Source organism: Hyla sarda, chromosome 1, assembly GCF_029499605.1.
Source record: "Hyla sarda isolate aHylSar1 chromosome 1, aHylSar1.hap1, whole genome shotgun sequence".
Lineage (NCBI taxonomy): Eukaryota > Metazoa > Chordata > Amphibia > Anura > Hylidae > Hyla > Hyla sarda.
The window spans coordinates 595,686,682-595,922,100 of record NC_079189.1 but is presented as its reverse complement, the minus strand read 5'-3'; the positions used below and the strand labels follow the sequence as shown (position 1 = coordinate 595,922,100).

Below are 235,419 nucleotides of genomic sequence, written 5' to 3'. Positions count from 1 at the left end.
TCAGTTTGGCTCGTGTGTACTATTTAAATTGCTCAGCGGTGATTCTATTCGGCCATAGAAATCAATGGGGTTTGCTGTTTTAGTAACCGTATACGTTGGCATTCCGCTTTCGGTGGGTTGCTAACGGATCCAAATAATGGGAAAACTTAGTGTAGGTTCACACTAAATAAGAAATTGCAATGGGAGATCTCTTCAAATCAGTAAATTGGATCCACCTTAGTAATCCAGTGTTGAACGTCAGGTAGTTTTGTGGATAGCCAGTGCGTCGGCATAAGGGCAGGGTCACATGGGGCGCATAACCCTGTGTATTCGCTCGTAGCTACATATTTCTACCCAGTCGCAGCCGAGAGCTCACTCTGTGGTCCCCATGTGACTGCTGGTGGCGCATCCACAGCATTAAATACACTGTGACCCTGTGACCCTGCCCTAAGGAGTCTGGCTCCTGTGATGTGGAGCATGAATAAAGGATGACTTTTCACAATAGAGGTAATAACACTGATAGAAAGTCATACAACTATATTTGGTGAGCATGAAATCGCAACAGGGGAATGTCAATCCACTATCTCTGCACCCATGGACTGCCCCACCGCATACCTAAAAATGGAGGAGATATGAAGGCAAAAAAACCCTTGGAACACGGTGCTGCAACTCTTAAAGGGGTACTCCGGTGAAAACCTTTTTTCTTTTAAATCAACTGGTGGCAGAAAGTTAAACATATTTGTAAATTACTTCTATTAAAAAATCTTAATCCTTCCAGTACTTATTAGCTGCTGAATGCTACAGAGGAAATTCCTTTCTTTTTGGAACACTGATGACATCACAAGCACAGTGCTCTCTGCTGACATCTCTGTCCATTTTAGCAACCATGCATAGCAGATGTATGCTAAGGGCAGCATGGTGGCTCAGTGGTTAGCACTGCTGCCTTGCAGTGCTGGGGACTTGGGTTCAAATCCCACTAAGGACAACAATAAATAAAGCGTTATTATAATAACGTCAGCAGAGAGAACTGTGCTCGTGATGTCATCAGAGAGCATTCCAAAAAGAAAAGCATTTCCTCTGTAGTATTCAGTAGCTAATAAGTACAGGAAGGATTAAGATTTTTTAATAGAAGTAATTTACAAATATGTTTAACTTTCTGCCACCAGTTGATTTAAAAGAAAAAAGGTTTTCACTGGAGTACCCCTTTAAGATGGAATAGACTAAGTCCAAGTAGTAGTAAAAAGGTCCTCAGCAGGACCATTTATTAGAAAAACAATAAAATGATTACGCGTTTCAGGAAAAGCCCTCCCTTCCTCAGATCAGGGTGCAAAGACAACGACACGCAGGGTTTATGTAAGGCTCAAAATGGGTGCCAAGATCAAGGGGAGTGGTTTACAGGTGACTGCAAAGATTACAAATCCATAGACTATCTAGAACGTTCATATACATAGGCATTTACAATCTGTAACACTGGGCCGAATAGTGCATGAAAATTCCATAAACATCCCCACATGTGGCGGGCTGTGTGCGCACTGTGATGTGATATTCAGTGCGCACACAGCCCGCCACATGTGGGGATTTTTGTAAACGCCGCTGCGGTCCGCTTCCGGGACTACAGCGGTGTATGGAACATCACTAACAATATTGGGGGAGATTTATCAAAACCTGTGCAGAGGAAGAGTGGTGCAGTTGCCCATAGCAACCAATCAGATTGCTTCTTTCATTTTCCACAGGCCTCTAAAGAGGCCTGTGGAAAATGAAAGAAGCAATCTGATTGGTTGCTATGGGCAACTGGACCTCTCTTCCTCTGCACAGGTTTTGATAAATCTCCCCCATTATGTTTCATTTATGGAATTTTCAGGCACTATTCTGCCCAGTGTTACAGATAGTGTAAATGCCTATGTATATGAACGTTCTAGATAATGTCTTTATGAATGGATTTGTAATCTTCGCAGTCATCTGTAAACCACTCCCCTTGGCACCCATTTTGAGCCTTACATAAACCCTGCATGTCATTGTCTTTGCACCTTGATCTGAGGAAGGGAGGGCTCTTCCTGAAACGCGTAATTTTATTGTTTTCTTCTAATAAATGGTCCTGCTGAGGACCTTTTTTTTATTTTTTATTATTTTTTTATTTTTTTTTTACTACTACTTGGACGTCATCTATTCCATTTTAAGAGTTGCAGCACAGTGTTCCAAGTTTTTTTTTGCCTTTATATCTCCTTCATTCATCCACAGGACGACCTTGCAACCCATGGGCTTGTCAGCGACTCACAATTGATGGTACCCCTTATCGCTGGGGTTACATGCTTTTTATTTCTACCCTGAGGTGAGCGGCCATCTATAAGCCCTGTGGGGTATTTATCCCCCCCCCCACCACCACCCCCCCACCTCTCCTTTCACACATATCGGGGGGGGGGTAATACATGAGGCGCCACCACCTGTCGGTCCTTCTCTCTTTTTATCTCCAAACAGGTTGTATATAGAGATGAGCGAACTTACAGTAAATTCGATTCGTCACGAACTTCTCGGCTCGGCAGTTGATGTCTTTTCCTGCGTAAATTAGTTCAGCTTTCAGGTGCTCCGGTGGGCTGGAAAAGGTGGATACAGTCCTAGGAGACTCTTTCCTAGGACTGTATCCACCTTTTCCAGCCCACCGGAGCACCTGAAGGCTGAACTAATTTACGTAGGATCAGTCATCAACTGCCGAGCCGAGAAGTTCGTGACGAATCGAATTTACTGTAAGTTTGCTCATCTCTAGTTGTATACCTAAAAAGGAGCCTTCATCTGATAAACCTCTCCAGCATGTGGCTGAGGTTGATCTAAAATACCAGCAGGTTATGTCAGATGTTTTATACCAGCCGCCTAGAATTTTATAGCCATCGTATACTGTTAGCAGGAGCAGCGGAGCCCATTGATTTCTATAGCTGAATGGAGGCACTTGGTGACTCCATTCAGTGATAGAAATAAATGGGCTCCGCTGCTCCCGCTAACCTTATACGTCCGCATTGAGTTTTTGGCGGAGTGCCAACGGACACGACTAACGGGAGCACGAACCAAGCCTTATCGCGCTCCGAAATTCTGCTCCTAATGCTCAATAAATGTTGATTCCTGGTTTACCCTGTGTAAGCGTACACTAAGGGTAGGTTCATATTGCGTTCATGCCTCTGTTATTCATATCGGTCAGCACCCTGATGAAAACGGAATCCTGACTTATACTGGCAATAGAATGAGTGGACCCTATCGTCGGGGTGTGAAGTGCAGGGCAGAGGTTATGGCCCAAGGGGCAGATGGTATTAACCCCTTCTTGTTGTGACACCAGGGCGTGGTTTAGCTTTAACCACCCGAAGGTAATACCACTAATCCAGGGCTAGGCAGGGGCAAAGAAGACACCAACGCCAGATTAAGGATAATGGCAGCTTTACTGAGGCAAGATAGGTGATCTAGTCTTTGCAGTACAGCCGAATATCCCAGGGAGGGGACCAGTGACACAGGGGGACCTCGCAGGCTTGCTGGGACTTGAAGTAGTTAGACTGACTTTAGTGCAGGCCACGGTGACTACAGATGGACTTGACAGAGATGGTGACTGACTATAAGATGACGTGACTTACAGATGACCGACTTGTGGCTGCAGGACTTTAGGCTTGAGGCCTCCAATGCTCTGGACACTGGAACAACTTGACTGCACTGGACCTCAGCAGAAGTAGCAATGTGCTAAGCGAGAGATTGTAGCCCCTCCCCTGGTTATATAGGGGGGCTGTTCAAGGAGCCCATAGGTCACTTGGGGGGTCACCTGGTCACTAGTGCCTCCTGGGTAACAACCATGTGGTACAAACATTAAAGAAGCAGTACACATTTATAATACAAACATATATACATTATGGTTATACTATATGGGGGACCCTGAGGATAGGCAGGGACTCTGCCTGACAGGGCAGAAGGAAAGTATGGGGCCACACCATCCCGTACTGGGACACCACAAGCTACCTCACTTTAAGGGAGTCGCCCTCGACGCCCAGTCCTGGAGGGCAGAGGAGCGAAATGACCACAGAGACCACATACAGTCCTGGGGTATTACACACAACGTCCCTATCCAGGCTGAACTTGCTTGAATTGGTAGATTTAAAGATTCCTTCTATATGAAATGTTCATACATGCTCTGAACTTATGAAGACTACTAAAGAATATGACATTATACATATGACTATGACATGGTTTAACTTTAGACAAATTTCTAACGGATTGGATTACCGAAGGCTTTTTGCCCAATGCCTTGGCTGCTGGGGTCCCTTGGCATAACATACTTCTCCCCAGAACACTATATATATATATATATATATATATATATATATATGTGTGTGTATATATATATATATATATATATATTAGACTAAACATTTCTAGACAACAATTGACACTTGTTACCTTTATTTTTGATGTTTGCATAGTGGGTACAGGAATACCTTCTGGCCAGCAAAGTATCCTAAGCATGTGGACACAAGAAGACATTATACATTAGATGTATGACAACTTAAAGACATCTGAATGGACTGTTATGTAGTTAGTGCTACAGCCCTATTGTAGTGATGGATATGTGTACATGATTACAGGTGTACTTAGTGACTGTGTAGTACACGACTTTACTTGGTGTTTTATTCTTTGTATCCTGCTGGCAGTTGACCCTGTGTAGACCTCTGGGACCTACGCAGCACCACTTCTTGCGAGTCAGGAACAGCTACCTCTTCAGGAGCTCTTGTCATCACGGGAGTTGCTAGGGGTTTGCTGTTGTCGAACTCCAGGATTGTAACTGGTTCTGGACTATCAGGACTCGGGCTGGATGGCAAAGACACTGGAGACCTGGAAACCGGGGTGTACTCTGGTGCCAATGGTGACAGAACGGGGGCTGGTGTGGAGACTAAGGTTGTATGCACCGGTCCCGGAGTTGGCGTGATACAGATGATTGCAGGTTGGCTGGGAAAGAACATTAGTACATCAATGAATGGATGGATCCCTTCTTCTGGCATGTACTCCCTCATAGGTCTGACTGCTGGTGGTGAAGGTAAGGGGAGCACAGGTAAGTCTTCTTTGTGACATAGCTTGATTCTGTTATGATGGACAACTTGCGGCTTGTACCCAAGTTTTTTTTTTACCTCGTACACGTCAGAGTCTGGGTAGGGTACGGCCGTCACTGTGTATGGTTCTGTCTCCCAGATAGAGTCCAGTTTATCTTTTTTGCCAACAATCTCTTTTGCTTCTTGGATCCTTCTTTGATAGTGAGAGACCAACTCCATTGAGGCTTGCCAGGAGTTATTGAATGGGGCCTGAAGCCAAAATGTTTGGTCCTTCGGCAGCTGCCAATGCCGCCACATCATCATGTAGAAAGGGGTGTACCCTGTAGAACAATGGACCGTGTTGTAAATCTCCAACAATTTGGGCAACTCTTCCTGCTTGGATACAGAAGCTGCTGGCAAAATGTGGATGAAGACTTGATTGATGCGCTCACAGAGCCCATTCCCCTGGGGTGGTAAGCTGTAGTCTGAAGTTTCTTACAGGCATGGAACCGACACAGCTCCTGGAAGAGTTGGGCCTTGAAGGCCGTTCCTCAGTCCATTAGGACAGACTTCAGACACCAAAGGGTTTGTACCCAATTGGAGTAGAACATCTGGGCCGCTGTTTTGGCTGTGAGGTCTTTAACAGGTACTACGACGACCCGTTTGGAGTAGTGATCCACCATGGTTGTAACGCCGAGCGCTCCGGGTCCCTCTCCTCCCCCGCAGCGCTCGCGGCATTCAGCTCCTGTTCGCAGCGCCCCTGTCAGACTCGCTGACCGGGAGTGCTGCTCTGTTTCCCCCGGCAAGGATGCAATCCGCGCGGTGGGACGTGCCTGCCCGCGGGTCGCATCCCGTTCGGTTTATCTGCCCCGTCCTCCTTCTGCTCAGTCCCGGCACGCGCGGTCCCGGTCTCTAGGGCGTGCGCGCCGGGTCTCTCAGATTTAAAGGGCCAGTGCACCATTAATTGGTGTCCGGACCAATCTGTTCCCAATCAATCCCAAACACTTATAAACCCACTTCCCCTTCCTGTCCTCGCCGGATCTTGTTGCCTTGTGCCAGTGAAAGCGTTTTTGTGAGCCCATTGCCTGTGTATCCAGACCCTTGCTGTTGCCCCTGACTACGAACCGTTGCCACCTGCCCTGACCTTCTGCTATGTCTGACTTTGCCTTGTCCTTGTGTCCCGCGCCAGTCTCAGCCGCCAGAGTGGTTTTGTCGCTACCGGGTGGAACCACCTGGGGGTTACCTGGCGTAGCAAGTCCATCCCGCTTTGCGGCGGGCTCTGGTGAAAACCAGTAATCCCTTATATTCCGTTCCCCTGGTACGGCCCACGCCATCGCCTCTCTGGCACAGAGGATCCACTACCCGTGTCCTCCCCGCATATCAGTCCGGATCCTGACAATGGTGAGAGCATAAGTGTACCTGGACCGGGTAGAAGACAACTTGACATGGTCTAGTGCGACCAACTGATTAGGCCTTTTACTCTGGATGGAATGGAGGGGTGCTCTTTTTTGGTGACGTTGCAGGGTATGGCGAATGAGAACTACATATGATTATGATATTACATTTTATGAGTACTATCACCTTTGATTATAACTGACTGAGTAATAGAACATTAGACTGGTATATATGGTCTGCATGCTAATTGCAGTGCTTAAACATACACTTGACATTACATTACTTTTTACATTAGATCACTGTTACTTTGGTTGGTAGATATTTTATATTATACCACTGGTTATTTCTGTTAGACACTGATTTCGGATTGGGTTGCCTGAGGCTTTCTGCCCAATGCCTTGGCTGCTTGGGTCTATCGGTACAACACACTTACCCCTTGAACACTTTATTCTAGATAACATTTGACATACTGTTACCTTACTTTTATACGTGCATTTGGTTAGCTACAGGCATACCTTCTGGCCACTAAAGTACCCTGGGCACGCAAAGACAAGAAGAAATAGCATTAGTTACATGAAATTTAGTGCATTGTCCAACAGTGGTGTCCACTGTGGTGTGGACTGGCATAGAAAGGTTACAGTCCCTGAAGTACATTTAACTGTAGGTTAATGTTTTATGTGCATGAATTTGTGATCTATTTGTACTGGATTTACGTATGTACACTAATTAGATCTTATGTGTACTGAATTTATGTGTATACTAATAGAGTCAGTCTTGGTATCTGATTTGTTAGGCGTTAGGTGTTTTTTTTTCTCCGTTCCTCCCAGTGGAGCTGGGACAGTACCTGAGTAGAATCACTATAACACCTCTATAAAATCCCGCACCTGTGTACAGTAAACCATTTACACTTTATTACATAGTAGTAAACATAACTTTTATTGCTTGTAGGCACAAGGGTTAAGTATCACCAGAAAAATGACTGGGATGATCAGGTTAGGTTCACCTGATATTCCTGAGTGCAAAATGGTGCACAAAGTATATATTACTCCTATCACATATACAACTAAGTTCATGCAAGGCTCAGTAGTCCCACTACATTATGGAGTCTTTGGTTAGAATTACGGCCGTGGCCGGGTACAAGACTTAATAGAATCTCCTAGGGCCAGGAGTCTCTCGGCCGGAGCCGGGCAAAAACTTACGAAAATAGTTGCTTTACAAACGGTGGAATTTCTTGACAAAGTCTTGTCAGGCACTTGACTTGGACTGTTGCCGATAACAATAACCTGAAACAATAATAGAAGAGGTACTTATGTACCAAACAGTTAGCAACATACAACATTCCAGATATGTGCTTTCCAGCCTCGCCTGTCGGTGTGCTTCCTGCCCTGTGACATGAATCTGGGAGCACGAGGTTGGGTTTCCCTCATGGGGTTGGCATAGGTGCCCCAGGCCACATTGGTCAGCCGGGACTGTATGATGGTCGGATCAACATTGACCACCACACTTACTTCAGCAGCTGATGCCACTGGTACAACTGTAGGTGCCAGTTGGTTCGGCCACACCTCCTTAGGTGGAGTAGGCCGCGGCGCATCGGTCGGTGCCTGTTGATTAGGCCACACCTCTGGGCATGGAGTAGGCCTAGGCACATTGGTTGGTGCCCGGTGATTAGGCCTCACCTCCTCAGGGGGAGTAGGCCTGGGCACATTTTCTGTGAGAGAAGATGCTGAGCTGGACCTCTTCAGGAATTTAGGAGCCATGAGGGGCGCCTCGGACAAATAGGTGTCTTCCTCAGGGGCTATATATCTATATGCAAACTTCCTCCAACTCAGTACCAGATTCTATTACTTGAATAGCCAGTCTTTTAAAAGCGGGGAAGGACAGACTAGAGTTCTGAACTGCTAGCATTCTCAACTTTGCTTTGTCCCACTTATTAAGAGCCCCATCGATAAATCTATCCATCAATACCTTGTTGCCCTGCTCCAGAGTTATACCATCTAATTTTTGAACAGTCTCTAGGGCATTCTGTAAGGCTACGGCATAAGCTCTTAAAGTCTCACCTGGCTTCTGTCGCCGTTTATACAACCGGATACGTACCTCTGACGGAGAATGTGACTCAAATACCTGGTACAGGCCTTCAAAGATCTGCTCTACAGTTGCCTTCTCGGAGGCGGGCCATGTGCGGACTTTAACGCTGACGCTGGTCCCTGGAGTTGTCCTGTGAGCAATGGCACCTGTCGATTAGGAGGAAGAGGGTAAAAGACAAACAAACTCTGGATCCTTTGCTTGAAATCCCTCAGGGTGAAAGGGTCTCCATTGTAGTTTGGGAGGACAGGGTTCCCCATGAATACCAGTGCTGATGCTGGAACACCCAGGTTGTTGATGTGGACTTCAGGCATGACTGGCAGCATTCTGGCTGCTGGGGCAGCAGCTGATCCAGCTGCTGGAGATGAAGGGGCACTGTTGCCTGGTTGATCTGGAGAGCTGTGTGCTGACATCTTGTAGACTTTTTGAGTACGCCGTCACTTTAAGATGAATTGAGTGCACTGTCGCTTTGAGAGAAATTGAGTGCGCTGTCGCTTTAAGATGACTTAAGTGCGCTGTCCCTTTAAGATGCTTGATGAGGTGCTGCAGCAGCTTAGTCTTGACTGACGCTGCTGGGCACTAGGGGGTTAATGCAACTCGCCACTGGCACCGGAGACTTGCTAATCATGATCGTTAGTATATGCAGAGTCTGTTGTGCAGCGGGTGCTTTACTGGGGACAGTGGAGCCAGACGCAGCCGCCGGAACCTCCAATATGGCTGCGCCTCAGGAACTTCCTGTTGTGGTCCAGTTGGTAAAGTCTTCTGTTGCATCGGCATGTGATTTTTACAGACAGTACAGACACAGTTCAGACTAGTGGGGCGGAGGACTTGTGGCTTGTGGTAAATGGTGCACGCCCGTACCCTGTTCGTGACGCCAAAAAATTGTGGCGTTGCAGTGTGAGGTGCAGGGTAGATGCAGGGCAGATGTTATGACCCAAGGGGCAGATGGTATTAACCCCTTCTTGTTGTGACGCTAGGGTGTGGTTTAGCCTTAACCACCCGAGGGTAATACTGCTGATCCTGGGCTAGGCAGGGGCACTTAAGACACCAACGCCAGATTAAGGATAACGGCAGCTTTACTGAGGCAAGACAGGTGATATAGTTTTTGCTGTAAAGCCAAATATCCCTGTGAGGTGACCAGTGACCTCGCAAGCTTGTTGGGACTTGCAGTAGTTAGACTGACTTTACTGCCGGGACAGTGATTACAGATGGACTTGACTTGACAGAGATGGTGACTGACAATAAGATGACTTGACTTACTGATGACAGACTTGTGGCTGCAGGACTTTAGGCTTGAGGCCTCCAATGCTCTGGACACAGACACTGGAACAACTTGACTACACTGGACCTCAGCAGAAGTAGCAATGTGCTAATGTGGTACCTTGTGGGGGTGAATGGTGGTCGGAATGTTGCTGTGCAGGTTATAAAGGGTGCTATTGACCCTTGTCAGTCGTGATGCCAGTGTGAAGGTTAAATGCTGTATGTCTTGGCCTATCGCCACCCTTCCCAAGGACGATAGGTGCTTGCAGAATAAAGTATTGTCCACAACCAGAGCTTCGCTGAAAACTTGCATAAACTTTACTGAAGATTTTCTGTAACATGCGAACATAAGAACAGTCTTTGTAACAGAGTCTATGAACAGCTTAGCTGAGATTGACAGTTGGTTGGGACTTTTAGTAAGTTCTTTAGCTTGTAGGGATTTAGTATGCGCAGATCCGCTGGATTTAGGGTTATGTTTAGGTCCAGGGTCCTTGCCAATAATTGCGGGGAAATTTAGAAGAACTCGCTAACTGATTCAGCCGATGCCGCAAGGCTTTGGCCTAGTAATTGTCGTTGAAAGTTGTGGAGGTCCTACCTCATTCAGTGACAGCAACCCAAGAGAGAGAATAATGGGGAAAGGATGGCCGTTCTAGGATTGGTCCATGCCATCTGTCTATCAGCTTCACAAAGCATTGTGGGTATCACATGTCCCATGAACCTCCAAAGGTCCTTTCTAACTATGATAGAGACTAGAGCCTCGTCACGTGACCCGCAGGTCCTGCGACGCTAGCGCAAGGTAAGTACACTTTTTTTATATACATTTATTTACATTTACCTGAGTCATATATTAACCATTTAAGGGGGGACTAGGGGAAGAACTGAGGACCCCACAGTTCCTAGGGACTCTGACTTTGGGGACCCCTACCAAGGTACTGTATGTAATACGGTACCGGGACACCACACTAAGAGAGAGATTGCATCCCCTCCCCTTGTTATGTAGGGGGGCTGTGCAAGGAGCCCATAGGTCACATGGGGGGATCACCTGGTCACTAGTGCCTCCTGAGTAACAACCATGTGGTACAAACATTAAAGAAACAGTACACTTTAACAATACAAACATATATACAGTCATGGCCGTAAATGTTGGCACCCTTGAAATTGTTCAAGAAAATGAAGTATTTCTCACAGAAAAGGATTGCAGTAACACATGTTTTGCTATACACATGTTTATTCCCTTTGTGTGTATTGGAACTAAACAAAAAAAGGGAGGGAAAAAAGCAAATTGGACATAATGTCACACCAGACTCCAAAAATGGGCTGGACAAAACTATTTACACCCTTTCAAAATTGTGGTAAATAAGATTGTTTCAAGCATGTGATGCTCCTTTAAACTCACCTGGGGCAAGTAACAGGTGTGGGCGATATAAAAATCACACCTGAAATCAGATTAAAAGGAGAGAAGTTCACTTAGTCTTTGCATTGTGTGTCTGTGTGTGCCACACTAAGCATGGACAACAGAAAGAGGAGAGGAGAACTGTCTGAGGACTTGAGAACCAAAATTGTGGAAAAATATCAACAATCTCAAGGTTACAAGTCCATCTCCAGAGATATAGATTTGCCTTTGTCCACAGTGCGCAACATTATCAAGAAGTTTGCAACCCATGGTACTGTAGCTTATGACCCTGGGCGTGGACGGAAGAGAAAAATTTATGAAAGGTGTCAACGCAGGATAGTCCGGATGGTGGATAAGCAGCCCCAAACAAGTTCCAAAGATATTCAAGCTGTCCTGCAGGCTCAGTGAGCATCAGTGTCAGGGCGAACTTTCTGTTGACATTTAAATGAAATGAAATGCTATGGCAGGAGACCCAGGAGCAGGGGCGGACACAGACAGCAGAGGGCCCCTGTGCAAAGAATGTGCCTGGCCCCCCCCCCCCCCCCCACAGCACTGTGCCCCCTCATGTACCTAGACCCCACCAGAGGGCCTCCACTTACCCCGTGCATGTAGTGTCGCCACTTGCCTTGTCCACCACAGGTGGATGGAACGGCTCCTGAGGTGGGCTCCGGGTGTCCCCTGTCCCTCTCAGTGTGCGGCCCAGTGAGTACTCCCCCAGGTCAGCCTGACCCGTATCTAGCTGGGAGGCAGAGGGCAGTGCTCCCCTTTACATTCACACCCCTGGACTTAGCACGACAACCCTTGGCACCCCCTGGTTCCTTGGCTTCTTATCCTTAGTGATAGAAGTGACTTACAGGCAGGGCCAGACTGGGACCAAAAATAGGCTCAGGCATTTTAAAATAAACAGCCCATTTTTATGGTGGGGGTCTGACTCATGGGACCCCCACCAATCACCTTGGTTCAAGTGGCTCCCCAGATGTTGGAAAGCTGCAACTCCCATCATGTCTGAAGTGACTACAGCTGATGGGACAGTCAGGAGACTACACAATGATATCAGTGACTACAGCTCTGATGGGACAGTTAGAAAAATACACAATGATATCACTGACCTGAGTGACGTCTTCTCTGTTGTCTTTACTTTTCTTCTTCATCTGGTCCAGACACCAGGACTTCTTCCATATTCTCTGCAGAGTCTGACACCTGGACATCATTGGTTCCTTAATTTGTCAGTAGATCCTCATCCTCTGTATGATGACAATAATCATTATAACCTTGCCAAATACTGTACCCCCTGAATATAATACTGCCAACCACTGTACCCCCTGAATACTGCCAACCACTGTACCCCTGAATATAATACTGCCAAATACTGTACCCCTGAATATAATACTGCCAAATACTGTACCCCCTGAATATAATACTGCCAACCACTGTACCCCTGAATATAATACTGCCAACCACTGTGCCCCCTGAATACTGCCAACCACTGTACCCCTGAATATAATACTGCCAAATACCTTACCCCTGAATATAATACTGCCAAATACTGTTCCCCTGAATATAATACTGCCAACCACTGTACTCTATTACTATAATACTGCCAACCACTATACACCACTGAATCACCCCATACACCCCACGCACTCCATCCTCAGTCTCCTCATCACCCCATACACCCCACGCAAACCCATCCTCAGTCTCATCATCTCCCCCATACACCCCACGCACCCCATCCTCAGTCTCATCACCCCATACACCCCACACAACCCATCCTCGGTCTTCTCATCACCCCATACACCCCATGCACTCCATCCTCAGTCTCCTCATCACCCCATGCACTCCATCCTCAGTCTCCTCATCACCCCATGCACTCCAACCTCAGTCTCCTCCTCACCCCATGCACTCCATCCTTAGTCTCCTCATCACCCCATGCACTCCATCCTCAGTCTCCTCATCACCCCATGCACTCCATCCTCAGTCTCCTCATCACCCCATGCACTCCATCCTCAGTCTCCTCATCACCCCATACACCCCATCCTCTTCACCCCATACAACCCATGCACTACATCCTCAGTCTCCTCATCACCCCATACACCCCATGCACTCCATCCTCTTCACCCCATACAACCCATGCACTCCATCCTCATCACCCCCATACACCCCACGCACTCCATCCTCAGTCTCCTCATCACCCCATGCACCCCATGCACTCCGTCCTCAGTCTCCTCATCACCTCATATACCTTAAGCACCTCATCATTATTACACAGCTGACCCCCCCCCCCAGTCCTTCTAATCAACATTAAACCCCCTAATCACTACACCCCTGACCCCCCCTTCTGGTCCTCCTTATCAACACAAAGCTCTCCCAGAACCCCAATCCTCCTTATCATTACACCACCAACCTCTTCAACACCCCTCCTGTCCTCTTCATCATCATTACAATCCCCTCACCCACCGCCCTGCACCCGACCGTCGCTCTCCTCACCTTATCTGCTCAGGAATGCGGCCGTGTGAGGCAGGAGGGTTTGCTGCTCCTGTCGCTTCTGCCGGGGTCAGAGGCCATGACACGTGACATCAGGGGCTTGGAACAAACGTGCGTGCCTGCGCGGGGCACGTCTGTTCCCATCACCCCCCGCGCCTGTCCTCTCCCCCAGCCGGTTTAAAGGTAAATTACTGCTGTCAGCGGCAGGTGCGGGACCTGTTGCTGCAGCATAGAGTATGAAGTACTGGCAGGGGGCCCTGCAGGGGCCCAGACTGTGAGGCCCAGGCTGTAACCTGGGCTACTATGGGGGCCCCCTAACACGCTGGGCCCCTGTGCAGCCGAACCGGCTGAACAAGTGATATGTCCGCCCCTGCCCAGGAGGACCCCACTGCTGACACAGAGACATAAAAAAGCAAGACTACATTTTGCCAAAATGAACTTGAGTAAGCCAAAATCCTTCTGGGAAAACATCTTGTGGACAGATGAGACCAAGATAGAGCTTTTTGGTAAAGCACATCATTCTACTGTTTACCGAAAACGGAATGAGGCCTACAAAGAAAAGAACACAGCACCTACAGTGAAATATGGTGGAGGTTCAATGATGTTTTGGGTTGTTTTGCTGCCTCTGGCACTGGGTGCCTTGAATGTGTACAAGGCATCATGAAATCTGAGGATTACCAATGGATTTTGGGTTGCACTGTACAGTCCAGTATTCTTTAGGTTTGTCTCTTAAAAAGCGAGGAGGAAAAAATGCAAAAATGAAAATTGGTTGTGTCCTCAAGGGGTTATAACTTTTTTCTATCTTTTTGCAGCGGTGCTATTTTTTATGCATTGTGTGAACCCAGCTGTAACTGCTAAAGAAGTCACTAGGCCCTGCAGTACTTGTAGAGGCCACCAGATGTCACTTATGGATTCTGAAAAGTCATATACAGACCAAAGGCTGACGGGCTTGATGGGGAGATGTAGTTTTTTTTGGCAGCTGGGGAACTACACCATTATATATGAATCTGTAATGTACAGCAACACAATGGGGAAGATATTAAAAATTCCTCACGTCAAAATTTTCTCGTTTTGTGCCATTTTTTGGGTGCAAAAAAAAGTTTCTGTCAGATATTCAAAGGGGGAGATATTCAAAACTCCTCACGTCAAAAATTTTGCCTTTCGTGCCAACATTTCAACACAAAAAAGTTTCCATCAAATATCAAAGTGATGATCCAAGGTTTATACTATTCATGCCAGTTTTTCAAAAGTGGGCGTGGTTATGTAAATTTCATGTTTTTTCATTATATTTTCAAAGGGGTGAGAGTCCATTTTACATCAAACATTTCGCACCATCTTTGCTAGTGTAGAAATCACAAAAATAGTTGTTTTTTTTTTCATTAATTATTGGCAAATGTTAATAAAAAATTAAAAATTTTCATGGTCTTTGCACCTGCACTTAAAGGGGTACTCCCCTATCCAGCATTCGGAACGCTTGGAGCTGGCGGTTGCCACGCCCCCTCCCATAGACTTGCATTGACGGGGCGTGATGTGATGTCACAAGGGGACATGGCAGTGATGTCACGATCCTGTTCTGAACGCTGGGGCAGCGGATTACCCCTTTAAGTGCAGGTGCAGGAACGTAGGGTCCTGCACAGAGATCGCGGGGGTCCCTGGCCATCGTATTTCCACACAGCTATCCCTCGTCTCGGCCCTAGTAATCATGAAATACTACGTGAGATGCTTCCAGAGATTTAAAATTTGCTGACAAAATCTGCAATTTTGGAGCAAATTTTTTATTTTTTTTTGCAATTTTGGCAAGGAAAAAAACCAAATTGGCACGAAAGTAAACTCTCGCATATTTTGATATTTTCACAGAAGCACAAAAGACCTTTGTGAGGATGTTATTCAAAAACTACTGTCATTTCTGTTCCACCGATATCGGGGGAGATTTATGAAAACCCATCCAGAGGAAAAGTGGCCCAGTTGCCCATAGCAACCAATCAGATCGCTACTTTCATTTTTCACAGGCCTTGTTAAAAGTGAAAAAAGAAATCTTGTTGCTATGGGCAACTGGATAACTTTTCCTCTGGACAGGTTTTGATAAATCTCCCCCCGATATCGGTGGAAATGGAGTGTTTAAAGGGGGGAGATTTATCAAAACCTGTGCAAAGGAAAATTTGCACAGTTGCCCATAGCAACCAATCAGATTGCGTCTTTCATTTTGCAGTTAAAAATGAAAGAAGCGATCTGATTGGTTGCTAAGGGCATCTGGGCAACTTTTCCTCTGCACAGGTTTTGATAAATCTCCCTTCGTGCCTAGCTTTAGTAATATATTTATTCTCCCTTACAGTCCCGCTGCTCACAGGTGGACTTTACCCCATGCACTTTGTCTGTGTGTTACGCTATCATAGCAGCAGGTGTGGCGGTCATTATCCATCACACGTAACAACACTGCCACCTGTGCGCCAACCTACCTGGACTGTGTCATCCCTCACCGGAGAACGAGGGCACCTTGAAGGCCAAAGCCAAGGGTGTCACTAAAAGCCCCCATCTATTGTCTTAGACAGTAGATATGCTAATATATATATATACTTTTGTCCATGAGGAGATGAGCTGACGCCATAGTTGTCTGGCAGTGGCTCACCCCCCCCCCCAGACACACACACTTTCTCTTTCCAAACACAAGTGCTTGTCTGAGGTGATACCTAGCTTCCCTCTCCATCTGTCTGACAGAATCAATAGCGGGTAAGTACGTGTCGTGTACCAGTACCATTGGTGCAGCTACTATCCTTAAAGGGGTACTTCGCTTCCCCAGCGTTCTGAGCATTATGACGTCACGCCCATGCCCCCTCGTGCAGTTACGCCCCGTCCTCCCATAGACATGCATGGAGGGGGTGTGGCACGATGTCACAAGGGGGTGTGGCGTGACATCATGACCATTGCCGCCGGAACCCAGTGTTCATTCAGAATGCTGGGTGCTGCGTGAACCCCCGCAACCAGACATCTTATCCTCCATTACTTTAGATAAGGGATAAGATGTCTAGCGGCGGAGTACCCCTTTAAGAAGTACATGTATAAATGTGTCATCATATTCATTTCAAAAAGTGTAATGGTTTAAAATCTGTATTACTGTATTACAGATGACTGGTGCCTTGGTCACATGATCCTCCCAACCAGTGGTTGTGGGAGAAGCCTCCCTTTCCCAGGAGAATAGTGGACCCAAACTTGTTAGAGTAGTCTGGCTTAGGCCACCAAAGTGAGCACTCCTTCTGGCTATGCTTATTGCTATGTGTACACCTAGGCCGAAAGTGTCTTACCTAGGTAAATCCTGTCTAGTGTCAAGTCATTGTCCCTGTCAACGCTGTGAGTATAAAGTGCTCAAGTTGTTCATCTCCAAGAAGAAGTTTTATTTGTCTTTGTCAGAAAGAATAAAAGCAGAACAAGGGCCTCTCACTAATCTCTTAAATTGCCTATAGTCAGAGTTAAAGGGGTACTCGGCTGCTCAGCCTTTGGAACAAACTGCTCCGAACACTGGAGCCTGCAGCTCGTGACGTCAATGCCCCACCCCCTCGTGACATCACACCCCACCCCCTCAATGCAAGTCTATGGGAGGGGGCGTGACAACTGTCACGCCCCCTCCCATAGACTTGCATTGAGCGGGCGGGGCGTGACATCATGAGGGGGTGGGGATATGACGTCACGAGCTCCCGGCATCGGCTCCAGCATTCGAAACAGTTTGTTCCAAACTCTGAGTACCCCTTTAATGCTTGATTAATCTTCATATTGCATCACGGTAAGTCAACCTGTGAATATCCTCTTCAATAGTTTCAGTAAAGTGCATTGAGAACATATTCAACAGGTAACATTTACATCTGCAAGAAAGCACCATAAAGATTGCTAAGTTCAGTAAAGCTGCTATAAAAGCACTATTTAAAGGGACAGTGACCAAATTCATATTCATCTGGCTTTAGATGAGCTGATCATGGAGATTCTTCAATCAACCTGAATAACTGCTGTGCAATAGCATTCCTTCAGGCAAACTGTGGTACTGCATGCTAATTTCTATGAATGATTTATAAGTGGAGGGTCCTCAGTGGAAGGGTGTGGGGTTCTACTCTATTCGTTTGGGTTTGTCGTTTGGGTTTGTCTATGGTAACATGTTCTTCAAGGTGTGTTCACATGGGGCTCGTAGACGGTGGATTTGAAATCTCATCCATTAACAGCGTCAAAAATAGTTAATTAATCAGCAATGAATTGTTATGTTGTGATTATTTCTGTTAAGCCATTGACTTTTTTCATCAGTGTTTCCCAACCAGTGTGCCTCCAGCTGTTGCAAATCTACAGATCCCAGCATGTCCGGACAGCCATGGGTGGGTACATAGCAAAGTGGAAGGAATTTACCCTAGTAATGCTTTTCACCCACCCACTGCAGCATTAGCCACACCCCCTGGAGACCATGTGACATGGGAAAAATTGTGTCTGCACCAAGCCTTAGGGTACGTTCACACGATTCATTTGCGGGTTTTCCGCTGCTGAAAATCCGCCGCAAGCCTCATTGAAGTAGGGTCTGACGCGGATTTTCTGCAGCAGAAATTATGCAGCGGAAAATCTGCTGCGGACAGAGCCCGTCCCCTTTCAAATACGCAGCAGGAAACCTGCAAATAAATCCGCCCTTAGGGTATGTTCACACGTGTGCATTTTCTGCTGCAGATTTGCTTCAGCAGATCTTGCTGCCCATTGGCTGTAGCGGGCAGCAAAATTTGTTACAGCACATCTTCAGCAGAAAATATGCACGTGTGAATGAGCCCTTAGGGTACGTTCACACGTACACTATCTGCTGCATATTTTTGCTGCATAGTTTGTGCAGATGATTTTGCTACCCATTAACTTTAATGGGTAAAAAGATCAGCTGCAGAAAATATGCAGCAAAAATATGCAGCAGATCCTGTACGTGTAAAAGTGCCCTTACAGTGGAAAAATTCAAACTAAAGAAATAAAGTGTATGAATATCTTTTGTGATCTCACAAGGGATATATTGGGGGAGATTTATCAATCAGTCTGAAACCCTAATTGTCTGGTTTTTCCCATAACAACCAATCACAGCTCAACTTTCATATCTTAACGAGCTCTTGTAAAGTGAAAGTTGAGCTTTGATTGGTTGCTGTGGGAAAAACCAGACAATTAGGGTTTCAGGCTGATTGATAAATCTGGGCCATTATGTTAAAAAAAACATGTAACATATACTTTACCATATTGCCCACACCAACACAGTCACCATAGTCACCCCGTCTCACCCAGACTATATACAAAACTAGCGTTGTCCAGTTTTCCTACTTAAACCTTGTGGGAGAGGAAAAGCAACAATGATGATCCAGTGCTCATATCCCGTCCTCATATCCCATCCTCATATCTGAACCTCTTATCCTGTCCTTATATCATGTCCTCATATCCCGTCCTCATATCTCAACCTCATATCTGAACCTCTTAACCTGTCCTCCTATCCCGACCTTCTATCTGTCCTCACACCCTGACCTCATATTCCTTTCTCATACCCTGACCTAATATCCCATCTTCTTATCTCGTCCTCATATCCCGAACTCATATCTCGTCCTCATATCCAGTCCTCATAGGCTGGCCTTATATCCCAACCTCATATCCTGTCCTCATAGGCTGGCCTTATATCCCGACCTCATATCCTGTCCTCATAGGCTGGCCTTATATCCCGACCTCATATCCTGTCCTCATAGGCTGGCCTTATATCCCGACCTCATATCCTGTCCTCATAGGCTGGCCTTATATCCCGACCTCATATCCTGTCCTCATAGGCTGGCCTTATATCCCGACCTCATATCCTGTCCTCATAGGCTGGCCTTATATCCCCATCTCATATCCTGTCCTCATATCCCATCCTCATATCTCACCTTTATATCTTGACCTCATATCTCATCCTCACATCCCGATCTCTTATCCTATTCTCATATCCCGTCCTCATATCCTGACCTCATATGTCATCCTCATATACCGTCCTTATGTCCCGTCATCATATTCTGTCTTCATATGCCATCATCATATCCCTTCCTCATATCCTGTCCTCATATTCCGTCCTCATATCCCGTCCTCACATCCCGTCATCATATCCTGTCTTCATATCCCTTCATTATATCCCATCCTCATATCTTGATCTCATATCCTGTCCTCACATCCCTACTTTGTCTTGTCATCATATCCGGTCCTCACATCCCAAACTTATATCCCATCCTCATATCCCGTTATCATATCCCAACCTTATATCTTGTCCTCATATCCCATCCTTATATCTCAATCTCATATCCCATCCTCCTATCCCAACCTTATATCCCTTCCTCATATCCCATCCTCCTATCCCAACCTTATATCTTGTCCTCATATCCTGACCTCATATCCCAACCTTATATCTTGTCCTCATATCCTGACCTCATATCCCAACCTTATATCCCAACTTATATCCCATCCTCATATCCCGTTATCATATCCCAACCTTATATCTTGTCCTCATATCCCATCCTTATATCTCAATCTCATATCCCATCCTCCTATCCCAACCTTATATCTTGTCCTCATATCCTGACCTCATATCCCAACCTTATATCTTGTCCTCATATCCTGACCTCATATCCCAACCTTATATCCTGTCCTCATATCCTGACCTCATATCCCATCCTTATATCTTGTCCTCATATCCCAACCCCATATCGCATGCGCAGCGAAACGCGTTGCATCTAATAAATCCATTGATTTTACTTGGCTGCCTGATGGTTCCTCTCTGCGCCAGACAAACTCCTGACTCTCTGGTCATTCGGTTTTGATTTTACTCTTACCCAGGAGGGCTGCAGTGGACCTTCTTCTATATCTCTTCTGCGTTTAACCTTGTTGTGTGTGGGCGCACAACCAACTTTGGTAAGCGGCTTGGGAATTACCGTCCCCTACCCCCACCTGCAAGATCTACTGATCCCGCACATGAGGCGCCTTCCTCCCTCTCTCTAGAATTAACCTTATATCTTGTCCTCATATCCCAACCTTATATCTTGTGCTCATATCCCGTCCTCATATCCTGTCCCCCACACTAACTATTCTCTGCACCTGTCGGACATGATAATAATAGTACCGTATGATGTTTGCATTAGTACCGCAGGTAATGGGATCTGTGAGGTTAGCGTCCTGATCACATAAACCAGTCTGACATGTGTATTGTCTGCTCCTCGGGCTGCTTGTTACCTGGGAGAGACAACACACAGCTTCCTACCCCCCTGACATTGCTCTGCTCCATTAGTGCAGCATGTGTTCTGGGGGCGCTGTGTCGCCCCCTATCTCTGGCCTGTCACTGATCTCCATCTACAGGTGTTATATAACACCTGCTGTAAAAGTCAGAGTCCAAAGGGCGGCTTCCATTATTTACTCAGTCCTACCCTGCCCCATCTCCTGCCTGTCACCTGCTGCCACTGCTATCTGTCTCCCCTATTGTACAGCCCCCCCCTAAAATCCTTGCCATCCGCCCTTCTCCCATACACAGTGATGAAGGATATTGCTGACCCCCTGACAGATTTGTGACCCCCCTGGAAGCCAATATACAAGACACAGGTAAGCACCTATTTTTTCTATAATACATCTGCTGCTAAAGCAAACCCGCTGGGCTGAGGAGTTTACACTCTATATCAGTGTTTGCCAACCAGCGTGCCTCCAGCTGTTGCAAAACTACAACTCCCAGCATGCCCGGACAGCCTTTGGCTGTCCGGGCATGCTGGAAGTTGTAGTTTTGCAACAGCTGGAGGCACACAGGTTGGGAAACACTGCTCTACATGCTACATGTGACTGTACTATATCCCATAATATAAGATTATATACACAATGTGCGATAATCCAATAGAATCAGAGCCGTGTATGGGGACTGTATTTATGGTGGGGGTGGTCATCAGGGGGAGATCATCTTAAAATTGTCTAATTATTAAATGAAATTTTTATTAATATTATTATAATAAAACCATATATATATATATATATATATATATATATATACTTATTTAATTATTTACATATGCACAAAGTGTCTGAATGCTGAACAGTTTTTCAATAAAATAATAAACACATATATATTCTTGTTATGCTGAGAATGGACAACTTATACCATAATAGGAATGATCCAGCAAGACATTATATACAATCATGGCCGTAAATGTTGGCACCCCTGAAATTTTTCAAGAAAATGAAGTATTTCTCCCAGAAAAGGATTGCAGTAACACATGTTTTGCTATACACATGTTTATTCCCTTTGTGTGTATTGGAACTAAACCAAAAAAGGGAGGAAAAAAAGCTAATTGGACATAATGTGACACCAAACTCTAAAAATGGGCGGGACAAAATTATTGGCACCCTTAACTTAATATTTGGTTGCACACCCTTTGGAAAAAATAAGTGAAACCAGTCACTTCCTATAACCATCAATAAGCTCCTTACACCTCTCAGCCGGAATGTTGGACCACTCTTCCTTTACAAACTGCTCCAGGTCTCTCTTATTGGAAGGCGCCTTTTCCCAACAGCAATTTTAAGATCTCTCCACAGGTGATCAATGGGATTTAGATCTGGACTCATTGCTGCCACTTCAGAACTCTCCAGTGCTTTGTTGCCATCCATTTCTGGGGGCTTTTTGACATATGTTTGGGGTCATTGTCCTGCTGGAAGACCCAAGATCTCAGACGCAAACCCAGCTTTCTGACACTGGGCTGTACAGTGTGACCCAAAATCCATTGGTAATCCTCAGATTTCATGATGTCTTGTACACATTCAAGGCCCCCCAGTGCCAGAGGCAGCAAAACAACCCCAAAACATCATTGAACCTCCACCATATTTCACTGTAGGTTCTGTGTTCTTTTCTTTGTAGGCCTCATTCTGTTTTCGGTAAACAGTAGAATCATGTGCTTTACCAAAAAGCTCTATCTTGGTCTCATCTGTCCACAAGACATTTCCCCAGAAGGATTTTGGTTACTCAAGTTCATTTTGGCAAAATGTAGTCTTGCTTTTTCAGTCCTCCTTGGTCTCCTCCCATAGCGTTTTATTTCATTTTAATGTCGATGGATAGTTTGCGCTGACACTGATGCTCCCTGAGCCTGCAGGACAGCTTGAATATCTGTGGAACTTATCCACCATCCGGACTATCCTGCGTTGACACCTTTCATCAATTTTTCTCTTCCGTCCACACCCAGGGAGATTAGCTACAGTGCCATGGGTTGCAAACTTCTTGATAATGTTGCGCACTGTGGACAAAGGCAAATCTAGATCTCTGGAGATGGACTTGTAACCTCGAGATTGTTGAGATTTTTCCACAATTTTGGTTCTCAAGTCCTCAGACAGTTCTCTCCTCCTCTTTTTGTTGTCTGTGCTTAGTGTGGCACACACAGACACACAATGCAAAGACTAAGTGAACTTCTCTCCTTTTTTTATCTGCTTTCAGGTGTGATTTTTATATTGCCCACACCTGTTACTTGTCCCAGGGGAGTTTAAAGGAGCATTTCAGGGGTGCCAACATTTACGGCCATGACTGTAAGAAAAAAGATTACACTAAATTGCTTTTTTGTTTTATTTTGAGTCGTTTCATTGTCACCCCCTACTATGTAATGTACAGTATATTGTATAAGCTGCTGAAGGGAAAAGAGGGAGGGAAGTAACACCTGCCAAATGAATTGTCTTGACACATTAATACTAAAACTACCATGAAAACTGCACCCTATGTAAAGGAATATAACTACTATAATGCTGCTCCTATATACAAGAATATAACTACTATAATGCTGCTCCTATATACAAGAATATAACTACTATAATACTGCTCCTATATACAAGAATATAACTACTATAATACTGCCCCTATATACAAGAATATAACTACTATAATACTGCCTCCTATATACAAGAATATAACTACTATAATACTGCTCCTATATACGAGAATCTAACTACTATGATTCTGCCCCTATGTACAAGAATATAACTACTATAATACTGCTCCTATATACAAGAATATAACTACTATAACAGTCCAACAAGATGAGTGGCACTATTGTGTGGTCTCCCTTAGTAACAGGTAAAGTTCTTAGCATACAATATGAGGCTGTGCAGATGGACTGATAATCCAGGCTAGACCTGGAGGTGCAGGTAACGGTATAGTATTCATATAAATCCAAGAAGCATGTAAAGAAAGGAGTACCGCACTCACCCACTGTCAAAAGCCGGGAACAGGAGAGGTTTATTTCAGATCATAAGATCGGAATAACAGGTGCAGGACGTGGAGGAGAGAAAAAAGCCACACACGACTAGTTTCAAGCCAGCCAGAGAAAGTGCCGTCCGGCGTGAAAATAAACCTTTCCTGTTCCCGGCTTTTGTCAGTGGGTGAGTGCGGTACTCCTTTCTTTACATGCTTCTTGGATTTATATAACTACTATAATACTGCTCCTATATACAAGAATATAACTACTATAATACTGCTCCTATATACAAGAATATAACTACTATAATACTGCCCCCAATATACAAGAATATAACTACTATAATACTGCTCCTATATACAATAACATAACTACTATAATACTGCTCCTATATACAAGAATATGACTACTATAATCGTGCTATCTATGTACAAGAATATAACTACTATAATACTGCTTAAATGTACAAGAATATACCATAACTACTATAATACTGCCCCTATGTACAAGAATATAACTACTATAATACTGCTCCTATATACAAGAATATAACTACTATAATACTGCTCCCATATACAAGAATATAACTACTATAATACTGCTCCTATATATACAAGAATATAACTACTATAATACTGCTCCTATATACAAGAATATAACTACTATAATACTGCTCCTATATACAAGAATATAACTACTATAATACTGCTCCCATATACAAGAATATAACTAATATAATACTGCTCCTATATATACAAGAATATAACTACTATAATACTGCTCCTATATACAAGAATATAACTACTATAATACTGCTCCTATATACAAGAATATAACTACTATAATACTGCTCCTATGTACAAGAATATAACTACTATAATACTGCTCCTATGTACAAGAATATAACTACTATAATACTGCTCCTATGTACAAGAATATAACTACTATAATACTGCTCCTATGTACAACAATATAACAACTATAATACTGTAACCTATATATAAGAATATAGCTACTATAATACTGCCTCCTATATACAAGAATATAACTACTATAATACTGCTCCTATATACAAGAATATAACTACTATAATACTGCTGCTATATACAAGGATATAACTACTATAATAGTGAAGAATAAGAGGACTGTATACTGGTAAAGCCGAGTACACCCTACAGAGAACCATGAACAAACACTATCACAGCCATTAAAGTCTTCACATGGTTGCGGCTGCTTTGAGCCCTAAGTGTTAGTAACTTTACGAGGTGACCACAGGAAACTGTAGACGTAATCTTACTGGGACTTTATAGAAATGAACCGATAAGATAAAAAGGGTAAAGTGGGAATTTCCTGTGATGAAATCGACCACAGTCATTGGCTGATAGATGATCACATGGTGAGTGTTGCACGGCTGAGATGACTGTATTGGGGCAGAATTGGGTGAGCTGGTTGACGCACATACCCCTGATACACATATATATGGCATTGGGGACAGAGGTTAGCGGGTGATAGTGGGCGTGCAGAGAGACTGGGGCAGGTTATTTCGGTACAAGGCTATAACAACTAACAGAACTAAAAAGGTGTCATATACTCTGCTCCCAAATCCGCCAACTGGGTCAATTTTAAAATTTGTAACTTTATATCATAGGCGTTTATGGCTCACATGATCATTTTTCCCAATTAGAGGTGAAGTACATGTCAGACAGTGCTGGCGCATTTACATTAAAAAAATCCTACCTTTGTGCTCCAATTTCTCATCTTTTAGCTTGTTGTGTGAATAAACATAATGGGGAAGATTTATCAAAACCTGTGTAGAGGAAGAGTGGTGCAGACCAGATCGCTTCTTTCAGTTTTCAGAGGCCTTTTTAAAAAAGAAAGAAGCGATCTGATTGGTTGCTATGGGCAACTGATCAAGTTTTCCTCTGCACATATTTTGGGAAATCTCTCCTAATATATCAATTTTGCATAGAAACGAAACCCCCCCAAAGATCGCAAAATTGTGGATTTTTTTTTCCCATTTTTTTTCTTCAATTTTGCCCCCACAAATAATTAGTTTTTTCCTTAGATTTTGTGGCTAAACAAGTGATGTCACTGCAAAGTACAGTGTTATTGTCACTGTTTTCTCCGCCCCTAGACATCTTATCCCCCATTCATAGGATAGGGGATAAGATATGTGATTGCGGGAGGTCCATCCGCTGGGATCTCCCATGATTTCCAGGCTGGCACCCCGGCGTTCTGAACATTTAATTCAGAACTCCGACTTCAGGTGGCCGTGGTTGTAATGTAATGTCATTCATGTCTATGGGAGGGGGCGTGTCCCTTGACCACAGCCGCCAGACATGTGATGAATTGACATGAATGGAGGGAGATGTGGCATCTGTGATCTCCTGTAATCCGGCACAGATTACTGGGCTGCCGCGCCAGAGATCACAAGGGTCCCAGCTGCCGGACCCCTGTGATTAGACTTCTTATCCCCTATCCAAAGCATAAGAAGTTCAGGGGTGGAGTACCCCTCTAAAGGAGAACTCCAAAACTAGCTTATCCCCTATCCACATAAAAGGGGATGAGGAGCTAATCACGGGGGTCCGGCCGCTGGGACCCCTCCTGATCTCCGGAACAGGACACGGCTCTCAGTGAGGAGCGCGTGCCATCTGCCATCTCCATTAAAGGGGTACTCTGGTGGAAAACTTTTTTTTTATTTTATTTTTTAAATCAACTGGTGCCAGAAAGTTAAACAGATTTGTAAATTACTTCTATTAAAAAAAAAATCTTAATCCTTCCAGTACTTATTAGCTGCTGAATACTACAGAGGAAATTCTTTTCTTTTTGGAACACAGAGCTCTCTGTCCATTTTAGGAACTGTCCCCATAGCAAACATATGCTGCTCTGGACAGTTCCTAAAATGGACAGAGATGCCAGCAGAGAGCACTGTGCTTGTGATGTCAGCAGAGAGCTCTGTGTTCCAAAAAGAAAAGAATTGTAGTATTCAGCAGCTAATAAGTACTGTTAGGATTAAGATTTTTTTAATAGAAGTAATTTACAAATCTGTTTAACATTCTGGCACCAGTTAATAAAAAAAAAAAAGCTTTCCTCCGGAGTACCCCTTTAATTTTTATGGGAGCACCAAAAAGACCTGAGTACAGCACTCAAGCACCTTTGCCGCTTCCGTAAAAATAAATGAAGCACGTGCCGTCTACTGGTAGTTGACACATGCTCCTCACTGACAGCCAGGGTCCTGTTCTGGAGATCGCGGGGGGTCCTGGCGGTCGGAGCCCTCGCCATCAGCAGCTTATCCTCTATTCTGTGGATAGGGGGATATGTTAGTTTTGGCTGGAGTTCTCCTTTTACATCCTTTATACATTTCTGGTTCCTTAAATAACAGACAATGGGAGAAATTTACTAAGCGTGGGGGTTAAAGGGGTACTCCACTGGAAAACATTTTTTTTTAAACTAAATGGTGCCAGAAAGTTAAACAGATTTGTAAATGACTTCTATTTAAAAAAAGCTTAATCCTTCCAGTACTTAGCTGCTGTATGCTCCACAGGAAGTTTTTTTCTTTTTGAATTTCTTTCCAGTCTGACCACAGTGCTCTCTGTCCATGCAAGGAACTGTCCAGAGCAGGAACAAATCCTCATAGCAAATCTCTCCTGCTCTGGACGGTTCCTGACATGTACAGAGGTGTCAGCAGAGCAGAGAGCACTGTGGCCAGACTGGAAAGAAATTTAAAAAGAAAAGAACTACCTGTGGAGTATACAGCAGCTGATAAGTACTGGAAGGATTAAGCTTTTTTAAATAGAAGTAATTTACAAATCTGTTTAACTTTCTGGCACCAGTTGGTTTAACCCCTTAAGGACGACGCCCTTTTTCACCTTAAGGACTGAGCCCTTTTTCGCAATTCTGACCACCGTCGTTTTACAAATTAATAACTCGAAAACGCTTTTACCGAATATTCTGATTCTGAGATAGTTTTTTCGTGACATATTCTACTTTATTTTGGTAGTAAATTTTCAGCGTTACTTGCATCCTTTTTTGGTGAAAAATCCCCAAATGTCATGAAAATTTTGAAAATTTTGCATTTTTCTAACTTTGAAGCTCTCTACTTGTAAGGAAAATGGATATTCCAAATAATTTTATTTTTCTTCACAAATACAATATGTCCACTTCATGTTGGTATCATAAAATGGACATATTTTTGCTTTTTGAAAAAATTAGAGGGCTTCAAAGTAGAGCAGCAATTTTCAAAAATGTCATGAAAATTGCTAAATCTGAAGGGACAGATGTTACAGAACTACAACTCCCAGTATGCCTGGGCAGTCGAGGCATGCTGAGAGCTGTAGTTTGGCAACATCTGGAGGGCTACCGTTTGGGCACCACTGTAACAGTGGTCTCCAACTGTGACCCTCCAGATGTTGCAAAACTACAACTCTAAGCATGCCCAGACAGCCTTTGGCTGTCTGGGCATGTTGGGAGTTGCAGTTTGGCCTTCCTAGTGGTTGCCACAGTAAAGATCACTTTACTTTCACTTTCATTGCCCCCCCCCCCCCCCCCCCAACGTGGTTTCCCTACCTGTGCCTGTCTCCAGCGATGATCGGGGGTCCCCAGGCATTTTCTAATCCAAGTACCGGCCTCCCTCTTCTCCCCACGTTCCCTACGACATCCAGGCGTGGGCAGAATGGGGGGTTGCCATGGCAACCCACTGTCCTGCGCTGCCATTGGTCAGAATCAGTTCTGACCAATGGCAGGGGATAGGAGGAGATCGGAGCACTGCGACCTCGCTCCTAGCCCTCAGGATGATCGGGGCTGTCACTGACAGCTCCGATCATCCCTATTTTCCGGGTGATCGGGTCACCAGAGACCCGATCAGCCTGGAATAGCAGAAAATCGCATGTCTGAATTGACATGAGATTTTCTGCGATTGCCGACATGGGGGGGGGGGGGGGGAATGCCTCAGGACCCCCCTGGGTGATGTGCGGGGATGCCTGCGGAATGATTTCAGCAGGCATCCTGGTCCGGTCCCCAACCGGCTAGCGGCGGGGACCGGAATTCCCATGGGCGTATCCTTAAGGACTCGGGATGCAGGGCGTGTGCATACGCCCGGCGTCCTGAAGAGGTTCAAAAGAAAATAAAGTTTTCTAGTGGAGTACCCCTTTAACCTCCACGCTTAGTAAACTGTGGTCAGACTGGAAAGAAATTAAAAAAAAAAAGAACTTCCACTGTAGTATACAGCAGCTGATAAGTACTGGAAGGGTTAAGATTTTGATATAGAAGTTAATTAAAAGTAATAGAAGTTGATTAAAAAAAATATACATACATGTTTTCCAGAGGAGTACCCCTTTAACATAGCCGGAAGGTTGCTATGAATGCTTCGAGGGTGCTATTTTTTTAAATTAAATTTACACTATTTTCATGAATAATACTTGTGACATTATTGATAAATCTGCTTTGTAATTGCGCACAACCCTGGGCCCCAGTCACAATCATCCCTATGGGAAGGAACATTCCACCCAGTAAGTGCATTTGGAAGACGCCACTTATGTTCTCGCCGCGTCTCCTCGTCTGGGTTTACATAAGGAGTTGAAAGTGAAGTAGACCTATCCGGTGGCCCTGAAGTCACCTCTGATGTGACTGTGTTGTGGGATGGTGACTTTATAGCAGTGATTTGCTACCTGTAACTCTATAGCTGTTGCAAAACTACAACTCCCAGCATGCCCAGACAGCCTTCGGCTGTCTGGGCATGCTGGGAGTAGTAGTTTTGCAACAGCTGCAGAGCCACAGGTTGCAAATCACTGCTATAAAGTCAAAAGTTTCCAGAGGTCCAGTCTTCTTCAGATCCTCAGAATTTTCACTGTTTGCCGTAAGTGAATGAATAAATTTTTATTTAAAGGGATACTCCGGAGAAAAAAAAAATTTCCAAATTTTTTGTTGTTGTAAATAACTTCTATTTAAAAATGTTAATCCTCCCAGTACTTATCAGCTGCTGTATACTCCAGAGGAAGTTGTGTAGTTCTTTCCAGTCTGACCACAGTGCTCTCCGCTGCCACCTCTGTCCATGTCAGGAACTGTCCAGAAAAGGAGCAAATCCCCACAGCGAACCACAGTTTCTGACATGGCCAGAGCTGGCAGCAGAGAGCACTGTGGTCAGACTGGTAAGAACTACACAACTTCCTCTGGAGTATACAGCAGCTGATAAGTACTGGAAGGATCCTTTTTTTTTTAACGTAAAAAGTAATTTACAAATCTGTTTAACTTTCTGGCATGAGTTCTTAGTAGACATTTTTTTTTCTTTTTCTCCAGAGTACCCCTTTAAGCCTTCCAGTACTTATCAGCTGCTGTACGCTCCAGAGGAAGTTGTGTAGTTCTTTCCAATCTGACCAAAGTGCTCTCTGCTGCCACCTTTGTCTGTGTCCGGAACTGTAGGAGCAATTCCCCAGCAGTGAGCACTGTGGTCAGACTGGAAAGAACTACACAACTTCCCCTGGAACATACAGCAGCTGATAAGTAGGGGAAGGCTTAAAGGGGTACTCTGGAGAAAAAAAATGTCTACTAATAACTCATGCCAGAAAGTTAAACAGATTTGTAAATAATTTTTTGCGTTAAAAAAATTAATCCTTCCAGTACTTATCAGCTGCTGTATCCTCCAGAGTAAGTTGTGTAGTTCTTTCCATTTTGACCACAGTGCTCTCTGCTGACACCTCTGTGCATGTCAAGTCCAAAGCAGAAGCAAATCCCTATAGCAAACCACAGTTCCTGACACTGACAGAGGTGTTAGCAGAGAGCACTGTGCACAGACTGAAAAGAACTACACAACTTCCTCTGGAGCATACAGCAGCTGATAAGTACTGGAAGGATTAAGATTTTTTAATAGAAGTAATTTATAAATCTGTACAACTTTCTAACACCAGTTGATTTGATTTTTTTTCCTATGATGTACCCCTTTAAATCCAAAATAGCTCACCATCAACCTAGACGTTTCATATGCTGTACATCTGAGGGCTTGTTGCAATGTGTCAGTAAGGAGCTAGGCAAGTCATTTGTGATGCTTTGTTTCACAAACAGAGGACTATGTACAGTGATGTACTGTAAAAAAGCCTGCTGGGGGCAGCACTAGGCCAGGATGAGTTTTCAGCCCCTGGATTTGATATCCCATTACTGTTCTGGTCAGGCATTAACTCCTTAAGGACCAGGCCCATTTTGGCCGTAAACATACCTGTAGAATAAAAGACAAATTTACTGCATCCACAAGGGGTTATACCGCATTGGCAGAATACAGGCTTCATGGAATGGCCATGGTTCCATCAGGAATAAAGAACATCATGCAACACAGAAGAGAATCCTCCAGGGGGAGCTGCTACACAACAAGTATACTACGGTTTTAGGTCTGGTCCAAAACCACATACGGGTCAAAACTGAGCCGACTGGAGTCACCGTTTGACTCCGGTCGGCTCATTAAAGTAAATGGAGTCACGGGCTGATTCGGCTGGGGTATGGAAGCGCCCGGTTTGCCCCTCTCCCCGCCGGATCCGGCACCCGTATGTACAAAACGTGGTGTGTAAAGGAAATACTAAAGATTGAAAGGCAATCAGTCAGTAGTATCACCTGCACTAAACCTGTCACACAGTCTGGTAGTGTGGATGATGCTGATTAAAATGGTACTCACACTGTCCAGATACACCAAGTCGTTCCGCCGCAAATTGCGTTTTTCTATTTATGCTAATGAGGACATGGGCGGAGCTCCGGTCCGTGCTTGGAGCACCCTGACGTCATTTTCGCCGGGAGACCGCTCCACCCGGCTCATCAATATTCATAACCCCCCTCCCTGCCCCTTTGCCCGTGTTAGTGTACAGCGCATGCGCCGCTTACTGTGTACTCCCGGAAGCGGTATTCCCCTCGGCCTTACTGCCGCAGCCATCTTTGATAAGTAAAAAGCCGGGGGGGGGGGGGGGGGGAGCCTCTTCCGGGAGTACACAGTAAGCGGCGCATGCGCTGTACACTAACACGGGCAAAGGAGCAGGGAGGGGGGTTATGAATATTGATGAGCCGGGCGGGGCGGTCGCCCGGCGAAAATGTCGTCAGCGTGCTCCAAGCTCGGAACTTTACTATTGAACAGGTCTAATAGTCTTTACAGCTAGGCCAGGATCCCAGAGAGGTGACCAGTTGTTACGCCGAGCGCTCCGGGTCCCCGCTCCTCCCCGGAGCGCTCGCATTCGCAGCGCCACAGTCAGACCTGCTGACCGGGTGCGCTGCGATATTACTCCCAGCCGGGATGCGATTCGCGATGCGGGACGCGCCCGCTCGCGATGCGCATCTCGGCTCCCGTACCTGACCCGTTCCCCGTCTGTGTTGTCCCGGCGCGCGCGCGCCGGGTCTCTGCGATTTAAAGGGCCGCTGCGCCACTGATTGGCGCAGCAGGCCTAATCAGTATTTTCCCCTGTGCACTTCCTACTTATCCTCACTTCCCCTGCACTCCCTCGCCGGATCTTGTTGCCATTGTGCCAGTGAAAGCGTTCCCTTGTGTGTTCCTAGCCTGTGTTCCAGACCTCCTGCCGTTGCCCCTGACTACGATCCTTGCTGCCTGCCCTGACCTTCTGCTACGTCCGACCTTGCTCTTGTCTACTCCCTTGTACCGCGCCTATCTTCAGCAGTCAGAGAGGTTGAGCCGTTGCTGGTGGATACGACCTGGTTGCTACCGCCGCTGCAAGACCATCCCGCTTTGCGGCGGGCTCTGGTGAATACCAGTAGCAACTTAGAACCGGTCCACCAGCACGGTCCACGCCAATCCCTCTCTGGCACAGAGGATCCACCTCCAGCCAGCCGAATCGTGACAGTAGATCCGGCCATGGATCCCGCTGAAGTCCCACTGCCAGTTGTCGCCGACCTCATCACGAAAAAATTGAATTTTTGGTCCTCTCCAACTGCACTTCTGAAATTCTTCTTGGATTACCGTGGCTTCAACGCCATTCCCCAACACTTGATTGGTCCACAGGAGAAATCAAGAACTGGGGTACTTCTTGTCTCAAGGACTTTCTTAAACCTGTTCCCAGTACTCCCTGCCGTGACCCTGTGGTTCCCCCTGTATCCGGTCTTCCTAAGGCTTATATGGACTATGCTGACGTTTTTTGCAAAAAGCAAGCTGAGACTTTACCTCCTCACAGGCCTTATGACTGTCCTATTGACCTCCTCCCGGGTACTACTCCACCCCGGGGCAGAATCTATCCTCTGTCTGCTCCAGAGACTCTTGCCATGTCAGAGTACATCCAGGAGAATTTAAAAAAGGGGTTTATCCGCAAGTCCTCCTCTCCTGCCGGAGCTGGATTTTTTTTTGTGTCCAAAAAAGATGGCTCCCTACCTCCTTGCATTGATTACCGCGGACTTAATAAAATCACGGTAAAAAAACGCTACCCCTTACCTCTTATCTCGGAACTCTTTGATCGCCTACAAGGTGCCCACATCTTTACCAAACTGGACTTAAGGGGGGCTTATAATCTCATCCGCATCAGGGAGGGGGACGAATGGAAAACTGCATTTAACACCAGAGATGGACACTTTGAGTATCTGGTCATGCCCTTTGGCCTGTGCAACGCCCCTGCCGTCTTCCAAGACTTTGTTAATGAAATTTTTCGTGATCTCCTATATTCCTGTGTTGTGGTTTATCTGGACGATATTCTGATTTTTTCTGCCAACTTAGAAGAACACCGCCAGCATGTCCGCATGGTTCTTCAGAGACTTCGGGACAATCAACTCTATGCCAAAATGGAGAAATGTCTCTTTGAATGTCAATCTCTTCCTTTCCTAGGATACTTGGTCTCTGGCCAGGGACTACAAATGGACCCAGATAAACTCTCTGCCGTCTTAGATTGGCCACGCCCCTCCGGACTCCGTGCTATCCAACGTTTTTTGGGGTTTGCCAATTATTACAGACAATTTATTCCACACTTTTCCACTATTGTGGCTCCTATCGTGGCTTTAACCAAGAAAAATGCCAATCCCAAGTCCTGGTCTCCCCAAGCGGAAGACGCATTTAAACATCTCAAGTCTGCCTTTTCTTCTGCTCCCGTGCTCTCCAGACCTGACCCATCTAAACCCTTCCTATTGGAGGTAGATGCCTCCTCAGTGGGAGCTGGAGCTGTCCTTCTACAAAAAAATTCTTCCGGGCATGCTGTTACTTGTGGGTTTTTTTCTAGGACCTTCTCTCCGGCGGAGAGAAACTACTCCATTGGTGATCGAGAACTACTGGCCATTAAATTGGCACTTGAGGAATGGAGGCACCTGCTGGAGGGATCAAAATTTCCAGTTATCATATACACTGATCACAAGAATCTCTCCTATCTCCAGTCTGCCCAACGACTGAACCCTCGCCAGGCCAGGTGGTCGTTGTTCTTTGCCCGTTTTAACTTTGAAATCCATTTTCGCCCTGCTGACAAGAACATTAGGGCCGATGCCCTCTCTCGTTCTTCTGATGCCTCTGAAGTAGAGGTCTCTCCGCAACACATCATTCCTCCGGACTGTCTGATCTCCACTTCTCCAGCTTCCATCAGGCAAACTCCTCCAGGGAAGACCTTCGTTTCTCCACGCCAGCGTCTCGGGATTCTCAAATGGGGACACTCCTCCCATCTCGCAGGCCATGCGGGCATCAAAAAATCCTTGCAACTCATCTCTCGATTTTATTGGTGGCCGACTCTGGAGACGGATGTTGTTGATTTCGTGCGGGCCTGTACTGTCTGTGCCCGGGATAAGACTCCTCGCCAGAAGCCTGCTGGTCTCCTTCTTCCTCTGCCTGTTCCTGAACAGCCTTGGTCACAGATTGGTATGGACTTTATTACGGACTTGCCCTCATCCCGTGGCAACACAGTTGTTTGGGTGGTCGTTGATCGATTTTCCAAGATGGCACATTTTATTCCTCTTCCTGGTCTTCCTTCAGCGCCTCAGTTGGCAAAGCAATTTTTTGTACACATTTTTCGCCTTCATGGATTGCCCACGCATATCGTCTCGGATAGAGGCGTCCAATTCGTGTCTAAATTCTGGAGGGCCCTCTGTAAACAGCTCAAGATCAAATTAAACTTCTCTTCTTCTTATCATCCCCAATCCAATGGGCAAGTAGAAAGAATTAATCAGGTCCTGGGTGACTATTTACGGCATTTTGTTTCCTCCCGCCAGGATGACTGGGCAGATCTTCTACCATGGGCCGAATTCTCATACAACTTCAGAGTCTCCGAATCTTCTGCTAAATCCCCATTTTTCGTGGTGTACGGCCGTCACCCTCTTCCTTCCCTCCCTACTCCCTTGCCCTCTGGTTTGCCCGCTGTGGATGAAGTGACTCGTGATCTTTCCACCATATGGAAAGAGACCCAAAATTCTCTTTTACAGGCTTCATCCCGGATGAAAAGATTTGCTGATAAAAAAAGAACTCCCCCCATTTTTGCTCCCGGAGACAAGGTATGGCTCTCTGCTAAATATGTCCGCTTTCGTGTCCCCAGTTATAAACTGGGACCACGCTATCTCGGTCCTTTCAAAATCAAGTGCCAGATCAACCCTGTCTCTTACAAACTCCTTCTTCCTCCTCTCCGTATTCCCAATGCCTTCCATGTCTCTCTCCTTAAACCACTCATCCTTAACCGCTTCTCTCCCAAAGTTGTTTCTCCCACTCCAGTCTCCGGATCTTCTGACGTCTTTTCTGTGAAGGAGATTCTAGCATCCAAGACGGTCAGAGGTAAAAGATTCTTCTTGGTTGACTGGGAGAATTGCGGCCCAGAGGAGAGATCCTGGGAACCTGAGCACAACATCCTGGACAAAAGTCTTATCCTCAGGTTCTCAGGCTCCAAAAAGAGGGGGAGACCCAAGGGGGGGGGGTACTGTTACGCCGAGCGCTCCGGGTCCCCGCTCCTCCCCGGAGCGCTCGCAGCGTTCTCTCATTCGCAGCGCCCCGGTCAGACCTGCTGACCGGGTGCGCTGCGATATTACTCCCAGCCGGGATGCGATTCGCGATGCGGGACGCGCCCGCTCGCGATGCGCATCTTGGCTCCCGTACCTGACCCGTTCCCCGTCTGTGTTGTCCCGGCGCGCGCGGCCCCGCTCCTTAGGGCGCGCGCACGCCGGGTCTCTGCGATTTAAAGGGCCGCTGCGCCACTGATTGGCGCAGCAGGCGTAATCAGTATTTTCACCTGTGCACTTCCTACTTATCCTCACTTCCCCTGCACTCCCTCGCCGGATCTTGTTGCCATTGTGCCAGTGAAAGCGTTCCCTTGTGTGTTCCTAGCCTGTGTTCCAGACCTCCTGCCGTTGCCCCTGACTACGATCCTTGCTGCCTGCCCTGACCTTCTGCTACGTCCGACCTTGCTCTTGTCTACTCCCTTGTACCGCGCCTATCTTCAGCAGTCAGAGAGGTTGAGCCGTTGCTGGTGGATACGACCTGGTTGCTACCGCCGCTGCAAGACCATCCCGCTTTGCGGCGGGCTCTGGTGAACACCAGTAGTGACTTAGAACCGGTCCACTAGCACGGTCCACGCCAATCCCTCTCTGGCACAGAGGATCCACCTCCAGCCAGCCGAATCGTGACACCAGTAACACGTGGGACCTCGCAGCTTGTTGAGACTTGCAGTGATTTTACAGACTTTAGGACAGCCTCGCTGACTATAACTGACTTGAGTTGATTGAAGATAGTGACAGCAGACATAGATGACTTGACTTACTGACTTATGGCTGTAATTTAGGCTTGAGGCCTCCAGATGTGCTGGACACTGGCTCTGAGACGTCTGGACTGGACTTGACCTCAGAGAGTGATTGTAGTACCTTTTATAAAGGGGGCTGAGCAAGGAGCTTATAGGCTAGCTGCGGATCATCTGGTCACCTGGTGCTCTCTGGGTAACAAAACATGTGACTCAAACATGTGACAACCCTTATCATGTGACTAACAACCATGTGACCATATCAAAGGTCCTTTACCCATATCAAAGGTCCTTTACCCTTAGTATATAACTTATACACATTAGGGGGGTACACTGCAGGAGAGCCCTGAAGACGTAAAAGGACTCAACCTGACAGGACTGTAGGAGCATATCCCGTACTGGAACATCACAGAGGCACCTAGGAAGTAAAATGTCCATGTTCTGCCTTTGTCAGCAATACAGTAGGTGTCAGTGCACTATGGGTTGACTGAGCTACATTTTGGGAGTGTTGGGGATACTCCTAGCAGTGTGCAGTATAGTGCGGTTGCACCCTATATAGTATGAGAAGGTGTCAGTAATACAGGAGGCCTGCACTGTATTCTAGGAGTGTGAGTGCGGTGTGGGAAGTGTCAGTGTTACAGGGGGTGTGAGTATATTTTGAGGGTCACGTCTTGCAAAGCAGAGTATTCCGGTGCACTTTGGACCTTTTCATACGTATGGCACTATAATGAAAATAAAATAATAATAACAATAATAATAATAATACAAATAATAAAAAATAATAATAATCATAATGAAAGGACTGCGCACAGAGAGTGGTGTCAGTGATGCAGAAAGTGCACTCTGTGTATTTAACTTGCATTTGTGTTATGATATGTATTTAAAACCCTTATACATATGGCACTAAGATTATCATAATTATTATACATATTCATAATAATACATAATAATAATATTAATTATATAATAATGTGGTAACGGGGTGGGATGAGGGCAGATGTTGTTACCCTAAGGGCAGATGGCAATAATCCCTTGTATTTGTGACGTTATTCCTTCCTCATATCCCGTCCTCTTATCCCGTCCGTATATCCTGTCCTCACATCTCTACCTCATATCCCGTCCTTATATCCTGACCTCATATACCGTCCTCATATCCTGACCTCATATCCTGTCCCCATATCCCGTCCTCATATCCTGTCCCCATATCCCGACCTCATATCCCATCCTTATGTCCCATCCTCATATCCGGTCCTCAGGTGGGACTGATTTGTGATGAAGATATTGTAAATTGAAAATAGAAGGGGGCGTGGCTTTGTGGTACTGGGCGTGATTTGCAAGCAGACCAATGCACAAAAAGGGTAGATAATAAAAGGGGTGGGGCTTAAATGCGGGCGTGTCTTTGAGAGATGGGGTGTGTCTTGCAAGCCGGACTGTCACATTCACCAGGAGATGCAGAGCGGAGCTTGTGGAGTAAGGTACTGGAAGTCCCATATACTTGCATAAGGGTGTAGATAAGGGTTAATTTAACTATTATATATTTTTATTCAACATATAAGTTATATGTGTACCAGTTATTATTGAAATATCTCCAGCCGTACGGAAGTTATGTGGGAACATACATTTCCCATTGATTTGCATGGGACTTTAAACAAAAACCCCGACCCTCACAAATGGGGGTAGTTAAGGGTTAAATTAATTATCCTATATTTTAAGTAGACATATAAGTAACATGTGACCAAGTATTATCGAAATATCTCCAGCCGTTTGGAAGTTATGCAGTAACATATATTTCCCATAGACTTGTATGGGACTTTAAACATAAACCCCGCCCCTGGCAAATGGGGGTGAGTAAGGGTTAAATCACCTATCCTATGTTTGTTGTTGACATATAAGTAACATGTGTGCCAAGTTTCATGTTAATATCTTTAACCGTTTGGACGTGATGCTGGAACATACACACATACACACACACACACACACACACATACATACACACATACATACACACATACATATACACATATATATACATACATATATACACACACACACATACATACATACATACACACATACATATACACATATATATACATACATATATACACACACACACACATACATACACACATACATACACACATACATATACACATATATACACATACATATATACACACACACACATACATACACACATACATACACACATACATATACACATATATATATATATATATATACACACACACACATACATACATACATACATACACACACACACACACACACATATACATACATATATATACACACGCACATACATACACACACATACTCACTATATCGCAGGAGGTGTCTCTCTTTTCAGGGGTGTCTGGCAGGGAAGCTCCTTGGTATGTGGGGGGGGGGAGTTTACTATATTGCAGGAGGTGTCTATCTCTTTTCAGGGGTGTCTGGCTGGGAAGCTCCTTGGTATGGGGGGGGGGGGGGGGGGGGTCACTTCATTGCAGGAGGTGTCTATCTCTTTTCAGGGTTGCCTGGCAGGGAAGCTCCTTGGTATGTGGGGGGGGGGGGGGGGGGTCACTTTATTGCAGGAGGTGTCTATCTCTTTTCAGGGTTGTCTGGCAGGGAAGCTCCTTGGTATGTGGGGGGGGGGGGGTCACTTTATTGCAGGAGGTGTCTATCTCTTTTCAGGGGTGTCTGGCAGGGACGCTCCTTGGTATGTGGCGGGGGGGCACTATATTGCAGGAGATGCCTATCTCTTTTCAGGGGTTTCTGGAAGGGAAGCTCCTTGGTATGGGGGGGGGGGGGTCACTATATTGCAGGAGGTGTCAATCTCTTTTCAGGGGTGTCTGGCAGGGATGCTCCTTGGTATGGGGGTCACTATATTGCAGGAGGTGTCTATCTCTTTTCAGGGGTGTCTGGCAGGGATGCTCATTGGTATGTGGGGGGGTCACTATATTGCAGGAGGTGTCTATCTCTTTTCAGGGGTGTCTGGCGGGGAAGCTCCTTGGTATGGGGGGGTCACTATATTGCAGGAGGTGTCTATCTCTTTTCAGGGGTGTCTGGCAGGGAAGCTCCTTGGTATGGGGGTCACTATATCGCAGGATGTGTCTCTCTTTTCAGGGGTGTCTGGCGGGGAAGCTTCTTGGTATGTGGGGGTCACTATATTGCAGGAGGTGTCTATCTCTTTTCAGGGGTGTCTGGCAGGGATGCTCCTTGGTATGGGGGGGGGGGGGTCACTATGTTGCAGGAGGTGTCTAATTCTTTTCAGGGGTGTCTGGCGGGAAAGCTCCTTGGTATGGGGGGGGCACTATATTGCAGAAGGTGTCTATCTCTTTTCAGGGGTGTCTGGCAGGGAAGCTCCTTGGTATGTGGGGGCGGGGGTCACTATATTGCAGGAGGTGTCTATCTCTTTTCAGAGGTGTCTGGCAGGGAAGCTCCCTGGCATGGGGGGGGGGGGGGGTCACTATATTGCAGGAGGTGTCTATCTCTTTTCAGGGGTGTCTGGCAGGGATGCTCATTGGTATGTGGGGGGTCACTATATTGCAGAAGGTGTCTATCTCTTTTCAGGGGTGTCTGGCAGGGATGCTCATTGGTATGTGGGGGTCACTATATTGCAGGAGGTGTCTATCTCTTTTCAGGGGTGTCTGGCAGGGATGCTCCTTGGTATGGGGGGGTCACTATATCGCAGGAGGTGTCTCTCTTTTCAGGGGTGTCTGGCGGGGAAGCTTCTTGGTATGGGGGGTCACTATATTGCAGGAGGTGTCTATTTCTTTTCAGGGGTGTCTGGCGGGAAAGCTCCTTGGTATGGGGGGGCCACTATATTGCAGGAGGTGTCTATCTCTTTTCAGGGGTGTCTGGCAGGGACGCTCCTTGGTATGTGGGGGGGGGGGGGGTTCACTATATTGCAGGAGGTGTCTCTCTTTTCAGGGGTGTCTGGCAGGGACGCTCCTTGGTATGTGGGGGGGGTTCACTATATTGCAGGAGGTGTCTATCTCTTTTCAGGGGTGTCTGGCAGGGATGCTCATTGGTGTGTGGGAGGTCACTATATTGCAGGAGGTGTCTCTCTTTTCAGGGGTGTCTGGCAGGGACGCTCCTTGATATGTGGGGGGGGTTCACTATATGGCAGGAGGTGTCTATCTCTTTTCAGGGGTGTCTGGCAGGGAAGCTCCTTGGTATGTGGGGGGGGGGGGTCACTATATTGCAGAAGGTGTCTATCTCTTCTCAGGGGTGTCTGGCGGGGAAGCTCCTTGGTATGTGGGGGGTCACTATATTGCAGGAGGTGTCTATCTCTTTTCAGGGGTGTCTGGCAGGGAAGCTCCTTGGTATGTGGGGGGGGGGGGGGGGTCACTATATTGCAGGAGGTGTCTATCTCTTTTCAGGGGTGTCTGGCGGGGAAGCTCCTCGCTGCGCTCAGTATTCTTGGGGCCTCACCCTCAGTGGGAAGGACTGGACTGTGTGGAGTGTTGTAACTTCCTCAGCCTGTTTACAGTGAGTGCGGCGCAGCAGCCATTCAGTATCTTCAGGAAACAGCCTGAGCCTGGACTCTCTCCAGCACTCAGTGCCTCTCACTCTGTGAGGAGGAGCAACCAGGGAGATGGGGGACCAAGGGACAGCCTGAAGCCCTAATACTGGGTAAGGTGCTCCCTCTATGGGGGTCTTGATCTGGGGGAAGGAGGAAGAAGAAGCGTTGCAATTTTAGGGGTGTCCTCCAGTTAGCACTCCCCTCCTGGGGGGCTCAGAATGTTACTCACATTCCAGGGGGAGGGGGTACTGATAAAACACTGGTGGATGGGAGTAGTAATACACGTGCTGCTGTATACATCCCTCTGACACTAAGGCAGTGTTTCCCCAACCAGTGTGGGTCCAGCTGTTGCAAAACTACCACTCCCAGCATGCCCGTGCAGCTGGGAGTTGTAGTTTTGCAACAGCTGGACACTGGTTGGGCAACACTGCCCTTATGTGAACGTGCATGCTGGGAGTTGTAGTTTTGTAACAGCTGGAGGCACACTGGTTTGGAACACTTCTTTTATGTAAACGTGCATGCTGGAAGTTGTAGTTTTGCAACATCTGGAGGCAGACTGGTTGGACAACACTTCTCTTATGTAAACGTGCATGCTGGGAGTTGTAGTTTTGTAACAGCTGGAGGCACACTGGTTGGGCAACACTGCCCTTATGTAAACGTGCATGCTGGGAGTTGTAGTTTTGTAACAGCTGGAGACACACTGGTTGGGCAACACTGCCCTTATGTGAACATGAATGCTGGGAGTTGTAGTTTTGTAACAGCTGGAGGCACACTGGTTGGGCAACACTGCCCTTATGTGAACATGCATGCTGGGGGTTGTAGTTCTGTAACAGCTGGAGGCACACTGGTTGGGCAACACTGCCCTTATGTGAACATGCATGCTGGGAGTTGTAGTTCTGTAACAGCTTGAGGCACACTGGTTTGGAACACTTCTATAATGTAAACGTGCATGCTGGGAGTTGTAGTTTTGCAACAGCTGAAGGCACAATGGTTAGATAACACTGCCCTTATGTGAACATGCATGCTGGGAGTTGTAGTTTTGTAACAGCTGGAGGCACACTGGTTAGGTAACACTGCCCTTATGTGAACGTGCATGCTGGGAGTTGTAGTTTTGCAACAGCTTGAGGCACACTGGTTGGAAAACCCTGCTGTAGCTGACCAGGACAGCATAATATTGATACAATGTATCAAGACCTTTCTCTGTTCTGGATGGGGTTTGTTATATTTCTTTGTAAAGTGAATAAATAGGATAATGCACATGTAGCAGAGCTCAGTCTGTCTTGTAACAATGTTCTGCAGATCTCCAGCTGTTGCAAAACTACAACTCCCAGCATGCCAAAGGCATGCTGGGAGTTGTAGTTTTGCAGCAGCTGGAGGCACCCTGGTCGGGAAACACTGCCCTAATATGAAGCAGAACAGCATGCTACTATATCAATACAATGTAACAAGATTCTTGTGATGTTTGTTATATACGGTTGTGAAGTTAGTACAAAGGATGTATATGTAGCAGAGCTCAGTCTGTCTTGCAACAATATTCTGCAGATCTTCAGCTGTTGCAAATTGCAACTTCCAACATACCCGGACAGCCAACGGCATGCTGGGAGTTGTAGTCTTCTACAACCTGAACTGTGATCCTGATGGAAATTGTAATTCTGCAACAGCTGGAGAAACCCAGGTTAGGGAACACTGCTGGATGCTAAGTGTTAGAATTCAAATTTGTCTGTAGTTTCAGACTATCAGGGGTTGGGAAAGGGGGCGCTATTTTGCAACAGCTGGACACACACCGATCTTTGCTTTCTATTACAGATGTGGGCAATGTTGTGTGGCTTTCTGCGTGCTATAGATACAGATAGTATACACGGCTCTCGTAATGTAAATGAATGAATCATTCCACAACATGTCAGTGCAGGACGGCGGCCAACGCTCTCCGCAGAAGACGTCACTGATCACATGTGTCTTTAGCTTCTGACTAATGTATTCCTGACTTTCGTCCACACCCAGTGTATCATTTCACTTTTTTTTTTTGTTTCGGCTATTGCTTCAAGCTATGAATGACTACAAGTCTGGAAAGAGACAGGTTTAAATAGGCATTGTGTCATTTGAACAAAAAATGCTTCTTTCTCCTGTTATAAATTTTTTATTTTATTTGACTATGCTACAGGGGCTGTAAAGTTAGTGTAGTTGATAATATAGTGTCTGTACCTGTGTGTGACGGTTTTCTCACAATTCTTCTGTGGTTTTCACCCCAATATTTATTTTTACCAGCATAAAAAATGACTGTTGTGTCAGATTTTTCCCAGGTTGCAATGCGGCCGAGACCCGACATCACTAGTCAGTTGATGACAGGGAACCTGTCTGCTTCAATGGGTGGAGAGATCGCTTGGCGGGAGAGAGATCAATCTGCAACTAATGCAACAGCTGTAGGCACCCTGATTGAAAACGAAGGTCTTTTGAACGGATGCAGCTCATTTATATTTCAATGAGTGGGGTGGCTGATGTGCGGGAGGGAGGAAAATGGAATTATTGGATTTGTAGGCAAAGGAGGAAACTCAAATAGGAAATACAAGTTTACAAAAAGCTAGTCACAGTGTTATGATAATCTCATGACATAACCATTCAGCCCCAAGACAAGCGCAGATCCTTCCTAAGCATGTCCATTACTGCCTGCCAGGTACATACTAAAATCACCTTATGGTGGAGAACCCCTTTAAGCTTCTCCCCCCCCCCCCCTCCCCTCTTCTCCAAGACTGTATTATACTCTAAAAATCAGCTCAGCTTTGTACTGTGTCTGCAAGACAAGCAATACAAGTCTATGGAGGGTGGAGGAGGGAGCTCTGCCCACCAGTTCTGGGAGAACAACAAATTATAGATGAAGCCTGCAGAGCAGAAATCTGCTGAAAATACCATATACAAGTTATATAATGGCCAGAAATAGTTCTGCTCCTTATGTACACACACAGGACAGCTATAGAAACCTAGACTAGATAGAAAGCAATAGAAAAGGCACAGCAAGGAATGCTAGAAACAACCTCATGGAGCATGCTGTATGCTCAATTTCCTTAAAGGGGTTCTCTGGTGGAAAACATTTTTTGTTTAAATCAACTGGTGCCAGAAAGCTATACAGATTTCTAAATTACTTCTATATAAAAATCTTAATCCTTTCAGTACTTATCAGCTGTTGCATGCTCCAAAGGAAGTTGTGTAGTTCTTTTCTGTCTGTCTGCTCGCTGCTGACACCTCTGTCTGTGTCAGGAACTGTCCAGAGTAGGAGCAAGACCCCATAGGAAACCTCTTCTGCTCTGGACAGTCCCTGACATGGACAGAGGTGTCAGCAGAGAGCACTGTGGTCAGACAAAAAAGAAATTAAAAAAGAAAAGAACGTCCTCTGTAGTATACAGAAACTGGAAGTACTGGAAGGATTAAGATTTTTAAATAGAAGTAATTTACAAGTCTTTCTGGCACCAGTTGATTTAAAAAACAAATGTTTTCCAATGGAGTACTCCTTTAAGGGATTAATTGACATAAAATAAAAATCCTCTTTAACCCCTTAACGACGAAGGACTTATATTTACGTCTTCCGCCGGCTACCGCGATATGCCGCGGGGTCATGCGGTGTCCCCGCGACATATCAGGTCAGTCCCGGCGGCTATCAACGGCCGGGACCCGCGGCTAATACAGGACATCACCAATCGGGGTGATGCCCTGTATTAACCCTTCAGACGCGGCGATCAAAGCTGACCGCCGCGTCTGAAGGGAAAGTGACCCGGCTGCTCAGTCGGGCTGTTCGGGACCGCCGCGGTGAAATTGTGGCGTCCCGAATAGCTTACAGGACACCAGGAGGGCCCTTACCTGTCTCCTCGGTGTCCGATCGGCGAATAACTGCTCCGTGCCTGAGATCCAGGCAGGAGCAGTCAAGCGCCGATAACACTGATCACAGGCGTGTTAATACACGCCAGTGATCTGTGCAAGAGATCAGTGTGTGCAGTGTTATAGGTCCCTATGGGATAACAATGATCAGTATGAGAGATCAGTGTGTGCAGTGTTATAGGTCCCTATGGGATAACAATGATCAGTATGAGAGATCAGTGTGTGCAGTGTTATAGGTCCCTATGGGACCTATAACACTGCAAAAAAAAAGTAAAAAACCCCTTCCCTAATAAAAGTTTTAATCCCATAAAAAAATAAAACTGTGTAAATAAAACTAAAGATAAACATATGTGGTATTGCCGCGTGCGTAAATGTCCAAACTGTAAAAATATATTGTTAATTAAACCGCACGGTCAATGGCGTACACGTAAAAAAAATTCTAAATTCCAAAAAAGCGTATTTTTGGTCACTTTTTATACCATTAAAAAATGAATAAAAAGTGATCAAAAAGTCTGATCAAAATAAAAATGGTACCGATAACTTCAGATCACAGCGCAAAAAAAGAGCCCTCATACCGCCCTGTACATGGAAAAATAAAAAAGTTATAGGGGTCAGAAAATGACATTTTTAAACGTATAAATTTTCCTGCATGTAGTTATGATTTTTTCCAGAAGTGCGACAAAATCAAACCTATATAAGTAGGGTATCATTTTAATCGTATGGACCTACAGAATAATGATAAGGTATAATTTTTACCAAAATATGCACTGCGTAGAAACGGAAGCCCCCAAAAGTTACAAAACGGCGTTTTTTTCTTCGTTTTTGTCGCACAATGATTTTTTTTTCCGTTTCGCTGTGAATTTTTGGGTAAAATGACTAATGTCACTGCAAAGTAGAATTGGCGACACAAAAAATAAGCCATAATATGGATTTTTAGGTGGAAAATTGAAAGGGTTATGATTTTTAAAAGGTAAGGAGGAAAAAACGAAAGTGCAAAAACGGAAAAACCCTGAGTCCTTAAGGGGTTAAACTTCCTTGAGCCAAACATGTATGTTATATTAGTGATATAAAGCTGAGACAGAAGACTTGTGATAGTTGCACCTCTGAAGTTCACTTCTCCGACCTGTTTCCTTTACGCAAGAGTTTTTCTAGTTTTAGATAACTTTTTTCCTAGACGCGCAGGGCATGCTGGGAAATTGTGCTGTTACGGCTGCTGTACAGACATGTCTCTGGAGGAGCTGTGGACAGTTGTTATCTGTACGGAGTCACAGTCGGAACCTCACTTAATATTTATAACAAACCTTTCCACGTTTTCTTTGGAAACCTTAGTAAATACGGTATGTTGGGATTTTGTGACAGCAGCCGTGCCCCTTTTTCAGGTTTTATAAGTAAAATGGAAAGTTGGTGGTGTTTTTTAAAATTCTGGCGCAGACACAATTCGTGGCACAATTTGACAAATTTTGGCTCACAACCCAACAAAACAGGTCGGGTTTACAAGAGTTGAATTGAATGTCCTGGGTGTATGCAAATTGACTCATTGGCTATCTATAGGCGACTCAGGCCTCTCAATTGAAGCCAGAGTGGCAGAGTAGCGTAAAAACCCTTGGTGCACATGTTCCCCATATGTGGTGACCCTGTGGGGGTCTGAACCAGGATTGGGAGCCCACTGAGCGATGGCTCAGTGCATGTACTTCTCTCTTATTTATTTCACGTATTTTCATGTCAAGGTGTGTTTACCATCCACTTTTGTTTGTTATGAGGATCTTACCAGAATTTTAGGAATCCTCTTTTAGAAAGTCCCTCCTGGAGGTTTAAGTGAAGTGTTTGTATCCATCAGGTTCTCCCTTTCTGGTGAGGCCAGTCTTGACTTGCAGTTTCTTGGTGGACTTTGAAGGTGGAGCAAGATGGGCCTAAGGCCCCTTTACACCACCGGCCAATAATCGGGAGGAATTCCCGATTCCTAGGAATCCAGAGATCGCTCATGTAGCCTGGAGGCATCATTGATTGACCCTTGCAAAGGCTCAGCAAACCAGTCAGTGAGATAGGGTTTCGTTTCCTGCCCCCTTATGGTCAAAACGGGCCCTTACCTTAAGCATTAGTGAGGGGTGACCGTTGATTCCCTTCCTTTGCTGGTATCTTTTGGCCTGGAGTGTTGTGGAAGGTTTGCGAGGACCATTTCTTTTAGAGAATGCTTGATATAGACTCCATCCTGTGCTCTTTTTTTTCCTTCTGAGATTAGGACGGGATGGATCCTCTTTAGCTTCATTGTTGTCCATCACTGATTGCATTTATCCCAGTGGAAAGAGCCAACATATTCCACAGTGCTGTACACAGATTGTCAAAACTGACATCACTCCTCATCCCCAGTGGAGTTCCTAATCTTAAAGGAGCTCAGCTGAAACTTTTTTCGTATCCATTGTGCTCTGCAAATAGGTAAATAACAAACTTTAACTCACCTTCCTCCGCTCCCCCGTTGCACCGATATCGGTCTTTTGTCTTCTGGGCCCGGTCTTCTTCCGCATCCTGGAGCCTGAGGCATCACACTGCGATCAGCTTATCGTCAGCCGGTGATACATGTAGCGCAGTGTCATGTAACAGGCCGCAGGGGCAGCAGGGAAAAGTCAGGGCCCAGGCTCGTTACATGACACTGCGCGCAGCGTATCACCGGCTGAGGTGGGACAGCACTGCGGATGGCGATAAGTGTGACGTGTCAGGCTCCAAGATGTGGAAGAAGACCGATTCTAGAAGGCAGAAATATTGGCACAATGGGGGAGCATCGGAAGGTGAGATAAAGTTTGTTATTGTACTTTTTGCAACTCGGGCACAGTGGATAGAAAAAACGTTTCAGCGGAGTTCTCTTTTAATTTCTATACTATATTTTAGATCCACAAAACCTAGGGCCAATTCATAGGGAGCTGGGTTACTTGCTAAAACCTACACGAACACAGAGAGAACGTCCAAACTCTGCACAGATTTTCCCATCATGCCCAGGACCCCAGTGCTGTATCCGGGGGCTCCTGGTCCACAGGGTCCTGGGCTTCTGCACAGGCTACATATAGGGTATCAGTACCTCCGAGAGAATGGGTAATATCATAATATATCCAGCATAGTCCCCCTTCTTGTTATGTGGATTTGCGTAGCTTCCACTAAGTATGAGGCTGTAAGCTGCCAACTCCCCACAGCTTACTCTGTGCCGACAACGTGTCATCATTCCTGGGCGTTCGGTAACATGGCAGTGAATAGTGGGCGTAGGGCCGATATTGTCCCAGCACAGAGACAGAAACAAGTGCCAAGATTTTAGTAAAACCAGACAGATGTTTTCCAGTAAAAATCAGTGAAGGGAAACATAAACAGAAAAAGGAGATTAAGTAAAAATAGCCGGCGAGTCAGGGAGCGGAGAGGAGTCAGGGAGCGAAGCGCGTGTGGCTCTGTGGGATGGCGACGTTGTGGAGAATGACATGGTGACCAGAGATACCAGTAGTTGTCCTTATGATCCACGGACCACAGAAGCATTGCTTGTAGCCAAATCTGCAACAGGGCCCCATATGCCAATTATTTTACTGGTCTCTAATGGGGCCCCCTTAGGCACCAGTGCCCCGGTGCGACTGCTACCTCTATAGCTACACCCCTGCACGGACGCCTGCCTAATAGATAGTAGGGAATGTGTCATCAGAACATGACCTATTGTTTAAATAAAGTTTTTATGTTAAAGAGATATCCCAGGATTTTTTTTCTTCATCCTTCGAGCCTATGATGACAAGTTATAATATTGTGTAATATGGTTTTATTACCTACATGCGCCGCTTTGTCCCGTTTTCATGCACAGGACTCCAGTAAAATGGAGTAAAATTAGTATGCACTTATTTTACTGTTGTCTCTGACCTTTCCCAGCATTCCATGCGGCACAATATGTCATAAGTCACATGGTCTCCAAGGGGGGTGTTTATGCAGTGGTGGGTGGATAGGAGGGTGGAAAAGAGGACCTGGACACCATGTGACCTATGACATATTATCTTTATAGATGAGTACCCAAATAGAGTCAGAGTACAGTGTATACTACGTGCTTTCACTCAAATGGGTTCCCAATGCTCAGTGATTTACAGCACCCAGGGCATTTTTGCTCCTCGACCCTCACTTTACTCAGACCTTAAAGGGGTACTCCGGTGGGGAATTATTATTTTTTTTTTAAATCAACTGGTGCCAGAAAGTTAAACAGATTTGTAAATTACTTCTATTTAAAAATCTCAATCCTTTCGGTACTTATCAGCTGCTGTATGCTCCACAGGAAGTTGTGTAGTTATTTCCAATCTGACCACAGTGCTCTCTGCTGACACCTCTGTCCATGCCAGGAACTTTCCAGAGTAGGAGCAAATCCCCGTAGTAAACCTCTCCTGCTCTGGACAGTTCCTGACATGGACAGAGGTGTCAGCAGAGAGCACTGTGGTCAGACAGAAAAGAAATTAAAAAAGAAAAGAACTTCCTTTGGAGCATACAGCAGTTTATAAGTACTGGAAGGATTAAGATTTTTAGATAGAAGTCATTTACAAATCTGTTTAACTTCCTGGCACCAGTTGATTTGAAAAAAATAAAAATAAAATTGTTTTCCACTGGAGTACCCCTTTAAGGTCAGATCTGGTGGTTCAGGTCCCCCATCCCCTGCATACCCAGAACGTTTAACCCATGTGGTTCTCCAATCTGCTTTGGTGGACTTCCACACCGCCAACTAACACAACAGATACAACACTTGATTTTGTCCAAAAGGCTGAAAAATGAGGGGTATGAGCTCCTGTTCAAATCCAACCTGCCTGATCCCCCTTATTCCCAACACTGGGGTACAATTAGAATGCTTGTTTTTCGTGGGGTTGCGAGAAAGGGGGGGGGGGGGGGGGGGCAACAGCTGAGACCCCTCACAATCTCCTTCCTGGCGTCCGGCTCTCCTCGTGCACAGATTTCCGCTGCGTGCAAGGAGACACATGAAGCGGTGGTCAACTTTGAAAGAGCTTTATTGATCATTCAGTCGTCACTACAAGTCACACAATAAAATTACAATCATACAAAGCTTGACAGTATAATATACAGTACACTTTCCCTAAGCTACTCACTATACCACATGCTACACTGACATTCCGCTCTATTACTCATAATAAAGCAAATAGGGGGAAAAAAAATTCCTAAACTGGATAACTTTAGGTCTTGTTTAGTCCAGCAGTGGCATTTTCTGAGCCGGCATTCCTCACATAACACAGTGCGGTGTCACCATTGATAGTATCCGGTATCGCTTTGATCTCTGTACCTGACCACATCTGGTTTTCATATGTATGAGCTCTTGTGGAGGCGGAAGTAGCCTGGGGGGTTGTGTATACTTTGGAAAAGCCCTTTGTAAAAAAAACTTCTGCAGCCGACTCCTCAGTTTTGACAAACTACAACAAAAATAAGAGCACGCTGGAGCCTTATGGTAAATCATAAATAGGTGAGGACATTGTTTATACCCCAGGCCCTCCATGATAGTCAAAATATATTTACGAAATATGCGAAGCAGCTCAAACTTTTCAGGTAGTTTTCCCAGAGTTTTTCTCTCAGACTGATGTGTAATACTGATGATCCAAGGATCTAAGGCAGTGTTTCCAAATCAGGGATCCTCCAGCTGTTGCAAAACTACAACTCCCAGCATGCCCGGACAGCCTTCGGCTGTCCGGGCATGCTGGGAGTTGTAGTTTTGCAACAGCTGGAGGCGCCCTGGTTGGGAAGCACTGCTGTTGTCATGTTTCCTTTTTTTTAGTCTACAGCATTAGAACTATGTTATTATTATGTTGTGACTACTTAAAATATAAAAAGCCTTTCTGGCGGAAGGAAAATCGTTGAGCGGCAGACTCCCGGGGGGTTAATATCTGCTTTATATAAAGGACGGATTATTAATAGGATGGAAATGTTCTGTGTGGATGGATGTAGACATAGGATCTGTGGATGTCTGCAAAGCCTGAGGAAATGAAAGTGGAAGTGGTATCATGGCTTCTGCGTGAGGTGTCTATCCCAGAGCGGCAGATCCCAATAGTAGCCGTACATTATATGTAAATGTGATATTGCAGTTTATAATCTATAAACCAAAGGCCAAAAGTCTCTCTGTCTCCAGCCCTTCTTATTACATTGAGGGTGTAGAGCTGCGGGAGAAAACTTGTGGTGGAATGGTTGAGTGGTATATGGATTATATCTATATGGTACATGAATATAGGGTAAATAGATTATATGGTATATGGATTATATGGTATATGGTATATGAATATAGGGTAAATAGATTATATGGTATATGGTATATGAATATAGGGTAAATAGATTATATGGTATATGAATATAGGGTAAATAGATTATATGGTATATGGTTTATATGGTATATGGTTATAGGGTAAATAGATTATATGGTATATGGTTTATATGGTATATGGTTATAGGGTAAATAGATTATATGGTATACTGTATATGAAGTATTAAGTATATGGATTCTATGATATATGGATTATAGGATATATATATATATATATATATATATATATATATATATGGTATGCTGTATATGAAGTATATAGTAAATGGATTATATAGTATATGATTATATGGTATATGAATATAGGGTAAATAGATTATATGATATATATGGCATATGGATAGGATATATATATTATATGGTATACTGTATATGAAGCATATAGTATATGGATTATATAGTATATGATTACATGGATTATATGGTATATAGATTATATGGTATATGGATTATAGGATATATATATATTATATGGTATACTGTATATGAAGTATATAGTATATGGATTATATAGTATATGATTACATGGTATATAGATTATATGGTATATGGATTATAGGATATATATATATATATATATATATATATATATATATATATATTATATGGTATACTGTATATGAAGTATATAGTATATGGATTATATAGTATATGATTACATGGTATATAGATTATATGGTATATGGATTATAGGATATATATATATATATATTATATGGTATACTGTATATGAAGTATATAGTATATGGATTATATAGTATATGATTACATGGTATATAGATTATATGGTATATGGATTATAGGATATATATATTATATGGTATACTGCATATGAAGTATATAGTATATGGATTATATAGTATATGATTACATGGATTATATGGTATATGGATTCTAGGATATATATATATATATATATATATATATTATATGGTATACTGTATATGAAGTATATAGTATATGATTATATGGTATATGATTATAGGGTGTATAGATTATATGGTATATATTAAGTATATGGTATATGATTATATAGTATATGGGGTATGATTATATGGAGTGTATGGTGTAAGGATTATATAGTATATGATATAAGGATTATATGGTATATGATTATATGGATTGTATGGTATATGATTATATGGTATATATGTTATATGATTATATAGTATATGTATTATGTTATGTATTATAGCCTTGTTATGGATTATGTTATGGATTATGTATATATGGATTATAGCCTTTTGTACATCACAAGTAAGGGTAAATTTGCACCACCTTTTTTGTCTCTCTTTTACTGTCCAGCCTTTAACGTGCTGGAAGTTGTAGCATTGCAACAGCTGGAGGCACCCTGAGTGGGAAACACTGGTGTAGATAAAAATGCAAGAAAAAAAAAATTAAGAATCATGGAACCTATAGTCCCGTCCAGGTTTACTTCATATTGTGATGTAATCATCAGGGATTCCACAGTGTTTCTGGATCTCGCCTGTCATACAGATTGCTTGATCTGCTAGATCTGCTTTTTTGTCAACTCTTTCACTACTTTCCTCTTTAGTACTCGAAGAGTTTCCAATTTTTCCTCAAATTTCCCTGTAAAATCTTTAGGTTTATATGTTTGTGAGGAATTTTGACAGCGAAGTAACTCAGGCGTGATCGGACACCCACTGGACATCTCATAATGGTGATTAATCAAGGGTTAATAAGATCTGTTGGGGTTCTGGTTCATATTAATGGGTGGCATAGCACAGGATACAGCACCATACATCCTCTAAACTATGGCAGGACCATAGCCAACAGAAGCTCCAAAGAGACAATAGTGGGATCAGAGTCCCTATTCTATGAGCCAATATGTGGTAACACGGAAGACCTGATCACTTCGTGACGCCAGGGCACCGTTAGCCTAGACACAGTCTGAGGTAGAGACAGCTTCTCCAGGGCCAGACATGGGGAATAAAGAAACACGACAACGTCAGGTTACGGATAACTGTCTTTACTGAGCAGGGTGCAGATGGTATTACATGCCAACAGTGTGGTGCAGAGTAGAAGGGATGCAGTGTAACCCCTTGGGAGCCCTGATGCTTTGGTGCTTTTTACCCACTGAATTAATACTGACTTAATATCAGACTGAAGGTTCTCCAGGTAGCTAGGGTTCTGACTAGGCCAATAGGGTTCTGACTAGGCCCAGTAGCTTTCTCTGCCAGGGCTTGACTTTCCACTGTACGGGGGATCCTTGCAGAGTGACTGGATAAGACTTGAGAAATGATTTGTTCTGGACTCCCCCCCCCCCCCCCCCCCACTAGACTATGTTGTCGCGTATGTGCTGTGTGTTGTATACAGTAGTGGAAGGATAATTAAAAAAAAGTCTGGGTGTGGTTAGGGGCGTTTTGGGGGTGTGGTTAGGGGGCGTGGTTGGAGCCGGGTTGGGCCGTGGGCTCTAACCCCTGGTCTTTTGGAGACCTAGCAACGCCTCTGCTGCTGGCACTATTATTTATAGGAGCACTCTGCTGGCTCTATTATTTATAGGAGCACTCTGTAGGCATTATTGTTTATTGGAGCACTCTGCTGGCACTATTATTTATAGGAGCACTCTGCTGGCACTATTATTTATAGGAGCACTCTGCTGGCACTATTATTTATAGGAGCACTCTGCTGGCACTATTGTTTATAGGAGCACTCTGCTGGCACTATTGTTTATAGGAGCACTCTGCTGGCACTATTGTTTATAGGAGCACTCTGCTGGCACTTGTTTATAGGAGCACTCTGCAGGCACTATTGTTTATTGGAGCACTCTGTAGGCATTATTGTTTATAGGAGCACTCTGCTGGCACTATTGTTTATAGGAGCACTCTGCTGGCACTATTGTTTATTGGAGCACTCTGTAGGCATTATTGTTTATAGGAGCACTCTGCTGGCACTATTGTTTATAGGAGCACTCTGCTGGCACTATTATTTATAGGAGCACTCTGCTGGCACTATTGTTTATAGGAGCACTCTGCAGGCACTATTGTTTATAGGAGCACTCTGTAGGCATTATTGTTTATAGGAGCACTCTGCAGTCATTATTGTTTATTGGCGCACTCTGCTGGTACTATTGTTTATAGGAGCACTCTGTAGGCATTATTGTTTATAGGAGCACTCTGTAGGCATTATTGTTTATAGGAGCACTCTGTAGGCATTATTGTTTATAGGAGCACTCTGCAGTCATTATTGTTTATTGGCGCACTCTGCTGGCACTATTGTTTATAGGAGCACTCTGCTGGCACTATTATTTATAGGAGCACTCTGTAGGTATTTTTGTTTATAGGAGCACTCTGCTGGTACTATTGTTTATAGGAACACTCAGCTGGCACTATTGTTTATAGGAGCACTTTGCAGGCATTATTGTTTATAGGAGCACTCTGCTGGCACTATTGTTTATAGGAACACTGCTGGCACTATTGTTTATAGGAGCACTCTACAGGCATTATTGTTTATAGGAGCACTCTGCTGACACTATTGTTTATAGGAGCACTCTGCTGTCATTATTTATAGGAGCACTCTGCAGTCATTATTGTTTATAGGAGTACTCTGCTGGCACTATTGTTTATAGGAGCACTCTGCTGGCACTATTATTTATAGGAGCACTCTGTAGGCTCTATTGTTTATAGGAGCACTCTGTAGGCTCTATTGTTTATAGGAGCACTCTGTAGGCACTATTGTTTATAGGAGCACTTTGCAGGCATTATTGTTTATAGGAGCACTCTGCTGGCACTATTGTTTATAGGAACACTGCTGGCACTATTGTTTATAGGAGCACTCTACAGGCATTATTGTTTATAGGAGCACTCTGCTGACACTATTGTTTATAGGAGCACTCTGCTGTCATTATTTATAGGAGCACTCTGCAGTCATTATTGTTTATAGGAGTACTCTGCTGGCACTATTGTTTATAGGAGCACTCTGCTGGCTCTATTGTTTATAGGAGCACTCTGCAGTCATTGTTTATAGGAGCACTTTGCTGGCACTATTGTTTATAATAGCACTCTGCAGGCACTATTCTTTATAGGAGCACTCTGCTGGCATTATTCTTTATAGGAGCACTCTGCTGGTACTATTGTTTATAGGAGCACTCTGTAGGCATTATTGTTTATAGGAGCACTCTGTGGGCATTATTGTTTATTGGCGCACTCTGCTGGTACTATTGTTTATAGGAGCACTCTGTAGGCATTATTGTTTATAGGAGCACTCTGTAGACATTATTGTTTATTGGCGCACTCTGCTGGTACTATTGTTTATAGGAGCACTCTGCTGGTACTATTGTTTATAGGAGCACTCTGCTGGTACTATTGTTTATAGGAGCACTCTGCTGGTACTATTGTTTATAGGAGCACTCTGTAGGCATTATTGTTTATAGGAGCACTCTGTAGGCATTATTGTTTATAGGATCACTCTGTAGGCATTATTGTTTATTGGCGCACTCTGCTGGCACTATTATTTATAGGAGCACTCTGTAGGTATTTTTGTTTATAGGAGCACTCTGCTGGTACTATTATTTATAGGAACACTCTGCTGGCACTATTGTTTATAGGAACACTGCTGGCACTATTGTTTATAGGAGCACTCTACAGGCATTATTGTTTATAGGAGCACTCTGCTGGCACTATTGTTTATAGGAGCACTCTGCTGTCATTATTATTCATAGGAGCACTCTGCAGTCATTATTGTTTATAGGAGCACTCTGCTGGCTCTATTGTTTATAGGAGCACTCTGCAGTCATTATTGTTTATATAGGAGCACTTTGCTGGCACTATTCTTTATAGGAGCACTCTGCTGGCATTATTCTTTATAGGAACACTCTGCTTGCACTATTGTTTATAGGAGCACTCTGCAGGCATTATTGTTTATAGGCGCACTCTGTGGTCATTATTGTTTATAGGCGCACTCTGCTGGTACTATTGTTTATAGGAGCACTCTGCAGGCATTATTGTTTATAGGCGCACTCTGCTGGTACTATTGTTTATAGGAGCACTCTGCAGGCATTATTGTTTATAGGCGCACTCTGCTGGTACTATTGTTTATAGGAGCACTCTGTAGGCTCTATTGTTTATAGGCGCACTCTGCTGGTACTATTGTTTATAGGAGCACTCTGCTGGTACTATTGTTTATAGGAGCACTCTGCAGGCATTATTGTTTTTAGGAGCACTCTGCAGGCATTATTGTTTATAGGCGCACTCTGCTGGTACTATTGTTTATAGGAGCACTCTGTAGGCTCTATTGTTTATAGGAGCACTCTGTAGGCTCTATTGTTTATAGGAGCACTCTGTAGGCTCTATTGTTTATAGGAGCACTCTGTAGGCATTATTGTTTATTGGCGCACTCTGCTGGTACTATTGTTTATAGGAGCACTCTGCAGGCATTATTATTTATAGGCGCACTCTGCTGGTACTATTGTTTATAGGAGCACTCTGTAGGCATTATTGTTTATTGGCGCACTCTGCTGGTACTATTGTTTATAGGAGCACTCTGCAGGCACTATTGTTTATATGTGGTACTCATAATTCATAATGGACTTTGGTGGGACAAAAGTGGTGATGTTCCGTTAATTTGTATGTCCGTAAAGATGCTTTCTAGGTTATGATATAAAAGCAATATTGGCAGTGAAATATTGCGCGCCCTCGCGTCCTCTGTATATTAATTTTTTTTATTCAGTTTGCATATCTCCCATTGACGTTAATTGGAGCAGGGCAAACAGCATAGCACCGCAAGCTTCATTGTTTCCGTAACTGGAGAGTTGTGGGAACAGTGTATCTTGCAGTGCTACACAGTTTACGCAATTTAGGGAAAGCGGCGCCGTGAATGCGCACTTCCTGTTCTGCCAGTTCTTGTGGTAGTAATGCCTCGCAGTACTACAATCACAGCAACACAATAGGATGAAGGAAGCCATTTCTGTAATAAAGGGAATGTGTTGCCCATAGCAACCAAACTCCAGGTTTCACTTTTGTTACTGGAGGTGGTAAAACAGTATTTTCCACACAGTGTGCCTCCAGCTGTTGCAGAACTACAACTCCCAGCATGCCCGGACAGCCTTCGGCTGTCCGGGCATGCTGGGAGTTGTAGTTTTGCAACAGCTGGAGGTACACTGTGTGGAAAACAGAAAGCTCCCCTCTGATTGGCTGCTCCATAAGTGGGTTTTTTTCATCCTCCAATCAGATGAGGTCTTGAATTCAGCCATTAACCCCATAGATTGAATCTGGTGGTTGGTTGCTATGGGCAACTAGAAGACACCATTGTGTATCTCCTCCTTTTTTCTGTAATGGCGGCTATATCCTCTGCGCAGTTTCGTGCTATATAAAAGAAAACGAGGACGCCACTTCTTGGTAAAGTTCATAACTTCTTGAGAAAACAAACATGACCTATTCTTCCTCGAATAGTGATAAAGTGAATTGTCAGTCATGACACATGGACGGAAATACGGAAACCACAAGACGTCATCTTACACCCTGATCTTCAGCGCCTGCGTCACTGAAAAAGGATAGCAGTGTGCTCCCCTGAGACTGTATCACACATGATTGACTTAGATACACTTGCTTATCAGATCGTATCACACATGGTAGGCTTAGAGAGATAATCTCAGTAGACAGACAGTATCACATATGTTAGGCTTAGATACATAGTGATAGCAGACGGTATCACACATGATAGGCTTAGATAGACAATCTTAGGAGACAGTATCACACATGATAGGCTTAGATACATAGTGATAGCAGATGGTATCACACTATGAGCTCAGATAGACAATCTTAGGAGACAGTATCATACATGATAGGCTTAGATGGACAATCTCAGCATATAGTATCATACATGAAAGGCTGAGATAGACAATCTCAGCAGATCGTATCACACATGATAGTCTTAGATACATAGTGACAGCAGACAGTATTACACATGATAGACTTACTATCTGAGTAAATCGTCTATTTAAATCTATCATGTGTGATACTGTCTCCTGTTGCTATGTATCTAAGCTTATCATGTGTAATGCTGTCTGCTGTCACTAAGTATCTAAGTTTATCACGTGTGATACTGTCTGCTAAGATTGTCTATTTAAGCCTATCATGTGTAATACTCTCTGCTGTCACGGTGTATCTAAGCCTATCATATGTGATACTATCTGCCATATGATAGGCTTAGATACATAGTGACCGCAGACAGTGTAACACATGCTAGACTTAGACGATTTGCGGCAGATAGTATCACATATGATAGGCTTAGATACACAGTGACAGCAGAGAGTATTACACATGATAGGCTTAAATAGACAATCTTAGCAGACAGTATCACACATGATAAACTTAGATACTTAGTGACAGCAGACAGTATCACACATGATAAGCTTAGATACATAGCGACAGGAGACAGTATCAATCATGATATAAATAGATAGACGATTTACGCAGATAGTATCACATATGATAGGCTTAGATACACAGTGACAGCAGACAGTATCACACATGATAAGCTTGCATAGACAATCATACCAGACAGTATCACACATGGAAGGCTTAGATACACAGTGAGAGCAGACAGTATCACACATGATAGACTTAGATACACGGTAACAGCAACAGTATTACTCATGATAAGCTTAGATACACAGTGACAGCAGACAGTATCACACATGATAGGCTTAGATACACAGTGACAGCATCACACATGATAGGCTTAGATATACAATCTCAGCAGACAGGATCACACATGATAAGCTTAGATATACAGTGACAGCAGACAGTATCACACATGATAGGCTTAGATACACAGTGACAGCATCACACATGATAGGCTTAGATATACAATCTCAGCAGACAGGATCACACATGATAAGCTTAGATACACAGTAACAGCAACAGTATTACTCATGAGAAGCTTAGATACACAGTGACAGCAGACAGTATCACACATGATAGGCTTAGATACATAGTGACAGCATCACACATGATAGGCTTAGATATACAGTCTCAGCAGACAGGATCACACATGATAAGCTTAGATATACAGTGACAGCAGACAGTATCACACATGATAGGCTTAGATACACAGTGACAGCATCACACATGATAGGCTTTGACATACAATCTCAGCAGACATTATCACACATGATAAGCTTAGATACACAGTGACAGCGACAGTATTACACATGATAGGCTTAGATACATAGTGACAGCATCACACATGATAGGCTTTGACATACAATCTCAGCAGACATTATCACACATGATAAGCTTAGATACACAGTGACAGCGACAGTATTACACGATAAACTTAGATACACAGTGACAGCAGACAGTATCAAACATAATAGGCTTAGATAGATGATCTCCCCAGACAGTATTACACATGATAAGCTTAGATACATAGTGACAGCGACAGAATCACACATGATAAGCTTAGATAGACAATTCCAGCAGACATTATTACTCATGATGAGCTAAGATACATAGTGATAGCGGACAGTATTACACAGCTAGATAGACAAACTCAGCAGATAGTATCACACATGATAGGTTTAGATACACAGTGACAGCAGACAGTATTACACATGATAGGTTTAGATACACAGTGACAGCAGATAGTATCACACATGATAGGTTTAGATACATAGTGACAGCAGATAGTCTCAAGGTTACATATAACTCCATAGTCAGTGGTTTCCTGTGACTTTATCTGCACTCGTAGCCCACGCGTTTTGTGCTCAGATGGGTTAACCCACAGTCTGTGTCACTGCATAATGGAGAATGTAAACAGATAAGTGGCCATAAGTCAGTGATGTAGCATATGGAGCATGTTCAGCCTTGGCAGCAGTTTAGATGGACTCCAGTTCACATGGGTTTACACTGAGCATACAGCAGCCATGGTGTCCTCCTCTAGTTATACATCCCACCTGCTGCACATAAGAGACAAAGATCACACACGTTGTGTGTGTATATCTATCTATCTATCTGTCTGTATACACACACAACGTGACAATGTGTGTGATCTTTATCACTTATATACATGTACTGTGATTATCTACTATGCCACATGCAGAAGCGTAGCTTGTAGCTTTTGGGCCCCAATGCAAAATCTGCAACAGGGCCCCATATGCCAAATATAATACTGGTCCCTTATGAAGCAGTTGTGCTTTGGGGCCCCCTTAGGCACCAGGGCCCCGGTGCAACTGCTACCTCTATAGCTACACCCCTGGCCTTAGGAACAAGTCGGAGGAGTCACATATGGTACAGACAGAAATTATGAAAGAACAGTATATGTGAAAGTCTCCTAGATGTAAATGCATATTCTTGTATTTAGGGGGCAGTACTATAGTTAGAATTTTACTTACCATAATTATACTTTCTTTGAGTCTGAAGGCAGCACATTATGGATAGTCTGATCCCTTGACTCCGAATTAAGACTGCCCACCTAGAACATTTAAATAATTGGACAATTAAGTGCACAACAACATATGCATAAGCATAAAAGGAACCTCCTTCCAAAACCAAACTGTGAAATAAAAAGACCAAACTCATGCAGTAACAATTTATTGTGGGGGGGAGTTGTGCTGCCTTCAGACTCGAAGAAAGCATAATTACGATAAGTAAAATTCTAACTTTCCTCATTGTCCTAACTGCAGCACATTATGCATATAACAAAGACTTAAAGGGGGGGGGGGGGGGGGTAACAGGATTCTTTTACAGCAGATAACACTGCTGTGCTAAAGGCTGGGTTTCCGGCCTGAGTGTAGAGCCTATAGTGTTTGACGAATGTCGATGAAGAGGTCCAGGACGCTGCATTGCAGATGTCTACAATATGCACATGCTGTCTTTCAGCCCAGGATGTTGATGTAGATCTGTGTAGAATGTGCACGTAATGGGTGAGGTGGTTCTTTACATCCATAATATAGGCTTCAGAGATTGCCATCTTAATCCACCGAAGAGTATCTTTAGGGGCTTTCATTCTCTTTCTTGCCCCGTATAATACAAACAGACTTTCATCTTTACGGAAATCTTGCGTCCTGGAGAGATAACAGGTCAATGCTCTTTTGACATCAAGAGAATGAAAACAATGTTCTTCATCAGTTACCGGATTCAGATACAGCACAGGAAGAACTGATTCTCTGTTAATATTGCTGGTGGAAGGTACTTTATGAACAAATGATGGAACCGTTCCGATCCCAACTCCATCAGGTAAGATCTTTAAATAGGGTTCACGAGAAGAGAGCGCTTATAACTCTCCCAGCCTCTTCGCACAAGTGATGGCAACCAAGAACAACACTTTATGGGACAGCCAACAATGTTCAGCTTGCATCAATGGTTCAAACGGAGGAAGCGCGAGACTATTAAGAACTTAGACTAGATCCCAAACAGCAACAGATGAGTGAATAACAGGCCTTAATTTCTTTAGAGCTTCGAAAAATCTGGAAATAAGAGTGTCCCCAGCAAACTGAAATCGGACATGCTTTGAGACCCTTCTGGTATCCTTCATGAAGGAACTGGAGTATAGAGGATACTGACATCTCGACTTGATCTTCCTGCAACCATGAAGAAAATCTCTTCCACAATGTATCTTAGACCATATTAGTAGAAGTTTTTCTGGAGGAAAGAAGAGTGGATATAACTTCTTCGGAAAATCCCTTGGTTTTTATACTTTCCCTCTCAGATGCCATGTTGTCAAATGTAACCTGTTGATTTCAGGGTGAAACAATCCTTCTTGTACAGATCGGGGTAAGCATGGAGTTTCCAAAACTCTCCCTTCAAAAGCTGAAACAATGCCGGTAACCAGGCCCTGCATGGCCAGAAAGGGGTTATAACAATTGCTCTTGGATTCTCTACCATCAGCTTGGATATGACTCAAGGAATTGTAGGAATTGGAAGGAAGAGATACACAAACTTCCTCTCCCAATTGGAGAGTGAAGATATCCAACACTTGAGGATTGTCTGCTCTTCTCAAAAAACTAAATTCCTCCACCTTTCTATTGTCTCTGGTCGCCATTAAGTCCCAGGACGGGCAGCCCCACTTTTGGATGATCATCTTCAAGTACTTGGGGTTTAGAGACCACTCTGATGGCATCAATGTTTTACTGCTGAGAAGGTCTTCTGTCACATTGCTGCTTACACTGATGTGAACTGCTGAGATGCTGATGGTCACCCTCTTGGCCCATGTCATAATCTTTTTGCATAGAGACTGATGACTGACTGCGGGTATCGCCTTGCTTGTTGACATAAAAAAGCAGAAGTCGCTTTGTCTGTCAGGATGAGTACAAGTTTTTGTAGTAGAAGATGCTCGAAATCGTGCAGGGCTAGTTGGATCGCTTTCAACTCGTGGTAATTGGATGACATTCTTAATATTGAAGGCGGCCACTTCCCCTGAATCCAACGATTCTGCATATGAGCTCCCCAACCCGTGAGTGAGACATCTGTGGTGATCACAGTTTGCCGACAAAACTGGAAATTCTTGCCATTCAATAGACTTTCCCTGGTCTTCCACCAAAGTAGACTCCTGCGGGTCCCTGGTGAAAAAGTCATCTTGGCCGAGAGGGAAGCTGGATCTCCATTCCAGACTCGAAGGATCTCTGCTTGAAAGTCTCTGAAGTGGGCTTTTGCCCATGGGACTGTGTCTATGGCAGCCATGAGGAGACCCAAAACGCTCATGGCAGAGCGAATCGTAATCCCGGAGGCAGTCATGACGAACTCTCTGGACAATCTGATCCGTCTTCTGCACAGGAAGAAACGCTTTCATAGATCTCATATCTATCCTCATTCCCAAGAAAAGAATACTTGTGGTTTGTGTTAACTCCGATTTCTGAAGATTCAAGATTAATCCCACCTTCCGGAGTAGATCTAAGGCCAGCAGAAGATGCACGTTCAAAATTTCTGCAGATGGAGCAATGAATAGACAGATGTCCAGGTATGGTATGATCTTCATGCCCTGGAGTCTTAGGAAGGCAACAATGACTATGCCGACATTGGTGAAGATTCAAGGTGCTGGCGAAAGACCAAATGGTAGTGCCCGGAACTGAAAACGTAAAAGCTTGCCTCTTTTCTGAACCACAATCCTTAGAAACCTTCTGGAACTGGTGTGAATAGGTATGTGTAAGTAGGCATCTCTGAGATCTATGGAAGACATGATCTCCTGGTTGCAGAATACTGAGAACCGATTTCAAATTGTCCATCTTGAACTTGTGTTTTGATAAGTGACGGTTGAGAAATCTCAAAATCTATTATCAGGCGCCACTTGTTCCCCGGTTTGGGAACTGGAAACACTCTTGAGTGTATCCCTGAGAATTCTTCCTCTGGGGGAACTTCTTCCAATGCTCCTTTCTGAAGAAATTCTTCTAAAAGAATTGGTTGATGCAGGAACTCCAGAGCGTAAACTTTTGATACGATATTTAGAACCCAAGTGTCGGATGTGATTTCTTCCCAGGCTGTGACAAAGTTCTGCAAAACTTGCGCCTACATCCAGCACAGGCGTGGCATGAGAACACGGACTTCTGACTGGTGGTCTATGGTTGTTTCTTTTTCCCCCTTTATCCTGGTAATGGCCACAAAATTGCTTGTTGGACTTTTCTTGATTACTCCGATTCTGGAAAGATGTTCTTTTTTGACATGACCTTAAAATCTGGATGGCTTATACCTGAAATTCTGAGGAAGAGTAAGTGCTTTGTCTTTTTTCTTTTCTTCTAAAATCTTGTCAAGATGAGAGGAAAGCCACAAAGGAACATCTAAAGGAAAGTCACAATGAAAATCAGCTGCCATCCTTAAATATGAAATTTAATGCATAAGATCATCTTGAGATATGCCACATTGAATATCAGCAGATAAATCACTTAGCCAAACCCTTAAGGCTCTGGCTATTGGAACCGAGGCCATTACTCCTTTCTGTAAGGCTGCAAGATTACAATGAGATCTTTTAAGAAAAGTGTCCGCTTTTCAGTCCATAGGGTCTTTCAGTAATCTAGAATCATCAGATGGATAGAAGGATCTTTTAGATAGCTTCGCAATAACTGAATAGTAGTTATATTCATGTATATAGGGGCAGTATTATAGTAGTTATATTCTTGTACATAGGGGGGGCAGTATTATAGTAGTTATATTCTTGTATATATATAGGAGCAGTATTATAGAAGTTATATTCTTATATATAGGAGCAGTACTATAGTAGTTATATTCTTGTATATAGGAGCAGTATTATAGTAGTTATATTCTTGTATATAGGAGCAGTATTATAGTAGTTATATTCTTGAACATAGAAGTATTATAGTAGTTATATTCTTGTATATAGGAGCAGTATTATAGTAGTTATATTCTTGTACATAGGAGCAGTATTATAGTAGTTATATTCTTGTACATAGGAGCAGTATTATAGTAGTTATATTCTTGTATATAGGAGCAGTATTTAGTAGTTATATTCTTGTATATAGGAGCAGTATTATAGTAGTTATATGCTTGTATATAGGAGCAGTATTATAGTTGTTATATTCTTGTATATAGGGGCAGTGTTATAGTAGTTATATTCTTGTATATAGGAGGCAGTATTATAGTATTTATATTTTTGCATATAGGAGCAGTATTATAGTAGTTATATTCTTGTATATAGGAGCAGTATTATAGTAGTTATATTCTTGTATATAGGAGCAGTATTATAGTAGTTATATTCTTGTATATAGGAGCAGTATTATAGTAGTTGTATTATTGTACATAGAGGAGTCCGTTTAGCGTATAATGACAGTGTGAGCCTAACCTCCACATTTCATTCATGGCTTTCTAGTCTTCAACCTTCGTCTGGGCCAAGTCTCGGCTTACTCATTACTCATGCAGGGCGGCACAATAGCTGACTTGGATTATCATATGACCTTGCTCTAGGTCTGATAAAAGTTGAATGGGGTTTTACAGTTTTATGTTGATAAAGTTTATCCTTGTATAACAAATTATTCTGAATATGTGTGTTATTCTACTTCTCACATCTCCTAACCTAACACTTTACACAGCTAGTGCCTTTCTACAATGGTGTAAAGTCTAGACCAGTGTTTCTCAACCTTTGTGCCTACAGCTGTTGCAAAACTACAACTCACAGCATGCTCAGACAGTCAAAGGCTTTCTGTGCATGCTGGGAGTTGTAGTTTTGCAACAGCTGAAGGCCCCCTGGCTGAGGAACACTGGCACACAAAATATATTATTGTAGTTATATTCTTGTACATAGGAGGCAGTATTATAGTAGTTATATTCTTGTATATAGGAGCAGTATTATAGTAGTTATATTCTTGTATATAGGACAGTATTATAGTAGTTATTGTCTTGTACATAGGAGCAGTATTATAGTAGATATATTCTTGTACATAGGAGCAGTATTATAGTAGATATATTCATGTATAAAGGAGCAGTATTGTAGTAGTTATATTATTGTACATAGGAGCAGTATTATAGTAATTATATTCTTGTATATGAGAGCAGTATTATAGTAGTTATACTCTTGTATATAGGAGCAGTATTATAGTAGTTATATTCTTGTACATAGGGGACAGTTTTATAGTAGTTATATTCTTGTACATAGGAGCAGTATTATAGTAGTTATATTCGCGTACATAGGAGGCAATTTTTATTGTGAAAACAAACAAAATTACAATTAACATAAATTCTTACAATGCAAAACAAAAATAACAAGCATTGTACACACAATGACTACTCAACTAGAGTATGTACAGAGTAATATTAAACTTAGAAAGTCCACATTTGCTGGAAAAGGAAAAACACAAAAAAATTTAATAAATCATCCGTGTTAAACCAAAGAGACATTCCTCCATAATTTCCCATTATTTTGGTTCCTCCGTATCTCTAATGACTTTACCCACTGGAGCTCAGACATTATCTGGCTTACTGCTGTGATGTGGTGGAATGGCTCGTTGTGTATGGACACTCTAGTTCTCATGTGCCAATGGTAATATTTAATGATTGTTATAATTATGTACATTGTCCCCCTGTCTGTCCTGTTACTGGATGGTACAGCATATATGATGTCAGGATACGTCAGGTTCTGCAGTAATGGGATGTTCAGCTTACTGGACACTTCTTCCCATATCCTCCTCCCGCCCCTGCAGTCAGATATGAAATGCTCCATCGTCTCCTCCTGCTGACAACCCAGAGGACAGTTCCTATCAGAAACGCTTAGATACTTTAGATTACCCCTGACAAAGAGCCTCCCATGGAGCGACAGCCAAGCTATGTCAAAGAATTTTGCGGGGAGTCGTTTCCCATTGAGGAACTTTAGACTTTCTTGTAAAGTGCTGGTCACACAGTCCCTCAAGGCAAGTGGAGAACAGAAGAAAGCCCTACAAACCCTTACGTATAGATCCTTCCTTGGCTTACTCTCTATATAGGACTTCTCAATGCGCCATCTCTTCAGACATCTGAGCCCGTATTCCAGGTACGGGGGGAGGTAGTCACGCGTCCATCTCCCCCTCTTGAGACTGCCGCCTCGCACCCAAGACTCTGCAAAAGGCAATATCCAGTCCCTGATACTATTCGCCCACAGGGAGCTGTTGTTTGAGTCCAGGCAACCAAAATTAACTTTTAGAAACATGGAGTCAAAGAACACCCTTGGATTCAGCATATCCAACCCACCCTCTCTCCTCTGTAGGTAGGTGACCCCTCTTTTTATCAGGTTCAACCTGTTCCCCCAGAACATTTGGAAGAACAGGCTAAAGAGCCGAGCAGAGAAAGATTCTGGCAAAGGAAAAACAACAGAGACATACAAAAAGACGGGGACCAGGTAAGTCTTCAACATTTTAACCCTTTCTCTATAGGTCAGCCTCCAGTTCTTCCATCGCTGAACCTTTGCATTTCCGGCTTCCAACTTCTCTTCCCAATTTAGTTTGGCGTTATCGTCCCTCCCGAATTTGACCCCTAGGATTTTAATATAGGAGGAGGCTCTCACAAATTGGGTCAGATCAAAATCTGGATCAGTATCTGATACCCAGAGAGCTTGACTCTTCTCAAGGTTGACCAGAGACCCTGAGGCCTCCGAGTAACTTTTGATGGCCACAGACAACATCTCTACCTCACGAGGCTCAGATATCACTACAGTCACATCAGCCGCGTAGGCAACAACACTCAGGGGTAGGCAGTGGGGGACCGGCACCCCCTGAAATCCACACTCCTGCAGTGACCTCAGAAACGGGTCTAAGGCAAATACATACAGCAGCGGGCTCAGTGGGCAACCTTGTCTCACCCCCGCCTCAACCCTGAACGTGTCACCCTGCCAACCATTGATCAGAGGAAAGCTCTCGGCCTCACAATACAAAGTCTTCAGCCAATCAATGAATTGTCCTGGAATACCGTACTTTGACAAAGTGGCCCATAGATACTCATGATCTACTCTGTCAAAGGCTTTAGCCTGGTCAAGACTCACAACATATCTCCCACACCTCAGGGCTTTACATCTCTCAAACATCTCCCTTATGGAGATCACTGCCCCAGAGATGTTCCGCCCTTTTACTGTGCCATACTGACAGCCTGCCAACAGTGCCGGGGACCGACAAACTAACCTAGAAAACAGGATTTTTGCCAGAATCTTCCTGTCGACATTCAAGAGGGCAATTGGCCTCCAGTTCTTGATGTCACTCGGCTCTTTACCTTTAGACAGCAGAATCAGCGAGGACACTCTCATGGATGGAGGCATCAGGTGACTTTCTAGACAATTTGTATAAACATCCACGAGGATTGGGGCCAAGAGGTCTCTGAATGTCTTATAGAATTCTGCTGTTATCCCATCTGGACCTGGTGCCTTCTTCAGATGTAACTTATCAATGGCCTCTTTGACCTCCGCCACCGTCAATTCTGCTGTCAAAGGAGAAAAGTCCAAATCATTAGTATCAGGGAGCGGAGTTGTCTCCAAGAATTGGGTCATCTTGTCTCTATCCAAAACCTTCCTCTGAAATAAGTCAGCATAGTACGATCTCACCACCCCCAGGATACCCTCCCGAGATTCCTGCAAAACACCCTGGGAGTCAGTGAGACCGGTGACAGATTTATTTGCCACCCGCTCCCGGCAATTCTCAAAGGGATCAGGAGACCCTAAGGACCCATAATCCCTTTCAAGAACCAGGGAGGTATACCTGCTGTACTGATACTGCCTTATCTCAGATTTCAGCCGGTCTATCTTTTGTTGGTCCCCACCCGCCGAATATAGTGACTCCAATTCTTTCCGCAGCTTGAGATACTGGCCATACTTACTCTTCCCCTTTATAACTGACAGTCTCTTTAAGAGGGTTCTGATCTCATCCTTGACATCCTCCCACCAGGCGGCCATATCATCATAGAAGTCCACCCTCTCTAGCTGACTCTGTATAAGAGAGTGAACCTGTCTCTGCACAGAAGGATCCTCTAATAGACTGGAATTCAGTCTCCACAACCCTCTACCTGTCTCAGGACCCTGTGTGACACCCAGACAAAAATATAAGGCCAGATGGTCAGAATAAGGGACGATCTTCTCATCCTTCTCACCAATGGTCTCTGTGGGACTAACCAGAGCTAAATCTATACGACTACTTCTTCCACCACAGAAATAGGTAAATTTTGGTTTCCGACCACCCTGCACAAACACATCTGACAACCCGGCCTGTAGAATGATGTTGTTTAAGACCTTGGAGTCTCGTGTTAGAGGTCTATTAGAGGATCTGTCACTAGTTGTTCTGGAGGCATTAAAATCTCCGGCCAAGATGACAGGGACAGACGTGAAGAGATATGGCTTCACTTCATTATAAAGGTTAACCCTTTCAGTCACTGTCTGTGAACCATAGATATTAATGAGTCGGAGCCTTCTACCCCGAATAGTAACTTCTAGCATTAGGCACCTTCCCATCAATACCTCTTTCAGCCTATGTACAGTTACATCATTGGTGGTAAACAGGATAGAGGCCCCGGCACTTGGTTCCACAGCCAGTGACCAAAAGGATGGACCAGACCGCCATTCACGCTCTGCCTCACGTAACAGTCCTTGAGTATTTAAACGTGTCTCCTGTAAGAAGATGATGTCAGCATCAATAGACTTTAGATGGTCATATACGACATGTCTGGTCCTCCTCACTCTGACACTGTTCACATTACTGGAGAACACTTTAAGGGTAAAGTCGGCCATCATAACAAAGGAAAGAAGAAAGTGCAGAGATGTCACCCCCATCATCACAGATCTGAGTCTGAGCCCTCCTGCTGACCACCTGTTTCCATGTCCGATTCGGACAGACGTTTTGCTCGTGGGGGTCTCTTTTTTGTGGGGGGATCACCCTCTTGGTCTTCATTAAATTCATCTATCACTCTCTTTAGCTCCCTCTCCATCTCTTCCTCAACGTCTGACTCTGATAGGACACTGTACGTATTTGTGATGCTCATGACACCTGACCCGGGGTCTACTTTCTTTTTGGAAGGTTTTTGGACAGTGGTCCATCCCTCCTCAGGCTTACGGCTGGCTTTGTCTTTCTTCCGTCTCTTCTGCGGATTTACTGATGCTGGGGCAGAAGAAGACATGGCCACAACCTGCTCAGTGACCTCCCTGTTCCCCTCAGTGGCTCCTGGCTGGGACTGGTCGGGCACTGTGTCACCAATATTGTCACCCATATCGTCACCTCTAGTGTCACCCATGTTATGCTGAGGCTCAGGTTGTGTCACTGCTGACCCTGACACCAACGTCTCCTCCTCCAGGTCCTCTGCCCCCTCCAGCAGGTCCTCATCAGGGAAGTCCTTACAGATGTTATGCCAGGCGTCAGGACAGTCCCTGTGGGAGTGACCGGTCTTACCACAGAGGTTGCAGCGGATATTCTGGCAGGTGGCGCTGACATGGCCGATCTCCCCACATAAATTACACTTCACTAGGGTGCACACACTCGCGATATGACCGGTCTTCCCACACTTGAAGCATTTTCTGGGCTGACCTGCATAGAAGCAAACCCCTTTCTCCCGGCCAATGAAGAAAGAATTGGGCAGATGTTGGGTTATGTTGTTTATCTGCCGTAACTTCACCAGGACCTTCCACCCTCCCGTCCATATGCCGTCCTCATCCCTGGTCTTAGTCAGGTCTGACATTAGGTCACAGTGTCTCTTTAACCACACAACAATATCCTGGGGGGGGACAGACTCGTTCCAGAATATAATGGTGACATTCGCTGTGTCTGGTCTGGAGATGGGGACAAAGCTGAACTTATTCCAGCCATCAGCATCTCTCACCCGGGTGACATGGGCCCAGAAGCGGTCCAGGTCAGACATGAGTTTGAAGCTGACGTCATAGCCCTGCCTGTCAGGAAGGTTTATCACTGCCAGGATGTTAGATGGCAGGAAGCCCATTTGGTGGCACAGAAGTTCACGGACCACAAACCTCCTGTCAGGCAGCTCCTCCTTGGCCCCTCTATGTCTGAACCTGACCACGTTCCTCCTCTTGAAAGCCTGACCTGTATAATTCACATTGGACATGAATGGTGACCCGCGGCTCCAGGCATTACCAGAGGAGGCGCCACTACTTCTACCCTCCTGCTGTACTTGGGGGCGCTGTGGTGGCTGCTGACCAGCCGTACTAGGGGGGTCTGATACTTGTGTGACTAAAGGGGGGAAGTGTTGTGCATCAGACTGTACAGCCCCCTCCCCACCATCAACCTCTATACTCTGGGGGTCACAAGCCTCTGGAGGCTGAACTAATGGTGGACCTGACCCCAGAGATGACCCCATATCCCACACAGACTGTGAAGCGCCCCCCTCTGCAGACACATTATTAGTAATATCACATACATTCATATCATTGCAGTCACTGGCAGAATGATCTTGCACTACAGAGCCCAGAAAGCCCTGCAGAGCCATGTCCTGTGAACTCTCTGCTGCACTGCTGCCTTCAGGTAAGAGTCCACAGTCCTGCTGCTCTCTACTGCCCCCAGGGGCTTGTGGTGACTGCACAACGGTTACAGGGTTACCTTCTGGTAGGAGTCCATAGTCCTGCTTCACCGTGCTGACTGCTGGGACTTGTGGTACCTCTGGAGGAGTCTGTGCAGGTCTCTGATGTTGCTGGACACTTGCTTCTGCTTGTCTGTACAAATTTCCTTTCTCAAAAGGGAAGCTGGCTGGTCTGAGGAGTGGTCTTGCACAGGACTGCTGGATGTCCTCTTGTCTTGTACAGGACTGCTGGGTGTCCCCTGGTGAGGCTGAAGACTTAGGTGCAGCAGTAGATGGCTTTGGCGCTGGTCTTTCCTTATATCCCTCAAATCGCTGCTGATTTCTGAAGGTCTCAGCGACTGGTCCCATCTGGTCCAATACGTCCTCCATGTCCTGCACAGTGTCAGCGAGCTGCACAGCGAGGGAGCTCAGCTTCTTATCATGTACAGCCTGGTTATTGGGGTTTGCTGCCTTTAGCTTGTATATACATTCTATCTGTTTCTGCAGCTGTAACTTTGTCTTTTTTAAAGTCTCAAGTCTCTTTACCAGAGCTGGGATCTGCTCGGCCAGACATAGTTCAGGTGCCCGCTGAGTATTGGGGGGCCGCGCTGGTGGGGTACTCACAGGACTCTGCTTCTGAGGTGGGATCTGTCTCGGTGTTGCTGTGGTCACTGCTGCAGGGTCACAATCTCCAGACTGGGGACTGGGCCCCTGGTTCTTCTCAGTGACCGCACTTGTGGCCCCCTGAAGCCTTCCTGCTGTACTCCCTCTGGTCCCCTCTGGCGTGCTTGTAACTTTTGCGCTGCTCCCGCTCCCGTATCGTGTGCGGTCAGACCGTATCAGGACAGGCTGCTGCAGATTCTCCTGCATGGTCTGCTTCTCCAGGGATGTTCTCCTCTGTCTGACTGCAGGAGGGGTGGATTGTACCTGCAGCCATTACCTTACTTGATGAAGTTTCTTTCCTCACTTCCACAACTTTCTTCTCATCTGTGCTTCTTGCTGCACCAGAACTGACAACATTCTGAACATTTCTCACATCCATAGAAACTTTAGGATTTTCATCCATGGATTGTGGTGTCTGGGGATTAATTCCCAGAATAGGCCGAGAAGCCTGGGCCTTGCTTGGGGAGCATCCCCACCCAGGGTGGCCCCGCCCCGGGCTTTCTCCAGACATCAGGAGAGCTACACACACACAACCTCTCAGCTAGGAGGCAGTATTATAGTAGTTATATTCTTGTATATAGGAGGCAGTATTATAGTAGTTATATTCTTGTATATAGGGGACAGTATTATAGTAGTTATATTCTTGTACATAGGAGGCAGTATTATAGTAGTTATATTCTTGTATATAGGGGACAGTATTATAGTAGTTATATTCTTGTACATAGGAGGCAGTATTATAGTAGTTATATTCCTGTATATAGGGGGCAGTATTATAGTAGTTATATTCTTGTATATAGGAGCAGTATTATTGTAGCTATATTCTTGTATATAGGGGACAGTATTATAGTAGTTATATTCTTGTACATAGGGGACAGTTTTATAGTAGTTATATTCTTGTATATAGGAGGCATTATTATAGTATATTCCTGTATATAGGGGGCAGTATTATAGTAGTTATATTCTTGTATATAGGAGCAGTATTATAGTAGTTATATTCTTGTATATAGGGGACAGTATTATAGTAGTTATATTCTTGTATATAGGAGGCAGTATTATAGCAGTTATATTCTTGTATATAGGAGTAGTATTATAGTAGTCATATTCTTGTACATGGAAGCAGTATTCTAGTAGTTATATTCTTGTATATAGGAGGCAATTTTTATTAGTAAAAAACAAACATAAATATTACAGTACACTCGACCAAAAATTATCAAAACAATATCAAATATTAAAAATCATACACTTCCATTGCAAAAGAAACAATAATGTTAACTTAGAAAAAGCCCATTGCTTTTAAATGAGAAGTAAATAAATGAACAACACAAAAGCATCATGAAGGTAAATATCATTCTATATGTACATTCCTCCATAATGATAGATTTTTCTCATCCTTCCTGATCTCCAAACACTTGATCCACCTCAGCTCTGACATGATCAGGTCTACTGCTCTCCTATCATGGAAGGGTTCATTATACATAGAGACACGGGTCCTGGTGTGCCAATGGTAGTATTTTATGACAGATATGATGATATATAACGTTTCCCTGTCAATGTCACTCACACTAGATGTTACACCGTAAATTATTTCTGGGTATTTTAAGGTCTGTAGTCTTTGGATTCTTAGCTTGTTGGATATCGTCTGCCATATGTGTCGCCCTCCCCAGCACTCCGATATAAAATGTGTCATGGTCTCCTCCTCCTGACACCCCTGGGGACACTTCCGATCAGACAGACTCAGGTATTTTAAATTCCCTCTTACGAACAGTTTCCCGTGTAAGGACAGCCAGGCGATGTCATGGAATTTGTTCGGGAGCCTCACACTGTTTAGAAGCCTCAGACTGTCCCGTAAGATGACGGATGTACAGTCCCTTAGTGCTGGTTGTAAAAAGAAAAAGGTCCTACAAACCCTGACATAAAGGTCCTTACGGGTCTTACTCTCTATATAAGACTTCTCAATGCGCCATCTCTTCAGACATCTGAGCCCGTATTCCAGGTACGGGGGGGAGGTAGTCACGCGTCCATCTCCCCCTCTTGAGACTGCCGCCTCGCACCCAAGACTCTGCAAAAGGCAATATCCAGTCCCTGATACTATTCGCCCACAGGGAGCTGTTGTTTGAGTCCAGGCAACCAAAATTTACTTTTAGAAACATGGAGTCAAAGAACACCCTTGGATTCAGCATATCCAACCCACCCTCTCTCCTCTGTAGGTAGGTGATCCCTCTTTTTATTGGGTTCAACCTGTTCCCCCAAAACATTTGGAAGAACAGACTAAAGAGCCGAGCGGAGAAACATTCTGGCAAAGGAAAAACAACAGAGACATATAAGAAGACAGGGACCAGGTAAGTCTTCAACATTTGAACCCTTTCTCTATAGGTCAGCCTCCAGTTCTTCCATCGCTGAACCTTTGCATTTCCGGCTTCCAACTTCTCTTCCCAATTAAGTTTGGCGTTATCGTCCCTCCCGAATTTGACCCCTAGGATTTTAATATAGGTGGAGGCTCTCACAAATTGGGTCAGATCAAAATCTGGATCAGTATCTGATACCCAGAGAGCTTGACTCTTCTCAAGGTTGACCAGAGACCCTGAGGCCTCCGAGTAACTTCTGATGGCCATAGACAACATCTCCACCTCACGAGGCTCAGATATCACTACAGTCACATCATCCGCGTAGGCAACAACACTCAGGGGCAGGCAGTGGGGGACCGGCACCCCCTGAAAACCACACTCCTGCAGTGACCTCAGAAACGGGTCTAAGGCAAATACATACAGCAGCGGACTCAGTGGGCAACCTTGTCTCACCCCCGCCTCAACCCTGAAGGTGTCACCCTGCCAACCATTGATCAGAGGAAAGCTCTCGGCCTCACAATACAAAGTCTTCAGCCAATCAATGAATTTTCCCGGAATACCGTACTTTGACAAAGTGGCCCATAGATACTCATGATCTACTCTGTCAAAGGCTTTAGCCTGGTCAAGACTCACAACATATCTCCCACACCTCAGGGCTTTACATCTCTCAAACATCTCCCTTATGGAGATCACTGCCCCAGAGATGTTCCGCCCTTTTACTGTGCCATACTGACAGCCTGCCAACAGTGCCGGGGACAGACAAACTAACCTAGAAAACAGGATCTTTGCCAGAATCTTCCTGTCGACATTCAAGAGGGCAATCGGCCTCCAGTTCTTGATGTCACTCGGCTCTTTACCTTTAGACAGCAGAATCAGCGAGGACACTCTCATGGATGGAGGCATCAGGTGACTTTCTAGACAATTTGTGTAAACATCCACGAGGATTGGGGCCAAGAGGTCTCTGAATGTCTTATAGAATTCTGCTGTTATCCCATCTGGACCTGGTGCCTTCTTCACATGTAACTTATCAATGGCCTCTTTGACCTCCGCCACCGTCAATTCTGCTGTCAAAGGAGAAAAGTCCAAATCATTAGTATCAGGGAGCGGAGTTGTCTCCAAGAATTGGGTCATCTTGTCTCTATCCAAAACTTTCCTCTGAAACAAGTCAGCATAGTACGATCTCACCACCCCCAGGATACCCTCCCGAGATTCCTGCAAAACACCCTGGGAGTCAGTGAGACCGGTGACAGATTTATTTGCCACCCGCTCCCGGCAATTCTCAAAGGGATCAGGAGACCCTAAGGACCCATAATCCCGTTCAAGAACCAGGGAGGTATACCTGCTGTACTGATACTGCCTTATCTCAGATTTCAGCCGGTCAATCCTTTGTTGGTCCCCACCCGCCGAATATAGTGACTCCAATTCTTTGCGCAGTTTGAGATACTGGCCATACTTACTCCTCCCCTTTTTAAAGGACAGTCTCCTTAAGAGGGTTCTGATCTCATCCTTGACATCCTCCCACCAGGCGGCCATATCATCATAGAAGTCCACCCGCTCTAGCTGACTCTGCATAAAGGAATGAACACATTTCTGGACATAGACATCCTCCAAGATACTGGAATTAAGCTTCCAAAGACCCCTTCCAATATCTGGGCGCTTACTGACACCAAGGCAGAAAGCTAAGGCCATGTGATCCGAATAAGGGACAGTTCTCTCAGTCCTATCACTAATAAATTCTTCAGGACCCACAAACGCCATATCTATTCTACTGCTCCTGTCAGAACATGTGTATGTTAGTTTGGGCTTCCTTCCCCCCTGTGTGAAGACATCATTCAGACCGGCCTGCAATATGATGTTATTTAGGACCTTGGAGTCCCTGGCCACTGCTCTGCCTGAGGACCTGTCACCTGATGTCCTAGTGACATTAAAATCCCCGGCCATGATTACAGGAACAGATGTGAATAGATATGGTTTTACCTCATTAAATAGCTGGACCCTTTCTGTCACTGTCTGTGGGCCATAGATATTTATTAGCCGGAGTCTTCTACCATGGATAGTGACCTCCAGGATCAGACACCTTCCCATGACAACCTCTGTCATCCTATGTACAGTCACATCCCTGGTGGTAAACAGTATGGCCACCCCGGCATAAGGCTCCACAGCCAGTGACCAGAAAGAAGGCCCAGACGTCCATTCCCTCTCAGCCTCACGTAAATACCCCGAAGAAGTCAGGCGCGTCTCCTGTATGAAGATGACATCTGTGTCCAGATCCCTAAGATAGTCATAGACTATGTGCCGTTTCCTCCTCACTTTAATACTGTTCACATTATTAGAAGTTACCCTTAAAGTAAACCCCGCCATGATAAGAAAGAAGAGCAGAGACCTGATCCCCATCATCACAAGTCAGAATCTGAGTCCCGCTGTCCACCACCTGTCTCCATGTCTGACTCTACCTGAGGTTTTACACTCAGGGGTCTCTTTTTTATTGGGGGTTTGTCCCTTGTGTCACCATCACAGTCATCCTCTATTCTTTTCAATTCAGTGTCCAGATCTCCCTCGGACTCTGACAGAACCTCGTACCTGTTGGACACGACCATCACTCCTGCCCTGTTGTCAGCCCTTTTCTTCACACTTTGGCCGGAGCTGTTCTCCCCCTCAGGCCTGCGGGAGGACTTGTCTTTTTTCCTCCTCTTATTTTGCTGTATCCTATTCCCCTCAGACACAGAAGTGGACACCCCTGGCTGCTGCTGGTCTTGTGGCACAACCTCCATGTCCCCCTGTGTGCTCTCTGACTGCTGAGGTGTTGGTGCAGTGTTACTCACATCTGTCTGGACCTCCTGTCTGGTCAGAATAGGGCCGGATATTAAAGTCTCCTCCTCTACGGCCTCTGCCCCCGCCACAAGGTCCTCATCAGGAAGCTCCCGGCAGATGTTGTGCCAGGCATTGGGACAGTCCCGGTGAGGGTGACCGATCTCACCACATAAATTACATCTGATGTTGTGACAGTCAGCACTTAGGTGACCAGTCTCACCACACAGGTTACATTTTACCACGGTACAGGTGTTAGCCAGATGCCCAGGTTTACCACATTTAAAGCACTTTCTGGGCTGACCGGGGTAGAAGCAAACACCCTTTTCCCTCCCAATAAAGAAGGAGTTGGGCAGATGTTGGGTGATGTTCCCATGTTGGCGCAGCTTCACCAAGACCTTCCACCCTCCAGTCCAGATACCGTCATCATCTCTGTTCTTGGTGAGATCAGACACCAGGTCACAATGTCTGCGGAGCCACACCACAATGTCCTGGGGGGGGAACAGCTTCATTCCAGAAGATGATATTGATGATAACGGTATCTGGCTTGGATATGGGAATAAAACTGAATTTATTCCAACCCTCTGTGTCTCTGAACCTGGGGAAGTTGGACCAGAACCTATCCAGATTAGACATGAGCTTAAAGCTGACATCATAGCCCTGTCTATCTGGTAGGTTTATTACCGCCAAGATGTCCGCTGGCACAAACCCCATCTGATGGCACAGGAGCTCCCTCACCACAAACCTCCTATCTGGAAGGTCCTCCTTGGCACCTCTGTGCCGAAATCTCACCACGTTCCTCCTTTTAAATGCCTGGCCAGTGTAATTGGTGCTGGAGGTGAAAGATGGAGCACCACGGCTCCAGGCATTTCTAGGAGGAACCTGGCGGGTCCCTGCATCCTGTCTAACAGGGTTGGGGTCTACTCTAGGGGGCCCTGCCACATCTGCTGTACTTGTAGGTAAAGGGGGGAAATCCTGCACAGTATTGTGTACAACATCACCTGTCCCATCCACCTCTATATCATCATCAGACACAACACCCCACACAGATTGTGCACCCCCTCCAGCCACCAACCCCTCAGGAACATCACAGTCCGCACCCCCAGTCCGTGCCCCAACATTATCACAGTCCTCACCCCCAGTCCGTGCCCCAACATTATCACAGTCCTCACCCCCAGTCCGTGCCCCAACATTAGAGCTCTGCTCCATCACCCCATCACCTTCATACACTGGCAAAGGTCCACTGTCCTCCTCATGTACTGGGTCCTCTGGGACTTGCGGTGCCTCTGCAGGTACCGGAATTGCAGGCTCTTGTTTAGGAACAGCTGCAGGTCTCTGATGTTGCTGTTCTCCATACTTATGCTGATCCTTAAAGGTGAAGTTTGGGGGTTTTATTAGGGGTCTTTTCACCTCCTGGGGCTCCTCTGCGGTGATGTCAGGTATTACATCTGATCTGGGCTCAGAATCAAAATTTAGCTGGTACTGGGAAAAGCGCTCCTGGTTCCTATAGGATTCCGCCAGTGGTCCCATCCTCTCCAGTAAACAGTCCATCTCGCTCACTATGGTGGCCAGCTCTGTGCTCAGTGTATACAGTTTGTTGTCATGCATGGACTTGTACTGTGGGTTCGCAGTCTTTAATTTGTATACACAGTCTATCTGCATCTGTAGCATTTGTTTTTGGTGTTTCAGCTCCTCCATCCTCCTCACCAGTGCAGGGATCTCCTCCGCCAGCTGTAGCTCTGGTGCCCGGGTGGTCTCTTTGCCCTGCTGGTGGGGTCTGGATAGACTCTCGGGCTGGATGAATACGGAGCCATGGCTGCTTGTATCTGCTGAAGCCAGGTCAGAGTCCGGGGCAGGAACAATTTTGCAGACACTTAGAGATTTCCCCACAAATTTCCCAGGTGTCACCCCCATAGACCCCTCTGCAGTATTTTGGCTCTTACCTCCAGCCTGGGATCTGGTGCGGCCTGAGCGGGTCATGCTGGAGACCACCTCTTGTTGCTGTAGGTTCTCCTGTAATGTCTGCCTCTCCAGTGATGTCCTCCTCTGTCTCTGTGCTGGTGAGTGGAGCTGCACACCTGCTGCCTGTGATCCCCTCACCTCCTGTGCACCATCATGGCCTTGAATAGCAGACTTGTTGTCTCTTACAGGACTTACTTTCTGGGAGCCTTTTGGTTGTTCCCCACACTGAGAGCCTTGGCCGGCCGACTGTATCATCACACGTGTCCCACAAACACTTTCTGCTGCTTCTTTCTTTGCTTTACAAACATCCATTTCTTTATCTTCCATCCTTGCACTTGTAGTGCTTCCATGCTGAGGACTTTGTTGTACAACATCCACTTTAGGATTTTCATCTCCATCAAAAAGAGTCTGGGAGTTTTCCTCCAGTGTAGGCCGAGAAGCCTGGGCCTTGCTTGGGGAGCTTCCCCGCCCAGGGTGGCCCCGCCCTGGGCTTGCTCCAGACATCAGGAGAACTACAGACACACAACCTCACAGCTAGGAGGCAGTATTATAGTAGTTATATTCTTGTATATAGGAGGCAGTATTATAGTAGTTATATTCTTGTATATAGGAGGCAGTATTATAGTAGTTATATTCTTGTATATAGGAGGCAGTATTCTAGTAGTTATATTCTTGTATATAGGAGGCAGTATTCTAGTAGTTATATTCTTGTATATAGGAGGCAGTATTCTAGTAGTTATATTCTTGTATATAGGAGGCAGTATTATAGTAGTTATATTCTTGTATATAGGAGGCAATATTATAGTAGTTATATTCTTGTATATAGGAGGCAGTATGATTTCAAAGATTTCCAGTTTATACCTTAAAAGTCGCACACTCTTCCAGGTTGTGTGGAGGAAGATATGTTATTTGTTCTGCTGCTTATCTAAAAGCAGTATTTAGTAATATCTCTTTTCTTGCGCTAACATTGGGGTGTAATGTCATCCATCATATGGAATTTGTTGAGCAGTTGTTATTTTTTAAATTTTTTCATGCAGAACACTTATCGGAAGGTTTAATAACATGGCGTCATTGTGTTTTTCCCTAGAAGTTCCATGGGATTGTAGTCGGCGTAAGAACTGGGAATGACTCTGTGTGGAATAAACTGTGGGAAGAAGAAACAAGTAGGTAAGTACTCGGCAAGACTTTGATTTCCCACATAGAAATGTTATTAAAGGACAAACTCTGTTCTGCACGACATGTCTGATAACATAGGACAGTGTTTCCCAACCAGGGTGCCTCCAGCTGTTGCAAAACCACAACTCCCAGCATGCCCGGACAGCCAAAGGCTGTCCGGGCATGCTGGGAGTTGTAGTTTTGCAACAGCTGGTTGCACCATGGTTGGGAAACACTGACATAGGACAACAAGGTCCTTTGTACATTTGCCCACTGACCCAAACGATTGGTCTATAATTTTAATGGTCGGTTTATTTGAACAGTGAGAGCCAGAATAACAAAAAATAAAATAAAATAAAATAAAAAATAACAATAAAATAAAAAATAACGCATTTCAAAAAAGTTATATATTGATTTGTATTTTACTCAGTGAAATGATGTGAAATGATGTAGTATGCGATCCCCTATCGATCAGCAAGATTTCTGGTTCCCAGGTGTCTATTGTACATGTAAGCAGCAGAGATTAGGAGCACTCTCTTAATGGGAGTGCTCCTAATCTCAGCTTCTTACCTGTATAAAAGACACCTGTCCACAGAAAAAAAATCAATCAGATTCCAAACTTTCCACCATGGCAAAGAGCTGTCCAAGGAGTTCAGGGACAAGATTGATAACCCCTTTAATATAATTATTTTTATACTGAATAAGAAAAGTCTACAGTTGAGCTGGAGTTCACTATGTACAGTTAATAGGCAGGAATCTTTTGAAAATATTAATTGTGAATAAATGTGACAATCCGTGCTATATCCGTGTACACATAAGAATATATTTCCATCTTTGATTTGGCATTGAGGAGCGGCTGAGCAAATATTGAATCTGAGATATAGAGCTCCTGGTGACTATTACATCATATGTATTGCAGCATTATATTTTATGATTCTGTATCTTCTGTATGACCTCACTGTGAGAATGACTAGAGCTTCAGTATACTGACCGAGAGGAGCTCCTACATAACTGCTGGGCATATACAGGCCAAATTATATTATATCCATTATCTTACCAAGGGAGAAGTATTATAGGGAAAATTGGTACTTACCATAATTTTGCTTTCCATGAGTCTAAAGGCAGCCCAGAAGGGTTAATAGCTCCTTTCAGTTCATCAAGATAATTAACAAGCACCAGGCTAGGCCTGGCTATAAATATCCATCAGAACCTCATCCACTTGTGTTATTGAATAGACTCAGTTCTGATGCAAAAAGATGACCTATAGTAGGGAGGGTTTGTATGTGCGGCCTTCAGACTCATGGAAAGCAAAATTACGGTAAGTACAAATTTTCCCTTTCCATTTCGTCTTCAGGCAGCACAGAATGGAGCTGTATAGCAACATAAGGGGGAGATACTTAATTGAACACGGCATAGAGCACCGACATGCCAGAGGCTGGACCCCAGCTTTGGTTGTCTAGAGTGTAGTTTGAGCTATGATGGAATCTGCTGGCTCAACTCCTGTGATCTCACTGGCGTTCAGAATCGTAGACTTAAGCCATTCCACCAAGGTAGCTTTAGACACCTTTCTTCCCTTTACCACACCGGCAACTCTAAGAACAGATTCTCTTCCACCCTGAATGTCTTGGTTCTATTGTGGTAGCAGATCAGTGCTGTAGACCCATCCAGATGGTGAAGAACTCTTCCTCCTCAACAGTGGATCCAGTAAGAACTTCAGCAAGATAATTCCCTGATGATGTCATCTCAGATGACACCTTCAGCAGGACTCCCTCTGGTGCAAATCTTATAAAGGGATCTCATGAGGAGAGCGCTTGTATTTTCTCCCAACCTGTGTGAGAATGTTATCGCAATCAGGAAAGAACTTGTAGGACAATCACTTCAGGTCGACTTACTCGGGAGAGGCTTAGACACCACCACCGGAGGAAGACATACGACAGGTCTGAGGAAGACCTATGACTGGTCTGACCTGCCTTAGTGCTGTGAAGAATCAAGTGATGACTGGATGACCGCCAATCTGCTAACTGTGAAGGAATTTATTGAGACATGGAGCCTCAATGTATTCGCTCACAGGCTTTTCTCGAATCCATTTTGGAGGAAATGTAAAACGACTGCAAATGGAACCTCTTTTCGATCCTCCTCCAGAACGTGAACTTTCTCTAGAGTGTCGAGTAGAGCGCCTTTAAGGATTCTCTTTCGGCTGAAAAGACGAGTAGATATCACCTCCTCCAATGAGCCCATCATATGGAATCTATCCTTCTCAAACTCCACACAGTCAAAGGCAACCGCTCCTGCTGTGGATGAAGGACCCATTCTGTGTCAGCAGGTCCCTGTGGGGAGGAAATTTCCTTTAACTGTAACAGGAGGGAAAACAAACCCCGTCTTGGCCAGTATGGGGCTATCAGAATCACGTCTGGCTTGTCCATCAAGATCTTCTTTATGACTGTAGGCTGAAATAGATAGATGTAGAGGACTCTCTCTGATACTGTCAGTGCATCCAATATGTCTGGTTGGTTTCTGCAATTCAGAGAAGCAAATTTAGCAACCTTCCAGTTTTCTATGGTAGCCCTCATGTCGTAATCAGGTAGACCTCTCCTGCTGACTATTTGGCAGAAGTATACTTCAGTGAGGGACCTCTGCTTGAACATAGAATAGTTCTGCTCGGCTGATCCGCCTGGACATTCAGAGTGCCTGCTGGGACCGCTGGGATACTGGGCACTGGGTTAAAGAGTAGCCAAAATAGCCAAGTTCACTGGCCCCATCTTCCTCAGGTTGGCTGAAATCTGATATTCTTCATGTGTCCAGCTCCTCTGGACTCAAAGATCCAACATGTAAGCTCCTTAATCTGATTCAGAGGCATCTGTTGTGAGCAGGACCACATCCGTAGGTCAAAAGCTACAACCTATTGGGGGATTTTCTTTTGGAAAGCCACAATCTGAGACTCCTGCATATGCGACTGACACCCCAAGTGGGGAGGAAAAATAATGGAGATTCCTGTCCAGACAGACTGAACTTTCTCCTGGAAATCTCTCAGACTGTTCTTCAGTGAGAAAACCAGCCGGATTCAGGTGCTCAGGTACGGCACCACATGGATCCCCTTAAGATGAAGCCAATACCACAATGGCTCTACCACCCTGGGAGTATATACTAATGGCAGGGTCCAGAATAGTGAAGCACTTACTTTCCTGACTAATTGACCACTCTGATATTCTGCTGAGGATGGATGTATGGGCACATGTAGATAGGTGTCCATAACACATGCCACCCTTCCTCAGGCTGACAGGAATCCAAAAAGTCTTGCACCAACCATGGTTGTCCTTCTGACATAAAACTGATTTGGTTTGGTAGTCTTCTCCCTGGTTCCTTTATCCTGAGCCCTTTTTCAGAACATTGGCTCTTGGAGAAGAAGTTTCGCCCTTTAGAGCAGCAGGACTAAGATGGTTTCCATTTGGCAGCTTGTGGAAAGGCCAAGCTCTTCCTTTCCTTGGAGGAACTCTAGGATCTTCATATACTGCTGACCCATAAGACAACCGGGCTGATTCTCAGATGAGATTCTAAACATATCTAAGGGAAATCACATAGGATGTCTGATACAGACCTGAGTGATGACACTTGGGAGTTGGATATCTGAGGACACCAGTGACTTTACATAGTTAAGTAACAGCAGAGTCTGTCTTACCTGGATTTTCCCAATTTTTGGACTCTGACTTGAGCCTGGAGTCTATCTCATGTACCTGTCTGGCTTTGTCCACTCTTGTGTCTACTCAAGAGAAAAAATGTCAGCAAAGCCTTGTACATGAAAAACATCAGTAAACAGTGAGCAGAGCCTCACTACTGACAGGAATATATAGAAATGTATAGAAAACATCAGTATACAGTGAGCAGGGCCTCACTACTGACAGGACTATATAGAAATGTATAGAAAACATCAGTATATAGTGAGCAGGGCCTCACTACTGACAGGACTATATAGAAAACATCAGTATACAGTATAATGTGATCATACAGCATCACTTACTTACAGGTATATATATATATATATATATATATATATATATATATATATATATATCAGTATACAGTATAATGTGATCATACAGCATCACTTACTGACAGGATTATATATCAGTATACAGAATAATGTGAGCATACAGCATCACTTACTGACAGGATTGTATATCAGTATAATATGATCATACAGCATCACTTACTGACAGGATTATATATCAGTATACAGTATAATGTGAGCATACAGCATCACTTACTGACAGGATTATATACCAGTATACAGCATTATGTGAGCATACAGCATCACTTACTGACAGGATTGTATATCAGTATACAGTATAATGTGAGTATATATCATAACTACTGACAGGATTGTATATCAGTATACAGCATTATGTGAGCATACAGCATCACTACTGACAGGATTGTATATCAGTATACAGTATAATGTGAGTATACAGCATCACTGCTGACAGGATTGTATATCAGTATACAGTATAATATGATCATACAGCATCACTTACTGACAGGATTATATATCAGTATACAGTATAATGTGAGCATACAGCATCACTTACTGACTGGATTATATATCAGTATACAGTATAATGTGAGCATACAGCATCACTTACTGACAGGGTTATGTATACAGTATAAGGTGAGTATACAACATTACTTACTTACAGGCTCCTCCGGGGCCCCACTCGTACCCGGGAGCAGCTCATATACATATATTATATCCATATATATATATATATATATATATATATATATATACACATACATATATATAGAACCAGCTCGACCAGGGAGTAGCTGGACATCTGTGATCCGTACAGACAGCAAATAGTATAAGTTGAAAGACATAACCCGCATAGTCACCAATATACATAATCTCATGTGAGGTAACCGCACAGAAATACTGCCTGATAGTGTTTTAGTGCTCGCAGCATTACACACTATACCAGCAATAACATGGCAGGGATTTACAATATGAGTGATATGGGGAGTAAGACATCATCACCACGTACACTGTATAAATAGTGAGAACCATCATCACAATATACAATAGTATATACTAAGTGTTACCGTGAGTGTACAGCGTCACACACTTATCCTGCCATAGAATATTACAGTGAGAGACTCTGCACTAACTGCTGCTGGGGGAGGCTGAGCCTAATTACACAGCCCGCACTGCTGAATCCCTCTGTCTGCCAGCACCTGATACCTGGAGAGAAACAGCATGAGATAGGGAGACTAGCAATATGCAACACTGCAATAGGGCAAATGCAAAACACCATATATGCAAAACATATACACTGTATATGCAAAACACCAAACAAAGATTGACTATGAATATTATGGCCTCCATGTACATCAATACAGATACCAGCTGGCAGACAGCCCTCCAGAAGTAACCCCAGCATACGCAATGTGCCCCCACATACCTTTATAGAACGCGCGATCCGGCTGTCCAGCACTGCAGGTGCGGGTGCCATGATAGGCGCTCTGAAGCAGGGCTTTCCCTGGAACTCCCATCCTGCACCGGCGGCCGAATTACGTATCTTCATGCTGGAATCTAATGGCCACCTCCGCAGGAGCTCCCCATCGCAGCACCGCGCTGCCAGATAGCGCATCGCTAGCAAGTGAAATCAATCACCGGGAGCCCCAGGACCGCAGGGGATCCTATGCTGCACTGTAAACAGGTCAGCTCTCCAGGGGGCACGGCCTAGCCAGGCTCACCCAGCACCAGCAAACAGGGGGGGTGGAGGGATGGATAGTAACCGATTTTAACTGCATTTCAGGCCAGACTTGCTCAGCCATGCAGAGGGGTCCCACGAGCCAGTACCCCCAAGTCTGGCGACCCCGCAGGTTTACCGAGACTGCGCTCAGGGGGCCAGGGCTTCCCAATGGCCCCATCTAAGAGAAATAGGAAGGAAAAAGACAGATATTAGTTGGTGGGCTTGGAAGGTATATACACCTTACACCTGTCCCAGAACTGAAGGACAGAAAAAAACATAAGTGGATGAGGTTCTGATGGATGGTTATAGCCAGACCTAGCCTGGTGCTTGTTAATTCTCTTAATTGTTTGCTAGGTGGGCGGTCCTGGGATAAACTGAAAGGAGCTATTAACCCTTCTGTGCTGCCTGAAGACGAAATGGAAAGTAGTTATATTCTTGTATATAGGAGCAGTATTATAGTAGTTATATTCTTGTATATAGGAGGCAGTATTATAGTAGTTATATTCTTGTATATAGGAGCAGTATTATAGTAGTTATATTCTTGTATATAGGAGGCAGTATTATAGTAGTTATATTCTTGTACATAGGAGCAGTATTATAGTAGTTATATTCTTGTACATAGGAGCAGTATTATAGTAGTTATATTCTTGTATATAGAAGCAGTATTATAGTAGTTATATTCTTGTACATAGGAGCAGTATTATAGTAGTTATATTCTTGTATAAAGGAGCAGTATTATAGTAGTTATATTCTTGTATATAGAAGCAGTATTATAGTAGTTATATTCTTGTATATAGGAGACAGTATTATAGTAGTTATATTCTTGTATATAGGAGGCAGTATTATAGTAGTTATAATCTTGTATATAGGAGGCAGTATTATAGTAGTTATATTCTTGTATATAGGAGCAGTATTATAATACTTATATTCTTGTATATAGGAGGCAGTATTTATAATAGTCATATTCTTGTATATAGGAACAGTATTATAGTAGTTATATTCTTGTATATAGAGGCAGTATTATAGTAGTTATATTCTTGTATATAGGAGCAGTATTATAGTAGTTATATTCTTGTATATAGAAGACAGTATTATAGTAGTTATATTCTTGTATATAGGAGCAGTATTATAGTAGTTATATTCTTGTACATAGGAGCAGTATTATAGTATTTATATTCATGTACAGTATTATAATAGTTGAATTCTTGTACATGGGAGGCACAATATTACATTAAGTAGTTTTAGTAATGTTTTCCTAGCTGACCTTTCTGTAGTGAATTCTGCTCTTTCTTGCAGCACCAGTCAGTATTCAGTATATATCAGAGATTGCAGCTAATATAATTCAGTTTCCTAATATTTCCTGCTTCAAATCCAACCCTAACACATCAGAGGGGAGAGCCGACTGCCGCCATGCTTTACCATTGCCTTTCAATGACAGCTGTGACCGAGCTGTTAACTTTCCCCTAAAATAAAAACAAACAGCCCTCATCCGGGGCATTTCCTGTTTAAGGTGCCTCTGTTTATTAATCTCACTGTTACATATGTGTTTGTATATTTCCGGAAAAATTCCCCAATTCTTTCCCACTGAAATCATTCTTGGATCTGCATTTATAGCTCTGACGATGGAAACCTTCCAAAATTGGGAAAAAATAGAAAAAACAACCTGTCCTGCCAAATCTAACAGTTCGTGCAGCCAGCACTGAAAGGGTGAATGAGACCTGGCCTGTCTACTTCATACGACATCCTGAAAGGGGTATTCTGGGTCTATTCATCTTATCCCCTATCCAAAGGATGTATGATCGGAGGGGTCCCGCCACTGGGGACACCTGCGATTTCGGTGCAGCCCCCGGCATTCTGTGCCAGGCGCTGCCTCCAACACGGGGACGTGACATCAGGGCTACGCCCCCTAGTGACATCAAGCCACACACCCTCCATTCATGTTTATGGGAGGGGGCGGAGGGGGCGTGGCCGTCATGTCTCGGAGGCAGCGCCCAGCACAGAATGCTGGGGGGCTGCACAGAGATCGCGGGGGTCCCAGCGGCGGGATAAGATGTATAAAGCCGGAATACCCCTTTAAATTTACATTTACCCTTGAGAGGTGCTGCCTGTGTAATAGGCCCATGGCTAGATAGGTCTTCTTCTCGGAATTCTGGGCATGCCCTTTTTATCTTTATTGTCCTTTCCAGTGCGCAATATAAGGGGGTGTTCCCCAGCACAGAAGGGCCCAGGTAAGATGAGTCTGGAAATACCGCTAATGATGGGCATTGGTGAATTCACTGATTCCCAGTATTAACCCTTTAAATGCCACGATGATAGTTGATTGTGGCATCTAAAGTGGTTAAAGTGCTGCTGGTCCTTTGGGGTCTACTCGGGACCTCCACGGCGCCAGTGCAGGGTCCAGATCAGCCTGCTTGATGGCTAGAGGGTCCCTACCTGCCTTCGTGCCATACGATCTTTTTTCTGCTTCTCAAGCCTACTTCTGCAGGCTACAGAAGCAGAGCGCCAATAACACTGATCAGTTCTGTGCTATGTCACAGCGTGTCTCCTCTGGGGACTAAAAAATAGTGAATAAGGGTACGTTCACACATACAGGATCCTGCTCAGGATTTGTAACTGCCGATTAGAAGCTGTGCTCAGTCATTTAGTTTACATTAAATTCTGCAGCAGAAAATCCTGCGCATGAAATCTGCGTACATGTGAACATACCCTAAATGTCAATAAGTATGAATAAGCCCCTCCCCTAATAAAAATTGAACTCCTTTTACAAATAAGAAATGTAAACAAACATAAACATTTTTGGTATCGCCGCGTACGTTTATGTCCGAACTATAAAACTATAACAATGTAAACAAAAAATGCCAAAATCCAGAATTGCTAATTTTTGGTCACTTCATATTTCATATATTTTTTTTTTTTATAAAAAGTGATCAAAAAGTCCCATCAAAACAATAATTAAACAGATAGAAACTACAAATCATAGCACAAAAAATGACTCTCATAAGCCCCGTATACATGTGGTCGTCCAGTATGGGAGGTGTTGCCCTGTCAGGCAGCCTCCCTTCAGTGTCCCCTGGGCCCCCTTGCATCTGTTCCCCATGTAAATATGTTTATTATGTATTATACTGTGTAATGTGTGGAAAAAAAGCATGACTAGGGGCTCGTCTAGATCCGCTGGCCCCTACCACCTCTCCCACCTTTAAATAAGACACTCACACTTGCTCTTGTGGTAGAAACGGCCACAGCGGACCACATTTTATTAACAAACCTTCCAAAAATATATAAATAAATAACTCTTCATATTAACATCAATTTTTGGAGCCAACATTAACCCCATTCCAAACAACAGATATAAAAGTGCAAATAATGATCATAACAGTGCAAACAACCTACTTAACCTGAGCTCTTAGAACTCCCCTCGAATGAAGAGGGGACCTGAAGGCAACCGAATTCCCAACTTCTCCTACTGTGCCCTTAGTCGCCTCTCCCCCTGACCCAAGGGCCCCACCTTCGGAGAGTATACTGCCAGAACCAGCTGGGTCCCATCCCAGCTCCACCAGGGGCCGGTATAACCGGGCCGCTGCCACCACTTTAACATAAATGCCTCCAAGTCCCCCCTTTTCCTTCCTGCCACAGCGGACGGGCGTGAAACCTTACCCCCGGCCGACCCTCCACACACGCACAGCAGTTTCGACCACCTCGCGGATCGACAGTGTCCAAAGATCACAGCCAAATTGGTTCAGGTGCACGCCATCAGCATCCATCAAGTCCACATCCGGCACCTCCAAATCTACATGTCGAACCACCAGCCCCCCATTACTCGCCACAAATTTAGCCACTGCCTTGTTTACCCGAGCCCTAGCCCGATTCACGCAGCGGACCGACCGTGCCTGCTGCCACCTAAGGCGCGCCACTATGTCGGACCACACCAGCAGGAGACCCGGATACATTGACCATAACCTCAACAGGTCCAACTTAATGTCTCTAATCAGAGACCGGGAGGTCCGCACCGCTAGGTCATTCCCCCCGGCGTGCACCACCAGCACATCTGGGGGCATATCCTCAGCCACAAAGGAATGAAGAAACGGAAGGAGCTCAGACCACAACAAACCACCACTTCCCAACCAGCGCACCTGCACTGCCGACCCAGAGAAACCCATTCGGCCGCACCGGCGCTCGCACGCCAGCCCTCCGCACATACGAGTGGTCCGCAATCCAAACCAAACAGGGACCAGCATCTGAAAGACAAAACGCAGAACATAAAAAGACCCCGAAATCAAGACACCCAAACGAACAAACCGACCCCCACAAAGCACACCCCATTACAACAAATGCTGCCTCACATACAGTTGGAACCTGCCTGACTCCCACCTGCCAATCCTCTTAATAACCTCCGGCCCCAACCCCCACGAACAGCTTCCATGGCTGCCTCAATCCAGAATGAATGCGAACTATAACCAGTCACCTCTCCTCCCCCCCCCCCCCCGCCACGGCCACACACCGCCGGAACACCTGAATGAACTGAAAACGAGACAAACTTTCACCATTAGCATGCACCAACAGCGAGACCCCGCACCCCGTCCGCAACGCCATAAACGCCCGGTAACACTGCACTGGGCACATGGCAGACGCCTCGAGCGACGCCAAATGTACCAGAAAACCCCTGCCCAGCTGATCCGTCTTGGACCGGCGAATACAACATTCCAACACAGCATCCACCACACTCACGTCAGTCACCAGCAAACCCCATCCCCAACTGCTCCAGCAACTCAAAAGAAACAGGCCGGTGTGAATCCCGCACCTGAGCACCTCTACGAAACCCTTTAGCAGCTTGCCGCACCAAAAAGGCCTTAGTGACATCGGGCAACCCTTTAAACTTAAACCAAAAAGCCAAGGCCGCCAAACGACAGCTCAGCCCGGACGGGGACACCCCTTCCCCAAAGCACTGGCCCACATAACACAACATCCGCACTTCCCAATCCACCTGCTCACCATCACTCGACCAGTCTCCCAACACCGACTCCCACTCCCGCCAGCACCTACTATACCCAGACCACGTAACCTCACTCACGGACCGGCGAACCAACATCAAGGCATCCCTCAGATTAGCGTCCACAGCCACTCCGGGCACTGTTCGCCATGCACTGCCGCCTCTGGAGCCAACTCCCGAAAACGCTCCCACTGAAAGCGAGAAAGAGAATCAGCTATATCATTCCGTACACCAGGAACATGACGAGCAACAAAATGGGAATTCAACTGAAGCCCACGTAACACCAACCTGCGCAGCAAACGCACCACCGGCGGCGAAGACACCGTCTGTGCATTCACTGCCTGGACCACCCCCAAATTGTCGCACCAAAAACAGATCCTCCTGTTCCGGAGCTGATCGCCCCAAATCTCCATGGCCACTACAATAGGAAACAGCTCAATGAGCGCCAAATTCTTTACCAAACCCGTCTCCCTCCAGGCATCCGGCCATGCACTCGCACACCACCTACCCTGCCAGTATGCCCCAAAACCCCCACTGCCAGCCGCGTCAGTATACAGGTCCAAAGCACAACTAGACACCATCCCCTCCATAACCACAGAACGCCCATTGTAACACTCCAGAAAGGACTGCCACACTAGCAAGTCCGCCCTCAAGTCAGCCGACAGCCAAACATAGAGATGCGGCCGTCTTGCCCCAGAGGTGGCGGCCGCCAACCTACGGCAGAACACCCGCCCCATTGGCATAATGCGGCATGCAAAATTCAAACGCCCCAAAAGCGATTGAAGGTCCCGCAACTGCAACTTGCGAACCCGCACAGTCGAAGCCACGGCGTCCTGCAGCTCCGACAACTTGTCGGCCGGCAACCAACACTCCATAGCCACGGAATCAATGACAATCCCCAAAAACATAATTTCAATAGCCGGGCCCTCCGTCTTGTCAGGCGCCAACGGAACCCCAAACAAAAGAGCCACCCTCTCCATTGTGTCCAACAAGATCCCACACAAGGCCGAACCGCCCGGTCCCATAAACAAAAAATCATCGAGATAGTGCAGCACCGACGACACCTGAGCCTCGGACCACACCACCCATTCTAAAAACGTACTAAAACACTCAAAATACGAACATGAAATAGAACAACCCATAGGAAGACATAAATCAATGAAAAACTGACCCTCCCAACAACACCTAAGGAGACGAAAACTCTTCAGGTGAACAGGCAGCAACCGGAATGCCGCCTCAGTGTCGGTCTTGGCCAACAGGGCCCATGACCGTATTTCCGCATCCACGCCAAAGCCTCATCGAACGAGGTATATGAGACAGAACAAAGTTCCGAATCAATGCCATCATTCACCGATGCCCCCTCAGGGTGAGAGAGGTGGTGAATGAGGCGGAACTTGTTAGGCTCCCGCTTAGGCACCAACCCTAGAGGAGATAAACACAAGTCCGGCAAAGGCTGCGCAACAAACGGCCCAGCCATCCGGTCCAGCGCCACCTCCTTGAACAACTTGTCAGACACCACCTCCGGATGCGCCAGAGCCGTGGACAAGTTGCGCACTGCTCTGACCCCCCCCCCCTTCCCGGCACACGGGATCCTAAACCCCACAGAGAACCCTTCCCGAAGCAAGTCCGCCGCCCGCCTATTTGGGTACCGCGCGAGGAAAGGCATCATCTCTGCCAACCTCACCGGCGTCGCCCCTGGTCAGCCTCTCCAGACCCCTTACCCCTGCCCCTACAGAAGCATCTAAACAGCCCGTGGGTGCCCCCACAGCCGGAGCACTCATGCTTGAACCGGCACTCCGCGCCAAACCTACACTGCCCCTCGTTAAACTGCCAGCAACACCCTTTTCCCCCACCCGCCGACCGTCCGGAGCCCAGGCCCGAACCGCCGGCTCCCTCACGAAAGGGCTGCTGCCCCGACCACGGACTCGACATCAGGCGCATCCACAAACTAATGTCCTTATGGTCCCAGCGCAACTCTGAGCGTACCGCCTTCCGCTGACGAAACTGCTCGTCATAGCGAAGCCAAGCATTCCCCCCATATACCCTGGAGGCCTCACCCACTGCGTCCAAGTATAGGAAAAGCGCCGAACAGTTCTCAGGCGCCTTCTCCCCCACCACGCTCGCCAAAATGGCAAACGCCTGCAACCAATTAGAGAAGGTGCGCGGTACCGATACCGCCGCTGCTCCTCCTCCTCCTTCTTAGATTCATCCGGCTTGACCCTGTCCAGATTAAATTTCTCCAAGGGGAGCAGGGAAAATATTTCCACATACTCCCCCTTCCAGATGCGCTCCCTAACCTCGGTCTTCAGATGAGTCCCTAGCGGGCCCTCGAAGCGCACATACACCTCTCCCCTGGCCGCATCCACCAAACGCACCCCATCCACTACCCTATACGCATCAGTGGACCCCACTGGCGCCCCTACAGCCAGGGCCACCACAGCGGGCGGCGCCGCCAGCGCCACCGAGGAAGACTCCGCCACAACCACCGCAGGCACCACCCCAGCAGATGACACCACCGAAGCTACTGTGGACCCCGCTACAGACGGAGCCCCCCCATGGGACACCCCAGACCCCGCCACTGCAGGAAGAGCCCCACTACCCCCAACCCCAGACTCCAATCGCCCAGATGCTACTCCCGCCAGGGACCGTCCTGCCGCCCCCTGCAACACACCCAAAAACTCCCGCAACAGGTCACACAACCCCCCCCACATTGCCCCCCCCCCACATTGGAGTTGGTGGTGGACTCACCCAACCTCTCTGGGGCGGACGGCCAAGCGGCTGTGACTCCAGACGGACTCGGATGCACCAGCGCTGACTCCTCTCCTTGACAAGACGACTCCCGACCTGGGGCCCGACCGGCCCCAGCCACAGCAGCCCGCACCACTCCAGCGGGGGCCGCACCACAGGACTGCAGAGCAGCAGACGCCGGCAGGTTCACAATGGATTCAGCAGGCTCCTCGTCCATAATTTCACCCTCCTCAGCCTCCGATGACGAGTGGGCGGGGCCCCCCACGTAGCAGGTCAGCGTGCGTCATCGTCGGCTGCCCGCCCCCGACCTCAGGGGCCTATGGGGCCGCAGCGGTATTCCTGGAACCCAGGCCCCTCCGCGAACGTCCATCTGCAGAGGCCCGGGCACTACACCCGGCCGCAGGCACCATGGATGCAGCAGCCAGCACCAGTCCCCCACAGCTGCATTTCAAGCCACTCGGGACCACGCTCAAGCTGGGACTCCATAGCAGGTACCGCTCCTCACAATCTTCTGTCTTCCCGGCAACTGACCTATACTTCCTGCTAACCCACCTTATTAACACTTAGTCGCTCCTCCCCCTTTTTTCCCGCTCTTTCCTGACCCTTACTTGACCCCTCTTGCTTCTCATCCCACCCCTGTCATGAGCCCCCTCCCCTCCCATTCTGTCCGGTACGTGGGCTATCTTTATCACTTTAAGACTGTTTACCATATGAGTTGTCATGTGATTGTTACCCGATAAGTATCAATGACCAGCTGACTTAAGGGTGGCCAATGGGATCCCCCCCAGAGCCTCCCCCATAAAAGCCCTGGGTGGAGCCTCTGCTCGCTCTCTTGCTTCCTGCTGAGATCCAGTCAAATCGAGTCTAAGTTTGTGTCCAGAGTAATAGGAGGCCTCAAATCCAGTCTGCAGCCACAAGCTACAAACCTGCAAGTAATTCACAGTCACAGTATTGTCAGTCATCAGTCACAAGTCAAGTCATCATTTGTCAAGTCAACGTGGCCTGCATCAAATTGTGACCTAATCTACTACAAGTCCCAGCAAGTCCTTAAAGCGTACCTGTCATAGTGCAAAAAAAAAAAAAAAAGTGATATGTTAATCCTGATCATGTACAGTGTGTCTAGGGCCTATATATCCCTAACAAATAGCATGTATATGTTGCTCACTTGTTTTTCTTCTTTCCTTGAGGAGGGGGCTTGTCCATCTCTCTCATTCACTGTGGATGACTAATCTGCTCTGAGTCTGGGAGCAGCCTGGCAGTCTGCAGATCACTGCACAGTAGTTTTTATGCATACATTTTCTATCTGTTCTATGCAAAGCTGGATGCTAATCAACATAGCTGTCACTATGAGTGTCATTCAGCTTTCACAGACTCCTGAATGTCTGATTCATTTCTTTGTCATTCAGGAGTCAGAGAAAGCTTTGGCTGTTCAAGCATGCTGGCAGTTGTAGTTTTGCATTGCAACAGCTGGAGCTGCAGTGTTTGTAGTGCAGTGTTGCCATTAACTTTTGCAAAACTACAATTCCCAGCATGCCCACACATCCTTTGTCTGTAGTTTTGCAAGATCTGGAGGCACATAGCAGTAGAATACACAGCTCTAAAACAGAGTTTTACAAAGATTGTACCCCTGGCTGTTGTAAAACTATAACTCCCATCATGGGAGTTGTAGTGTAGGAACAGCTGAAGGCTGTAGTGGTGCAATGGTGATCTCCTATACTGGATACCAACACACTTTACGGCCGGTATCCAGTATGCTGCAAAATCCGTGGGCCTTGGCTGAACTGTATATACCTTTCCATCTGTCTACCCTCAGTAAAGCTCCCTTTATCCGTAACTTGGCGTCAGTCTTTATTGCCCCTGTGCCTAGCCCAGGATCCAGCGGTATACCTTCGGGTGTTATTGAGGATAAACCATGCCCTGGCATCACGAATACAAGGAGTTAATGCCATCTGTCCCAAGGGTAATTCCAACTACCCTGCATTACACCCCATACCACATACAGACAAATAAAAGTCTTAAAGGGGTAAGAAGAGGACAGTTTTAAGCATAATCATTTTCTTACAAAAAGTTATAATTTTAAGTAGTAGTAGTGAAATAAAACATAATCTTTAGAAATTGGGTTTCTTTGTAATCGTATGGACCTACAGAATAAAGGCAATGTGTCATTTTTACCTTAAAGTGCACTTTGTAAAACGTAAATCCCCAAAAGTTGAAAAATGTTTTTTTTTTTTTTTTATTGTTTTTCTTTTTTAATTTTCCCCGCAAAAATATAATTTTATGGTTGATCCCGCATGAAACAAGTCTCATATTGCCCTGTAAGTGGAAGACTGAAAGACTTATGACTATTAAAATGTGAGTTGGAAAAAATGAAAATGTAAAAATGCAAAATCCCTGCGTCCTTTTAAAGGTTAAACTTTTTTTTTTATGAAACAAACCTAAAACCACTTAAAGTACAGTAGTTCTGTGTAATAGTTTCCATGAGCCTCAGCATTCTTATGCCATTTACACATCCCATGTTAAAGGGAGAGTTATAAAGTCTATTGAGTGCACACAGACATATCGGTTCAGGATGAAATATGTGCGTACAGAAGGGCAAAAAGTCAAGAGTCATAAACATTTTACCCTCCAAAGTGCATATTTACTATGTTTGATTTTAGTCATTAGACCGGTTATGGAATGTTAAGAGGCGTAATGTGTACTGTTCTAGGTATGTGCAACATAGGAGTAACATGAACAGTATGAATCCTGGGTATAACAGTTCATTAAAGGGTACCTCTCATCAAAAAAACTTTTGATATATTATAGATTAATGTATGCAGAATAACTTTACAATTGCATGTTATTAAAAAATATGCTTCTTTCTATTTAATTTCCCACTTTGAAGAAATGACCACTAGGGGTCTCCCTACCAGTCCTGGCAGCAAGCATTTCAGACTCATGCTGGAGTCCTAAACACTACGAGCTGCCAGTCTGCTTTGTTCACAAAGGAGAACACTCAGAGCTGCCAGCCTGCTTTGTTCACAGCCAGTTTGGCTGTGAACAAAGCAGGCTGGCAGCTCTGAGTGTTTAGGACTCCAGCATGAGTCAGAAATGCTTGCTGACAGGACTGATCGGGAAAAATACAATAGAAAGAAGCATATTTTTCATTGACATGCTATTGGAAAGTTATTCAACATTCATTAATCTAAAATATATCAAAAGTTTATTTGATGAGAGGTACCCTTTAAGGGGGTAGGGGATAAGATGTATGATCGCGGGGGTCCCCCCACTGGGGACCCCTAGTATCTCAGTTGCGGCACCCCAGACATCCAGTGCACGGAGTGAACTTCGCTCCGTGCTGAAAGACTGGCAATACAGGGGGGGGGGGGGGGGGGGAGGCTCATGATGTCATGGCAACACCCTGCATGTGACCTCACGGCCATGCCCCCTCAATGCAAGTCTATGGGAGGGGGCGTGACGTCCGTCACGCCCCCTCCCATAGACTTGCATTGAGGGGACATAGCTGTGACATCACGAGTGGGCGTGACCGTGATGTCACGAGCCTCCAGCGCTGAACCCAATGTTCTAAACGAACGCTGGGTGCAGCACAGAGATCACAGGGGACCCCCGCGACCAGACATCTGATCCCCTATCCTTTGGAAAGGGGATAAGATATATAGGGGAGGATTATAGGGTTCGATTTTTTTTTTTTTTAAATCTATAGGTCAATAATTCTGTGGTCAATTGATCCATTTCACAATACATCTCGAGAGAATTCGGAGCTCCATTTTTTCCCGAAATAATATTCAAATACTCAACTTCAACCATGGTGAAACCTGTTCTGTGAAACCTCTGTATGGTCTTCCCTCCCATACTGTGGCTTGGTTTCAGGGCAATCTTCTTATGGCCTAGGCCATCTTTATGTAGAGCAACAATTCTTTATTCAGATCCTCAGAGAGTTCTTTGCCATGAGGAGTGTGAGAGCAATAACACCAAATTTTAAGATACCTGCTCACTCTCACGAGATATCACCTTGGACATTTCTATTTAGGGATGTCCTTACTTTTGGTGCCAAGGTTCAGACATTAATGGTTATATGTTATTTTGACATTAAACACTGTTATACAGACTGTGCACACACTACTTTATATTGTAGCAGAGGGTAATTTATTTTAGGTTGTCACATTATTTACAAAAATATGAAAGGTGGAGTCACTTATGGGAGATACTGTATATATAATGTGAGGGGTGGAGTCACTTATGGGAGATACTGTAGATATAATGTGAGGGGTGGACTCACTTATGGGAGATACTGTATATATAATGTGAGGGGTGGACTCACTTATGGGATATACTGTATATATAATGTGAGGGGTGGAGTCACTTATGGGATATACTGTATATATAATGTGAGGGGTGGACTCACTTATGGGAGATACTGTATATATAATGTGAGGGGTGGGCTCACTTATGGGATATACTGTATATATAATGTGAGGGGTGGACTCACTTATGGGATATACTGTATATATAATGTGAGGGGTGGACTCACTTATGGTAGATACTGTATATATAATGTGAGGGGGGAGTCACTTATGGGAGATACTGTATATATAATGTGAGGGGTGGAGTCACTTATGGGATATACTGTATATATAATGTGAGGGGTGGACTCACTTATGGGAGATACTGTATATATAATGTGAGGGGTGGACTCACTTATGGGATATACTGTATATATAATGTGAGGGGTGGAATCACTTATGGGAGATACTGTATATATAATGTGAGGGGTGGAGTCACTTATGGGATATACTGTATATATAATGTGAGGGGTGGACTCACTTATGGGATATACTGTATATATAATGTGAGGGGTGGATTCCCTTATGGGAGATACTGTATATATAATGTGAGGGGTGGACTCACTTATGGGAGATACTGTATATAATGTGAGGGGTGGACTCACTTATGGGAGATACTGTATATAATGTGAGGGGTGGAGTCACTTATGGGATATACTGTATATATAATGTGAGGGGTGGACTCACTTATGGGAGATACTGTATATAATGTGAGGGGTGGACTCACTTATGGGATATACTGTATATATAATGTGAGGGGTGGAGTCACTTATGGGAGATACTGTATATAATGTGAGGGGTGGACTCACTTATGGGATATACTGTATATATAATGTGAGGGGTGGACTCACTTATGGGAGATACTGTATATATAATGTGAGGGGTGGACTCACTTATGGGATATACTGTATATATAATGTGAGGGGTGGACTCACTTATGGGAGATACTGTATATAATGTGAGGGGTGGAGTCACTTATGGGATATACTGTATATATAATGTGAGGGGTGGACTCACTTATGGGAGATACTGTATATAATGTGAGGGGTGGACTCACTTATGGGAGATACTGTATATATAATGTGAGGGGTGGACTCACTTATGGGATATACTGTATATAATGTGAGGGGTGGAGTCACTTATGGGAGATACTGTATATAATGTGAGGGGTGGAGTCACTTATGGGATATACTGTATATAATGTGAGGGGTGGAGTCACTTATGGGAGATACTGTATATATAATGTGAGGGGTGGACTCACTTATGGGAGATACTGTATATATAATGTGAGGGGTGGACTCACTTATGGGAGATACTGTATATATAATGTGAGGGGTGGACTCACTTATGGGATATACTGTATATATAATGTGAGGGGTGGAGTCACTTATGGGATATACTGTATATATAATGTGAGGGGTGGACTCACTTATGGGAGATACTGTATATATAATGTGAGGGGTGGACTCACTTATGGGATATACTGTATATATAATGTGAGGGGTGGACTCACTTATGGGATATACTGTATATATAATGTGAGGGGTGGACTCACTTATGGTAGATACTGTATATATAATGTGAGGGGGGAGTCACTTATGGGAGATACTGTATATATAATGTGAGGGGTGGAGTCACTTATGGGAGATACTGTATATATAATGTGAGGGGTGGACTCACTTATGGGATATACTGTATATATAATGTGAGGGGTGGAATCACTTATGGGAGATACTGTATATATAATGTGAGGGGTGGAGTCACTTATGGGATATACTGTATATATAATGTGAGGGGTGGATTCCCTTATGGGAGATACTGTATATATAATGTGAGGGGTGGACTCACTTATGGGAGATACTGTATATAATGTGAGGGGTGGACTCACTTATGGGAGATACTGTATATAATGTGAGGGGTGGAGTCACTTATGGGATATACTGTATATATAATGTGAGGGGTGGAGTCACTTATGGGAGATACTGTATATAATGTGAGGGGTGGACTCACTTATGGGATATACTGTATATATAATGTGAGGGGTGGAGTCACTTATGGGAGATACTGTATATAATGTGAGGGGTGGAGTCACTTATGGGATATACTGTATATATAATGTGAGGGGTGGAGTCACTTATGGGAGATACTGTATATAATGTGAGGGGTGGACTCACTTATGGGATATACTGTATATATAATGTGAGGGGTGGACTCACTTATGGGATATACTGTATATATAATGTGAGGGGTGGAGTCACTTATGGGAGATACTGTATATATAATGTGAGGGGTGGAGTCACTTATAGGAGATACTGTATATATAATGTGAGGGGTGGACTCACTTATGGGAGATACTGTGTATATAATGTGAGGGGTGGACTCACTTATAGGAGATACTGTACATATAATGTGAGGGGTGGAGTCATTTATAGGAGATACTGTATATATAATGTGAGGGGTGGAGTCACTTATGGGAGATACTGTATATATAATGTGAGGGGTGGAGTCACTTATGGGATATACGGTATATATAATGTGAGGGGTGGACTCACTTATGGGAGATACTGTATATAATGTGAGGGGTGGACTCACTTATGGGAGATACTGTATATAATGTGAGGGGTGGAGTCACTTATGGGAGATACTGTATATAATGTGAGGGGTGGAGTCACTTATGGGAGATACTGTATATATAATGTGAGGGGTGGACTCACTTATGGGAGATACTGTATATATAATGTGAGGGGTGGACTCACTTATGGGATATACTGTATATAATGTGAGGGGTGGAGTCACTTATGGGATATACTGTATATATATAATGTGAGGGGTGGACTCACTTATAGGAGATACTGTATATATAATGTGAGGGGTGGACTCACTTATGGGAGATACTGTATATATAATGTGAGAGGTGGAGTCACTTATGGGAGATACTGTATATATAATGTGAGGGGTGGAGTCACTTATGGGATATACTCTATATATAATGTGAGGGGTGGACTCACTTATGGGAGATACTGTATATATAATGTGAGGGGTGGACTCACTTATGGGATATACTGTATATATAATGTGAGGGGTGGACTCACTTATGGGATATACTGTATATATAATGTGAGGGGTGGAGTCACTTATGGGAGATACTGTATATATAATGTGAGGGGTGGACTCACTTATGGGATATACTGTATATATAATGTGAGGGGTGGAGTCACTTATGGGATATACTGTATATATAATGTGAGGCGTGGAGTCACTTATGGGATATACTGTATATATAATGTGAGGGGTGGAGTCACTTATGGGAGATACTGTATATATAATGTGAGGGGTGGACTCACTTATGGGAGATACTGTATATAATGTGAGGGGTGGACTCACTTATGGGATATACTGTATATATAATGTGAGGGGTGGACTCACTTATGGGATATACTGTATATATAATGTGAGGGGTGGAGTCACTTATGGGATATACTGTATATATAATGTGAGGGGTGGACTCACTTATGGGAGATACTATAAATAATGTGAGGGGTGGACTCACTTATGGGATATACTGTATATATAATGTGAGGGGTGGACTCACTTATGGTAGATACTGTATATATAATGTGAGGGGTGGACTCACTTATGGGATATACTGTATATATAATGTGAGGGGTGGACTCACTTATGGGAGATACTGTATATATAATGTGAGGGGTGGATTCCCTTATGGGAGATACTGTATATATAATGTGAGGGGTAGATTCCCTTATGGGAGATACTGTATATAATGTGAGGGGTGGAATCACTTATGGGAAATACTGTATATATAATGTGAGGGGTGGACTCACTTATGGGATATACTGTATATAATGTGAGGGGTGGACTCACTTATGGGAGATACTGTATATATAATGTGAGGGGTGGAGTCACTTATGGGAGATACTGTATATAATGTGAGGGGTGGACTCACTTATGGGATATACTGTATATATAATGTGAGGGGTGGAGTCACTTATGGGAGATACTGTATATAATGTGAGGGGTGGACTCACTTATGGGATATACTGTATATATAATGTGAGGGGTGGACTCACTTATGGGAGATACTGTATATATAATGTGAGGGGTGGACTCACTTATGGGATATACTGTATATATAATGTGAGGGGTGGAGTCACTTATGGGATATACTGTATATATAATGTGAGGGGTGGAGTCACTTATAGGAGATACTGTATATATAATGTGAGGGGTGGAGTCACTTATGGGAGATACTGTATATAATGTGAGGGGTGGACTCACTTATGGGAGATACTGTATATATAATGTGAGGAGTGGACTCACTTATAGGAGATACTGTATATATTATGTGAGGGGTGGACTCACTTATAGGAGATACTGTACATATAATGTGAGGGGTGCAGTCACTTATAGGAGATACTGTATATATAATGTGAGGGGTGGAGTCACTTATGGGAGATACTGTATATATAATGTGAGGGGTGGACTCACTTATGGGGGATACTGTATATAATGTGAGGGGTGGACTCACTTATGGGAGACACTGTATATAATGTGAGGGGTGGAGTCACTTATGGGTTATACTGTATATATAATGTGAGGGGTGGAGTCACTTATGGGATATACTGTATTTATAATGTGAGGGGTGGAGTCACTTATGGGAGATACTGTATATATAATGTGAGGAGTGGAGTCACTTATGGGATATACTGTATTTATAATGTGAGGGGTGGACTCACTTATGGGAGATACTGTATATATAATGTGAGGGGTGGACTCTCTTATGGGAGATACTGTATATATAATGTGAGGGGTGGAGTCACTTATGGGAGATACTGTATATATAATGTGAGGGGTGGACTCACTTATGGGAGATACTGTATATATAATGTGAGGGGTGGACTCACTTATGGGAGATACTGTATATAAAATGTGAGGGGTGAACTCACTTATGGGAGATACTGTATATATAATGTGAGGGGTGGACTCACTTATGGGATATACTGTATATATAATGTGAGGGGTGGACTCACTTATGGGAGATACTGTATATATAATGTGAGGGGTGGAGTCACTTATGGGAGATACTGTATATAATGTGAGGGGTGGACTCACTTATGGGATATACTGTATATATAATGTGAGGGGTGGACTCACTTATGGAGGATACTGTATATAATGTGAGGGGTGGAGTCACTTATGGGATATACTGTATATATAATGTGAGGAGTGGAGTCACTTATGGGATATACGGTATATATAATGTGAGGGGTGGACTCACTTATGGGAGATACTGTATATATAATGTGAGGGGTGGACTCACTTATGGAATATACTGTATATAATGTGAGGGGTGGACTCACTTATGGGAGATACTGTATATAATGTGAGGGGTGGAGTCACTTATGGGATATACTGTATATAATGTGAGGGGTGGAGTCACTTATGGGATATACTGTATATATAATGTGAGGGGTGGACTCACTTATGGGAGATACTGTATATATAATGTGAGGGGTGGACTCACTTATGGGATATACTGTATATATAATGTGAGGGGTGGACTCACTTATGGGATATACTGTATATATAATGTGAGGGGTGGAATCACTTATGGGAGATACTGTATATATAATGTGAGGGGTGGAGTCACTTATGGGAGATACTGTATATATAATGTGAGGGGTGGACTCACTTATGGTATATACTGTATATAATGTGAGGGGTGGACTCACTTATGGGATATACTGTATATATAATGTGAGGGGTGGAGTCACTTATGGGAGATACTGTATATAATGTGAGGGGTAGACTCACTTATGGGATATACTGTATATATAATGTGAGGGGTGGACTCACTTATGGGATATACTGTATATATAATGTGAGGGGTGGAGTCACTTATGGGATATACTGTATATAATGTGAGGGGTGGACTCACTTATGGGATATACTGTATATATAATGTGAGGGGTGGACTCACTTATGGGAGATACTATATATATAATGTGAGGGGTGGACTCACTTATGGGATATACTGTATGTATAATGTGAGGGGTGGACTCACTTATGGGAGATACTGTATATAATGTGAGGGGTGGAGTCACTTATGGGATATACTGTATATATAATATGAGGGGTGGAATCACTTATGGGAGATACTGTATATATAATGTGAGGGGTGGACTCACTTATGGGATATACTGTATATATAGTGTGAGGGGTAGACTCACTTATGGGATATACTGTATATATAATGTGAGGGGTGGACTCACTTATGGTATATACTGTATATAATGTGAGGGGTGGAGTCACTTATGGGAGATACTGTATATAATGTGAGGGGTGGACTCACTTATGGGATATACTGTATATATAATGTGAGGGGTGGACTCACTTATGGAGGATACTGTATATAATGTGAGGGGTGGAGTCACTTATGGGATATACTGTATATATAATGTGAGGGGTGGAGTCACTTATGGGATATACTGTATATATAATGTGAGGGGTGGACTCACTTATGGGAGATACTGTATATATAATGTGAGGGGTGGACTCACTTATGGAATATACTGTATATAATGTGAGGGGTGGACTCACTTATGGGAGATACTGTATATAATGTGAGGGGTGGAGTCACTTATGGGATATACTGTATATAATGTGAGGGGTGGAGTCACTTATGGGATATACTGTATATATAATGTGAGGGGTGGACTCACTTATGGGAGATACTGTATATATAATGTGAGGGGTGGACTCACTTATGGGATATACTGTATATATAATGTGAGGGGTGGACTCACTTATGGGAGATACTGTATATATAATGTGAGGGGTGGACTCACTTATGGGAGATACTGTATATAATGTGAGGGGTGGAGTCACTTATGGGATATACTGTAAATATAATCTGAGGGGTGGACTCACTTATGGGATATACTGTATATATAATGTGAGGGGTGGACTCACTTATGGGATATACTGTATATATAATGTGAGGGGTGGAATCACTTATGGGAGATACTGTATATATAATGTGAGGGGTGGAGTCACTTATGGGAGATACTGTATATATAATGTGAGGGGTGGACTCACTTATGGTATATACTGTATATAATGTGAGGGGTGGACTCACTTATGGGATATACTGTATATATAATGTGAGGGGTGGAGTCACTTATGGGAGATACTGTATATAATGTGAGGGGTAGACTCACTTATGGGATATACTGTATATATAATGTGAGGGGTGGACTCACTTATGGGATATACTGTATATATAATGTGAGGGGTGGAGTCACTTATAGGAGATACTGTATATAATGTGAGGGGTGGACTCACTTATGGGAGATACTGTATATATAATGTGAGGGGTGGACTCACTTATGGGAGATACTGTATATATAATGTCAGGGGTGGACTCACTTATGGGATATACTGTATATATAATGTCAGGGGTGGACTCACTTATGGGATATACTGTATATATAATGTGAGGGGTGGACTCACTTATGGTAGATACTGTATATATAATGTGAGGGGTGGACTCACTTATGGGATATACTGTATATATAATGTGAGGGGTGGAGTCACTTATGGGAGATACTGTATATATAATGTGAGGGGTGGAGTCACTTATGGGAGATACTGTATATAATGTGAGGGGTGGACTCACTTATGGGATATACTGTATATATAATGTGAGGGGTGGACTCACTTATGGGATATACTGTATATATAATGTGAGGGGTGGACTCACTTATGGGAGATACTGTATATATAATTTGAGGGGTGGACTCACTTATGGGAGATACTGTATATATAATGTGAGGGGTGGACTCACTTATGGGATATACTGTATATATAATGTGAGGGGTGGACTCACTTATGGGAGATACTGTATATATAATGTGAGGGGTGGAGTCACTTATGGGATATACTGTATATAATGTGAGGGGTGGACTCACTTATGGGATATACTGTATATATAATGTGAGGGGTGGACTCACTTATGGGAGATACTATATATATAATGTGAGGGGTGGACTCACTTATGGGATATACTGTATGTATAATGTGAGGGGTGGACTCACTTATGGGAGATACTGTATATAATGTGAGGGGTGGAGTCACTTATGGGATATACTGTATATATAATATGAGGGGTGGAATCACTTATGGGAGATACTGTATATATAATGTGAGGGGTGGACTCACTTATGGGATATACTGTATATATAGTGTGAGGGGTAGACTCACTTATGGGATATACTGTATATATAATGTGAGGGGTGGACTCACTTATGGTATATACTGTATATAATGTGAGGGGTGGACTCACTTATGGGATATACTGTATATATAATGTGAGGGGTGGAGTCACTTATGGGAGATACTGTATATATAATGTGAGGGGTGGAGTCACTTATGGGATATACTGTATATATAATGTGAGGGGTGGACTCACTTATGGTATATACTGTATATAATGTGAGGGGTGGAGTCACTTATGGGATATACTGTATATATAATGTGAGGGGTGGAGTCACTTATGGGATATACTGTATATAATGTGAGGGGTAGACTCACTTATGGGATATACTGTATATATAATGTGAGGGGTGGAGTCACTTATGGGATATACTGTATATAATGTGAGGGGTGGACTCACTTATGGGAAATACTGTATATATAATGTGAGGGGTGGAGTCACTTATGGGATATACTGTATATATAATGTGAGGGGTGGACTCACTCATGGGAGATACTGTATATAATGTGAGGGGTGGACTCACTTATGGGAAATACTGTATATAATGTGAGGGGTGGAGTCACTTATGGGATATACTGTATATATAATGTGAAGGGTGGTCTCACTTATGGGAGATACTGTATATATAATGTGAGGGGTGGAGTCACTTATGGGATATACTGTATAGAATGTGAGGGGTGGAGTCACTTATGGGATATACTGTATATATAATGTGAGGGGTGGAGTCACTTATGGGAGATACTGTATTTATAATGTGAGGGGTGGACTCACTTATGGGAGATACTGTATATAATGTGAGGGGTGGAGTCACTTATGGGAAATACTGTATATATAATGTGAGGGGTGGAGTCACTTATGGGATATACTGTATATATAATGTGAGGGGTGGACTCACTTATGGGAGATACTGTATATAATGTGAGGGGTGGACTTACTTATGGGATATACTGTATATATAATGTGAGGGGTGGACTCACTTATGGGAGATACTGTATATATAATGTGAGGGGTGGACTCACGTATGGGATATACTATATATATAATGTGAGGGGTGGAGTCACTTATGGGATATACTGTATATAATGTGAGGGGTGGAGTCACTTATGGGATATACTGTATATATGGTGGGGCAAGCTGTGCATAACTAGCTTGCCCCCTGACTGGTGAGCAGTAAGGGGTTAAGAAATATACAGGCAAGGTTTTAGCCCCCTCCCCCACCTGTAAAACTTGCCAGTGGCTATAGTGGTATGTCCCATGGGTGGGGGGAAGGAGTGCACCAATCAGGGGTTCAATAGTTTCCCGGGCTTTCAGGGGCCCTCCCCTGGGTATTTATAGCTGTGGTGCCTCCCTTCCCCCCTCAATCTGCCCAGGACCCGGAGTTTTGCCCTCCCTCCCTCCCTCCCTTTTTTGTATCTCTGTTTATTGTAAGTCACAGCTTGGCGGTAAGAAGACGGTGAAAGCGGGGTCAACCCGGGGTAGACCTCCACCCAGGACGGTGTGGCAGCACCTCTCGGGTTGGTAAGAAGCCAATCGGTGTCTTTGTTACAGTTAAATTGTTATTTATATAAGTAATTTTATAAATAAAGCTGTGGCCGATTCCCACCCACGGAAAAGTTAAATTGTTGTTGTGTCAGTTATTATTTAATTAATTATTGTAGTAAGGGGGAGGGGTAGTTATAGCCTGCTAGGAGCTAATTGGGTCTCAACAGTCTAATGTGAGGGGTGGACTCACTTATGGGATATACTGTATATATAATGTGAGGGGTGGAGTCACTTATGGGATATACTGTATATATAATGTGAGGGGTGGACTCACTTATGGGATATACTGTATATAATGTGAGGGGTGGACTCACTTATGGGAGATACTGTATATATAATGTGAGGGGTGGAGTCACTTATGGGAGATACTGTATATATAATGTGAGGGGTGGACTCACTTATGGGAGATACTGTATATATAATGTGAGGGGTGGAATCACTTATGGGAGATACTGTATATATAATGTGAGGGGTGGAGTCACTTATGGGAGATACTGTATATAATGTGAGGGGTGGAGTCACTTATGGGATATACTGTATATATAATGTGAGGGGTGGAGTCACTTATGGGATATACTGTATATATAATGTGAGGGGTGGAGTCACTTATGGGATATACTGTATATATAATGTGAGGGGTGGACTCACTTATGGGAGATACTGTATATATAATGTGAGGGGTGGACTCACTTATGGGATATACTGTATATATAATGTGAGGGGTGGACTCACTTATGGGATATACTGTATATATAATGTGAGGGGTGGACTCACTTATGGGAGATACTGTATATATAATGTGAGGGGTGGACTCACTTATGGGAGATACTGTATATATAATGTGAGGGGTGGACTCACTTATGGGATATACTGTATATATAATGTGAGGGGTGGAGTCACTTATGGTATATACTGTATATAATGTGAGGGGTGGACTCACTTATGGGATATACTGTATATATAATGTGAGGGGTGGAGTCACTTATGGGAGATACTGTATATATAATGTGAGGGGTGGACTCACTTATGGGATATACTGTATATATAATGTGAGGGGTGGACTCACTTATGGTATATACTGTATATAATGTGAGGGGTGGAGTCACTTATGGGATATACTGTATATATAATGTGAGGGGTGGAGTCACTTATGGGAGATACTGTATATATAATGTGAGGGGTGGAGTCACTTATGGGATATACTGTATATATAATGTGAGGGGTGGACTCACTTATGGGATATACTGTATATAATGTGAGGGGTGGACTCACTTATGGGAGATACTGTATATATAATGTGAGGGGTGGAGTCACTTATGGGAGATACTGTATATATAATGTGAGGGGTGGAGTCACTTATGGGATATACTGTATATAATGTGAGGGGTGGACTCAATTATGGGAGATACTGTATATATAATGTGAGGGGTGGACTCACTTATGGGAGATACTGTATATATAATGTGAGTTGTGGAATCACTTATGGGAGATACTGTATATATAATGTGAGGGGTGGGCTCACTTATGGGAGATACTGTATATATAATGTGAGGGGTGGAGTCACTTATGGGAGATACTGTATATAATGTGAGGGGTGGAGTCACTTATGGGAGATACTGTATATATAATGTGAGGGGTGGAGTCACTTATGGGATATACTGTATATATAATGTGAGGGGTGGACTCACTTATGGGATATACTGTATATAATGTGAGGGGTGGACTCACTTATGGGAGATACTGTATATATAATGTGAGGGGTGGAGTCACTTATGGGAGATACTGTATATATAATGTGAGGGGTGGAGTCACTTATGGGATATACTGTATATAATGTGAGGGGTGGACTCAATTATGGGAGATACTGTATATATAATGTGAGGGGTGGACTCACTTATGGGAGATACTGTATATATAATGTGAGTTGTGGAATCACTTATGGGAGATACTGTATATATAATGTGAGGGGTGGGCTCACTTATGGGAGATACTGTATATATAATGTGAGGGGTGGAGTCACTTATGGGAGATACTGTATATAATGTGAGGGGTGGAGTCACTTATGGGATATACTGTATATATAATGTGAGGGGTGGAATCACTTATGGGAGATACTGTATATATAATGTGAGGGGTGGAGTCACTTATGGGATATACTGTATATATAATGTGAGGGGTGGACTCACTTATGGGATATACTGTATATATAATGTGAGGGGTGGATTCCCTTATGGGAGATACTGTATATATAATGTGAGGGGTGGACTCACTTATGGGAGATACTGTATATAATGTGAGGGGTGGACTCACTTATGGGAGATACTGTATATAATGTGAGGGGTGGAGTCACTTATGGGATATACTGTATATATAATGTGAGGGGTGGACTCACTTATGGGAGATACTGTATATAATGTGAGGGGTGGACTCACTTATGGGATATACTGTATATATAATGTGAGGGGTGGAGTCACTTATGGGAGATACTGTATATAATGTGAGGGGTGGACTCACTTATGGGATATACTGTATATATAATGTGAGGGGTGGACTCACTTATGGGAGATACTGTATATATAATGTGAGGGGTGGACTCACTTATGGGATATACTGTATATATAATGTGAGGGGTGGACTCACTTATGGGAGATACTGTATATAATGTGAGGGGTGGAGTCACTTATGGGATATACTGTATATATAATGTGAGGGGTGGACTCACTTATGGGAGATACTGTATATAATGTGAGGGGTGGACTCACTTATGGGAGATACTGTATATATAATGTGAGGGGTGGACTCACTTATGGGATATACTGTATATAATGTGAGGGGTGGAGTCACTTATGGGAGATACTGTATATAATGTGAGGGGTGGAGTCACTTATGGGATATACTGTATATAATGTGAGGGGTGGAGTCACTTATGGGAGATACTGTATATATAATGTGAGGGGTGGACTCACTTATGGGAGATACTGTATATATAATGTGAGGGGTGGACTCACTTATGGGAGATACTGTATATATAATGTGAGGGGTGGACTCACTTATGGGATATACTGTATATATAATGTGAGGGGTGGAGTCACTTATGGGATGTACTGTATATATAATGTGAGGGGTGGACTCACTTATGGGAGATACTGTATATATAATGTGAGGGGTGGACTCACTTATGGGATATACTGTATATATAATGTGAGGGGTGGACTCACTTATGGGATATACTGTATATATAATGTGAGGGGTGGACTCACTTATGGTAGATACTGTATATATAATGTGAGGGGGGAGTCACTTATGGGAGATACTGTATATATAATGTGAGGGGTGGAGTCACTTATGGGAGATACTGTATATATAATGTGAGGGGTGGACTCACTTATGGGATATACTGTATATATAATGTGAGGGGTGGAATCACTTATGGGAGATACTGTATATATAATGTGAGGGGTGGAGTCACTTATGGGATATACTGTATATATAATGTGAGGGGTGGATTCCCTTATGGGAGATACTGTATATATAATGTGAGGGGTGTACTCACTTATGGGAGATACTGTATATAATGTGAGGGGTGGACTCACTTATGGGAGATACTGTATATAATGTGAGGGGTGGAGTCACTTATGGGATATACTGTATATATAATGTGAGGGGTGGAGTCACTTATGGGAGATACTGTATATAATGTGAGGGGTGGACTCACTTATGAGATATACTGTATATATAATGTGAGGGGTGGAGTCACTTATGGGAGATACTGTATATAATGTGAGGGGTGGAGTCACTTATGGGATATACTGTATATATAATGTGAGGGGTGGAGTCACTTATGGGAGATACTGTATATAATGTGAGGGGTGGACTCACTTATGGGATATACTGTATATATAATGTGAGGGGTGGACTCACTTATGGGATATACTGTATATATAATGTGAGGGGTGGAGTCACTTATGGGAGATACTGTATATATAATGTGAGGGGTGGAGTCACTTATAGGAGATACTGTATATATAATGTGAGGGGTGGACTCACTTATGGGAGATACTGTGTATATAATGTGAGGGGTGGACTCACTTATAGGAGATACTGTACATATAATGTGAGGGGTGGAGTCATTTATAGGAGATACTGTATATATAATGTGAGGGGTGGAGTCACTTATGGGAGATACTGTATATATAATGTGAGGGGTGGAGTCACTTATGGGATATACGGTATATATAATGTGAGGGGTGGACTCACTTATGGGAGATACTGTATATAATGTGAGGGGTGGACTCACTTATGGGAGATACTGTATATAATGTGAGGGGTGGAGTCACTTATGGGAGATACTGTATATAATGTGAGGGGTGGAGTCACTTATGGGAGATACTGTATATATAATGTGAGGGGTGGACTCACTTATGGGAGATACTGTATATATAATGTGAGGGGTGGACTCACTTATGGGATATACTGTATATAATGTGAGGGGTGGAGTCACTTATGGGATATACTGTATATATATAATGTGAGGGGTGGACTCACTTATAGGAGATACTGTATATATAATATGAGGGGTGGACTCACTTATGGGAGATACTGTATATATAATGTGAGAGGTGGAGTCACTTATGGGAGATACTGTATATATAATGTGAGGGGTGGAGTCACTTATGGGATATACTCTATATATAATGTGAGGGGTGGACTCACTTATGGGAGATACTGTATATATAATGTGAGGGGTGGAGTCACTTATGGGAGATACTGTATATATGATGTGAGGGGAGGACTCACTTATGGGATATACTGTATATATAATGTGAGGGGTGGACTCACTTATGGGATATACTGTATATATAATGTGAGGGGTGGAGTCACTTATGGGAGACACTGTATATATAATGTGAGGGGTGGACTCACTTATGGGATATACTGTATATATAATGTGAGGGGTGGAGTCACTTATGGGATATACTGTATATATAATGTGAGGGGTGGAGTCACTTATGGGATATACTGTATATATAATGTGAGGGGTGGAGTCACTTATGGGAGATACTGTATATATAATGTGAGGGGTGGACTCACTTATGGGAGATACTGTATATAATGTGAGGGGTGGACTCACTTATGGGATATACTGTATATATAATGTGAGGGGTGGACTCACTTATGGGATATACTGTATATATAATGTGAGGGGTGGACTCACTTATGGTAGATACTGTATATATAATGTGAGGGGTGGACTCACTTATGGGAGATACTGTATATATAATGTGAGGGGTGGATTCCCTTATGGGAGATACTGTATATATAATGTGAGGGGTAGATTCCCTTATGGGAGATACTGTATATAATGTGAGGGGTGGACTCACTTATGGGATATACTGTATATAATGTGAGGGGTGGACTCACTTATGGGAGATACTGTATATATAATGTGAGGGGTGGAGTCACTTATGGGAGATACTGTATATAATGTGAGGGGTGGACTCACTTATGGGATATACTGTATATATAATGTGAGGGGTGGAGTCACTTATGGGAGATACTGTATATAATGTGAGGGGTGGACTCACTTATGGGATATACTGTATATATAATGTGAGGGGTGGACTCACTTATGGGAGATACTGTATATATAATGTGAGGGGTGGACTCACTTATGGGATATACTGTATATATAATGTGAGGGGTGGAGTCACTTATGGGATATACTGTATATATAATGTGAGGGGTGGAGTCACTTATAGGAGATACTGTATATATAATGTGAGGGGTGGAGTCACTTATGGGAGATACTGTATATAATGTGAGGGGTGGACTCACTTATGGGAGATACTGTATATATAATGTGAGGAGTGGACTCACTTATAGGAGATACTGTATATATTATGTGAGGGGTGGACTCACTTATAGGAGATACTGTACATATAATGTGAGGGGTGGAGTCACTTATAGGAGATACTGTATATATAATGTGAGGGGTGGAGTCACTTATGGGAGATACTGTATATATAATGTGAGGGGTGGACTCACTTATGGGGGATACTGTATATAATGTGAGGGGTGGACTCACTTATGGGAGACACTGTATATAATGTGAGGGGTGGAGTCACTTATGGGTTATACTGTATATATAATGTGAGGGGTGGAGTCACTTATGGGATATACTGTATTTATAATGTGAGGGGTGGAGTCACTTATGGGAGATACTGTATATATAATGTGAGGAGTGGAGTCACTTATGGGATATACTGTATTTATAATGTGAGGGGTGGACTCACTTATGGGAGATACTGTATATATAATGTGAGGGGTGGACTCTCTTATGGGAGATACTGTATATATAATGTGAGGGGTGGAGTCACTTATGGGAGATACTGTATATAATGTGAGGGGTGGACTCACTTATGGGATATACTGTATATATAATGTGAGGGGTGGACTCACTTATGGAGGATACTGTATATAATGTGAGGGGTGGAGTCACTTATGGGATATACTGTATATATAATGTGAGGGGTGGACTCACTTATGGGAGATACTGTATATAAAATGTGAGGGGTGAACTCACTTATGGGAGATACTGTATATATAATGTGAGGGGTGGACTCACTTATGGGATATACTGTATATATAATGTGAGGGGTGGACTCACTTATGGGAGATACTGTATATATAATGTGAGGGGTGGAGTCACTTATGGGAGATACTGTATATAATGTGAGGGGTGGACTCACTTATGGGATATACTGTATATATAATGTGAGGGGTGGACTCACTTATGGAGGATACTGTATATAATGTGAGGGGTGGAGTCACTTATGGGATATACTGTATATATAATGTGAGGGGTGGAGTCACTTATGGGGATATACGGTATATATAATGTGAGGGGTGGACTCACTTATGGGAGATACTGTATATATAATGTGAGGGGTGGACTCACTTATGGAATATACTGTATATAATGTGAGGGGTGGACTCACTTATGGGAGATACTGTATATAATGTGAGGGGTGGAGTCACTTATGGGATATACTGTATATAATGTGAGGGGTGGAGTCACTTATGGGATATACTGTATATATAATGTGAGGGGTGGACTCACTTATGGGAGATACTGTATATATAATGTGAGGGGTGGACTCACTTATGGGATATACTGTATATATAATGTGAGGGGTGGACTCACTTATGGGAGATACTGTATATATAATGTGAGGGGTGACTCACTTATGGGAGATACTGTATATAATGTGAGGGGTGGAGTCACTTATGGGATATACTGTAAATATAATCTGAGGGGTGGACTCACTTATGGGATATACTGTATATATAATGTGAGGGGTGGACTCACTTATGGGATATACTGTATATTAATGTGAGGGTGGAATCACTTATGGGAGATACTGTATATATAATGTGAGGGGTGGAGTCACTTATGGGAGATACTGTATATATAATGTGAGGGGTGGACTCACTTATGGTATATACTGTATATATAATGTGAGGGGTGGACTCACTTATGGGAGATACTGTATATAAAATGTGAGGGGTGAACTCACTTATGGGAGATACTGTATATATAATGTGAGGGGTGGACTCACTTATGGGATATACTGTATATATAATGTGAGGGGTGGACTCACTTATGGGAGATACTGTATATATAATGTGAGGGGTGGAGTCACTTATGGGAGATACTGTATATAATGTGAGGGGTGGACTCACTTATGGGATATACTGTATATATAATGTGAGGGGTGGACTCACTTATGGAGGATACTGTATATAATGTGAGGGGTGGAGTCACTTATGGGATATACTGTATATATAATGTGAGGGGGTGGAGTCACTTATGGGATATACGGTATATATAATGTGAGGGGTGGACTCACTTATGGGAGATACTGTATATATAATGTGAGGGGTGGACTCACTTATGGAATATACTGTATATAATGTGAGGGGTGGACTCACTTATGGGAGATACTGTATATAATGTGAGGGGTGGAGTCACTTATGGGATATACTGTATATAATGTGAGGGGTGGAGTCCACTTATGGGATATACTGTATATATAATGTGAGGGGTGGACTCACTTATGGAATATACTGTATATAATGTGAGGGGTGGACTCACTTATGGGAGATACTGTATATAATGTGAGGGGTGGAGTCACTTATGGGATATACTGTATATAATGTGAGGGGTGGAGTCACTTATGGGATATACTGTAAATATAATCTGAGGGGTGGACTCACTTATGGGATATACTGTATATATAATGTGAGGGGTGGACTCACTTATGGGATATACTGTATATATAATGTGAGGGGTGGAATCACTTATGGGAGATACTGTATATATAATGTGAGGGGTGGAGTCAGTTATGGGAGATACTGTATATATAATGTGAGGGGTGGACTCACTTATGGTATATACTGTATATAATGTGAGGGGTGGACTCACTTATGGGATATACTGTATATATAATGTGAGGGGTGGAGTCACTTATGGGAGATACTGTATATAATGTGAGGGGTAGACTCACTTATGGGATATACTGTATATATAATGTGAGGGGTGGACTCACTTATGGGATATACTGTATATATAATGTGAGGGGTGGAGTCACTTATAGGAGATACTGTATATAATGTGAGGGGTGGACTCACTTATGGGAGATACTGTATATATAATGTGAGGGGTGGACTCACTTATGGGAGATACTGTATATCATGTGAGGGGTGGAGTCACTTATGGGATATACTGTATATATAATGTCAGGGGTGGACTCACTTATGGGATATACTGTATATATAATGTGAGGGGTGGACTCACTTATGGTAGATACTGTATATATAATGTGAGGGGTGGACTCACTTATGGGATATACTGTATATATAATGTGAGGGGTGGAGTCACTTATGGGAGATACTGTATATATAATGTGAGGGGTGGAGTCACTTATGGGAGATACTGTATATAATGTGAGGGGTGGACTCACTTATGGGATATACTGTATATATAATGTGAGGGGTGGACTCACTTATGGGATATACTGTATATATAATGTGAGGGGTGGACTCACTTATGGGAGATACTGTATATATAATTTGAGGGGTGGACTCACTTATGGGAGATACTGTATATATAATGTGAGGGGTGGACTCACTTATGGGATATACTGTATATATAATGTGAGGGGTGGACTCACTTATGGGAGATACTGTATATATAATGTGAGGGGTGGAGTCACTTATGGGATATACTGTATATAATGTGAGGGGTGGACTCACTTATGGGATATACTGTATATATAATGTGAGGGGTGGACTCACTTATGGGAGATACTATATATATAATGTGAGGGGTGGACTCACTTATGGGATATACTGTATGTATAATGTGAGGGGTGGACTCACTTATGGGAGATACTGTATATAATGTGAGGGGTGGAGTCACTTATGGGATATACTGTATATATAATATGAGGGGTGGAATCACTTATGGGAGATACTGTATATATAATGTGAGGGGTGGACTCACTTATGGGATATACTGTATATATAGTGTGAGGGGTAGACTCACTTATGGGATATACTGTATATATAATGTGAGGGGTGGACTCACTTATGGTATATACTGTATATAATGTGAGGGGTGGAGTCACTTATGGGAGATACTGTATATAATGTGAGGGGTGGACTCACTTATGGATATACTGTATATATAATGTGAGGGGTGGACTCACTTATGGAGGATACTGTATATAATGTGAGGGGTGGAGTCACTTATGGGATATACTGTATATATAATGTGAGGGGTGGAGTCACTTATGGGATATACGGTATATATAATGTGAGGGGTGGACTCACTTATGGGAGATACTGTATATATAATGTGAGGGGTGGACTCACTTATGGAATATACTGTATATAATGTGAGGGGTGGACTCACTTATGGGAGATACTGTATATAATGTGAGGGGTGGAGTCACTTATGGGATATACTGTATATAATGTGAGGGGTGGAGTCACTTATGGGATATACTGTATATATAATGTGAGGGGTGGACTCACTTATGGGAGATACTGTATATATAATGTGAGGGGTGGACTCACTTATGGGATATACTGTATATATAATGTGAGGGGTGGACTCACTTATGGGAGATACTGTATATATAATGTGAGGGGTGGACTCACTTATGGGAGATACTGTATATAATGTGAGGGGTGGAGTCACTTATGGGATATACTGTAAATATAATCTGAGGGGTGGACTCACTTATGGGATATACTGTATATATAATGTGAGGGGTGGACTCACTTATGGGATATACTGTATATATAATGTGAGGGGTGGAATCACTTATGGGAGATACTGTATATATAATGTGAGGGGTGGAGTCACTTATGGGAGATACTGTATATATAATGTGAGGGGTGGACTCACTTATGGTATATACTGTATATAATGTGAGGGGTGGACTCACTTATGGGATATACTGTATATATAATGTGAGGGGTGGAGTCACTTATGGGAGATACTGTATATAATGTGAGGGGTAGACTCACTTATGGGATATACTGTATATATAATGTGAGGGGTGGACTCACTTATGGGATATACTGTATATATAATGTGAGGGGTGGAGTCACTTATAGGAGATACTGTATATAATGTGAGGGGTGGACTCACTTATGGGAGATACTGTATATATAATGTGAGGGGTGGACTCACTTATGGGAGATACTGTATATCATGTGAGGGGTGGAGTCACTTATGGGATATACTGTATATATAATGTCAGGGGTGGACTCACTTATGGGATATACTGTATATATAATGTGAGGGGTGGACTCACTTATGGTAGATACTGTATATATAATGTGAGGGGTGGACTCACTTATGGGATATACTGTATATAATAATGTGAGGGGTGGAGTCACTTATGGGAGATACTGTATATATAATGTGAGGGGTGGAGTCACTTATGGAGATACTGTATATAATGTGAGGGGTGGACTCACTTATGGGATATACTGTATATATAATGTGAGGGGTGGACTCACTTATGGGATATACTGTATATATAATGTGAGGGGTGGACTCACTTATGGGAGATACTGTATATATAATTTGAGGGGTGGACTCACTTATGGGAGATACTGTATATATAATGTGAGGGGTGGACTCACTTATGGGATATACTGTATATATAATGTGAGGGGTGGACTCACTTATGGGAGATACTGTATATATAATGTGAGGGGTGGAGTCACTTATGGGATATACTGTATATAATGTGAGGGGTGGACTCACTTATGGGATATACTGTATATATAATGTGAGGGGTGGACTCACTTATGGGAGATACTATATATATAATGTGAGGGGTGGACTCACTTATGGGATATACTGTATGTATAATGTGAGGGGTGGACTCACTTATGGGAGATACTGTATATATAATGTGAGGGGTGGAGTCACTTATGGGATATACTGTATATATAATATGAGGGGTGGAATCACTTATGGGAGATACTGTATATATAATGTGAGGGGTGGACTCACTTATGGGATATACTGTATATATAGTGTGAGGGGTAGACTCACTTATGGGATATACTGTATATATAATGTGAGGGGTGGACTCACTTATGGTATATACTGTATATAATGTGAGGGGTGGACTCACTTATGGGATATACTGTATATATAATGTGAGGGGTGGAGTCACTTATGGGAGATACTGTATATATAATGTGAGGGGTGGAGTCACTTATGGGATATACTGTATATATAATGTGAGGGGTGGACTCACTTATGGTATATACTGTATATAATGTGAGGGGTGGAGTCACTTATGGGATATACTGTATATATAATGTGAGGGGTGGAGTCACTTATGGGAGATACTGTATATATAATGTGAGGGGTGGAGTCACTTATGGGATATACTGTATATAATGTGAGGGGTAGACTCACTTATGGGATATACTGTATATATAATGTGAGGGGTGGAGTCACTTATGGGATATACTGTATATAATGTGAGGGGTGGACTCACTTATGGGAAATACTGTATATATAATGTGAGGGGTGGAGTCACTTATGGGATATACTGTATGTATAATGTGAGGGGTGGACTCACTTATGGGAGATACTGTATATATAATGTGAGGGGTGGAGTCACTTATGGGATATACTGTATATATAATATGAGGGGTGGAATCACTTATGGGAGATACTGTATATATAATGTGAGGGGTGGACTCACTTATGGGATATACTGTATATATAGTGTGAGGGGTAGACTCACTTATGGGATATACTGTATATATAATGTGAGGGGTGGACTCACTTATGGTATATACTGTATATAATGTGAGGGGTGGACTCACTTATGGGATATACTGTATATATAATGTGAGGGGTGGAGTCACTTATGGGAGATACTGTATATATAATGTGAGGGGTGGAGTCACTTATGGGATATACTGTATATATAATGTGAGGGGTGGACTCACTTATGGTATATACTGTATATAATGTGAGGGGTGGAGTCACTTATGGGATATACTGTATATATAATGTGAGGGGTGGAGTCACTTATGGGAGATACTGTATATATAATGTGAGGGGTGGAGTCACTTATGGGATATACTGTATATAATGTGAGGGGTAGACTCACTTATGGGATATACTGTATATATAATGTGAGGGGTGGAGTCACTTATGGGATATACTGTATATAATGTGAGGGGTGGACTCACTTATGGGAAATACTGTATATATAATGTGAGGGGTGGAGTCACTTATGGGATATACTGTATATATAATGTGAGGGGTGGACTCACTCATGGGAGATACTGTATATAATGTGAGGGGTGGACTCACTTATGGGAAATACTGTATATAATGTGAGGGGTGGAGTCACTTATGGGATATACTGTATATATAATGTGAAGGGTGGTCTCACTTATGGGAGATACTGTATATATAATGTGAGGGGTGGAGTCACTTATGGGATATACTGTATTTATAATGTGAGGGGTGGACTCACTTATGGGAGATACTGTATATAATGTGAGGGGTGGAGTCACTTATGGGAAATACTGTATATATAATGTGAGGGGTGGAGTCACTTATGGGATATACTGTATATATAATGTGAGGGGTGGACTCACTTATGGGAGATACTGTATATAATGTGAGGGGTGGACTTACTTATGGGATATACTGTATATATAATGTGAGGGGTGGACTCACTTATGGGAGATACTGTATATATAATGTGAGGGGTGGACTCACGTATGGGATATACTATATATATAATGTGAGGGGTGGAGTCACTTATGGGATATACTGTATATAATGTGAGGGGTGGAGTCACTTATGGGATATACTGTATATATGGTGGGGCAAGCTGTGCATAACTAGCTTGCCCCCTGACTGGTGAGCAGTAAGGGGTTAAGAAATATACAGGCAAGGTTTTAGCCCCCTCCCCCACCTGTAAAACTTGCCAGTGGCTATAGTGGTATGTCCCATGGGTGGGGGGAAGGAGTGCACCAATCAGGGGTTCAATAGTTTCCCGGGCTTTCAGGGGCCCTCCCCTGGGTATTTATAGCTGTGGTGCCTCCCTTCCCCCCTCAATCTGCCCAGGACCCGGAGTTTTGCCCTCCCTCCCTCCCTCCCTTTTTTGTATCTCTGTTTATTGTAAGTCACAGCTTGGCGGTAAGAAGACGGTGAAAGCGGGGTCAACCCGGGGTAGACCTCCACCCAGGACGGTGTGGCAGCACCTCTCGGGTTGGTAAGAAGCCAATCGGTGTCTTTGTTACAGTTAAATTGTTATTTATATAAGTAATTTTATAAATAAAGCTGTGGCCGATCCCCACCCACGGAAAAGTTAAATTGTTGTTGTGTCAGTTATTATTTAATTAATTATTGTAGTAAGGGGGAGGGGTAGTTATAGCCTGCTAGGAGCTAATTGGGTCTCAACAGTCTAATGTGAGGGGTGGACTCACTTATGGGATATACTGTATATATAATGTGAGGGGTGGACTCGCTTATGGGAGATACTGTATATATAATGTGAGGGGTGGACTCGCTTATGGGATATACTGTATATATAATGTGAGGGGTGGACTCACTTATGGGATATACTGTATATATAATGTGAGGGGTGGACTCGCTTATGGGAGATACTGTATATATAATGTGAGGGGTGGACTCACTTATGGGATATACTGTATATAATGTGAGGGGTGGACTCACTTATGGGAGATACTGTATATATAATGTGAGGGGTGGAGTCACTTATGGGAGATACTGTATATATAATGTGAGGGGTGGAGTCACTTATGGGATATACTGTATATAATGTGAGGGGTGGACTCAATTATGGGAGATACTGTATATATAATGTGAGGGGTGGAATCACTTATGGGAGATACTGTATATATAATGTGAGGGGTGGAGTCACTTATGGGAGATACTGTATATAATGTGAGGGGTGGAGTCACTTATGGGATATACTGTATATATAATGTGAGGGGTGGAGTCACTTATGGGATATACTGTATATATAATGTGAGGGGTGGACTCACTTATGGGATATACTGTATGTATAATGTGAGGGGTGGACTCACTTATGGGATATACTGTATATATAATGTGAGGGGTGGAGTCACTTATGGGATATACTGTATATATAATGTGAGGGGTGGACTCACTTATGGGAGATACTGTATATAATGTGAGGGGTGGAGTCACTTATGGGAGATACTGTATATATAATGTGAGGGGTGGACTCACTTATGGGATATACTGTATATATAATGTGAGGGGTGGACTCACTTATGGGATATACTGTATATATAATGTGAGGGGTGGACTCACTTATGGGAGATACTGTATATATAATGTGAGGGGTGGACTCACTTATGGGATATACTGTATATATAATGTGAGGGGTGGAGTCACTTATGGTATATACTGTATATAATGTGAGGGGTGGACTCACTTATGGGATATACTGTATATATAATGTGAGGGGTGGAGTCACTTATGGGAGATACTGTATATATAATGTGAGGGGTGGACTCACTTATGGGATATACTGTATATATAATGTGAGGGGTGGACTCACTTATGGTATATACTGTATATAATGTGAGGGGTGGAGTCACTTATGGGATATACTGTATATATAATGTGAGGGGTGGAGTCACTTATGGGAGATACTGTATATATAATGTGAGGGGTGGAGTCACTTATGGGATATACTGTATATATAATGTGAGGGGTGGACTCACTTATGGGATATACTGTATATAATGTGAGGGGTGGACTCACTTATGGGAGATACTGTATATATAATGTGAGGGGTGGAGTCACTTATGGGAGATACTGTATATATAATGTGAGGGGTGGAGTCACTTATGGGATATACTGTATATAATGTGAGGGGTGGACTCAATTATGGGAGATACTGTATATATAATGTGAGGGGTGGAATCACTTATGGGAGATACTGTATATATAATGTGAGGGGTGGGCTCACTTATGGGAGATACTGTATATATAATGTGAGGGGTGGAGTCACTTATGGGAGATACTGTATATAATGTGAGGGGTGGAGTCACTTATGGGATATACTGTATATATAATGTGAGGGGTGGAGTCACTTATGGGATATACTGTATATATAATGTGAGGGGTGGACTCACTTATGGGATATACTGTATGTATAATGTGAGGGGTGGACTCACTTATGGTATATACTGTATATATAATGTGAGGGGTGGAGTCACTTATGGGATATACTGTATATATAATGTGAGGGGTGGAGTCACTTATGGAAGATACTGTGTATATAATGTGAGGGGTGGACTCACTTATGGGAGATACTGTATATATAATGTGAGGGGTGGACTCACTTATGGGATATACTGTATATATAATGTGAGGGGTGGACTCACTTATGGGATATACTGTATATATAATGTGAGGGGTGGACTCACTTATGGGAGATACTGTATATATAATGTGAGGGGTGGACTCTCTTATGGGATATACTGTATATATAATGTGAGGGGTGGAGTCACTTATGGGAGATACTGTATATAATGTGAGGGGTGGACTCACTTATGGGAGATACTGTATATATAATGTGAGGGGTGGAGTCACTTATGGGATATACTGTATATAATGTGAGGGGTGGACTCACTTATGGGATATACTGTATATATAATGTGAGGGGTGGAGTCACTTATGGTATATACTGTATATAATGTGAGGGGTGGACTCACTTATGGGATATACTGTATATATAATGTGAGGGGTGGAGTCACTTATGGGAGATACTGTATATATAATGTGAGGGGTGGACTCACTTATGGGATATACTGTATATATAATGTGAGGGGTGGACTCACTTATGGTATATACTGTATATAATGTGAGGGGTGGAGTCACTTATGGGATATACTGTATATATAATGTGAGGGGTGGAGTCACTTATGGGAGATACTGTATATATAATGTGAGGGGTGGAGTCACTTATGGGATATACTGTATATATAATGTGAGGGGTGGACTCACTTATGGGATATACTGTATATATAATGTGAGGGGTGGAGTCACTTATGGGATATACTGTATATAATGTGAGGGGTAGACTCACTTATGGGATATACTGTATATATAATGTGAGGGGTGGAGTCACTTATGGGATATACTGTATATAATGTGAGGGGTGGACTCACTTATGGGAAATACTGTATATATAATGTGAGGGGTGGAGTCACTTATGGGATATAATGTATATATAATGTGAGGGGTGGACTCACTCATGGGAGATACTGTATATAATGTGAGGGGTGGACTCACTTATGGGAAATACTGTATATATAATGTGAGGGGTGGACTCACTTATGGGATATACTGTATATATAATGTGAAGGGTGGTCTCACTTATGGGAGATACTGTATATATAATGTGAGGGGTGGAGTCACTTATGGGATATACTGTATATATAATGTGAGGGGTGGACTCACTTGTGATATATACTGTATATAATGTGAGGGGTGGACTCACTTATGGGATATACTATATATATAATATGAGGGGTGGAGTCACTTATGGGATATACTGTATATAATGTGAGGGGTGGAGTCACTTATGGGATATACTGTATATATAATGTGAGGGGTGGACTCACTTATGGGATATACTATATATATAATGTGAGGGGTGGAGTCACTTATGGGATAAACTGTATATAATGTGAGGGGTGGAGTCACTTATGGGATATACTGTATATATAATGTGAGGGGTGGAGTCACTTATGGGAGATACTGTATATATAATGTGAGGGGTGGACTCACTTATGGGATATACGGTATATATAATGTGAGGGGTGGAGTCACTTATGGGATATACTGTATATAATGTGAGGGGTGGAGTCACTTATGGGAAATACTGTATATATAATGTGAGGGGTGGAGTCACTTATGGGATATACTGTATATATAATGTGAGGGGTGGACTCACTTATGGGATATACTATATATATAATGTGAGGGGTGGAGTCACTTATGGGATATACTGTATATAATGTGAGGGGTGGAGTCACTTATGGGATATACTGTATATATAATGTGAGGGGTGGTCTCACTTATGGGATATACTGTATATATAATGTGAGGGGTGGACACACTTATGGGATATACTGTATATAATGTGAGGGGTGGACTCACTTATGGGAGATACTGTATATATAATGTGAGGGGTGGAGTCACTTATGGGATATACTGTATATATAATGTGAGGGGTGGAGTCACTTATGGGAGATACTGTATATAATGTGAGGGGTGGAGTCACTTATGGGATATACTGTATATATAATGTGAGGGGTGGAGTCACTTATGGGATATACTGTATATATAATGTGAGGGGTGGACTCACTTATGGTATATACTGTATATATAATGTGAGGGGTGGAGTCACTTATGGGATATACTGTATATATAATGTGAGGGGTGGACTCACTTATGGGAGATACTGTGTATATATAATGTGAGGGGTGGACTCACTTATGGGAGATACTGTATATATAAAGTGAGGGGTGGACTCACTTATGGGAGATACTGTATGTATAATGTGAGGGGTGGAGTCACTTATGGGAGATACTGTATATATAATGTGAGGGGTGGAGTCACTTATGGGAGATACTGTATATAATGTGAGGGGTGGACTCACTTATGGGAGATACTGTATATATAATGTGAGGGGTGGACTCACTTATGGGAGATACTGTATATATAATGTGAGGGGTGGACTCACTTATGGGATATACTGTATATATAATGTGAGGGGTGGACTCACTTAAGGGATATACTGTATATATAATGTGAGGGGTGGAGTCACTTATGGGATATACTGTATATATAATGTGAGGGGTGGACTCACTTATGGGAGATACTGTATATATAATGTGAGGGGTGGAGTCACTTATGGGATATACTGTATATATAATGTGAGGGGTGGAGTCACTTATGGGATATACTGTATATAATGTGAGGGGTGGACTCACTTATGGGAGATACTGTATATATAATGTGAGGGGTGGACTCACTTATGGGATATACTGTATATATAATGTGAGGGGTGGACTCACTTATGGGATATACTGTATGTATAATGTGAGGGGTGGACTCACTTATGGGAGATACTGTATATAATGTGAGGGGTGGAGTCACTTATGGGATATACTGTATATATAATATGAGGGGTGGAATCACTTATGGGAGATACTGTATATATAATGTGAGGGGTGGACTCACTTATGGGATATACTGTATATATAGTGTGAGGGGTGGACTCACTTATGGGATATACTGTATATATAATGTGAGGGGTGGACTCACTTATGGTATATACTGTATATAATGTGAGGGGTGGACTCACTTATAGGATATACTGTATATATAATGTGAGGGGTGGAGTCACTTATGGGATATACTGTATATAATGTGAGGGGTGGAGTCACTTATGGGATATACTGTATATATAATGTGAGGGGTGGACTCACTTATGGTATATACTGTATATAATGTGAGGGGTGGAGTCACTTATGGGAGATACTGTATATATAATGTGAGGGGTGGAGTCACTTATGGGAGATACTGTATATAATGTGAGGGGTGGACTCACTTATGGGAGATACTGTATATAATGTGAGGGGTGGAGTCACTTATGGGATATACTGTATATATAATGTGAGGGGTGGAGTCACTTATGGGAGATACTGTATATATAATGTGAGGGGTGGACTCACTTATGGGATATACTGTATATATAATGTGAGGGGTGGAGTCACTTATAGGATATACTGTATATAATGTGAGGGGTGGACTCACTTATGGGAAATACTGTATATATAATGTGAGGGGTGGAGTCACTTATGGGATATACTGTATATGTAATGTGAGGGGTGGACTCACTCATGGGAGATACTGTATATAATGTGAGGGGTGGACTCACTTATGGGAAATACTGTATATAATGTGAGGGGTGGACTCACTTATGGGATATACTGCATATATAATGTGAAGGGTGGAGTCACTTATGGGATATACTGTATATAATGTGAGGGGTGGAGTCACTTATGGGATATACTGTATATATAATGTGAGGGGTGGACTCACTTATGGGATATACTATATATATAATGTGAGGGGTGGAGTCACTTATGGGATATACTGTATATAATGTGAGGGGTGGAGTCACTTATGGGATATACTGTATATATAATGTGAGGGGTGGACTCACTTATGGGATATACGGTATATATAATGTGAGGGGTGGAGTCACTTATGGGATATACTGTATATATAATGTGAGGGGTGGAGTCACTTATGGGAGATACTGTATATAATGTGAGGGGTGGAGTCACTTATGGGAAATACTGTATATATAATGTGAGGGGTGGACTCACTTATGGGATATACTATATATATAATGTGAGGGGTGGAGTCACTTATGGGATATACTGTATATAATGTGAGGGGTGGAGTCACTTAGGGGATATACTGTATATATAATGTGAGGGGTGGAGTCACTTATGGGATATACTGTATATATAATGTGAGGGGTGGACTCACTTATGGGATATACTGTATATAATGTGAGGGGTGGACTCACTTATGGGAGATACTGTATATATAATGTGAGGGGTGGACTCACTTATGGGAGATACTGTATATAATGTGAGGGGTGGAGTCACTTATGGGATATACTGTATATATAATGTGAGGGGTGGAGTCACTTATGGGATATACTGTATATATAATGTGAGGGGTGGACTCACTTATGGTATATACTGTATATATAATGTGAGGGGTGGAGTCACTTATGGGATATACTGTATATATAATGTGAGGGGTGGACTCACTTATGGGAGATACTGTATATATAATGTGAGGGGTGGACTCACTTATGGGATATACTGTATATATAATGTGAGGGGTGGACTCACTTATGGGATATACTGTATATATAATGTGAGGGGTGGACTCACTTATGGGAGATACTGTATATATAATGTGAGGGGTGGACTCACTTATGGGATATACTGTATATATAATGTGAGGGGTGGAGTCACTTATGGTATATACTGTATATAATGTGAGGGGTGGACTCACTTATGGGATATACTGTATATATAATGTGAGGGGTGGAGTCACTTATGGGAGATACTGTATATATAATGTGAGGGGTGGACTCACTTATGGGATATACTGTATATATAATGTGAGGGGTGGACTCACTTATGGTATATACTGTATATAATGTGAGGGGTGGAGTCACTTATGGGATATACTGTATATATAATGTGAGGGGTGGAGTCACTTATGGGAGATACTGTATATATAATGTGAGGGGTGGAGTCACTTATGGGATATACTGTATATATAATGTGAGGGGTGGACTCACTTATGGGATATACTGTATATAATGTGAGGGGTAGACTCACTTATGGGATATACTGTATATATAATGTGAGGGGTGGAGTCACTTATGGGATATACTGTATATAATGTGAGGGGTGGACTCACTTATGGGAGATACTGTATATATAATGTGAGGGGTGGAGTCACTTATGGGATATACTGTATATATAATGTGAGGGGTGGACTCACTTGTGGTATATACTGTATATAATGTGAGGGGTGGACTCACTTATGGGATATACTGTATATAATGTGAGGGGTGGAGTCACTTATGGGATATACTGTATATATAATGTGAGGGGTGGACTCACTTATGGGATATACTATATATATAATGTGAGGGGTGGAGTCACTTATGGGATAAACTGTATATAATGTGAGGGGTGGAGTCACTTATGGGATATACTGTATATATAATGTGAGGGGTGGAGTCACTTATGGGAGATACTGTATATATAATGTGAGGGGTGGACTCACTTATGGGATATACGGTATATATAATGTGAGGGGTGGAGTCACTTATGGGATATACTATATATATAATGTGAGGGGTGGAGTCACTTATGGGATAAACTGTATATAATGTGAGGGGTGGAGTCACTTATGGGATATACTGTATATATAATGTGAGGGGTGGAGTCACTTATGGGAGATACTGTATATATAATGTGAGGGGTGGACTCACTTATGGGATATACGGTATATATAATGTGAGGGGTGGAGTCACTTATGGGATATACTGTATATAATGTGAGGGGTGGAGTCACTTATGGGAAATACTGTATATATAATGTGAGGGGTGGAGTCACTTATGGGATATACTGTATATATAATGTGAGGGGTGGACTCACTTATGGAATATACTATATATATAATGTGAGGGGTGGAGTCACTTATGGGATATACTGTATATAATGTGAGGGGTGGAGTCACTTATGGGATATACTGTATATATAATGTGAGGGGTGGTCTCACTTATGGGATATACTGTATATATAATGTGAGGGGTGGACTCACTTATGGGATATACTGTATATAATGTGAGGGGTGGACTCACTTATGGGAGATACTGTATATATAATGTGAGGGGTGGAGTCACTTATGGGATATACTGTATATATAATGTGAGGGGTGGAGTCACTTATGGGAGATACTGTATATAATGTGAGGGGTGGAGTCACTTATGGGATATACTGTATATATAATGTGAGGGGTGGAGTCACTTATGGGATATACTGTATATATAATGTGAGGGGTGGACTCACTTATGGTATATACTGTATATATAATGTGAGGGGTGGAGTCACTTATGGGATATACTGTATATATAATGTGAGGGGTGGACTCACTTATGGGAGATACTGTGTATATATAATGTGAGGGGTGGACTCACTTATGGGAGATACTGTATATATAATGTGAGGGGTGGACTCACTTATGGGAGATACTGTATATATAATGTGAGGGGTGGAGTCACTTATGAGATATACTGTATATATAATGTGAGGGGTGGACTCACTTATGGGAGATACTTTATTTAATGTGAGGGGTGGACTCACTTATGGGAGATACTGTATATATAATGTGAGGGGTGGAATCACTTATGGGATATACTGTATATATAATGTGAGGGGTGGACTCACTTATGGGATATACTGTATATATAATGTGAGGGGTGGACTCACTTATGGGATATACTGTATGTATAATGTGAGGGGTGGACTCACTTATGGGAGATACTGTATATAATGTGAGGGGTGGAGTCACTTATGGGATATACTGTATATATAATATGAGGGGTGGAATCACTTATGGGAGATACTGTATATATAATGTGAGGGGTGGACTCACTTATGGGATATACTGTATATATAGTGTGAGGGGTGGACTCACTTATGGGATATACTGTATATATAATGTGAGGGGTGGACTCACTTATGGTATATACTGTATATAATGTGAGGGGTGGACTCACTTATAGGATATACTGTATATATAATGTGAGGGGTGGAGTCACTTATGGGAGATACTGTATATATAATGTGAGGGGTGGAGTCACTTATGGGATATACTGTATATAATGTGAGGGGTGGAGTCACTTATGGGATATACTGTATATATAATGTGAGGGGTGGACTCACTTATGGTATATACTGTATATAATGTGAGGGGTGGAGTCACTTATGGGAGATACTGTATATATAATGTGAGGGGTGGAGTCACTTATGGGAGATACTGTATATAATGTGAGGGGTGGACTCACTTATGGGAGATACTGTATATAATGTGAGGGGTGGAGTCACTTATGGGATATACTGTATATATAATGTGAGGGGTGGAGTCACTTATGGGAGATACTGTATATATAATGTGAGGGGTGGACTCACTTATGGGATATACTGTATATATAATGTGAGGGGTGGAGTCACTTATAGGATATACTGTATATAATGTGAGGGGTGGACTCACTTATGGGAAATACTGTATATATAATGTGAGGGGTGGAGTCACTTATGGGATATACTGTATATGTAATGTGAGGGATGGACTCACTCATGGGAGATACTGTATATAATGTGAGGGGTGGACTCACTTATGGGAAATACTGTATATAATGTGAGGGGTGGACTCACTTATGGGATATACTGCATATATAATGTGAAGGGTGGAGTCACTTATGGGATATACTGTATATAATGTGAGGGGTGGAGTCACTTATGGGATATACTGTATATATAATGTGAGGGGTGGACTCACTTATGGGATATACTATATATATAATGTGAGGGGTGGAGTCACTTATGGGATATACTGTATATAATGTGAGGGGTGGAGTCACTTATGGGATATACTGTATATATAATGTGAGGGGTGGACTCACTTATGGGATATACGGTATATATAATGTGAGGGGTGGAGTCACTTATGGGATATACTGTATATATAATGTGAGGGGTGGAGTCACTTATGGGAGATACTGTATATAATGTGAGGGGTGGAGTCACTTATGGGAAATACTGTATATATAATGTGAGGGGTGGACTCACTTATGGGATATACTATATATATAATGTGAGGGGTGGAGTCACTTATGGCATATACTGTATATAATGTGAGGGGTGGAGTCACTTAGGGGATATACTGTATATATAATGTGAGGGGTGGAGTCACTTATGGGATATACTGTATATATAATGTGAGGGGTGGACTCACTTATGGGATATACTGTATATAATGTGAGGGGTGGACTCACTTATGGGAGATACTGTATATATAATGTGAGGGGTGGACTCACTTATGGGAGATACTGTATATAATGTGAGGGGTGGAGTCACTTATGGGATATACTGTATATATAATGTGAGGGGTGGAGTCACTTATGGGATATACTGTATATATAATGTGAGGGGTGGACTCACTTATGGTATATACTGTATATATAATGTGAGGGGTGGAGTCACTTATGGGATATACTGTATATATAATGTGAGGGGTGGACTCACTTATGGGAGATACTGTATATATAATGTGAGGGGTGGACTCACTTATGGGATATACTGTATATATAATGTGAGGGGTGGACTCACTTATGGGATATACTGTATATATAATGTGAGGGGTGGACTCACTTATGGGAGATACTGTATATATAATGTGAGGGGTGGACTCACTTATGGGATATACTGTATATATAATGTGAGGGGTGGAGTCACTTATGGTATATACTGTATATAATGTGAGGGGTGGACTCACTTATGGGATATACTGTATATATAATGTGAGGGGTGGAGTCACTTATGGGAGATACTGTATATATAATGTGAGGGGTGGACTCACTTATGGGATATACTGTATATATAATGTGAGGGGTGGACTCACTTATGGTATATACTGTATATAATGTGAGGGGTGGAGTCACTTATGGGATATACTGTATATATAATGTGAGGGGTGGAGTCACTTATGGGAGATACTGTATATATAATGTGAGGGGTGGAGTCACTTATGGGATATACTGTATATATAATGTGAGGGGTGGACTCACTTATGGGATATACTGTATATAATGTGAGGGGTAGACTCACTTATGGGATATACTGTATATATAATGTGAGGGGTGGAGTCACTTATGGGATATACTGTATATAATGTGAGGGGTGGACTCACTTATGGGAGATACTGTATATATAATGTGAGGGGTGGAGTCACTTATGGGATATACTGTATATATAATGTGAGGGGTGGACTCACTTGTGGTATATACTGTATATAATGTGAGGGGTGGACTCACTTATGGGATATACTGTATATAATGTGAGGGGTGGAGTCACTTATGGGATATACTGTATATATAATGTGAGGGGTGGACTCACTTATGGGATATACTATATATATAATGTGAGGGGTGGAGTCACTTATGGGATAAACTGTATATAATGTGAGGGGTGGAGTCACTTATGGGATATACTGTATATATAATGTGAGGGGTGGAGTCACTTATGGGAGATACTGTATATATAATGTGAGGGGTGGACTCACTTATGGGATATACGGTATATATAATGTGAGGGGTGGAGTCACTTATGGGATATACTATATATATAATGTGAGGGGTGGAGTCACTTATGGGATAAACTGTATATAATGTGAGGGGTGGAGTCACTTATGGGATATACTGTATATATAATGTGAGGGGTGGAGTCACTTATGGGAGATACTGTATATATAATGTGAGGGGTGGACTCACTTATGGGATATACGGTATATATAATGTGAGGGGTGGAGTCACTTATGGGATATACTGTATATAATGTGAGGGGTGGAGTCACTTATGGGAAATACTGTATATATAATGTGAGGGGTGGAGTCACTTATGGGATATACTGTATATATAATGTGAGGGGTGGACTCACTTATGGAATATACTATATATATAATGTGAGGGGTGGAGTCACTTATGGGATATACTGTATATAATGTGAGGGGTGGAGTCACTTATGGGATATACTGTATATATAATGTGAGGGGTGGTCTCACTTATGGGATATACTGTATATATAATGTGAGGGGTGGACTCACTTATGGGAGATACTGTATATATAATGTGAGGGGTGGAGTCACTTATGGGATATACTGTATATATAATGTGAGGGGTGGAGTCACTTATGGGAGATACTGTATATAATGTGAGGGGTGGAGTCACTTATGGGATATACTGTATATATAATGTGAGGGGTGGAGTCACTTATGGGATATACTGTATATATAATGTGAGGGGTGGACTCACTTATGGTATATACTGTATATATAATGTGAGGGGTGGAGTCACTTATGGGATATACTGTATATATAATGTGAGGGGTGGACTCACTTATGGGAGATACTGTGTATATATAATGTGAGGGGTGGACTCACTTATGGGAGATACTGTATATATAATGTGAGGGGTGGACTCACTTATGGGAGATACTGTATATATAATGTGAGGGGTGGAGTCACTTATGGGATATACTGTATATATAATGTGAGCGGTGGACTCACTTATGGGATATACTGTATATATAATGTGAGGGGAGGACTCACTTATGGTAGATACTGTATATATAATGTGAGGGGTGGACTCACTTATGGGAGATACTTTATTTAATGTGAGGGGTGGACTCACTTATGGGAGATACTGTATATATAATGTGAGGGGTGGAATCACTTATGGGATATACTGTATATATAATGTGAGGGGTGGAATCACTTATGGGATATACTGTATATATAATGTGAGGGGTGGACTCACTTATGGGAGATACTGTATATATAATGTGAGGGGTGGAATCACTTATGGTATATACTGTATATATGATGTGAGGGGTGGACTCACTTATGGGAGATACTGTATATAATGTGAGGGGTGGAGTCACTTATGGGATATACTGTATATATAATGTGAGGGGTGGACTCACTTATGGGATATACTGTATATATAATGTGAGGGGTGGACACACTTATGGGATATACTGTATATATAATGTGAGGGGTGGACTCACTTATGGGATATACTGTATATATAATGTGAGGGGTGGACTCACTTATGGGAGATACTGTATATATAATGTGAGGGGTGGACTCACTTATGGGATATACTGTATATAATGTGAGGGGTGGACTCACTTATGGGATATACTGTATATATAATGTGAGGGGTGGACTCACTTATGGGAGATACTGTATATATAATGTGAGGGGTGGACTCACTTATGGGAGATACTGTATATATAATGTGAGGGGTGGACTCACTTATGGGATATACTGTATATAATGTGAGGGGTGGAGTCACTTATGGGAGATACTGTATATATAATGTGAGGGGTGGACTCACTTATGGGAGATACTGTATATAATGTGAGGGGTGGAGTCACTTATGGGAGATACTGTATATATAATGTGAGGGGTGGAGTCACTTATGGGAGATACTGTATATAATGTGAGGGGTGGACTCACTTATGGGATATACAGTATATAATGTGAGGGGTGGAGTCACTTATGGGATATACTTTATATATAATGTGAGGGGTGGAGTCACTTATGGGATATACTGTATATATAATGTTAGGGATGGACTCACTTATGGGAGACACAGTATGTATATATATATATGTAAGGGGTAGAATTACTTATGGGAGATACCGTAAATACCTGATAAAATTTTAGCTCCCTAAAGCCGCCTCTAGGGGGAGCTCACTGCATCTTCAGTAAACCACCTATGGTAGTGGCTGCAGAAAGAACTCTGTGGCTGAAAAACAGTGGATTCCAAACTCCTATATCAGAAAACCAGATCTCGGAGCTAAATATTGTGATATATTGTAAAGTGAATTAGCACAGAACAAAATGTATTATACTCCATAATGTGAATGTAGCCTAATGCAGTGTAATAGAATTGTTAGCTATAATAGTCGGAGTTCTGTAACTTTAAATGATAGGAAACACAATTGCAGAAAGATGCAAAAAATAATAATCTGAACGGCAGAGCTAGAACTGAGGCGAATGTGCGGCGGCTGGGTTATATCTTGTCGTGTACGATAACTGACCCGTGACAACCTCTATATCCAGTGACTTATGCTGTATACAAGGTTTAGGGCTCCGCAGTTTTCACCAAACATGGTCTGGGGAGAAAATCCTACAAGATGAAGCAGCTGTCTATGGTTCTAGGCCAGTGTTTCCCAACTAGGGAGCGTATAGTTGTTGCAAAACTACAACTCCCAGCATGCCCGGACAGCCAAAGGCTGTCCGGGCATGCTGGGAGTTGTAGTTTTGTAACAGCTGGAGGCACCCTGGTTGGGAAACACTGTTTTAGGCATCTGGGATCCTGGGTTTTTTCATAGTAACTCAATGATAATGTCCAGAACAGAGCGGAGGATGTGAATGCCCAAGGCAATAGGTTCCTGGTTAGAGCAAGATTACTACACTTTTGCCCTGAAAATTATGGGAGCCCTGGTCTTAAAGGGGTACTCCGGTGGAAAATTTTTATTTTTTTAAATAAACTGGTGCCAGAAAGTTAAACAGATTTTTTAATTACTTCTATTTAAATCGTAATCCTTCCACTACTTATTAGTTGCTGAATACTACAGAGGAAATTCTTTTCTTTTTGGAACACAGTGCTCTCTGCTGACATCACGAGCACAGTGCTTTCTGCTGACATCTCTGTCCATTTTAGGAACTGTCCAGAGCAGGATATGTTTGCTATGGGGATTTTCTCCTACTCTGGACAGTTCCTAAAATGGACAGAGATGTCAGCAGAGAGCACTGTGCTTGTGATGTCAGAAGAGAGCACTGTGTTCCAAAAAGAAAATCCTTTCCTCTGTAGTATTCAGCAGCTAACAGGTACTGGAAGGATTAAGATTTTTTAATAGAAGTAATATACAAATCTGTTTAACTTTCTGGCACCAGTTGATTAAAAAAAAAAAAAAAGTTTTCCACCGGAGTACCCCTTTAACCCCTTAAGGTTTTTCCGTTTTTGCACTTTCGTTTTTTCCTCCTTACCTTTTAAAAATCATAACCCTTTCAATTTTCCACCTAAAAATCCATATTATGGCTTATTTTTTGCGTCGCCAATTCTACTTTGCAGTGACATTAGTCATTTTACCCAAAAATTCACGGCGATACAGAAAAAAAAATCATTGTGCTACAAAATCGAAAAAAAAAACGCCATTTTGTAACTTTTGGGGGCTTCCGTTTCTACGCAGTGCATATTTTGGTAAAAATTACACCTTATCATTATTTTGTAGGTCCATACGGTTAAAATGATCCCCTACTTATATAGGTTTGATTTTGTCGTATTTCTGGAAAAAATCATAACTACATGCAGGAAAATTTATACGTTTAAAAATGTCATCTTCTGACCCCTATAACTTTTTTATTTTTCCACGTACAGGGCGGTATGAGGACCCATTTTTTGCGCCGTGATCTGAAGTTTTTATCGGTATGATTTTTGTTTTGATCGGACTTTTTGATCACTTTTTATTCATTTTTTTTAATGGTATAAAAAGTGACCAAAATACGCTTTTTTGGACTTTGGAATTTTTTTGCGCGTACGCCATTGACCGTGCGGTTTAATTAATGATATATTTTTATAGTTCGGACATTTACGCACGCGGCGATACCACATATGTTTATTTATTTTTTTTTTACACTGTTTTATTTTTTTTTTATGGGAAAAGGGGGGTGATTCAAACTTTTATTAGGGAAGGGGTTAAATGACCTTTATTAACTTTTTTTAAACATTTTTTTTGCAGTGTTATAGGTCCCATTGGGACCTATAACACTGCACACACTGATCTCCTATGCTGATCACTGGCGTGTATTAACACGCCTGTGATCAGCATTATCGGCGCTTGACTGCTCCTGCCTGGATCTCAGGCACGGAGCAGTCATTCGTCGATCGGACACCGAGGAGGCAGGTAAGGGCCTTCACGGTGTCCGATCAGCTGTTCGGGACGCCGCGATTTCACCGCGGCGGTCCTGAACAGCCCGACTGAGCAGCCGGGATACTTTCAGATTCACTTTAGAAGCGGCGGTCAGCTTTGACCGCCGCTTCTAAAGGGTTAATACCGCACATCGCCGCGATCGGCGATGTGTGGTATGAGCCGCGGGTCCCGGCCGTTGATGAGCGCCGGGACCGAAGCGATATGATGCAGGATCGCGGCGCGATCCCGCTTCATATCGCGGGAGCCGGCGCAGGACGTAAATATACGTCCTGCGTCGTTAAGGGGTTATTCATCATAAGGTGATTTTAGTTCTTACCTGCCAGACCGTAATGGACATGCTTAGGAAGGATCTGCGCTTGTCCCTTGGGACCTGACGAAGAGAGGAATCCCCTCTCGAAACGCGTTGGGACCTGATTAAGAGAGGAATCCCCTCTCAAAACGCGTTTGAAACCTGATGAAGAGAGGAATCCCCTCTTGAAACGCATTGGGACCTGATTAAGAGAGGAATCCCCTCTCAAAACGCGTTGGAACCTGATGAAGAGAGGAATCCCCTCATGAAACGCGTTGCCCTGAGCACCCAGCTATGTGTATAACTAATTTGCCTCTGTATAACATATACCCTGGCGATTAAAACATTTTCACAGTAAACTGCCTGCGAGAACTTCTTCTACATCCCGGTGAAGCGCCGATACTGCAAGTCGGATTTTGAAACCACCCCCGCCAGGGATTCCCGCAACCTGCATCAAGCTATGAACTTGTGTAAGTGATATAGTATATACATGAGAACATCTATCTCCAATAATATTCCTCTACCTTTTTGTCCTTTTTGTATTGTTGGCCGCTGTCATATGACTCTTCATATTGAACTTATTATTATTATTAATAATAAAAGACACATGTTTGTGTTCAAAGTGTGGCAATTACAATGCTCAGTAGTTATATGGTTCATACAAAGAACATATTATGTATGCTATATAAAATAATTTTTTATTAGCGTTGTTATAGTTTGTTTTTTGTACCGTTAGAGACTGGTTTTAAATACTTTTGACAGATGTCCTTATTGTGATAGGATATTAATTCTTTCATGTATTAATGTTGTATATTCTGATCCACTGATGTATCTGTCTACAGTATCCACCATGATACACAGCTATTTCTTATTCTCTCCATTTCATTGGGAGGGACTAGAGCTGGGCTGTTTGCGAGTAGTATACATACATGGACTTCCTTTCCCTTACTTCTCTGGCCAATCAAAGCACATACTCCTTACTGGGGTGTGGTTTACACTGTACACTACTGTAGATGGAATTGGAGGGAGAAGGGGTAACTGATGCACTGAGATTGAAAGGTGCTATGTGAGCAGAATGGGCAAAAACAGCAGCTACAGGAACACAGCAAGGAAATGGTTACACTAAGCACTTAGCTTCTTTTGAGAATAAAAAGGAGGGGGGATAAACTGCAGCACTGTGGACATGCAGGAGTATAGGTTAGCTACTCAGAGCTTTAGATTTAGATGGTGAGAGATGAGAGGGAAGCCTTGCTTTACCTTTATGGAACAGTGTGGATCATCTTTTACAGGCAGACTGACTCAGATTACAAGTTCACAGCCCAAGATTTCTTAGGCTCTCTCTCCCTTTCTCTCCTGCACAAAGTACATACTAAGCCCCACCCCACTTACTGTGTTTTATCCTGATCTATCATTTACTAGAGACAAGTTTCCCCTGACAATGGGACGTAAACAACAGATTGCACCTAGTGGCCACGATTTTTGAGATGTTTTCTGCAGTGAGGAATAATTTTTGGTTAATGAAGTGATTTACAAACATGTTAGGACAGGTTGTCACATAGAGGGAAGTTGTCTGAAATGACATAGCCCATTTGTAATGTATTATCTCATCCAAGGTGTCATTCACAGTTCCACTGGCTATCTGCCAAATTGCAAGTGAGAAATGTGAAATATGACGTAAGTTTTGGATTTGCTCAAAGCCATCATAAAATGTTTTTTGGCCTTTCAGAATGTTCCAAATATAATGAGCCAAATGGATTACAAGGCTTAGAGAGAACCTCTCATGATCTCGTTAAATTGTATAATCCTCTCAGTTCACTGCCCCCATCATGATAAACCACCCCCTGCCTTTATTTTTATTATTATTATTTTTTGTTTTCTACCTTGATATTGCTCTGTATTTTCTGCTCAGTCTCAGTCAGATTCACAGACTGGGAAGGGGCGTTCCCCAGCAGGCATGACATCATCTGAAGCCATATAGGGGAGAACTTCCTCCCTCACTCTGCTACACACATCCCAGAGCAGTTCACTGTGAGATGAGATATGATTGGCTAAGGCTGCACACACCCCTCAGCACTCCAGACTGCATTTCCTGATTTTGGACTTCTGCCAGGTCAGCAGGAGTCCAAAGTCTCTGCAAGAGATGGGGGGAAATGTGCTCTGGCCAAGTAGGGAGACACCTAGTGGCAGCTTTTTTAAACACAAATAAAACATAGAAAACTTCATTTAAAAAAAAAAAATTACATTAGAAAGATTTTTTATTTACCATAAGGAGTGCAATAGCAAAAATGTTTTAATGAGAGTACCCGTTTAATCCTTGCTTAGCTTAGCGCCAACCGTTCCAACTACAGGCTCCAGTTTGACTGTCACAAAATATACCATTAGGCTGCATTCACACTACAAAACTTTCGACCAGAGAAAAATTTTGCGAAATTCCACTGCAGAATCCAATTTAGGTCAATGGGGCTTGAATTTAAGCAGAATTCTTTGCTTTCAGAACACAGAATTCCGCTACAAATTCAGTCGGAATGCCACAATTCTGTCCAGTGACTTGCACGGAACAGAATTAGTGCGGAATTGCAGAAAATCCGCTGTGTGAACATAGCCTAAGAATTTTCAGCGGCGCCCTCTGCAGACGAACTCTCTATCTGGTATTTCTCTAGGTAGAGATTCCGTAGTGTGAATGTGCCCTACAAGTAAATGTTTGAGTCTAAATAAAGATGCAAACCTAATGCATGACCTAAAAAAATTCAGGCCAAAAACTTGTATAAACAGTTTTGATATTTGCAGGCCAGTATCTCCAAAAATGGAAATATTGGTAAAAAATAGTGTATTATGTTGTGTATATAGTGTAGAATACTGAAGGCAATTTATGATGTGACTAGCATGTACATGTGAGCATATCCTTAAATGGTCACTCTCATTAAATTAATTTTTGCTATTGCACTCCTTATGGTAAATAAAAAATATTTCTAATATACTTTGGTAAAAAAAAAATTACGTTTTCTAGGTTTTATTTGTGCTTAAAAAAGCTCAAGAGCACATTTTCCCCCCATCTTATACACAGACTTAGGACCGAAGCCAAAACACAGGAAGTGCAGCCTGGAGTGCTGAGGGGGGTGTGTCCAACCAACAGCATATGGCAGTTAAGTGTGAGAGGAGCTATGATTGGATGAGGCTGGACACACCCCCCTCAGCACTCCATGCTGCACTTTCTGTGTTTGGACCTCGGTCCTAAATCTGTGTATGAGATGGGGGAAAATGTGCTCTTGAGCTTTTTTAAGCACAAATAAAACATAGAAAACATCATTTTTTTAAAACAAAGTATATAAGAAATATTTTTTATTTACCATAAGGAGTGCAATAGCAAAAATTAGTTTTAATGAGAGTTACCCTTTAAAGTGTACCTGTCAGATCCAACAAAAAAAAACTTTTTTTAATATATCACTCAGTACCTAATCCTGACCATGTACATCTAATTTTTATGTGTCTAGCACCTTTATTTATTTTTTTATTACACTTTTAATTTACCGTATATACTCGAGTATAAGCCGACCCGAATATAAGCCGAGGCCCCTAATTTCACCCCAAAAACCCAGGAAAAGTTATTGACTCGACTATAAGCCTAGGGTGGGAAATACATCATCCCCCCCCATGTCATCATCCCCCCTGTCATCATCCAGACCGCCGTCATCATCCCCCCCCCCATCATCACCGCCTGTCAATCCCTTCATCAGTGGTCTTCAACCTGCGGACCTCCAGATGTTGCAAAACTACAACTCCCAGCATGCCCGGACAGCCATCGGCTGTCCGGGCATGCTTGGAGTTGTAGTTTTGAAACATCTGGAGGTCCGCAGGTTGAAGACCACTGTGGTCTTTGTCATCATCCAGACCCCCCTTTAGTTTTCTACTCACCTCCCCTCGGCGGGAAGGAAGGGTGAGCTGGTCCGGGCCATCTACCGGGAGGCCCTCTTCTCTGCTCCAGGATGGCCCCGGACAAGTGACGTTGGCTTGACCACGACGCACAGGGATGTTCATGCGCAGGGATGTCATGGACCAGCTCACCCTTCCTTCCCACCGAGGGGAGGTGAGTGAAAAACTAAAGGGGGGTCTGGATGATGACAAAGGCCGCAGTGGTCTTGAACCTGCAGACCTCCAGATGTTTCAGAACTACAACTCCCAGCATGCCCGGACAGCCGATGGCTGTCCGGGCATGCTGGGAGTTGTAGTTTTGCAACATCTGGAGGTCCGCAGGTTGAAGACCACTTCGAAGGGATTGACAGGCGGAGAGTTCACTCGAGTATAAGCCGAGGGGGGCGTTTTCAGCACGAAAAATTGTGCTGAAAAACTCGGCTTATACTCGAGTATATACGGTAGCTCACTAGTCTGAATTCCTCTCAGTGGGAGGGGGCGTGGCCTCACTGTGCAGGTCTCCGCCCCCTCCCTCAGTATGCTGTCTGCTCACATCTCCCCTAGCATTAGCAAAACTACAACTCCCAGCTTGTCCTCACTGACAGTAGCGGGACACAAGCTGACAGTGGGAGGATTTTTCCTCCAGCTCTGATCCCTGCGCTCACAGCTGTCAATCAAGGAAGTGTGTCCATGACATAGGTGATGTTGCATGGACACAGCAGGACTAGTATGTGTCCAAGCAGGCAGGGGAGGGGGGGCAGTTGTTTGTTTTTTTCAGTATGAAATACTGAAAATGTTCTAATGAAAGCAATTGCAAAACCTATTAGTGTTGCATGCTTTACAACATATCAAAAGTTTTTGTATCTGACAGTGCCCATTTAATGTATACCTGTCATTTCAGGTGTTTTTTTTTGTATGCGCGCTTATCCCCTATCCGAGTGTTTTCCAAACAGTGTATCTCCAGCTGTTGCAAAAAACTACAACTCTCAGCATGCCCGGACAGCCAAAAACCCATTTAGTTTTAATTTCAGGCCTATAAGGTTACAATGTTTGTTTTCCTAATGTAAAAAAAATTAATAAATAAAAAAAAATCTTTAAGGAACCCTAGAAAGTTCTGCCTAGTATTGAGATCAATAAAGAAGGAAGTAGCTAACTTCCTCTTCTGGTTTTAATCGAAAACACTATAGCTGCCGCCAGACATTACAGGCATGAAAAGTCACCCAGATGGTCCCTGACAGTTTCTCCCCATGAGGCTGGGTCGATAACATTTCTCCCTGTTTGGAAACAATCTTGAGAATTCTTAAAGGGGTACTCCGGTGGAAAACTATTTTTTTTTTTTTTTTTTAAATCAACTGGTGCCAGAAAGTAAAACAGATTTGTAAATTACTTCTATTAAAAAATCTTAATCCTTCTAGTACTTATTAGCTGCTGAATACTACAGAGGAAATTATTTTTTCTTTTTGGAACACAGAGCTCTCTGCTGACATCATGACCACCGTGCTCTCTGCTGACATCTCTGTCCATTTTAGGAACTGTCCAGAGTAGGAAAAAATCCCCATAGCAAACATATGCTGCTCTGGACAGTTCCTAAAATGGGCAGAGATGTCAGCAGAGAGCACTGTGTTCCAAAAAGAAAAGAATTTCCTCTGTAGTATTCAGCAACTAATAAGTACTAGAAGGATTAAGATTTTTTAATAGAAGTAATTTAAAAATCTGTTTAACTTTCTGGCTCCAGTTGATCTAAAAAAAAAAAAAAAAAATAGTTTCCCACTGGAGTACCCCTTTAATAGAGGACCCCATTATTTCAGCCAGAGTTATTTGAAAATAGTTTTTTTCCGTTTTTGACTAGACATCCTATAAAAAAAATAAAAAATAAAAGTAACTTTTCACCGTTATGCCAGATTGTGGTTGGATGTATTCGCCGCTGATGCTTGTATTATTACTAAGTCTCTATTTTTATACCTGTGTGATTATTGTTATTGTAGGGTTATTATTAATCCTTGGCACTTGGCGGCTTTTGTTCTGCTGCCTAGTATGTCTATTTTTATTCTTAAGCGCCGGCTGGTTTGGTATGATAAGTTTATTATGAGTCTCCTCATGTAGTGTCCCGGTACACGTGTCCCAGCTACCCTATCTGTGTATGGGGTTTACTGTGAGTTGACCTCCATAATTGTTGTACATTACATTGAGAGCATATACAGAGGTATAATGTGAGTGTAAGGGTTAATAGTGGCATAATGCTGTGTAAAGATGAGTGATTCATTGGTCACATGCTGCTCCCCAGCTGGTTTCTATGCAGAAATTTCTAGAAAGCTGTGTGAACCGTTACTGCGAGTTGACCTGCCTAACTGTTTTGTACATTACATTTGATAGCATACACTGTGTTATAATGTGCGTGTAAAGGTTAAAAATTTGCATAATGCTGTGTAAAGATGAGTGATTCATTGGTCAAATGATGCTACCTAGCTAGTTTCTATGGAGGGACTTCTAGAAGGCTGTAGGAAGGAGTCCCTAGTCAAACCTTCAGTCTGGACCCTAGTTCTGCTACTTTTAGGAAGACATACACCTAGTCTAGAGTGTTACTCTTTGGTTTAGTTAAAGGGGTACTCCGGTGGAAAACTTTTTATTTTAAATGAACTGGTGCCAGAAAGTTAAACAGATTTGTAAATGACTTCTATTAAAAAAATCTTTACCCTTCCAGTATTTATTAGCAGCTGTATGCTACAGGAGGAAATTCTTTTCTTTTTGGATTTACTTTCTGTCTGTTCACAGTGCTCTCTGCTGACACCTCTGTCCATTCCAGAAATTCCCCATAGGAAACATATCCTGCTCTGGATAGTTCCTAAAATGGACAGAGGTGTCAGCAGAGAGCACTGTGGACAGACAGAAAAGAAATCCAAAGAGAAAAAGAATTTCCTCTGTAGTATTCAGCTGCTAATAAGTACTGGAAGGATTACGATTTTTTTAATAGACGTCATTTACAAATCTGTTTAACTTTTTGGCACCAGTTGATTTTAAAAAAAATAAAAAATGTTTTCCACCGAATTACCCCTTTAAGTTCGGGTAAAGTTTTCTCCAAGCGAATTGTATATCAGTAAAGCAGTAAGCTAAGATGGTGCCTCAACCATACCATATAAGCATTGGGTGGTACTTAGGAGAAAACACCGAACATGTTGTGCACACCCCAAGTATTAGAACAATAATAATATTTTATTATTTGAAAAAGACACATGGACATAAAGATGTAACAACTCTATAATTAAAAAAAAAACTTAAAGGGGTACTCAAGCATTTGCAAACTAATCCACAGAGTGGGGATGAGTGTCTGATTGCAAGGGGTCCGACCTCAGCTGTTTCATTGTTCAACCAAAATGCACTGCACATTTGCTCTGGCTCATCCCTACCCTAGGACTAGCATTTTAGAGGTCAAAGGGGAAAGGGCCCGGGGGTGGGGGTGGAACTGGGGCCGAACGAGGCTTCTGTGGGTAATAGGACCCAGGGGGCCCATTCTGATTTTTGGTATTAGCCTCCCTGAATGTACGCCCCTGCTCCCTGCCCTTGTAAAGGGAGTCTTAGTTGTAATGTTAGGTGGGATAGTGGAACTTTCCGAACGCTGTTTTCATGCTGCGGGGGTCGGCTACGCCCCTCGTGACATCAAGACCACTCCCCCTCAATGTAAGTCTATGGGAGGGGGCGTGACGGCCGTCACGCCCCCTCCCATAGACTTACATTGAGGGGGTGTGACCTTGATGTCACGAGGGGCGTAACCGGCTCCCGCAGCGAGAAAACAGCATTCGGAACATTTACTTCCAAACGCTGGCCAGTAGAGTACCCCTATAAGTTCCAAAACAGCATTCGGAACATTTACTTCCAAATGCTGGCCAGTAGAGTACCCCTATAAGTTCCAAAACAGCGTTCGGAACATTTACTTCCGAACGCTGGCCAGTGGAGTACCCCTTTAACATACATGGCACGGTTTCCCATTAGTTCAGATCCCATTAGTTCAGACAGACACGGACGTTGTCGGGAATCAAGTTAGGGGACGAGTGGAAGTGCACGGCTCTACTGGCAAATATTTGGTGAATAAACCTGGGGCAAGTGTGCCCCCTCAAGTGTGTGGGATGCTGCAATCTGTTGGGTCACCCAATGGGAATAAAGTGTGGCAAACAAGTTTGGCCATAAGAATCATGTGTGGTTGTTGGTGGGATGATTGTCTGGTACAATGTCCACTACATCGTATCGTAATCTTTATGGATGTGGGGGAGATTTATCAAAACCTGTCCAGAGGAAAAGTTGCCCAGTTGCCCATAGCAACCAATCAGATCGCTTCTTTCATTTTTAACAAGGCCTCTGCAAAATGAAAGTAGTGATCTGATTGGTTGCTATGGGCAACTGGGCAACTTTTTCTCTGGACAGGTTTTGATAAATCTCCCCTCATGGAGTCTACCGTGCTGGTAGTTGCGCCCTTGACCCAGTCACATAACACCGCCTGAGCCGACAACATTGTTTCACGTGTTTGTCCTTCAGACTTTGTCACATTGTTTCCTGGTGTTTAGATTTCTGTTTTTTTTTTCGATGATGAATGCCGACCTCCAGGAACATTACTATTCAACGTGAACTCTTTACACTTCTACGTTTCGTAGTGATTGTTTTTGTGTTGAACGTTGCTCGGTGGAGTGTGAGAAGGGAAGAACATTCTTTAAAAGGGAAGCCCTTCTGTATAGTGTTATGAGAAAAAAAAAGTCTCCCGACTGTACGGGGTGAATAGTGCATCGTATGTCCTTTGTCGCCTCCATGTCCCAAGCGTTTATCTACTTCATTATTGTGAACATTATTCTACAGTTTTATTCTACAACTAGCTGAGTACCCGGTGTTGCCCGGTTTTCCTTCCTAATCCTTGTTGGGGAGGAAAATAAACAAAGGAGGAAGCTTTTGACTTCATATCCCGACCTCCTATCCCGTCTTCCTATCCAGTCCTCCTATCCCGTCCTCCTATCCCGTCCTCCTATCCCGACCTCCTATCCCGACCTCCTATCTCAACCTCCTTTCCCGTCCTCCTATCCCGTCCTCCTTTCCCGTCCTCCTTTCCCGTCCTCCTTTCTTGTCCTCCTTTCCCGTCCTCCTTTCCCGTCCTCCTATCACGACCTCCTATCCCGTCCTCCTATCTCGACATCCTATCCCGTCCTCCTATCTCGACCTCCTATCCAGTCCTCCTATCTCGACCTCCTATACCATCCTCCTATCCCTTCCTCCTATCCCGTCCTCCTATCTCGACCTCCTATACCATCCTCCTATCCCTTCCTCCTATCCCGTCCTCCTATCTCGACCTCCTATCCAGTCCTCCTATCTCGACCTCCTATACCATCCTCCTATCCCTTCCTCCTATCCCGTCCTCCTATCTCGACCTCCTATCCAGTCCTCCTATCTCGACCTCCTATACCATCCTCCTATCCCGTCCTCCTATCGCATCCTCCTATCCCGGTCCTCCTATCCCGTCCTCCTATCCCAACCTCCTATCCCATCCTCATATCTCCAGCCGTTTGGAAGTTATGCAGTAACATATATTTCCCATTGACTTGTATGGGACTTTAAACATAAACCCCGCCCCTGGCAAATGGGGGTGAGTAAGGGTTAAATCACCTATCTTATGTTTGTTGTTGACATATAAGTAACATGTGGCCAAGTTTCATGTTAATATCTTTAGGTGTTTGGACGTGATGCTGCAACATACACACAAACACACATATATACATACACACACACACGTTGAGTTTTATATATATATAGATGATAAACACATTGTTTTACTTATCTTGTGATAAGAGGCTCATGCATCGAGTGTTACGCCATTTTTGTTTGATGTGTTTTAGTTTTTTTTGGTTTAGTTTTTCCTGTCATTGACACCTTAATTTTTTCATGTTTTCATCCAGTTACTCGTTTTTTTCGTTTTTGTTGACTAAAGTGGACGTGGTTTACATGGTGCGGCTATTTCCACATGTTTTAAATTTCCAATTTCCAATGACAGGAAAAACAAACCTATAGAAAAATCTGTAGATAAACCTACAAATAAATATGTAGACCTATTGATTTGTGTAAAATTACAGCAAAAACATATAAAATGCAGCCAAAAAAATGCAATGTGTGATCACAGCCTCAGGACAGGTGTGTAACTGTTATGTATCCTGATCCCATAGATATAGCAGCAGCAGCATACAGATAGAGCTGGAGGGAAGGTTTACAACTACTAATTATCCTGATCCAATAGTGATAGCAGCAGTATACAGATAGAGCTGGAGGGAAGGTTTACAACTACTAATTATCCTGATCCAATAGTGATAGCAGCAGTATACAGATAGAGCTGGAGGGAAGGTTTATAACTACTATATATCCTGATCCCATAGAGATATGAGCAGCAGCAGCAGCAGTATACAGACAGAGCTGGAGGGAAGGTTTATAACTATTATATATCCTGATCACATAGATAGCAGCAGCAGTATACAGATAGAGCTGGAGGAAAGGTTTATAACTATTATATATCCTGATCACATAGATAGCAGCAGCAGTATACAGATAGAGCTGGAGGAAAGGTTTATAAACTACTATATATCCTGATCCCATAAAGATAGCAGCAGCAGCAGCAGTATACAGACAGAGCTGGAGGGAAGGTTTATAACTATTATATATCCTAATCCCATAGAGATAGCAGCAGCAGTATATAGATGGAGCTAGGAAGGGAGGTGTATAACTACTATATATGCTGATCCCATATAGATGGCAGCAGTAGAAACAGATATAGCTAGAGGAGAGGTGTATAGCTAAAATATATATCCTGATCCCATACAGATAGCAGCAGCAGTATACAGATAGAGCTGGAGGGGATGTATATAAGTACTATATATCTTGATGCCATAGAGATAGCAGCAGCAGTGTACAGATAGATCTGGGAGGGTAGGTATATAACTACTATACATCCTGATCCCATAGAGATAGTAGCAGCAGTATACAGATAGAGCTGGATGGGAGGTGTATAACTACTATATATCCTAATCCCATAGAGATAGCAGCAGTATACAGATATGGGTGGGTAGGGATCTGAGAGCTAGTAGGAGGGATCTGGTAGGTGATAATGTCATCCTGTAGTTCACAGGACATTAGAACCAAGGACTAACATCATGTTCTGACCCATTAAGCAATGGAAGGTTTGGTGATCACAAGACCCATTTACTGCAATGAAATGCATGGATGCAGCTGTGCTGGAATAAAACAGATGGTGCTGTATGACTAATAATAGTAAACATCCATGATATGGGAAAAACATACAACAGACTGCTTCTTCAAAGCAACTTCCAGCATGCCGGGCGTTGTAGTTTAGCAACAGCTGGAGACACACTGTTTGGAAAACACTGCTTTGAAGAGATATTCAGGATTACAAAAATAATGGCTTCATTTTCATTTCAAAATAGTGTCACTTCTGTCTATAGGTCGTATCTGGTATTGCAGCTAAGCCTCGGACATAAAAGTGCAATGCTTAAAGGGGTACTCCAAAGGATAGGGGATAAGATGTTAGATCGCCGCAGTCCCGCTGCTGGGGACCCCGGGGGTCGACACTTTGGCACCCCGCCATCATTACTGCACAGAGCGAGTTCGCTCTGTGCGTAATGACGGGCAATACAGGGGCCGGAGCAGCGTGTTATCACCTCTCCCATAGAAATGAATGGAGGGGCCATGTTTTAACATGCTTAAAGGGGTACTCCTGTGGAAACCTTTTTTTTTTTTTTTTTTTTTAAATAAACAGATTTGTAAATTACTTCTATTAAAAAATCTTAATCCTTCCAGTTCTTTTTAGTGACTGTAAACTACAGAGGAAATGCTTTTCATTTTGGATTTCTCTTCTGTCACGACCACAATTTTTTCTGCTGACCTCTGCTCTCCATTTTAGGAATTGTCCAGAGCAGGAGAAAATCCCCATAGCAAACATATGCTGCTCTGGACAGTTCTTATAATGGACAGCAGAGGTCAGCAGAGAGCACTGTTGTCGTGACAGAAGAGAAATCCAAAAATAAAAGCATTTCCTCTTTAGTATACAGCCCCTAAAATGTACTGGAAGGATTAAGATTTTTTTAATAGAAGTAATTTACAAATCTGTTTTACTTTCTGGCACCAGTTGATTTAAAAAAAAAAAAAAGTTTTCCACGGGAGTACCCCTTTAAGTGCTAGGTAAAAAGCGTGCAGAGCCGGGGCCCCGTACGGGAAATTGCAGGGGGTTCCAGCAGTGGGACCCCCACCGCAATCAGACACTTATTCCTATCCAGATAGGGAATAAGATTATTGCCTCTGGACATCTTCTTTAAAGGGGTTCTCCGTGCTAAGACATCTTATCCTCTATCCAAAGAGTAGGGGATAAGATGCCTGATCGCGGGGGTCCCGCCACTGGGGACCCCCGTGATCTTGCATGCAGCACCCCGTTATAATCAGTCCCCAGAGCATGTTCGCTCCGGGTCTGATTACTGGCGATCACGGGGGCCGGTGCATTGTGATGTCACGGCCCCTCCCCTGTGTGACGTCACGCTCCGCCCCCTCAATGCGTGACAGCCCCCTCCCATAGGCTTGCATTGAGGGGGCGGGGCGTGATGTCACACGGGGGCGGGGCCATGATGTCACAATGCTCCGGCCCCCGTGATCGCCAGTAATCAGATCCGAAGCAAACATGCTCCGGGGACTGATTATAACGGGGTGCTGCGTGCAAGATCACGGGGGTCCGCAGCGGCGGGACCCCCGCAATCAGGCATCCCTTTAACTGCAAGTAAATTCTGAACATACTATAGTTTTGGATGTGACCGCAGTATAATACATGCCTATGGGGGGCACCACTTTGACATCTGCCTCTCACGGATGGAAATGGCTGCGTTATTCATCTTATATAAAGCTGCTTTGTCTGGGTTATAAGTTAAGTCAATAGTTTTTTAATTAAAGAAAACAGCCTCATATTCGGAATTCTTACAGTAGTTAAGCTCCAGCTGCAGAATAATCCACCTACCCCGCAGAGAGTGACGGGCGGACATGGTAATAAATACGCTGCCCCCTAGTAGTAAAGGCTGACTTGTATTACAGAAATCAGATCATACTGAATATATAGTAGAAACTACAACAAGCCCTAAACAAGGCACAGGTTTTAACCACATTATGTCATTGGAAACTAAATCTGCCGAGGGCAAAAGACATCAAAGACTGAGACATTCATTAGCAGGTTTCACTGGCACACTTCAGCAGGGCCTGAACATGTGTGTTCTTGAGCAGGTGGACCTTGCAGACGCTGCAGGATTTCAGCACTCACCAGTAATGCACAATGAAGATTTATTATTCCATAGTGTAGTACAAGGACGCGTTTCGGTGTGGGAGCCTTCCTCAGCTTCTTGGTGTAGTGTGTTACCAATTGTTTTCTTGGTGATTATGGTCCCAGCTGCCTTGAGATCATTGACAAGATTCTCCCGTGTAGTTCTGGGCTGATTCCTCATCGTTCTCATGAATATGGAAACTCCACAAAGTGAGACCCTACATGGAGCCCCCATTCGACAAAGATTGACAGTGATTTTTTTGTTTCTTCCATTTACCAATAATCGCACCAACTATTGTAAAGTTCTCACCAAGATGCTTGGCGATGGTCTTGTAGCCCATTCCAGCCTTGTGTAGTTCTACAGTCTTGTCCTGACATCCTTAGACAGCTCTCTGGTCTTGACCATGATGGAGAGTTTGGAATCTGATTGATTGCTTCTTTGGACAGGTGTCTTTTATACAGTTAAAGGGGCACTCCACTGGCCAGGGTTTGGAACATTTAGTTCCGAACGCCGTGTGCGTTCTGCAGGGGTCGGGCATGCCCCCTCGTGCCGTCAGGCCAAGCTCCCTCAATGCAAGTCTATGGGAGGGGGTGTGGCGGCCGCCGTGCCCCCTCCCATAGACTTGCATTGGGGGGGGGGCATGGCTGACCCCCGCAGCGTGTGCACAGCGTTTGTAACTTAATGTTCTGAATGCTGGCCAGTGGAGTAGCCCTTTAACAAACTGAGATTAGGAGTGTTCCCTTTAAGAGAGTGCTCCTAATCTCAGCTCATCGCCTGTATAAAAGACACCTTGGAGCCAGAAATCTTGTTGATTGAGGGGTCAATTACTTATTTCACTGAGTAAAATGCAAAGCAATTTATAACTTATGTGAAATGTGTTAGTCTGGCTTTTTTGTGGTTATTCTGTTTCTCAGTGTCCAAATAAACTAACCATTAAAATTGAAAAATTAGACCCATTATTTATTTGGCAGTGGAAAAAGGTACTAAATCATCAGGGGATCAAATAGGTTTTTTTTCCTTAAAGGGGTACTCCACTGGAAAACATTTTTTTTTCTAAATCAACTGGTGCCAGAAAGTTAAACAGATTTGTAAATGACTTCTATTTAAAAGTCCTAATTCTTCCAGTACTTATTAGCTGATGTATGCTTTACAGGAAGTTCTTTTCTTTTTGAATGTCCTTTCAGTCTTGACCACAGTGCTCTCTGCTGACACCTCTTTCCATTTTAGGAACTGTCCAGAACAGGAACAAATCCCCATAGCAAACCTCTCCTGCTCTGGACAGTTCCTGTCATGGACAGAGGTGTCAGCAGAGAGCACTGTGGTCAGACAGAAAGGAATTTCAAAAAGAAAGGAACTACCTCTGTAGTATACAGCAGCTGATAAGTACTGGAAGGATTAAGATTTTTAAATAGAAGTAATTTACAAATCTGTTTAACTTTCTGGCACCAGTTGATTTAAAAAAAATGTGTTTTTCAGTGAAGTACCCCTTTAACTTTATCCAGCTTTATCCAGAGTTCAAACCCTCCTAAGTTGCAGAAATTTGCAAAAAAAAAAACTCCATTTATGCATTAAAATATTTGCGACTTTAAAGAATTGACAGATTGGATATAAGGGTACGTTCACACGTGCAAATTTTTTAGCGGGTTTTTCTGCTGCGTATTTGAAAGTGGGCGGGCTCTTCTCGGCTGTCCGCAGCAGATTTTCCGTGTCGTAATTTACGCTGCGGAAAATCCGCCACAGTCCCTACTGACTTCAGTGGGGCTTGCGGCGGATTTTCCGCAGTGTACATTCCGGCGCGGAAAATCGGCTGCGGACAGCCGAGAAGAGCCCACCCACTTTAAAATACGCAGCCGAAAACCCGCTGTGAACGTACCCTTGGTAGGGTTTTCAGCTAATAGCGATTTTGAATAAAGAATAAAAAAAACAAATATGTTACAAAGTTTAGGGAGCTTTTTTTTTTTTTCTTACACATTGGGGATCATTTACTAATGTGATCCCGATTGTTTTTTTTTTGGGGGGGGTTTGCGCCAAAAATGTGTTGCTTCGTGCGCCAGAGTTCACAACAAAAAAATCCAAAAAACCAGACCAACTATCCATTTTACCCAGAAAACACGAAAATAGAGGGGAGGCTGCCATGAAAGGGGGTCGTGGTTGCCAAAAAAGGGGCGTGTCCCAGACAGTTAAAAAAAAATCCCAACATATTTATTAATGTTCCCACTTAAAATGTGGCGGATTTGAGCTCTGTAAAAAAAAAAAAAAAAAAAAAAAAAAAACGTAGATAAAAATAGCCATGTTAGTACCATGAAAAAATACCTGTCGGGGGGAAAAGAACCCACAGAAAACTCCACTCTTAGTAAATCAGAGTCAATGATCTGACTTTTATATGCATGAAAAAGTAAAATGACGTCCATAGTCGTTCACTATGTTATTGCTTTGTTTTCCCCCTTAATATAGAGAAAGAGAGGCGGCTGCGAGCGAATGACCGGGAATTCAACCTCAAATTCAAGTATGCGGTGAGTCCATAATCTGGGAAGCATTGGGGGGGGGGGGGGGGGGGGATGGGGTAGTGATGCTCAAATACTGTCATGAACTGCATATAAAATTAAATGGGCACCGTCATGAAAAAAAAACAAAAAAACTTTTAATGTTGAGACCCCGACCTATCACAAGAAGGAGCTAGGATTAGTGTGTGCTTAGCTTGTTCCCTCCGGGCTCTGTGTCACGTGACCTGGATGGACTCATAATGTTAGTGTATGGGGCCCTCTGGGTTTCATAGACACAGAGCTGGGAGAGAAGCTCTTACACCCCGATCAATAAAAACTTTTGACATATCCCTTACCAGCTTGCCTCGAACTGTTGCAAAATTACAACTCCCAGCATGCCCGGACAGCCGTTGGCTGTCCGGGCATGCTGGGATTTGTAATTTTGCAACAGCTGGAGGCACACTGGTTGGGAAACACTGCCCTATCAACTGCATATCAAATGTGTTCCCTATTAAAGAAAATGTGACGCCTAGATTTTCTTTTAACATTCTTATTAATATGTTTCTATTTTCCAATTGTAATTTTTATATTTATGCACTTAATTATGGGAGCAGCCTTCTTGCCCGAGTGATTTTTAACATCATTTGCAGATACACGTTACAGAAAGCCCCATGGAGATAGGTAACAATAAACAGGAGCGGTCCCCTTGACATGAATGGTAAACGTTACTGGGTGTACTCTGTGACCTTTGTCATTCCACAGGGAGGGGGAGGCTGAGCTGTGAGGAACAGCTGCTGTCTTCTCTATCTACCGTAATGCCGTACAGATCGCTTTCCAGCTTATCATCACAGACAGAACAGGAAATCTCAGCTTTGTTTTAGGCCCTGGTGGTGAAAATGAAAATTGCAAGATTTCAGGATTAAAAAATTAAAAAAATAAAAAAACACACCAAAATATATATATATATATATATTATGAAACATAGAAACATTTAAAAAAAAATAGGAGTGGGTCATTTTTTTTTTATTTCACAGTAAATTTGACACATTCTTTTGACTTCTCACACCTAGTGTCCTAACAAAAGGGGACATAGCTAGGAGGAATGACATAACCCAACCATGAGGTGCCCATAGGAGGAAAAGTGACTTGTGGAAAGTTTTCATGCCAATGTCGTCATTTTATTATTAACTCTCTATAAATATCCTAAATTGTCTCTTCATTGGGTGTTGACCCTGTCTTGGATTTTCCTATTATTCAATGTTATGAAACATAGAAGGTTTCATAGAAACATAGAATGTGTCGGCAAATAAGAACCATTCGGTCCATCTAGTCTGCCTTATGCCTATCTCTGTCTTATATGAAGGATAGTCTTATGTGTATCGCTATCTTATATGAAGGATATCCTTATGCCTATCACTATCTTATATGAAGGATAGCCTTATGTCTATCCCTGTCTTATATAAAGGAAAGCCTTATGCCTATCACTATCTTATATGAAGAATAGTCTTATGCCTATCCCTATCTTATATGAAGGATAGCCTTATGTGTATCGCTATCTTATATGAAGGATGGCCTTATGCCTATCCCTATCTTATATGAAGGATAGCCTTATGCCTATCACTATCTTATATGAAGGATAGCCTTATGTCTATCCCTGTCTTATATAAAGGATAGCCTTATGCCTATCACTATCTTATATGAAGAATAGTCTTATGCCTATACCTATATCATATGAAGGATAGCCTTATGCCTATCCCTATCTTATATGAAGGATAGCCTTATGCCTATCCCTATCTTATATGAAGGATATCCTTATGCCTATCACTATCTTATATGAAGGATAGCCTTATGTCTATCCCTGTCTTATATAAAGGAAAGCCTTATGCCTATCACTATCTTATATGAAGAATAGTCTTATGCCTATCCCTATCTTATATGAAGGATAGCCTTATGTGTATCGCTATCTTATATGAAGGATGGCCTTATGCCTATCCCTATCTTATATGAAGGATAGCCTTATGCCTATCACTATCTTATATGAAGGATAGCCTTATGTCTATCCCTGTCTTATATAAAGGATAGCCTTATGCCTATCACTATCTTATATGAAGAATAGTCTTATGCCTATCCCTATCTTATATGAAGGATAGCCTTATGCTTATCCCTATCTTATATGAAGGATAGCCTTATACCTATCCCTATCTTATATGAAGGATAGCCTTATACCTATCCCTATCTTATATGAAGGATAGCCTTATGCTTATCTCTATCTTATATGAAGAATAGCCTTATGCCTATCCCTATCTTATATGAAGGATAGCCTTATGCTTATCCCTATCTTATATGAAGGATATCCTTATGCTTATCCCTATCTTATATGAAGGATAGCCTTATGACTATCCCTATCTTATATGAAGGATAGCCTTATACCTATCCCTATCTTATATGAAGGATAGCCTTATGCTTATCTCTATCTTATATGAAGGATAGCCTTATGCCTATCCCTATCTTATATGAAGGATAGCCTTATGCTTATCCCTATCTTATATGAAGGATTGCCTTATGCTTATCCCTATCTTATATGAAGGATAGCCTTATGCCTATCTCTATCTTATATGAACGATAGCCTTATGCCTATCCATATCTTATATGAAGGATAACCTTATACCCATCCCTATCTTATATGAAGGATAGCCTTATGCCTATCTCTATCTTATATGAACGATAGCCTTATGCCTATCCATATCTTATATGAAGGCTAGCCTTATACCCATCCCTATCTTATATGAAGGATAGCCTTATGCCTATCCCTGTCTTATATAAAGGATAGCCTTATGCCTATCCCATGCATGCTTTAACACCTTCATTGTTTTAGAAGGAGCTTAGATCACTAACTTGATCAGAACGTTGCCTTATTCTACCGACAGGCCATCAATATCATTGATCTGGGAAACCCCTTAAATAATACCCAATAAGCCTCCATGCTGCTCATGGTTGGCGGATGGACATATTAAGGTGTTTAACGTTAGATGATACTTCTAGATAGTTTGTTTTCTTTTGGAAGGAAATTCTCCTCACTTTCGTCACTGATCAGCCATAGGAATAAGGGGCCCAGATTGTTTTCGTGGACACAGATGCCGCTTACTTAAACCCTCTTTATTAAAAGGCATCAGAAGTTCTCTGCTAGGCTTTAGGCAGATTATTTCAGGCATCGGGCTCCGTATACGGATTATTATTTATCCAATTATTTATCTACTTATTGTAATTACACCAGACCCCCTATTACATGGAGTTACAGCTTAAACTGTTCTGGGAGGAGGAAAAATGCGCTAATTCCAGACACACTTAGGCCTCATTCACATCGGCCTCGGAGCTCCGTTGACTGAATCTGTTCAAATGACAGTGAATGAGCGGAGAAGAAAATACCGCAGGGCGGTCCGGGGAACTAATCTTATCCTGTCAATAGGTGATAAGTGTCTGAGGGTCAGAGTGAGGGTCCTGTCTTAGTCTGGTTATTGGCTGAGCGGTCCGTCACTCCTGTTCATCTCCCAGGGTGGGAGTCGTAGTGCAGAGGAGTCTGAGATGTTCAGGGCTAGGCCCTGTACGAGATTGCAGGGGTCCCATCGGTCGGACCCCCCAGTAATCAGACATTTATAAGGGAATAATATAGTTTCCTGGAGTACCCCTTTAACTCCAGCAAAACAACAAACACCAAAGGGAAACCCAACGGACCCTATTCAAAATCAATGAGACCGATCCAGCTCCATTGTTTGTGTTTGAAATGGACTCTGTGATGGATCTCCTGAACGGGTCTCCAACTCTGATGTGAAGATGCTTGCGTGGGGTAGACATAAACCTGCTCGGAGATACCAGGAGGAGGTGAAATTATCCAGAACAGGACAAGTCCATTCCCTATATTCCAATAATCCAGGGGCTACATAATGGAAAATCTCGAAACCGTAAAACATATTTATCTGTTTCTTAGGGATGGGTACAAGGGGCCTCAGCTTTCAGGGTGGTCTAACGTACCATGTTACCGGTGATGATAATATCCATATTGCGGACCTTGGATTTCCTGCCTTATTTTTATTGCTACATTTAACATCAGCAACTGTTCTTTGGAGATGTTGTCAAGGCCAGTAGATGCAGACATTATGGGACAGGGATGTCCAGTTGACCTATCACAGGCAACCTTGGAAAAAAAAAAAACATTAAAGTGTGCTTATGATTTCCGATGACCTTCAAAGGATAGTGTGTAAATGAGGAGCAGCACTATTTCTGGCCATTATATAACTTGTATACGGTATTCCTCAGCAGATTTATGCTCTGCAGGCTTCATCTATAATTTTCTATTCTCCCAAAGCTGGTGGGCAGAGCTCCCTCTTCCCTCCATAGACTTGTGTTGTTTGTCTGTCCGAAAACCCCTTTAAAGGGGTTATCCTATATAAGGTGACTTCAGTACTAAACTCCTAGACAGTAATGGATATGCCTAGGAAGGATCCGTGCTTATCTTGGGGCTTATTGCTGTGTTGTGAGTCCACCATTACGCTGCTGCTTTGTGAAATGGCTATTTCCTGTTGGATTTTTTTTCCCTCCAACTACAAATCCCAGGATCCCTTGTTTATAAGTGTGAGGTCACGTTTATCCCTCCAAAATATCAGCCACCCCACCCATTGCTGCACACCTGAGCTGCCTTGCATGCTGTGCTGTGCTTGAACCTACAATGTCCTGTGGAGAATGATCTCCCGCTTACCCAGCGGTCCCTCCACCCACTGAAGCTCAGACAGGCTCCCTTTCAACACCTGACTAGTGATGTGATGTCTCTGGCTGCACTGCAACCTGGGAAAACCTGAGACAACTCTCGGGGAAAAGATCACAAAAGAATTGCGAGACCAGTTGTGGTGCGCCATGGGGTGTGATGTGAGGTGTAAAGGGGCAGATGTTATGGCCCCTGGGGTAGATGGTATTAACCCCTTCGTGTTCGTGACACCAGGGCGTGGTTTGCCTATGTATCCACCCAAAGGTAGTACCGCTAGTCCTAGGTCAGGAAGGGGCAATAAAGAGTCCAAGGCCAGGTTAAGGGTAACGGTAGCTTTTACTGAGGTTAGACAGGTGTTACAGTCTATACAGTTCAGCCAGTATCCCAGAGAGGTGGCCAGTGACACAGAGAGACCTTGCAGGCATGCTGGGACTTGCTGTAGGTAAACTGACTGGCTATAATGCAGGCCACGGTGACTAGACAGTAGACTTGACTTGACTTGACTGACTTGATGACTTGAGCTTACTTGCAATTGACAGGTGGCTTCAGACTTTTGGCTTGAGGCCTCCAATGGCTGGACACAGGCACTGGGACAGAGAGAGATTACAGCTCCTCCCTTCCTTATAAAGGGGGGCTGTGCAGGGAGCCCATAGGTCACTCGCGAGGTCACCTGGTCACTGGTGTTCTCTGGGTAACAATACCATCATATGACTTAAACATGTGACATAATCATGTGACTAACAATACAGGTCCTTTACTCTTTCATGTGAAAACTTATATACACAGGGGGAAACACTGCAGGGGAGCCCTGGGGACATATAGGGACTCAACTGACTGGACTGTAGGACCATATCCCGTATTGGGATACCACACAGTCGTATGTAAAAAAAAAAAAAAAAAAAATGGAATATACCCCTTTAAGAGGTTTTTCCCATCTCACACTTATGCCATATCCTCTTGGACCTGTTGCACCTATATCAACAATGAGGCCCCCCTCCCCCATCTGGCCTGGTTGCAGTGCCCAAAGGTTGTCTGGATTCCATAAACAGCCAAGTTTTATCAAACAATATCATGCCCCACATATAGTGGACGCCAATGTGGGCTCCCATACAAAGCCAAACACAGAGTGCCGCATACAGTGGTCTCTCAAGTTACAATATTAATTGGTTCCAGGACGACCATTGTATGTTGAAACCATTGTATGTTGAGACCAGAACTCTATGGAAACCTGGTAATTGGTTCTGAAGCCACCAAAATGACATCCAAAAATAGGAAAAAGGGAGGATTAAAGAACAATAATTAGATAACTAATATAGATAAAGCAAATCCTTACATATAAAAGTAAGAAAGATCTGCTGGGAGCTGTAAATCACTGTCTATTTCATTGTTTCCCAAGCAAGGAGCCTCCAGCTGTTGCAAAACTACAACTCCCAGCATGCCCGGACAGCCAAAGGCTGTCCGGGCATGCTGGGAGTTGTAGTTTTGCAACCGCTGGGGGCACCCTGCTTGGGAAACACTGGTCTATTTAGAGGACAGGAGCTTCTTCAAGGTCCTGTACAGTACAGGCAATGTCCTAAAAAAGTAACATGGAGTCGCCCTCACCTGGTGTCCAAAGGAGCAGGTAAACCTGGTACAGGTAAAGAGTAAAGAACATGTAATACCTCCCTGTACTGTAGGGGGCGCTACCAGACACCAGTCAGTGCATACACTTCAGTAATACAGGTAAAGAGTAGTACAGAACATGTAATACCTCCCTGTACTGTAGGGGGCGCTATTAGACACCAGTCAGTGCATACACTTCAGTAATACAGGTAAAGAGTAGTACAGAACATGTAATACCTCCCTGTACTGTAGGGGGCGCTACCAGACACCAGTCAGTGCATACACTTCAGTAATACAGGTAAAGAGTAGTACAGAACATGTAATACCTCCCTGTACTGTAGGAGGCGCTACCAGACATCAGTCAGTGCATACACTTCAGTAATTCAGGTAAATAGTACAGAACATGCAATACCTCCCTGTACTGTAGGGGGCGCTACCAGACATCAGTCAGTGCATGCACTTCAGTAATACAGGTAAAGAGTAGTACAGAACATGTAATACCTCCCTGTACTGTAGGGGGCACTACCAGACACCAGTCAGTGCATACACTTCAGTAATACAGGTAAAGAGTAGTACAGAACATGTAATAGCTCCCTGTACTGTAGGGGGTGCTACCAGACATCAGTCAGTGCATACACTTCAGTAATACAGGTAAATAGTACAGAACATGTAATACCTCCCTGTACTGTAGGGGGCGCTACCAGACATCAGTCAGTGCATACGCTTCAGTAATACAGGTGTTTTACCAGTAAATTGCCCATTCCGATTGGTCAGTTCTTCCGGCCATTGACACGTTTCACAGATCTGGACTGTCCATAGCATTGTATGTTGAGTCTGGTTTCAACTTACAATGGTCCAGAAAAGACCATTGTATGTTGAAACTATTGTATGTTGAGGCCATTGTAAGTTGAGTGATCACTGTACAGTGTCCACAAAAAAGTTCCCCCTATTTCAACCAGAATGCCCCTTAGTGCCATCCATAGCACCCCCCCCCCCCCACACACACACACACATACACCCTGGATGGAATAAAAACATTGTGCTTCGTTCCCTGACGCTGCCCCCTCTGCTTTCTCAGATGTTACATAGGTTTGATGTGTCCTCTTCTGCTTATAAACTACTTCCTCCTCCTGTGCCAGAATCTTGTACCTGTCAAAAACTGATTTGTTACAGACAAAATGTTTCTGCTGGTAGAAACGAGTTGGCGCCTCCAAAGAAATAACAGAAATATCAGATCGGGGAGAATTGTCACCTCTATAGTCTTCCAAGTATTTACTTTTACTTTACAACACTTCTGTATTATTACTTTTTGCAATTGAAGATGCTTCTGGTCGTGTTCCTACGTTCTCCGTTTTTTTTTTTTTTTATTCATTGCCCGTCCCAAGCATAATATTTATCTTTCACTCATGAAACACCCAGACATGTGGCATCCAATGGTTGGCAGCGATAATCCGAGATCCCTGTAATATAAACAGCACAGACACCATAATATCAAGTGTTCTGGGAACCTCACAGCTCCTCCTGCTTGATCAACATCCCATGAGGACAGGGCTCAGGAGTCATGGGACATGGCAATGAGAGGGAAGTCAATGGGACTGTTGACTTAAATGATGTGTAAATGTTAGCTGTCACTATAAAAATCAGCACCGAGTATCTGACAGTAAATAGAGCAGTGATGGCCGCCAGGTGAAGACCTGTTTAATGGCAAATCAGTTTTTCTTTAAAGTGTTCCTGATTTCATGTATTTTTAGGATGCGCTGCCATGCGTGTCTACATGAGGAGCAGCACTATTTCTGCCCATTCATTTCCACTCTGCAGGCTTAATCTATAATGTTCAGTTCTCCCAGAGATGGTGGGTGGAGCTTTCTCTCCATCTCTCCATTTTCTTTCTGTGCTTTCTCTCCACACTGTATATGATCTGACCCCTCCCCTGCAGATTCTGCTTTCTCTCCACACTGTATATGATCTGGGCCCTCCCCTGCAGATTCTGCTTTCTCTCCACACTGTATATGATCTGCCCATCCCCCTGCAGATTCTGCTTTCTCTCCACACTGTATATGATCTGCCCCCTCCCCTTGCAGATTCTGCTTTCTCTCCACACTGTATATGATCTGCCCCCTTCCCTGCAGATTCTGTTCTCTCTCCACACTATATAGGATCTGCACCCTCCCCTGCAGATTCTGCTTTCTCTCCACACTGTATATGATCTGCCCCCTCCCCCTGCAGATTCTGCTTTCTCTCCACACTGTATATGATCTGTCTCCTCCCCTGCAGATTCTGCTTTCTCTCCACACTGTATATGATCTGCCCCCTCCCCTGCAGATTCTGCTTTCTCTCCACACTGTATATGATCTGCCCCCCTCCCCTGCAGATTCTTCTTTCTCTCCACACTGTACATGATCTGCCCCCCTCCCCTGCAGATTCTTCTTTCTCTCCACACTGTACATGATCTGCTCCCTCCCCCTGCAGATTCTGCTTTCTCTCCACACTGTATATGATCTGGCCCCTCCCCTGCAGATTCTGTTCTCTCTCCACACTGTATATGATCTGGCCCCTCCCCTGCAGATTCTGTTCTCTCTCCACACTGTATATGATCTGCCCCTCCCCTGCAGATTCTGCATTCTCTCCACACTGTATATGATCTGCCCCTCCCCTGCAGATTCTGCTTTCTCTCCACACTGTATATGATCTGCCCCCTCCCCTTGCAGATTCTGCTTTCTCTCCACACTGTATATGATCTGCCCCTCCCCAGCAGATTCTGCTTTCTCTCCACACTGTATATGATCTGGCCCCTCCCCTGCAGATTCTGTTCTCTCTCCACACTATATAGGATCTGCCCCCTCCCCTTGCAGATTCTGCTTTCTCTCCACACTGTGTATAATCTGCCCCCCTCCCCCCACAGATACTGCTCTCTCTCTCTCTCTATTATGATCTGGCCCCTCCCCTGCAGATTCTGCTTTCTCTACACACTGTATATGATCTGCCCCCTCCCCTGCAGATTCTGTTCTCTCTCCACACTGTATATGATCTGCCCCCTCCCCTGCAGATTCTGCTTTCTCTCCACACTGTATATGATCTGCCCCCTCCCCTTGCAGATTCTGCTTTCTCTCCACACTGTATATGATCTCCCCCCTCCCCTTGCAGATTCTGCTTTCTCTCCACACTGTATATAATCTGCCCCCCTCCCCCCACAGATACTGCTCTCTCTCTCTATTATATCTCCCCCCCCCCAACTTGCCATACCTGGAACCTTGCAGGTGCCTTTCAGCCATGAGGTGAAGGGTTTTGTTTATTGGGGGGCCTCTCTCCTTTAGGAGAAGAGCTTGTGATGGACCGCATCCTGGTGCACTTTTTTTTGTGTGAATACATTTTGCACTTTTTGCTTGTAGTTGGGTGAATTGAGAGCATGTACCTCTGTGACAAAATGTTGTCCATCTGTGGTGCCGAAATATTGTTCAAATTCCAACATTTTTAAAGTTGAAGCACCACAATTGTGACTCTTTTGTGAGCTTTTTGTGGAGAGGTGAAAGTTGTAAAACACAATTAATTTATTAATTCATGCGGCACATTTTTGTTGCAAGTTACTCCTAGAAGAAATTGTTGCAAAGAAACATGCCCCCAAAACAGAGAAATACATGATTATCAGGCAAACATCTCTAATCTATCAACAAATGTGCTCCAAAATAATAAATACAGCCTGGTAGTTGTAAAACCACAGGTAATAGTAAATCCCCCCCCCCCCCCCCCACCGTGCATAATTTCCCATACACTCCTTGTAGATTCTGCTTTCCCTCTACACCAGTGTTTCCCAACCAAGCTGCCTATAAATGTTGCAAAACTACAACTCCCAGCATGCCAGAGTTCTGCTGCGGAAAATACGGTGCCTCGGCCACCCATTGTTTTAAATGGGATTCTGCTGCACAAATCACTCTATGGATTTTATGGATTCCAGACACCACCAAAAGAATGAATATGTTCACATGAACAGTAGAGACATCAGGCAGGACAGGCACAGCATAGTGTGAAAGCCCAGATGGGCAGTGCCCTGGCAACTGGCAAAGAATCATCGCTGCCTACTATAGCAGTCTTATATTCTAGTTTATTCTCCCGGACTCTCCTGACACTGCAGTCCATACTCCCTACGGTATGTGCATACTGCAGGTTGTGTGCCACTGTCTTAAAGTGTGAGCTAATAGAGATTGTAATATTAGTGCCCTGTCATGTGACCTGTCTAGAACATTGTCCCTTATGGGATAGGATTACAAGGAGGGTAGTACCAGTTCCCTGTCATGTGACCTGTCTATAACATTGCCCCTTATACGATAGGATTGCAAGGAGCGTAGTACCAGTGCCCTGTCATGTGACCTGTGTATAACATTGCCCCTTATAGGGTAGGATTACAAGTTCAACCTATAACCCTAATGAGTCCCTACTGAGTCCCTTCCATCAAGTTCAACCTATATCCCTAATGAGTCCCTACTGAGTTGATCCAGAGGAAGGCAAAAACCCTCATACTAGAGGTAAAAATTCCTTCCCCTACTCCAAATTTGGCATCAGAATAAATCCCTGGATCAACGTTCTGTCCCTATAAATCTAGTATACATAACCAGCAATGTTATTACTCTCCAAAAATGCATCCAGACCCCTTTTCAATTGTTTTACAGAGTTCACCATGACCACCTCCTCAGGCAGAGAATTCCACAGTCTTACTGCTCTTACAGTAAAGAACCCCCATCTGTGCTGGTGTAGAAACCTTCTTTCCTCTAGACGTAGAGGATGCCCCCTTGTTATAGATACAGTCCTGGGTATAAATAGATAATGGGAAAGATCTCTGTACTGTCCCCTGATATATTTATACATAGTTATTAGGTCTCCCCTAAGCCTTTTTTCTAAACTAAATAACCCTAATTCTGATAATCTTTCTGGGTATTGTAGTCCTCCCATTCCCCGTATTACCCTGGTTGCCCGTCTTTGAACCCTCTCCAGCTCCACTATATCTTTCTTGTACACTGGTGCCCAGTACTGTACACAGTATTCTATGTGTGGTCTGACTAGTGATTTGTACAGCGGTAGAATTATTTCCTTGTCGTGGGCATCTATGCCCCTATTGATGCCCCCCATGATTTTATTTGCCTTGGCAGCAGCTGCCTGACACTGGTCACTACAGCTAAATTTACTATTAACTAAGACTCCAAAAATCTTTTCCATGTCAGTCGTCCCAAGTGTTCTCCCATTTAATACATAATCCCAGTCTGGATTTTTCTTCCCCATGTGCATTACCTCATCTTTTGATCCCTTTTTAACCCCTTAAGGACCGGGGTTTTTTCCGTTTTTGCATTTTCGTTTTTTTTTGTTTTGAAACAAAAAAAAAAAAAAAAAAAAAAAAAAAAAAAAAAAAAAAAAAATAAAAATTATTTTTTGCGCCACCAATTCTAATTTGTAATGACGTCAGTCATTTTGCCCAAAAATCTACGGTGAAACGGAAAAAAAAATCATTGTGCGACAAAATTGAAAAAAAAACGCAGTTTTGTAACTTTTGGGGGCTTCCGTTTCTACGTAGTACATTTTTCGGTAAAAATGACACCTTATCTTTATTCTGTAGGTCCATACGATTAAAATGATACCCTACTTATATAGATTTGATTTTTTAAGACTTCTGGAAAAAATCATAACTACATGCAGGAAAATTAATACGTTTAAAATTGTCATCTTCTGACCCCTATAACTTTTTTATTTTTCCGTGTATGGGGCGGTATGAGGGCTCATTTTTTGCGCCGTGATCTGAAGTTTTTAACGGTACAATTTTTGCATTGATAGGACTTATTGATCGCTTTTTATTCATTTTTAAATGATATAAAAAGTGACCAAAAAAGCACTATTTTGGACTTTGGAATTTTTTTGCGCGCACGCCATTGACCGAGCGGTTTAATTAATGATATATTTTTATAATTCGGACATTTCCGCACGCGGTGATACCATATATGTTCATTTTTCTTTTTATTTACACTGTGTTTTTTTTTTTATTGGAAAAGGGGGGTGATTCAAACTTTTAATAGGGGAGGAGTTAAATGATATTTATTCACTTTTTTTTTTCACTTTTTTTTTGCAGTGTTATAGGTCCCATAGGGACCTATAACGCTGCACACACTGATCTTCTATGCTGATCACTGGTTTCTCATAAGAAACCAGTGATCAACGATTCTGCCGCATGACTGCTCATGCCTGGATCTCAGGCACTGAGCAGTCATTCGGCGATCGGACAGCGAGGAGGCAGGTAGGGGCCCTCCCGCTGTCCTGTCAGCTGTTCGGGATGCCGCGATTAGCCGCGGCTATCCCGAACAGCCCAACTGAGCTAGCCGGCCACTTTCGGTTTCACTTTTAGCCGCGCGGCTCAGCTCTGAGCGCGCGGCTAAAGGGTTAATAGCGCGCGGTGCCGCGATCGGCACTGCGCGCTATTAGAGGCGGGTCCCGGCTTCACTATGACGCCGGGCCCGCCGCGATATGACGCGGGGTTACTGTGTAACCCCGCGTTATATCAGGAGAGCAGGACCAAGGGCGTACCTGTACGCCCTTGGTCCTTAAGGGGTTAAATATTGGTACCACATTTGCCTAGCGCCAGTCCGGGGGAACAGTCCCTGTTACTATAGTGTCCCTGAATATTTAAAATAGGGGTCTGTCAATCACATTACCTATTGTTACTTATTATGATTTTTTTGTAGGCGGCACTGTACTTCTTCCTGGGTTAGACAGATGACCTGTACTGGGGAGTTTACCTTATCTCTCTGTATTTCACCTGGCATTTCATTTTCCTCGGTGAATACAGAGGAGAAGAATTTGTATAATATATTTGCTTTTTCCTGATCCCTGTTTATAATTTCTTCCTCATCCTTTTTTAAAGGGCCTACACTTTCATTTTTGATCTTTTTGCTATTTATATAGTTAAAGAACATTTTGGGGTTAGTTTTACTCTCTTTCTGTCTCTATTTTTGCGGTTTTTTTATCAGGTTTTTTTTTACATATTTTAAATTTTTCTCTATAGCTTTTTAACCCCTTAACGACGCAGGACGTATATTTATGCCGATTTGCACCGATAACACTGATCACAGGCGTGTTAATACACGCCAGTGATCAGCATAGGAGATCAGTGTGTGCAGTGTTATAGGTCCCTATGGGATAACAATGATCAGTGTGTGCAGTGTTATAGGTCCCTATGGGAGCTATAACACTGCAAAAAAAAAAAGTGAAAAAAAAAGTGTTAATAAAGGTCATTTAACCCCTTCCCTAATAAAAGTTTGAATCACCCCCCTTTTCCCATAAAAAAAATAAAACTGTGTAAATAAAAAAAAAATAAACATATGTGGTATCGCCGCATGCGTAAATGTCCAAAATATAAAAATATATAATTAATTAAACCGCACGGTCAATGGCGTACGCGCAAAAAAGTGTATTTTTGGTCACTTTTTATACCATTAAAAAATGAATAAAAAGTGATCAAAAGGTCAGATCAAAACAAAAATTGTACCTATAAAAACTTCAGATCACGGCGCAAAAAATTTGTCCTCATACCGCCCTGTACGTGGAAAAATAAAAAAGTTATAGGGGTCAGAAGATGACATTTTCAAACGTATAAATTTTCCTGCATGTAGTTATAATTTTTCCAGAAGTGCGACAAAATCAAACCTATATAAGTAGGGTATCATTTTAACCGTATGGACCTACAGAATAATGATAAGGTGTAATTTTCACCAAAATATGCACTGCGTAGAAACGGAAGCCCCCAAAAGTTACAAAATGGCATTTTTTCTTTGATTTTGTCGCACAATGATTTTCTTTTCTGTTTCGCCGTGAATTTTTGGGTAAAATGACTAATGTCACTGCAAAGTAGAATTGGTGGCGCAAAAAATAAGCCATAATATGGAAAATTTAAAGGGTTATGATTTTTAAAAGGTAAAGAGGAAAAAACGAAAGTGCAAAAAATGAAAGTCCTTAAGGGGTTAATGCTTTTTCACTGTTGTCCTGTTTTAGTAGTTAAAATGCTTTATTTTTGTCATTTATTGCCCCCTTAAAATTTTTATTCATCCATATTGGTTTTCTTTTATTTCTGACCCTTTTATTCCCATAAGGTATATACATCTTACAGTGAGAATTTAAGATATGTTTAAAAGTCTCCCATTAGTGTCAGTATTCATATTTTTCAGGACATTCTCCCATTTTATATTGTTGAGGGCTTCTCTGAGTTGATTGAACTTTGCTTTCCTAAAGTTCATTGTTTTTGTGGCCCCTCGAGAGATTCCCTTATTGAAGAACAATTTATAATGTATTATATATTATGATCACTATTTCCTAGGTGTCCTTCTACCTGCACATTAGTTACTCTGTCAGGTCTGTTGGTTAATATTAAGTCCAGTACGGCGCCCCCTCTGGTAGGGCCCTGCACCATTTGGGACAGATAATTGTCTTTAGCTATAGTCAGAAACCTGTTTCCTTTATGAGATTCACAGGTCTCAGTCTCCCAGTTTATATCAGGATAGGTAAAGTCCCCATTATTATCACCTCATTCTGATTTGCTGCCTTGTTTATTTGCCTCAGTAATTGATCTTCTGGCTCTTCCAATATGTTTGGTGGCTTATAGCAAACGCCCCCTCCCATAGACTTGCATTGAGGGGGCGTGGCCGTGACGGCACAAGGGGGCGTGTCCAACCCCCGCAGCGCAAAAACAGCGTACAGAACATTTAGTTCCGAACGCTGGCCAGTGGAGTACCCCTTTAAATTGAAATGTTTATTCTTTCGGCGGGATCCGCTCGGATGTGCATTGCAGTCAAGAGTGATGGCGCACTTCCGAAAGGCATCTGCTATGCACAGAACGTTCGCCCGGAACATACCTGTACTCAGCAAAGAAGACTAAAAAATTCTGTTTTTGTAAATATTTACATTTCTTAAAACATATTGATACATTTCTTGTTGTATATTTGAAATATACAAAATGTTATTGTCCTCGCAGAGTCCAAGGGCGTCTGGAGGTTATAAATCTGTGACCTTGTTCTAGAATGCAGTGTATCGTTGTGCCCTGTTACAATGTGACACGACACTTCAGTAAAGCTGTTGTGTAATATTGTGTAACACAAATCCTGACACGTAGCCTGATAGTGTTATCTGAGGTACATGCATTGGTGATCAATTAGACCAGTGTTTCCCAATCAGTGCGCCTCCAGCTGTTGCGACAAGTCAACTCCCAGCATGTTCGGACAGCCTTTGAGTTAGACCATACCCCTCTGTTCTGCTGCTCACACATTCTGACATCTACTGCTCAGGAAGGGGCGTGTCCGAGGCAAACACTGTCCGAGGCCAAAATGTACAACATATAAAAAGTATTTGATTCTGACAGTGCCCATTTAATAATACTGACTTATAGTGAACAAAATAATGCAATCATATGGGGCAAACTGCTGTAATTATCTTTAGAATTGTCAATATTTTTGATGAATTTTCGAATATTTATCAGTGTTGTTTCTTTTTTTCTTTAATCCAGACCAATGCAATCAAGACCTCAAAATACAATATATTCACTTTCCTTCCCCTCAACCTCTTCGAGCAGTTCCAGCGAGTGGCCAATGCCTATTTTGTATTCCTCCTGGTCCTGCAGGTAAATGTTTCATTTCTATTATTTATCTATCTCATATCTATCTGTCTATCATCTATCTATCTCATATCTATATATCTATCTATTTCATATCTATCTATCTCATATCTATCTATCTCATATCTGTCTCATATCTATCTATCTATCTATCTATCTATCTCATATCTATATATCTATCTATTTCATATCTATCTATCATCTATCTATCTCATATCTGTCTCATATCTATCTATCTCATATCTATATATCTATCTATTTCATATCTATCTATCATCTATCTATCTCATATCTGTCTCATATCTATCTATCTCATATCTATATATCTATCTATTTCATATCTATCTATCATCTATCTATCTCATATCTATATATCTATCTATTTCATATCTATCTATCTCATATCTATCTATCTCATATCTGTCTCATATCTATCTATCTCATATCTATATATCTATCTATTTCATATCTATCTATCATCTATCTATCTATCTCATATCTATCTATCTATCTATCTATCTATCTATCTCTCATATCTATCTATCTCATATCTATCTATCTATCTCATATCTATCTATCTATCTCTCTCATATCTATCTATCTATCTATCTATCTATCTCATATTTATCCATCTATCTATCTATCTATCTCTCTCATATCTCTATCTATCTCATATATCTATCTAATATCTATATCTATCTATCTATCTATCTATCTCTCTCATATCTCTATCTATCTATCTATCTCATATCTATCTATCTCATATCCATCTATCTATCTCATATCTATCTATCTCTCATATCCATCTATCTATCTCATATCTATCTATCTATCTCATATCTATCTATCTATCTATATCATATCTATCTATCTCATATCTATCTATCTATCTATCTATCTATTTCATATCTATCTATCTATCTATCTATCTATCTATCTCATATCTATCTATCTATCTATCTATCTCATATCTATCTATCTCATATCTATCTATCTGTGGTGTTGGACGGGGTAATGTGTGTATTAACCTCTTTGTGACACCAGGGTGTGGTTGACCTATACACCACCCGACCCGAGGTAGGTCAGCTTCACCTGTGCCAGGCACGGGGCAAATAATCACTCCGATGCAAGGTTACGGTTAACTGGTTTGCTTTACTGAGGTAGACAAGGTGTTAAAATCCATACAGCTCAGATAGGCACCAAGGAGTTGCAGGGTGAACTTAGGGAAGCTTATCGGCTTGCTGGGACTTGTAGTTTCAATTGTATAGACAAATGCAGCCACGCTTCAATTTAGCAATTAACAGACTGACTTGACTGACTACTTGGACTGGACTTCAGCAGAATCCCCAATATGTTTACTTCCTACCGTCAGGCTTTGACTTTTACCCACGGCGAAGGGGTTAACTTGCAGTAGAAGTGTGGTTGCAGGACTGGGCCTCAGGCCTTCTTCAGGATCACCAGACATACTCCTCAGGCCCTCACTTTACTGTGCCTCAGATCAACACTGGACAAGAGAGAGAGCTGAACCCTGACCCCATATATAAGGGGATAGTTTAGACAGACCCCATTGGGCAGATAGGTCACCTGTTCACCACTGCATACTCCCCTTAACAATAAGGTCTTTGATAACAATAGATTTCTTAAGGTGCATAGAAAATACAACATATTAACCCTTATGTAACAATACATTCTTTAGTGCAATATAGAGAGTTCTGAGTAGAGGGGACCCATGATGGACGTTGAGCAGCATCTGCCACACAGGATGGGCAGAAGTACAGAAGGGCAAGTGATTCTGTACTGGGTCACCACATATCTATCTATAAAACTGGACCACAATGATTTTTCCATGTAAAATTATCTGTTCTTTTTACCCTTCTCAGCTCATTCCTCAAGTGTCTTCCCTGTCGTGGTTTACTACAGTGGTGCCATTGGTGTTGGTGCTCGCCGTGTCCGCTATTAAAGATGCCACTGATGACTACGTAAGAGTGTTTTATTAATTAGTGAAATTAAAACATTTTTGGGGGGATTGTTCTATTTATTTGGTTAATATTAATGTGTAAAATCTATTCCAATCCCAAGAATAGACGTTTTCCAATTTTAATCTGACATGTAACTCTCTACACCTGTGTTTCCCAACCAGGGTGCCAACAGCTGGAGGCACCCTGGTTGGGAAACTCTGCTCTATACTGTATACTTGAAGTGTAGATATTGTAATGTAAGGGGCAGAATTGTCAAGGCAGTGCAGGAGGGGTTAATCAAATTTTTTTTTTTTATTATTATTTCAGTATCGACACAAAAGTGACAATCAGGTCAACAACCGGACAGTCCAAGTACTTAGCAAAGGAGGGTAAGTGGCCGCCAGCTTTTATCAGCGTTGTAACATGTCATAGCAGCATACATACCCAGCAACTCATTACTCAGCATGCACTGAAGCTTTAAAGAAGTACTCCGGTTTCTTTTTTTTGCCCATATCATTCACTCCTACCATCACTAGGGATATAGCTCCATTAGTTTTATTCCAGTGCAGCTGTATCTGTGTTTCATTACTGTAACTGGGTCATGTGATCACAAGTCTGACACGCAGAAAAGTGCAATGTTTAATGTGTCAGAACAGGATGTTCCTGGGTCAGCTGACTTCCTGTGAACTACAGGATGACATCATCCCCTACCAGATCCCTCCCACTATCTCTTAGATTCTTTCCCTTCCAGGTTGCAGAGTTACATACCTCCCCTGAGGCTGTGTTCACACATTGTGTTTTTTTGCTGTGTTTTCCCAATATCATGGCAAAAATAGGGATATTTTACCACAGTTGTACAAATTACAGTAAAAATTTGTCATTGTAACCATGATCTTGGAGAATTGCCACTGAAACAGCCAAAATACAGTAAAAATGTACACTGCTCAAAAAATAAAGGGAACACTAAGATAACACATCCTAGATCTGAATGAATGAACTAATCGTATGAAATACTTTCGTCTTTACATAGTTAGATGTGGTGACAACAAAATCACACAAAAATTATCAATGGAAATCAAATTTATCAACCCATGGAGGTCTGGATATGGAGTCACGCTCAAAACCACAGTGGGAAACTGCACTACAGGCTGATCCAACTTTATGTAATGTCCTTAAAACAAGTCACAATGAGGCTCAGTAGTGTGTGTGGCCTCCACGTGCCCGTATGACCTCCCAACAATGCCTGGGCATGCTCCTGATGAGGTGGAGGATGGTCTCCTGAGGGAAGTCCTCCCAGACCTGGACTAAAGCATCCGCCAACTCCTGGACAGTCTGTGGTGCAATGTGTCATTGGTGGATGGAGCGAGACATGATGTCCCAGATGTGCTCAATCGGATTCAGGTCTGGTGAACGGGCGGGCAAGTCCATAGCATCAATGCCTTCCTCTTGTAGGAACTGCTGACACACTCCAGCTACAGGAGGTCTAGCATTGTCTTGCATTAGGAGGAACCCAGCGCCAACCGCACCAGCATATGGTCTCACAAGGGGTCTGAGGATCTCATCTCGGTACCTAATGGCAGTCAGGCTACCTCTGGAAAGCATATGGAGGGCTGTGCGGCCCCCAAAGAAATACCACCCCGCGCCATTACTGACCCACCACCAAACCGGTCATGCTGGAGGATGTTGCAGGCAGCAGAACGTTCTCCACGGCGTCTCCAGCAGGGGCGGATCCAGAGTGGAGTCTCGGGAGGGGCACTATTAGAGTATTTTGTGTTGGCAGACAGAAAACAAGATGTTACTCACGGAACTTACAATATTATTAAATGTATCCTACAGTCCTAACCTTGTTTAAGACTCTTAGGCCATGTTCACTTGTCAGAATAATTATCAAATATACCAATTGCCGCAGAATGGGAAAGTGCTAAAGAGGTTTTTACCATTTAAAACTACAGCTCCCAGTATGACCTAAGTAGTGGTGAGGGGATGCTGGGAGTTGTTGTTTCACCCATCATTACTGCAGAACTTACAAGTGACTACAGCTCTGATGGGACACACACAGGAGGATACAGAATGATATCAGTGACTACAGGTGACGTCTTCTCTATAGTGAGGAGAATACACAATGATATCAGTGACTACAGGTGACGTCTTCTCTATAGTGAGGAGAATACACAATGATATCAGTGACTACAGGTGACGTCTTCTCTATAGTGAGGAGAATACAGAATGATATCAGTGACTACAGGTGATGTCTTCTCTATAGTGAGGAAAATACAGAATGATATCAGTGACTACAGGTGACGTCTTCTCTATAGTGAGGAGAATACACAATGATATCAGTGACTACAGGTGACGTCTTCTCTATAGTGAGGAGAATACACAATGATATCAGTGACTACAGGTGACGTCTTCTCTATAGTGAGGAGAATACACAATGATATCAGTGACTACAGGTGACGTCTTCTCTATAGTGAGGAGAATACAGAATGATATCAGTGACTACAGGTGACGTCTTCTCTATAGTCTTTCCTTATCTAATTCAGATGGCACATACCGCCGGGAATTGTTCCAGCTATATTTTCTCTCAGCAGAATTTGACGCCCAGATGGTTTCTATGTCAGCGGATTCTGATCCTCTATATGAAAACAATAATTATTATAATACTGCCAAACACTGTATTCTTCTAATACAGTACCGCCACACACCCTCTGAATATAATTCTGACACACTGTACCTCCTGAATATACAACACACTGTACCCTCTGAATATAATACCACCACACACCGTACCCTCTGAATATAATACTACCACACACTGTGTTCTCTAAATTTAATACTACCACACACTGCACTCTCTGAATATAACTTGCTGTGCATTACACCCTCTGAATAAAATACCCAAATGTTTTGTGGCCCATAAAAAACGTACCACCCCAGAAATTCCTCATCATATACACTATACTTCTGAAAGGCAGAACACTCTGTGCCTTCACATATAGTAATAATGCCCCATCTTGTGCCCCTACATATAATTATTACCCGTCCTGTTCCCCTCCACATAATAATAATGCCCTCTGTCCTGTGCCCCTAACATATATTGCCCCCTGTGCTGTGCCCTTCACATATAATGCCCCCGTTCTTTGCCCCTCGCATATAATGCCCCCATCATGCGCCCCTCACATATAATGCCCCGTGCTGTGCCCATCACATTTAATGCCCCTGTTCTTTGCCCCACATATATAATGCCCCCATCATGCGTCCCTCACATATAATGCCCCGTGCTGTGCCCTTCACATATAATGCCCCCTGTGCTGTGTCCCTCACATATAATGCCCCCATCCTGTCCCCTCAGGGGGCATTATATGTGAGGGGGACAGCACAGGGGGCATTTTATGTTTGGGGCACATGAAAGGAGCATTATTTGTGAGGGGCACAGCACAGGGGGCATTATATGTGAGGGGCGCATGACGGGGGCATTATATGTGAAGGGCGCATGATGGGGGCATTATATATGAGGGGTGCATGATGGGGGCATTATATGTGAGGGGTGCGTGATGGGGGCATTATATGTGAGGGGTGCATTATGGGGCATTATATGTGATGGGCACAGCACAGGGGGCATTATATGTGTGGGACAAGGCACGGGGCATTATATGTGTGGGGCACAGCACAGGTGGCATTATATGTGTGGAGCACAGCACAGGGGGCATTATATGAAATAATGCCTCCTGTGCTGTGCCCCTCACATATAATGCCCCCCACATATAATGCCCCCTGTGCCCCACACATATAATTTATATGTGTGGGGCACAGCACAGGGGGCATTATATGTGAGGGGCACAGCACAGGGGGAATTATATGTGTGGGGCATAGCACAGGGCATTATATGTGTGGGGCACAGCACAGGTGGCATTATATGTGTGGAGTACAGCACAGGGGGCATTATATGAAATAATGCCTCCTGTGCTGTGCCCCTCACATATAATGGCCCCTGTGCTGTGCCCCTCACATATAATGCCCCCTGTGCTGTGCCCCACACATATAATTTATATGTGTGGGGCACAGCACAGGGGGCATTATATGCGAGGGGCACAGCACAGGGGGCATTATATGTGTGGAGCACAGCACAGGGGGCATTATATGAAATAATGCCTCCTGTGCTGTGCCCCTCACATATAATGTCCCCTGTGCCCCACACATATAATTTATATGTGTGAGACACAGTACAGGGGGCATTATATGTGAGGGGCACAGCACAGGGGGCATTATATGTGAGGGGCACAGCACAGGGGGCATTATATGTGAGGGGCACAGCACAGGGGGCATTATATGTGAGGGGCACAGCACAGGAGGCATTATTTCATATAATGCCCCCTGTGCTGTGCCCCACACACACAATTTATATGTGTGAGACACAGCACAGGGGGCATTATATGTGTGGGACAAGGCACGGGGCATTATATGTGTGGGGCACAGCACAGGTGGCATTATATGTGTGGAGCACAGCACAGGGGGCATTATATGAAATAATGCCTCCTGTGCTGTGCCCCTCACATATAATGCCCCCCACATATAATGCCCCCTGTGCCCCACACATATAATTTATATGTGTGGGGCACAGCACAGGGGGCATTATATGTGAGGGGCACAGTACAGGGGGAATTATATGTGTGGGGCATAGCACAGGGCATTATATGTGTGGGGCACAGCACAGGTGGCATTATATGTGTGGAGTACAGCACAGGGGGCATTATATGAAATAATGCCTCCTGTGCTGTGCCCCTCACATATAATGGCCCCTGTGCTGTGCCCCTCACATATAATGCCCCCTGTGCTGTGCCCCACACATATAATTTATATGTGTGGGGCACAGCACAGGGGGCATTATATGCGAGGGGCACAGCACAGGGGGCATTATATGTGTGGAGCACAGCACAGGGGGCATTATATGAAATAATGCCTCCTGTGCTGTGCCCCTCACATATAATGTCCCCTGTGCCCCACACATATAATTTATATGTGTGGGACACAGTACAGGGGGCATTATATGTGAGGGGCACAGCACAGGGGGCGTTATATGTGAGGGGCACAGCACAGGGTGCATTATATGTGAGGGGCACAGCACAGAAGGCATTATTTCATATAATGCCCCCTGTGCTGTGCCCCACACACACAATTTATATGTGTGGGACACAGCACAGGGGGCATTATATGGGAGGGGCACAGCACAGGGGGCATTATTTCATATAATGCCCCCTGTGCTGTGCCCCTCACATATAATGCCCCCTGTGCTGTGCCCCTCACATATAATGCCCCCTGTGCTGTGCCCCAAACATATAAATTATATGTGAGGGACACAGCACAGGGGGCATTATATGTGAGGGGCACAGCACAGGGGGGTCCCCTGCCATGTGCTCTTCCCATATAATGCCCCCTGTGCTTTGCCCTACACATTAAATATTCCCTTTTTCCAAGTTTTTAAATCCCCCTCCCCCTCCTCCTGTATATAGTTTCCCCAAATCCCCTGGCCCCTGAGCATATTCTTCACTACTTACAGTATGCGGGCTGCGGGAACAGGATCTCCGGGCGCCGGTGCGATGATGTCATCGCGCCGGCCTCTAGTGGATCGCGTCCCCGCAGCTCACACACTGTGTAATCACAGCGTGTGAAAGTTCAGTGAATGGTGGAGCCGGAGCTTACAGCTTCGGCTCCACCATGCAAGGTGGTGGAGCGGGTGCTGCGTGCGGCAATCTTGGGGGGGGGGGGGCAATTGCCCCGTTGCCCCCCCCCCCTGGATCCGCCACTGGTCTCCAGACACTGTCACGTCTGTCACACGTGCTCAGTGTGAACCTGCTTTTATCTGTGAAGAGCACAGGGCACTAGTGGTGAATTTTCCGATCTTGGTGTTCTCTGGCAAATGCCAAACGTCCTGCACAGTGTTGGGCTGTAAGCACAACCCCCACCTGTGGATGTCGGGCCCTCATACCACCCTCATGGAGTCTGTTTCTGAAGCATAGGAAGCATAGGAACTGAGAAGTGGTTTGTGGTCACCACCTGCACAACCACTCCTTTATTTGGGGTGTCTTGGTAATTGCCTAGAATTTCCACCTGTTGTCTGTTCCATTTGCACAACAGCATGTGACATTGATTGTCAATCAGTGTTGCTTCCTGAGTGGACAGTGTGATTTCACAGAAGTGTCATTGACTTGGAGTTACATTGTGTTTTTTAAAGGGGTATTCCAGGCAAAAACTTATATATATATATATATATATATATATATATATATATATATATATATCAACTGGCTCCGGAAAGTTAAACAGATTTGTAAATTACTTCTATTAAAAAATCTTAATCCTTCCAATAGTTATTAGCTTCTGAAGTTTTCTGTCTAACTGCTCAATGATGATGTCACGTCCCGGGAGCTGTGCATGATGGGAGAATATCCCCATAGGAACTGCACAGCTCCCGGGACGTGAGTCATCAGAAAGCAGTTAGACAGAAAACAACAACTCAACTTCAGAAGCTAATAACTATTGGAAGGATTAAGATTTTTTAATCGAAGTAATTTACAAATCTGTTTAACTTTCCGGAGCCAGTTGATATATATATATAAAAAGTTTTGGCCGGGAATACCCCTTTAAGTGTTCCCTTTATTTTTTTGAGCAGTGTATCAAAAAAGGCAGTAAAAATGGTATGTGTGAACACAGCCTAAAGACTTCAAATCTTCATTAAACACAAAATGGTGATTAAAGGGATATTCTGGCAAAAGACATCCTATCCCCTATCCAAAGGATGAGGCATAAGATGTCCGCCATTGGGACCCCTCCCCCACCCGCGATCTCCGTGTAGTACCCGCATTCTATGTGGGGCTACCGCTCCTGTGTCGGAAACCTCTGTTTCCGGGACTGTAGACATGACGTGATGTTAAGGCCCATTTGTGACGCCACGCCCCCTCCATTCATGTCTATGGGAGGGGGCGGGATGGCCATCACGCCCCCTCCCATAGACATGAATGGAGGAGGCGTGGTGTGATGTGACGAGGGGGCGTGACGTCACATCTCCAGTCCCCGATAGACAGAGGTTTCCGAGACTGGAGCAGCAGGGGATAAGATGCCATTGGCCGTAATACCCCTATAAAGGTCAAATTACTTTTGCCGCACTGCGACCTGGTAGAAGTGAGAAGACACTAATTTTGTATGGTGCTAAAAATGAACATCCGGGGCAAAGGTCACATAAGAATTGCGAGACCAGCCATCAAACACAGGTACAGACACTATATTAGAAACTACACTAACTTTACAGCCGCTGTAGTACAGTCAAATAAATAAAAAATCCCGGAATACCCCTTTAAGACTACTTTAGCCTCTAGTAGGCCAAGCAACAAAGCTAAAGTCAACGATCATAGCGGTGTCCAATACCACGTTCAATGAAAGTCTAATAAAGCAGAATAAAAGCCTTTGGGGGAGATTTATCAAAACCTGTGGAGAGGAAAATTGCCCAGTTGCCCATAGCAACCAATCAGATCGTTACTTTCATTTTGCAGAGGCCTTGTTAAAAAGGAAAGAAGCGATCTGATTGGTTGCTATGGGCAACTGGGCAACTTTTCCTCTGGACAGGTTTTGATAAATCGTTCCCCTTTTTTTGTATATTTCGTGTCACATTATTTGCTTTTTCTTCAGGTTTACGAACGAAAAATGGATGAAAGTGCAGGTGGGCGACATCATAAAACTGGAAAATAACAACTTTGTGACAGTAAGTTTAATACTTTATACCCTTGTATTATATGTTGCATGTTTACGTGTAATTCATTCAGTTCTAGTTAAAGGGGTACTCCGGTGGAAATTTTTTTTTTTTAAATGAACTGGTGCCAGATAGTTAAACAGATTAGTAAATTACTTCTGTTAAAAAATCTTTACCCTTCCAGTACTTTTTAGCAGCTGTATGCTACAGAGGAAATTCTATTCTTTTTGAATTTCTTTTTTGTCTTGTCCACAGTGCTCTCTGCTGACACCTCTGTCCATGTCAGGAACTGCCCAGAGCAGGATAGGTTTGCTATGGGGATTTTCTCCTGCTCTGGACAGTTCCTGACACGGGCATCAGGTGTCAGCAGAGAGCGCTGTGGACAAGACAAAAAAGAAAAAAAAAATTCTTCTGTAGCATACAGCTGCTAACAAGTACTGGAAGGGTGAAGATTTTTTAATAGAAGTCATTTACAAATCTGTTTAACTTTCTGGCACCAGTTGAGTTAAAAAAAAAATGTTTTCCACCGGAGTACCCCTTTAACTATGTAGCAAATGTATATAGATGCCTGCGCTTCCCGTCTGGGATTGGACCCAGGGTTCTGATGGCTGCTTAATATATAATATAGCTCCCTTTTTCTATATAAATAATAATTATAAAATAAAGGGCAATGTATATTAGCGCTAAACAGGAACCCACCTTTTATATATATCATAATATCAATAAATAATAATTATTATCATGTCCATATAGAGGAACTGTGTGATGTCATCATGTCCATATAGAGGAAGTGTGTGATGTCATCATGTCCAAATAGAGGAAGTGTGTGATGTCATTATGTCCATATGGAGGAACTGTGTGATGTCATCATGTCCATATGGAGATACTGTGTGATGTCATCATGTCCATATAGAGGAACTGTGTGATGTCATCATGTCCATATAGAGGAACTGTGTGATGTCATCATGTCCATATAGAGGAAGTGTGTGATGTCATTATGTCCATATGGAGGAACTGTGTGATGTCATCATGTCCATATGGAGGAACTGTGTGATGTCATCATGTCCATATGGAGATACTGTGTGATGTCATCATGTCCATATAGAGGAACTGTGTGATGTCATCATGTCCATATAGAGGAACTGTGTGATGTCATCATGTCCATATAGAGGAAGTGTGTGATGTCATCATGTCCATATAGAGGAACTGTGTGATGTCATCATGTCTATATGGAGGAACTGTGTGATGTCATCATGTCTATATGGAGGAAGTGTGTGATGTCATCATGTCCATATGAAGGAACTGTGTGATGTCATCATGTCTATATGAAGGAACTGTGTGATGTCATCATGTCCATATGAAGGAACTGTGTGATGTCATCATGTCTATATGAAGGAACTGTGTGATGTCATCATGTCCATATGAAGGAACTGTGTGATGTCATCATGTCCATATGGAGGAACTGTGTGATGTCATCATGTCCATATGGAGGAACTGTGTGATGTCATCATGTCCAAATGGAGCAAAATTTCTGAGGAATGTTCCCATCACCTTGTAGAAAGTTTAAAGAGGGTCCAACCCGGGACTAGCAAGGTGTACCTAATAAAGTACCCAGTGAGTGTATATTCACAGAATACCCAGATCAAGGTTTTCCAACTAGGGTGCTTCCAGCTGTTGCAAAACTACTGCTGGGAGTTGCAGTTTTGCAACAGCTGGAGGCACCCTGGTTGGGAAACACTTGTTCAAGTTCAGCTATGTCTGATATCTAGATTACATTTTGTTACTGTGAAGTGCCTCTCCATGCCACTCTTGCCCAGGGGCACGTCTTCTCTGTCCTTATTAAGTCTTTTGATGGTGTCCAGTCCTATCTGTAAATGTAATGTAAGGAGATAAGAGGTTCCTTGTCCCCGCATGGAGGTGTCTCACTGCTCTCTTGTGTTTAGGCAGATCTGATGTTACTTTCCAGCAGTGAACCCAACAGCCTGGTATACATCGAGACGGCGGAGCTAGACGGGTAAGTGATTAGGGGGCAGTATTATAGTAGTTATATTCTTGTATATAGGAGGCAGTATTATAGTAGTTATATTCTAGTATGTAGGGGCAGTATTATTGTAGATATATTCTTGTATGTAGCAGGCAGTATTATTGTAGATATATTCTTGTGTATAGGAGGCAGTATTATTGTAGTTATATTCTTGTATATAGGAGCAGTATTATAGTACAGTAGTTATATTCTTACACATAGGAGACAGTATTATAGTAGTTATACACTTGCACATAGGAGCAGTATTATAGTAGTTATATTCTTGTACATAGGAGCAGTATTATAGTAGTTATATTCTTGTACACAGAAGGCAGTATTATAGTAGTTACATTCTTGTACATAGGAAACAGTATTATAGTAGTTATATTCTTTCATATAGGAGCAGTATTATAGTAGTTATATTCTTGTACATAGGAGGCAGTATTATATTTATAGTAGTTATATTCTTGTACATAGGAGGCAGTATTATGGTAGTTATATACTTGTACATAGGAGCAGTATTATAGTAGTTATATTCTTGTATATAGGAGTAGTATTATAGTAGTTATATTCTTGTACATAGGAGGCAGTATTATATTTATAGTAGTTATATTCTTGTACATAGAAGCAATACGTTAGTAGTTACCTATATTCTTGTACATAGGTAACAGTGTCATAGTAATAATATTTTTGTAGATGGAAACAGTACAATAAAATTATATATTCATGTGTGGTTGAATTTTAGTAGTAATACCTATAATGCCTATACTATAGTAGTAGTACCTATACTTTCCTATGAGCCCTAAATAGAGTAGCATTCCATAACTCTCTCTAAGGGCTGAATATTAGTTTGCACCTGGAATCACTCATTCATGTTACTGTAAAAGACTTGGGTCTTAATCTCCTGTCCCCCTTATTTTATGTGTTTTCTTTTAGAGAGACGAATCTGAAGGTGAAGCAGTCTCTTACTATAACAGGAGACCTAGGAGAGAATCTGACAGAACTCTCACAGTTTGATGGTATGTCAATTGTGTGCTAACCCAGTTTTACAGTAGGGATATATATTTAGCATATAGTCACATGGTGGCTTCACATCCTATAGTGTTGCACCCGTCTACTTTATTTTAATTTTTTTAGACTGGGTAGGAGTATCGATACTTTTTTTTCTAGTACTTACCGATACCAATAACAGATGAGTCACGTAGCCATCACGTCTGTTTGCTCGCCCCTTTGTTCGATAATTTGCAAGGGGACGACCTCTTAAAATTAGAGAACACCCTTGTAATGCATCTGTTTTTTTCTTTTGAAGAGGCAGTTGCGGTGCAGATGATAGGTATCAGGTAGCAGGTATCAGAATAGGCACATTTGCCATTGGAAATGTCTAGTATCACCACAGATACTGTGTCATGAGGGGAAGGAAAAAGTGCAGCCCTCAGCTCACCCACAACCACTTTACCTGTCTACTTGAGTATCTGCTTAAGTGACAGATCCTCAACTAGGCAGTGGTCTCCGTTCTGAATAAGTGCAGTGGCGTAACAAGATCCAAAACAATAAAAAAAAACACTGTACAGACATAAGTGAAGCAGGTCAGAATACACAGGGTTAACATATAAAACACAGGGGAAAAACACAAAAACATGGAGAGTAATCAAACAATCCAGGTCCAAGCCAGGATGGCAGCAAAAGTACCAAATCAATAAGCAGAGAATAGTAATGTCACAAGCCAAGGTCGGAATACACAGGTTTAAACAAGCAAGGAGTATACAAGAGCTAGTGCAGAAGAACTGAACACAAGCAAGGACTAAGCAGACTAGCTAGGTATTTATATGCACCTGAGAAGGGCATGGATACTAGGTCCAAGCCTGCTGATAGGCCCGTGCCTTGTCACATCACAGCGACACATGATGCTTCAGCCAAACACAACAAAATTATCCCTTAATCGAAACCACATTCTACACATTACATGCTGGTATCGATATTGGAACATCACTATTTTTATTATTTTACTTATTCTTCTACTAGGTGAAATTGTATGTGAGGCCCCCAATAACAAACTAGACACCTTCACCGGGACCCTGACCTACAAGGGAGAAAAATATGCTCTGGACAATGGAAAAATCTTGCTTCGTGGGTGCACTCTCAGGAACACAGAATGGTGCTTTGGAATGGTCATCTTTGCAGGTTGGAAAAATAACCAGGAAACCTTGAAGTATTTCACTGAGGTGGAAAATGAGATGAAAATACAAGAATGCATCTTCTTATTGACCTAATATTCATCCTTTTAGGACCTGACACAAAACTGATGCAGAACAGTGGTCGGACCACTCTGAAAAGGACCAGCATTGACCGGCTCATGAATATTCTTGTGCTTTGGGTATGTTTCTATACTTTTTTATCATTCCATTACAGATAATAGTTAATTTTTGGCCATTGGAGCTGTTAGAAAAATATTCATCTCAAATTTCCCTTGTATTACTTTGACAGATCTTTGGGTTCTTGGGTTTCATGTGTATTATTTTGGCTATTGGGAATGCAATTTGGGAAAGCAAACAGGGCTATTACTTCCAGTTGTATCTCCCATGGCCTGAAGGTGTCAACAACGCAGCCTTCTCCGGATTTCTCATGTTTTGGTCCTATGTCATCATTCTCAACACTGTGGTGCCTATATCCCTCTATGTCAGGTAGGACTTTTATCTACTGATCTTCTAAATAACCAAGGCAAACACAAAATTGACCGCAAGAAGGGAAGCCACATTGCCATTTCTGAAACCGCTCTTCACTCTTTTTTGTCTTTAGCGTTGAAATAATTCGTCTTGGAAACAGCTTTTATATCAATTGGGACCGTAAGATGTATTACCCAAAGAAGGACACTCCATCAGAGGCTCGAACCACCACCCTCAATGAGGAGCTAGGGCAGATCAAATACATCTTCTCTGACAAGACCGGGACTCTCACACAGAACATCATGACCTTCAATAAGTGTACTATAAATGGGAATTCATATGGTGAGTGAGATTGTCCAGTTTTGTTACTGCCATTTTGATGGTACCTAGACTTTTGATCTAGATACAGCTATTGGTAAGAGTTTGATCTCATTCATCTGACATAGTTGCTATTGGTAAGCAGAAGCTGGATCAAAAACGGCAAAACCATGCTGGAGGGTATTGATGCCGAATGCACCATAGGTCCAACACCAGCCTGTTGTGCAATGGATTGGACGGATCTGAAGCAGTCCTGGCATTCCCATTTAGAACTGCTCCAGATTGCTGAACATATACAAACCCTGCCTTAAAGGGGTATGCTGCCAAAAAACATCTTTGGATTGGGGATAAGATGTCTGATCGTGGGGTCCCACTGCTGGGGACCCCCACAATCTCCGACGTGGCCCATTCATGCACAGAGCGAACTCAGCTCCATGCCAGATGTCTGCAGCCGCCACGCCCCCTCCATTCATGTCTATGGGAGCAGGAGTGACGGCTACGTACTAGCCGTCACGCCCCCTCCCATAGACATGAATGGGGGAGCGGGAGCGTGGCGTGGCGTCACAAACGCGGAAGCTCCAAGGTTTTGTGTTCCCGACAGTGCCACTGCCGGCTCAGAGATCGCGGGGGGTCAGACATCTTATCCCTTAAGATGTTAAGATGTTTTTCAGCGGAGTACCCCTTTAAAAGTGTTGTCTAATGAAAGTAACAACCTGTGTACGGTGTCACACAGTATAATAAACTAACTAATTAATGTTATTAGCCATAGGGCAGAGACCTTCTATATAAGCTCCCTTGTAAGCTGTGATGCCACGTCACAGGCTCTGAATGCAGTCATAAATATAATGAGCAGCGTTTGCTTGTTTTTTTTTTTACTAGAAAGTAGCAATAGCGTTCTTTAAAAAAAAAATATATATATATACCGTACATCAACTTTACTAGGCCCCAACTACTTCTTATGCCACCACGAGTAAACAGCATGCACACTATCTTTATATTTAAAAAGGCCCCCTAGGGGGACTAAAAGTATTTGTTAAAAAAAAACAACAAATATCAAAACTATTAAAATATAGCCAACAGCATGATTGAATGTGACGTCCATTTAACCCTTTCTGAATTTGGGATTCACAAATCTGATCACTGGGGGGGGTCTATAGCCCCATGTTAAAAAAGTGCAACATTACAATCTTCCAGGACCCTCAATATAGTTTTTTCCATAGTTCTCCTGTAACCCTGATAGTACTAACAGTTTTTTTTCCTTATAGGTGACGTATTTGACTATGCTGGCAACAGGCTTGAAGTAAATGAGGTAAGGGGGATGCGGGGGGGGGGGGGGGGGGGGTGAAGGTGGGGACTATGCCTGAAAACAATGTTTACATTTTTAAAGAAAATGTTCACTATTGTTATAGGGTACTCCCGTGGAAAATGTTTTTTTTTAAATCAACTGGTGCCAGAAAGTTAAACAAATTTGTAAATCACTTCTATTAAAAAAATCTTAATCCTTCCAGTACTTTTTAGGGGCTATATACTACAGAGGAAATGCTTTTCTTTTTAGATTTCTCTGATGTCATGACCACAGTGCTCTCTGCTGACCTCTGCTGTCCATTTTAGGAACTGTCCAGAGCAGGAGAAAATCCACATAGCAAACATATGCTGCTCTGGACAGTTCCTAAAATGGACAGCAGAGAGCACTGTGGTCATTACATCAGAGAAATCTAAAAAGAAAAGCATTTTCTCTGTAGTATATAGCCCCTAAAAAGTACTGGAAGGATTAAGATTTTTTAATAGAAGTGACTTACAAATCTGTTTAACTTTCTGGGACCAGTAGATTTAAAAAAAAAAATAAAAAAAAGTTTCCCACGGGAGTACCCCTTTAAAGCATATGTCCCTCTTTGAGAACCATTTTATAGTTTATAGATACTAGAGCTGCATTTACTGTTTTACAGGCTGAAATTTCCCAGCATGCCCTGATTGTTCAGTTTCTGCACGCAGCATGATTTGGTTATTTGCATTATAGAAAGTGTCCTGAAGCAGCCAACAAACCAGTGTTTCCCAACCAGGGTGCCTCCAGCTGTTGCAAAATTACAACTCCCAGCATGCCCAGACAGCCGAAGGCTGTCTGGGCATGCTGGGAGTTGTAGTTTTGCATCAGGAGGCCAAAGACTACTGTGTCACAAGAAACACAATATAATGTGGTCGCAAGTTGCCGCAATCATGAGTGGAAATTGATCTGTTGAGTCACTTAAGTGGTGAAACATAACCACATTTTATATGTTGTGATGCGACACAATGATCTTTGACCGTAACAACCTGTGTCGCAGTTAATGCTGTTGGGTAACCCTAGCCAAAGGCCTCGTTCACCCGGTGGACTATCTGTTGCAGCAGAGTCCCATTGTTCTCAATGGGATTCTGCTGCAATGTGCATGTGGCAGAACTTCTGCGGTGGAAACACCTGACATGTTGATCCTTTCTGCAGAATCCACTCAGAAATGCATTGCCGTCAATGGAGACGGTGAATTTCCAAGTGGTCCTAGGGCCCCCATGTTCTCTCAGCATTCAATGTCCGTCCAACTCCCTGTTCCAGCAGACATTCCGCCGTGTGTGAACATAACTTAAAGGGGTACTCCGGTGGAAAACCATTTTTTTCAAATCAACTGGTGCAAGAAAGTTAAAGAGATTTGTAAATTACTACTATTAAAATATATTAACCCTTCCAGTACTTATCAGCTGCTGTATGCTCAAGAGGAAGTTGAGTTGTTCTTTCCAGTCTGACCACAGTGCTCTCTGCTGACACCTCTGTCCGTGTCAGGAACTGTCCAGAGCAGGAGAGGTTTTCTATGGGGATTTGCTCCTGCTCTGGGCAGTTCCTGACATGGACAGAGGTGTCAGCAGAGAGGACTGTGGTCAGACAGGAAAGAACTTCACAACTTCCTGTGGAGCATACAGCAGCTGATAAGTACTGGAAGAATTAAGATTATAAATAGAAATAATTTACAAATCTGTTTAACTTTCTGGCACCAGTCGATTAAAAAAAAAATGTTTTCCATCGTAGTACCCCTTTATCGTTTGCTCAAGAATTAGATGAGAAAGATAACGCCATCCACAGGGACCTAAGTATGGAGGTTCTTGTCCAGGTTCTAAGTAGTCATGAGGCTCACTTCCCTATCAGTGGAGCCAAAAGCAAGCAGAATTTTCACTATTGGGCGGAACATAACGCTGGTGAACTCCACAAACAACCGCTCCGCTCTCCTCACGCAACTCCTTGGTGTGCAGTTGCTTGGTTTGATCGACTTGTACTTTTTTGAGGAAAGTGGTGCAACTGTGACCTCTGTACGTTGAAATACTGGAGACCTTTCTGCGGCCCAAACTGGACGATGTGGATACAGACCATGTTTGGTTTCAACAGGACAGGGCCACAGCTCTCACAGCATGACATTTGGTTGGAGTGTTGAGGGAAATGTTCACTGGTCGAGAGGCCATAATGGTCACCAGATTTAAAGGGGTACTCCACTGGAAAAAAAAATTTTTTTAAATCAACTGGTGCCAGAAAGTTAAACACATTTGTAAATTACTTCTATTTAAAAATCTTAATCCCTCCAGTACTTATCAGCTACTCTATGCTCCTCAGTAAGCTGTATGGTTCTCTTCAGTAGTGTTGAGCGGCATAGGCCATATTCGAATTCGCGAATATTCGCAAATATATGGACGAATATTCGTCATATATTCGCGCATATTCGCATATTCGTAATGACCCCGTTTTATTTTCGCATATGCGCAAATTCGCGTATACGAAAATTAGCATATACAACAATTAGCTAAGCAAAAATTCGTATATGCGAAAATTAGCATATGCAACATTTTCGCATATGCGAAATTTTGCACACCAGTCTCACACAGTAGTATTAGAGCCTTCTTTACACCACACAAGCTGGAAGCAGAGAGGGATGATCACTGTGATGTGTACTGTGAAAAAAAAAATAAAAAATAACGAATATTCGTAATTACGAATATATAGCGCTATATTCGCGAATATTCGCGAATTCGCGAATATGCGATATTCGCGAATAATATTTGCATTGCGAATATTCGCGAGCAACACTACTCTTCAGTTTGACCGCAGTGCCCTCTGCTGACACCTCTGTCCGTGACAGGAACTGTCCAGAGTACAAGCAAATCCCCATAGCTAATCTCTCCTGCTCTGGACAGTTCCTGATGAGGACAGAGGTGTCAGCAGAGAGCACTGTGGTCAGACAGAAAAGGAATCCAGAAACAAATACAACTTCCTCTGTAGTATACAGTAGCTGATAAGTACTGGAAGGATTAAGATTTTAAAATAGAAGTACCGTAATTTACAAATCTCTTTAACTTTATGGCACCAGTTTATTTAAAAAAAATATATAATTCTTCACTGGAATACCCCTTTTAGCCCATGTTTTAGCTGAGGAAAACCGACGATCATTGCATGTGTACAAAAAGGAAAATGTAGGAAAAAGTGCAAAATGTAGGGAAACCTTAGTAAATACTGAGGAAAAAAATGTAGGGAATTAAAACCACAAAGTAGTAAATCAGGGCCATTCTCTTCTATATCTCAGTACACGGAAAAGGTGGATTTTTCCTACAATCCTCTGGCCGACCCCAAGTTCTTCTTCCACGATCACAGATTGGTGGAATCGGTGAAAATGGAAGACCCGGCCACACACGAGTTTTTCCGTCTTTTGGCGTTGTGTCACACGGCGATGTCCGAGGAGAAGAAAGAAGGTAAGACAGGGGCTCTGGGATGTGGGTGGTTTACATAGCTTTTTGGGCACCTGCTGATATCTGCAAACTAAAATTTTAGGTGTTCAGCCTACAAGGGTCTGTATAAGTAGAACAGAAGAACGATGATCCAGCACTTGAAATATGAAAAAGCTTTATTGAAGATCACTGGACACAGGTAAAACCGACCATACCATCAGACGCGTTTCGAGCGCATGCGCTCGAAACGCGTCTGGTATGGTCGGTTTTACCTGTGTCCAGTGATCTTCAATAAAGCTTTTTTGTATTTCAAGTGCTGGATCATCGTTCTTCTGTTCTATATTGGAGTGTCCTGCCGGGCCCAGATCCGTGCACTACTACGCGGTGGTGAGCTGAAATTTTTCATACTTCGTCTGTACTAGTAGGCCGCTGTATGTATGTACAAGTGGGTGGACATTTGGTTTACTTGCCACAGCCATATCAGACATGCCACTACTATAGAAATAAATTGGCGCAAGAACACAGGAAATTGAGAATTCCTAATTCCTTCTTGTTCTACATGTTATATCTGGCTGCTGTACGTAAAGTATGTAGAGTACTGGACCCGACCAAAAGATCTGTATGTCACCCCATTGAGGTCTTCTCATTATACATCCATCTCAGGTCAACTGGTCTATCAAGCACAGTCTCCGGATGAGGGAGCGCTGGTCACTGCCGCCAGGAACTTTGGCTTTGTCTTCCGCTCCCGGACACCAGAAACCATCACAGTGGTGGAGATGGGGAAGACCAAAGTGTACGATTTGTTGGCTATATTGGACTTCAACAATGAACGCAAAAGGATGTCCGTGATCGGTGAGTTGTGAGGTCTGACAGACAGAGGGGTAGATAACACATGTGTGATGACTACAGGGGAGTTGTAGTGATGATTTAGTGAGTTGGTATGATGAGGGTAGTAGTCCCTGACATATCACTATATGTCCTACATATACATATACAGCAATGTCCTTTTCAAATAAAGCAATTCCCCTTATACAAAGTCCAGGAAAAAGACTTCTGACAGCCAGGGTTTCGGTGAACTATGTATTGACAGGAGAATACAAGAAAATGTATACGCAATGTATAAAACACAGTTATAAAGGCCCTTAGAACTTAAAACACACATTTTACTGTCCAGCAAATCTTGTTATACTTCAGCCAGGGCTGATTCTGCCTATAGGCAAAATAGGCAGCCGCCTAGAGCGCCCTCTTAGTGGGGGTGCCGCTCTGGTGCTCAAGAACTATAATAGCCAGCCAGCATCCAAAACACCCGGTGCTCATCCAAAGCAGCCACTCATCCAGCACCACCGTCTCCCAATACCATAATAATCTGCATTCTTCAGCCTGCTGGAGGAGCGCAGTGCCACATCCCAGGCCAGACAGCAGGTCAGGCCTGTCCAGCATCCTGATCCTGACATTGTGCACCTCCATACATCCGCCCCATGAGGGGGAGGTTTGTTACAGTGTGTCACCCCAGTAGTAAGGTGGGACATGTCAAAGGGCGGAGCCAATGGGGGGTGTCAAAGGGCAGCAAAATTAGCTTTAGCCTTGGGTGGTAAAAATCCTTACACCAGCCCTGACTTCAGCCACCTGTCTAAGTGCAGAATAGCAGCTGGTACAACTCGCACTGGGCCACCACATATGTTTACTTATCCATTTAGGTTCATAAAGGTTCTTCCCCTTCAGTTTCTGTCAAAGGGCGGAGCCAATGGGGGGTGTCAAAGGGCAGCAAAATTAGCTTTAGCCTTGGGTGGTAAAAATCCTTGCACCAGCCCTGGCTTCAGCCACCTGTCTAAGTGCAGGATAGCAGCTGGTACAGCCCGCACTGGGCCACCACATATGTTTACTTATCCATTTAGGTTCATAAAGGTTCTTCCCCTTCAGTTGCTGCCCTTATGTGTTTTTAGTCTATTCACTTTTTGTGATTATGTGTGGTGTGAGTGAGATACCAGATATGTGGTGGAGATTTTATGTTATGCTCAGACTGAAGAGGATATCCTTTTCCTTCTGCCCACAGTGCAGAGCCCTGAGGGCCGTCTGACCTTGTACTGTAAGGGGGCCGACACCATTGTGTATGAACTCCTTGACCATTCCAGTGAAGATTTGAAGGAAGTGACCACTGACCACCTGAATGTGAGTTTTAGTTATACATTAAATGTCTTTTACTAGTAGTTGGGTGAACAGCAGACCGCACCCGGTTCAAATGTGTAATGTATGAAGTAAGGAGCTCAGAATTGCTTGATTTTGTATATCTTGATCTTGAAAGCATTTGATACGATGCCACATAAAAGATTGGCACATAAAATGAGAAGGATTGGGCTGGGGGAATTTGTGTGTAAGCAGGTAAGTAACTGGCTCAGTGATAGGAAACAGAGGGTGGTTATTAATGGTACTTATTCTGATTGGGTGACTGTTACTAGTGGGGACCACAAGGGTCAGTCTTGGGTCCTATTCTATTTAATATATTCATTAATAACCTTGTAGAGGGGTTGAATAATAAAGTAGAAATCTTTGCAGATAATACTAAACTCTGTAAAGTGGTTAACACAATAGAGGACAGTACACTGTGTTTAGTAAATAACACAATAGAGGACAGCACACTGTGTATAGTAGATAATACAATAGAGGACTGTGCACTGTATATAGTAGATAGCACAATAGAGGACGGTGCACTGTGTATAGTTGAAAACACAATAGAGGACAGCGCACTGTTACAAATGTATCTGGATAGGTTTGAGGTTTGGGCTGGGAAGTGGCAGATGAGGTTCAACACTGATAAATGTAAGGTCATGCACATGGGGAGGAAAAATCCAGGCTGGGATTATGTATTAAATGAGAAAACACTGGGGACAACTGACATAGAAAAAGACTTGGGAGGCTTAGTTAACAGTAAATTTAGCTGTAGTGACCAGTGTCAGGCAGCTGCTGCCAAGGCAAATAAAATCATGGGGGGCATCAAAAGGGGCATAGATGCCCACGACAAGGAAATAATTCTACCGCTGTACAAATCACTAGTCAGACCACACATAGAATAGGGGATAAGATGTCTAGCAGTGGAGTACCACTTTAATTCAACGCCAGAATGCCACCAAAAGAGTTAGCATGTTCATTCTTTCAGCAAAATCTGAATCCGCAGTGCAGCAGACTCTCATTGAGAGAATAATTCAATTTCCATAGTGGGTATGGGGCCAGTTTGTCATATTATTCATACATTTCCTGGAGGAACAACAGGGGAATGTCATATTGCAGAGTACTGTGATGCTCCAAAATTGTTATTTCGTGGTGAATACAACTATTTGCTACAACAGTAGAGCCGCGGGGTTATCTTTTATCATCCCTCATTGTCTGCTTTTATGTTTTGTGCCATAGGAGTTTGCCGGGGAAGGTTTGCGCACCCTTGTTTTAGCCTACAAGGATTTGGATAAGACCTACTTTGCCGACTGGAAGAAGCGGCACCATGAAGCGAGTACATCCCTGGAGAACCGGGAGGAGAAGCTGGCTGTCCTGTATGAGGAGATCGAGAAGGACCTCAAGGTTGGTTCAGTGATGCTCGGACATCTTTCCTAAATCCAGAATATTTTATTTGGCTTTATATCTTTGGGACTTTGGTTCAAAAATATCTCCAAGAATCATGTGATTGGTCTAGAAATCGTTCTAAAATGTTGTATTGCTGAGAAAGTTTTTTTGTATTGTTATTTTAATATTATTTATATTACTTATTATTATTATTATTTATTTATAATATAATTTATAATATAATTTTGTCATGATTTTTTTTATTTTTCTCATGTATTGCTTCAGAACATGAAAACAACTAAATTGTTTTGATTAATAAAGTTGTTTCATTTTATGCCTTGAGCTCCTATGCGGGGCCATGTGTCTCCATAGTTACAGACTACAAACAAACACTGTGTAGTCTGTTTGAGTATTCATCTTACTTTACCCCCTTCTTTATTATCGACAGACAGTAGAAAGGGGGAGCAGAGGGAATAGAGCAACCTAGATTCATTGGCCAATTGCTTGTTAACACAAATAGCTAATCAGCCAATCACATGGCGACAACTTAGGTATGTAGATGTGGTCAACACAACTTGCCAAAGTTCAAACCGTGCTTCAGAATAGGGAAGAAAGGGAATTTAAGTGACTATGAACGTGGCATGGTTGTTGGGGCCAGACGGGCCCCTCTGAGTATTTCAGAAACTGCTGATCTACTGGGATTTTCACACACAACCCTCTAGGGTTTACAGAGAATGGAGGAACTGTGTGATGTCATCATGTCTATATGAAGGAACTGTGTGATGTCATCATGTACATATGGAGGAACTGTGTGATGTCATCGTGTCCATATGGAGGAACTGTGTGATGTCATCATGTCTATATGGAGGAACTGTGTGATGTCATCATGTCCATATGGAGGAACTGTGTGATGTCATCATGTCTATATGAAGGAACTGAGTGATGTCATCATGTACATATGGAGGAACTGTGTGATGTCATCATGTCTATATGAAGGAACTGAGTGATGTCATCATGTCTATATGGAGGAACTGTGTGATGTCATCATGTCCATATGGAGGAACTGTGTGATGTCATCATGTCCATATGGAGGAACTGTGTAATGTCATCATGTCCATATGAAGGAACTGTGTAATGTCATCATGTACATATGGAGGAACTGTGTGATGTCATCATGTCCATATGGAGGAACTGTGTGATGTCATCATGTCCATATGGAGGAACTGTGTGATGTCATCATGTCCATATGGAGGAACTGTGTGATGTCATCATGTCCATATGGAGGAACTGTGTGATGTCATCATGTCCATATGGAGGAACTGTGTAATGTCATCATGTCTATATGGAGGAACTGTGTGATGTCATCGTGTCCAAATGGAGGAACTGTGTGATGTCATCATGTCCATATGGAGGAACTGTGTGATGTCATCATGTCCATATGGAAGAACTGTGTGATGTCATCATGTCCATATAGAGGAAGTGTGTAATGTCATCATGTCCATATGGAGGAACTGTGTGATGTCATCATGTCCATATGGAGGAACTGTGTGATGTCATCATGTCCATATGGAGGAACTGTGTGATGTCATCATGTCCATATGGAGGAACTGTGTGATGTCATCATGTCTATATGGAGGAACTGTGTGATGTCATCGTGTCCAAATGGAGGAACTGTGTGATGTCATCATGTCCATATGGAGGAACTGTGTGATGTCATCATGTCCATATGGAAGAACTGTGTGATGTCATCATGTCCATATAGAGGAAGTGTGTAATGTCATCATGTCCATATGGAGGAACTGTGTGATGTCATCATGTCCATATGGAGGAACTGTGTGATGTCATCATGTCCATATGGAGGAACTGTGTGATGTCATCATGTCTATATGGAGGAACTGTGTGATGTCATCGTGTCCAAATGGAGGAACTGTGTGATGTCATCATGTCCATATGGAGGAACTGTGTGATGTCATCATGTCCATATGGAGGAACTGTGTGATGTCATCATGTCCATATGGAGGAACTGTGTGATGTCCTCATGTCCATATGGAGGAACTGTGTGATGTCCTCATGTCCATATGGAGGAACTGTGTGATGTCATCATGTCCATATGGACCGAAATTTTTGAGGATTGTGTCCCCCACCTTGTGGAAAGTATAAAGGGGTCCAAGACTAGCAAATAGTGGCTAGTGAGTGTATATTAACAGTCTTTAACCATGGATAAACAGAGATCCGCATAGGAGCTGTAGAGGCACGAGGGTAGAAGATCTCTTTTTGCAAAATTGATTTTATATTTATTTCATTTATTTATTTATTCATTTGTTGTCTTTATTTATTTTAATTAATTAATTAATTCATTCATTACTTTTATTTTAGATATAACGGAGCCATGCAATTAATTTTTTTTCCTGCATACAGTTTAATTTAAGAATTCAATTCAACCCAATTTTTTAACCCTATGAGTACATCCCAACAAAGCTTTACTAAAAATTTCTCTTTTTTTTTTAATTTTATTGAAAAATAGCTTTATCAGCCATCAAACGTAAGTCACTTACACAATACATAGAAAAAATACATTTCTCTTTATTTTAGTTAATCGGAGCATCTGCCATAGAAGATAAACTACAAGATGGTGTCCCCCAGACCATTGAGACTCTCACCAAGGCCAACATTAAAATATGGGTGCTCACCGGGGATAAGCAAGGTATGGGTGAGATGATAGGAGTTTGTGATGATGACCATCGCCAAAACTGCGCCATATTTGCAATAGGGCCTGCTTATATCTATGTAAGTGTTTCCCCACCAGGGTACCTCCAGCTGTTGCAAAACCACAACTCCCAGCATGCCCGGACAGCCAAAGGCTGTCCGGGCATGCTAGGAGTTGTAGTTTTGCAACAGCTGGCGGCACCCTGGTTGGGAAACACTGCTGTAAGTAATTAGTAATGTAAACCAAAGGCTGTCTGAGCATACTCGGAGTTGTAGTTTTGCAACAGCTGGAGGCACCCTGGTTGGAAAACACAGCTCTATGTTCTCTATTGTCAAAAGTGTGAAGTCCACGAAGCGCAGCAGTCGTTTGCCTTCATGTAAACTTGAACTTTGACTGCAAGAGTCACTTAAGAGGATTGCGTCTGCCTTCGTAGTAACCTTATCTCTTCTTATTCTTTCTTTCCATAGAAACGGCTGAAAACATCGGGTACTCCTGTAACATGCTGCAAGATGAGATGAAGGAGATTTTTATCATTAAAGGCACCAGCCCTGCGGAGGTGGAGGAAGAGCTAAGGTAACATCCCAGTACTGTTTGCAGCTCTCTTCCAAAAACAGTGCCACACCTGTCCACAGGTTATGCCCGGTATTGCAGAGTAACTTCTGGGCCCCGATGCTAAATCTGCAACAGGGCCCATATTCCAATTGTAATACTAATCTCTTATGGGGCAGATGCGCTTTGGGGCCCCCCTAGGCACCAGGGCCCCTGTGCGACTGGTACCTCTGCACCCCCTATGTGGACAGCTGTGGTGCTGTTTTTTTTTTTTTTTTTGTGGAAAAAAGTAACCATGTTTTTCTAATCCTGCACAATTTAAAGGGGTACTCTGTAGGAAAAAAATGTTTTCAAATCAACTGGTTACATAGTTACATAGTTCACAAGGTGGAAAAAGGACCAGAGTCCATCATGTTCAACCTCTCCAGTCCCACCCAGCAACCTGTCAACCTGATCCGCGATTTGCTGAACTCGAGCGCCAGGAAGACAACACACTGTTCAGCGATCCCGGTCTTTGTGAAAGATCGCCCTGTCTGTCCTCCTAATAATTGAGTCCTCCACTACCAGTACCTGTCTGGCCTGCCCTGCACTCCTTCCTCCCTCCTTACTGGAGGAGACACCCCCCTGGCGGTCAGAGGCAGAGTCCTGCTGCAGTACTGCTAGCTCTGAAATGGCATCCCCCTCATCTGCCAACCGGGAAAACTTGTTGGGGTGTGCCAGATCAGGACTAGCCTCCCTGACACTTTTCCCTCTACCCCGTTTTCTAACTGTAACCCAGCTACCTGCCTGACTGTCCTGCACCTCCATCCCACAATCCTTCCCCACCTCTACCCCAGAGAGTACTTGCTCAGTGAGCAGGAGACTCCTCTCCAAGTTGTCAATGCATCTCAGTGTTGCCAGTTGCTCCTCTAGATCCAGGATCTGGGCTTCCAAATGAACAACTCGCACACATCTCGCACAACAATATGCACCCTCAAACTGCTGTTCAAGGATTGCATACATCGCGCAAGATGCACACTGGACTGCGTTTTCCAACATGGAGGCCATACTAGATTTGAGGATTGCAACAATTTACAGCAAAAAAAACCAAACAATCAAATATTTCAATTAAACTCCCTGAATTTAAAGTCCCTTAATTTTAAGTCCTTCTCACTTTTATACTTACACTCACATGTATACTTACACTCACTTGTATACTTACACTCACTTGTATACTTCACACTCTTGTATACAGACACACAATCACTAGCTCAACAATCGCTTAGTATACTTTCTTTTGTAGTTAACAGACACCACCTCTCTCTTCCACTGCCTAGAAGTGAACGCAAAAGGTTCCAGAAATTTATACAGATTTGTAAATTACTATTTAGAAATATTAATCAGCTGCTGTATGCTCCAGAGGAAGTTGTGTAGTTCTTTCCAGTCTGACCACAGTGCTCTCCGCTGCCACCTCTGTCCATGTCAGGAACTTTCTGAAGCAGGAGCAAATCCCCATAGTGAACCTCTCCTGCTCTGGACAGTTCCTGACATGGACAGAGGAGTCAGCAGAGAGCACCGTGCTTAGACTGGAAAGAACTACACAACTTCCTCTGGAGCAAACATCAGCTGATAAGTACTGGAAAGATTAAGTACAGCTGTGTACGGAATTGGGTGGACTTTCTGTAGTGTAAATGTACCCTAATCTTTTACAATCTAATCACGTGACCAGAAATTATATTTTTTATGCACAGGGTGGCGCGGAGGAAGATGAACCCTGATTCATTCATGGACAATTATGATGTGACGGTGAAGATAAATAAATGTTCTAAGGCGTCACATGTGATTCCGGACGATGAGCTGAAAGGAGACGACACGTACGGCATCATCATCAATGGCCACAGTCTGGTGTGTGAGGGACACATTGAGATGGTTTTTAAGTTGTGTGATAAAAAAAATCCACTAGATGGCACTGTTGTTCTACAATGCACTAGATGGCGGGGCTGTTCTACAGTCCACTAGATGGCGGGGCTGTTCTACAATGCACTAGATGGCGGGGCTGTTCTACAATCCAGTAGATGGCAGGGCTGTACTACAATCCACTAGATGGCGGGGCTGTTCTACAATCCACTAGATGGCGGGCTTTGTTCTACAATCCACTAGATGGTGTGGCTGTTCTACAGTCCACTAGATGGCGGGGCTGTTCTACAGTCCACTAGATGGCGGGCTTTGTTCTACAGTCCACTAGATGGTGGGGCTGTTCTACAGTCCACTAGATGGCAGAGCTGTTCTACAGTCCACTAGATGGCGGGGCTGTTCTACAGTCCACTAGATGGTGGGGCTGTTCTACAACCCACTAGATGGCGGGGCTGTTCTACAATCCACTAGATGGCGGGGCTGTTCTACAATCCACTAGATGGCGGGGCTGTTCTACAATCCACTAGATTGCGGGGCTGTTCTACAATCCACTAGATGGTGGGGCTGTTCTACAGTCCACTAGATGGCGGGGCTGTTCTACAATCCAGTAGATGGCGGGGCTGTACTACAATCCACTAGATGGTGGGGCTGTTCTACAATCCACTAGATGATGGGGCTGTTCTACAATCCACTAGATGGCGGGGCTGTTCTACAATCCACTAGATGGCGGGGCTGTTCTACAATCCACTAGATGGCGGGGCTGTTCTACAATCCACTAGATGGTGGGGCTGTTCTACAATCCACTAGATGGCGGGGCTGTTCTACAATCCACTAGATGGCGGGGCTGTTCTACAATCCACTAGATGGCGGGGCTGTTCTACAATCCACTAGATGGCGGGGCTGTTCTACAATCCACTAGATGGCGGGGCTGTTCTACAATCCACTAGATGGCGGGGCTGTTCTACAATCCACTAGATGGCGGGGCTGTTCTACAATCCACTAGATGGCGGGGCTGTTCTACAATCCACTAGATGGCGGGGCTGTTCTACAATCCACTAGATGGCGGGGCTGTTCTACAGTCCACTAGATGGCGGGGCTGTTCTACAGTCCACTAGATGGCGGGGCTGTTCTACAATCCACTAGATGGCGGGGCTGTTCTACAATCCACTAGATGGCGGGGCTGTTCTACAATCCACTAGATGGCGGGGCTGTTCTACAATCCACTAGATGGCGGAGCTGTTCTACAATCCACTAGATGGCGGGGCTGTTCTACAATCCACTAGATGGCGGGGCTGTTCTACAATCCACTAGATGGCGGGGCTGTTCTACAATCCACTAGATGGCGGGGCTGTTCTACAGTCCACTAGATGGCGGGGCTGTTCTACAGTCCACTAGATGGCGGGGCTGTTCTACAATCCACTAGATGGCGGGGCTGTTCTACAATCCACTAGATGGCGGGGCTGTTCTACAATCCACTAGATGGCGGGGCTGTTCTACAATCCACTAGATGGCGGAGCTGTTCTACAATCCACTAGATGGCGGGGCTGTTCTACAATCCACTAGATGGCGGGGCTGTTCTACAATCCACTAGATGGCGGGGCTGTTCTACGATCCACTAGATGGCGGGGCTGTTCTACAATCCACTAGATGGCGGGGCTGTTCTACGATCCACTAGATGGCGGGGCTGTTCTACGATCCACTAGATGGCGGGGCTGTTCTACGATCCACTAGATGGCGGGGCTGTTCTAGAATCCACTAGATGGCGGGGCTGTTCTACAATCCACTAGATGGCGGGGCTGTTCTACAATCCACTAGATGGCGGGGCTGTTCTACGATCCACTAGATGGCGGGGCTGTTCTACAATCCACTAGATGGCGGGGCTGTTCTACAATCCACTAGATGGCGGGGCTGTTCTACAATCCACTAGATGGCGGGGCTGTTCTACAATCCACTAGATGGCGGGGCTGTTCTACAATCCACTAGATGGCGGGGCTGTTCTACAGTCCACTAGATGGCGGGGCTGTTCTACAATCCACTAGATGGCGGGGCTGTTCTACAATCCACTAGATGGCGGCGCTGTTCTACAATCCACTAGATGGCGGGGCTGTTCTACAATCCACTAGATGGCGGGGCTGTACTACAATGCACTAGATGGTGCTCCTTTCCCCCAGTTTACCACAGTAGATGGCACTGTTGTACTAAACGCAAACTCAGAAAATCAAAAATTGAAGTCTTAAAGGGGTACTTGAGTAGAATTTTTTTCTTCATTTTAACTGGCTCCAGAAAGTTAAACAGATTTGTAAAATACTTCTATTAAAAAAATCTTAACCCTTCCAGTACTTATCAGCTGCTGTATACTACAGAGGAAGTGGAGTTGTTGTTTTCAGCCTGACCAAAGTGCTCTCTGCTGACACCTCTGTCCGTGTCAGGAACTGTCCGGAGTAGAAACTAATCCCCATAGCAAACCTCTCCTGCTCAGGACAGTTCCTGACACGGACAGAGTTGGCAGCAGAGAGCACTGTGGTCAGACTGGAAAGAACTACACAACTTCCTCTGGAGCATACAGCAGCTGATAAGTACTGGAAGTATTAAGATTTTATTATAGAAGTAAATTTGATTTGAAAAAAAAAAAAAAAAAAAAAATCCACCGGAGAACCCCTTTAACAACTCAGCAGGGTCCATAACCAGTTTTTTGCGATCGTAAGAATCTGGAGGGATTATGGGTAGCAAGATTATATCTGAATGTAATGGGCTGACAAATGAGGGTCGCTGTGACTAATATACTGATTGTATAAAGAAGGAAAGGAAATGGAAACCTAGTTTACAGCCTGAGAAAATATTTACGTGACGCTATATCTCCACTTCTGAGGATGATCTCACAGTTTACATTCAGATAGAATGTTGAGTAACTTTGTCAATTCTTTACTTATCTTGTCCTGATCTCAAGGCAAATAATATCTTAGGCTGCGTTCACACGGCCGTCTAGACCCGCCCCGTTCTTCTCCCGTCAAAAATAAAACCGGACCGGAATAAAACCGGATGTTATCTGTTTGTATTTGTTATTGTTCAGTTAATTAAGCAAAAAAAAAATAATGTTTTTTCTTGTTCTGAGCGTGCTCAGAAGTAAAAAACGGATAAAAAAAACGGATGCATCCGTATGCATCCATTTCCATAGACTTCAATGTTAAATTGACTGTGTCCGTTTTTTCCTCCGTTTTTTTGATGGAAGAAAAAATACTGCATGTGCCGTTTTTTCTGCCGTCAAAAAAAAAAACATTACAGCCTGCAAGAATGTAACCGAAACGGGAATAAAAAAAACAGGGACAGACGGACGTGTGAGCGCACCCTTATACTCCAGTCACCTCCAAAGCCGCATACTTGGTGTGAGCATGTCCTTAAATAGAAACGTGCAGAATCCAGCTCCCCAAAAAAATATAATTAAAAATCCCAAAAGTTTATTAATCATAATTAAAATAATGACTTCCAAAAAAAGGGGTGATTTAAAAGCATAGCAGAAAAGCTGACGCGTTTCGAACCATATGGTTCTTAGTCATGGCCACAAATCGCTATGCCTCTCCGCTCAATACCAATTGGCGGTTCAATGCCTGTATAGAAGTGCCTTTGGCTGTCAGGGCATGCTAGGAGTTGTAGTTTTGCAACAGCCGGAGGCACCCAGGTTGGGAAACACTTTATTAGACAAAAAATCTCATACAATGCTTTGCAGCAGAACATAGAAATTGGCAAAGTAATTGAGTAATGGGAAATGCATCAGAACAGTGGGAACATTTGGAAATTATTAAAGAGGTACTCCAGAGGCGGAAAGAAATGTTTCCAAATCACCCGGTGCCAGAAAGTTCTACAGATTTGTAAATGACTTCAGTGTAAAAATCTTAATCCTTCCAGTACTCATCAGCTGCTGTATGCTCCAGAGAAAGTTATATAGTTCTTTCCAGTCTGAGCACAGTGCTCTCTGCTGCCACTTCTGTCTATGTCAGAAACTGCAGTTTGCTATGGGGATTTGTCCCTGCTCTGGACAGTTCCTGACACAGACAGAAGTGTCAGCAGAGAGCACCGTGGTCAGACTGGAAAGAACCACACAACTTCTGGAAGTACTGGAAGGATTATGATTTTTTTTTACATAGAAGTAATTTACAAATCTGTATAATTTTTTGGAGCCAGTTGATTTGAAAATAAATAAATAAATAAAATAAAACACTTTTTAATGTTAGACACAACACTCCCCACATGCAATGTATTAGCTGAAGACTTGAAACCTGCAGAATTACGAATGCAGCTCTGGATGAGACTGGAGTATATATAGGACATGATGTAAAGCATTATAAGTCTTAGCAAAGCTCTTAAAGGGGTACTCCGGTGCTCTTTGTTCAGAACGCTTGGAGCCGAAGGCTGTGATCGTGACATCACGGCCACGCCCCCTCCATTCATGTCAATGGGAGGGGGCGTGTCTGTCGACACGCCCCCTCCCATAGACATGAATGGAGGGGGCGTGGCCGTGACGTCACGACCAGTGCCGCAGGAACCCGGAGATTGTTTAGAGCTCCGGGTGCTGTGGGAGGTCGTGGGGGGGTTGCCAGCAGTGGGAACCCCATGATCAGTCATCTTACCCCCTATCCTTTGGCTAGGGAATAAGATGTCTTGCAGCGGAGTACCCCTTTAAGGGAAATCTGTCCTCAGTGTCACCTGCACTAACCTGTCGGTACAGACAGGTAGTGCAGGTGACACTGTTGACAACCATACTTACCTGGTCCCGTTCCGTGCTGTGGTTCTCCGGCAATTCTCTTGGGTATCTTCAGCTCCGGGCCCGCCTTGAAGCATGGGCGGAGCTTAGTGATGCCACCTCTAGCAGCCAGACCCAGCAGAGAACAGCAGCGGTGATGTCACTAAGCTCCGCACATTCTTCAAGTCGGGCCCGGAGTTGAAGATACCCAAGAGGATTGCCGGAGAACCACAGCTCGGAATGGGACCGGGTAAGTATTGTTGTCATCAGTGTCACCTGCACCACTGGTCTGTTAGAGCAGGTTACACTAATGACAGATTTCCTTTAAATATCATATATATATATATATATATATATATATATATATATATAAAGTTTAAGATCACCTTGATGGTTCATCTGACACTTTGCTGTCTCGTCTTCCAGGCTTACGCTCTAGAGGAGAGTATGGAGGTGGAGCTCCTGAGGACGGCGTGCATGTGCCAGGCTGTCATTTGCTGTCGGGTGACTCCTCTGCAGAAGGCGCAGGTGGTGCAGCTGGTGAAGAAGTATAAGAAGGCGGTGACATTGGCCATAGGTGATGGTGCTAATGACGTCAGTATGATCAAGAGTAAGTCATGGGGGAGGGGCTCGGGGTCATTATAACAGTTCAGTCACTGCCCCCGGACCTATGATATCATTGACTATTTCTGGTGTTATTGCGTCTTGTTCTGCAAATGATGTGGAAAAAAAGTGACGTCTGGAGGAGATTATCCTGCGCTCATTGTATGTTGTGGTGACGCTCGCTGGGCCGCACTATATACGGCCAATGGGAGGGAAATCCTCTCGCCTGGATGTCATCAGATGCTCAGGCGGCCATCAGACTATTTCCAATTCTAAAGGAAAAATAAGTTATAAAATAAAACGCAAAATATATTTTTTCACTGACATAAATGTTTCCACTGTGGGCATGGGCGTCCGCAGAAATATTTTCCAGGGGTGGGGGGAGCATCACTTTAATGGGTTACTTTAATGGGTTACTTCCCTATGTGGACAGAATAGGGGATAAGTGTCCAATTGTGGGGGGTCAAACCGATGAGATCCCCCATGATCTCCAAAACAAGGCCCTGTATCACTGTGCATGAAGTGAAGCAAGAACTGTATGCGTTCTCTATGGGAGACTTCAAGAGCAATGAGCGATGTACTCGGGTATCTCTGGTGCTCCCATAGACAGCCCATAGATATGGATATTGGATAGATGTGATATAAATAGATATGGGATATGTAGATATAGAGATAGATAGATATGAAAGATAGATAAATAGATAGATAGATAGATAGATAGATAGATATGAGATAGATAGATATGAAAGATAGATAAATAGATAGATAGATAGATAGATAGATATGAGATAGATAGATAGATAGATATGAGATAGATAGATAGATAGATATGAGATAGATAGATAGATCTGAGATAGATAGATAGATAGATATGAGCTAGATAGATAGATGAGATAGATAGATATGAGATAGATATGAGATAGATATGAGATAGATAGATAGATGAGATAGATAGATATGAGATAGATAGATGAGATAGATAGATATGAGATAGATAGATATGAGATAGTTAGATATGAGATAGATAGATAGATAGATAGATATGAGATAGATAGATAGATATGAGATAGATATGAGATAGATAGATAGATAGATGAGATAGATATGAGATAGATGGATAGATGAGATAGATAGATATGAGATAGATAGATATGAGATAGATAGATATGAGATAGATAGATAGATGAGATAGATAGATATGAGATAGTTAGATATGAGATAGATAGATATGAGATAGATAGATATGAGATAGATAGATATGAGATAGATAGATAGATATGAGATAGATAGATGAGATAGATAGATATGAGATAGATAGATATGAGATAGTTAGATATGAGATAGATAGATAGATATGAGATAGATAGATAGATAGATATGAGATAGATATGAGATAGATAGATAGATGAGATAGATAGATATGAGATAGATGGATAGATGAGATAGATAGATATGAGATAGATAGATATGAGATAGATAGATATGAGATAGATAGATAGATGAGATAGATAGATATGAGATAGTTAGATATGAGATAGATAGATATGAGATAGATAGATAGATATGAGATAGATAGATATGAGATAGATAGATAGATATGAGATAGATAGATGAGATAGATAGATATGAGATAGATAGATAGATATGAGATAGATATGAGATAGATAGATAGATATGAGATAGATATGAGAAAGATAGATAGATAGATAGATTTTCTGGAGTTTCTCTAGGCAGATACTTCTCAGTGTGCACTTGCCCGTACAATGTCCTGGTATAGACTTGTATACTAGTTATTTTGTGTCCAGTTCCATTGGTTTTGTGGCTCAGTATGTGATGTTTAGTGTTTTTGTGCCTCTTTCCCCGGAGTACTGTATTGTTTGTGCTTCATTCATTGGTGCCCCATGGCATGTTGCTTTAGTACCTAGTTTTCAGTGGTCTGTTGCTCCAATCCTTTGTGTTCTGCTGTAGTTTTGCAACATCTGGAGGGCCACGGTTTTGGGACCACTGATATAAATAATGGTGGCTACACATGGATTATGTCTTCCCCCATGTAGACTGATGCACTTGAATGGATATATATATATTAACCACAGACTTCCTTCTCCTTTCCCCAGCGGCCCACATCGGGGTGGGGATCAGCGGACAGGAGGGGATGCAGGCTGTGCTGTCCAGCGACTTCTCCTTTGCCCAGTTTCGATATCTGCAGCGCCTCCTCCTGGTTCACGGCCGCTGGTCCTATATCCGTATGTGTCAGTTCTTGAGATACTTTTTCTACAAGAATTTTACCTTTACGTTGGTTCATTTCTGGTACGGATTCTTCTGCGGCTTTTCTGCTCAGGTGAGACCACGGAGACCTACAGTCATTTATCAGCTTTTGTCAGCTTTTAAAGGGCTTTTAGCTGGTGCCAAAAAGTTATACAGAATTGTAAATGATGTAATTTATATCATTTAAAAATCTTAATCCTTCCAGTACTTATCAGATGCTGTTTGCTCCAGAGGAAGTTGATTAGTTCTTTACAGTCTGACCACAGTGCTCTCTGATGCCCTCAGTCCATGTCAGAAACTGTCGGGAGAATGAGCAAATCCCTACAGTGCACCTCTTTTGCTCAGAACAGTTCCTGACACGGACAGAGGTGGCAGGAGAGAGCACTGTGGTCAGACTGGAAAGAACTACACAACTTCCTGTGGAGCATGCAGCAGCTGATAAGTTCTAGAAGGATTAAGAGTTTTAAATAGAAGTAATTGACAAATCTGTATAACTTTCTGGCACCAGCTAATGCTGTGCCCGCAGTGGGTTAGTGCTGCCATCTTGTGTCCATTTGACTGCATTGCAGCTTAGTTGTGTTACTCATCTTTTTACAGACCGTATATGACCAATGGTTCATCACTATGTACAATCTAGTGTACACCTCACTGCCGGTGCTGGGGATGAGCCTGTTCGATCAGGTATTGTTCTCATAGAGTTTTTTGGGCTTTCTCAGACCCCTGAATGGTATCTGAATGACTGGTGTATAATGCAGTATTATGTCTCCAGGATGTGGACGACCGCTGGAGCATGGAGTATCCGCAGCTGTATGAGCCCGGCCAGGAGAACCGCTACTTTAATAAAAAGGAGTTTATGAAGTGTGTGATCCATGGAGTCTACAGCTCCCTCGTTCTGTTCTTTGTGCCGTACGGAGCCCTGTACGACACCGTGAGAGACGACGGGAAAGCCATATCTGACTACCAGTCCTTCGCTTTGATGGCTCAGACATGTCTGCTGCTTGTGGTGTCTGCACAGGTAAGTACCCAGCCATACCGGTGTCCTGTCACTGCAAGGGTTAATGTATCATTATCCTGTACCCCAAGTGTCATTACCCTGTACCCCAAGTGTCATTATCCTGTACACCAAGTGTCAGTGTCATTATTCTGTACCCCAAGTGTCAGTGTCATTATCCTGTACCCCCAAGTGTCATTATCCTGTACCCCAAGTGTCATTATCCTGTACACCAAGTGTCATTACCCTGTACCCCAAGTGTCAGTGTCATTATGCTGTACCCCAAGTGTCAGTGTCATTATCCCGTACCCAAAGTGTCAGTGTCATTATCCTGTACCCCAAGTGTCAGTGTCATTATCCTGTACCCCAAGTGTCATTATCCTGTACCCCAAGTGTCATTATTCTGTACCCCAAGTTTCAGTGTCATTATCCTGTACCCCAAGTGTCAGAGTCATTATCCTGTACCCCAAGTGTCATTATTCTGTACCCCAAGTGTCAGTGTCATTATCCTGTACCCCATGTGTCATTATCCTGTACCCCAAGTGTCAGTGTCATTATCCTGTACCCCAAGTGTCAGTGTTATTGTTCTGTACCCCAAGTGTCATTGTCATTGTCCTGTACCCCAAGTGTCAGTGTCATTATCCTGTACCCCAAGTGTCAGTGTCATTATCCTGTACCCCAAGTGTCAGTGTCATTATCCCATACCCCAAGTGTCAGTGTCATTATCCCGTACCCCAAGTGTCAGTGTTATTATCCTGTACCCCAAGTGTCAGTGTCATTATCCTGTAACCCAAGTGTCATTATCCTGTACCCCAAGTGTCAGTGTCATTACCCTGTACCCCAAGTGTCAGTGTCATTATCCTGTACCCCAAGTGTCAGTGTCATTATCCCATACCCCAAGTGTCAGTGTCATTATCCCGTACCCCAAGTGTCAGTGTTATTATCCTGTACCCCAAGTGTCAGTGTCATTATCCTGTAACCCAAGTGTCATTATCCTGTACCCTAAGTGTCAGTGTTATTATCCTGTACCCCAAGTGTCATTATCCTGTAACCCAAGTGTCATTATCCTGTAACCCAAGTGTCATTATCCTGTACCCCAAGTGTAAGTGTCATTATCCTGTACCCCAAGTGTCAGTGTCATTATCCTGTACCCCAAGTGTCATTATTCTGTACCCCAAGTTTCATTATCCTGTACCCCAAGTGTCAGTGTCATTTTCCTGTACCCTAAGTGTCAGTGTTATTATCCTGTACCCCAAATGTCAGTGTCATTGTCCTGTATCCCAAATGTCATTGTTCTGTACCCCAAGTGTCAGTGTCATTGTTCTGTACCCCAAGTGTCCGTGTCATTATCCTGTACCCCAAGTGTCAGTGTCATTATCCTGTACCCCAAGTGTCATTATTCTGTACCAAGTGTCAGTGTCATTGTTCTGTACCCCAAGTGTCAGTGTTATTGTTCTGTACCCCAAGTGTCAGTGTCATTATCCTGTACCCCAAGTGTCAGTGTCATTATCCTGTACCCCAAGTGTCATTATTCTGTACCAAGTGTCAGTGTCATTGTTCTGTACCCCAAGTGTCAATGTTATTGTTCTGTACCCCAAGTGTCAGTGTCATTATCCTGTACCCCAAGTGTCAGTGTCATTATCCTGTACCCCAAGTGTCAGTGTCATTATCCTGTACCCCAAGTGTCATTATCCTGTACCCCAAGTGTCATTGTTCTGTACCCCAAGTGTCATTATCCTGTACCCAAAGTGTCATTATCCTGTACCCCAAGTATCATTGTTCTGTACCCCAAGTGTCAGTGTCATTATCCTGTACCCCAAGTGTCATTATCCTGTACCCCAAGTGTCATTGTTCTGTACCCCAAGTGTCATTATCCTGTACCCAAAGTGTCATTATCCTGTACCCCAAGTATCATTGTTCTGTACCCCAAGTGTCAGTGTGCCATTTTCATGCCATAATCTTATCCCCCTAGATTGCCCTGGACACAGCGTACTGGACGGCAGTCAACCAGTTCTTCATCTGGGGCAGTCTTGCCGTGTTCTTTGCCATCAGTTTTACCATGTACAGTGACGGCATGTACCTGATCTTCACAGGCTCCTTCCCCTTCATCGGTGAGTTATTTGTGCACTTCTCTTACTTATCCATCTTTTTTTTTTTTGGAAACATTTATATAAATCTTTTCCTTATTTTTTACAAATGAATTATGTGTCATATCCAAGGGCAGCAATTCCAGCAGTGTTGTATTATACATAGATATATCTGCCATGTTTCCTTCTCCTCCAGGGACGGCTCGAAACTCCCTGAATCAGCCCAGTATCTGGCTCGCCATCTTCCTGGTGTTGGTGCTCTGCCTCCTACCGGTGGTGGCCTACAGGTTCCTGCGGTCACAGCTCAAACCTACGTTCAATGACCGGGTAAGAAGCAGCTGCCATCAGTTGTATAGCTCTTTGGGGGGCATAGTCAAAAACTTGCTGAGTCTAACTTAAAGGGGTATTCCGGGGGAAAACATTTTATCCCCTATCCAAAGGATAGGGGATAAGATGTCTGATCGCAGGGGGCCCGCTGCTGAGACCCCCGCGATCTCCCTGCATAGAATGCGGGTGCTGAATCTCCAGTTTCGGAAACCTCCGGGACTGGGGACGTGACGTCACGCCACGCCCCCTCCATTCATGTCTATGGGAGGGGGCGTGACGGCCGTCACGCCCCCTCCCATAGACATGAATGGAGGGGGCGTGGTGTGACGTCACATCCCCAGTCCTGGAAACCCGGAGGTTTTCCGAAACTAGAGACACAGTCCCCTCATAGACGCAGTCCCCGCATGCAGGCGCTGCAGAGAGATTGCGCGGGGTATCAGCAGCGGCCCCCCCGCGATCAGACATCAGACAATGTTTTTGCCCGGAATACCCCTTTTAACCCCAATAGTCTAAGATTGCGCCAGATTTTTAACAGTGACTCAGTGTCCACCACCTCTGAGGTGGCATGGTTAACGCCTGGTCTTTTTGGCACAATTTTAACCCCGACCCCTTGTCTGCCCTTTGTCAGAGGCCACACCCCTTTAAAAAAAAATTTACAGATTGAAAATAATGGCACAAAGTACACACTATTGGGGGAGATTCATCAAGACCTGTGCTAAGGAAAAGTTGACTAGTTGCCCATAGCAACCAATCAGATCACTTCCTCTATTTTTCAGAGGCCTTTTTAAAAATGAAAGAAGCGATCTGATTGGTTGCCATGGGTAGTTGGTTGACTACTGTGTCTATATGAACCAGGGGCAGCCCATGTCAGTCATATAATGGTAGGACTAGGAGTCTAAGCACACCCTCAGGTTGGCTGTGCTTTCTGACTCTAGAATGGTTTATCAGACACGTTTGTTATTTGCGTTTTAATCAGTGACTGCAACAATAAATAAAGGGGGGAGATTTATCAAAATCTTTTAAAAATGAAAGAATTAATCTGATTGGTTGGTTTGGGTAACTTCACCACTCTACACGGGTCTACACAGGTTTGGATAAATCTCCCCCAAAATAGCCCTTATCATAGTAAAGTATATAAAATTCCTTGGGGTCTCAGGGCACCATGGTCAGAAATACCCAACTATTGGGCATATACAGTGTATACCAGCCATATGACATCATCACTTAAGATGTAACCTCATTGGCTGACATTAAAGAGTACCTCTCATGATCTTGTTAAATGTTATAATCCTCCCAGTTCACTGTCCACATCATGATAAACCACCCCCTGCCTTTATTTTTATTTATTTTTATTATTTTTTTTTAGTTTTCTACCTTGATATTGCTCAGAATTTTCTGCTCAATCTCGGTCAGATTCACAGACTGGGAAGGGGGCGTTCCCCAGCAGGTGTGACATCATCTGAAGCCATACAGGGGAGAACTTCCTCCCTCACTCTGCTACACACAGCCCAGAGCAGTTCAGTGTGAGATGAGCTATGATTGGCTAAGGCTGCACACATCCCCCTCAGCACTCCAGACTGCATTTCCTGATTTTGGACTTCTGCCAGACCAGCAGGAGTCCAAAGTCTGTGCAAGAGATGGAGAGAAAATGTGCTGTAGACAAGTAGGGAGACACCTAGTGGCAGCTTTTTTTTTTAACACAAATAAAATAGAAAATAGAAAACTTCATTTTTTTTTTTTTAAACAAAGTACATTAGAAAGTTTTTTCTATGTTTCTATGATAGATAGATATGAAATAGATAGATAGATAGATGTTTTGTTTCAGTACATTTATAACAATGCTTTAATTTTTTTCCAGATTCAAGCAAAGATCAGAGAGGCAAAAAAGCGCCCAATGCCGCCACCTCGCAAAGCCCGGATACGCCGCACCAGCTCCCGCCGCTCAGGCTACGCTTTCTCCCACACACAAGGTTATGGAGACCTCATCACTTCAGGCAAAACCTTCCGCTCCAAGATACCTTTTCACCAAACAGGAAAGTTCTCCCCCAATGAGAGGAGCCGGAATAACTGAGAGCAGAGCAGCGCCAATCCGTGGCTGTGAACGCCATCTCGCCCCCAGACAGGACGACACTAAAGATGAGGTCTGGTGTCTGACTTTACCCATCACTGAGCAACACGTGGGCGAAAAAGACTGGATAAAAAGCCATATATATATATATATATGCAAGTGGCCTCCATGTTTACGTCATGCGGCGGCCATCTTGAATCTGGGATTTTAAAGAGACACCAGCTGTTTACCAAACATCTGAATTATTTAAATGCGACATTTAACAAGTGTCGGTGCCAAATCTGCGCGTTGCCAAAGGACACCAAACCGTATTTTTGTACACTTCAGAACATTCACCGTTGCACTCTGCTTCCTCGTAGCCTTAATCTTTTTTTTTTTTTTTTTACAGAAAACCGTTTTATTTGCCTTAATTTTAGAATTAAAAAAAATGTCCGCCACCTTTATTGGACCGTAATTTTCATAACATTTTTTTTCTTCTTAGTATCTTGATAAGGATTTGGAAATTCCTGGCAGGATTAGGATTAAATTCCGCCTCCGACGCTCCCGTTTTATTTACAAACCCTGGTATCCATAGCGATGGAGTTTCAGATGTTAATACAGATTCCCCCCCCCCCTTTCCCGCGCTATTGTAATTTAAGCCTCTTGTTTTTGTACTGAATTATACAAATTAGCAGGAAACGTAGTGAGCGGGAACAGCGCAAAAGTCATAAAAGGGCTTATCCCTTCTGTTGTCAATGGAGTTTACTCACTGGGGGGAGAATTAAGGTGAACGATTTTTCAAATTTATTGGTTGCACGGAATGTGGTAAATATGGTGCTAAGACACGTTTTTTTGGAAATGACACTTCAGTACACTTTGGTTCCTCGCCTGTGACTTTTTTTACCCATCGCGCCAAAATGTGCAACTTTTTACCAGTTTTGTGAGCCGGGTCTGGGCTGGTGTAGATTTGCGACAAATTGTATGACAAAATTTACAGGATACATTAAAGGGGTATTCCAGGAAAAAAAACTTTTTTTTATATCTACTGGCTCCAGAAAGTTAAACAGATTTGTAAATTACTTCTATTAAAAAATCTTAATCCTTCCAATAATTATCAGCTGCTGAAGTTGAGTTGTTCTTTTCTGTCTGGCAACAGTGCTCTCTGCTGACATCTCTGCTTGTCTCAGGAACTGCACAGAGTAGAAGAGGTTTGCTATGGGGATTTGCTTCTACTCTGGACAGTTCCCGAGACAGGTGTCATCAGAGAGCTCTTAAAACAGAAAAGAACAACTCAACTTCAGCAGCTCATAAGTAATGAAAGGATTAAGATTTTTTAATAAAAGTAATTTACAAATCTGTTTAACTTTTTGAGCCAGTTAATATATAGAAAAAAAAAAATTTTTTTTCCTGGATAACCCCTTTAATAACGCACAGGAGACTATGACATAGCTCAGTGTATCCCAACCAGGCTGGCCCCACCTGTTGCAACACTACAACTCCCAGCATGCCCGGGCAGCCAACGGCTGTCAGTCAGGTTTTCACAGCCTTTCCCCTTTTATACCACTTCAGTACTCCACTGGCCAGCGTTGGGAACATTTAGGCCACACCCCTCAATGCAACTCTATGGGAGGGGGCCACCATGCCCCATCCCATAGACTTGCATTAAGGGGGAGTGGCGTGACGTCATGAAGGGGCGTGTTCCAAATGCTGGCCAGTGGAGTGCCCCTTTAAGGGCAGCTCTACCCTTACAAAGTTGTTGGGACCTTTACCTACAATGGAGGATATGTTCCTTCTACGCAAGGATTATCTCAGACGAGCCCCCAGGGGTCCTCCAGGTCCACCAACATTCAGTTTTTTTTCCAGTTCCTCCATTGAAATAGAACCGGGAAACATTCAAATCCTAAATTGTTGTGGCCTTAAAGGGGTTCTCCAGTGCTCCAGCCTTCTGAACATTTTGTTCAGAATGCTCAGAGCCGGAGGCCATGATCGTGACGTCACGACCAAGCCCCTCGTGATGTCATGCCACGCCCCCTCCATTCATGTCTATGGGAGGGGGCGTGTCGATAGACACGCCGCCTCCCATAGGCATGAATGGAGGGATGTGTGGCCATGACGTCACCAGGGGGCGTGACCATGACGTCACAACCACTGCCACTGCCGCAGGAACCCGGCAGGACCCCCGCGATCAGACATCTTATCCCCCATCCTTTGGATAGGGGATAAGATGTCTAGCAGCGGAGTACCCCTTTAAGGACTGAGTTGAAAGTCTCTTATGACTGCCATGCATAACTACAGATCCTGCGTTCCTGACTTCTCTCACAGTTCTTGTAACCATGGGAACAAGCTGCTGACAGTTCTGACTGTTTCCATGGTTACATACGTTGCAAGGCTATCCTTGTCGGTGCTAATATACCTACCTGGGTTCTCCGTGTTATATCAGTGCAGTTCAGTCCAGTCCAGCAGGGACTGAAAAATCACCTGGAATCTCCAGAAGCAGTGGTCTCCAACCCAATCCGCAAGGCCCACCAATGTTCTTTGTTTTTTAGATTACTCCGTTAATCCAGGACTGTTGTTGGTGGACCTTGAGGACTGGGTCACCTGGATTCTCCAGAAGCAGTGGTCTTTAAAGGGGTACTCCGGTGGAAAACTTTTTTTTTTTTTTATCAACTGGTGCCAGAAAGTTATACAGATTTGTAAATTACTTCTATTAAAAAAATTAATCCTTCCAGTACTTATTAGCCGCTGAATACTACGGAGGAAATTATTTTCTTTTTGGAACACAGAGCTCTCTGCTGACATCTCTCTCCATTTTAAGAACTGTCCAGAGTAGTAGAAAATCCCCATAGCAAACATGGACAGTTCCTAAAATGGACAGAGATGTCAGTAGAGAGCACTGTGCTTGTGATGTCAGCAGAGAGCTCTGTGTTCCAAAAAGAAAATAATTTCCTATGTAGTATTCAGCAGCTAATAAGTACTGGAAGGATTAAGATTTTTTTAATAGAAGTAATATACAAATCTATTTAACTTTCTGGCACCAGTTTATTTAAAAAAAAAAAAAAAAAAGTTTTCCACCGGAGTACCCATTTAAAGTGTTCCTGTCGTCAACAAAAACTTTTGATATAATGTAGATAATACCATTCTATGTACATTTGTAATATACATTGATTAAAAATTGTGTATATTTTTGTGTGAAAAAAGGCTGTCCAAGCTATTGTCTATGTGTCTCTATGATGAGTCCAAAAACAGGAAGTGAGGGTGGGACAAGCAGGGATCTGTGCAGACTCCTGGCTTGTCAATCATCCTGATGTATAAGCCAGGAGCATGTTATAGAGCCTCAGTGCACACTGTCCTTCTTTTTCTTACTGCACAGATCTTCGCTTGTCCATCCTCACTTCCTGTATTTGGACTCCTCATAGAGACACACAGGCAATAGCTGCAGAGACAAAAATATACATACTTTTTAACCAATGTATATTACAAATATACATATAATGGTATTATCTACATTATATAAAAAGTTTTTGTTAACGACAGGTACACTTTAAATTTATTGAGACAAGGTTTACAGTGTACCCGCTTGTCCTCAGTGTACAGATTCCTGCTGGTCCACCCTCACTTCCTGTATTTGGACTCCTCATAGAGACACACAGGCAATAGCTGCAGAGACAAAAATATACATTAATTTTTAACCAATGTATATTACAAATATACATATAATGGTATTATCTACATTATATAAAAAAAAATTTGTTGACGACGGGGACACTTTAACCCGGTCCTTGAGGCCCATCAACATTCTGGGTTTTCTCGTTTACTCCATTATATTAGAACAGGGAACGATTCTAGTCCTGGACTGTTGGTGGGCCTTGAGGACTGGGATGGGGACCTCTGAAGGACCAATGGTGAGACATCTTATAGCAGTGATCCCCAACCTGTAGCTCTCTAGCTGTTGCAAAACTACAACTCCCATCATGCCCTGACAGCCTTCGGCTGTCAGGGCATGATGGGAGTTGTAGTTTTGCAACAGGAACACGACCTTATTTTAGCGTTACTGTCTATTTGACTTCTCTATGACCTTCTTATACCTAGATCAGGGCCAATGGACCAATGTTCTTTCTGCAGGGGCCCCATCGATGTGGCCCCTATGACCAGTCTGCGGACGTATAGCCACTAGGTGCCTTATAGATGCTCAGGGACTTAACTCTTTTATTAAACCTTCCATTTATCCGCACTCGTGTGTGGGCGGGGCCCTGACAACCGTCTCGAGTGCATGTCCAGTAGTCACAGCGCCCCTAGTGGATGGAGTCAGCAGTCAATTCCATATATTATAGACACCAAGAGGGTGAAGGTAATTTATCAAGTGGCGCGCACCTGCAAAATTGCACGTGCCATGTGTTTTTATTTTGCCCATTGACTCGCGCCAAAATTATCATACAATTTAGCGCTATTTTTGTGCTGCGTTTCACAAAAATAGCGCAAAATTGGATGATAATTTCAACGCGAGTCAATGGGCAAAATAGGGTCGTTTTTTCTTGTTTCGCGATTCCAGTGGGATTAGTTAGCAGATGCCTATAATATTATAAAAATTATTTTTTTGCGCAATTTTTTCCCCCCGCTGCAAATGTACTCAAGTGACCGGCTGGCGTGGTGATGCGTGTAAGATTTTCACACTTTTTTTTTTTTATCTAGAGACTTCCCATCAATTTGCGCAAATTTACGTAGTGAGGTGCGCAATGTGATCAATTTTGCTCAGCAAGTGGGAAAAACCACACACTTATACAGCAGTTTTTCATACATTTGCGCAAACGACCGGACTGCGCAAAAGAGAACGAAAAACTCACGCAGCGGAGGGTGATGGCACGAAAAAAATGCATGATTGGCGCAGATTTTTGCGCAATCTTCTTCCCCCGCTGCCGTTGAAATGTTCGTGAGCTTTTTCGTTCTCATTGCACTATTCAGGCCTTTGCGCAAATTTATGAAGTGGCGAGCGCAGAATTATATAGTTTAGTGCAGCAGTTGGAAAAACCACACGCTTGCGCAGCAGGTTTCGCATCGCGCAAAAATCTGCCCTTATGATGAATTTCCCCTATTGCGTTTTCATTTCCCAAAATGACTGACTTGGCGCCCAAATTCTCACCTAATTTTGCGCTATTTTTATGTTGCCCGTGTTGGCTTCTTCGTTTTTCATGGCGTGCATGTCCATGAGGTGTGGTTGGCAGATGCGCCGGTCGATCTTCCTGTCATTTGCGCAAATTTATGACGTGACAAGCACCACATAATTAATTGTAAAAAAAAACAACTACCTAAAAAAAACACTCTTGTACAGTGGATATTGAGATAGTATATTTTCTGCGCTATTGTTGTATATCCCCCCTCCCCTGCGCAATGTGTTTTTATTTCACGCATAAATTATGTTTTCCTATTTTGCGCAAATGTATTCCAGTAACCAGCTGTCATAGGAATATGTTTGAGCATTAACCCTTTTTTTTTTTTTTTTGCACTATCCAGGGCGCAAATTTTTTGCTATGACGTGCGCAAAATAATTGGGGTGGGGAATTTATAATTAGCGCAGATTTTTTTGCACTGTGGTTTTCCTTGTTGCTGCGCAAGAATTAATGTTGGTCACTTGAGTACATTTGCGCAAAAAAAATTTGATTTGCATAAGTGATACATTCAACGCACTGACCAGTGCATCTGCTAACTACACCCGCAGGAACGCACAACAAGCAAAATGATTAAACCAGCACAGACACAAAAATTGCATGAAAACTTATAAAGCAATGTGCCTCCAGCTGTTGCGAAACTACAACTCCCAGCATGCCCGGACAGCCTTGGGCTGGGAGTTTTAGTTTTGCAACAGCTGGAAGCACCCCAATTGGTGAACATTGATATATGCAGCATAATGGTCTCCTAGGTGACAACCATAACCACTGGGCCAAACCAAGTGAAGTAATGTAGGGGTGTCCCACTGCATTGAGACAGGACTGATCGTTTTTGGTACGTGAAACATTTTACAGTTAAATTCAGGGATTAAATATGGTCACTGCCAAAAATCACCAGAAACCAAATTCACCTACACCCCGTCCTCCCCATCAAGGTCATGTGACGCCTCCATCTCTGTATTGGAGATATAGCACTAATGTAAACTGTGGCGCCTCCGATGTGCGAAGACGTTTCGCCGTTTCCATATTGGCTTCTATTCCTGTCACATGTCTTTTTCCTGTGTCTGTAACAATTGTACCATTTTTTTTCACTGATAAATAAATGACTCTTTACGTACTCAGTCGCCATCTTGTTTGTCCAAGACATATAGGGGGGGGGGGGGGGGCTGGAGTTATAGAAGTGTTGTAGATTGTAGAACATTGGAACTGCATCTGTGTCCCCCCATAACAGTGTGTCATCTACAGATCCCCCATAACAGTATGTCATCTACAGATCCCCCATAACAGTGTGTCATCTACAGATCCCCCATAACAGTGTGTCATCTACAGATCCCCCATAACAGTGTGTCATCTACAGATCCCCCATAACAGTGTGTCATCTACAGATCCCCCATAAAAGTGTGTCATCTACAGATCCCCCATAACAGTGTGTCATCTACAGATCCCCCATAAAAGTGTGTCATCTACAGATCCCTCATAACAGTGTGTCATCTACAGATCCCCATAACAGTGTGTCATCTACAGATCCCCTTAACAGTGTGTCATCTACAGATCTCCCATAACAATGTGTCATCTACAGATCCTCCATAACAGTGTGTCATCTACAGATCCCCCATAAGTGTGTCATCTACAGATCCTCCATAACAGTGTGTCATCTACAGATCCCCCATAACAGTGTGTCATCCACAGATCCCCCCTAACAGTGTGTCATCTACAGATCTCCCATAACATTGTGTCATCTACAGATCCTCCATAACAGTGTGTCATCCACAGATCCCCCCTAACAGTGTGTCAGCTACAGATCCCCCATAACAGTGTGTCATCTACAGATCCTTCATAACAGTGTGTCATCCACAGATCCCCCCTAACAGTGTGTCATCTACAGATCCCCCATAACAGTGTGTCATCTACAGATCCCCCATAACAGTGTGTCATCTACAGATCCCCCATAACAGTGTATCATCTGCAGATCCCCCATAACAGTGTGTCATCTACAGATCCCCCATAACATTGTGTCATCTACAGATCCTGCATAAAATTGTGTCAGCCACAGATCCCCATAACAGAGTGTCATCTACAGATCCCCCATAACAGTGTGTCATCCACAGATCCCCATAACAGTGTGCCATCTACAGATCCCCCATAACAGTGTGTCATCTACAGATCCCCCATAACATTGTGTTATCTACAGATCCCCCATAACATTGTGTCATCTACAGATCCCCCATAACAGTGTGTTACCTACAGATCCCCCATAACAGTGTGTCATCTACAGATCCCCCATAACAGTGTGTCATCTACAGATCCCCCATAACAGTGTGTCATCTACAGATCCCCCATAACATTGTGTCATCTACAGATCCCCCATAACAGTGTATCATCTACAGATCCCCCATAACAGTGTGTCATCTACAGATCCCCCATAACATTGTGTCATCTACAGATCCCCCATAACAGTGTGTCATCTACAGATCCCCCATAACAGTGTATCATCTACAGATCCCCCATAACAGTGTGTCATCTACAGATCCCCCATAACAGTGTGTCATCTACAGATCCCCCATAACATTGTGTTATCTACAGATCCCCCATAACATTGTGTCATCTACAGATCCTCCATAACAGTGTGTCATCCACAGATCCCCCATAACAGTGTGTCATCTACAGATCCCCCATAACAGTGTAATCTACAGATCCCCCATAACAGTGTGTCATCTACAGATCCCCCATAACAGTGTAATCTACAGATCCCCCATAACAGTGTGTCATCTACAGATCCCCCATAACATTGTGTCATCTACAGATCCTGCATAAAATTGTGTCAGCTACAGATCCCCCATAACAGTGTGTCATCTACAGATCCCCCATAACAGTGTGTCATCCACAGATCCCCATAACAGTGTACCATCTACAGATCCCCCATAACAGTGTGTCATCTACAGATCCCCCATAACATTGTGTTATCTACAGATCCCCCATAACATTGTGTCATCTACAGATCCTCCATAACAGTGTGTCATCTACAGATCCCCCATAACAGTGTGTCATCTACAGATCCCCCATAACAGTGTAATCTACAGATCCCCCATAACAGTGTGTCATCCACAGATCCCCCATAACATTGTGTCAGCCTCTGATGTCCAAAGACATAAAGATATACAGATCCACTGTTCCTAATGATATGAATTGCACTACAGAAACCGTCCACTAGGTGTCAGCAGCGCTCACCCCTCTTTCCCTGCACTCTGATATCATCGCAGCGTTCTTCCACCTTCTATAGATTTCTTCTTGTCCCATCCTCAGGACTTGACCTTGAGTTATTATTTATATCCTCCTCACAAGACAGATGATACCTTTGTTAGTGCTAAGAGTTTGACCTCGCGACCCCTGGCAACCCTAACAATGGCGGACCTAACCACTGCCTCCCCCCCCCCCCCCCTATAGCAGTGAATGGAGTGCCCCCTTTTCTGTGTGAAATACCTACAGGGGGAATGTATTAACTGGCGCGCACCTGCAAAATTGTGTGCACAATGGGGGAGATTTATCAGAACCTGTCCAGAGGAAAAGTTACCCAGTTGCCCATAGCAACCAATCAGATCGCTTCTTTCATTTTTAAAAAGGCCTGTGAGAAATGAAAGCAGCGATCTGATTGGTTGCTATGGGCAACTGGGCAACTTTCCCTCTGCACAGGTTTTGATAAATTTCCCCCAGTGTGTTTTTTTTTTTCCCCGCGCCGAAGTTAGCATCACATGTGGCGCTATTTTTAATGTATTCTTTTCTGGCAGCGTTATTGTTCTTCTTCTGCGCTTCCTGGGGGCGTGGTTAGCAGAGGCGCTGGTTGGGGCGCAGAATTTATCACAAATTTTCGCTTAAATGTACTCCGGTGGCTGTCTGAAGTAAGAATGTGTGAGCTTTTTACCTTTTATTTTGCACTATTCAGGAGCTTCCTTTCATTTGGGCAAATTTATCAAATGACGCGGGAAACATAATAAATTTTAGCGCGTCACTGGTAAAACCACAAAGGTTTCGCATTGCGCCAAAAAATCTGCACGAATGATAAATTCCACTTTAGGATAGGCGGGGGTCCTGGTGGTCAAACCTTTTGGGCCCCACTGATCCTAGCAAAATGCTTCCCAAGCAGCGTGCCTCCAGCTGTTGGAAAACTACAACTCACAGCATGCCCGGACAGCCAACGGCTGTCCGGGCGTGCTGGGAGTTGTAGTTTTCCAACAACTGGAGGCAACCTGGATGAAAACACTGTCCTGAGCACTCACTAATGTAAGCCTTAGGCTGTCCAGGCATGCTGGGAGTTGTAGTTTTCCAACAGCTGGAGGCAACCTGGATGAAAACACTGTCCTGAGCTCTCACTAATGTAAGCCTTAGGCTGTCCAGGCATGCTGGGAGTTGTAGTTTTGAAACAGCTGGAGGCACCCTGGTTGAAAACACTGTCCTGAGCACTCACTAATGTAAGCCTTAGGCTGTCCAGGCATGCTGGGAGTTGTAGTTTTGAAACAGCTGGAGGCACCCTGGTTGAAAACACTGTCCTGAGCACTCACTAATGTAAGCCTTTGGCTGTCCAGGCATGCTGGGAGTTGTAGTTTTCCAACAGCTGGAGGCACCCTGGTTGAAAACACTGTCCTGAGCTCTCACTAATGTAAGCCTTAGGCTGTCCAGGCATGCTGGGAGTTGTAGTTTTCCAACAGCTGGAGGCACCCTGGTTGAAAACACTGTCCTGAGCAATCACTAATGTAAGCCTTAGGCTGTCCAGGCATGCTGGGAATTGTAGTTTTGAAACAGCTGGAGGCACCCTGGTTGAAAACACTGTCCTGAGCACTCACTAATGTAAGCCTTAGGCTGTCCAGGCATGCTGGGAGTTGTAGTTTTCCAACAGCTGGAGGCACCCTGGTTGAAAACACTGTCCTGAGCTCTCACTAATGTAAGCCTTAGGCTGTCCAGGTATGCTGGGAGTTGTAGTTTTCCAACAGCTGGAGGCACCCTGGTTGAAAACACTGTCCTGAGCACTCACTAATGTAAGCCTTAGGCTGTCCAGGTATGCTGGGAGTTGTAGTTTTCCAACAGCTGGAGGCACCCTGGTTGAAAACACTGTCCTGAGCACTCACTAATGTAAGCATTTGGCTGTCCAGGTATGCTGGGAGTTGTAGTTTTCCAACAGCTGGAGGCACCCTGGTTGAAAACACTGTCCTGAGCACTCACTAATGAAAGCCTTTGGCTGTCCAGGCATGCTGGGAGTTTTGAAACAGCTGGAGGCACACTGGTTTGAAAAACATTGCTTCTTTTTCCCCTTTTTTCCGACTAATATGGGAAGAAACAAAAAAGAAAAATGGCGGCATTCCCCCCTCCCCCCCCCCACACACACACAATTCTTTGATAATTCCTTGAGTCACATGATGAAAGGATCACATGACTTGTAATTAAAATATGCAAAGGGTAAAAAAAATAAAAATAAAGAAACACGTCAAAACACAATATTTTCTACCTATTGACTAAAACACATATTTTAATATAAAAAAAAAAAAAAAAACACAATTTTTGGGTGAAAAGACAGCAAAAAAAAAAAAAGTTGCGTGGAGACTGGTTTTGGGTTGTTGCCCGTACACTTTCCAGGGATCTGTCCATATCCCAGAATATTCTCTGCCACATAGAAACGTCCTGTCGCACTTGGACCGGAGCGTCCGCCATGTGACCTCAGCCCTGTATGCGCCGGCCGGTGAGTAATGTCATATAAATTGATAAGACAGATCCAGCCCCGGGGAGAAGGAGTCGCCCTCCTGCTATAATGTAAGGTTGGGGGGTGGGGGGGTAATGGCTTCTCCGCACTGCAGCCTAATGGACATAGATCTGACTGAGCGGCTGTGATACCCTGCCCTTCCCCCATGACTGTTTCTTATACTGTGATATAATAATCGCCATATCGTTATGTATTTTACTATTACACTATTATATGGCGTCACATTCACAAACTATACAGCGGCAAACCAATGGCTCCTGCGTTATTCCTTAAGGACCAAGCCCATTTTGACCTTAAAGGGGTACTCCCGTGGATTTGTAAATCACTTCTATTAAAAAAATCTTCCAGTACTTTTTAGGGGCTGTATACTAAAGAGAAATCCAAAAAAGAAATGCATTTCCTCTGATGTCCTGACCACAGTGCTCTCTGCTGACCTCTGCTGTCCATTTTCGGAACTATCCAGTGAAGAAGTAAATCCCCATAGCAAACATATGCTTCTCTGGACAGTTCCTAAAATGGACAACAGAGGTCAGCAGAGAGCACTGTGGTCCGGACATCACAGGAAATGCATTTCCTTTTGGATTTCTCTTATAGTATACAGCCCCTAATAAGTACTGGAAGGATTAAGATTTTTTAATAGAAGTAATTTACAAATCTGTTTAACTTTCTGGCACCAGTTGATTTAAAAAAAAAAAAAGTTTTCCACGGGAGTACCCCTTTAAGGACCAGGCCAATTTTATTTTTGCAATTTAGTTTTTTCTTCTAAAAATCATAACTCTTTTATATTTTCAGTATGAGGTCTTGTTTTTTGCGCAACCAGTTTTCCATTGTAATGCCATCACTCACTTAACCATAAAATATATGGCGCAACCAAAAAAATACTATATGTGTGGGGAAATTTAAAAGAAAACCGCAATTTTGCTAATTTTGGAAGGTTTCGTTTTCACGCCGTACAATTTATGGTAAAAGTGACATGTGTTCTTTATTCTGAGGGTCAATACGATTAAAATGATACCCAGGATAATATACTTTTCTATTATTGTTGCGCTTAAAAAAAATGCAAACTTTTAAACCAAATTAGTACGTTTAAAATCCTTCTATTTTGACGACCTCTAACTTTTTCATTTTTTTGCATAAGTGACGGTATGAGAGCTCATTTTTTGCACCATGATCTGTACTTTTTATTGATACCACATTTGTGTATATAAAACTTTTATACATTTTTTTACAATTTTTTTTTTTATAAAATGTGACAAAAAAGCAGCAATTTTGCATTTTTTTTTTTTTTTTTTTTACGTTCACGCCGTTCACCATACGGGATCAATAACATTATATTTTAATAGTTTGGACATTTACGCACACCAAACTATAGCAATCATTCGATTGCTAATACTGTTCAGTGCTATGTATAGGACATAGCACTGATCAGTATTATCTGTGATCTTCTGCTCTGGTCTGCTCGATCTCAGACCAGAGCAGGAGATGCCAGGAGACGGCCGGAGCCAGGTGATGGGATCTCTGGCCACCATGCTGGATGATCTGATTGCCGCGGCAGCGCTGCGTGCGATCCGATCATCCATTTAAAGTACCACACTGCTGTAGATGCCGTGATCTGTATTCATCACGGCATCTGAGGGGTTAATGGTGGACATCAGCGCGATGTCCGCCATTACCGGCGGGTCCCTGGCTGCTGATAGCAGCCGGGACCTTCCGCGCATGACGCGAGCAGCGGTTCGGTGCTTGCGGTCATGTCAGAGCGTAAATGTACGCCATGGTGCGTTAAAGGGGTACTCCGGCGCTTAGACATCTTATCCCCTATCCAAAGGATAGGGGATAAGATGCCTGATCGTGGGGGTCCCGCCGCTGGCTCCGCCCTGGTGTGACGTCATGGCTCCACCCCTCAATGCAAACCTATGGGAGGGGGCGTGACAGCTGTCACGCCCCCTCCCATAGGATTGCATTGAGGGGCGGAGCCGTGATGTCACACGGGGGCGGAGCCGTGACGTCACAACGCTCCGACCCCGTGATCGACAGTAATCAGACCCGGAGCGAACATGCGGGACCCCCGCGATCAGGCATATTATCCCCTATCCTTTGGATAGGGGATAAGATGTCAAAGCGCCGGAGTACCCCTTTAAGTACCACGGCACCATGAGGTACATTTACGTCCATTGTCGTTAAGGGTACCTTTCATCAAAAGAACTTTTGATATATTATAGATTAATGTATGCAGAATAACTTTACAATTGCATGTTATTAAAAAATCTGCTTCTTTCTATTTAATTTTCCACTTAGAAAAAATGACCACTAGGGGTCTCCCTACCAGTCCTGGCCGCAAGCCATTTTTTTTTATAGATTTCAGACTCGTGCTGGAGTCCTAAATCTCAGACTGCAGCCGGGCATGCTAGTAGTTGTAGTTTTGCCACAGCTGGAGGCACCCTGATCTCTAGTATTATATCATTCTATGTTCTATGCAGGTTCCAGGGTTCTCTGCTCCATATGACGTCCCCGTTCCCTGCCCAGCTGTTTACGCCAGGGATTTGAGTTTTCGGTGAGAAATTTCTGGAATTCCGTTCTTCTCTGTCGTGCTCAGACAACCACATGCCAGGAATGTTTTTGTGGAATGTTTCGGAAGCTTCCAGGAAAAACCCTCCCTTCCTGTGAGCCAAGAACATTCTGTGACTGAAGCCTCCACCGCGGAGAAAGGTGACCGGTCAGTATGGTCTGTGTGGACAATGGGGGCGAAACGGTGGACCTCCAACTGAAGCTTAAAGGGGTTGTCCAGGAATTGAAAACCAGCGCAAATTTCTTTCAGAAACAGCGCCACACCCTGTCTTCAGGTTGTGTGTGGTATTGCAGCTCTGTTCAATTATGGAGACAAGATGTAATACCGCACACAACCTGAGGGCAGGGGTGGCGCTGTTTCTAGGAAGAAGAAAAAATTATCTCTGGTTTTCTAACTCTGGACAATCCCTTTAATGGTTGAAGCAGCTCCAGAGTGCCACCTATTGGAGGAAGAGTCCCTGTAAGTCAAGGCTACGTCCAATAGGTGGCACTAAGGAGCTATCTCTTTTGTTAGGGAAGAACTTTTGCAAACCCTAATCCTGCATAGCAAGGTGTGAACCCATTAGTTGCTGTAAAACCTCATAATCCGCACTAATGCTGCTGCAGAACCTCCTCATCTACTACCAGCTGCTGCAGAACCTCATAACAATATACATGCAAATGGATGCAGAAACTCATAATACACACCCCAGCTGCTTCAGAACCTCATAACACAAACCTCAGCTGCTGCAGAACATTATAATACACACCTCAGCTACTGTAAAACATCATAATGCACACCTCAGCTGCTGCAGAACCTCACAATACACACCTTAGCTGCTACAAACATCATAAAGCACACCTCAGCTGCTGCAGAACCTCACAATACACACCTTAGCTGCTACAAAACATCATAAAGCACACCTCAGCTGCTGCAGAACCTCACAATACACACCTTAGCTGCTACAAACATCATAAAGCACACCTCAGCTGCTGCAGAACCTCACAATACACACCTTAGCTGCTACAAACATCATAAAGCACACCTCAGCTGCTGCAGAACCTCACAATACACACCTTAGCTGCTACAAAACATCATAATACACACCTCAGCTACTGGAAAACATTATAATGCACACCTCAGCTGCTGCAGAACCTCACAATACACACCTTAGCTGCTACAAACATCATAAAGCACACCTCAGCTGCTGCAGAACCTCACAATACACACCTTAGCTGCTACAAAACATCATAATACACACCTCAGCTACTGGAAAACATCATAATGCACACCTCAGCTGCTGCAGAACCTCACAATACACACCGTAGCTGCTGCAGAACATCATAAAGCACAACTGCAAAACCTAATAATATACATGTAAAAGGATGCAGAAATTCATAATAAACATCTCAGCCGCTGCAGATCCTCATAATACAAACCTCACCTAACGCAGAGCATCATAATATGCATCTCAGCCGTAGAAGAACCTCATGACCAACCCCAGCTGCTGCAGTACCTCATAAAGCACATGCAAATGACTGAAAAGCATAATCATTTACAGATACTCATAATTCACATCTCAGCTGCTGCAGGACATCATAATATGCACCTCTGCTGCTGCAAAACATCATAATACACACCTCAGCTGCTGCAGAACCTCACAACCAACCTCCCAGCTGCGTCAGAACCTCATAATGCACATGCAAACAACTGCAAATCCTAAAAATATACATTTAAAAAGCTGCAGGGGCTCATAATACACATCTCAGCTGCTGCAGAACATCACATTATATACACAGCTGTTGCCAGCCCACATTCTACACCAGTGTTTTACAACCAGGGTGCCTCCAGCTGTTGCAAAACTACAACTCCTGGCATGCCCGGACAGCCAAAGGCTGTCCGGGCATGCCGGGAGTTGTAGTTTTGCAACAGCTGGAGGCACCCTGGATGAGAAACACTGTTCTAAACACTTCAGCTGCTGCAGAACCTCCTAACACACACCCAAGCTTCTGCAGAACCTCACTTTACTCCTACCATAGACAAATCCAACATGTTTTTTTAAAATTTTATTACAAAGAATCTGCCGTAGAAAAAAATGGCGTATAACCCAATTCCTGCCAACGCTGCGCCAGCGGACACGGATTATCTGCGCTGTTATTCACAGGGGCTAATCTCTAGTTTTTCGGTGCAGAGCATTAGGCAGTATGCAGATTGTGACATCCTCCATATTGTGCAGATTGTCGCATCTCCATATTCTGCAGATTGTCACATCCTCCATATTCTGCAGATTGTCGCATCCTCCATATTCTGCAGATTGTCACATCCTCCATATTCTGCAGATTGTCGGCTCCACCATATTCTGCAGATTGTCGCCTCCTCCATATTCTGCAGATTGTTGCATCCTTCATATTCTGCAGATTGTCGCATCCTCCATATTCTGCAGATTGTCGCATCCTCCATATTCTGCAGATTGTCGCATCCTCCATATTCTGCAGATTGTCGCATCCTCCATATTCTGCAGATTGTCACATCCTCCATATTCTGCAGATCGTCACATCCTCCATATTCTACAGATTGTCCCATCCTCCATATTCTGCAGATTGTCGGCTCCACCATATTCTGCAGATTGTCGCCTCCTCCATATTCTGCAGATTGTTACATCCTCCATATCCTGCAGAATGTCGCATCCTCCATATTCTGCAGATTGTCGCATCCTCCATATTCTGCAGATTGTCACATCCTCCATATTCTGCAGATTGTCGCATCCTCCATATTCTGCAGATTGTCGCATCCTCCATATTCTGCACTGGATCTTTTCCCCTGTATGTGCAGAATCTCAGCTCCTGAATTCTCATCACATTCCTGAAGGTGTGAACAAAGCCCAAGGCTCGGTGCAGAATCGTAACACACACCATAGCTGCTGCAGAAAATCATAACACACACCAAAGCTGCTGCAGAAAATCATAACACAGTGTTGCTGTTCCGAATAATAAAGGGCACTGTTAACCCTTGTCACTCGTGATGCCAGAGTGAGGGTTAAATACTGTAATGGTGCTGGGCCTATCGCCACCCTTCCCAAGAGCGATAGGTGAATGTAGAAGAAAGGATTGTCCACAACCACTGATTAACTGAAAACTTGCAGGAACTTTTACTGAAGAATTTCTGTACATGAAGTAATAGTAACAGTCCAGATAACAGAGTCTATTTATAGTTGAGCAGCGATTGACAGTTGGTTGGGATCAGATAAGCTCAATTTAGCTTTTTAAAGATTTCGTAGCATAGATCCGCTGGATTTAAGGGTGCGGTTAGGTCCAGTGATCTTGCGGAGAGTAGCGGGGAATTATTGAAGTATAACCGCTTTGATATAAGCCGAGGCCGCAAGGCTTTGGCCTAGTAAATGTTCTTGAAAGTTGCAGAGGTCCTACCTCGTTCAAAGTCAGCAACCCAAGAGAGCAAATAATGGCCGCAGCTCCCTTATATGGGCAGGAGCTGGCCGTTTTGGATTGGTCCATAACAACTGTCACTCACCGTTACACGGCATTGTGGGTGAACACGTGACACTAGAGCCACCAAAGGTCCTTCAACAAACCATAGATTTCTGAACCAAATCACATGACCCGCAGGTCCTGCGACACTAAACAGGTAGGCATCTGAATATATACATATTTATATTTATGAGTATCTATACGAATATTAGCTAACTAAGGGGTGACGAGGGGCTAACTAGAGAAGAGGACCCCCACTGTTCCTAGGGACTCTGACTTTGGGAACCTCACCACAAGGTACGGTATGAAATACGGTACCGAGACATCACAAACCCCCTTACTTTAAACAAGTCGACCCCGACGCCTGTCCCCTAAGGCAGAGGGACTAGGACAGGATTATTAATACATATTACACATCCTGACAAAATCTGAGTAAACATTAGACACCTTTAAATTTTCTTGTTACTCTGACTAGCATCTTGACTAGACAATTATGAAGCTATCTAGACATAATGAAGCTATCTAGACACTTTGAAGCTTACTAAACATTATGAAGCTCTCTATATATTTATGAGGCTAACTAGTCATTTATGCAGCTCTCTATACATTTTGTCTCAAGCTGACTAAACATTACTGAAATCTCATCACATTTTCTTTTGTTTTGCCACGATGAGTCACCTGTTAGTACACAGAAGGGTATATTGGCTTGCCTGAGGCTATCTACCAATAAGTTTAGCTGCTAGGGTCTATCGGCTACACGCTACTTACCCCTAGACACAACAGTATAACCTTATCTAGGTTACCTTTAGAAATACGTGTTTAATTTTAGCTCGCAAGAGCACCTACTGGCCAGGTAGAGCATCTCACACACGCAATAAAGAAAAGAGAAAGTTAGTGTACCTAACAGTGGCAGGAATTGGATATCAATAGGCTATAATTCCTAAAGTGTTTTTTGAGTGTAAGATATATTTTTGTTTGGTGTACTGAGAAGACAGAGATAGTACATTTAAGTGAGCTATTTGGCATACTGAAAAGATAGAGGTAGTACATTTAAGTGAGCTATTTGAGGTACTATGAGTGCAGGTACTGAATGTGAATCTTGATATCTTAAGGGTAGTTTACCCTGAGTAGTCCTTTGAGACCGTCACAACAGCACCTCCGAGCATTCAGGAGACTCTTCACATAGCGATTCTGCAGACACTTCAGTCCCCGAGGGACCAGCTGGAAGGCTGGACACAGGAGCAACATCTTCGGTTGGACTGGAGGGGCAAGCTGTGCATTACTAGCTTGCCTCCTGACTGGTGAGCAGTTAAGGGGTTAAGAAATATACAGGCAAGGTTTTTAGCCCCCTCCCCCGCCTGTAAAACTTGTCAGTGGCGAGCGCGCATCATAGCCGTTGGGTCCCAGTTGCTATTAGCAACCAGGACCCATGCTAATGCCGGACATCGCCGATCGGGCAGATGTCTGGCATTACATCTTTAGATGCGGCGATCAAGGTTGATCGCCGCGTCTGAAAGTGAAATTGCAAGCATCTCGGCTGCGCAGTCGGGCTGATCGGGACCATCGCGATAAAATCGCGATGTCCCGATCAGCTGGGACGCAGCAGGAGGGTCACTCACCTGCCTCCTGCGCGTCCACTCGTTGATTGATTGCTCCAAGCCTGAAATTCAGGCTTGAGCAATCGATCGTTGATAGCACTGATCTTTGCCATGTCAATACATGGCAAGTGATCAGTGTCAAGTTCAGTGTGTGCAGTGTCATAGCCCCCTGTGGGAGCTATAACAGTGCAAAAAAAAAAAAAGGATTTCAACAGTTAAGTTAATTTAACCCTATCAATAATAAACGTTTGGATCACTTTTCCCCTTCCAAAAAAAAAAAAAATAAATGTGTGTGTGTGTGTATATATATATATATATATGTGTATATATGTATATGCACATAGATTACATACTGTATATTAAAACAAACATACACATATGTGGTGTCGCCGCGTGCGTACATGTCCAAAGTATAAAAATATATCATCAATTGAAGCGCTCCGTCTATGGCGTTCGTGCAAAAATTTTTTTAATAATAATAAATAAAAATAAATAAAAAAAATGATAAATAAAAAATAAAAAAATAAATTTATCAATAAAAAAATTTAATAAATAAATATAAATAAATATGTAAAAATAAATAAAAAATAGAATAATAAATAATCAAAATATATCAATAAATAAACATAATAATAATAATTGAATACATACATTTCACAGTCCAAAATAGCGTATTTTTGATCGCTTTTTATACTGTAAATATGGATAAACAGCGATCTCAACATCTGATCTAAATGACAATGGCACCGCGGACAACTTCAGCACTGCGAAAACTGTATGAGCCCTCATACAGTCCCCACTCATTTACCCAGCTCCTCACCCCCACCACACTAGCACCCCCCTTATCTCCCCCTGCTGCCGTGGCTGCTGCGCCCCCCCCCCTTTTTCCTCATGCTTTTCCAGTGCTCCCCGTGTTCTTGCAGCCACTGCGCCCCGCCTCCCCATCACCTCTCCACCCCAAGTTCCCCCCCTCCTGCCGCTGCTGTCCTTCTTCCTCCTGCCTCTCCAGTGCCCCCTGTGGAGGGGTAGGGAGTGCTCCCCTGATTTCATGTTGCTCTTCCCCCTCTGGGGCCGGATGGGAGCATAGACATATTCGTTGCCGCTCTCGCTCTGGCCCTGGGAGGCGGTACAGGTGGGGTTTTTTGGACCTTCTGCTCATCTGCAGGGAGTAGGTGTTTCGTTTCTTCCCGCAGGGGTTCTCCCTCCTCCTCCTCTGCCTCATAGAGTGCCTCGGAGTCCTCTCCTGCTGGTTTCCGGGCGTGGTTTCCAGCGCCGTTCCGGGCGGTGGCCGAGTGCCTGCATGTCTCCAGTGTGCCTTGTCCCATGCCTGCGGCAGTGGTGAAGTGGTTCCTCCAGCCGTTGTGCTCTCCATCTTCTGGAATTGGTGAGTGTTCTGATGCGGGGCTTGGGCCCCTTCCCCGGTTTGTGTGCTTATGGCTGTGTTCTGTGTAGTGTTCGTCTTTTTGTTCCCGTGTGTTTGTTGAGTTTGGGTCTCGGATATTCTGTGTTGGTCTCTGGTTGGGAGTTGGGTACATCTCTTCTTGACAGGGTGCTTTGGTAGGGTTTCATTTTCTGCGGTGCGCGCTTGGGTGAGTGGTCTCTAGGCCTTACGCTCTGGGTGGCCGGGGTTTTTTTTGCGGACTTAACTCCCGAGGCTTGTTCCTTATTCTGAATCGGTGGCTGCCACCCAGTTACAGTTTTGTTTCTTTTGGTTTTCTCCCCCTTTGTTTGGTTTTTCTCTCCGTCTTAGTTGTAGTCTCTCTCCGCTGCTCCATTTGTCCTAGTGTATTTGTCTGATGTTTTTTCCTGTTTTGCTCCCAATCTCTGGTAGGCATGGGACTCCCGTATGTCGTGCTGGGTGCTTTAGCTGATGTGGCGGTGGGTAGGTTTTGCTTGAGTCTCCAGTGGGTAGGTTTCGCTTGAGTCTCCGTTTGTCTGGCCTTGTGAGTTCTTCTGTTCGTGGTGGTATTCCAGAGGGTGATTCTTCTGTGCTCTACGCTTGTTGGGGTGTGGTTTGCTGCTGCAAGGATGACACGCAAATTCGTGAAGCGTTCCATTTTTTGTGCTCGCTTCGGCAGCACATATATTGAAATTGAAATGATACAGGGAAGATTAGAATGGCTTCCGCATGCTGCGTTGGCATTGGTCTGCTGCTTTCCTGTGTTCAGGGAATGATTGCGTTTTCTCTGTTTTGGTTTCCTCGGGGCTCGCTAGGTGTCCTGGTTCCGGTCCTTGCTAGTTTACTGAATGTTCCACGGGGAATATGGTTCTGGGCCGAGGGTGTGTGGTATCTGTGCCCCTGCATATGTGCCCCAGGTGCGCTAAGGGCTGACATTTCGGTTGGTTGGGTGTTTTCATGAGTCGTGCAGTGGACAGGCCTGCTTTCAGTCCCCCGTTGTTCTCAGATGTGGCTGGTTTGGTCGGTTGTTGGTGTGGTGGTTGGTTTTCCGGTGGTGCTGCGGGGTGGTTTACCCCTTGGTCTTGGTAGTCGGTGGGTTTCTGCCATGCTTGGGGTTTTGTTTGCGCTTTTCCCTTGGTGTTGGTTGTGGGACTTTGGGTGCTTGCTTCGGCGGTTCATGTTCTAGAATTGTAACGATACTGTGTGGGTTGGTGTGGCCCCTGCGCTTGGTTTCACTCTAATTTGGTGATACTTTTCTTCTTTTCTAGGGTGTGATTTGAGTGATTGTGGCGTGTTGTTGGTCTGACATTCGGGGCGTTGTCACTGCTATTATCTCTTTCGGCTTTCTTCCTATGCTCGGCTTGTTGACTTAGTTCTTCGCTGTTTGGAGTTACGATTTATTTTGGGGCTATGCTCCCTGGGGTCGGTATTGGGTGTTGACGCTTTGGCCCGTTTTTCTCTGGCAGTGGTTCCGGAGGTTGCTCCCTCGGGTGGAGTCGGAAGGTTTGCTCGTGTGGCTGGCCCGTGGTTCATCGTGCAGAGTGGTGTATTTCTTGGTCCGCTTTGGTGGCTCCTTGGTCGCACTCACGGTAAGGCGCTTGCGAGTGGTTGGTGTTGGTGTGGAGGCCGGGATGTCTTAAGTCGAGGAGGGTCCCGGAGGTTCCAATTGTGTCTTTGGATAGGGGATTTGGTTCTCATACCTGGAATGCCCCTTATAGTAACCTTACATGGCTCTGATATTTGATTTCCTATTTCGTTTTAATAGGATGTGATAACGGAAGTTAACTGCTGTGTCACCTCTCCAAGGAGGTTCGAGATTTGGGCTGTGTTCTCCGTGCATCCAAATAACATTCTTAGTATGTGACACTGGGTACTCTCCACCTGTTCATGTGAATCACCTACTATAAAAAAAAAAAAAAAAGGGAGGTTTTCCCGCTGTGCTGCGATCCAGTGGGTGCGGTTGCCACACGGAGCATGGCGGGGGTGATTTTTCTTTTCTGCTCTGCGGTTGGTGGGATGTTGGTGTATACCTAGGGGCTGGGCCCGCGAGTGGGTGGCCTTGCTGTCGGCGACCGTTTTTTCTTGAGTTTTTGGGTCGCTTGGTGGGTCGGATTTTTGGTTGTTGCTTGTGCGTCGTTTTTCTGATCAGAGGTTTTGCGCTGGCTTTTTTCTGGGCTATGTGGATGGGGCACTTCCTTTCTCCTCGTCTCCTTCTATGGGACTTGGGTGTCCAACATGTTTTTGGCTGCCTATTTTGTGCGTTTGCAGGCAGTCGGTCCGAGACTGCTTAGGCAATCCGGGACACGCAGCTTGTGCTGCATGAGGGTCCGCGAATTACTGTTTTTCCGGTTGTCGTCCTATTGATGACTGGGCGGCGGTAAGGCCCCCCCCCCTTTTTAAATTTTTGCTCCCCGCCCCCGACTATTCACTTTTAGGTTTTTTGTCTGTTTTGCGTTTTTTGCTTTTCTTTGATATGATGGGGTGTTGTGAGTTCGGGATTCGCTCTCTTTTTGTGTTGGGGCCGGCAGAGGTGGCTGGGTTTCCGGAGAGGGTAGTGCAGCGCGTGGGGCGCTGGCGATCTGCATGTTGTGTTGCCCATTATAAATCTCCTGGGCAGTGCCTCTCAGTAGCTCGGTCAAGGGCCCAGCAATTTGGGCGAAGTGGGGGATGAAACGCCAGTAGTAACCAGCAAATCCCAGGATACTTCGGAAGTCTTGCACCGTCTTGGGTGTAGGCCACTCCCTCACAGCACTCACTTTATCCGGATCGGGCTGGACCCCTTGAGCACTGACGACATGCCCCAGGTAATGTACTTGCGGTTTCAACAGATGACACTTGGAGGGTTTTACCTTGAGTCCATGTTGAATAAGGACTTGGAAAACTTCTTTCAAATGGTCCAGGTGTCCCTGATACGTCCGGGAATAGACAATGACGTTGTCTAAATACAGGAGAACATTCTGGAAGTTGAGATGCCCTAAACATCACTCCATTAAGCGTTGGAAAGTAGCTGATGCATTGCACAGTCCAAAGGGCATACTTTTGAACTCAAAGAGTCCCATAGGGGTCACAAATGCTGTCTTCTCTCTATCTTCTTCCGCCATCGGTACTTGCCAGTAGCCACTTGTCAAGTCCAGTGTAGAAAAGTAGGCAGCGGACCACAATCCAGTCAAAGATTCTTCAATACGGGGGAGAGGGTAGGCGTCCTTGTGGGTTACTCCGTTCAGTTTCCGGTAGACCACACAAAAACGGATAGTCCCATCCTTTTTCTTCACTAGGACCAACGGTGCCGCCCAAGGACTCTGGCTTTCCTGGATAACGTCAGCTTCCTTCATTTCTCGAGCATTTTCTTTATGGTCTGATACATCCCAGGAGCCACGGAGCGATGCCTCTCTTTAATGGGTGGACTGTCTCCAGTGAGGATCCGGTGTTTGATCATCGTGGTCCTGCCAAACTCAGTGGGGAACTTGCTGAAAGCTTCTTGATATTGCTTAGCTACCTGGATGACTCCTCCTACCTGCTCCTTGGGGGTGTCTTCATCCCCTATCTGTAGTTGGGCCCAGCAAGGTTCTGCAGGGTTCTGATCAGGTCCTCGTTGGACAACTTGTGACTTCGAGACCACATCTCTTGTGTCTAAATGGTGCAGTTTAGCCACAGGCGTATACTTGGATAGCCGTGTTGCAACTTCAGAGAGGTTAATAAGTCTTACCGCAACTTTCCCATTTCGTACTTTCACCAGGCTTCTAGCTGCTCGCACCAAGGGATAATCTTCCAGTATGATGGGCTCTAAGAGCGCTTGGTAATCCTGATTCTTCACCCCAGGTCGGGCACGACACCAAATAACTGTCTCCGCTTGTGGCTGTAGAGTAACAGCACGAATGTCTTGGATCCTGACTCGACAGATTTCTCCCTGATGATTCACAAACTTCTGTTCTGCTTGGAGTATCTTGAGGTGGTGTTGCGCGGCTCCCTAGCCTGGAGGTGACATGTGAGGGAGAGATGCATCCAGTGAACAGACAATATCATCAAAACTAGGGATGTCCCGATACCATTTTTTGAAGACCGAGTACGAGTACCGATACTCTAATTCTAGTACTCGCCGATACCAAGTACGAGTACTTATATTTTAAAGGGAATCTGACACCAGGGTGACCCGGTTTCTGGCGCTGCTTACCGTATCATATGTGGGTCCTTGTTGTGTACAATGGAGGCGGCTGCTGTAGTATGAGCCAAGATTTCTCTCTTCTCCATTGGATAGAACAGGGAATTTGCATTGGCGGCAAAACCAATATACACATGGTGAGCAGCGGTAGAAACCGGGTCACCTGCACTATCTACCTATAAACATTAACATTAGCAGCCCCCTCCCCCTTTAGACATTAGCAGGCTCCCCCCCTTTAGACAGCAGGACCCCCCTTTAGACATTAGCAGGGCCCCCCCCTTTAGACATTAGCAGGGCCCCCCCCCCCTTTAGACATTAGCAGGGGCCTCCCTTTAGAAA

At 43.5% G+C, this 235,419-nt stretch overlaps 1 protein-coding gene across 8 annotated transcripts; it reads left to right on the top strand.

Annotated features, from left to right (window-relative positions):
- The first annotated feature begins 15,912 nt into the window (after positions 1 to 15,912).
- Positions 15,913 to 212,047, top strand: LOC130295730 (phospholipid-transporting ATPase ID-like). Of its 8 annotated transcripts, none has more exons than XM_056546803.1 (30): positions 15,913 to 16,371; positions 16,767 to 16,882; positions 21,176 to 21,243; positions 80,025 to 80,104; positions 153,758 to 153,816; positions 169,677 to 169,790; positions 171,665 to 171,763; positions 172,070 to 172,131; positions 179,426 to 179,498; positions 181,430 to 181,500; positions 182,446 to 182,528; positions 183,532 to 183,690; positions 183,795 to 183,883; positions 183,994 to 184,190; positions 184,306 to 184,514; positions 185,756 to 185,799; positions 189,083 to 189,248; positions 189,888 to 190,076; positions 191,278 to 191,393; positions 192,630 to 192,794; positions 195,369 to 195,480; positions 195,951 to 196,056; positions 197,763 to 197,916; positions 203,090 to 203,273; positions 205,381 to 205,604; positions 206,129 to 206,212; positions 206,301 to 206,546; positions 208,495 to 208,633; positions 208,806 to 208,936; positions 210,795 to 212,047. In XM_056546803.1, the coding sequence occupies exons 4-30, from the start codon at positions 80,062 to 80,064 to the stop codon at positions 211,005 to 211,007; spliced, it is 3,531 nt and encodes a 1,176-aa protein (XP_056402778.1). In that variant the 5' UTR covers positions 15,913 to 16,371; positions 16,767 to 16,882; positions 21,176 to 21,243; positions 80,025 to 80,061; the 3' UTR covers positions 211,008 to 212,047. The 8 variants fall into 8 exon arrangements, with proteins under 8 accessions (XP_056402778.1, XP_056402774.1, XP_056402783.1 ...); XM_056546799.1 differs by having other exon boundaries at positions 16,767 to 16,947; XM_056546808.1 differs by lacking the exon at positions 21,176 to 21,243.
- Positions 212,048 to 235,419: the final 23,372 nt, after the last annotated feature.

Excerpts from the sequence above, each read along its gene's own strand:
- LOC130295730 (XM_056546808.1), top strand. The coding sequence starts at position 80,062 with ATGACTCTGTGTGGAATAAACTGTGGGAAGAAGAAACAAGTAG. Across the intron at positions 171,764-172,069 it reads AAGATGCCACTGATGACTAC|TATCGACACAAAAGTGACAA; the intron begins GTAAGAGTGTTT and ends TTATTATTTCAG. Across the intron at positions 197,917-203,089 it reads TCATCAATGGCCACAGTCTG|GCTTACGCTCTAGAGGAGAG; the intron begins GTGTGTGAGGGA and ends CTCGTCTTCCAG.